Source organism: Salvelinus fontinalis, chromosome 14 (genome assembly GCF_029448725.1).
Source record: "Salvelinus fontinalis isolate EN_2023a chromosome 14, ASM2944872v1, whole genome shotgun sequence".
NCBI classification, from domain to species: domain Eukaryota; kingdom Metazoa; phylum Chordata; class Actinopteri; order Salmoniformes; family Salmonidae; genus Salvelinus; species Salvelinus fontinalis.
The window spans coordinates 54,403,315-54,668,467 of NC_074678.1; the positions used below are offsets into that span (position 1 = coordinate 54,403,315).

Here is a 265,153-nt window from a genome sequence, read left to right on the forward strand (position 1 = left end):
AGGGTCGGTTTTATCCTGCTAAAGGCCCACTGAACGCTTGACCGTCTTGGGGCTTTACGACTCCCCCAACTCCAGAGCTCGAGACAAGTCGCTCTCCCAGGGAATGAAGTGCTCAGACCAGAGGAGAGCACAGACACAGACAGTGGGATTTTGTTTTGATGGCTGGGTTTAGGCAACGAGTCAATTACACTTCCCCTGGGTTTAATACTCAGTGTAGTCTACACGTTAGTTATTAGTCAGTTGAGGATTGGGCCTTTTTTTCCACTCTCTCACCCCCTTGTCTTCTTCTGGCAATTGTGAGAGAGCAGGAAGAGAATTTGTCCTCTGCTAGGATATCCTCAGAGGAAGAGACTGAAGGATGGGATCAATTAAACATCAGTGGATGCGCTTAAAGAATGGAATTCTCAGTTGAAGGAAGATGTTCTCTCTTTCTCTCTCTCTCTCCTTCCACCATCACCGAGGTTTTGAAGCTGATAATACCTCAGATCATGTGAATATTGAAGTCAGTGTGTTCAGCAATTGAAATAATTACGTGGCAAACGGAAAAACATTTTTTTCAATGATCTCCGATTTTAATGCAGAGTTGAAATAATTTCTGTACTTTTTTTTTCTGTATGTTTGTACTCCATTTGAAGTTTCAGTGTTTTCAACTCCGGTTGAAAAGGCTTATCATCACATCCTCTCTGATGATTTTCCACCACCGCAAAGTCTGCGCTGAAGACTGGGTGCCCGAAAAAGTCCAGAAGCGTCAAACAAATAACTACTGTATGTGCAAATATATCTGGATCATGAAATGGCAAACAAAAATAAATCAATAATCCCGTAATGTATCTTAATGTGACAGACTGTGATATAATATAGAGTAGATAGTGGGTTTTATAGCAGGGTTTATTCAATAGCTCAAGGCAAATGTTGTCCTGATACTCAATGCCAAAATACCATTTTCCTAGCATCCTTTCCTCCAGAATTACAAAGCAAACCATTCTTTCCTCCTCTTCCGTGCGTGAGGAGGATTCTTATGTAACACTGACGAAAAGGTTCCTTCTCTCTCTAGCCTACCTTCAATGGCCCCTGACGCCGCGGTTTCGATATTAGGACGGCCTCAATCTCAGCAGGAATCTTTTCCATCGAGGTTGTCCTAATATGCACATCATAGAGTTCAATAGATTTATAATGGATCAAAGTGTAATTTTCATTGTGGATATCTATTCAATCTGAATAACAACAAGTCAATGTATTTGAAGCACAGTACTTTAATCCACCTCTGTCAATATGTGTATGTCCAAGAAGGGTAAAAACACCTAGCTAATGAAAAATAAACGATGTACTCTCATTGTAATCAATTGAATAATTGAAAGGTTGCATTAGATGTGTTACCTTCACCAGATGTTTTACAGTACGCACATTCAATTAATCATCTGATGGAATGAGCATAGAGATCCTATTAAATTACTAGAAGGGCTATGTCATAAACCCTCAAAGTTACATAATGGGGTGAAAATGGCAGCCATCTTGGTCAGAGAGAAATCCAAAACCTAAATGGAATGAACGGCAAAAGAAACATTGGTGATGGATTTATAAAAGTAAAGCATGTGTTCTATCATAAATTGTGTAATGAAATTATAGTCAACCTAAAATAGTCATATAATTATAAATGCAGTTCTTCACATTCATTTTTTTACAACATTTAATAAAACCTTTTTTGCAACTCTCTGACCAACATGGCTGACCTTTGGACCATCATAACAAGGTTTGTGTCCTTTCCAACATTCTAATTCTATGGGAATGAATATGAATTAAACAAAGTGATGACATTCAATATTCACATCTCTCAATGATTGAGAGTAGGTCTGATTTTTTGAACCCACCTAAGTTATTATTAATCAGTTTCTAAATCACACACCAAATACGGTATGTGCAGTTCAAAGATAAGTCTGCCGTGGGTGATCTAAAAGATACTCCGACACTCGCAGTGTAAGTAAAGAGGCCAATTAATTCAAGTTGCAGAGTGAGTAGGAACATTCCGGCAATAATTGAAGTCTTGATTTGCCCAGGTTTGCTCAGAAGCTGGAGAGAATGTGCAGAAACAAATAACAATATTATTTATAAGTTATAAGCATAATTGAGTTCAGTTTTACTATCAAAATGTTCTTACATGATCTGGGGTGCCTCTCCCTGTCACGTTCCTGACCTATTTATGTTAGTTGTTATGTGTGTTAGTTGGTCAGGACGTGAGGTTGGGTGGGCATTCTATGTTTTCTGTTTCTATGTTGGTTTTGGTTTGCCTGGTATGGCTCTTGATTAGAGGCAGGTGGTTTGCGTTTTCCTCTAATCAAGAGTCATATTTAGGTAGGGCATTCTCACTGTTTGTTTGTGGGTGATTGTCTCCTGTGTCAGTATGTATGTTCGTAACACACTGGACTGTAGCGTTTGTTTGTTTCGTTTCGTTTCGATGTCGTCTGTTTCCTGTACGTAAGTTTATGTTTAGTTATGTAAGTTTATGTTCAGGTTTCGTCAACGTCGTTTTCTTGTTTTGTAGTTTGAAAGTGTTTTGTTTCGTTTCGTGTGGCCATCGTATTTTTAATAAAGATGGCTTATTTCCCAACTGCTGCGTTTTGGTCTGAAGATCCTTCTCTCCTCACCTCATCCGAGGATGAGGAAAGCGACAGCTATTACAGAATCACCCACCACGCTAAGACCAAGCGGCAAGGGAAAATTAAACGGAGTAAGGGACAGGAGAGAAAGGAGCAATGGACATGGGATGATGTTTTGGACGGAAAGGGTTGCTACACTTGGGAGGAGATCCTGGCTGGGAGGGATCGCCTCCCATGGGAACAGGTGGAGGCACTGAGGAGAGCAGAGGCTACCGGGGAGAGGAACCGGAGCTATGAGGGAACGCGTCTGGCACGGAAGCCGAAAAAGCCCGTAAGTAATTCCCAAAAATTTCTTGGGGGGGGGCTAAGAGGTAGTGGGCCAAGGGCAGGTAGGAGACCTGCGCCCACTTCCCAGGCTTACCGTGGAGAGCGGGAGTACGGGCAGGCGCCGTGTTACGCAGTAGAGCGCACGGTGTCTCCTGTACGAGTGCATAGCCCAGTGCGGGTTATTCCACCTCCCCGCACTGGTAGGGCTAGATTGAGTATTGAGCCAGGTGTCATGAGGCCGGCTCAACGCGTCTGGTCTCCAGTGCGTCTCCTCGGGCCGGCATACATGGCACCTGCCTTACGCATGGTTTCCCCGGTTCGCCTACATAGGCCGGTGCGGGTTATTCCACCTCCCCGCACTGGTCGGGCAACCGGGAGCATTCAACCAGGTAAGGTTGGGCAGGCTCAATGCTCAAGAGTGCCAGTACGTCTCCACGGTCCGGTATTTCCGGCACCACCTCCCCGCCCCAGCCTAGTACCTACAGTGTCTACACTACGCACTAGGCTACCAGTGCGTATCCTGAGCCCTGTTCCTCCTCCACGCACTCTCCCTGTAGTGCGTGTATCTAGCCCGGTGCCTCCAGTTCCGGCCCCACGCACTAAGCTACCAGTGCGTCTCCAGAGCCCTGTACAAACTGTATCTTCTCCCCCTACTAATCCTGATGTGCTTGTCCTCAGCCCGGCGTCACCAGTGCCGGTACCACGCATCGGTTATAGAGTGGGCTTTGAGAATACAGTGTGCCCTGTCCCTGCTCCCCGCACTAGTAGGAAGGTGCTTATCCTTAGCACGGTGCCTCCAGTTCCGGCACCACGCACCAGGTCTACAGTGCACCATATCCGGCCAGAGCCATCCGTCTCCCCAGCGCCATCTGAGCCATCCGTCTCCCCAGCGCCATCTGAGCCATCCGTCTCCCCAGCGCCATCTGAGCCATCCGTCTCCCCAGCGCCGTCTGAGCCATCCGTCTGCCATGAGCCTGCAAAGCCGCCCGTCTGCCATGAGCCTGCAAAGCCGCCCGTCTGCCATGAGCCTACAGAGCCATCCGCCAGACAGGAGCCGCTAGAGCCGTCAGCCAGACAGGAGCCGCTAGAGCCGTCAGCCAGACAGGATCTGCCAGAGCCGCCAACCAGACAGGATCTGCCAGAGCCGCCAACCAGACAGGATCTGCCAGAGCCGCCAACCAGACAGGATCTGCCAGAGCCGCCAACCAGACAGGATCTGCCAGAGCCGCCAACCAGACAGGATCTGCCAGAGCCGCCAACCAGACAGGATCTGCCAGAGCCGCCAGCGAGCCATGAGCAGCCAGAGCCGTCAGAGAGCCATGAGCAGCCAGAGCCGTCAGAGAGCCATGAGCAGCCAGAGCCGTCAGAGCGCCATGAGCGTCGAGAGCCGTCAGCCTGCCATGAGCGTCGAGAGCCGTCAGCCTGCCATGAGCGTCGAGAGCCGTCAGCCTGCCATGAGCGTCGAGAGCCGTCAGCCTGCCATGAGCGTCGAGAGCCGTCAGCCTGCCATGAGCGTCGAGAGCCGTCAGCCAGCCATGAGCGTCGAGAGTCGTCAGTCAGCCATGAGCTGCCCTTCAGCCTAAAAAGGCTAGATACCCAGAACTGCCCATCAGTCCAGAGCTGTCTCTCTGTCCGGAGCTGCCTTTCAGTCCGGAGTTGCCCCTCTATCCTGATCTCCCTCTCTATCTTTATCTACCTCTATATTCTTATCTATCCCTCTGTATTGATTTATCTCTCTGTCCCGGTGTTGTCCTTATTGGGTATGTTATTAAGAGGATTTTGTGGGGGAGAAAAGAGGGTGGACATTTTTGGAGGGAGGAAGCTAGGATGGATTATGGTGGGGTGGGAACCGCGCCCGGAGCCTGAGCCACCACCGTGGTTAGATGCCCACCCAGACCCTCCCCTAGTCCTTGTGCTGGTGCGTCCGGAGTTCGCACCTTGTGGGGGGGGTACTGTCACGTTCCTGACCTATTTATGTTAGTTGTTATGTGTGTTAGTTGGTCAGGACGTGAGGTTGGGTGGGCATTCTATGTTTTCTGTTTCTATGTTGGTTTTGGTTTGCCTGGTATGGCTCTTGATTAGAGGCAGGTGGTTTGCGTTTTCCTCTAATCAAGAGTCATATTTAGGTAGGGCATTCTCACTGTTTGTTTGTGGGTGATTGTCTCCTGTGTCAGTATGTATGTTCGTAACACACTGGACTGTAGCGTTTGTTTGTTTCGTTTCGTTTCGATGTCGTCTGTTTCCTGTACGTAAGTTTATGTTTAGTTATGTAAGTTTATGTTCAGGTTTCGTCAACGTCGTTTTCTTGTTTTGTAGTTTGAAAGTGTTTTGTTTCGTTTCGTGTGGCCATCGTATTTTTAATAAAGATGGCTTATTTCCCAACTGCTGCGTTTTGGTCTGAAGATCCTTCTCTCCTCACCTCATCCGAGGATGAGGAGAGCACCAGCCGTTACACTCCCAAGTTAAATAAATAATGTAATTTCAGGAAAGGGGTCTCCATCTTTTTCTAGCATGAGAGCTACTTTTAAAAATCCTTTTTTTTCTTTTCTTTTTTTTCTCTTTTTTTCTTCTTTTTTTTCTTCTGTATAGCTTTATAAAATTGTTCTCTTCTTTTCTAACGAGCAACTCTTCTCTGGTTCCTTGGTGTACAAGATATGTTTTCTGTCAATACACATGGTAAAAGAATGGTTACTAAACATGAAATGATATTTAGTTTTTTCCTGAATTCAGTTATTTATTTATTTTTTCTCCTGTTTTTTACTCTGAAAATTACAATTATTCATAGACCAACAAAGAATATTGATGTTCTGATTCCATGTCAATGCATACAGTTTACATATACCTTAGCCAAATATATTTAAACTCCATTTTTCACAACTCCTGACATTTTATCCTTCTAAAAATGCAGTCTTAGGTCAGTTAGGATCAGCATTTTATTTTAAGAATGTGAAATGTCAGAGTAATAGTAGAGAGAATGATTTATTTCAGCTTTATTTCTTTCATCACATTCCCAGTGGGTCAGAAGTTTAGATACACTCAATTAGTATTTGGTAGCATTGCCTTTAAATTGTTTAACTTGGGTCAAACATTTTGGGTAGCCTTCCACAAGCTTCCCACAATAAGTTGGGGGAATTTTGGCCCATTCCTCCTGACAGAGCTGGTGTAACTGAGTTAGGTTTGCAGGCCTCCTTGCACATGCTTTTTCAGTTCTGTCCACAAATGTTCTATAGGATTGAGGTCAGGGCTTTGTGATGGCCATTCCAATACCTTGACTTTGTTGTCATTAAGCCATTTTGACACAACTTTGGAAGTATGCTTGGGGTCATTGTTCATTTGGAAGACCCATTTGCGACCAAGCTTTAACTTCCTGACTGATGTCTTGAGATGTTGCTTGAATATATCTACATAATTTTCCTCCCTCATGATGCCTTCTATTTTGTGAAGTGCACCAGTTCTTCCTGCAGCAAAGCACCCCCACAACATGATGCTGCCACTAGGAGACTGAACGTGTCTCCTTCCTGAGCGGTATGACGGCTGCGTGGACCCATGGTGTTTATACTTGCGTACTATTGTTTGTACAGATGAACGTGGTACCTTCAGGCGTTTGGAAATTGCTCCCAAAGATGAACCAGACTTGTGGGGGGACACCATTATTTTCTGAGGTCTTGGCTGTTTTCTTTTGATTTTCCCATGATGTCAAGCAAAGAGGCACTGAGTTTGAAGGTAGGCCTTGAAATACATCCACAGGTACACCTCCAATTGACTCAAATGATGTCAATTAGCCTATCAGAAGCTTCTAAAGCTGTTTAAATGCACAGTCAACTTAGTGTATGTAATCTTCTGAGCCACTGGAATTGTGATACAGTGAATTATAAGTGAAATAATCCGTCTGTAAACAATTGTTGGAAAAATTACTTGTGTCATACACAAAGTAAATGTGCTAACCGACCTGCCAAAACTATAGTTTGTTAACAAGAAATTTGTGGAGTGGTTGAAAAACGGGTTTTAATGACTCCAACCTAAGTGTATGTAAACTTCCAACTTCAACTGTAGATTCCATCAGAAGAAAATGTTTGAGGTCTGAAAAAATCCCCTTTAACTGTGCATCTAGCTGCAGCACGTCATGGCAGGTTTAACAAAACAATCGCCACCTAATTGATAAAAATAATCATGTGGTAAGCTTTCTTTGCAATTAACATTTAATTGAGAATGTTTCTGGGGAAAGTCTTTCTTTCTACCCACAGACGGTTATCATTAGCATCACTAACTGGCTACATACAGAGTGATAGTGTAACGGCAGCCTTCCTCCTCTTCGTCTGAAGAGGAGGTGTAGCAGGGATCGGACCAAGACGCAGTGTAGTTAGTGCTCAACATGATTTAATGACAGACGATAACACTTACAACAATACAAAAATAACAACCGTGGCAAACCGAAACAGTCCTCTCTGGTGAAATGAACACAAAGACAGGAAACAACCACCCACAACCCCCAACACAAAACAAGCCACCTAAATATGATTCCCAATCAGAGACAACACAAAACACCTGCCTCTGATTGAGAACCATATTAGGCCAAACATAGAAACAGACAAACTAGACACACAACATAGAATGCCCACCCAGCTCACGTCCTGACCAACACTAAAACAAGTAAAACACACAAGTAAAACACTATGGTCAGAACGTGACAGATAGACAAATGTGCGCACAAAACAGACAGACGAGGGCAAAATTGCAGGAAGTTAATTTCCTGATATTGTGTTACGTTTGGCTTTTGAAGCCAATAGTGTCTAACCAGGGGCAGAATAATGTCAATGTGACTGTGATTGGATAGCAGCTGGGAGCATTATGTTTATGACAGTTTGAGATGGAAGACATAAAAAATGAACGTACATTCAGAATTCCTTGGCGAACTAATCATACATAGGTGGGCTGTGAGCTACTGGTAGCTTGCGATCTACCTGTTGGAGACCCCTGCACTAGGACAACATACTGATTTAACAATTTAAACTCAAGTCCATTTTATCCTCAGATTTAGGCCTTTGAAACTGCAAATATAACCAACAACTCTTCACCAAGAACCTGAAGAAGTAAATTTAAGTTTCGGAAGACCTTCAATGGTTAGAATTGTCCTCGGGGGATGTCTACCTGAAGTGTGAGCTTTAGAAGACTAGCGTCTGACTCATAATAGCAAAAAGATAACAGCAATACTTACTGAAGTGAATTCATGCAAAATTACTACACATCATCACAACAACCAGTCCATCACAAATACACCGGTTTTCCTCCATTCTAATATGCGAGCACATGCACACACATGTTGGGTAAGTTATTTGTAAATGTAATCCATAACAGTTACCTGCACAAATTTGTAATCAGTAATGGAACTTTTAGACTACTTTTAGACTACCCAAACTCAATAACGTAATCTGATTACTTTGTTAATTTTGGATTACGTTCCCTTTAGGAGGCTTTAGAAGTAGACAAAAAGGATCCATCAAACGCATTCGGTGTGTCATCCTAGTGGTCTCTGACTTGTGGTCAGACTTACTCAGATGGAACAAACTTAAACTTGCGCCTTTTTTCAATGCTGAATTGAATGTCAATGAGAAAACAAAAAGGTGTCATAATGTCTTTTTTTTCACAAACATCCTCTCTACATTTAAAAGTTATCCAAGAAGTAATACATTTTTGCTGGTATGTAACTAATTACACAAATCAGTTCATCCCCAAACCTATGTGTGTGTGTGTGTGTCTGACTCAAATAGCTGAGTCATCCGGGAGGAGTAGCAGTGACCCGTGTCCGTCATATTGTTGTGACCAATGCGCAGCGTACTCCTCAGACTGCACCAGAACTAATGATGACGGACAGGTCCTTGCGGTGGAGCCACACAAAGAATGAGGAAAAACTCAGACAGAAAGAGGGTGTTTTTGTAACCAAGGTTCATTTGGTGGGGATGCGCTTTTAAAAGTCCACTCTGTTTAGAGTGGATGAGGTCACAGTCTGTTAAAGCCATTCAGATCCCCATCGCTAAAATACCCACAACTGGAGTCTGGAGTAAAATAAATATGTCAAGTACTCGTCCAGCTGAGTCAGAAGAACTCAGAGATTCCCAAAGCGAGTGCTGAGCCCAGATTAACCAAATGTTTTGGGACTCTGTATTGCAGCCAGGTCAGATTAAGAATTGGGAGGGAGATGGGGGTGACAAGTGCAGAAATAAGCAACACCAGAGACTGACCAAAGGTGGAATTGGACATTTTGAAGTTACATATGCTATAGGAAAGTTTGAGGGTTAACAACACCTTTGAATACGTTTGTATTTGTATAATTTGTATTTTTTTAAGATGCAAAAAATTTGCTCTCCCCATAACGCCGAAGCAAAACGTTTATAAAACGGCAGATATCAAAAATAGTAGAAGAACAACTGCTTGCCTTAATTAATAGCAATTAAGAGTCGATGGATGACACTGGGAAACTAGGAAGCGTTTAGTGACCTAATAGAGAAGATATAATAGATAATATGCCATTTTAACACGAGCAAAAGAGCTGAAGTGATGATTGAACAAAAAACAGAGATCATATCCCACTGGGCACAAATTGGTTGAGTCAATGCTGTTTCAACGTAATTTGTCAACGTATTGTGACATGGAAATTTAGTGGAAATTGCATTGATTTTTGAAAAAAAAATGTGTAGTTTTAAGATAAATATGTCAAGTACTCGTCCAGCTGAGTCAGAAGAACTCAGAGATTCCCAAAGCGAGTGCTGAGCCCAGATTAACCAAATGTTTTGAGACTCTGTATTGCAGCCAGGTCAGATTAAGAATTGGGAGGGAGATGGGGGTGACAAGTCCTGTTTCAACCACAGGATTATTTCATCATTGTAACAAATTTTCAACATAGACAAAATACACTACATGACCAAAAGTATGTGGACACCTGCTTGTCGTACCTCTCATTCCAAAATCTTGGGCATTAATATGGAGTTGGTCCCCAATTTGCCTTTATAACAGCCATCACTCTTCTGGGAAGGCTTTCCACTAGATGTCGGAACATTGATGAAGGGACTTGCTTCCATTCATCTTCAAGAGCATTAGTGAGGTCGGGTACTGATGTTGGGCGATTAGGTCTGGCTTGCAGTCAGCGTTCCAATTCATCCCAAAGGTTTTGGATGGAGTTGAGGTCAGGGCTCTGTGCAGGCCAATCAAGTTCTTCCACACCGATCTCGACAAACCATTTCTGGCATTGTCATGTTAACACAGGAAAGGGTCTTCCCCAAACTGTTGCCACAAAGTTGTAAGCACAGAATCGTCTAGAATTGTCTGCTGTAGTGTTAAGATTTCCTATCACTGGAATTAAGGGGCAACGCCCAAACCATGAAAAACAGCCCCAGTCCATTATTCCTCCTCCACCAAACTTTACAGTTGGCACTATTCATTGGGGCAGGTAGCGTTCTCCTGGCATCCGCCAAACCCAGATTTGTCCGCCAGACTGCCAGATGGGTGAAACATGATTCATCACTCCAGAGTCCAATGGCGGTTAGCTTTAAACCACTCCAGCCAACGCTTGGCATTGGTGATCTTTAGCTTGTATGCAGATGCTTGGCCAAGGAAACCCATTTCATGAAGCCTCCGACGACCACTTATTGTGCTGACGTTGTTTTCAGACGCAGTTTGGAACTCGATAGGGAGTGTTGCAACTGAGGAAAGACGCGTTTTACACGCTACGAGCTTCAGCACTCGGCAGTCCCATTCCGTGAGCTTGTGTGGCCTACCACAGGTACATTTCCAATTGACTCAAATTATGTCAATTAGCCTATCAAAAGTTTCTAAAGCCATGACTTGATTTTCTGAAATTTTCCAAGCTGTTTGAAGGCAAAGTCAACATAGTGTACGTAAACTTCTGACCCACTGAAATTGTGATACAGTGAATTATAGGTGAAATAATCTGTCTGAAAACAATTGTTGTAAAAATTACTTGTGTCATGCACAAAGTATATGTCTGAACTGACTTGCCAAAACTATAGTTTGTTAACAAGGCATTTGGGGAGTGGTTGAAAAACTAGTTTTAATGACTCCAAACTAAGTGTATGTAAAATTCTGACTTCAACTGTATATCCATCCTGACCTGCTGTTCTAAAGTCTTCGAAAGCCAAGTGAACAAACAGATCACCGACCATTTCGAATCCCATCGTACCTTCTCCGCTATGCAATCTGGTTTCCGAGCTGGTCATGGGTGCACCTCAGCCACGCTTAAGGTCTTAAACAATATCATAAATAAAAGACAGTACTGTGCAGCCGTCTTCATCAACCTGGCCAAGGCTTTCGACTCTGTCAATTATCGTATTCTTATCGGCAGACTCAACAGCCTTGTTTTTTAATGACTGCCTCGCCTGGTTCACTAACTACTTCTCAGATAGAGTTCAGTGTGTCAAAACGGAGGGCTTGTTGTCTGGACCTCTGGCAGTCTCTATGGGGGTGCCACAGGGTTCAATTCTCGGGCTGACTCTTTTCTCTGTATATATCAATGATGTCGCTCTTGCTGCAGGTGATTCTTTGATCCACCTCTACGCAGACAACACATTTCTTTATACTTCTGGCCCTTCTTTGGACACTGTGTTAACTAACCTCCAAACGAGCTTCAACGGCATACAACACTCCTTCCGTGGCCTCCAACTGCTCTTAAATGCTAGTAAAACGAAATGCATGCTTTCAACCGATCGCTGCCTGCACCCGCCCGCCCGACTAGCATCACTATTCTGGACGGTTCTGACTTAGAATATGTGGACAACTATAAATACCTAGATGTCTGGCTTGACTGTAAACTCTCCTTCCAGACTCACATTAAGCATCTCCAAACCAAAGTTACATCTAGAATTGGCTTCCTATTCCACAACAAAGACTCATGCTGCCAAACATACCCTCAGAAAACTTGAGTTTGCATAACTATTCCCCCCCCCCCCCCCCCCCAAAGTCAATACACTGCAAGTCTCTTGGGGTGTGTCTCTATAAGCTTGGCACATCTAGTCACAGGGATTTTCCCCAATTCTTCAAGGCAAAACTGCTCCAGCTCCTTCAAGTTGAATGTTTAAGTCATACCACAGTATTTAAGTCATACCACAGATTCTCAATTGGATTAAGGTCTGGGCTTTGACTAGGCCATTCCAAGACATTTAAATGTTTCCCCTTAAACCACTCAAGTGTTGCTTTAGCAGTATGCTTAGGGTCATTGTCTTGCTGGAAGGTGAACCTCCATCCCAGTCTCAAATCTCTGGAAGCACAACAGGTTACCCTCAAGAATTGCCCTGAATTTAGCGCCATCCATCATTCCTTCAATTCTGACCAGTTTCCCAGTCCCTGCCAATGAAAAACATCTCCACATCATGATGCTGCCACCACCATGCTTCACTATGGGGATGGTGTTCTCGGGGTGATGAGAGATGTTGGGTTTGTGCCAGACATGGCATTTTCCTTGATGGACAAAAAGCTACATTTTTGTCTCATCTGACCAGAGTACCTTCTTCAATATTTTTGGGGAGTCTCCCACATGCCTTTTGGCGAACACCAAACGGGTTTGCTTATTTTTTTCTTTAAGCAATGCCTTTTTTTGTGGCCACTCTTCCGTAAAGCCAGGCTCTGTGGAGCGTACGGCTTAAAGTGGTCCTATGGACAGATACTCCAATCTCCACTGTGGAGCTTTGCAGCTCCTTCAGGGTTATCTTTGGTCTCTTTGTTGCCTCTCTGATGAATACCCTCCTTGCCTGGTCCGTGAGTTTTGGTGGGTGGCCCTCTCTTGGCAGGTTTGTTGTGGTGCCATATTTTTCCATTTTTTTTAAATCATGGATTTAATGGTGCTCAGTGGGATGTTCAAAGTTTCGGCTTTTTTTTTTATAACCCAATCCTGATCTGTACTTCTCCACAACTTTGTCCCTGACCTGTTTGGAGAGCTTCTTGGTCTTTATGGTGCTGCTTACTTGGTGGTGCAGACTCTGGGGCCTTTCAGAACGGGTGTATATACACTGAGATCATGTGACACTTAGATTGCATACAGGTGGACTTTATTTAACTAATTATGTGATTTCTGAAGGTAATTGGTAGCACCAGATCTTATTTAGGGGCTTCATAGCAAAGGGGGTGAATAAATATGCACACACTAATGTTCCGTTCTGAATTTTTTATTTATTTTTTTAAACAATTTATTTTTTTCATTTTACTTCACCAATTTGGACTATTTTGTGTATGTCCATTACATTAAATCCAAATAAAAATACATTTAAATTACAGGTTGTAATGCAACAAAATAGGATAAATGCCAAGGGGGATGAATACTTTGCAAGGCACTGTACAGGGAGGAGGTACGACACCTGGCAGAGTGGTGCCAGGACAACCTCCCCCTCAACGTCAGCAAGACAAAGGAGCTGATCGTGGACTACAGGAAACGGAGGACCGAGCATGCCTCCATCCACATCAACCTGTAGTGGAGCAGGTCGAGAGCTTCAAGTTCCTCGGTGTCCATATCACATTCGTGAAGAGGGCACGACAATGCCACTTCCCCCTTTGGGGGCTGAAAAGATTTGGCAGAAAGTTCTTCAGCTGCATCTTGATTGGCTGCATCACCGCTTGGTATGTAAACTGCTTGGCATCTAACCGCAAGGCCCTACAGAGGGTAGTGCGCACGGCCAAGTACATCACTTGGGCCGAGCTCCCTGTCTTCCATACCTGGCGGTGTCAGAGGAAGGACCTAAAAATTGTCAAAAACTCCAGCAATAAACTGTTTTCTCTGCTGCCGCACGGCAACCAGTACCGATGCAACAAGTCTGAAACCAATAGGAACCTGAATGGCTTCTAACCCCAAGCCATAAGACTGCTAAATAGTTAGTATTTTGACTCATCGCATACACTGCTGTTACTGTTTATTATCTATCCTGTTGCCTAGTCACTTTATCCCTTCCTATATGTACATATCTACCTAAATTACTTCGTACCGAGGAACATCGACTCGGTACTGGTAACCCGTGTACAGTATATAGCCATGTTATCATTACTCATTGTGTATGCATTCCTTGTGTTATTATTATTATTATATATATCTTTTTTAATATTTCTCTTTTCTATCTCTTTGCATTGTTAGGAAAGGCCTGTAAATAAGCATTTTACTGTTAGTCTACGACTGCTGTTTACGAAGCAAGTGATAAAAAAATAAAATTGGAGGGGGTTTGAATTATATTCACTGTTGCTATGGAAGTTGCTATGGAAGATTTAACAGTGCAAATTAAATGTCATATATCATACATTTATTTAGGTCTATATAGCATTTGCAAAGACATCAACAGCTATTGTTTCAATTCAACCCAGGGTTCAACTAAAAATAGACTACATATTGGCCTAGGTTTTGAAGCTCTGGTTGATTGCAAATGTATTCTTCAAGTTAATCACTAACACGTTGGATTCACTTCTCAATCTCAACCAAAAATCGAAGTTAATAAAGAATAGGACTAAATCAAATCAAACTTTATTTAAAGAGCATTTCAAGTTGGAGTAGCTAAGATTTAGTCCTATTCTTTAATTTATATTTTTGGTTGAGGTGGAGATGTGAATCCATTATTCATTTGTAGATACACTGGATATCGAATTGTGTTTGGTTGTCAACGCAAACAAATATCTACATTTGTAGGAGAGGAGATGTATCTTCCTCTTGGATAGTTCCATCTGTGCCACTGACTTAGTCTGGCTTTAATTCCAGTTTGTCTAAAAAGGTATAATTGATAAGTTTTATTCACATCTCCATCTCAACCCAAAAAATCTAAGTTAAAGCATAGGACTAAATCAAATCCATTTTTAAACTGATTTCAAATAAACATTTCCAGGCCATTTAGTTGTTCTATTAGATGAAGCACAGTGATAACACAACACGTTGTTGTATAAACGCAAAGTATCTGACATTGTATTCCCATTTTAACTTTGTTTAAATGGTTGAAACCGCAGATAACACATTTAGATGACAACTAAACCAAAAATCAGGCATTGTTTTACCATTGGAATGTGGTTGTGAGGTTAGATTGTTGAAAGCTTAGTGATGACACATTGGGAATCCAACAAACTTCTGGCTGTCTTTGAGTGGGTGAATAAAGGCTGAAATCGCAGTGATCAATGGCTCAACCAAATATGACCCAATTATCCACACCAATTACGTGGTGTGCCCAGTGGGATGTGTCTGTGCAACGGTATGGTATTCTGTCTGTTAATGTGTTAGTACACTTTTCACACAACCACGGGCCATGTGAGATCTGTCGAGCAAGGTCCAGACTCAATCAAGCCCGTAATGGGGAACGCCAGCACATTACGTTTACCACAATGTGGGTTTGAATAAACAGTCAAGGCAGGCGGGTTGGTCCAATATGCAAGGAAAATTGGCTACTTTGAAGAATCTGAAATATAAAAGATATTTTGATTTGTTTAACACATCTTTGGTTACAACATGTTTCCATATGTGTTATTTCGTAGTTTTGATGTCTTCACTATTATTCCACAATGTAGAAAATAGTAAAAATAAAGAAAAGCCCTTGAATGAGTAGGTGTCCAAACTTTTGACTGGTACTGTATATTCATCAATCTAACTGTCCACCTACTGTATCTCTTCCTATAATGGCTTCACAGAATTGTTCGAACCTAAGTTCAACATATACAGTAGACAATTAGCATCTAGTCCTCTACGTAAAAGTAAAGCAGTCTAGGCTTCAGACAGACAGAATAACACAAGGACGTCATCCTCAGTAGACAGAGGGCATGGTCAACAACAACCCCTGGTTTAAAACCAGATCAACCAGACCAGACAAGAGGGAGAGACAGGAGTCAGAGGTAAAAAAAAAACACTATTGCGGCTAATTGGTCAATAAAGCCGTCCGTTCCCATTCAGAGGAGCATCCTTCACTGTGAGACCGGGGCCAGTGGTATCCCTGTGAAATTAGACATTTTGAATTACTGGAGCGAGCGTGTAGCTGTGCCTCAGCACAAGTCGGCAGCAGTACAGCAGTGAGGAAGGGAGATAGAACGAGGGAGAGAAGGAGTGAGTGTAGGTGTGCCTTGAAACAGCAGCAGTCTGGCAGTGAGAGACGGAGGTATAAAGGGAAAGAGGGAAGGAGAGAAGAGTTGAGTGTGGCTGGCAGAGAAGGGAGAGATGGAAGGAAGGAGAGAGATAGAGGGAGGTATGGAGCAAAAGAGAGAGGGAAGAAGGATGTAGGTGTGCCTCCAGTCGGTGGAGGAGGGAGGTAAGTAAGGGAGGGAGGGAGAGATGGAAGGAGGAAGGGAGTTATAGAAGGAGTGAATGAGTGTGGCTGGCAGAGCTAGGAGCCAGCCAGACAGCTGCTCTCCTTGTCCCCGCGCTCAGCGGTTGACTAATAGGCAGAGCGGCCCTGTCTCATGTCTCGCAGCCTGGCTGGAGGGGATGTATTGATAATATCCGCCAGGATGTCTCAATCCCCCCCTAAAGGGAGCGCTGGTGGAGGGGCGGGCGAGCGAGGGAGAGGACAAGGAGTCCCTGGGTAGCCGTTTGGCTGGAAGAGAGATGGGGGAGGGGAGAGGGCGATAGAAGGGAGACAGAAAAAGAGAGAGCGGAAAAGAGACGCATGCCAATAAAGCATTTTGAATTGAATTGAGAGAAAGAGTGAGAGAAATAGAAAGAGGCAGAGAGGGAGAGGGGGGCTCGGTAGAACTAGAGAGGAGGAGAGGATAGGATGCAGTCTAAGAAATGCTGGGTTGCAGGCATTGGGTCACATTTGTAGCCAATGTTGGGATAGTTAGCACTTTTTTACAATATGTATATAATAATTGTATTAATGTTATATTAGAATACGTAATGTGCAACAACATAAGGAAAGTTGAAATTTGCAGTGTACACACGTAACATGATCAACCGGAAGGACATTTACGCTCACGGGTGGCCAAACAATCGGAAAGCCACGGCCCTAATAAGCCACACCTCCTGAAAATAACCTATAGATTACATTAAAGTGAATAAAAAGACAGTTGATGATTAAATTAACGCATGTTTGGGTAATCCCAACAACCCAACATGTTGGGTAATTCACGCAACCCAGTGTGTGTTCTGTCCAATATTTACCCAGCACTGGGATAACAAATAACCCACATTGGGTGATACGTGGTGTGATAAGGAGGGGTTTTTATTTCACCGTTTTTATTGAAAAACATTTCTTAAAAAGAAGCACACAGAACGAAATGGGGATAAACATACCTGAATTTGTCCACACCTCCTCCATGCTTCACAGTGGGATCCACGCATGCGGAGATCATCCGTTCACCTACTCTGCGTCTCACTATGACACGGCAGTTGGAACCAAAAAATCTCAAATTTGGACTCATCAGACCAAAGGTGAGATTTCCACCAGTCTAATGTCCATTGCGCGTGTTTCTTGGCCCAAGCAATCTTCTCTTCTTATTGTTGTCCTTTAGTAGCGGTTTCTTTGCAGCAATTAGACCATGAAGGCCTGATTCACGTAGTCTCCTCTGAACACTTGATGTTGAGATGTGTCTCTTACTTGAATTCTGTGAAGCATTTATTTGGGTTGCAATTTCTGAAGGTTGGTAACTCTAATGAATTTATCCTCTGCAGCAGAGGTAACTCTGGGTCTTCCTTTCCTGTGGCAGTCCTCATGAGATCCAGTTTCATCATAGTGCGACTGCACTTGAAGAAACTTTCAAAGTTCTTGACATTTCCTGGATTGACTGACCTTCATGTCTTAAAGTAATGATGGACTGTTGTTTCTCTTTGCTTATTTGAGCTGTTCTTGCCATAATAGGGACTTGGTCTTTTACCAAATAGGGCTATATTTTGTATACCACCCCTACCATGTCACAACACCACTGATTGGCTCAAACACATTAAGAAGGAAAGAAATTCCTCAAATTCCAGGTGATTACCTCAAGAAGCTGGCTGAGAGAATGCCTAGAGTGTGCAAAGGGTGGCTACATTGAAGAATTTCAAATATAAAATATATTTTGATTTGTTTAACACTTTTTTGGTTACTACATGATTCCATCTATTATTTAACAGTTTTGATGTCTTTGCTTTCATTCTGCAATGTAGAAAATAGTACAAAAATAAAGAAAAACCCCAGAATGAATAGGTGTGTCCAAACTTTTGACTGGTACTGTACGTTGGTTCAGCTATATGCCCAAATGTTGAGCAAACACACAATCTTTATTGCAGCTTGTCACCTTACAATTGTACGTAGATTATTTTTACAGTGTGGTTCTCATCTTTATTGCGGTGAATGTACCCCAAATACATTTTGCTCTGCCTAAAGTACCGCCTCATGTATAACTGATCACTTATGAGGCTTCCGAAGTAGCTGAGCTTAACTGTTTTGGGCCTATTTCTATCTTGCCCTGTTTATCAAAAGTGCTGGAAAACTTGTCAATAATCAACTGCCTGCCTTTCTTGATGTCTATAGTATTTTCTTGGTAATGTCATCTGGTTTCCATTCTGTTTATGGATATGTCACTGCAACCTTAAATTTTTCACGTGAGTATCTCTATCCCAAATACAGTATCTCTTGAGCGTGAGTTTTTTTATGTGCGTGATGTCAGAATGCACCTACTGTTCCAAAATGTGGTTGTTACACAACAGGACAGTTAACCCAATGCTGCTCTCAAACCAAGGCACGCTGCCTGCTAATTATCTATAGGTTGTGTCAACTCGTCAATTTCAAATTCTTTTCGAATAAATTTGAATTGAGGTGTGTCCCACCTCCTCATTAATTCACATAGATTAGCCCATTACACTGTTGTGTACAAAGACAAACTTCTCTCTTCGACGAGAGCCCCAACACAAACTTTATCTTCCCTGGCACATTTTCCGGCTGGCGCACGCATTGCATTCACTACTAATAATAACTTTGGACGTGTGCGTTCCTATCAACGGAAGGGCCTTATTACGCTGTCATTATAGTTTCTGTATATCGTGTTGTCATTTCTACTGCAGCACAGTACCTTCGGAAAGTATTTAGACAGCTTGAATATTTCCACATTTTGCCTTATTCTAAAATAGATTTAAAAAAAAATGTAATCCTCAGCAATCTACACACAATACCCAGATAATGACACACCAAAACCAGATTTTTTTGACATTTTTGCTAATATATATATATATTTTTTTAAATACCTTCTTTACATAAGTATTCACCCCGTTTGCTATGAGAGTCGAAATCGAGCTCAGGTGCATCCTGTTTCCATTGATCATCCTTGAGATGTTTTTACAACTTGATTGGAGTCCACCTGTGGTAAATTCAATTGATTGGACATGATTTGGAAAGGCACACACCTATCTACAGTATATAAGGTCACACAGTTGACAGTGCATGTCAATCAATCAATCAATCAATTTTATTTTATATAGCCCTTCGTACATCAGATAATATCTCGAAGTGCTGTACAGAAACCCAGCCTAAAACCCCAAACAGCTAGAATGCAGGTGTAGAAGCACGGTGGCTAGGAAAAACTCCCTAGAAAGGCCAAAACCTAGGAAGAAACCTAGAGAGGAACCAGGCTATGAGGGGTGGCCAGTCCTCTTCTGGCTGTGCCGGGTGGAGATTATAACAGAACTATGCCAAGATGTTCAAAAATGTTCATAAGTGACAAGCTTGGCAAATAATAATCATGAATAATTTTCAGTTGGCTTTTCATAGCTGATCATTAAGAGTTGAAAAACAACAGGTCTGGGACAGGTGGCGGTTCCATAACCGCAGGCAGAACAGCTGAAACTGGAATAGCAGCAAGGCCAGGCGGACTGGGGACAGCAAGGAGTCACCACGGGCGGCAGTCCCGATGCATGGTCCTAGGGCCCAGGTCCTCCGAGAGAAAGAAAGAGAGAAGGAGAAAATTAGAGAGAGCCAAGATTTTCAAAATGTTCATAAATGACAAGCATGGTCAAATAATAATCAGGAATAAATCTCAGTTGGCTTTTCATAGCCGATCATTAAGAGTTGAAAACAGCAGGTCTGGGACAGGTAGGGGTTCCATAACCGCAGGCAGAAGAGTTGAAACTGGAATAGCAGCAAGGCCAGGCGGACTGGGGGCAGCAAGGAGTCACCACGGCCGGTAGTCCCGACGTATGGTCCTAGGGCTCAGGTCCTCCGAGAGAAAGAGAGAAGGAGAAAATTAGAGAGAGCCAAGATTTTCAAAATGTTCATAAATGACAAGCATGGTCAAATAATAATCAGGAATAAATCTCAGTTGGCTTTTCATAGCCGATCATTAAGAGTTGAAAAAAGCAGGTCTGGGACAGGTAGGGGTTTCGTAACCGCAGGCAGAAACAGTTGAAACTGGAATAGCAGCAAGGCCGGGCGGACAGGGGACAGCAAGGTGTCAGCATGCCCGGTAGTCCTGACGTATGGTCCTAGGGCTCAGGTTCTCAGAGAGAAAGAGAGAACGAGAGAATTAGAGAGAGCATACTTAAATTCACACAGGACACTGGATAAGACAGGAGAAGTACTCCAGGTATAACCAACTGACCCTAGCCCCCCGACATATAAACTACTGCAGCATAAATACTGGAGGCTGAGACAGGAGCGGTCAGGAGACACTGTGGCCCCATCCGAAGAAACCCCCGGACAGGGCCAAACAGGAAGGATATAACCCCACCCACTCTGCCAAAGCACAGCCCCCACACCACTAGAGGGATATCCTCAACCACCAACTTACAATCCTGAGACAAGGCCGAGTATAGCCCACAAAGGTCTCCACCACAGCACAACCAAGGGGGGGCGCCAACCCAGACATGTCAGAGTAAAAACCAAGCCATGAGGTCAAAGGAATTGTCCGTAGAGCTCAGAGACAGGATTGTGTCGAGGCACAGACCTGGGGAAGGGTACAAGAAAATGTCTGCAGCATTGAAGGTCGCCAAGAACACAGTGGCCTCCAACATTCTTAAAATTGGAAGAAGTTTGGAACCACCAAGACTCTTCATAGAGCTAGCCTTGGTCAGGGAGGTGACCAAGAACCTGATAGTCACTCTGTCTAGAGTGGTCTAGAGTTCCTCTGTGGAGATGGGAGAACCTTCCAGAAGGACAACCATCTCTGCAGCACTCCATCAAGCAGGCCTGTATGGTAGAGTGACCAGACGGAAGCCACTCTTCAGTAAAAGGCACATGACAGCCCGCTTGGAGTTTGCCAAAAGGCACCTAAAGACTCAGACCATGAGAAACAAGATTCTCTCGTCTGATGAAACCAAGATCGAACTCTTTGGCCTGAATGCCAAGCGTCACGTCTCAAGGAAACCTGGCACCATCCCTACGGTGAAGCATGGTGGTGGCAGCATCATGCTGTGGGGATGTTTTTCAGCGGCAGGGACCGGGAGACTAGGCATGATTGAGGCAAAGATGAATGGAGAAAAGTACAGCAAAGATGAATGGAGCAAAGTACAGAACCTTAGACTGGGGCAAAGGTTCACCTTCTGACAGGACAACAACCCTAAGCACGCAGCCAAGACAACGCAGGAGTGGCTTCGGGACAAATCTCTGAATGTCTTTGAGTGGCCACAGCCAGAGCCCGGACTTGAACCCGATCGAACATCTTTGGAAAGAGCTGAAAATAGCTGTGCAGCAACGCTCCCAATCCAACCTGACAGAGCTTGAGAGGATCTGCAGAGAGGAATGGGAGAAACTCCCCAAATACAGGTGTGCCAAGCTTGTAGTGTCATTCCCAAGAAGACTCAAGGCTGTAATCGCTGCCAAAGGTGCTTCAACAAAGTACTGAGTAAAGGGTCTGAATACTTATGTAAATGTGATATTTCATTAATATTTTTTATAAATTATAAAAAATCTGTAAAAACCTGTTTTTGGTTTGTCATTATGGGGTATTGTGTGTAGATTGATGAGGGGAAAAACTATTTAATACATTTTAGGATAAGGCTGTAACCTAACAAAATGTGGAAAAAGGGTCTGAATACTTTCTGAAGGCACTATATGCATGGGAGCATAATGTATTTAGTGTTTTCTTCACATTTTCAAGTACTGGTGACAAATCATGCATTCCAATTCTTGCATAGATTGTAATGGAAACATGATGTGTGTAAAATACTTATTATAATGAGCTGATGCTAAGCTAATTACCAGCTACGTGTGGCACCTTGTTTGTTGACATCATACAATGCATTTTGGTTGTCACGCAAACATATGTCAGCCCAAAGATATTATAACTACACTCCCTTCAGCATGCATACTGCAAAAATACCTAGTTCGTCTTGTAACCTCTTATCTTTGGTTGATGCGAAAAACATTGCAGCGCACACAAACTACCCATTGTCAGATTACTTTCGATTTTTGTAAATAGTAATTGCTATTAGCCCATTCCTATTATGGTTTCTGTCAGCCGAGAGTTAGCTAAATACACTATAAATACGAAAGTATGTGGACACCCCTTCAAATTAGTGGATTCAGCTATTTCAGCCACACCCGTTGCGCACAGGTGTATACAATCATGCACAGTGCCATGCAATCTCCATAGACAAACAGTGGCTGTAGAATGGCCTTACTGAAGAGTTCAGTGACTTTCAACGTGGCACTGTCATAGGATGACACCTTTCCAACAAGTCAGTTCGTCATATGTCTGCCCTGCTAGAGCTGCCCCGGTCAACTGTAAGTGCTGTTACATCAAGAAGCAACAACGGCTCAGCCACAAAGTGGTAGGCCACACAAGCTTACAGAGCAGGACCGCCGAGGGCTGAAGCGCATAAAAATCGTCTGTCCTCTGTTGCAACACTCACTACCGAGTTCCAAACTGCCTCTGGAAGCATCATCAGCACAATAACTGTTCGTCGGGAGCCTCATGAAATGGGTTTCCATGGCCGAGCGGCCGCACACAAGCCTAAGATCAACATGCTCAATGCCAAGCGTCGGCTGGAGTGGTGTAAAGCTCGTCGCCATTGGACTCAGGAGCAGTGCAAACGCGATGAATCACACTTCACCATCTGGTAGTCCGACGGACGAATCTGGGTTTGGCGGATACCAGAATAATGCTACCTGCCCCAATGCATAGTGCCAACTGTAAAGTTTGGTGGAGGAGGAATAATGGTCTGGGGCTGTTTTTCATAGCTCGGACTAGGCCTCTTAGTTCCAGTGAACGCTACAGCATACAATGACATTCAAGATGATTCTGTGCTTCAAACTTTGTGGCAACAGTTTGGGGAAGGCCCTTCCTGTTCCAGCATGACAATGCCCCCATGTACAAAGCTACGTCCATACAGAAATGGTTTGTCGAGATTGGTGTGGAAGAACTTCACTGGCCTGCGCAGAGCCCTGACCTCAACCCCATTGAACACCTTTTGGACGAATTGGAATGCTGACTGTGAGCCAGGTCTAATCACACAACATCAGTGCCCGACCTCACTAATGCTCTTTTGGATGAATGGAAGCAATTCCCCGCAGCAATGTTCCAACATCTAGTGGGAAGCCTTCCCAGAAGAGTGGAGGCTGTTTTAGCAGTTAAAGGGGGACCAACTCCATATTAATGCCCATGATTTTGGAATGACGAGCAGGTGTCCACATACTTTTGGTTATGTAGTTTATGACCGCTTGTGTTAGGTCACTATTTCCTCAGTTAGCGCTTTGACTAATGTAGCCTACATTTTCTGGTTTAGATGAGAATTGTGTTATGTTGTCGCTACTTCTGTAATTGTCTGAACATTGCATCCAAAAATAATAACTGCTCACATTGAGGACATGACGTTGTAAAGAATGTGTTTGTGCAACATGTTACTGTAAAAAAACAGTGACCATCTTAAAAGCGGACTGTTGCATCATTCGTAAATGGATGTTCTAAATAAGTGTCCTAATCACACTGGTTTGAGCGTATGCTGCAATGACCACTGTAGAATGATCACACCTGTGTGTTTGTACGTGTCAAAGGGTTAAAGGTCCTAAATCATGTCAGCACTGCCCTTAATGTTGTGCTGCTATATTTATTGACTTGGCCAAAGCTTTCGATAGGTAGACCATTCCATTCTGGTGGGTCAACTAAGAAGTATTAGTGTCTCTGGGGGGGGGGGGGGGGGGGCTTTGGCCTGCTTTGCTAACTTCCTCTCTCAAAGAGTGCAATGTTTAAAGTCAGAACATCTGCAGTCTCAGCCCCTGCCTGTTACAAAGGGAGTACCCCAAGGCTCAATCCTGGGCCCCGCACTCTTCTCAATTTACAAAAACAACATAGCTCAGGCAGTAGGAAGCTCTCTCCTCCACTTATATGTAGATGATACAGTCTTGTACTCAGCTGGCCCCTCCCTGGATTTTGTGTTGAACGCTTTACAACAAAGCTTTCTGATGGTCCAGAAAACTTTCTCTGCCCTTAACCTTGTTCTGAACACCTCCAAAACAAAGTAATCACAAACACCAGTGTGATTAGTACCTCATGCATGTACTTATCTCAGCACATATCTAAGCTACAGGCAAAGATTCAATCTAGACTTGGTTTCATCTATCATACCCTCTTTCATCCCTGCTGCCAAACTAACCCTGATTCAGATGATCATCCTATCCATGCTAGATAACAGAGGTCAGCGCACTTCAGAGGTTCCAACCAACTCAATGAACCATGTACACATATCGCACAGGAGCTCTCTTGGGGCAGTCCCGTTAGATCTCGTATATACAGAGAAGGTATATTTGCATGATTTAGCTTATTCATTTATAATAAATTAATCATTAATGTTTGCTTCATGTGACCGACCAATACTGGGTCATGCATGTGACAGACCAAACCTCACGAGACTTATTCTCTCTAAGCTAGACCTTGAAACTGAGATATCTGAAAACATTTTAATGTAAGCATTTAGATTTTAGCTTCTATATAAAAAATATTTTATACTCCTATTAAATTAAGGAAAATCAACACTTAAAAAAACCCGGACCCTTCATAATTTCAAACCCTTAATTCTGGGTTATACAATCTAATTAGTATGGTAATACTATTATCATAATAAAGGTTATACTTCTATTAACGGGAGTGAATTTATCAAAAATACACACACATACACAGCATGTTAAATAGCACAATATAGACAAACTAAGAAAACAACACATACTGCAGCCCATTTGGCAATTTGGGATTCCAACTTCCAAACAGGGATTCCAAGCAAGTTGCAGGCGTCCACTCTGGTTGTGGGGAATTATTCTTACCTACAGCGGCAATGTATTCAGCGAGATCAGTCATATAAGAAGAGAGATCTGGGACAAAAGTACAACATTCATCACCAATGATTGCACAAGTGCCCCCTAGTCAAGAGACTCTTTGATTTGTAGAGCCAGTTTACACAATTCTTTTAGCATTGCCATTTTTTCTCTACTTCTAGAGATCTCCCAAATGTGTTCAAGGGCACATGCATATTGACTTTCACAGGTAGGAGAGAGACAACACATGTTATAACAGTTTCACACCAACCTTGATAAGAATGAGATTCAAGGTTAGCCCAAGCTACAATCTAGTGGCTCTCCAAACACTTTAGGGGCATTACTCTGTCTCTGGAAGCCACGCCTTTCCAAATCATAATTATAACTATTGATAATCTATCCCACCCAAATTTAGAATGACAATCCTTAGTGCTTCACGTTGGTTCGAGCACTGTAATTTAAGACCCTCAATTTAGCACAAACCGATACTGGCAGAATGAACATTTACATGGACATACAGTATATTCATCTTATATTTCTAGCATTAACTAATCTCATCACTTGTTGTAAAGACAGATTGGTATCTCAATGCATTTTTTTGTCTAAATTACTATACATTTTCGAGACCTCCACAATCAACCTGATACCCCGGATAAACAATTTTGGATATGCCTAAATCAATTACGGGCACAGTTGACAAACTATTACAACTACCCGATTCAGGAAATCCAGACAATTGATTTACTGTATGATAAATTATTACTACTACCAATATTCTTAATACATATTTCTAACACAGATGCAAAGCGAATAACAACACAGAGTTGAAAGCATTTTTTTCTCTCTCCCAAATTGGCTTATACTCCCCTATCATCGTGGCGATCTCACTGCAGAGTTACAGGTCGGGGAGGTAGAGGGCTAATCCTCAGGGAGAAATCCCCACCATCCAGCAGACCCAATCTGGTGAGATTTGTTATTGAAGTAAGACAAAACAACAACAGCAATACATTTCTTCATATAAAATTAGAGGTGGGGGAAACTTCAATGAATTTGGAGTAACTGTCAACCATTACCAACACATATTTCCTCCTTTTACAGGCAGGCATGTGAAGAAAATCAATTCGCATATTTACCAAAGGGCCTCAGGGGACTGGTAATCCCCCCTTTGGACACATGACTCACATCATGATTCATGCATCCAAAAAACAACAGCACTGCCTGTTAAATCAAAATTACAATTAAAATCAGAATTACAACCCTTGACGACTCCATCTTAAGTTAATTGTATCCCACAAGGTAATGGTAAAATAGACTAGAGACAGATGTCCCTCATTCAGTGGCAGCGCTCTCTCTCTCTCTGTCCTTCGCGTAGTCCGAATCACACATAGGACTATTGCTAAATTATAAACTCCTTCTTAATTATTTACACAGTGTTTACGAACTCTGACAATAGAAACTTCAGAAAATGTAATTTGTGTACAGCATTCTTTCTAACCCGTGGAAAACTCACTGAAACAAAAACAAAAATAAAAAGACCCCACACAATAAATCAAACAGAGTATTAACCACAAATAAATATTAACAGATGGGTTGTGTGGGGGTGCTGGTGTGTATGTGATAAAAAAATCGTAGTTTAAAAACAAACAAAATGGCCAGACCTTACTTAATTTGGGAGCTCCCTTAACAGCTGGATTTGGGTACCTTTAACTGCTCTCCCAAGGCACTTGTCTTAGGAAGCCTTTCAAAGGGAGAGATACAGCATCATTTATAAACATGTAAAGAAAAAGAATTGGTAGCGGACATTCCATCAGTCGTATACAGAATTATACTTCAGACACATCAGATGATACAGTGCCGCATCAAGCTGAAGGCACCTTTGAAGGTAAACAATCCCAGAGCCCCTGTCTTGTAAGCATTTGGGGCGGCAGGTAGCCTAGTGGTTAGAGTGTTGGACTAGTAACCGAAAGGTTGCAAGTTCAAATCCCCAAGCTGATAAAGTAAAAATCTGTTGTACTGCCCCTGACCAGGGTACTTCTTATGGCTGGGGGCGCTATTTTCACATTCAGATGAAAAGCGTGCCCAGAGTAAACTTCCTGCTACTCAGGCCCAGAAGCTAATATATGCATATTATTATTAGTAGATTTGGATAGAAAACACTCTGAAGTTTCTAAACCTGTTTGAATGATGTCTGTGAGTATAACAGAACTCATATGGCAGGCAAAAACCTGAGAAAAAAATCCAACCAGGAAGTGGGAAATCTGAGGTTTGTAGATTTTCAAGTATATGCCTATCCAAGATACGGTGTGAAATTTGGTCCGACGGCTTTCACTAGATATCAACAGTCTTTAGAACCTTGTTTCAGGCTTCTACTGTGAAGGGGGAGCGAATAAGAGCTGTTTGATCCAGGTGTCTGGCAGAATGCCATGAGCTAAGTCATGCGTGTGGCCGTGAGAGCGAGCTGCGTTCCCTTTAATTTCTAAAGACAAAGGAATTTTCCGGTTGGAATATTATTGAAGATTTATGATAAAAACATCCTAAAGTTTGATTCTATACATCGTTTGACATGTTTCTACGAACTGTAATGGAACTGTTTTGACTTTTCGTCTGGGCTAAGTGAAGATCATCAAAGGTAAGTGAATATTTATAATGATATTTCTGACTTCTGTTGACTCCACAACATGGCGGGTATCTGTATGGCTTGTTTTGTGGCTGAGCGCTGTACTCAGATTATTCCATGGTGTGCTTTCGCTGTAAAGCTTTTTTGATATATGACACAGCGGTTGCATTAAGGAGAAGTATATCCTTAATTCCATGCATAACACTTGTATTTTCATCAACATTTATGATGAGTATTTCTGTAAATTGATGTGGCTCTCTGCAAAATCACCGGAGGTTTTGGAAACACGCGCCAACGTAAACTGAGATTTTTGGATATAAATATGAATTTTATCAAACAAAACATACATGTATTGTGTAACATGAAGTCCTATGAGTGCCATCTGATGAAGATCATCAAAAGTTAGTGATTAATTGTCTCTATTTCTGCTTTTTGTGACTCCTCTCTTTGGCTGGAAAAAATGGCTGCGTTTTTCTGTGAATAAGTGCTAACCTAACATAATGATATGTTGTGCTTTCGTCGTAAAGCCTTTTTGAAATCAGACACTGTGGTGGGATTAACAACAAGTTTATCTTTAAAATGGTGTAAAATACTAGTATGTCTGAGGAATTTTAATTTTGAGATTTCTGTTGTTTTGAATTTGGCGCCCTGCAGTTTCACTGGCTGTTGACGAGGTGAGACGCTACCGTCCCACATACCCTAGAGAGGTTAAAAGGAACCACCAGCTTTCATATGTTCTCATGTTCTGAGCAAGGAACTTAAACGTTAGCTTTCTTACATGGCATATATTGCACTTTTACTTTCTTCTCCAACACTTTGTTTTTGCATTATTTAAACCAAATTTAACATGTTTCATTATTTACATGAGGCTAAATTGATTTTATTTCTGTATTATTTTAAGTTAAAATAAGTGTTCATTCAGTATTGTTGTAATTGTCATTATTACAAAAAATAAAAAAATCACAGATTAATCGGTATCAGCTTTTTTTGGCCCCCAATAATCGGTATCGGCGTTGAAAAATCATAATCGATCGACCTCTAGTCCTGAGATGGTTAGGTGGTGTGCAGTGTGGAGTGTGTGTTTGTCAGTAGACGGCCCCCAGCTGCGACGACGATGCTGTAAACCACTGCCTCCTGATAAAGTCCTGTGAAGCATGTCATTGTAGATGCACGCACGCACATGCACACACGCACATGCACACAGTCAAAGTGTACCGCTTTATCACATTTGAGCAAACCACCTCTCACACTCTGCTCCCAAGCCAATTTTCACTCAGGACACAGGGATGGAGAATCAGAGATGAGGGGCATGTGGACTTGAGCGTACACTGGACCCTGGCTGCCTGCACAACTGTCTGGACCAGGATCCAGGACAGGTGAGGGTGGGAGAGAGAGAGTAGAAGGGGGAAAGAGGTCAAAAGGACAGTGCAGCGCAATAGCGCAGGGGATATATTTTTGGGACTAGTTGAAACACAAGGCTGGCTGTCAGTCTCTGCCTGTTTGGTGCAGAGGCCTCTGACCACGATGCAGTAGGAACTCAAGGTTGTGAACTCATCCACCTCTTCTACTAACAGAGAGAAGAAGCGAGGGAGGAAGGGATTGGGGGGAAATTCACTGCGTCATCTGAGAGGCGTAGAGATGGCAAATAAAGGCCGGGCTCACCTGTCTTCCCCGGGGGTCCGGGTCAAGACAAGACAGGGCTGGGGGTCTCTCTCTCACACTCCTTGACATGAGTGACGTTTGACATTTCCAAATGGGAAATGTGGTCCAGGTTAGGGCTAACATGGACAGCCTGTCATAGCTATGTGTCGTGTAGTCACTCTGTCAGGCTATCAAAGGCACAGAGACCAAGCTCAGTCACTCAGATGGCTCGCTTCATACTGAATATGGCAGTCAAAACGTTTCTACATGGAACCGCAAAGCACCCTTATGCCGATATAGGATAAATAATAATAGAAATTGAGAACCTCTTTTGTTTTAAGCATTTTATTGCTATGTAAACTTAAAAATCCATACCTCAACTGAAAAGGTATTACTCTTAAATAACATAAAGTTCAGGCAAAATAAAATATTTGGCATTGTGAATTAATATTCAGCAAAGTGTAAGGGGAAAATACATTTTTAGATGTATTTTTAGAATTCCCGCCACACCTATTAGTAAGAGAGTTGTTGTAAAACGTACAGTATACTTTATCATGAAGTCTGACTGCTTCCTATTACCGTTGAAAATCAAACCCATAAATTATGTGAGAAAAGTAACACAATCTAGCCTAGACACGTAATACTGTATTTCTCCCTATTAACATTTAAATAGTTCCTAATGAGGGTTTCTACTGTAATTGATCACATATGAACTTTAATTAACCTTAATTAAAGACCAATGGAACACATTAGTGAATGGATATGCGGTGTATTGGCACATCACTGTTTGCACTGGCACTTGTACCTGCGGGAGTGGGAAATAGGACACAGATGCTAAAACACGCAATGGCAGCTCCTCGGGCGAGGCAAAGCACTGCAGTAACAGTACGACTTACAGAGAATCGCCAAAGAGACTCAAAAAATGGACGTGACATCATAATGATGTCATTTTCTAGTTGTAGATTGAGAACGTCTACAGCCAGGTAAAGATGTCTTCCTCATGACGATTTCACGTCATGGAAAATAAATCATATTCTTGTTGTTATCTGTTAAGATTTGTTTTACATAACAAGACATTTACAAAACTTCCTATTACAACCAACAGGGGTTCAAACCGGTTCAGGGAACAGAACCGAAAACGAACAACATTGTCAGAGGAACGGAAACAGAACCAGGAACGAAAGTGATCTCCAGTGTTCCGGAACAGAACCGCTATCTATAAATCTTGAAAAACATTTAATAATGTTATTTTTACTTCAAAAAATATTCCTAAAGTCTTGTATATAATTCTGTAATTCGTTGATGTTATAATGCTACTAATAGTCTAAACATATTCCAATTCAATTCCCCACCTGTGAAAATGCAGTCACATCTCGCGCCTGCATTTATCTGACCAGTCAAAACTATTTTACCCTTTCCAGAGCAAACTACACTATCAGCGCTAATTGGAGGAGTAAAATAATGAGCTGAATGTAAAAACAAAGTTGATTTCCCATGTTCCATTTATATATGAACTATATGAACCATTACTTTTATGTGTTCGAATCGGTTCAGAACTTTATTTTCTGGTGGGATCACCGGAATGGAACATAAAAATAAGGGCTCTGCTCGGAACGATTGGAAAAGAATTTTAGTTCCAACCTCTGACAAGTATGACATCAGAGGTGCCAATGACATAATTACATTATCGCAACCACTGTTGCCCCCCACTCATAAATAAACACACACTAAATCATGTGTCATACAATCCATATGTGATACAACACATACAGTACCAGTCAAAAGTTTGCACACACTTACTCATTCAAGGGTTTTTCTTTATTTGTACTATTTTCTACATTGTAGAATAATAGTGAAGACATCAAAACTATGAAATAACACATATGGAATCATGTAGTAAACAAACAAGTGTTAAACGTTATATTTGAGATTTCTCAAAGTAGACAACCTTTTGCCTTGATGACAGCTTTGCACACTCTTGGCATTCTCTCAACCAGCTTCATGAGGTAGTCTCCTGGAATGCATTTCAATTAACAGGTGTGCCTTGTTAAAAGTTCATTTGTGGAATTTATTTCCTTCTTAATGCGTTTGAACCAATCAGTTGTGTTGTGACAAGGTAGGGGTGGTATACAGAAGATAGCCCTATTTGGTAAAAGACCAAGTCCATATTATGGCAAGAACAGCTCAAATAAGCAAAGAAAAACGACAGTTCATCATTTACTTTAAGACATGAATGTCAGTCAATTCGGAAAGTTTCAAGAACTTTTAAAGTTTCTTCAAGTGCAGTCGCAAAAACCATCAAGCGCTACGATGAAACTGGCTCTCATGAGGACCGGCAGAGGAACGGATGACCCAGAATTACCTCTGCTGCAGAGGATCATTTCATTAGTTACCAGCCTCCGAAATTGCAGCCCAAATAAATGCTTCACAGAGTTCAAGTAACAGACACATCTCAACATCAACTGTTCAGAGGAGACTACGTGAATCAGGCCTTCATGGTCGATTTGTTTCAAAGAAACCACTACTAAAAGACACCAATAAGAAGAGGAGACTTGCTTGGGCCAAGAAACATGAGCAATGGACATTAGACCGGTGGAAATCTGTCCTTTGGTCTGATGATTTGTGAGACGCAGAGTAGATTAATGGATGATCTCTGCATGTGTGGTTCCCACCGTGAAGCATGGAGGACGAGGTGTGATGGTGTTGGGGGTGCTTTGCTGGTGACACTGTCAGTGATTTATTTAGAATTAAAAGGCACACTTAACCAGCATGGCTACCACAGCATTCTGCAGCGATACACCATCCCATCTGGTCTGCGCTTAGTGGGACTATCATTTGTTTTTCAACAGGACAATGACCCAAACACCTCCAGGCTGTGTAAGGGCTATTTGACAAAGAAGGAGAGTGATGGAGTGCTGCATCAGATGACCTGGCCCTCACAATCACCTGACCTCAACCCAACTGAGATGGTTTGGGATGAGTTGGACTGCAGAGTGAAGCGAAGCAGATGTGGGAACTCCTTTATGATTGTTGGAAAAGCATTCCAGGTGATGCTGGTTGAGAGAATACCAAGAGTGTGCAAAGCTGTCATCAAGCCAAAGGGTGGCTACTTTAAAGAATCTCAAATATAAAATAAAATTTGATTTGTTTAACACTTTTTTGCTTACTACATGATTCCATATGTGTTATTTCATAGTTTTGATGTCTTCATTATTAGTAGAAAATAGTAAAAAAAACTAAAAACCTTGAATGAGTAGGTGTGTCCAAACTTTTGACTGGTACTGTATATGTAATTTAAGATACCCAAAAATCTAAATTAGTGTATTTAATGCGAGCGCAGACCAAAAGATTTAACAACACAAAAATTCAAGTATTTCCCATAATGCAGTTGTTCTGTCTATGGACAACGTCTGGGTGTAGAACTATAATCTATGCATGCAAGAACTACTGCTTACAGCATCATAAGCAGTATGTGGAGTAAGTCATTGGTCATGTTCCAGATCATCAATATTGCAGTCTCGCTGCACGTAGCAACCATGCGTGCCATGTCAACGACTTGGCCCAGTCGGGCGTCAGATTTCTATAAACACCTATCCAAACGTTGTGCGAATTGGCAGGCGACTGCAATGTAGTCGACCTGGTACCCGGCCACGGTGTGATATACTGCAAGGTGCATATTCAACAGGACAATATCCAAGACTCCATTTTGGCTCCCCTACGGTGAGGCTGCAAAGTCAACTCATTCACTAAGTAGCAGGGATGCTTGGCTCGCTAGTTGGAAATAAACATTCTAGACGCTCTCTATACTGTGCTACACTTGTCATTACAGACCCAAAATATAAGCTATAGTTAGAAGTTTAAGGGTCAACTGCAACCAACATTGAGCACGGTCTCAAAATGAGGTGATCTCTCGTTAAACCATCAATATGCCCGAGAATCACCCACACTGCTGATCTCAATTGCAACCACTATTGGCGTCCATATTACCCCTCCCTAAAGCTGATATCGATGTTAACTTTAAGTCCCGGATGCTGCCAAACATTTTCAATACTATTTAGCCCTCTGGGTATTATCTTCGGTATAAATGAAACCTAATATTTGAGCAGATTAAGCACAGATTTAAATATCTGACAATCATTCCGCACAACTGAAATGAGGTAATTCCTCGTTTTGCCAGCGATAATCTCTGTGGCAATTTACGCTATACATTTTATTAATGTGAAGCTTGTGTTGGTATACTTACTTTTCATTTCCAATATTTATTCCATTAATAACTTGTCTTAATACGGTATGGTAATTTCAAAAGAGGAAAACAAACTATTCCTGAACTAAAATCAACTTAATCAAACCAATAATGATTTTGTTAATAGAAACCTATATTTTTTATTAAATTAGAGTCTAATCAAGGTATGTCAAATTACAAATTATAATGTGGCCCAAACATAAACTTCTATAACGTACTGTATTATACCTTACTGTACTCGAGTAGAGTATAATCTCAGTAGAGTTGCAGAATAGTGCAGTTTAGTACTCTACTGTACTCTACTGTAATGTACTATACGTCCCTGTACTGAACTATACTATACTCGAGTTTCTTACAATTCACTGGGTCTATATTCTTACAATAAATATTGATTCATTCAACTGATCTGCTGGTTTATTCTGGTAATTTTTTGGTTGCAAGCTAGTTTGTTTTAACACGCAAGTTCATGTAATCTCCCATTAGTAGAGTTTTAACAAATCCAGCGCTAACCTGCAGCTGCGCATTCCCCCTGTTGGTTGCAATTGACCCGATGGTTTTAAATAACTTAGTCTTTCCTCGCTCTACTGTACTTTGGGTTGTATTGACAGGAGCATAAAGTGACTGTTAAAACAATGTAAACTAAAGCATCACATTGAAATAAGTTAAACAAATAAATAAAATACAAACAGCACCAAAATACATTTAGCAATTTTCATAGCCAGCAAAAAAAAAAGCGTATTTTTTTTCTCAACAAAGGGATAACCTGTTAATCTCATTCCATCTGCATACTGCGTCAGCATTCACTGCATTCATGGAACATTTTACAAAATAAATGTAAGAAACCTTGTTTTGTTAGTCTTTTCTCCTTTACAGTACCTTGACTTGTAACTGTACAGTGAGCGGATATAATACAGCAATGTAAGGTACAATGAGAGAGAGAGAAAGAAAGAAAGAGAGATAAAGCGAGATCGAGAGAGACAGAGATACAGAGAAAGACTGGGTCGGGGCACATGAGAATGACCCATTGTCTGACACTAAGTGGCGCTCAGATCAAGAGTCCTGTTGGAACATTGGAGTGTTCCGGGCTGAGCACGGGTGTCACTAATCTCGCGCATATGCTCTGGCCTTTGTGGGGCCGCCGTGGGGTCCAAGGTCCGCCAGTTCAGCCCTCTCAACGAGTTAGTTGAGGGGAGGAGGGATTGGCTGGGGGTTACAGCTCATGAGGGTGGGCCTGGGCGGTCAGTCAGAACTGACCCATCCGGGTGGTGAACAGACTGCGTGAGCGCGGCATGGCCGAGGAGACATGGCCGAAGCTGGATGAAGGCCACTTCATGATGAACTGGGAGGTCACTGGCAGCAGATACCTGCACAGACGGAGGGAAGGATGGAGGGAAGAGAGGAGGGGGAAGGTGGACAAGGGACATAATGAGGGGAGGATTAGAGGCCCAAAGGGTCACAGTGAAGAGATCATGGCCGCATTAACCCATTATCCCTGCAAGCTGACGACACATTCACGAGATGAGGATACGTCTCCCCTTTTGTTTCAGCCTAGACTAAAATACAGCACCTTTCTAATGACGAGCTATGACTATGAGATCCGCAGCCATCAAATAGACACCTGGCAAAAATATATACAGTAGGTAGAGAAGGTGGGAATAACTCCAGTGTGAGGTGAGATGGCGTGAGCAAGTGAATCTAGAGCGCCTGGATCGGTTCTAATCAAATCAAATGTGATTTGTCACATGTGCCGAATACAACAGGTGTAGACTTTACCGTGAAACGCTTACTTACAAGCCCTTAACCAACAATGCAGTTCAAGAAATAGAGTTAAGAAAATATTTACTAAATAAACTAAAGTATATATATATATTTTTTTTTAAATCATAAAGTAACACAAGAAAATTACATAACAATAACGAGGATACATACAGGGGGTACCTGTACCGAGTCAATGTGGGGGGTACATGTCAGTCAAGGTAATTTGTGACTATGCATAGATAATACAGCGAGTAGAAGCAGTGTAAAAACAAAAAAAGGGGGGGGGGGTTAATGTAAATAGTCTGGGTAGCCATTTGATTAGCTGTTCAGGAGTCTTATGGCTTGGGGGTAGAAGCTATTTAGGTGATTCTTAGACCTAGACTTGGCATTCCGGTACCCATTGCCGTGCGTTAGCAGAGAGAACAGTCTATGACTAAGTGGCTGTCTTTGACAATTTTTAGGGCCTTCCTCTGACACCACCTGGTGTAGAGGTCCTGGATGGCAGGAAGCTTGGCCCCGGTGATGTACTGAGCCGTACACACAACCCCCTGTAGTGCCTTGTGGATGGAGGCCGAGCAGTTGCCATACCAGGCAACTGCCATACCACGCTGAGCTGTAGTCAATGAACAGCATTCTCACATAGGTGTTTCTCTTGTCCAGGTGGGAGAGGGCAGTGTGGAGAGCAATAGAGATTGCCTCATCTATGGATCTGTTGGGGCTGTATGCGAATTGGAGTGGGTCCAGTGTGTCTGGGATGATGGTGTCGATGTGAGCCATGACCAGCCTTTCAAAGCTTTTCATGGTTACAGAGTGCAACGGGGCCATAGTCATTTCGACAGGTTACCTTGGGGTTCTTGGGCACAGGGACTATGGTGGTCTGCTTGGAACATGTAGGTATTACAGACTGGGTCAAGGTGAGGTTGAAAATGTCAGTCGGACCCTTGCCAGCTGGTCAGCGCATGCTCTGAGTACGGGTCCTGGTAATCCATCTGGCTCTGTCGCATTGTGAATGTTTACCTGTTTAAAGGTCTAACTCACATCGGCTACGGAGAGCTTGAATAAAACAGCAAACTGTGATTGATTTGCCCATTTTTGTACTTTGAAATGAATGCTGTAAACCCATTGATTGATGAAGAATATAACTTACAAATGCCTAGTGAGCTTACATCAACTGTCCTACCCCCATCAGAACTTAAAATATAATTTTGTTTAAATCCCTTGTTTGTAAACAATGTAATTGTAAACAAACACTGTATAGCCTCAAAACATGGTTAAAAGTATAATTCTGAGATCATGCATGGTCAATCCTTGCATCCATTGCTCTGTTTATGAATTTGAGAGTGGTTACAGTTCTCCAGCCCCATGCCTAAGCTAATTACCAAAAAAAGTGGCGTGTTCACCACTTTGTTATTGTTTGAACTGCAGATTTCCTCTTTCAATACGAGTACAGCCCAAACAGAAACAACTCACTGTAACACTTTGCTTTATAACTTATAAGCATGTATGCCCCTGTATAATGTCTTATAACAAGGCGCATAGTATGTTATTTAACTATATGCATCAACATTTCAACTCATTCAAAATGGCAAGGGACATCAATGAAGTATCTCAGGGAGAACAAAAAATGGCATTTGAGTAAAAAGCTTGATCGAATTCTACAAATTTGAATGGCTAACTAATAAAACAGTTTGTCAACTAAACCATATGGATTATGGTGTGAATTAATGTTCTTCTGTTAGCTGGCAGATAACACTGTTCACTCTGACATACTTTCCCTGTAAAATATCTAACTGGACAAATTAGTCAAGCTGCTTCCTCTTCTTCTTTTTAAAGTCGACCAAAAAAAGACTTGCTGCGTCGAGGGCATCTGCCGCAACAGAGCCAGACCCAGGAGAGTTGGGCAGGATTCAAATTAACTTCATTTAGTTCAAGTAGAATGTCCTTGAAAACCACTCAAGTGGGCCGGTCCTTTCGATTGCGGTTGTTAAACTACCCACCCACAGTACTACTTGGCCTGTTCTGGAGCTCAACCATTCAATGGAGCAAGGCCGGAAGAGAAGGAGAGCGAGGGAGGGCGGATTACTTAGCCAATACCCTCTCGAATTGCTGCACTGCTTCGCTACATCCTCGTAACTTCAGGGGCACTGCTTACAATGGTTTCCGATGGGACATTGACTTTTAAAAACTTACAGTAGGATGGTGTTGCAGGATTTTCTGTCACCTTTCGGGTTCATCCCTTTCCTCGTTTCTGATTATGTTGGTCTGTGTCCAAAATGGCACCCTATTCCCTAATCTGTTTAAAAGTAGTGCACTACATAGGGAATAGGGATCCATTTCCATTTCTGGAAGAAGCTTTGATTTCTCCTGAAGGCTTTCCTCTGTATCTGATATCTGTTCTGTTTGAGTTTTATTACAAACCCACTAGACCGTGTTTGAAGGGGATCAGTCTGAAACGTTGGTGTGTGTTACACTTCCTGGAAGACATAACCATATTTCTTCCACGGAACACTTGTTGGCCAATGTATGGAAATTCCACTGCAAGAAATGGAATTCAAACATGAACTATGCGGTGATGCTTGTGGGTGGTGGTTAGTGATCGTGTGTACTATTTTCCCTTTCTATTTCTCATGAATTCACACAGAGAACATTCTGTCCACACTAGCTAGGCCAATCGTGTGATATGGTCCCGACACTTTCCGAGCCCTGATCACTCTGCGGGCGATAGTTAATTGGACCCTCTGTAACACGTCTTCCAGGTCCTGGGCTTTTGATCATGGATGAGCTGCTCGCAGTAACCTGCCAGTTGAAAGTCCAGGAGAAGCCACCGCTGTGGAGCCCTGCTTCAATTCAAATCGTCAGTGTGACGAGAACGAGCTCCAAAGTCGCCGCTGCATTATGTGGAGTACCTCCAACAGGCCCTGCACTGTTCAAGGTCTCTGTTAGCGACACAACTGCCGAGCGGAATAACAGAGTCTTGACTAAGTAAAAGAAGTGAACATGATCAAAAACCGTACGGAGAAGGTCATCTGACCGATTCCACAGACAAAACCCAATTAACCTGATTGTTATTCATAAAAGAAAATGGGGGGGGGAAATGAAATAAGGTCCAAAACCTTAACGGTACTGAACAGAATAATTCACATTGTACTTTTCAGCTGGATTCAAGCAACTATGGTGGATGTGTAACCAGACCAGCTCAGTACATCTTGGTCTGTTCGGCTTGGTTCAATTCACTAGCGTGAAAAGCCATCTAGGCTCACAATCATACTGTTGCGTGACTATGTCCATATGTTCTGCCCACACCGAAAGAGAAGACCTGTTCTCAGACCTACTGTACGTGATCCCTGACACGTGTGCTCTGTACTCCTACCATGAGAAGTGCTTAAGTTCGAGAGGCTCTCATCACTGAGACCCACTCCAGTGTGTGTGTGTGTGTGTGTGTGTGTGTACTGCAGAATATATGTCCGTGTAAAATGCGTATGCGAGAGTGTGAGTGTGTGTGTGTGTTCGGCATGCGCGTGTGTGTTGCATTTGTGTGCATTTGCCAGCGCGTTAGTGTGTGTGTGTGTGTGTGTGTGTGTGTGTGTGTGTGTGTGTGTGTGTGTGTGTGTGTGTGTGTGTGTGTGTGTGTGTGTGTGTGTGTGTGTGTGTGTGTGTCAGGTAAGCAGGCGGCATAAGGATGCAGGTCAGGGGGTCCAGACACAACGGCAGTGAGTAGGGTATGAGTCACAGGCTAGCAGAAGGAGGTGACAGGTGCAAGATGGTGCTCTTCTCTTAGGCAGACATAATGTCACCCCATCGAGACAAAGCATGTGGCTAATGACAAAGTAACCGTAACCAGCCCCATGGTGGCCATGGGGCATTCACACGTGTCTGATGGAATCAAAGGAAGGATGGCCATCGTTGTGAAACTGTGCTAGGCACGCAGTGCAATGGAAGCCATTCTGTGTCAGTGACGAGAAGAGGTTAGGTTATTGGCCGGCCAGGGCTCGCAGTCTCTTGCGATTGCATGTTGACAGGTTGCTTCCCAACAGTCTCAATTTGTTTACTTTCCTTGCCTCCTTTCCTACATAACCTCTAATCTGTCCTTTCACCAGTCAGCTGTCTTGACCTTTAGACCAAGTCTGACGAAAAAAGGAGACAAGGTGAGGAATCTATCTGAGACTATTGGGACACACAGTTAGCAGGAAGGTGTGCAGTGGGGAATTGGGGGAGGGCTCAATTCCATTTTTATTTCAGTCAAATTCAGATGATGAATTGAAAGTCCAAGGGTCCAAGATGTTTGGACTCTTGATTTTTTTATTTCGATTCCTGTCCAGAGTTGACTGAATTTAAATGGAATACACTTGGAAAGTGTAAACACAACTGGACACCTCATTACCACGTTTTTTGAAAGCATTATGGTAGCTAGTGAAAGAGTGTAGGAGCAGTTGCTAACTAACTGTAAATAACTTTAGCTAGCTAGTTAACTAACTAACTTGGCTAACTGTGGGGAGAAACAATTAACTTATTCACAGTTAGTTAGCTACCACACTGCTCTTTAATAGCAAACATAATGCTGCATTTAGCTAGGTAGCTAACTAACTTGACTACCGGTAGCTGTGGGGCAAAACAATTAACTTATTCACAGATAGTCAGCTACCACACTGCTCTTTGCTAGAAAACATAAAGCTGCCTCCAAAACTAGCAAGCGGTCTCTACTAACATTTGGATGTTTGGAACGTGTGGCCTTTCCAAGCATATTGAGATCAACCCTGGTGAGGACTCAGTCAGACTGTAGGCAGCAAAGGGGTGAGGCCAGAGTGAGGGGAGGAATAAAGGTCACTAAATCGAGCATAGACCTGCGTCAATGGGCGAGATGGCAGAGCAAGAAGAGGCAGTGGAAGAGGAAGAAGAGCCATGGGCGGAGGTGGCCGTTCCAGCAGCCAATGGTGAGCTTCCGTGGTGAGCACACACACACACACACACACACACACACACACACACACACACACACACACACACACACACACACACACACACACACACACACACACACACACACACACACACACACACACACACACACACACACACACACACACACACACACACACACACACACACACACACACAGACACAGAGGAAGTTGAGAGATAGACCAATGTATTATTTGAATGGACAGAAGGAAGGATACCCCCCAGGGGCTAAGCAGGTAAATAGTATTAATTCAGGCAGGTTGCTTCATTCTCTTTCATATGTATGAATTCCCCATAGGAGTGCTAAACGTGGGTATTCCCCTGGCGGTAGAGTGATTCAATACCTGTTCCGCCATTCACTTTTCCATGCTGTATCCCTCTCATCTATCTCCCCATCTCATATTCAAAAATAATACCCGTCAATAGAAACTTCAAAATACCCTAAAAAGAATTGTTTAGTCCGACACATGCAAATACACACACCACCCCACTCCTACCCCTGCCTCTTGCCGTTGAAAGGCGTCAAGTTCCTCAAAGATAAGGCATGGAGCTCTTTAAAAGAGATTCTTCGACACAGTCGACTATTATGCTCTGGTCCAAACTAGTTCACGATATAGGGAAAAGGGTATCATTTGGAACGCAGACTAAGTCGGTGTATCCAGACTAAGGATGTGACAAATGAAAACACTTTCTTTAAACTGCCGGTTTTCTGTTAAAACTATAAGAAAGAAATCACACAACTCCATGTGAATTCACAATATTTTCATGGTCCACATCATGCCTCCCACAAAGAAAGAGAGATATGTTTTATAACTTATGCTGCTTTTGCTTTTCATGACAGTGGCGTGTGTAGCTTGCTGTTGTTGTCGTCCAATCACAAGTCATAAAACTGGCACTAGGCCACAGTCATAGAGCTAGAGCCTCAAGTTATTCGGAGATATCTAAACTAATCAATGGAAGATGGGATTTAAAATGACAGAACTAAAAGTCAAATGAGAAGGACAGGCGTAAAAACAGGTGGGCTGCTACTTAATAATCTGAATGGAGTTGTTATTCACTGTAGGAAGGGGAGAAAGCGCACAGTTAACAAAGTAGCTAAAGTAACTTTTTTTGGGAAACTAATGTAGGTATTTGTTACATTTTTACTGTTCCCTTCATGATGATGATCGGGACCTAATCCAGCCTATCCCAAAACCCCCCCGACCCCCCCACCCTTTTTAATGACTAAATTAGAAAGTACAAAGTGATAGCCTGTTAAATATACGCTGGTTATGAATCATCTAAAGCGTTCTGGGGGAAGGAGCAGGCGTAAGGTCATTTGTGGCGCGCCTCATCTGGCTCATAATTGAATTAAACTGGCCTCAGGGGGCTTGCTAACCTGCACGCTAATCCCAAGGTCATTACTTCCTGTTAACATTGTAGCCCTGTGTGTTCTTAGCTTGTGTTCCAAATAGCACCCAATTCCCTATATAGTGCACTACTTTTGACCAGGGCCCATAGGCTATGGTCAAAAGTAGTGCACTATATATATAGTACCAGTCAAAAGTTTGGACACATCTACTCATTCCAGGGTTTTTCTTTATTTTTACAATTTTCTACATTGTAGAATAATAGTGAAGACTTCAAAACTATGAAATAACACATATGGAATCATGTAATAACCAGAAAAGTATATTTTATATTTGAGATTCTTCAAAGTAGCCACCCTTTGCCCTGATGACAGCTTTGCACACTCTTGGCATTCTCTCAATCAGCTTCATGAGGAAGTCACCTGGAATTCATTTTAATTAAGAGGTGTGCCTTGTTAAAAGTTAATTTGTGGAATTTCTTTCCTTCTTAATTAATGCGTTTGAGCCAATCAGTTGTGTTGTGACAAGGTAGGGGTGGTATACAGAAGATAGCCCTATTTGGTAAAAGACCAAGTCCATATTATGGCAAGAACAGCTCAAATAAGCAAAGAGAAACGACAGTCCATCATTACTTTAAGACATGAAGGTCAGTCAATGCAGACCATTTCAAGAACTTTGAAAGTTTCTTCAAGTGCAGTCGCAAAAACCATCAAGCGCTATGATGAAACTGGCTCTCATGAGGACCGCCACAGGAAAGGAAGACCTAGAGTTACCTCTGCTGCAGAGGATAAGTTCATTAGAGTTAACTGCACCTCAGATTGCAGCCCAAATAAAAGCTTCACAGAGTTGAAGTAACAGACACATCCCAACATCAACTTTTCAAAGGAGACTGAGTGAATCAGGCCTTCATGGTTGAATTGCTTCAAAGAAACCACTACTAAAGGAAACCAATAAGAAGAAGAGACCTGCTTGGGCCAAGAAACATGAGCAATGGACATTAGACCGATGGAAATCTCTCCTTGGTCTGAGTCAAAATGTTAGATTTCTGATTCCAAAAGCTGTGTCTTTGTGAGACGCAGAGTAGGTGAACGGATAATATCCGCATGTGTGGTTCTCGCTGTGAACCATAGAGGAAGAGGTGTCATGCTGTGGGGGTGCTTTGCTGGTGACACTGTCAGTGATGTATTTAGAATTCAACGCACACTTAACCAGCATGGCTACCACAGCATTCTGCAGCGATATGCCATCCCATCTGGTTTGCGCTTAGTGGGACTATCATTTGTTTTTCAACAGGACAATGACCCAACACACCTCCAGGCTGTAGAGTGATGGAGTGCTGCATCAGATGACCTGGCCTCCACAATCACCCAACATCAACCCAATTGAGCTGGTTCTGAATGAGTTGGACTGCAGAGTGAAGGAAAAGCAGCCTGCTCAGCATATGTGGGAACTCTTTCAAGACTGTTGTAAAAACATTCCATGTGAAGCTGGTTGAGAGAATGCCAAGCTGTCATCAAGGCAAAGGGTGGCTACTTTGAAGAATCTAAAATCTAAAATATATTTTGATGTATTTGAAACTTTTTTGGTTACTACATGATTCCATATGTGTTATTTCAAAGTTTTGATATCTTATTTTTTATTTTATTTTACAATGTAGAAAGAAAGAAAAATGAGTAGGTGTGTCCAAACTTTTGACTGGTATTGTAGGTGATAGAGTGCCATTTGGGTCGCATCTTAAAAGTTTACACGTTCAAAACCAATCCCCCACCAAGTCTTATGAGGATCGACATTAAAAATAGAAGAGTTATAGAAGGGGTATAGAGGCTGGGGTCAGTTGTTGGTCAGGTGAGATTCCTGTGAAGAATCCTAGTTAGGGCGGAATGGGGAGTTTTTCGGGGTACAAAGGTTCGGAAATAACATTGTGAGCTGCCGGCATTGAAAGTTTCAAATGAAAACCATACTTTTTTTAGGGATTAGGAAGGGTAGACGTGTTGGGGGTTTAAGTAGTAATATTAAAGCTTGGCAGGGGGGGGACAACCAAGTTAGGCCTTGGAAGTGGGGGGTACCACCTAGCCCAGGTATTATTAGGAGAAACACGGAGAGAGAAAATATAAACACATACCACTTGGTTCAGGTGCTAGATGGAGAAGGAAAATGAATGAAAAAAAGAATGACGTAGTGGTGTGGTGCACAACACTTGCGTAACATTCTGATCCCTACTAGAATTTTCATCAGGTCTGAGATTCGAAACATTGCAATACCCAATGGGAATCATAACGTTGTCCAAGTCTTGTGTGTTCTCTCACTAACAACTCCATATTGGGAGTTGGAGCAAAGAATTCTTTTTTCAGAATTTTTCAGAAATCCCGTTTGGAGGCTTCCCAGAATCAGGAGGGGAATTAGCATAGAGACCTCCAACCAGGAATTCTGTAAAACCTGGGAACTGGGAAAGTTTCTACCTCCAACCAAGATTTTTTGAAACGTGTATAGAATTTTACAACACAAGATGGAAGCATATCAGTTGCAAAAATGATTTGTTTCATCAGTAGAAAACAAAGGAAGAATGGACTTCAATCCTCACCTAGTGTCGTCCCATTCGGGGCTGAGGCCGGTGAGCGAGCCCCGGGACTCTGAGACAAATTTGTAGACAACGAGGAGGCAGTCTCTGCACAGCTGCACCAGCCTCTGGCAGCACTGGAGCTCCTGCTGCGACACCACCTCGCTGCTCTTACTGAAGATGGTCTCCCACGACGAGCTGCGCCACAGAACACACAGGCACAAAGACATAAGAGGGGATAAAACAAATGCTGTACATTTAACCCCCTTTATCACACTGGCCGTTCCCCCCGACTGTGAGGCGCTCAGAACTGTGAGAGAACTGAGGGGTCGGGGCGTTTTAATGTCTCTCCTCTCCCTCTCAATTCTTTGGGTTTTTGAACGGTTTAGAGACAGTTTTTTCTTCTTCCTCTTTCAAAGCCCTTTTCAAATTCCGACCGCAATAGTCGCGGCGGCGTTTGATTGTCGAAGTTGCTCAGATGAAATATCAAACGAGGGGTCTCGTGGATCTCGAGTGTACGTTTACACTCGCGAGGTGGGCTCCAACGCTGCATGACGCCGGGCCCCCCTGCAGCGTTTATCCTGTGGCTACGGCGGCCCACGTCCTCCGGAGCGCGCTCCCTAATTAGACGCAAGCAGCATGTGGTGCCTGAGCCGCATCTGCTGGCTAATCCGCCCGGAGACTCGGACTCTCATCAAGTGAAATAAAGCCACTCACTGACTCGAACAAGGCTACAGTACGGAGCACTCGGTCATTGACAATCAATTACCAGCTGTGGCAGTTGCGGGGCAGCTATACAAAAACCCACGTAGCCCCCCACGACGAGCGCTGCTAACTGCTTACAAAAAGAATATGGAGAGGGAGGAAAAGGTTGAACCTTTATCAGCAACGAGATGAGAAGCTGGCTGCACCCACAGCTGGCTCTTGAAGATGATATAATATAATGTATGTGTGTGTGTGTCTGTAGATATGTGAATAGGAGTGTGTGTGTTTCTATAAGGATGCAGTGAGATGAGTCACTATGTAGAAAGCCACTTACAGTCGGCACAAAAATGGCACACAAAAAAAGTCGGGAGAGACATCAAAGGACCTTTCTACAAACAGAAGTGAGTGAGGAAAGAAGAGTACGGGACCTACTTTAGCCCTTCCTTCCTTCCTTCCTTCCTTCCTTCCTTTCTTTCTTTCTGACACATAAAAAGCCCCGATGATAAGAAAACAAGATCTGTGGCCACATTATGCAGACTGAGAAATGTGTCTCGACTCTGATAGACACGTGTTGCTTTCATCCCTGTAGCTCTTTTCAGGATGAGAGGGACTGTCTGTCTACCCTGTCTGTCTATACGGTCTGCCTGTCTGTCTGTCCGGATGTCTGCCAGTCTGTCTGTCTGCCATCTCCACAGCAGTGCATGGCTGGGCCTGTCAATAAGTGCACCCGCTGTCATTCAAATATGCATTGGGCAGAATGTGGAGCCTAACAAATGCTGATATCATCATGCTGTATGTAGCATGGATTTCAGTTGTTACATACTTGATTGCTACATACTTCCTGGACATTTGTTACTGAAATATGCACTCATCAAGGCAGAAAAAGACACGCACAATCCCAAATCGATCCATAGTTCCTACCAGCTATGCACTTGGGGTGATCTGAGAGAATTGGAAAGGTGTAAGAACAATGGTGAAAACTCCACTTAGTCTATCAGAGGACGAGGGCAAGGTGGAGGTATTATCATATTGTTAATACTCTCATATCTTTGCAGGCGCATAGGGGATAGTGGGTGGAGGTCGATATGGGATTGAGCACTGCAGTGTACCAAGTATTGAAGAGAAATCAGGTATTGAGAGAGAGATTGACAGACAGAGACAGAAAGAGAATGAGAAAGAGAGATTGATTCAGAGAGGCAACAAGAGAGAGAAAGAGACCTACCCAGTGTTGGAGAACAAGTTCCACAGGCCCTGTCCGTGGCTCCAGAGCAGTCGGTTAAAGACGCGGTTGAAAAGGCGATACAAATGTAAACTGTCCACGTCCGGCTCCCTCCAAAGCCGCTGCAGCACCGAGCGTACGTTGGTACGGACGATGTCCAGAACCTTCACCAGACATGAAAGAAACAGACGGGAAGAAAGGGAAAGTGATAGGAAGAGAAAAAAACGTTAGTACATAACGATGTCAAGAAACTTCATCAAACATGAAAAAAAAAAAACGTACAAGATAGAGGGAGGGAGAGAAAGAAAATCGAAATAAATCAAGGTTTCAACAGACGCCAGAGGGACAGCATGAAAGACCACCGCAACACAATAATTAATTAAGAGTGTGCTTCCAAAGCAACACACTACTGTTATTCGTCATACTTCAATTACTTCTTATTATTATTATTATTCCCACCGCTACTCCTCCTGCAGCTTTTATGTGAAACATATCATTTAACTGGATAATGTGCAGAGAGTTGCTGACATATGATTTTTATAGTCATCATACTTAAAAAAATATATAATCACTTAAAAATGCTAATTTTAACACGGAGGTCTTGGGTGACCAAAATATTACATTTTTGAAACATTGCTATTGATTCACCTTTTACGATACAGAACACTCCAAATTACAAACCCTGCAAAAATCATCATCAGAGGAGGTATAATAGTTAACTTTTTGTCATTCCAAAAACTCCCATTAGTTAACATGGTGGTTCAAAACTAAACGTAATTGCCTAGCAACTCAGCAACCCATTTTATATGAACAAGTAACTCCTTTTATAAGCTGAAGTACGCAAATATTGTCAAAATAACACTTGTAAGTTCAATACTTGATGTTTCCTATAGTCCTACTAATGCTTTTTTTTTACTGATAAAATAAGCCGTTTATAGGGCTGCCAACTTTTGAAGAGAGCTCGGGATGAGATTTGCTGTGAATTTCAGTGGCACAACTCTTAGGCGGTGGAACATTGCACTGTTTTCAAGCTCATTTCCTGCAATTCTACGTATTTTGACATGGCTTAGGCCTATGACCAGGGTGAATTGTATTGTAATAAAAACCACAGGTCAGGTGTATTCAGGATGTTTTGAACATGAAATGAACACTCATAATTCGACGACATTCTTACTTTGACTTTTTGGGGGATGAAATTTAAAGTATGCTAATTAAAAAAAAATATATATATATATATATATATTTTTTTTTACAAAATCCTGCTTGCTCTCCAGGAGGGTTGGCCACCCCTGATCTATGTTTCCCAAGTGCTGGGTGTTTCTCAAAATCACCCAACCTTCAAGAAAAATAGAATGAATATCAAAATTCAGCTGGTTTATGCCTACCAGTTGAAGATCATTCCCATAATCTTACTCGACATAGACAAATATGAAGCGCTTCTGAGTTGTGACCCACCGTACAATCTCTGCCTAGCATGTGCACAATACTAAAATGTCAAAAATTATATTTGATTTGTGGAGCATTTAATATCCAATGCTTATTTGTATTCAAAACTGTCCATGAATGGCTGCAAAAATACATAGCCTCATATAATTCATTTTCAAAGACACGACTAGGCACATCAGATTTCAAATATGTGATTACACTGTAGTGTAATCAGTAGTGTTCTCGCTGACAAGAGCAGTACTTTTGTGTTTTAGCCCAATGTAAAGAATGAGAATTGTTCCACTGATCAGACTAAATAAAATACAGTGCCTTGCAAAAGTGTTCATCCCCCTTGGCGTTTTTCCTATTTTGTTGCATTACAACCTGTAATTTAAATGGATTTTTATTTGGATTTCATGTACTGGACAAACACAAAATAGTCCAAATTGGTGAAGTGAAAAAAATGACTTGTTAAAAAATAAAATACAAAAATGAAAACTGGTGCGTGCATATGTATTCACCCCCTTCGCTATGAAGCCCCTAAATAAGATCTGTAAATAGAAAACATCTCATGAAGACAAGATTACGTAAACGCGCCCCTACACCCTAACCAAATTATTTTTTGAATCAAACTTACACTTTTGGGTTCACAATCTATTTGACCAAATGATCAGGTCACCATTCCAAACTTCCCTGCTAAAACATACTGTATTCTGCCTTTTCATTGTCACAGCCTAAATGCCAGTCACCAAACGAGGGGACTAATGCAAGTGTGGATGAAATCGACCTTAGTACATGCTGTCAAAAGGCTGCATTCTGCAATAGGGACGGGAGTAACAGCAACATTGTACACAAAACAGTGCCACAGTCCTACTCCTTTTACACTTTTATAAACTCAGCAGAGAACGTTCTCTCTCTCTCCATTCATCTCCACTCTAATCTTGAGGAGCATTTGTTTAAAACACGCATCTAATCTCCTTGACACCTTACGTAAATAGACCAATAATACTGTATGCTTCAATGTGCTGCGGGTTCACCGCGCTGTGGCAAGACAGGGCAATGATAGGTTCCCGCTCATGATGTTAAATTACAGGCGCAGATGCTCCAATTTCAAAACAAATTGGAGCACAGTTGAAAGTTAACGAGCTGACTAATCAGAAAAATTAAAAGCAGTGCTTTTCCAATGCGTGAGATAAGAAGTGGATTGGCCGTGAGACGCGCCTTTGACCCTCTTCTCACGCTCTCACGGCCCAAAAGTTTCTTAAGCCTCTGGTTAGCGAGCTAGCTCTGTCTTTTAAGAAATCTACTGACCACTACTGAACCGCAAAACTACTGACCACAACAACACAACTACACCATAACTACTGACCATAACCACACAACTGCTGAGCACACATCTACAGACCACAACCCCACAACTACTGACCACAACTGCTGACCACATTATACAATTTCACTTAAAAACCCTTTCTCATCTGTAAATGCCTGTATTATTACTGTAGGACTACTTAGGGTCACTGGCAATCGCGGATCATATTCAACGTAAAAAGTCCAATCCAAAAATATTTTTGGAACAAGGGGTATGGGAATATGTTCACTGTGTAGATAATGGGTAGACACTCATCTCAGAAAACCAATAGAGTTGAGTTGTTTCCCACTGTAGAATTGCCAACATTGTGAGATCAAAATCATCAACAGAGGCGCAAGATAAAAAGTGGTCGCTAAGGGGCGAAAAATACTTCTGGAGAACTACACCATTGTGTAGTCTAAGCCTTTGGGGCAAGCCTGGGGTTTAATGGAAGTCGTCAAACTACAGCCTATACATGTAGGATATCTTGTTGTTACATTTGATGTCAATTCAATAATTGGAAAGCAATATTTACAATCGATTAGGGCGTATAGGCTATCCTATAACTAGAAAACGAGCCGTTTTCCACTGCCATAACACTTTCAGTCAGCTGAGCAAGCAGACAAAGTTTCTACTGAAACTTACTTTTCTAGTTTTAACCTGAGGTTTCTAGTTTACTGGGAGTGTTCTTTCTTAGCTGGCAGGTGTGGCTGTGTATACTTGGAAGCCGATGCACACGCAACACACAGACACAAATGCATGCAAAAAGAAGCACGTAATACACACGCGCACACACACACACACACACAGAAATCAGGCGGAGTGTGTAGGTAGGCAGTATCTGATGAAGGCTGATAGAGAAGTACAGGGACCAGAGATTGCAGGCGGTCAATGAGGGATCCCTCATCCCTCCTTTCCATTCTCTTTCTTTCAGAGCAATGTAATTGCTATTGCCGTGGAGCCTTTGATTTCTTGTCTTATTACTGATGGCCATGATGTGTGTGTGTGTTCCCGTGTGTGCTGGCATATGTGTGTGTGTGTGTCGATATAGGAGAATGTGCGTTTCTAAAGGCACAGATGCTCTATGAATGGGCTAGCGTAGGGTATAGAGCAAAACGCTGTCTCTATTTGACTGCTACCTCCACCATCACTAGGCAGCCTCCAATGCTAATCAGATAGCAGAGTGCTAGGATAGCTACAGGCCCAGCCAATGTATGGTGTTCATTAGAAAGGACCAGGGACAAGAGAGTCTGTAGCATTACATTCCAGCACATTCCACCACCACAGCCCACATATGAGATCAACAGCATTCATGTCATGTCAGATGCGACTTTGTTTTTGTTCACTGCTCGTTATTCCTCGCTACGTCTAGCTAAGGCTGTCAACGACGGTGATGCAAGGCATAGCCACTTGCTCCCTCCCCCTCAGTCATCATTCACTCCCCTGAACAGATCTGATCCTCCTAGTTTCCACCATATTGCTTTCACCTAACCAGATCTGTCGAGGGGACTGAATGGCGAGGCCAGAAGGGAGGAGCAAGTTTTTGGAATGAAATGCATGGAATGAAATAAATCTGCACACATCCAGAAATGCTGGTATACTGAATTACCAAATGTCTCAATATGACAATAAATACAAGCATCAAAGGTATAATCTGCAATATTTACAGCTGCTCAATGACAATTTAAATAAATGATATACTGTATACCCATATACTGTAGGTTATAAAAGAGTGGGCACATTTCATTATCTTTCATTAGCATTTCATCATCTTCATTATGAATCAAGAGCCACTATCCAAATCAGGATAGTGGCTTTGATGAGACTCACCTTCCTTTGTTTGGTGGAATCCAACTTCACCAGCCAGTAAGAGGCCACTTTGGGTTTGTGGTACTTCCAGTTGTCTAGTATCTGAGAGAGAAAAGCACAGAATAAAATCAACAATCTGCAACAATAACTCAACAATAACTGTATTATTCACCAGTTGGGACATTGTGCAAAGAGGAGTAGCCTTTGAACAAAAACTTAGACCCCCGCGCAGCATTTTGCAAAGAAAGGAGACAAAAATTAAAATGATCTCCTTTTCCTATATGTGTGTGTGTGTGATTTTCTCTCTTTCTCTAGCTTTCTCTCTCTCACTCATCCCCCCGTTCTCAGCAATCAGCTCATGGAAGCAAAAAAACTATTTCTCTCCCATTTCTATTCTCCCTCTCCATCTCATCCCTCATGTTCAGCAATCAGCCCATGGAACCGGCGGGGTATTGTTACTCAAGTATTCAAACAGTTCGGGGTCTGCATTTGCGTTGTGCCTCGGAGACTAAATCAATGTCTTGCGGTAGAGACGCCGGGAACCGCGAACAAGGCCGGCTGCAACCGAATAGGCCTTTTCATCCAAGACGCACGACCCAAAACTATATTCTATAGACCCGGCCGCCTCAGACCACCGCACCTTTTCACAGTCTACGGCCGTCTGTCAATCTGTTGGAGTCTGGTGTTAGGACGGTTATAATTGACCTGCATTTTTTTTTTTTTCTCCTTCTTTTATGGTGTGACTGTGAATGTGTCCAGTGAAGAAAGGCCTTAACCCCTTACACTCGTCGAAATTGGCCTATATGGATAGGGCCAAATTGAAATGTTTCGCATAGAAGAACTATAAAAACCATATGATTGACCAATGGTAGCAAATGAAAGAGAAAACTTTACAATGGGGAAATGATCAGACCAAAGGTGAGGGCACAACAGTTCACCTGACACAAGACTAAATTCAAACATTACACTGTTGATTTGATGTGCATTTTCACAGCATTTGTCAATAACAAAATCTGAAAATACTCTTGATACACTCAGTAACATTAGAATAATATTCATTGACATTTTTTTGAAAGATTGTATACACACGTTGGCAATAGAATAAGCTTTTAATTTATGCCCACCTGATCCAGATTCTTCCTGGAACCAAGAGGGTTCTATCTGGAACCAAAAAAGACTCTTCAAAGGGTTCTCCTATGGGGAGATCCGAAGAAAACTTTTACGTTCTAGATAGCATTTTTTTTTTCCTAAGACTGTAGCATGGAGTCATGTTTGCATTCAAGTGCGTGTTCTGGCGCAAATTATCTGCACAATGTGACAAACGTAGGCTCATTCTGTTCAGGAGAACCTGGGGTATAATGCGTGTCATCCTTCTAACTGTGGATCAACCATAACGATCATAAATGTTGATACTGTAAATGACATGAGTTTTGAAAAATGGAAATGTGAAGTGCACATTTGGACTCATGGGTGTGTGGTTTTCTTGCATGACATCAAAGCGGTATTTTTTTAAATAATATTATCCTCAACATCTTATCTTTCAAAACACATCGACTCCTCTAAATGTATAGCATTTCCTTCACTCAGACAACAACAAATGCGCAAAAGTAGCTCAATTAGCGGGAGGGATGGAGCATCTTCGTGTCACGCGTGGTGCTCAGGTTTATAACGGCTCTCAGTCAAAACCCATACAGCGCTGTGAAGCAGAGAACCTGAGCTCTGATGTCATGTAAAAACATGTTACTGTACAGCCACCGCATTCCAATTTAGGCGCTTATCAATGATACAATCTGCCATGTTCAACCCGTAGACGGGATGACGGGCTGTGAGGGGAAAGTGTTAAACTGAAACTGAGCTGAACCTATATGAAATCAAACTGACACCCTAATTTACATTAACACGCACACACTTGATGTATTCTCTATGACGACGCTAACCGTGCGATTTTACCAATCGCTATGTTTGAAATGCAGTGGGGAAGAGAATAGGGTGCCATTTGAGACACAACGATTCCACATGATTAATGTGGTTATGAATAATCCTTGGCTCGCGATTTGTAACAGATTTCAAAATGACTTTGAAAATAACATCAATCACAAAACCATCTCAAGTTGTCATTTTCGGCAACTTGAAACCACGTTTAAAGTAAAAAATAGCAAGCCCCCGCGCTTTACTGTGGGACTCAGTAGGTAGGAGCAAGTTGCTTGCAACGTTTTGAATATAGTCAACTATGAATATCATTTTTTTTTTAAAGGTGCAATATAATATTTCCTGGTTGCTAAAATTCTAATAGTTTGCCTAATTTTATTTTATGTGACAAAACAAGCAAGTGTAGAGAATCATTGTACCATCTAAACCGCTGTGAAATATATTTTTAATAACCAAAAACACTGTATTTTCATCTGTTTGAAGCTGGTGTACAAAACTGAAAGTAAAAGACAAAAACTAAACTTAAGCACGGGAAGCATAGAAAAAACGCACATTGAACAGATCTATGCCTTCTTAGACTTGGTTTCAAACGCGAATGACAGACCTATAACTCACATTTCTATGCGAATTTGGTCGGGTCGCCCAAAAAGTGACATATTGCAGCTTAAAGTTCACAGTCAACCACGGTGGCTCACTATTTTCACACTGTCATCTCACAAGTGAGGTAACGAGGCAGCCAGGTGCGGCTGCTCATCTTGCGCACCTGTTAAGAGTTTATTAGCGGAACAGCTGGAACTGCAATTGTGTCACACGACCTCGACACCGATGTAGCGGAGGCGATCCGTCCAGGGGGAAAGAGGCATTGACAAATACACATGCGCTGAGGGGAATACAGTGAGGCTTTCTCCTGCCCACGTTTTGGCCATGAGGGAGTTTTCAAAGACAATAGGCAGTCAGGAGGCCATTGTGGAGGGGCTGGGAGGTCAGGAATAGTCGCATACTCTATGGTTGGCTCTGGTCATTGTCTCTCTTTGGAGATACGCTGTATATACATTCACACACACCTCATCCAGAACAGCCTCGGCCTCCTCCTCAGTCTTCCCCGGGAAGCGGATCCTCATGGCGCTGAGAGCGGCCAGGCTCTGTCTTGTCAGCTCTGTCTCCTGGTCTTTACTCCTCAGGATCAGCACGGGATCACCCTGCACACACAAATGTTCAAAACACATACATAAGCCAAACAAATGAACAAAATAAATAAATACAGGCCCGACAGACACACATATAGGTCACACACACACACACACACACACACACACACACACACACACACACACACACACACACACACACACACACACACACACACACAAGGGTCAGACACACAAAGGAGAGAGAGGAGAGAAAAGAACATGAATGGGGTTGAAATGCTTTTCATCATGAGTTTCAGCTGAGATCTCAGAGAGCAGAGAGCTAGAGAGAGAGATGGGGTAGAAAGAGAGACGAGAGAGACAGAAAAAGAAAGAGGGAAAGAGAGACAGAGAGACAGAGCGAGAGAAGACAGTGTGGCCATGGTAATTGGAGAGCACTCCAGCTCATCAGAGTCCATATCGCTGAGGCCTCCAGGAACAGACTGAGACTGGGCATATAAAGAGAATGGGCATAGTGTGTGTGTGTGTGTCAAGAGAGGCCAGACACAGAGCTACACTGGGTTAGGGAAACAGCTATCTGTACAGGCTTTGAGCCGCACAGCACAGGGCCTCATCCAAAGAAGGGCCATCCACAGAATGTGGAGATAGTTTTAGCAACTTGAAAGGTTTCGTCAGGCACTATATGGTATGGTAATGGTAGCCTACTGTATGCTCCCAAGGGAGGGGGAAAAAGAGCAGGAGACAGAGCGTGTAGAAAGTGTGATTGTAGAAAGTTTAATGATAAGTGCGCGTGTGTGTGTGTTTGTAACTCACCATGTTAGCGTGGATGGTACCTAGACTACTGCTGTGCGGCACCCTGTGGGTGGAGCCGCTGCGGCTGAGCGAATGAGAGCGCAGAGAAGCGGAGCTGGGCCTAACGAGGGCCGTCGCCGCAGGAAGGGAGGGCCTGGCCAGCGAGGCTCGCGTCTCGTTGGTGGGTGACTGGGCGGCCAGGGAGGATATAGAACGCGGGCATGAGATGGAGCGTCTGATTGGCCCAGAGAGGGTCGGAGAGGAGGAGGCAGAGAGGCCGGCCTTGACCGGCTTCGTCAGAGGTTTCCAGTGAACCCGTCCTGAGAGAGAGGGAAGAACAAAAGGAGAAGGAAAAAAGATTACACGAAATGAAGGAATAAAGTGGTGACCTAAATAACTTAGTCCAAAGAAGGGGAACTCTCTCACTTCTCTCTCTCTCTCTCTCTTTTTCTCCCCCTCTCGTCTGTCCTCTCATGCTCTGCTTTTCATACTGTCCACTTTCATTCCATCGTAGGAAATGAAGTGTGGCATTCGAAGTCCCATTCCGGGACCCGACGTGGTGGCCTATTGAATGTGGCTTTCATTAATCACTAAAGCATGTGTTTCTGTGGCTGTGGGCCGGCTGCTCTCTTCCCTCCTCAGGCCCGGATTAGAGAGCAGGGCAGCGGGCCCATCCAGCCCAGTCACAGCCACAGAACCTCCCCAGGACCACGGAGCTTGAACCACCTCCAGCAGCACGTCCAGCCAGCCCAGTGTGTGTGTGTAAGCCTGGAGATGAAGGTTTGTGTGCATGTGTGTGCGTCTGCTCGTATATGTGTGTGTGTCTGGACATCAGACTGTGTGTGTGTGTGTGTGTGTGTGTGTGTGTTGCTCCTGCACCGGCGAACCTTGAGCACGGAACTTGCCAAATCGGCCACATTATAGGGCTTAGCTGAGGCCGCCCCCAGATGGGCGCTTATGGAGTCGGTAGGCGGAGGCAAAGTCACTCCAGCGAAGAGCAGCCCCTCAAATCCAGCCAAATCACTTCTTTGTCCTTCATTCTAGACCTAGGCTGTGTACAAAATGGCCCCATATTTCCTATGTAGTGCTCTACTTTTGACTAGGGCCCATTGGACTCTGGTCAAAAGTAGTACACTATATATGGAATAGGGTGCCATTTGGGATATACCCCTAATGGAAAATATAATGCTCGAGCAGAAAACCACCCAATATTTCACAATGCAACACACAAATAGATTTCTGTGTGTTTTCGCTACCTGGACTGGGACTTTGAAACTTGGTGGAAAAGACACATTACCTTATAAAACCTGTAGGAATGTCCAACTTATCAATCTTTCCCTCTAGTTTCCCGAAGAGCACATTTCAGGCCAATTTGCTGAAAGAGTTTTCAAGGTAAGTCACAAGCCTCTCTATCTCCCTCCATTACATGCCACACACACACACACACACACACACACACACACACACACACACACACACACACACACACACACACACACACACGACGACAACTAGTAGAATGAAAAGCCTTCCCATAGAGCCATCATCAGACGATGACCCTAATTAAAAAATATGGATTTAGCCTGTTTCATGTATTAATTAGGTAAACAAATGCATTGTGCAGATTTACATCACTAATTTAGCTAGACCGGGACCTGGCCGACACCACCAAAACCCAACACTGCAGTATATCTAGGAACTTGGCATGCTGGAGAGAAAGAGCGAGAGAGAGCGAGAGAGAGAGAGAGTGTGTATGTGTGTGTGAGGGTAACATAGAGCAATCATGTGTCTAATGCCTATGAGTATTTGCACACGTGTATTAGAGAGAAAAGGTGCGTACGTGTGTGCGTGTACGTGCATGGGCACCTACCTACTTACCAACCTCCCTGCCTGCCTGCGTGTATAGGACAGCCTAAGTGTGTGTCTGCATGCGTGCACGTGTGTGACACAAGTTTGTTTTAGTAATCATTGGACCCTTGTAGTCATCTGGAAGGCATCATGGCCAGAGAGAGCCCTCTCATAAAACAGCCTTCTCCCCAATATACCAGGACTACATCCCAAATGGAACCCTATTCCCTATATGAACTTAGTGCACTACTTTTGACCAGGGCCCATAGGGCTCTGGTCAAAAGTAGTGCACTCTACAGAGAATATGGGAAGCAGTCCAAGAAAGGAGGAAATGGAGAGAATGTCTGTGAAATGCCCTTCTTATAGAAGAGGCCTCTGATTGCTAATAAAGACTTTCCCAGATCCCCTCCTCCATTTTACGAGGGTGTGTGTGTGTGAAGGGGGAAGGAGTGTGTGTATATGTGTTTCTGTGCGTGTCTCTGTCTGTGTCTCTGTGCGCGGACGCCTGTGCATTTGTGTGTTTCGGTGCGTGTCTCGGGTCTCTGTCTGTGTCTCTGTGCGCGGACGCCTGTGCATTTGTGTGTTTCGGTGCGTGTATGGGTTGCTCTCCTCCTCTCCTCCTCACCTGAGCGCTCCGGCGACGACTTATACTTGTTCTCTCCCAGGTCGTAAGAGACACTCTTTTTCTCCCTTGTCTTCCCTCCTTCCCTCTCATCCTCCCTGTCATCCTCCTCTTCAGGGCCCTCCTCGGAGCTGCTGTTGTTGACGCTGCTGCCGCTGGCGTCTCCTCCGTCGCCTCCATACTCCCTTTGTCTCCTGCCGCACGGCGTCTGGGCGCTCTCAGGCATGGAGGACAGGGGCTGACACACACACACACACAAAAGGAGAGACACACAGACAGAGAGACACGGACACACAGTGAGAGAGAGAAGATTATGTCAGCACCCACAGACACACCCTTCAACCCTAGCCAATTACCGTCCGTCACTGTGAGAAGCAGAGGTGACACCACGGGCCCGTACGTGTGTGTGTGTGTCAGTGTGAGTGTTCATGTGTCTACAAATACGCGTGTGCATCGGTGTGTATGTGTGTCAGTGTATGACTATGTGCGTAAGTGTATGACTGTGTGTGTGTATGTGGTGTGTGTCTGTCTGTGTACTATATGTATGAGTGTTTGTGAATGCATGCATATGTGTGTCTGTCTATGTGTACTGATGTACAAACTTAATTTGAGCCAGTTTGCTACAGCAGGAAAATAATCCTGCAGCAACAGGAAATGTAAATTATTAGGTGGATTATAATTAATGGACATTTTTTGTTGGGGTTAATACATTTTCCGTTAGGGCAAATCAAGTCTGCCATTTTAAAGTGGAAATGACAAACTTAATTGGCCTTTTTAAACCATGAATACACTAATATTTGGCATTTCCTGCCGTGCAGGAAAATTCTCTGCAAAAAAAAAAGAGTGATCAAATTAAGATCCTGTACGTGCAGCTGTGCTCGTCTGCGCACGCACATGTGAGCGTGTTCCACACGCCATTAATGTGTACACGCCCAATGAGCCGCGCGTGTGTGTTGTCTCTGTAGCTGTGATTAAAGCGACGGTGGAGAGAGACATATTAATTAAATCCAAGCGGCCACTCAAATCCTCCTTCTTGGCCTTTGTAGCATGAATTTATCATTTCCCCCCCCTCACCACCAGACACAAAAAAAGTTAATTAAATTGAATGTCTATTTCACACCATGGAAGGAACACATTGTTAGCATTAATAAAGCATTCACATCTGTTATTCATCAGCTAATTTAGCAAGCGCTTCTCGCGTACAAAATGTATGTGCAGGATGTGATCCTAGGCATGAGCTTATATACAATCACCGGAGGGGGGAACAAAGTGGCGAGAGTGAGAGAGGGGGAAGAAAGAGAGAAAGGGAGAGACAAAAATAGCAGAGGATAGAACGAGAGGGACAGAAAAAAGAGAAAGGGGAGAAAAGAAAACCATCTCTCTCGATCACCTTCTCTCTCTCTCTCCCCCTTCTATCAACCCTTTCTGCACTGCTTAAGTATGAATCCACGGTATTTAAATTGCTTCATTTCAACCCCTCTCTCCTTCTCTCCCGCTTTTTTCCCAGATGGCCCGTAATACAGCCCCTGGGAGTGTGTCGATCCATCAGAGCACTCAGAGGAGGGCCAGCAGGCCAGTCAGTCCACGTCAGCCCGCACTTGGCATGGTCCAAAGCGACAGGCACAAATTAATTTCGACAAAAGCAATTGTGTCTGAATGAGTCGTTATCCTCGCGTAAAGGGCCCTAATACAGCAGAAAACTGTCCCATTGAATCGCTGCGCACACTTGGTGACTTACGTCCCAAGTGGCACCTTTTTCCCTGTGTAGTATTTTTGGTAAAGACTATGTAGAGGAAGAGGGTGCGATTTGGGACGCAGACCGTCGTGCGTTTCCCCCACTTCAGTGAGGGATGGGTTTAGATGTAGGGTTGTGGAGAGAAAGATGGAGAAAGGGAGATAGGGGAAAGGCGATGGGGAGAGTAATGTGCTGTCATGGGGGATGGGGGATTGAGGCATGTGGGGTAACGGACTGAGAGAGAGGGAGAGGGGAAGTGAGGGAGAGGGAGAGCTGACAGGTCTTCCCTTAGGGGATTGGTTGTACCAGGGCCTATCTTGCTTTGACTCTCCATCTCCATTACGTGCTTTTTCTGGATCACTTTCTCTCTCTCTCTCTGATACCTTAAGGCAGGGGTTCCTGACCTAGGGGGCGCCAACGTTTTGCAAATACAATTTGCGATTGTTTCGACAGATCTAAAAACAACGCCAATATCTTCAATGTTTGCTAGAAGCAAGAGGTGAAATGCCATAGGAAGACATGACTGATGCACGTTGGAATATATTTGGCTTGTATCTATGACATTCAGAAGCTGAGCTACAGCCTTCTAAAGTCGAAGAGTCAAAGAAAATGGACTTTGCTTGGGAAGTAATCTTGTACCATGTGTGACTCCGTTGCTATCAATTGATCTATTCACGTTCTGTAAAAGATTATGTATAATTAAATCGAGGGTTCATATAAATGATCATAATAAAAACATATTTGGTAGGGGAATAACATTTGGAGAAATCGGGTCTGGACTTTATTTTCCTCACAATTATTATTATTACTAAAAAGCCTACCTAAAAGGCGTCATGAGTTGCAGGATGTATAATTGCAGGAAATGAGCTTCAAAACAACATTTTCCTAGGTCCCTCGAATTAAAACAAAATCAAGCTAGTGGTGTATTTAATATAGGCTATCTCAATAAACAATCATTTAAAAAAAGAGTGGGGGGTGACACTTTTCAAATGTGAAAAAGGGAGACCAGCGCTAAAAAGGTTGAAAATGCTTGCCTTAAGGCATCAGCCTCTTTATACATCTGCTTCTCTGCCTTTTTTCCTCCTTCCCTTTCTCTCAGACATTCTCCCTCTCTCTTTCGGTGTGTTCCCTTAGGGCATCTGCCCCCTCTCTCTACCTCCCTTCCTTCCTTCATTCATTCCTCGCTTTCAAACCTCCCTCCTCCTCCTCCTCATACTCTCCTCTCTCTCATTCTTCCATCTCTCTTTTTTCTCTGTTAATAATGATAATACATGGATTTTTACAGAGCACTTTTCATGGACCCAGAGATGTTTGGAGAAGACGAAGAGGCCTCACTTCCTCCCTGCCTCCTTCCCTCCCCCCTAAATCTCACCTTGGGTCCTCTCTGCCGTGACGATTTCCCCAGGAGCTTCTCGTCGTCCAGCTCACACTGCTCCAGTAGGTCCAAGATGTCCTCCTCCTTGCAAACACACGGAATACAGTCGGTTAGTACTTGATAAACCATTAATAATTAGATTCCACGGAGATGTAAATCATTCGTTCACGTCAATGGGAGACTTAACCAGACGTTTGAGTACGAGTGCAGATCTCAAGTCAGTACAACAGCCTACGGTACCGTAAACCAAGTGCCAAACGATGAATTCTATCAATTACACGTTTAATCAATCAATCGACTACCACTAATAAGGGTTGTAAAAGCTTCTGTTGCTACTCCCGACCTGCAAGCGGATGTGAAAACTCAGGTGTTCCACTTCCATAATGGCTCAGTACCATTGCATAGCTAGACCATGGAAGACCTGGCAGAACATGTGTGGCTCTTTGGCCCTGACTCTTTATTGATGTATGGGGCTGCGTCCCAAATGGCACCTTATGCCATATAAATAGTGCACTACGTAGGGAATAGGGTGCCATCTGGAACGCGGACATGATCAAATCTGGAAACTTTATGTTCCCCGTGGTCCCAAAACGCCGGGCCCCTTCTCCTTTTTGACCGCGGCTGAATTAGAGAGAGAGGGTGATTAATGGTGCTCTCCCATTGTCTCTCAAATACAGATTAAACGTGACTGTGGTCTCTCAGATTAGCAATCAAGTAGCTTTAGCCTGCTCAAATGTCAAATGCGGGGACAAACGTGTGTGTGTGTGTGTGTTTGTGTGCCAGGGTCATAAGGCCAAAGCTGTGTTGGCATTTGGTTGAATCCCTGATCATGAACCAACCAACCAGCGCAGCCAGCCTCTCGCTCTGCAGGAGGTTAGCTCATATAGACTCAAAGCCACATGTACATATGGCAGATCCCTCCAAATCCCTCTGCCGTGCTCCCTCCCTCCCTCCCTCCCTCCCTCCCTCCCTCCCTCCCTCCCTCCCTCCCTCCCTCCATTCCAGGCTATTGCTAACTCTCTGTTTGTCTATCTGTCTCACCCTCCCTCCTCCTAAAACTCCCTCTGTCGCTCTCTCTCTCTCTTCCTCCCTCGGTCTCCCATTCTCCTACTCTCAAACACACTCGCTCCCCTTTTGCTAACTCCCTACCGGTCCAAACCCCCCCAAGTATCAACCATACCACTTTACCGCTTTCTCTCGTCTCTCTCTCATACTCCTCCTTGTCTACCCACTCGCTCTCTCTCTCTCTCCCTTTCTTTATCCCTTTCTCGCAGTATAGAAACCGAACACCACCACTCCATCTGAAATGCATCATGAATAAAACTCCTCAGAAAGCATTGCGTGCAATCCCAAATGGCACCCTATTCCCTACATGAAGCACAGCTTTCGACCAGAGCTCTATGGGCCCTTGTCAAAAGCACTGCGCTATTGGCAATAGGGCACCATTTGGGATTGCAGTCCGTCTCTCCCCCAATGCCAGAGCATCCCTGCGATTTCCTTATGAACAATTACTTTCCCGATGAACGTACCTTCGCGCCACAAACCGCAGCAACGCGGCACCATCACAGGCACCTTCAAATACATTGAGATCTTAGAGAAACCGCTTCAACTTAACACTGTGGCGATTCACAGAGAAGAGGAGCTAAGGAATAACAGTGAACGCCCGAGACCGAGAAGGGGAAAGGCCAGAGGCAGACAAAGCACCTGGAAACAAAGATGGAGGTAGTACGGGTTCGTCCTGCTTTTTAACAAATGCTATGATCAGCGGTCAATGGACGCTTTTCAAGGACAAGGTGACAAAACACGGATCGAGGAGACACTCTCTCTCTCTGTATGTATTTTTCTCTCTTCTTTTTTTTTTTGCAGAGAGCATCTAAATAGAGGTGAGGGGCAAGAGAGAGAGAGACAGAGAGAGAGAGACAGGGAGAGAGAGAGAGAGAGAGAGAGACAGAGAGAGAGAGACAGAGAGAGAGAGAGAGAGAGACAGAGAGAGAGAGACGGAGACAGAGACAGAGACTGAGACTGAGACTGAGACAGAGACAGAGACAGAGAGACAGAGAGAGACAGAGAGAGACAGAGAGAGACAGAGAGAGACAGAGAGAGACAGAGAGAGACAGAGAGACAGAGAGAGAGAGAGAGAGAGAGAGAGAGAAGGCGAGTGAAAAAGAGAGAGAGGTAAAGAGAGTAGAGTGTGTGTGTTTGTGCTGTTCAGTCTCAGGTACATACCTTCATTCGTTTCAGAGGATTATTCATTTCCTTTTGAAGTGAGGCCGCACGGCCGGCGAGGAAGGTCTGAAAGGCAGCTGAGAGGAGGCTTTCATACTTCTCCAGGAGAAGCTTGTCATCTGGGGGGTAAATACGTCTGTGGGAGGAGAGAGAGGGAACAAAAACAATGACATAACATTCATTGAAATGAACAGTAACCGCCGAGGAAAGTCAACCGGTACCTTTTTCTATTGACGTTTTTTTAATGTAAGTTTAAGGTCCCTCCCACTGGGCACAGACGTCAGTTCAACGTACAGATTTGATTTACATTTGGTTGAGTTGTCAACTAATGTGAATTCAATGTAAAACCAACATTCAATGACATATTGAATTTAAGTTAAAAGTTGGGTGAAAAAAAAAGACTAAACTCTCTTACATTGATCGCTTATTTCAAATCCAATCAGTTTTCCTCGTTGATTCAACGTCATCATATTGCATTTTTAGGTTGAAATGATGAGCAAACAATGTTGATTCAACTAGTTTTTGCTCAGTGGGCTCAGTGCTAATAGACGGCTAATTGAATTGATGGTGGAGACTGGCTTAAATGTAGGACTTTGACATTTTAGCCAGTTTGCTGCAGCAGGAACATAATCCTGCAGCAACAGGAAATGTGACTTTATAATTAATGGACCTTTTTGCAGGGTTGATGCATTTTTCGCAAGGGGAAATCAAGTCTGATATTTCAAAGTGGAATTTACAATCATCAGAAGCCTTTTTAAACCTCAAATAAGTTTGGCATTAAAGGAAAGTTCTCCTGCAACAGCGTGATCGAACATCTGTATAGCCAGTCATTTTGAAGAGCGAACAGCCTGCTTTGGGGTTGGAACGGCCCCCTACCCACCATAATCAAGGGGATAAACCAATGTAAATGTTGAGATCGTGGGGGGATAAAGCTGTCAATCCTTTAAGAGCTACACATGTGAGTGATGGCTCAACTCGAGAGGCAAAGTTTAGCGATGGCACTATAGGGCTCTAGTCAAAAGTAGTACACTATACAGGGAATAGGGTATCATTTGGGACGCAGGCTGTGTGTTCGCCATCGCTCATATTTTGGCCCCAGCTTTTAAACATATGGCTGCCTTAATCTGCGATTTGACCCACATGTTTCTTCTGAAGGAGTTGTTCATGTTCTGAATGTTTCTGCATATTTCAGCCCTTGTTTTGATTAGTTGGGGATCGTGTAAGAACTCGCAATTACATCCGCTAAAAACTTGACCTATTTCAATGAGTTTCGACTTGACTTGTCCCTTCCCAGCCTTTTATTAAGTCCCCTACGCTGGTTAACACACACACACACACACACATAAACACACACACACACACACAGACATGCACGCACACAGGCATGCACACACACACTTCTGAGAAGTTTGATAAACGAAACACGGTGACAGGCACTGGACCTGAGCTCCCTTTGATGCCGGTCTCTCGTCTGACTCCCGTACCTGAAGTGCATTTCATCTAATGACGGGCTAAGTTAGTTAAGAGACGCTAACGAGCGAGCCTAAATCAGATCCCGATGCCGTATATGAATCCCAGGGGCTTGCATCCCAAATGGCAATGTATTCCCTATATAGTGCACTATGGCCCTATGGGCCCTTGTCAAAAGTAGTGCACGATAAAGGGAATAGGTTGCCACTTGGGACACAGTCAGGGTTTATTAGCTCGGGTTCCAGACTGGTGTGTCTGGCAGGGTTAGCTACCGACAATAATTCACAGACGCACGTCGCCATTAGACTATCCGCTCATTGAGTGTTCAGGGAAGAGGTCACTTATGCAAAAGGGAGAGCGAGCGAGAGGTGGGGGGAGAGAGCGGGAAAGAGAGACAGAAAGAGAAAGCAGAGGGATGGAGAGAGTATTAACAATGAACAAAATACAAGCTCTGACTCAGACACGTCAACGATACTATAAGGAATTGACTGGCCTACGTACATCTTCTGAAGTCTTTATCAGAGAGAGGAGGAAGAAGAGGAGGAGAGGGAGAGTGAGAGATCAGACGCTTACTCATTCGCCTGTTCTTTTCGCATGACGTGGCTGCGCTGCCTTCGTGAACGCACGGGATCCACGACTCAAACCTCTGCAACGCACTCTCTCTCTCTTTCTTTCTCTCAATAACTCCTTGGTACCACTCACGCATAAGAGTCACAACTCAAGCCTCCGCAGCCCCCCCCCCCCCACTCTGTCGCGTTCTCACTTTTGTCCCACTCAAACATTCAATTGATTTTCTCTCCCAATGTTATTTATCCTCCTGAGATGCGGGTGCTCCGCATGTGACCCCGTAAATGTAAGCGAAGCCCTCCTCACTCGGTGCCTCTTCCCCCCCTTACCTGTAGTTCCCCAGATGTCTCTTTTCATGTTCCTCCCGGGAGATCTGCTTGCGGACCTGAGTCAATTGCTCTTTCTGCAGAAAAACAACAACAGGTAACAGAAAAAACGTAGGGTAAAAAATAAACAAATATATTACCAGCCCAAATTCACCATGGGGCCGATTCAGACTTAGGAAATGTACGCCTTTCCTACTTACACCTTTCCGATGCAGTTCTCAGTAGTTGGTATTCAGACTTACCTTATGCAGGCGAGTAACACACTCTACAGATGTGGCTATCTTGCACGCAGTGAAAACATTTCAATTAAACTGCTGAAAACCCTCTCGCTTGCTGGCCAACAGATTCTCTTGCTGATTTTTCATTCAATCGGGTTGTCAGTACATCTTATCTTATCTTACAGTGGAACTGACACTGTTTTTACTACTTTGCTGAAATGAAACCAACAGATATTTTAATATTTCCATTTTATGTTTCAAAACCAACTTTATAAGAGTAAAAAAGGTTATATTTGACCCAAAATTACATTACGTAGAGATTAAATTAACAGGATGCAGTCAACACAGGATTAATAAAATTCGACAATAAATCACTAGGTAGTCTAATAAATATTGTTATCAGTTGTAAATCACAGCTAGTACATTGTCTGCTGCCTCCAGCCATTCGGGAGATGAACTGTTTCAGATTCACAAACCCAATATTTCTGGGGGGGAAAAGGATGACGAGGGCAGTGATTGGGAATCTCAACACAATCAATCTAGCTATGCGGTACGTGGCTAAGGCTTTAGCGTATCTATTCATGTAGGCCAATGTACTTAGCAAGCTAGCAATATGAATTGGTAGCTAAATCATTTAGCTATCTAGAACCTTAAATAACACAGAGACCTGTACTGCAGATGTTATGTTATCACCTGGACAAATGGGTGAGTGGTAGACACCCCCCCCCCCCCCCCATCGTATTCACAGTGCAATTTTGACTGTCAACGAAACACTGACAAAGTATGAGAGGGTTTATCTACTGTCCCCTGTGCTAGATGTTTGCTCATCTGGCTCAGGCTAATATCGTTGTTGTTGTTGTTCTGAACAGGCTGACGTTCTCGAGAACCCAAGGCATTAACAAGGCATTCTGTCTTATCCCAAGGGTTCTCAGCCATAAGCACCGCTTACCGGTGGGACCAGGTGAACAACTCCGTTTTAACATTAAGAAACCTCAATAATCATTGCCTGTGAAAAGGTTTTTGAAACATATGGAACAAATGTTTTTATATCAGTGAGAAAGAATCGTAAAAAAAAGAGACAATAACCCTATAAAAGTGTGAAGTAATATGAACCTTTTATTTGAATTGTATTATTTATTGCTGATATGAAAGATAATGCACCGCAAGCAATGCCTGTTACCTTTCAGAACAAGGGGCCACTTAACAAAACTCCACCGGCCAGAACACACCTTCATGAATAGACGCTAAAGGTAGTTAGCGTCTATGAATGGGCTAAGGCTAAGGGAGAAGTAGTTTGTTGTTTTTGAGCAATAGGACTGTAAAAGTTCCAAAAAAGTAAGACTCCTGTTGTTTATATATTTGCAGAAAACAATTCAGGTTTCTTTTGTGACTTTTGCTACCGCTTTCTCAACGATGATCCAGACAAACTCGTGCTGTTCTGCTGCCTGTAAACACAGCCCGGCGCCATGCAACATCAACGCGAATGGCACATTCTCGTATGGCATGGCCTATTTGTATGACAGGCCTACTCTAGCTGTGATTGGTTATGGCGAACCAGTCTGTGTAGAGTCCGGATCTGGACAAGACTGAGTTTTGTATTGACCGCGGTGTCTATTAATTGCTCAAATGCATGTCTTTCACATTCATATTACTATTGAATTTTCACAAATACCTGACTCTATGTCATTTCCAAACATTCTATGAATGTATGAAAACATTCACATTTGCACATCTATACGTTCACTTATCACAATCACGACAGACCAAAAAAAATTGACATTCTTTCTGAGGGTGTATGTGAACAGATTCGAATAAGATTTAAATGGTGCGAAATCGATGTCATTTCCACTTCAAGCCACCTTTAACCCAATGAGTCCCACCATCGTGCTGGCGTGATTTTTGGACTTCTATCCTCTTTTAAAGATTGTGTGTTTGAGCTACAGACTTCAAGGTACCGTTGGTTTTGTCTATCTCTTCTGCAATCATTGGCACCAACCGTTAGTCTGTGTGATTAACGGGGGATGAGCTAGAGCTGTGTTTGTGAGACAATGGCGGATCCCAAAGTGGCCCCAGGGCCGAGTCTTTTTTACAAGAACGTCTGTAGAGTCAGAATGGTTTGAGCTACACACTATTAAAATACATTCTATGAAAAGCTGAGACTCATACGAACACACACATGTTTATCTCTATGCAGCTCACAGGCTACACAAGAGTCATTAGAAGACAAAGGGTTCTTCTACATCCCAGGACATAGTGTCTATAATACTGTAATAAACGGACAGTTGCTGTCACAAACTACAAACTCCACACTGTTGTCACTGACTAGTTGTAAATTCATTTCACACTGAGCAAACAATTTCTGGACTTAAATTATTCATATAATTTCATTTTTATCAGGTTTTTGCTTTGGCGGACTTATTCTGTTTGTTGACACGTGTTAATAAAACTCATGAATACAACTGTTTGTCAAATTGTTTTCTACTCTACTTGTATCCCTGGTTGTCCTGAAAAGAAAATGGTGAAACACATCATTGTGAGGCTAAATATAATGGCTAAATGAATGTGAGATAAATGAAAAGCTGTCCTTTTCTGGGGTCTCGGGACTGATAGGGTTAAATACGGTGTACCTTTCATTCGAATTTTGTCAACAAACTCACAAGAATATATTGAGAGTACGGGTTCAAAATATTAGGGATCAATGAAAGAAAGACATTAAATATATGCATATTCGTCTCTGTTTCAGCACCAATGGGTAGATGGAAAATACTCTGATATTGTAATATATATGAACAAAATATATTGATGAATCACAAATACAGTGGTTTGATTCATCCTGAAAGTTGCCACATTCAAGTTCAATCCATGGAATATTGGAAGGGGAGAAAAGTGCACAATAGGGTAATATAATAATAATACTTCATAATGAATAATAATAATAGTCCTATAAATCTACTCTATTCCTCACTAATCATGGAACTGTAATAACAACGGTACAGTCGTCGTGGACCGTGCGCCAGGTTTGACCTGCTACCTGTGGTGTGAGTTCCATTATGATTCAAATAGACGACATGTTCTTAAATGAAGCCTAATAGCCTTTATAATACAGTATTGCTAGCGACCCTCAACAACAACTACACGGACGTAAGAGGAAAGAAAGGTTGACAGAACCGAACGTCGCAAAATGTAGGCTACAAATTGAAAGGAAAGTAACACTAAAGTGACAGTTATACATGTACGTGGGTATTACTGACCGTGGCTCTTAATAGTAGCTAATATTTAACATAATACAAAAATTTTTTTGGGGGGGGGGGGGAGCCCGGTCAACTCGGTAGGTTCAGCACTACAACCTATCGCTTGGGTCTCCAAATTCCATCCCCGCAAATGATTTGGACATACAATTACAGTGCTTTGAGAAAGTATTCACACCCCTTGACTTCTTCCACATTTTGTGTTGTTATAGCCTGAATTTAAAATGGATTCAATTTAGATTTTTCCTACACACACAACACCCCATAATATCATAGTGGAATTATGTTTTTCAAAATTGTTTACAAATTTAAAAGATGAACTGTCTCGAGTCCCCATAACCCCTTTGTTATGGCAAGACTAATAAGTTCAGGAGTCAAAATGTGCTTAACAAGTCACATAATGAGTTGCATGGACTCACTCTGTGTGCAATAATAGTGTTCAACGTGATTTCTTTATGACTACCACATCTCTGTACCCTACACATACAATTTTCTGTAAGGCCCCTCAGTCGAGCAGTGCATTTCAAACACAGATTCAACCACAAAGACCAGGGAGGTTTTCCATGCCTCTCAAAGAAAGGCACCTATTGGTAGATTGGTAAAAAAATAAATAAAGCAGACATTGAATATCCCTTTGAGCATGCTGAAGTTATTAATTACAACCAGTCACTACAAAGATACAGGCATCCTTCCTAACTCAGTTGCCTGAGAGGAAGAAAAACGCTCAGGGGGCCAACGGTGACATTAAAACAGTTACAGAGTTTAATGGCTGTGATAGCAGAAAACTGAGGATGGATCAACAAATTGTAGTTACTCCACAATACTAACCTAATTGATAGAGTGAAAAGAAGGAGGCCTGTACAGAATAAAAAATATTCCAAAACATGCATCCTGTTTGCAACAAGGCACTAAAGTAATGTAATGCACTAAAGTAATGCAAAAAATGTGGCAAAGCAATTCACATTTTGTTCTCAATACAAAATGTTATGTTTGGGGCAAATTCAATACATTACTGAGTACCACTCTCCATATTTTAAAGCATATTGGTGGCTGCATCATGTTATGGTTATGTTTGTAACCATTAAGGACTGTTTTTCAGGATAAAAATAAACGGAATGGAGCTAAGCACAGGAAAAATCCTAGAGGAAAACCTGCTTCAGTCTTCTTTCCACCAGATACTGGGAGATGAATTCACATTTCAGCAGGAAATGTAAAAAAAAAAAAGGGCTAAATCTGCACTGGAGTTGCTTACCAAGAAGACAGTGAATGTTCCTTAGCGGCTGATCTCCTTGAAAATCTAGGGCAAGACTTGAAAATGGCTGTCTAGCAATGATCAACAACCAATTTGACAGAGCTTGAAGCATTTTGAAAATAATACATGGGAAAATATTGTACAATCCAGGAGTGCAAAGCTCTTAGAGACTTACCCAGAAAGACTCACAGGTTTAATCGCTGCCAAAAGTGATTCTAACATGTATTGATTTACGGATGTGAATACTTATGTAAATGAAATATTTTTTGTATTTAATTCTCAATACATTAGTAAAAAAATGGGTTTTCACTTTGTCATTATGGGATATTGTGACACAACAAAATGTGAAGTCAAACGGTGTGAATCCCTTATGAAGGCACTGTAAAATTCAGAATAACGGCACAGCTATTTATAGCCTACTTCACTGTGGAAGGGGCTGAAATACACGTCATGTTGATATGATTTTCAGTTCGCTTCCATATGACTTGTTTCGCTTAAATCTCCAGCGATCATAAGGAAAAAATCATCGAAAACAACTGCTATTTGTATTCACAATCACCTTCTCCAAACCGATTACTCATTTACCTAGCTCTTATCCATTTGATAAATTACAGTGTTTGGAGAACAGTATTATTTCTATCGGATTTCTATCCGAATGGAAAAAGTCGATGTTTTTTCACTTGAAACCGACAGGTGCTCAAACTTATTCATGGTTTCCACTTGTGTAAAGATGGTGGAATTACTAGGGAATTAAGACAAGGTCAGAATATGGCATATCTGCATACACCATACTTCCATTTATTTGATCTCCACCTGGCTTTTCCCCATGCGTAAGTTCAAGGTCAGAATACACAAAAATGGAATAATGCGGAAGAAACTTGGGGTCTGAATCCCCCCCCCCCCCCCCCCCCCCCCCCCCCCCCCATGCACCTCTATCTGAATAACAATGAGTGAAAGAATGACACTTTTCTCTATTTAGAACCGGACTAATGAAGTCAGAGGCACAGAGCGGAGAAGCACAAAAGGCCTAGTGTTGAAAAGAAAGGCGTCGTCGTCCCTCCTCAACACCCGTTTTACACCGGCCCTGCCAATTTAACATTCACATGGATTTTTCCTCCCTCATTCCCATTTTTAACACATCAAATAGCAATAATTGTGAGAAGGTCAGGGGGTACATTTTACGAAGAGAGTCAAGGTTCCTCAAATTACAGTCAATGATCGGCTAAACGCCGGTACATGTCCGTACACTCATCCCTGGGTAGTGGCGTATGTATCACCCACACTTGGATATCCATGTGCCCTTTTAAAATAAAATAAAATTCCGTTCAGACCCCTAAAGGTTGATCAATGGACTAATCAAGGGGTGGAACCCACTAGCTACTTAAACCTGGCACTTAGCTCTGGGGCATGCGACAACCTCGTCCAGCCTACTTCGAACGCATGTATAATGAAATGTGACGCTGTTCGACTGAAACTTTTACTTTTACAGTGACAAGGGCAAGGGAGGAGCAGTAGTTCCTCCCCTAACCGGCACAGTTAAGGCTATGCCGACATAGGTTTCATTTAGGCCTACTGTCCTTTAACACATCTCATCCATCTTTCTGTCCATCTCTCCATATGTCAATATGATCTCTCCATATGATCTCTCCAATATCAATGTGCATAATCTGCTAAATAGTAAATATTATATATTATTATGCGTGAAGAATACTAAAGCAGAGGGATTTCCTACTACTGAAATTATAACAATCATTTTTAAAAGTCGTTTTTTTTACGCACCAGCTCTTCTTTCCTCCGCTCCAGCGTGTGGCGCTGTTTTTCTGCCTCGGAGGAGGCGGCCGAGAGCTTCTTCATGGAGCCCTGGCCGTAGAGCCGTCTCTGGGCCTCCGCCTTCTGCTGGGCCAGGTTACGCTTCTTGTCGCTCGCTCTGAGAGAAGAAACCACAACATAGCAGAGACGAACAATGAGAACAGCAAACTTTCTCTTTCTTTCTCTCTCTCTCTCATTTAGTTTCCCTACAATATCTTTATTGATTTACGTACTCTATAAAGTATAATTTGATTACTCTTGCAAAGCCCCCAGCCTCTCTCGTTTGGCATTGAAGCACAACAAGTGGAATGCTGAACGTACTAAACCTGGGTTCTTTCAAAAACCATAGCTGCACTTGAGTTTGCCCTGGAGTAATGGAATGAATATCATCCAAAAAAGTGCAAACTCACACTCCTGACAGGCCCAATCAAATGCTCAAAGCCTTTGAAAAAAGCTAAGTTGGAAGGAGTCAGAACCATCAGAATCATATTCCTAATAAAGAAGTCAATGGGCCTAACTCTCTGACCTAGTGGGAGCAATTTATTTCAGCCACTCACTGGCCCTTTAAATGTAATATTGTGCCCTGCGGAGGGCACTGGGGTTACTCTGTGTCCTGGATTCCCCGGGAACTACCCTAGCTCATTTGGGGCGGAGGGATACGGATTGTCTTCTGACGCCTTTCTAGAGCTGGAGACTAAACCGAAAGTGATCGACACTGACCATACCGATCACTCATCGCAGGTATTTTGCTGATATTGTTCATTACAATAAGTAGCCTATACTGAAGAAATGTGACGTTTGGAATGAAATACGTTTGCTAATACGGGTGATTGTTATGGGACAATTGATGACGACAACCATCGCACTAGTAGTAGTAGTTTAAAGGAGAATAAAAAACAACCTGTTACACATTAAAATTGGAAACGTATCGCTCTATTTATCATTATCACATCAATTTAGGCCATATGGCTTTTTCTCATATCGCACAGCTCGACATCTTTCCAACTGAACCGAGTCACAAGCCCACCCAGCCACCACGGCTCACTCCTTACAGCGGTAAGGTATTCCTATATAAAGAAATGCAACAACGTTTCTTTCACTCAGTGAACATACACTGTTTGTCTGGTGCCAGACGTTGTTTCAATGTTCTATCACCAGGCCAAGATTTTTTTGTTGGGAAATAATCAAATCTCCCCCTTTTTGTCTTTATGAATGCAGTAGACATCGGCAATGAAACAAATTCTTCTGATCGGGGATGAATGGTACTGTACTGCGCTAGAGCGGTTAAACAATGCTTTTTCTCCTAATGATTTTCTATACTGTACTGGGCTGACCGAGAGCTGCGTTCAATGCTGCCAAACATATCTTTTGAAATTCTTCTGCAACGGTATTTATATTGTACTGCACTGGGATAGAGCTGCGTTCAGTGTATCGCTGTGCATCACTGTGTATCACTGTGACACAGTGCTGTAAACAGATCTATTGTAGGGGTGTATTTGATCCACTCCGGTGTGTAAGTCCTAATGTAGTGGCATTCCCTGTTGTTTATGGGGAGTGTATGGGCACTATATTTAGCCATGTGATGGAGAGGCACAGAGAGAGCAGAGAGCTGGAGGTCAGGTCTGGGATGATCAATCAGTGTAGAGACTCAAAGCAGCCCGGGGACAGCACAACCACAACTAGTCAGTATGGATACAATCACACACGCAAACGTGTACACACACACACACACACTCACATAAACATTTACACACACGCAAAGACACGCACAGACACGAATACATACGCCTATTTGTGTATGTGTGTACCACTAACCGGCCTCCGCCCAGTAACCTGCCCTGAACTTTAGTTACTATCCGGCTAGCACCCGGTACTCAACCCGGCACCTTAGAGACTGCTGCCCTATGTACATAGTCATAGAACACTGGTCGCTTTAATGATGTTTACATAATGTTTGACCCACTTCAACTGTATAGACTAGTATTCTAGTCAAGGTTCATCCTATATAACTACTGCTGTACAAACCTTTATATAAATATTTATATTCCGGACTCTGACGTTCTACTATTTCTATATTTCTTCATTTTGGAGATTTCTGTGTATTGTTTTTGTATTACTGTACTGTTGGAGCTAGACACATAGGCACTTCTCTACACCCGCGATAACGTCAACAATATATGTGTACGTGACAATAAAAAAATTGATATTTTTTTTGATTCCCATATACTTCCTGTCATTGAGCCATTTAAAAGCGTATCTCGACAGATACATACATCATTTTTATTTAGATTTTTTTTCTCGCAGAAGTGGCAATAATTTAGTAGGGGTGGGCCATCGCTGCTAAAGGAATATAGGGGAAACTCTGCTCGCGCACACACACACACACACACACACACACACACACACACACACACACACACACACACACACACACACACACACACACACAGTACACCATAAAGGATACTGTAAGCAACACACACAACGCCCGATTGAACAATGCACAAAGAGAACAACGAAGAGGGCCTAAGCTTTGTAACTCTTTTTTTCACAATCCAGCCCCGTAACCCACTTTTACAAGTACTGCAGCTTTAGCAGTTGTTAAAACAAGATACAGACGCCTAGTAAACAAAGCACTCGTATACTAATGAAATCACTCTGCAACGAATAACAAGAGGGGTAGATCGTGCGCACCATCAAAAGAATTGAAAATGTTTGTGTTGAAATAAACTCGAATCAATACAAAAGCCGAAAACATTTCAAAAGCCTTGGCCATGCAAAAGTTCAGCGTATGCTTCTTGATGAACTCATAATGAGCCTCGGGAGACCGCGCGGATGATAGTGGAGAAGTGTTGCTGCTACACAGCATCTATCGGCCTACCTGGTGTTGAGAAGTTTCAGTGCGTTGAGCAAGACCCCTTTCTTCACGTCGTGATCAATCTTCTGATCGGTCCCGAAGCTCGGCGCTCGATTGATCTGTGGGAGAGAATATAAAAAAAATGGAATAATTCAACAGTGAAATCAAATTGGAAAAAACATGACCTATGGGCAACACTTGAATTGATTTGATTTATTTATTGTCCTAAGACATTGTACAGTTGCCCAGAGGATGAAGTACAAAGCCCAGAGGATAATATTGTAACATCCCTCTTTATGTTGTGTTTCTTATGATTATAAGAATGGATTATGCAAAATTATTCAACACTTATTTCCAATGTGGTCTTTCGCTAGTGCACTTTAGGGAGATTAGTGAGAGGAGGGAAGTGGACGTGTGTGTGTGTGTGTGTGTGTATGCGTGAGTGTATGTTAGGGAGGGGGTTAGTGTTTATTGGTTGGAGGACACTCTAGAGCCTGGTCCTGTGACCTTTGACCTATCCCACATCCTGTCTGGTGGGGGCCGGGGGGGGGCAGCTGTCACCAAATACGTGACCCCGTCGCTGTGAGCCAATGACAGCGACCGGTAGCTCGGTCCATGGCGTGCTACTGCCCCCTTTGTCCTATGGGACGCTGGCACCTCCAGCCAATACAAACAGGCTCTTATCTCTCCGTGTTTGAGGGCATCAAACCTGTGCAGCATTGTGGGTAAATTGTGCCTGACTGACCGATCTACAAATAATAAGGAGTATTTATTTATGATGCTAGATGATTTGTAGATCAGTCCGTCGGCAATGTCAACTACAATGTCGAACAAGCCCAATAACACAGTACAGTAGCTCAGTACAAGCAGCACAAGCCATATGAATGGGATAAAACGTTCAGAGGACTCACTCACAAAAGCCCTATATCATTCGTTTTCATTCTAGCAAAATTTAAGAATGGCCTCCTTTCTCTCAAAAAGGAAAAAGGGTAAAAACGTTGTCAGTCGGGGCGACGGATTCAGATATCACGCATTATACCTGACATGACAAAAGTTCTCATCCCCAGATGGTGGGGGAATTGTGAGCGGCAAAAAAAAAGGGCCAGCATATCAAGGAGAGAACACTGATTGAATTCTGCCTAAAAGGGAGTTCAAATGACGGCGGCGCTGCCAGCGCTAACGGCGGGATCAGGTTTCAGTCCTTGAGCGCCACAACGAGATAACACTACTCCCCCGGTGACACGTTCGCGCCACCTCTTTACCTTTTCATACACACAGCACTGCCACCATTCGGTGTAACTAGCTTAGCGTTAGGTTGAGAAAACACACATATGCACACACACACACAGACATTTCAATAATGCTCCGCTTACACAAACAAGAAAGGGAAACCTCTAGGTGCACACACTGGGTCAGTTCATTTCAATTCTACTTCCTGTAGCTCAATCGACACACTATATTTACGTCAGCAAATGGCCCCGAGACAGAAACACTGGAAATGCTCCCTAGGTACCAAGGCTCGCCGTTTCTCTCCTGGCCCGGCCAATCACTAATCCCCAGCACAAAGGTGCTTGCTGATGTGTGCCAGGGCTTAGGGGGCGCTGCTGTAAGATCATATTTACATCACAACCTAGGCTCCATGCACCACTGAGCGTAATGTAGCTAAGGTTGGCAACAGTGAGCTAAATCAATGAATTTACTGTAGCGGCCGTAACCCTACCAGGTCCTGTTACCCCGTTGCCCCTGGGCCCTTTGAGCACAGTACCATCGGAGAGCTGTCCCTTCACACAAGTACGTACACACACACACACACACACACACACACACACACACACACACACACACACACACACACACACACACACACACACACACACACACACACACACACACACACACACACACACACACACACACACACACACACACACACACACACACACACACACACACACTGGGTTGAGGTAGCCGTAAAGAGCTAGCGACCTCGCCTGACCCACAGATAGCCCAGCCTCGCAAAAACCAACAAAGAGCACTCATCAACGTCTGACAACGCAGGAGGTGCCATAGATTTACAGTGTCAGCCATTTAGCTTTTCCTATCCCAGTGTTCTCTCCCGCTCAGTCAACTATGTTTTTCCCAGTGCCTGGGAAAGAGAAAGGGAGAAAAGTGTGATTTTCATTTATATGCCCCTCACATAGTGTATGACACACACAAAGAGAGCATGGGGGTATGTACTGTACGCTGTATGATTAGTGCAGTTGCCATTGGTAATCCCGGCTGCGTTTTTCTTAGCTTGTCTAATTTTTCAGTGTGATTTGTGGTGTCAATCTATCACAGGGAGACCGGCAGCATAACCCACTCGCTCTTTCTCTCTCTCGCTCTCTGTTGATCTCCTTCACTTTGTCTATTTTCTCTCCTTATTTCCTTTCAATCTCCTGCTCTCCTTCCCTCTCTCTCCCTCTCCTCTTGCTCTGAGGTAGGAAGTCAGGCCAGTCTGGGCCTAATGAACCCCCGCAGCCTCTGAAATCCTACTCTGATTTCCTTAAGTGTCTCAGTCAGGGGCTTAAAGAGCGCGTGCTCCAAGAGGCATTCAATAAAAACAAAAGATTACACGTTTTACCCTTTAAGTTCTTCCCAAATTCGCATTGACAACTCTGAATATATCAATCCAACTGCAAGAGAGTGAGAAAGCAAACGAGAACAAACAAAACACACATGTTTATATTATCGTTTTATTTATTTATTTCCCCCCGGTCGATTTCAATTCTTCCAATTTAAAGGTTGGGATCAGAGTGAATGTCAGCTAGGTACATAGTGAATCAGTTACGTACCCCAGGAAAATGTCTCTCTCTCTCTTTTTTTCCCTTGCACCTGGATACGTGTCTTTGATGCATAAGTAACCTGCCGACGTTTCTATAGGCACATGTCAAATGTAGCTCTGTGGTCGGGCGTTCTGCGTGCGATTAGCCCCACGTGAATCAACCATTTGGTCTGAATCGACTTTGATGTACTCGTGCTTTAATGATCCCGATTATTAACCTTAAAGCACAAACAGAAGGGCGCACAGAGCAACCCGGCGAATTCATATGATGGATGGATTTTGGACAGTTCAGTCAAAATAAAAATGAGAGAAAAAGTACAAATTCTCCCCACATAGCTGTCTGACTCACAGTGAGCTGAACAGGGCCTTAAGGGCGTTGGATAGCGCAGAGAGAGCCCTATAATAATATACGTATTAATGGATCAATGAATCAGTGCTCGTGCTCAACTCCCATTGTGTTTTGTGTTTAAATACTCTGCAGACACTGAAATGCACGGACGTGATTAATCTCTCTCAGTAAGATTAGCCCGCCTTATTATGCCTGCCATTAGTGTATACAAACCCTGGCTTTCTCGAACTCCGATACGGCCTCAAACACTCAGGGATATCGGCGCAGTTCAACAGCCACCAGAATGGACTGTTAGTGCAGCACAAAAGGCAAAAAGAGAGAGCGGTGATCCAGCTGGCCGGTCGGTTAAATGGGGCTCCGGTTTCGCCGCCTTCTCAATTACTATTTTATTCCTTTGTGGCATTTCTAATGGCTAATTCCGACAGAGAAACTTGAGCTGGGAGTGGGAGCAGTCCAGAGCATGTTAAAGGTCCTGGGACTTACCAGACCAACACTTCACAAAAAGTGACCTGTCTCGACCCGTTTTGAATAGCTTGTACACATGCTTGTCCAAGGCTAACAACACGGGACAAACACACGGTTGCTGTCCTCGCAGCCTGATGATAAATGACTAACTGCTGGTGCTCGTTTTCAACTGGCCCATATACCAGACCTGTACATTCCTAATTTGATGCTTATTCTGTGAAATAGTCACGTTTAAAAAAAATATATGTTTAAATCACCTAACTTAGTTTTGCCATGGTTATGGATGGAGACAGACAGATCCCATGGATCATTGTCATTTTTCTTTAAAAAGGGGCAATCTGCAGTTGCTTCATCCAGTTTTGGACTTAACGAAAAGTACCCATTAATTCTTGAAGAATATAACAAATGGCTCATGGGCTCATTTCAACTGTCGTACCCCATCAGAAGCCAAAATATAAGCTTGTTTCACTCCAATGTTTGTAAACAAAGTAAATGTAAATAAACACTATATAACCTCAAAACATGGTTAAAACTATAATTTGTATATCATGGTCCTTACATCCATAGAAATGTCAATGAATTTGAGAGTGGTTACATTTCTCCAGACCTATTCATCAGGTTTTTCCAAAACAGAGGTGGCGAGTTAGATTTGTTATTGTTCAAATTGCTGATTGCTGCTTTAATAAACCCCTTATGAAGCCATACAGCTGGAAGGTGAATACTGCCCTCTAGAGTTCCATAGGAGATTAAATAGGCAGGGGCATGAAGGTACATATTATTCATAAACATTTAAAATATTACAGGAATCAAAAATAATGGATTTAAATCAGCGCAATAACTTATATTAATAAAATATATTTGGGGACTAAGAAACTCAAATATAATGAAATATGTATGTTTTTGAATTCTTGGAAATTAAATCAAGATGGTGGAAATGTCTTGAAAGGAGGAAAAGGAGCATGCCAATTCATTCTTAATCACACTGAAATCACCTTGAATATTTAAGGAACAAAATGTATTTCAAAGCTTTATTGAAGTTATAGAGCAGAGGTATTCTAACAAAAAGAGTATGCAGGGCACTGTTCCTTTATCCCCTAAATATTACACTTCACATTCCTACATTTACGAATATGTATGTTTAGCTACATAAATACAAATATGATATAATATCATAAATAGGGCTTAAAATAACCAATGTTATCTTCACAGATTAAATATAATTTTATGAAAGTTTATGCAACTACGACCCACTTATTAATCGAAAATAGACGGAGGAATTTTAGGGTATTGTATTTTAGGGACACTATTGGATGTGTCGGCCTTTTGATGTAGACAACTTTGGACTGGACACAGCGGCAAGGAAGGGAAGTAGCCGTCGCGCTGCGTAGAGGATAACAACAGAAGATCAAAGTGTGTGTATGTGTGTGAGAGAGCGAGCGAGTGTGTGTTTGTTTGTGTGTGCTTGTGCGTGCCTTGAAAAGAGCTGCAGTATTTGTTTACGCTCGCCAGTGCAGATCATTTCCATTCACCCCCCTAGCAGTAGAAAGGATGTCTGGTTATATAGGCTCTCAGGAAGGGACAAGCGAACCAAACTCATCTTGAAACAATCGGAGAGGGGGTTAGAGCGAGCTTCGCCTGACCACCATGGGGGGGGTGGCCGGAGCTGTTGCCCATCCCAAACACCAGCAGCACGCTTGACTCAAAGCACGCCCGGCTCATTAGCTGCCAATCACTCCTTGCGACACGCCCCTGAGGTGGTGAAATGGTGGGATGGCTGAGAGAAGGAGGAGGGAGGTGGGCAATTACGCTGCAGCCTTCAACAAACAAACCCTGTAATGAGTGCGCTTCACATTGGAGAGCAGTGACATCACTCATCACTATGTGTGTGTGTGTGTGTGTGTGTGTGTGTGTGTGTGTGTGTGTGTGTGTGTGTGTGTGTGTGTGTGTGTGTGTGTGTGTGTGTGTGTGTGTGTGTATGTACATATGGCGTGAGAGTGTGTTTTCAAATTCTCACACAGCACCTCTTTCAGACAGCCGCGTCAACAAAGGCGGCAAAACACTTTTGTGTGTGTGAGCTTTTTTTCGTACTTTTATCCACCTCCCATTTTGTTATGGGTCTGCTGCGTGTTTTACAAGTGTCAAGTCCCTCCCAGCTCCTCCTGAAGTATGAAAGGATGGGTTTGATGATGGGAGAGATCAGAGCAGGTCGCAGTGGCTACCCTGGAGAGAAAGAGTAACCCCTACACAGACACAAACACAGGAGTTCTGCATGCACAAAACATGCAGAGGCCGCCCTAAGGAGCTCCCGGATGTCTTTGAGGAGCTGGAGACCGGTGCCGCGGCACGAGACTCGAGTCATCCTCACAGCGACCTTCCAGGACTGCATCCCAAATGGCACCCTATTCCTGATATAATACACTACTTTTTTTGACCAGGGCCCATAACGTTCTGGTCAAAAGTATTGCACTATATATAGGTTTATAGATTGCCACTTGAAGTCCAGCCCAGGAATGATTCCTGCTAGCTGCAAACACTTGTTCCTTTTATTTGGAAAACCAGGTGTCTTTCTTTTGATCACATGCACACACAGAAAACGAGCAAAGCAGGATTTAATGAGGGCCGAACTCGACGAGTGGTCCACAGGCCAGTGTTCCCGGCCAGAGAAAACCCACTAATAATTCCTTAAACAATAAATATGCTCACACCCAGGCGCTCCGGCTGTGGGATAGACATGCCAAATAATTTAACGGGACAGTTTGCATGTATATTCTCCCTTTTGGCCCTCTCGCTGTGCGCCCTGAATATTCTCTCCCGTCGCCCGCTTTTGACGTTATTCGTCATGCTGGCTTAACATCTCCAGTGTGACTGGGGTCCTGGAAAGACTTGAGAAACAATGGGAAGGCGAGGGCCCTGGGGGAATGATATGGGGGGAATGATATCAGCGTCGCACCGCAATATTTAGCTAATGAGCAAAAGCATCATCCTGCATGACTCTCTCTCTCTCTCTAACCCTTTTCTTTTCGACACTATCCCAAGATACCTTTGCTGGTATCTGTTCGATTTTTTTCCAGTGGAAGTTTTATTTCCTCACAAGCCCCCAGTTTACCTCACCAGCGTTAATTATTTTCCTCGATTTTTTTTCTCCTTTTCTCGCACGTGTGCAAAATGAACCCTTAAAAACGATGCGAAAGCCAACAACAGTCTAACCAGTTGGTGAGCGTCGGGCGATGAATGAAAAGCTGTCGAAGAGACGCAGATGCTGTGTGTGTGCGTGCGCGTTTGCCTGCGTGTGCATGTATGTGTGTGTTTGCGTGCATATATGACTTTGTGTGTGTGTGCATCAACCCAGGCGGGTCAATGAAAGTGAGGTTTCTTGGGTTACACCATTTGTGTGTCTCTCCCTGTGTAATGCTGGTGTTTTGACTGTCAATAGGAGGTAGAACCGGTGTTGAAAACCCAAGGAATTAAGATAAGGATCGCACAAAGCCTGTCTTTCTCTCCCTGCTCAGTACAATGAGCCCTGCGTCTGATGTAGCTTTGGTTCGCCTCGAATCTCTCCCTCCCGCCTTCTCCATTTTCTCCTCCATCTTCAACCTAACAGCCACAACGCTGAAGTAATGCTTTGGTTATTATCGAGCAGGTGTGTGTTTGTACAAATGTACAGTCCCTTTTTTCTGAGTATCAGCACTTATTTCCAATATTTTTCAAGCTCAGTTGATTTTCCTTTGTGTCCGTTCATTGGGAAATCGCAGGAGCTCAAGACTGCCGAGGGTCTGTTCAGCTACGAGCAAGTGTCCCTAATCAAGGGTGTTTGCAACGCCACACAATGGCGAATGCCTTGTCAAAGCTGTGTGGCGCCTTTTCAGGCGTAATTGTAGGATGTGAAACGCAATCATGCTCTTTTCTTGAAACCCACCCCCAGAAAGAAACACACACACCCACACACCCACACACACCCACACACACACACACACACCCACACACACACACACACACACACACAGAGCTAATCGTATTTGACATGTTCTTTAATATGATACCATCTACCTTTCAGGTAGCCATAACAATCTGACTAGAAGTTCAATACGTCACTCTAGGTGGAACGGTGCTATGCCATGGCCAGGAGAGTGCAGAGCAAGATATGGCTCGGGAAAACGTACCTCAATCCAATGGCAGTGTACTCCTAATTATCCCACAATCCCAACTGACACGTCGAAAAGATTGAAATACTGCTCGTTTTTAATGAAACTGCTTTTGTCGTCAGCATGCGAGGCTAGCTGATGCTAAAGCAACCCGTTGGATTCAAAACTTCCGGTAGCTACTCACCACAACGCTAGGCATCGCATTTACATGGAAATCCAATGGGCTACTAATAGCATTAGCTAGCCTAGCATGCTGACGAACAAGGCCGTTTCATTTAAAAACTAGCAGTGTTTCAAGCGTCTCGACGTGTCAGTTGGGATAATTGGATGATTAGGAGTGCAGCGCCATCTCCCATCCCTGGATTGAGGTAGTTTTCCGAGTCATATCTTAGAGCCGTCCTTATCAAGGCATAGCACCATTCCGACTAGAGAGAAGTAATGAACGTCAAGTCAGATTCTAAAGCCAACATGCTCTGAATTGGCATGGCCTGAAGTTTCATTTCCTGGTTAAGTTTGCCTGTCAGTCTCGCCGGACCAGCTCACACAGACACACCAGGAGAGTAAAAGCACAGCATATAGAGACTCCATGTAATCTGGGCTGACACCGATAAAGTAACCTGAGATATGAAGTCTCCACAGTTAAACAATCTTTCCTAGATTATGTTGAACACATACACAGAAGCACACACAAGTGTACACACACACACACACACACACACACACACACACACACACACACACAAAGCATAATTTTTACTGTGTGGGAATCTAAAAAGAAAACTAGAAAGTAATAGACTGGGGAGAATATAATATAATAATTAGTTTAATACAAATGTGTATCAGAGGGGATGGGATACAGGGACAGGGTTTGCAAATTGTTAAAATTCCAAGTGAGTAAACTTATAATTACTTCACTACTAAATTCCTACAACCACTACCATGAGCCAAGCAGCTGCGAAGAAAACTACTAAAGTTATTTTCAGGCTTCGTAGGATACGCGCTGAGCGCTGGGGAGGGTTTCTGCACTCACAAGTGTATCCTGAGTAATCACTTGAATTTTGGAAATAAATTATTGTTGCTGTAAATGTAGCGTGAAAGAGAAGCGTTTTTTGGGGGGCGCCGTGAAACTGGCAAGGATGTTAATTGATGAGAGTTAAGGCGGGCTGCTAGTTGCACTGGGGGAATCATTACTGCTGAAGTGTAACAACTGCATCCACGGCTGTTTGCCTTCTCACACACACACGCACGCGCGCGCATGAACACAAAAGTATGCACGCGCACACACATGGCTCCAAACTCCAAACTTGCACGGCAAAGGCATCAGCAGTCCCTGAGAGCGCCTCACTCTCTGTGTCCTTTTGTCATTCAACCACACACACACACACACAAACTCATTGTCAGGTAGGTAGTTAGTTACATGACATTTGTGTTCCACCATGACTCTCCCAGGAAGAGCGGAGCTTTTAAAACGGAGACTTTAAAAAAAACTGATATTATCACCGAGGCATTTCGCATCCTAGAGTGAAATTGTGAGAGGAGAACGAAAACGGCGTGCAGCACTTTGGGTTAAAGGATTTAGGTCGGAGGTCACCAACCGGTCGACCAAACATTTCTGTAAAAAAGCCCAAAGAGGCTTGCGTTCCAATTTATTTTATTTGTGTCACGCTGTTTGCCATAGGTGCACTTGATTCAGCTGCCCTGCGCACCGAGTAGTTGTAGTGTTCCCATTTTTAACCATTTCATGTGTCTGAAGGTACAAACTCCCCCTACCCAGCAAGCCCGGTGCACCTATAGGTATAGCGCTGGTCAATCAGATCGCTCCGAACACCATGTCTGCAGTATATACAGTCATTGGTCTGCAGCTTCCACGAGCCCAAAGCGAAGTTGATAGTCGACTCTACGGGGTGAGATTTCAAAACTTTAAAAACCATGACGAGAGAGACTGCTCTTTTTATGAGTGAATTCATGTCTAAGACTTTATTCAGCACTGTCAACACTTCATTCAACAATTTTATACGCCATTAAAACGCCCTCTCCCTATCCACTCGTGCTACAAAGTGTATCGATAGACTGAGTGTCTTTTAAATAGCAAGGAATATCTCACGTTCTCTGGTCATACGAGTAACAACGTGAATTGGTGCATGAGTCAGAAATAATAGAGTGTGACTCGAGTTTCGTCATTAGCGGGAAGACGGTGCCCCCTTTTTGGCCAGTCAGCACTCAGCGGAGGGAGAAGGAGGGCTGAGGGACGGTAGAGAGGCAGCCTCTCCGCTGGTCTCGCTCTCCCTCCACTGAGACTGATCATCAGACGCAGGCACCATCAGTCCAGTAAAATGATTGAAATGTATGCCTCACGAGTAATACAACAAATGATCTATTACCAGTGTGATCATATACCTCAAGTTTTGCAACATTATTTTAAAATGGTCTGAGAAGAACATTCAAGAACTCAAGAATAGTGATAATGTATCGAGCCTATAGCTTACTGCACAAGCGTCATTGCTACAGAACTGTTTTGAATAGGTTAAATGTTGCATAGGCTTCCATTTTTTGGGGGCGACATTTCAAACACACATCTGAGAGGTAGATTTTGGCCTGCATTCTGACTCAGAAAGTGATCTCGGCTCAGAAAAGGTTGGTGACCACTGATTTAGGTCACGCTTTAACTGGCTGACATCAGTATTGGGAAGATAGAAATCCTGGACTGGAGTTTTAGGCTCCCAACCGGAACTGGGTCAAACTGCAGTCCTGACCTGTATGTCGTGTGTGAATGAAATTAAATGTTCATGTCAAATCGCCAGTTAGCAGCTCATCCCTTATGGGATTAATTTACACATACACAAACATCACAATAATTCACTGTGATAAGTCAGTGATGATTCTTCTGCATCGCATAGAGTAATATTATATATGTATTTTTTTTTAAATAAGTTAAATAAAAATCAGTACATAATAGTAAATAAGGTTATCCAAACAATAATTACATCCCAAGAGCTGTAAAAAAGATACATACATACAGGCATACATAACACCGATAAATAAATACAGAAAAATTTAACAGAAGGCATTTGAACTCAGTCCGGCACAAAGCAAAGATCCATGTGGGAAACAGGCCTGCACACAATCTACATACACTCGTGCCATTTGCCACATAGAAGCTAAATATGTTTAGAATGTAATTATAGGTAACCCTTTTTCGTTTATTCCAGGCTTTATCTAAATATGCCGCAAATGGAAATACGCAATGGACAAAAAAACATTTCAGTTTCTCCTCATCGCTCAGCCACATAATGCCGGGGTATATCAGGTGGTCTTTCTGGAATAAGAGCAAGCGTATATTGCGGTAAAAAGGGCAATAGAGGATCAAATGAGTTTCATTATCTATTTCTTCGAGGTCACAATAGTTACATATTCTTTCCTCTTCCATTTCACCACAATATTGACCTGTGTGTGTGTGGTCCTGTTCTTCTATCCTCGTGGGGACCTGAAAGTCCCCACAAGGATAGTAAAACAAGGAACGTTCTCCAAAGACCATTTTAAGCTTAAGGGTTAGGTTTAGGTTTAAGAGGGTTTCTGTTTATGCGGGTATCAAACCTTGGGTTGCACGGGCCTATTGCAACTTTCCATTTTAAGCTTAAGGGTTAGGTCTAGGGTTAAAGTTACAATTAGGGTTAAGGGTTACGTTTAGGCGCTAGGGTTAGGTTTAGGGGTTAGGGTCGGGGTCAAGATTTTTGGGGGGAGGTCCCCACGAGGATAGAAAAACAAGTGGGTATGTGTGTGGGTATGTGTGTGATTGTGTCCATTTGTTTGCCTCTGTGTGTGTGCGGTTTGCGCCCCTCTCACAAACCGGGGTGGAGTGTAAGCAAAGTCAGCCTGTGTTTATGATAGCAGTCACTGTGAGGTAGTCACTCTCGCTGTCCCACTGATGCCGCATTATTTCAGTTTATCACCGCTGTCACGTTGTCAAAGTATCGGACATTTGAAACACCACAGACAGGGGTGCCTCTACTCTCTCAGACCGAGACGGGCATAATCAGAAAAATACATCATTACTCCTATCTACGTCAACTGGATGTTCACAAGCCTGCAAAATAACACTTCACCTCTCCCACTACATATGACTAAATTCAAATGTACAATTGCAGTAGCTATGATAGTTACTTAATAACACAAGGCTGTGCGTTTTGAATGAGGAGAAAAATAAAGCTGATGGGAACTGGGTCCAGATACCAGAGTTCAACATTTTCAGGGAATTCTACAATGACGGTGCAATAACCTTCCTGGAATATTCTACCTGGAAGCTTGCTCATTTTCAATGAGGGTTGGTGTCAACTCCGTTTCAATTGAAATAAACAATCTAACTAAACTCCAATTTTTGAAAGAGCTTTTCAAAAGGGGCTCAACAAACTTTAAAGAATGAAGCAAGAATAAAAGGAGCAATTATTGTAAATTCTTACTACAGGAATTGAAATATCCTCATTGAAATTAAATTGTCATTTTCCATTCCTGAAACGGAATTTCAGTTCCCTTCCTGAGTTCAAACTGAATCAAAATGGCAAAGACGCCAAACGTGTTTTTAATAACAACAAAAATGTGTGTTCATTTATGCATTTATGCGTGTCTCAGTGCATGTCATACCTCCAGAAGCCAGGGTTTGAGCTTGCGGTCCAGGATGATGTCAAAGCCCAGCACCTCAAAGCAGACACTGTCGCTCCCTGGTGGCTGTCCGGGGCGACACATGCGGTAGGCATGGAGGACGTGGGGCTCAGCCACTATCAGAGTCTTCACCACCAGCTCCTGTTAACAAACACAGATAGTAAGATACTATCAACCCACAAAAACCTCCTCTTCTCTTTACTCTACCTCTAATCATTCAACAATTATTCAATTATTCTATATTAGGCCTGCATTCTAAGTGGTATATGCCAGAATCTGAAGTCTGCACTGCAGAGAACTCCGACGTAAACATTTTAATTTTGTTCTGAATTAATATTTTTTTTAAACCCATCTAATTCATTGTCTAGGTCTGAGACATAATTTCTACGTATATTATCTAATGTGTAAAGAAAAGGAAAAATGTATTGTTGATATAACTGCCTGCTCTCTCAAACACACACACACACACACACACACACACACACACACACACACACACACACACACACACACACACACACACACACACACACACACACACACACACACACACACACACACACACATACATAAACATGATACACACACAAGATACACACAAGCTCACAAAAGACTGCAGGCAGTGAAAAGAGCAACGTGAGGAGTAACATTAGTTAAAGCTGGTCTTTGAGTGAGTGAGTGAGTGAGTGTGCGTGTGTGTGAGAGAGAGAGCGAGAGAGCGAGAGAGCGAGAGAGCGAGAGAGAGAAAGACGGACAACAGGCCTAGCACAGACCAGGCCCTGTGTTCTCTTATCAGGGCTGAGGCAGGCGTGGGCTCCCCATGAGACGGACTGTATTTCAGGGACGACCTGCGGTGTGTGTGTACTGCAGGAAGGACAGGTCTATGTGTATCTCATGTAGGCAGTGGGGGTATATGAGAGAGATGCAGGCAGGTACCCTGTAAAGAGATGCCCAGTGTAACATTGGCTTGGGTCATTCGCCAGGCTGGAGACTGGTATGTGTTTGTGTGTTTCCCCAGATGTTTGTGTTTTCAAACCAGGTAGCTTTGGCCCACTTTGGACAGAGAGGAGAAAATCTCTACTTATCAGTAAACAATCCTACAATACCTTGTTTGTTAATATATTTGTATTTATTTATACATTTATTCATACACATACATACATATATATGTATGTGTATATATATATATATGTATGTATGTGTATGTATATATATATATATATATAAATATACACATATATAGAAGCTAGGACGGAGTAAGTCGCACGGCACAAGTTCACAGGGGAGGCATCTGAAAGTTAATTTAGATTATGAGCAAAATGCATTTTTTGGTAGAAATGCCTTCTGGAACGTGAACTTTTATGTGCCTGAATAACAAACTTGTACACCATCTGTAAATACAATTGTTAAATTACGAGTCTAGTTAGTTTAGCCACAGAAAAATTCAGGAACCTTCCTGCTACCCATGATTGGCTGAGACAATGGGTGGGCTGGACATGCCGAGAGATGAGTTCTGATTGGTCTGCCGTGCTTCAGTATGTGTAGATAATCCTTGCTACCGCAGCTTTTTTGAATGCGTTCCTACTGCTTTCAACAACATTGCTGCCCAGAATTTAGCAGGCGATATCAACAAAAATCAGTGGGAAAAAGTTGTGATGGACTATTTTCTGCACATGGTCAGTGTGAACCGGAGTGACTTGACACAACAACGGCGCAAACAAGCTGTAGCTACAGACAAACCAAACGGACAAGACACGCTGCCGTAAAGTGTGCATCAATGTAAACGGGTAAGAGTTTAGCTACATAAGAGTTCAGATACTTTACACTTCAAACGTTGTCAGAAAGTCGTTTTCATTCCAAGATAAAGTGTACTGTTCGCTAGCTAGCGAACGTTAGCTTGCTGGCTCGCTAGCTAACATTACGTGTATGATTTGTGTCGTAATATCCTTTGTATCTCAGAAATCCATTTGCATTGCTAGTTATAGCCTAATGTTAGCTAGCTAGCTAACATTGAACCTAGTTGGTTAGCTTCAGCTACCTGCAGATTCATCCTCCAGCATTTCATGCATAGTGGTATGCTGTCACAATCCGTTTGTACTGTAGGTATGGGTTGGGATTATGGTTCATGGTTTAGCTAGCTAGCTACATGTTTAAACAAAATACTTGCGTTGTGATTCCGGCCATCTATTAGTATTTCATGAACATGTGTACATGTCTACTTAGCTAGATGTGGCTGGGGGGTGGTTATAGCATTTTTCACGACCCATCAATTTAGACAATAACTCTAAAATATTTATGCACTATTTTATCTGGACACTTTCAAAGTCAGATTAGGATATAGGCCAAGGAAGTGCATTTTTACCTGGAGTTTTTCCTTATTGTAAGTTACTACTGAAACCAGTTTTAGTCTTGAAATTGTTGGTTGTTTACTACACTACCTTACTCATTCTGTTTAGCGCATGTCTTCATATGTGAATCCTTAAAGAGATGGGTGGGGCTAATAATGCTGAATAGGAGTAGACAAAGAAGAGCTGTCCAGTAGGTGGACCAAAACATTCAAGGGCCATTCTCTCAAAAGTGGGGTTACAAGTTAATCAACTTTCAAAGCAGAATTACTTTTCCATTGTTCCTCAACTGCAGTGTATGATATACCATTTTGTACTGTGGCTGTACTGTAGCTGTCTTTAATCCAATGTAAAAAACACAATTTCTAATTTTGCTACATAAGATCGAATTGAAGCCGGTCACATATATTTGGTGGTATTTTTTAAGTGTTTTGTTGACAGGTGCATTCGGGAAGTATTCAGACCCGTTCACTTTTCCCACATTTTGTTACGTTACAACCTTATTCTAAAATGTATTAATTAAAACATGTTCCTCATCAATCTACACACAACACCCCATAATAACAAAGCGAAAACAGTTTTTTAGAAATGTTAGCAAAAAAAACCTTATTTACATAAATATTCAGCCCCTTTGCTTGGACACTCAAAATTGAGGTCAGGTGCATCCTGTTCGTTTAATCATCCTTCAGATTTTTCTACAACTTGATTGGAGTCAACCTGTGGACATGATTTGGAAAGGCACACACCTGTCTAAATAAGGTCCCACAGTTGACAATACATGTCAGAGCAAAACCAAGCCATAAGGTTGAAGGAATTGTCCATTGGGGGAGAAGGGCCTTGGTACGGGAGATTACCAAGAACATGATGGTCACTCTGACAGAGCTACACATTTCCTCTGTGGAGATAGGAGAATCTTCCAGAAGGACAAACATTTCCGCAGCACTCCACCAATCAGGCCTTTATGGTAGAGTGGCCAGACGGAAGCCACTCCTCATTAAAAGGCACATGACAGCCCGCTTGGAGTTTGCCAAAGGGCACCTAAAAACTATCAGACCATGAAAAGCAAGATTCTCTGGTCTGATGAAACCAAGATTGAACTCTTTGGCCTGGCACCATCCCTACGGTGAAGTATGCTGGTGGCAGCCTCATGCTGTGGGGATGTATTTCAGCGGCAGGGACTGGAAGACTAGTCAGGATCGAGGGAAAGATAGACGGAGCAAAATACAGAGAGATCCTTGATGAAAACCTGCTCCAGAGTGCACAGGACCTCAGACTGGGGTGAAGGTTCACCTTCCAACAGGACAACGACCCAAAGCATACAGCCAAGACAACACAGGAGTGGCTTTGGGACAAGTCTCTGAATGTCCTTGAGTGGCCCAGCCAGAGCCCGGACTTGAACCCGATCAAACATCTCTGGAGTGAACCAAAAAAAGCTGTGCAGCGATACTCCCCATCCAACCTGAAAGAGCTTTGAGAGGATCTGCAAAGAAGAATGGGAGAAACTCCCCAAATACAGGTGTGCCAAGCTTGTAGCGTCATACCCAAGAAGACTCGAGGCTGTAATTGCTGCCAAAGGTGCTTTAACAAAGTACTGAGTCAAGGGTCTGAATAGTTATGTAAATTTGATATTTCAGTATTATTTTTTTTTGCTAAAATTTCAAAAAAACTGTTTTGCCTTTCTCATGAGGCGGTATTGTGTGTTGATTGATAAGGGAAAAAACGATTTAATATGTTTCAGAATAAGGCTGTAACGTAACAAATTGCGGAAAAAGTCAAGGGATTTGAAAGCTTGCCCAGAATGCACTGTACATTCTGAAGTTACTATAGGATTTGACCCGAAGATGTTAAGAAGAGATAGATGAGAGAGGTAGTGCAGAAAGTGAGAGGAGAAACGGGGGATCGAACCGCTGCCTCCAGGGGCATAGGTTGTCCAGGGACGGCAGCACGAGAACGATTGTTCAAGTCAAATCCTCAGGTCAAATCCTATAGTAACTTCAGAATCCAGCGCGTAACTCAAACTTTCGTACGCATGATGGCATTTATGTCAACGAGAGAATTACACAAAAATGTAAATCACATGCACATTTCTCAAGCTTGAATCCTGCCTTTTTATTAGCATCTCTGTCCTTGGCAAGGAGTGAAAGAGATTTGAGATGGTCAGATTTGTAGCTATATGAAGGATGGTTGAAAGGAAGCAGGCAGTGAGAGAATACAGTGTGTGAATTGCAGTGTGAAGAGCTATGAGGTAGTAGGTGGCAGAACAGAGTCAAGTCTCTAGAAGAGAAACAAAGAGTGCGGCCAGTGTCTTGCTGGGCCCGTGTACCGAGGATAAAGTAACTAACTAGCCGATACGGTGTACATATTAGGACAGAAACACAGGTCCGTGGATGTTGAGTTCGAGTCCTAGTGACTCTTACTATTACACAACATCTATGGACATGTGTCTGTCCAAATATGGGCACCATAAACGGAGGCTACACTGAGGACACAGTAACTAACTAGCCGATACAGTTTCAATTTTAGGACAGACGCACCCCTCCATGGAGTCCCTGGAGGTCCTATGACACGACGTCCGTGGATATGTGACTGTCCTAACGTAGTTGACACGTTAGGTTCAATCAGTAAAGCTGGTAATGGATGGATCACTTTACTTAATTCGGTAAGCACAATATAATTCACATCGCTTCCTCTTCTATGGGCACAGCAGGAATTGACATCTGATGTCGACAATGTTCTCATTCAACAGCACCGCATCATGTCACTACAGAGGGAAGGAGAGGGAGGTAAAGAGGATCAAGAGGGAGCAGTGGAGGGGTGAAACGTCTGAAGCGGGAGTTGTCAGCAGAATAGGCTGACAGACAGAAAGTACGCGTTTCGGGGAGAGATGAGAGAGCAAACGGTTACAAGAGGTGATACACGAAAAACGTTGGGACACAACAACAGCCGGGTGTCCCGAGAGGAGAGATGGATAGAGTAAGGGTGTGTCCCAATAATATCTCCTTTCTCCTGAAGTGTGCACTCGTTCTTAACCACCTACACATTTGAAAGCGTTGGATTGGTGCATGCGCCGGTCATTTTCCTTTCAAATCCTTAAAGGAAAGTGAACAATTGTAAACCCGGAGAAAGGAGAGATGTTTCAGAAGCGCCGAGAGTTATGAAGACAAGGAGTAGAGGGTAAATTGGCAGCCACGAGTTTAAATAAGGCCTCCTATTAGGAGAAAATGGGGTTGAGAGATTAAGAAGTAAGTAAAGACAGAAGTAAACGTTTTCAAAGCTAGGGGATGTTGGAGGTTAGAGGAGAAAATATGAGGCAGGAATTCAAGAGGGAGAAAAGGTGTTTGATTTGAGGGTGAGAAACAAACAATCGGATTGAAAAGGGATGAAGGCTGATAGAATGAGAATGAAAATGGGAGGACTGAGGGGTATACAGTGGAGAGATGATTGAATCAAATCAAATTGTATTAGTCACTTGCGCCGAATACAAATGCAAATGCTTACTTACAAGCCCCTAACCAACAACGCAGTTTAAAAAATACAAATAAGAATAAGAAATAAAAGCAACAAGTAATTAAAGAGGAGCAGTAAAATAACAATAGCGAGTCTTAATACAGGGGGGACCGGTACAAAGTCAATGTGTGGAGGCACCGGTTAGTCGAGGTAATATGTACATGTATACATGTAGGTAGAGTTATTAAAGTGACTACATGCACGCATAGATAATAACAGATTACAGGAGGAGTTGAGAAACGGCTGCAACAAGCGAGATTGAAGAGAGAGAACGCAAACCAAACGAACGCCCCGATTCAGACAAGATGAAAGATACTGGAGAAAGGTGTTTGGGATGGACAAACCGCAAGCAGAATGAGTACGTGAGACTTCCAAGAGACGCCTCCACTTGTTTTGTTTCGCCCATCCAAAAGCCAAACAAGCCTGGAGGTCGTTGAATCCCTGTCATAACAAAAGTCTTCAAACCTTGGCCGTAACTGGAATGGTACGCGGATGCTCAGTGGGTGTGTGTGTGTGTGTGTGTGTGTGTGTGTGTGTGTGTGTGTGTGTGTGTGTGTGTGTGTGTGTGTACCTGTGCTCACACTTACGGAAACATCGCCCCAGAACTTGGCCACGTCGTAATCGTTCATGCGCAGGAACTCAGTGAACCAACCAATGGACCTCTTGCTGCCTTTGTCTGCCGTCTCGTCCCTCTCGAAGTTCTCGTTGTGCTTGTTGACGGAGTAGTTTGTTAGATGCATGTACAGCTGGCTCTGTGGAGAGAGCAGGGGGTATAATGAACGATTGAATCGTTTCAAATCCCTAGTTCAGTATGTATCGAGCGTTTCAGAGTAGAAGTGCTGATCTAGGATCAGATCCCCTCTGTCCATCTAAATCATATTCATTGTGATCTAAAAATTCAAACTGATCCTAAATATTGACCCATACGGGCCCGGGTCGGAGTTAACAAAATGTTTGCTACATTGCTGTAGTTCTTACTCACTCCTTTTGCTTTTAATTGCTTAACCCTGCATATTGTTACAGTATGTCCTATATCTTTTGTCTCTTCGTATGTTTCGTTCATAAAGCCAATGATAAAAGTATATTGACAAAAAAAACTTTGGTACTAAGACCAACGCCATTTGTAGTTGGGCAGTATCTCAAACAAGAAGACAAGACATCCCTGCCCACATGGCAGTAATACCATGGTCACTATATTCCCTGATACAGTAACAGGCTGGCAGTCATGGGCCGCATCGGATAATGGCACCATATGCCCTTTATAGTGTGTGTGTATTTCCCTAAGTGCGTGTGTATGTATGTGCCTGTGAGTATGTGCATCCCCGTGTGTGTATTTCACACTCACCAGGTTGGCCTCGTTGGGCGTGTGGTATTTCTCTGTGCCCATCCTGACGAGGCCGTCATTGTAGAGGAAGATGCGTAGAGGGTCACAGGACGTTACCAGGATGTAGATCCTGAGGTCAAACTTGTAGCCCTCCATTAAGAACGGTTTGTCTAGGTACTCCTGCACGATGAAGTGGTCTTGAGCTTGAGCCGGTAGCTTCTCACAGTTTCGTATCAAGGAGATCCTGACAGAACAACAACAACAACATAAGGACTTTGTCTCTCGCTACTTCCATTGACGTGGCTTCAGATCCTCAAGTGGATTGAGAATTTGGAAAGAGAAAATAGGCTCTATATGAATGAGCACAAAGAGAAGGTAAGGCCAAATCTCTCTCACTAAAGCTCCGGTTGACAAGTGCTCTACACAAATATACAAACACATAAAGTCCTACGAATAACTTAAACGGAAGCCTGTATGAGCACTAGTGCAGCATCTGGAGAGGATTGTAAGATTGACATTTTTGGTGTAAGCAAACAGTCCAAAAGCTACAAACTCCATCCTTGGGAGCAGTAAACGAGATCAAATGCTGTTCCATGGCCTCTGACTATGTGCAGGCTAATAGAAAAGGAAATGTTTGTCCATTTCAACCTCTACTTTCATTTATTTGCTTTGGTCTCTTGTCACTGGCACTCAGGGGTTATAGTATGCAGGCTGCAGTTCCCCCCCCCCAGTTAGCCTGGCTTGTGGCCATTGAGTGGGGGTGAGGGTGTTTTCCAAACAGCCATCCCTAAGAAAACTTGGTCCAGGCTAAAACGTATCACCATCACTCAGAGCTAAATTGGTTACATACTGGTGCACCCCCCGCCCCTTTCTGTTTCATGGGAGTAGACCAGACATTGGATAACTATACTTTTAAATATGCTTTGTGGAAAGTATATCATTGTTTCCTATACTATTCAAATCCATCCGACATTAGATCATATTTGATCGACATGATACATTTATATCTTAACATTTTGGACACGTCCATTCTCCTGGATGTCCATTGTCCCTGGTGTAGATAATGAAGTCAAACCAGTGCAACCAATGATATTTTGTACTGATAACTATAAATAAGGAGTGACGCTCAACGACTGCATGACTCCTTCAACATGCCACTGAAAAGGTTGAAAGCTGCAATTGATTTTATGACACCTGCAAATACTGCAGAGAAATTAAAAGCCATTTCCAATCATTGCAAACAGAAAGCTGGAAGCTTAGCAAAAACAACTTTTAACCTCTTTGCCCGTCTTGTTTCAAACACACCCTATACCATCTTTAAAGAGAGTTTACTCAGTATACAAACATGATTTTCCATCTACCTTGGCCGTAGTTCCTTCAAGAAGGCAGTTTTTTTGGGATATTTTGTTTCCTTTCCACAGTTAATAGACACATGTTGTTACTGTTAGCATTCTTAGTAGCAATTAACATGAACCTGTTCTTGTGCCTGTGTAATAACACTTGAATTACTTTTGGAACATTTTATTAGCATGCTGTTAAATAACACTTTGGTAATTGCATTTTAATTGCATAGCAATGAGCTGAGTTTTTGCAACTACTGTACATCAGATGAATAGTGACTTGTATGTATTATTATGCAATCATAGAGCAATTCCAAAGTCCTATGTAACAACAATGTTACTATTGTAGTAATCAAAGTTGCTACACCTGTATAAGAACTTGATGTCAAGTGTTACTTAATTACCTTGTCTGAATATATGAAAATATATCATTTTTAAACTGCGAAAGTGGTCTACTCTAATGTTGAGATGATTCCACGAGCCTCAGGTATTTCATTCGAGACTATATATTACGTTTCATATACGATAGCCCTCCAAACTATGTGGTCATGATCATATATTTAGACTAATTCAACTGCTTGTTGTGGTTTTTGGTTCTTCAGTAAATATTTGACAGCCATCAATAAGTGTTTGTTTTGTTTTCAACTAACTTGCATGTTTTCAAATACCTTCAAATATTATTTAATTTTTTTGAGAGGTATTTAAAATATTTTGTCATATTATTTGTTTTTCCTGAGACCTGTATTTGAATATCATAGAAAAGAATAACCTTTAGTTGAAACTCTAAATTCAACTACCTCGAGTATTTGAAAAGTTGGTATTTTCAAATAAACTACAAAATAAAACTATTTTCTGGGTAGACAGAAGCTTTGGCCTGGATGGAGGCTGTGGGACCTTTTTGCGAGGTATGGAGGCACTAAGCAACAACAGGAAAATGAGGAAACCATGTTTTAACAAGGTTTTCTAATGTTTTCCTAATCACATCCAAGGGAATAGAGGGATGGTATAGGCTAGGGCTGAACCCATTTAGTAAACTGGTCGATAGGCTGTTGGTCGACCAACATTTCTTTAGGTCGAGCAGTTTATACAGTACCAGTCAAACGTTTGGGCACACCTACTCATTCCAGGGTATTTCTTTATTTTTACTATTTTCTACATTGTAGAATAATAGTGAAGGCATCAAAACAATGAAATAACACATATGGAATCATGCAGTAACCAAAGAAGTGTTAAACAAATCAAAATATATTATATATTTGAGATTCTTCGAAGTAGCCACTCTTTGCCTTGATGACAGCTTTGAACACTCTTGGCATTCTCTCAACCAGCTTCACCTGGAATGCTTTTCCAACAGTCTTGAAGGAGTTCCCGCAATTGCTGAGAACTTGTTGGCTGCTTTTCCTTCACTCTGCGGTCCAACTCATCCCAAACCATCTCAATTGGGTTTAGGTCGGGTGATTGTCGAGGCCAGGTCAACTGATGCAGCACTCCATCACTCTCCTTCTTGGTCAAATAGCCCTTACAGAGCCTGGAGGTGTGTTGGGTCATTGTCCTGTTGAAACAAATTATTGTGGGACTAAGTGCTAACCAGATGGGATGGCGTATTGCTGCAGAATGCTGTGGAAGCCATGCTGGTTAAGTGTGCCTTGAATTTTAAATAAAATCACCAACAGTGTCCCCAGCAAAGCACCCCCACACCATCACATCTCGTCGTCCATGCTTCACGGTGGAAACTACACATGCGGAGATCATCCATTTACCTACTCTGCGTTTCACAAAGACACGGTGGTTGGAACCAAAAATCTCATCAGACCAAAAGACAGATTTCCACCGGTCTAATGTCCATTGCTTGTGTTTCTTGGCACAAGCAAGTCTGCTCTTCGTATTGGTGTCCTTTAGTAGTGGTTTCTTTGCAGCAATTCAACCATGAAGGCCTGATTCATCCAGTCTCCTCTGAACAGTTGATGTTGAGATGCGTCTGTTACGTCAACTCTGTGAAGCATTTATTTGGGCTGCAATTTCAGAGAAAAGTAACACTAATGAACTTATCCTCTGCAGCAGAGGTAACTCTGGGTCTTTGTGGTTTTTGCTAATGCACTTGAAATTTTCCGGATTGATTGTCCTTCGTGTTGTAAAGTAAAGTAATGTAAAGTAAAGTAATGATGGACTGTCGTTTCTCTTTGCTTATTTGAGCTGTTCTTGCCATAATATGGACTTTGTCTTTTACCAAATAGGGCTATCTTCTGTATACCACCCCTACAATGTCACAACACAACTAATTGGCTCAAACGCATTAATTAAGAAGGAAAGAAATTCCACAAATTAACTTTTAACAAGGCACACCTGTTAATTCAAACGCATTCCAGGTGCCTACCTCATGAAGCTGGTTGAGATAATGCCAAGCGTGTGCAAAGCTGTCATCAAGGCAAAGGGTGGCTACTTTGAAGTATCTCAAATATAAAATATATTTTGATTGGTTTAACACAATGGTTTAACACAATAAGAAAAACCCTGGAATGAGTAGGTGTGTCCAAACTTTTGACTGGTACTGTATATATACACACAGTATATATTTTTTAAAGTTTCATGGTGTACAAAACACCTGCCTGATTCTCACCTGGCTGAGTGGACTAATCCATTGTGGAGGCCGTGGGGATGGCACAGTCCACCACCCTAAGACATGTGCTACTGAAATTGGATATGATTATTACATAAGAAAAATGGTGCAACACTAATAAAAACCATATTATTTTATAACAAATGCACTTTCTCTGGCATTGGATAGAGGTCGCTGTCCGCGGTTCTGAAACATCGGTGTGCTGTTGAATTGGCGCCTTTTCCTCGACAATGTAGATACAGTATGTGCATAATAGCAAAGTTACCCAGCATATAGGTGTTGAGAACAATGGGTCGGAGGCAGCAGTTGAGTTAGGAGACGAGAAAACAGCCCATGCCATAATTGTCTAACTTTATTAAGACTATAGTTAACAGCCTAACTGTTAAATGTGCCTGGCTTTATAAATCCTCCATGTACAATAAGGAAATCAGTCAATTGAAAAACAAATATTAGGCTCTAATCTATGGATTTCACATGACTGGGCAGGGATGCACCCACTGGGGAGCCAGGCCAAACCAATCAGAATTAGTTTTCCCCCACAAAAGGGCTTTATTAAAAAACATTTTTGATACAACAGTAGCTAGCATGGGGAGAAGTCTGTCTATAATAAAGTGCTGCACATTCTTAACAGTACTATCAACAAGGCAGGTCCTACAGGCCCTAGTTTTGTCGCACCTGGACAACTGTTCAGAGGGACTTAGGAACATTTGCAATTGGCTCAGAACAGGGCAGCACGGCTGGCCCTTGGATGTACACAGAGAACTAACATTAATAATATCCATGTCAATCTCGCCTGGCTCAAAGTGGAGGAGAGATTGACTTCATCATTACTTGCATTTGTGAGAGGTACTGACATGTTGAATGCACCGATGGCACACAGCTCGGACACACATACCCCACAAGACATGCCACTAGAGGTCTCTTCACAATCCCCGAGTCCAGAACTGTCACGACTTCCGCCGAAGTCGGTCCCTCTCCTTGTTCAGGCGGCGTTCGGCGGTCGACGTCACCGGTCTTCTAGCCATCGCCGATCCACCTTTCATTTTCCATTTGTTTTGTCTTTGTTTTCTACACACCTGGTTTCATTCTCCGATTACATGTTCATGTATTTAACCCTCGGTTTCCCCCATGTTTTTGTGCGTGATTGTTTCTATGTTCATTCGCTACGTTATGGCTGGTTTTCGACGGGTGCTGTTTACACCCGTGCGTAATTGATTACCGTTTATTGTTGGTCAAGTGGATGTTTACCTTGTGCCTTTATTTTTAGTGCGCCTGACTTCATGCACCAGCTACACCCACCTGACAGAATCACGCACCCAACCATATGGAGTCAGCAGGAGCAGACACCCCCGTAGTAGGGGTCGAGGAGCGCGCCCAGCACCACGGGGCCATGCTACAACATCTCGGCACCGCCAAGGATCGCGTCCTGCTGACTATGGATCGCTGGAAGAGAAGAGGAGTTCCTCCCGCGCTTCCACCAGCACCACCAAGGGCACCACTACTCACCCCTCCTTCACCCGGTCCCAGTGGGATTCGGCTCGCTCTTCTGAGGGAGTATGATGGAATGGCTGCGGGATGTCAGGGGTTCCTACTCTAGCTGGAGCTCAACCTGGAAACCGTCCACCCGGCTCCTGTCTCTCAGGGAAAGCCCTGGAGTGGGCCAACGCAGATTGGGGGGAAGGAGAAGCGTTCTTGGACCAATTCAAGGATTTCACGTCCTGAACGTCTCGTCCACCTTAGGCAGGGGACGAGAAGCGCACAGGAATTCGCTTTGGACTTTCGGACCCTGGCCGCTGGCGCGGGATGGAACGACTGGGCCCTGATCGATCACTACCATTGTGGTTTACGCAAGGACGTCCGTCGGGAATTTGCCTGCAGTGACGCCACTCTCACCTTTAACCAGCTGGTGGACCTGTCCATCCGGCTGGATAACCTGCTGGCTACCCGCGGACGTCAAGATCAGAGTCTGTCGATTCCATCCCCCAGCACCACCGCTCATGGAGCTGGCTCATCCGGATACCTCTTGGGCGTTCATAGTGGAGGTGGACGCGTCCGAGGCTGGGATAGGAGCCGTGCTCTCTCAGCGCTCGGGTAAGCCAACAAAGCCACCGGCGGAGCTAAACTATGACGTGGGGAACCGGGAGCTGTTGGCTGTCGTCAAGGCCTAAGGGGGCAAACAACCTTTTCTCATATGGACTGACCAACGCAATCTGGAGTAAATTCGGGCAGCGAGGAGACTTAACCCTCGCCAGGCAAGGTGGACTATGTTTTTTACCCGTTGTGTTTTCACCCTATCCTACAGACCAGGTTCCCAGAACGCGAAGACAGACGCACTGTCCCGGATGTATGACATCATTTGAGTCAATTGGAGGTGTACCTGTGGATGTATTTCAAGGCCTATCTTCAAACTCAGTGCCTCTGCTTGACATCATGGGAAAATCAAAAGAAATCAGCCAAGACCTCAGAAAATAAATTGTAGAACTCCACAAGTCTGGTTCATCCTTGGGAGCAATTTCCAAACATCTGAAGGTACTACGTTGATCTGTACAAACAATAGTACGCAAGTATAAACACCATGAGACCACGCAGCCGTCATACCGCTCAGGAACGAGACGCATATTGTCTCCTAGAGATGAATGTACTTAGGTGCGAAAAGTGCAAATCAATCCCAGAACAACAGCAAAGGACCTAGTGAAGATGCTGGAGGAAACAGGTACATAAGTATCTATATCTACGGTAATACGAGTACTATATCGACATAACCTGAAAGGCCGCTCAGCAAGGAAGAAGCCACTGCTCCATAACCGCCATAAAAAGCCAGACTATGGTTTGCAACTGCACATGAGGACAAAGATCGTACTTTTTGGAGAAATGTCCTCTGGTCTGATGAGTTAAAAATAGTACTGTTTGGCAAAAATGACCATCGTTATGTTTGGAGGAAAAAGGGGGAGGCTTGCAAGCCGAAGAACACCATCCCAACCATGAAGCATGGGGGTGGCAGCATCATGTTGTGGGGTTGCTTTCCTGCAGGAAGGACTGGTGCACTTCACAAAATAGATGGCATCATGAGGGAGGAAAATTATGTGGATATATTGAAGCAACATCTCAAGAAATCAGTCAGGAAGTTAAAGCTTGGTTGCGAATGGGTCTTCCAACTGGATACTTCCAAAGTTGTGGCAAAATGGCTTAAAGACAACAAAGTCAAGGAATTGGAGTGGCCATCACAAATCCCTGACCTCAATCCTATAGAAAATCTGTGGGCAGAACTGAAAAAGCGTGTGCGAGTAAGGAGGAAACCTGACTGTTACACCAGCTGTCAGGAGGAATGGGCCAAAATTCACCCAACTTATTGTGGGAAGCTTGTGGAAGGCTACACGAAACGTTTGACTCAAGTTAAACAATTTAAAGGCAATGCTACCAAATACTAATTGAGTGTACGTAAACTTCTGACCCACTGGGAATGTGATGAAAGAAATAAAAGCTGAAATAAATCATCCTCACTACTATTGTTCTGACATTTCACATTCTTAAAATAAAGTGGTGATTGAGACTTGAGTCAGTATGTTGGCAGCAGCCACTCAATGTTAGTGATGGATGTTTAACAGTCTGATGGCCTTGAGGTAGAAGCTGTTTTTCAGTCTCTCGGTCCCAGCTTTGATGCACCTGTAATGGCCTCGTCTTCTGGATAATAGCGAGGTGAACAGGCAGTGGCTCGGGTGGTTGTTGTCCTTGATGATATTTTTGGCCTTCCTGTGACATCGGGTGATGTAGGTTTCCTGGAGAGCAGGTATTTTTCCCCGGTGATGCATTGTGCAGACACCGCACTACCCTCTGGAGAGCCTTATGGTTTTGGGCGGAGCAGTTGCCGTACCATGCGGTGATACAGCCCAGGATACAAGTCCTGGGCTGACATGGTTACACGTGGTCTGCGGTTGTGAGGCCGGTTGGACGTGCTGCCAAATTCTTTAAAACGACGTTGGAGGCAGCTTACGGAAGAGAAATTAACATAAAATTATCTGGCAACAGCTACGGTGGACATTCCTGCAGTCAGCATGCCAACTGCACGCTCCCTCAAAACGTGAGACATCTGTGACATTGTGTTGTGTGGCAAAACTGCACACTTTAGAGTGGCCTTTTATTTTCCCAAGGTGCACCTGTGTAATGATCATGCTGTTTAATCAGCTTCTTGATATGCCACACCTGTCAGGTGGATGGATTATCTTGACCAAGCAGAAATGCTCACTAACAGGGATGTAAACAGATTTGTCCACAACATTTGAGAGAAATAAGCTTTTTGTGTGTATGGAAGATTTCTGGGATCTTTGAAACATGAAACATGGGACCAACACTTTACATTTTGCCTTCATATTTTTCTTCAGTGTAGGTCTAAAGTATGATGAAGATCTGAGAAGTCAGTGGTATAACTTTGATAGAAAGATAGATGATGTGGACAGGGTTAAAAAGTATTTGTAGCCGGAGCGGTTATAGATTAGAGGACATGATTGATGAGCACACATGTCAAGTAATCAAAACCCTGGGTTTAATTTGGCACCAGTGGGGATCTTGTGTTTAAGCCAAACACTTTTTTAACAAGCTTCGGTTCAGACACAAACAATAACTTCATTTAGTTCTCAGACTGAAAATAAATGACTGGGGAAGATATAACTTAATTTCCTGCGTCACGCTGTGCGTTTCTCAAATCTAAATCTCTCGCATCCCCCTCCAAATGGCCGAGCTAATCTCATCATCTTTCACTTTTTTAATGTATTGCAATAATTCAGCCGTTGCCGGCTTTTATTTTTTAATAAATAAGGGCTTACTGACTGTAGCATGGGGCCATAAGTATTGCTCATATCCCACAAGGACAAACAGAAATGAGTGTGGGCCAATACACACACAAGTGTTATACGCACTTCAATACCTCCATCTATTGGTGCAAAGTCAAAATACAGCCTAAGCTCCCTTAGAATACTACAAGGCTGAAAAGGCTTATTTTCAAGCATTTACAATACTACAGACCCTGAAAAACAGCCTATACATTGTCTACATAGTATTGGAAATAATGCGTACCAAAGGAATCAGAGATTTAAAAAGAAAAAAGGGTAGCCTCGTGTGCATACTGTCTGAGCTGTAGCCAACTCTTGTCTTACATCATTGCAATGGTGGGCCATAACACTAGGCTAATACTTTTTACACAACATACAGTACTTGAAAAACCCTTTGGACTTGTGATCGACCTGGGCCGTGATAATTTGTGCTGCAACGGAAAACGTTTAAAAACTATTTTGCAACAGACAACGAATAGGTACGTTTGTTATCGGAAAAGTCCAGGTACAGTCCCACCTTGTTCCACGCCGTCTTCTTGCGTTTGGTGCCCAATGATAACGACCCTACATTTGGCCTAAAACGGCTGCCATTGATTGCCTTCTGAAGGAGAGATAGAAGCAGCCTAGGGCAGCAGGGTCTATTTCTAGTCAGACCCGGTCTCCGTGGTGATCTGTGGTGATTCGACAATCACATGCAGGGACCTTCAGGGAATGGACTTGCCAGGGCGCTGATTTATGTACGGAAAGTTGAAAACGAGGCCTGCTATGAGAATCGCTTTATTCTTTCGACTGAATTACATAATTGAGGCCCTGGCACGTTATTATTTCCATCTCAGGGCCATCTCCTCCCCCTATTATCTTTCTCTCAGTCAGTCACTTGTAACGGCCCGACAATCCATCCTCACCCTCCACCCTTGACCTACCCGTGACCCATGGCTCCGTTGGCAGGCTTGACGATAAACGTCTTCTGCTTGCGTTTCCGCCGCAGCTCCTTCACGTAGTTCTGAAACTGGGTGTACTCGGCGGGGAAGATCCACGTTTTGGGAATAAAAGCGTACTCCTGAGGCTGGCTCTTGATCATTCTGTGTGCGGGGAGAAGAGAAAGGGAGTGGGGACAATAAGAGGAATACATTTCTTCACTGTAAAATTGTTTATATAACAAACCCCAAAGCTTTGTATAATGCTTAGCCAATTACTAACTAGTAACCAACTTAGTGGTGTAAAAAGAACAGGAAAGCACTTACTTGGACATATTCCTTGCCAAACAGTCTTTCCGGCAAATCTCCCCCATCCCAGGGAAATGGTTAATCCTCTACAGAAAAAGACATGCAGACATAATAATGCTTTTGAGGCCATTGCGCCGTTTACCTCCAACTTCGCCCCCCAAAATTGAAACATTAAAGAGAAAACCCTGACATGAGATTACAATGTTCTGACATTTATGCCCAATTACGGACTCAAAACAAAAGGTGACCGTTAGACTTTTCTTAATCTCTATTTGGTTTTCCCCGTCGTTTTTTAATTTAAAACGAAAAAAGACGATCAATCTTTACTCCAAGGGGCAAGGTAATTGGTTGTGCATCGGAGCTCCGGCAATTGTAGGCAGTGACAGATGAATGAATTGCTTTGAATGCGGGAGAGAGAAAAAAGCCTGGGCTTTCTGTATTCTTTGACCAAATGAGGTTGAACAGGGGCGTTAATTAGGCTCGTATGAACTGCAGCTTGACAGCAAACTTCCCCAAGTAAATCACAGATCGAGAGAAAGAAGGAATGAAGAAAATAAACACGAACACGTGTGTGAATGGAATCCGTGATTATACATACGAGACAGATGTAATTAGGTGCTCTGAGATTTGGGAGAAATCTCACAATTAGGATGAAAGCTGTGCATGTGAGAGGCATCGTGAGTGAAAATCAAAACCGTTTGTTCAGGGATTCCTTTTATTCTCCTTTTTTCTGTTGTAAGCTTATGAGACTATTGCATCTGAAAGTCGAATCATTCTAGCTATGCAAAGTATGTAGTGATACTTCCAATTGCCACAGAGAGACATGTTGAGCATATACCCTACAGAAGTAATGTTCAACCAGTTTTGTTCCAACCTACACTTCCTGTATCTTCACTTAGCTAAGCCTAATTCCCTTTGACTCTGCAGTGCTTTAATCGATCATTACTGTCCGGGGTAATCAAATAGCTGATTCCGAAGATGGATGGCTAGCACATGGCGCTAGCTGAGGAGGTGAAGTTCACACAGCAGTGAGAGCTCAAATGCAATTGGGGCCATTTTCAAAGGAACACAAAGACCTCTGAAAAACCTTTGTTATTGTTTTGACTGAGCATTACTGTAGACGTCTCAGTTATTTTCGAGAGAGAGCTTCTGTCTCCAACGAAGGACCTAGAGCAGTGCCTAGATCTTCTGCACAGATTCTGTCAGACTTAGGCCCTGACAGTTAATCTCAGGAAGACAAAAATAATGGTGTTCCAAAAAAGGTCCAGCTGCCAGGACCACAAATACAAATGCCACCTAAGACAGTTGCCCTAAAGTACACAAAAAAACTATACCTACTGTACCTCGGCCTAAACATTAGCACTTCAGGTAACTTCCACAAAGCTGTGAACGATATGAGAGGCAAAGCAAGAAGGGCCTTCTACAGAAGGAACATAACATTTTGCATCCCAATTAGGATCTGGATAAAAATACTTAAACAGTTATAGAAACCATTTCCCTCTATGGATGTGAGGTCTGAGGTCCACTCACCAACCAAGAATTCACAAAATGGGACATACACCAAATTGAGACTCTGCATGCAGATATCTGCAAAAACATCCTCAGTGTACCATGTAAAACAACAAATAATGCATGCAGAGCAAAATTAGGACGTTTCCCACAAATGATCAAAATCCAGAAAATAGCAAATAAATTCTACAAGCACCTAAAAGGAATTCTCAAAACTTCCATAACAAAGCCCTCACCTACAGAGAGATGAGCCTAAAGAAGAGTCCCTTCAGACAGCTGGTACTAGAACAAACATACCCCACAGAGCCCCAAGAGAGTATACAGAACATAGCCCTATTTGGTAAAAGACCATATTATGTCAAGAACAGCTCAAATAAGCAAAGAAAAATGACAGTCCATCATTACTTTAAGACATCAACCATCAAGCGCTATGATGAAACTGGCTCTCATGAGGACCGCCACAGGAAAGGAAGACCCAGAGTTACCTCTGCTGCAGAGGATCAGTTCATTAGAGTTAACTGCACCTCAGATTGCACCCCAAATAAACGCTTCACAGAGTTCAAGTAACAGACACATCTCAATATCAACTGTTCAGGAGACTGCGTGAATCAGGCCTTCATGGTCGAATTGCTGCAAAGAAACCACTACTAAAGGACACCAATAAGAAGAAGAGACTTGCCTGGGCCAAGAAACACGAGCAATGGATATTAGACCGGTGGAAATCTGTCCTTTAGTCCAAATTTGAGATTGTTGGTTCTTTGTGAGACGCAGAGTGGGTGAACGGATGATCTCCGCATGTGTGGTTCCCACCGTGAAGCATGGAGGTGTGATGGTGCTTTGTTGGTGACATTGTCTGTGATTTATTTAGAAGTCAAGGTACACTTAACCAGCATGGCTACCACTGCATTCTGCCGCGAAACGCCATCCCATCTGATTTGAGAGTAAAGGAAAAGAGTGAGAGTGAAGGAAAAGCAGCCAACAAGTGCTCAGCAATTGCGGGAACTCCTTCAAGACTGATGGAAAAACATTCCAGGTGAAGCTGGTTGAGAGAATGCCAAGAGTGTGCAAAGCTGTCATCAAGGCAAAGGGTGGCTACTTTGAAGAATCTAAAAAATAAAATATATTTTGATTTGTTTAACACTTTTTTGGTTACTAAATTATTCCATATGTGTTATTTCATTGTTTTGATGTCTTCACTATTATTCCCCAATGTAGAAAATAGTAAAAATGAAGAAAAACCCTTGATTGAGTAGTTGTGTCCAAACTTTTGACTGGTGCTGTTTGTACAGACTCAGTTTGTACGGCCGTGCTATCGAGACAGACTGACAGACAGACCTGGCTCTCAAAAGAAGACAGGTCATGTGCACACTGCCCACAAAATGAGGTGGAAACCCAGCTGCACTTTCTAACCTCCTGCCAAATGTATGACCATATTAGAGACACATATTTCCCTCAGATTACATAGACCCACAAAGAATTAGAAAAAAAAAAATCCAATCTTGATAAACTCCCATATCTATTAGATGAAATACCACAGTGTGCCACCACAGCAGCAATATGTGTGACCTGTTGCCGCAAGAATAGGGCAACCAGTGGAGGACAAACACTGATGTAAATACAACCTATATTAATCTCTTTATTTATTTTCCCTTTCATACTTTAACTATTTGCACATTGCTACAATGCTGTACATAGACAATAATATAACATTTGAAATGTTTACTGTTAATTTCTAATTGTTTATTCCCCTTGTTTAGTTCCCTTTTTGTTTATTGTCGATTTCACTTGTTTTGGCAATGTAAATATATGTTTCCCATGCCAATAAAGCCCATTGAATTGAATTGACGGACGTCAGCAAGACAAAGTAGCTGATCGTGGACTACAGATAATGGAGAGCCAAGCACGCCCCCATTCACATCGGCGGGGCTGTAGTGGTGCAGTTTGAGAGCTTCAAGTTCCTCTGTGTCCACATTACTAAGGAATGATCATGGTCCACACACACCAACTGTCATGAAGAGGGCACGACAACGCCTCTTCCCCCTTAGGAGACTGAAAAGATTTGGCGTGGGCCGTCAGATCCTCAAAAAGTTCGACAGTTGCACCATTGAGAGCATCGTGACTATTGAGAGCATCTTAACTGACTGCATCACAGCTTGGTATGGCAACTGCATGGCATCCGACCGAGGTGCTACAGAGCGTAGTGCCTACGGACCAGTAATTCACTGGGGCCGAGCTCCCTGCCATCCAGGAGGTGTCAGAGGAAGGCCCTAACAAGTTCTCTCTGCTGCCACACGGCAAGCGGTACCGATGCACCAAGTCTGGAACCAACGGGAACCTGAACAGCTTCTACCCCCCCAGCCATAAGACTGCTAAATAGTTAGTTAACCAATTGATACCCAGACTATCTATCTCCTTTGAACTCTTTTGACTCTGATACAGTTTATTGATACTGATAGCTATATGTACATATCTACCTCAATTACCTCGTACCACTGCACAGCGACTCGGCACTGGTACCCCGTAAATATAGCAAAGTTATCGTTAATCATTGTGTATTTATTCCTCTTTATCATTTCTCTATTATTACTCCGCATTGTTGGGAAGGGCCAGTGAGAACGCTTTCACTATTAGTCTGCACCTGCTGTTTACAAAGCATATGACAAATGCAATTTTGATTCGGAGAGAGCGAGAGGGTCTGTCATTATAAAGTGACTGGCACTATGACAGGCTGGCGCACTCTTCATGTGATCTGGCTGTTGTACTGGAGAAGCCCGGGGACACAGCAGGGACTCTGACATGCCTCGTCTCCAAACCTCCCCTCCATCTCCTCTTCTCGGATGCCGAAGCAGAGCAGTGCGTGTAAGAAGCACTGGGCCGTGGGGGTTGAACCAAGGAAACTAGTTAAAACGAGTTAAAATCAAAGCGTCTTCCTTCTCCCCTCCGTGGTACACTGGCTGCTGCTGAGGCGCTCACCTTGTCTGACTGTGGCCGTTCTCACCTGGTGTGAGAACGGCCAGGGTCGTAAAACTATGCAAGCAACAGGGGGCAACTCTGGCTAGTCATTTATTCATAGGTAAGCCAATGATGGTCTTAAAGGATTGGAACTACAGTTGTTTTACAAGATATGTTGTACAGGGGCAAGAAAAAGTATGTGAACCCTTTGGAATTACCTGGATTTCTGCATAAAATGGTCATCAAATTTGATCTGACCTTCATCTAAGTCACAACAATAGACACACACAGTGTGCTTCAACTAATAACACACAAACAACTACAAGTGTTCATGTCTTTATTGAACACATCATGTAAACATTCACAGTGAAGGGTAAAAAAAAAAGTATGTGAACCCTTGGATTTAATAACTGGTTGACCCTCTTTTGGCAGCAATAACCTCAACCAAACGTTTTCTGTAGTTGCGGATCAGACCTGCACAACGGTCGGGAGGAATTTTGGACCATTCCTCTTTACAAAACTGTTTCAGTTCAGCAATATTCTTGTGATGTCTGGTGTGAACCGCTCTCTTGAGGTCATGCTACTGCATCTCAATCGGGTTGAGGTCAGGACTCTGACTGGGCCACTCCAGAAGGCGTATTTTCTTCTGTTGAAGCCATTCTGCTGTTGATTTACTTCTGTGTTTTGGGTCGTTGTCCTGTTGCATCACCCAACTTCTGTTGACCTTCAATTGGCAGACAGATAGCTTAACATTCTCCTGCAAAAAGTATAGATAAACCTGGGAATTCATTTTTACGTCGATGATAGCAAGATGTCCAGGCACTGAGGCAGCAAAGCAGACCCAAACCATGATGCTCTCTCCACCATACTTTACAGTTTGGATGAGGTTTTCATGTTGGTGTGCTGTGACTTTTTTCTCCACACATAGTGTTGTGTGTTCCTTCCAAACAACTCAACTTTAGTTTAATCTGTCCACAGGTGCTGGATGTTCCACAGCGAACTTCAGACGTGCAGCAATGTTTTTTTGAGAAAGCAGTAGCTTCTTCAGTGGTGTCTTCCCATAAACACCATTCTTGTTTAGTGTTTTATGTATCGTAGACTCGTCAACAGAGATGTTAGCATGTTCCAGAGATTTCTGTAAGTCTTTAGCTGGCACTCTAGGAATCTTCTTAACTTCATTGAGCATTCTGTGCTGTGCTCTTGCAGTCATTTTTGCTGGACAGCCACTCCTAGGGAAAGTAGCAACAGTGCTGAACTTTCTCAATTTAGAGATAATTGATGAACATCAAGGCTTTCAGAGATACTTTTGTAACCCTTTACAGCTTTATGTAAGTCAACAATTCTTAATCTTAGGTCTTCTGATATCTATTTTGCTCGAGGCACAGTTCACATCAGGCAACGCTTCTTGTGAATATCAAAACTCACATTTTGTGAGTGTTTTGTATAACGTTAACCAACATCTCCAATCTCATCTCAATGATTGTACTCCAGGTTAGGTGACTCACTCAACCGCTTTTTTGTTTGTTTGCCCGCATGAGAGGAGTGCCCACATTATCCAATAGGTGTCTCCATCTAAAATTACTTCAACTTGTTCTCTACATTTTTCCATTTGGTTGGTAGGACTGGAGAAGTACGTAGCTAACTGCTAGTGTTAACTCTATCCCTTAGCTTTCCTCAAACTAAGATAAGAGACGTACCATGGGGTTAGATATCAAATCGGGTGTTATTTGGACCTATGATTCATAAGAAATATGTTTTTCAAAAGGTTTTCAAAAATGTCCAAGATGGAGGAAAATCTATCCTGACGGGTCCTTGAGGCAAAATTGATCAGCATGAGGAAAGACACCTACATATACACTTTCAAGTCTCTAGGTCAAACGGGGTGGCGGATGAGAGTTTCAGTGAGACCGCTTATAACAGCACCGCCTATAGGCCAATCAGCGCCATTCTTTTTGACCAAGTTACTCATGGCCTCTAGTTTCTGTGTGCCAAATTAGAAATAAAGTTACCAATCTACACTGAGTATACCAAACATTAGGAACACCTACACCGAGTTGAACCCTGCCCCTAGGACTGGGCGATATATCAAGTTTTTCCCCCCGATATATTCGACTATGATTTAGCGCGATATGGAAAATGCCTGTATCGCAAGAATCGAGGTTCTGTTATAATGTTGCAATGTTTTACAAATGTAGCATCTCACTGTCGCTTCTCTGTCAGCCCAATGTCGAATCATGTCCCAATTGAGTGACAACACGTGCACGGAGGTTATCCACCAATCACAACCCTAGACAGCCTTTCACAAATTGTAACCACGCCGCAGAAGTGTAGCGGCGGTAAGAGTTCCACCAAAATGAAAAGTGAGGAAGCCGGCTCAGCCTCTCGTGAGGAAATCATCAAATCAAATGTATTTATAAAGCCCTTCTTAGATCAGCTGATATCTCAAAGTGCTGTACAGAAACCCAGCCTAAAACCCCAAACAGCAAGCAATGCAGGTGTAGAAGCACGGCGACTAGGAAAAACTCCCTAGAAAGGCCAAAACCTAGGAAGAAACCTAGAGAGGAACCAGGCTATGAGGGGTGGCCAGTCCTCTTCTCGCTATGCCGGGTGGAGATTATAACAGAACGTGGCCAAGATGTTCAAATGTTCATAGATGACCAGCAGGGTCAAATAATAATAATCAAAGTGGTTGTCGAGGGTGCAACAGGTCAGCACCTCAGGAGTAAATGTCAGTTGGCTTTTCATCGCCGATCATTCAGAGTATCTCTACTGCTCTCTATCATCCCCAAAAAGGGCAGCAATGTTTTTTTCAGTAATGTGGAAGTGGTTCGGGTTTAAGAGGTCTGATGTTCAGCAAACGAATGTCCTGTGTGAAACATGTCGAAAGACAATTGCTACGATAAGCAGCAGCACAACCAACCTCTTCCATCACCTGCAACTGAAACACGCGGTGGAATGGCAGGAATGCGTGAGGTTACGCAATGCCGATTCCAGTCGCCCGATTCCTAAAACGTCTGCTAAAAGACAAACTACCATAGCTGCATCCTTTTCAAACGTAATCCCTTATGACAAGAAAAGTTTGAGGTGGAAGGAGATAACGGATGCAGTGACCTATTACATAGCGAAATATATGGTTCCAATCTTTACAGTAGAAAAGCCAGGCTTTAAGAAGCTGCTAGGTACAGTTGATCACAAATATCAGCTGCCAAGCCGCAAGTATTTCACAGAAGAAGCCCTGCCGCGATTATACACTGCTACACGCGAAAGAGTCGCAGAGAAGCTGGCTAGTGTTTCCTATTTTTCCACCACAGTCGATCTACGGTCGAGCAGAACGTCAGAGCCATACCTAAGTTTTACAGTCCACTACATAAATGAAGACTGGAAATTGCAAAATGTCTGCCTCCAGACGTCTTACTTCCCCGATGATCATACGGGTGAAGCAATAGCCCAGGGTCTCAAAGACTCTCTGGCATCGTGGAAGATGAACGAAGACCGACAGGTGTGCATGACAACTGACAACGGAAGCAACATGATAAAAGCATTGCGCTTGATAAACTGGATCCGCCTGCTTTGGACACAGGATAATTAAAGTGCAACAAAAAAGTTATGTTCAGGCCAGCTGTAGGCTAATGTGTTAGTAGTTTGTGTTAGTAGTGTCATTCTGCCAATCCAACAGCAAATAACCACAGGCTGTTTTAATTATAACAACAAATTAACTAAATTAATACATTTTCAATCAAAATTATTATATAAATTACATATTCAAACAGCTAGTGGTCAAACATTCCTAAACAATAGAATAGACATGTGGATGGGAGGGGGGTTGGGGTGGTGTTGGTTTGACAGGTCAACTGAATGCTGTCCTTGTCACATTATTGAACATGCTGCCATTCTTAGAATCCTTTGTTTCTTCATTCTTTTCAGAGAATGGTGGGAAAGACACACGAGTTGACCGTGCCATTGGGTTGTGCAAGAAGGTGGTCAGCACCTTTTCCTTCAGCTGGAAGAAGAGAGACTTGTCTGTAGCACAGGCTGAGCTCAGTCTACCCACCCACCAGCTCATCTCACAGTCCCCCAACCAGGTGGGGGTCAAGACAGAAGATGATAGAACGAATCCTGGAACAAGAAAAGGACATAGCCCGAGTCCTGGGCTCAGAGAAAAAAAGCAGGCACCTGGTGCCCAACTATCAGGATATTGATTTGTTGGAGTCAGTGAACAAAGCCATAGGCCCACTACAGGAATTCACTGACACGCTGTCTGGGGAGAACTACGTCAGCGTCTCATACCTCAAGCCTGTGCTAAACCTGTTCAACAGCAGCCTCCTGTAGCCAGAGGAAGGTGAGGGCACGCTCACAAAGAAAATCAAGAGTGCGACACTACAGTATCTCAACGACAAGTACGAAGATCCTGTTACAGTTGTACTCCTTGATATGGCCTCGCTGGTGGATCCCTGGTTCAGGACAACATATATAGCAGATGACAAGATTGAGAGCATCAAACAAAGAGCTGTTTTGGAGCTGAAGTCTCTGCTAGCTGACGAAAGCACACGTCACCCTGGTCACAACTGTGCACCAAGAAGAAGAAAGTGAACCTGTGTCTAAGAAGGGCAAGAAAACACTTGCAAGCTTCTTCAAGAAGACACTGCTGTCTGGCCCACAGTCAGAAGAGGACATCCAAACGGAGTTGTCAAGTTACTTGATGATGTCCCCTGACACAGACAAAGACCCACTTGAGTGGTGGAAGCTCCATGAGGCCAACTTCCTGTGCATTCCTGCTATAAGTGCCCCTTCAGAGAGGGTCTTTAGCACAGGTGGGCACATTGTGACATGTCATTAGACAGGCTTGTGTTCCTCGCCAGAAACTTGTGAAGAACAAAGTAAAGGAAGATATTTTGTTTGACAGAATATTTATTATATGATTTATTATTGTGCCAGCAGCATACCACCCTGCATACCACTACTGGCTTGCTTCTGAAGCTAAGCATGGTTGGTCCTGGTCAGTCCCTGGATGGGAGACCAGATGCTGCTGGAAGTGGTGTTGGAGGGCCAGTAGGAGGCACTCTTTCCTCTGGTCTAAAAAAAAAAAAATATCCCAATGCCCCAGGGCAGGACACTGCCCTGTGTAGGGTGCCGTCTTTCGGATGGGACGTTAAACGGGTGTCCTGACTCTCTGAGGTCATTAAAGATCCCATGGCACTTATCGTAAGAGTAGGGGTGTTAACCCCGGTGTCCTGGCTAAATTCCCAATCTGGCCCTCAAACCATCACGGTCACCTAATAATCCCCAGTTTACAATTGGCTCATTCATCCCCCTCCTCTCCCCTGTAACTATTCCCCAGGTCGTTGCTGCAAATGAGAACGTGTTCTCAGTCAACTTACCTGGTAAAATAACGGTAAATAAATAAATAAATAAAAAATTCTTAATTCTTAATTTTTTATTTGATTTGCATACAATGATGACAGCCTGGCAAGCAGTGTTGTTCATTTGTTTTGCACAAATAGGCCTTTAATCAAGAAAATTCAATTAAGAACCATGTCTTGGCCTTTTTTAATTTGTTTAGAGAAAAACAAGAAAAATCGAGATATATATATCGTGAATTGTCCAAACCTCTGAAAAAAATGTAGATATTACTTTTAGGCCATATTGCCCAGCCCTACCTCCCCCCGTCCCTTTTTCCTCAGAACAGCCTCAATTCGTCAGGGCGTGGACTCACTCTACAAGGTATCGAAAGCGTTCCACAGGGATGCTGGCCCATGTGGACTCCAATGCTTCCCACAGTAGTGTCAAGTTGGCTGGATGTCCTTTGGGTGGTGGACCATTCTTGATACATACAGGAAACTGTTGTGTGGAAAAACCCAGCAGCGCTGTAGTTGTTGACACAAACCAGTGCGTCTGGCACCTACTACCATACCCCATTCAAAGGCACTTAAATATTTTGCCTTGCCCTTTCACCCTCTGAATGGCAGACATATACAATCCATATCTCAGTTGTCTCAAGGCTTAAAAAGTCCTTCTTTAACCTGTCTCCTCCCTTTCATCTACACTGATTGAAATGGATTTAACAAGTGACATCAATAAGGGATCATAGCTTTCAACTGGATTTGCGTCCCCACCCCATTGAAGTCAAAATGTAAAATGTTTAAGGTTAGGTTTAGGTAAGGGTTAAGGTAGGGACGTCCCAAGGATCCCATATAGAACTGACCAATTTAGAAGTAGCCCAAAAACCCGCAACTAATTTTCACCAGCGGCATCGTTATCAAAGTAGCCCAATTTGACGGGAAAACCACAGACATGGAAACCCTCCGATGTTCTCTGAGAAGTGTTTACCTCTGTTGCGTTTGAGGCAAAGATGTACCGCATTATTTTCTAATTCATTCCTCAATACGAATTACACTGCACCCTTCGCCCTTTAGAACTTACTTCGAAAAATAAACATCTTTACTTTAAAGAAAGAAACTCTACCCCACCCCATGCGGAAAGGTCACAGGCATACCGAGGCAAAGATGTGTCAAACTGTTCCCTTACATACCTGGTAGTTCCTGAGATCAGCGATTTTCTCGTGCTGCACAGCCGAGTCGCTCCAGATGAGGTTGGCCGTCTCGTCCTCATCCCGGGTTTTCAGGAAGGCCATTTCGTTGATCGCTATCCGAACTGGAGAAACAAAACAGAATTGAATAGTCACTAAGTTAGTCAAGTCATTAACCACTGGTCACGCCACATCATTTCAACGTGGATAATTGGGAAATATTTGGTTGAGACGTTGATTCAAAGAGATTTTACAACCAATTTTCACCCGCTCAAAAAGACAGCCAAAAATGTGTTGAATTTCCAATATGTTATCAATATGCTTTCAACCATTTAAAAGCACAGCAAAGTCCAAATGGGAATACAATGTAGGGTATTTTTTTTTACTTGTACAAAAGATTGTTTTATCACTTTAGAGAACAATTACCTGGATTGCAGTTGAGATTACGTTAAAAGCGCATGGTGCATGTGATCAATGCCGCTCGAGATTCAGCACAGATTATTACGGCAATTGTGAAGACCTCCACAGACCTGCGACGAGCTATCCGTGCTATCTTGAACAGGCACGCTACACATAAGAAGAAATGTATAGTTACAGTAACCTCGAAATGTGGCCATGGATGTTACTCATTTGAAAGTTGAATGCTACATTAGTTTGTAAAATAGCCTTAATTTTAGGCTATTTAATGTATTACAAAAGTAACATGGAATTGTGTTTGGTTGACAACGCAACCAAATATCAACATTTAAAGGAGATGTATTTACTGCTTGGATAGTTCCATGTGTGCAACTGACTTAGTCTGGCTTTAATTCCAGTTTGTCTAAAAATGAATCATCAAAATGTTTGTTCCAGTCTCCATCTCAACCAAATATTTTTTTTTAAAGTGGACTAAATCAAAACATTAAATTAAAATTAAATTAAATTTTAATTTAAAAAATTTTAAATTAAAAAATTTGATGACTTTTTTCTAATCCAATGTAATTTTCTACCTAGATTCCACGTCACAATACGTTGACAAATGACATAAAACAATGTTGATTCAACCAGTTTGTGCCCAGTGGGTAGACATTCCTCTCACTAATAATAAGTAGGTTATCTCTATTCATATATATATATTTTTTTACTTCAGTAATGCATCTCAGGCTCTATTTCTGGCTGGTGGTGAAGAGGTGCAAGTGTCAGATGCAAGTTAGTTTGCAATTTCATCATGTAGAAACTGGAGCGCTGGCATTGTCCACCGCTTATGCCAGGTTCAGCAATTTACGCTGAGGTAGGAGGGGAGGCCATTTTTAAAGGTGTGTTCTTAAAGACAAGCGCAAAAGTGAAAATGTCATGCGGTGCTGAAGGGAAGTTTCAAGACCCACCAAAAGCAGGTCTTAACAGTATGGATTAATAGTCTTAACGGGTGGATTTTGAGAACGTGAGTGCAGCCTATCCAGTCGCGACGCAAAATGCCCATCGAACAAGAGATGTGCATTTTGTGCCGGTGAATCTGGTATTTAGAAACATAAAAAGCCATTGGTTTTCCCCCCATTTCGTTTAATTTTGATTCAAAACCAAGCATAGCCTACCCTCTCCTTAATCGAGGCCGGTTCAGCATCTTCGCATCTTTTTATTCTGGGCATGCATTAGCTAAGTAGCCTATGAATAAAGGGGTTTTATTCATCGGTTTTTGCCCTCATGCTTTTTTCATGATTCACAACTGCATACTTCATTTCGCTAGTTTTAAGTAGGCTATCCATCCGATACAATTCCATCCGATACAATTCACAGGAGCCTAGTATTTTGTATAGACGTGTGAATGTTACGGGCAAAGACATTTAGGCCTAGGTTTGCACACAGTGCCATAGAACGAGGGATGTGATTTGTGATATCATGATTCTGACCCCATCCTATTTATAAATGTTGTTGTTGTTGTTTTACAAAACAGATTGCTTGTTTTTGTTTCATTTGATTAAAAACCAAGCATAGTCTCCCCTCAAGTTTGGGAGCAGCAAAACAGGAAGCGGACATCCCCTTTTTATGATTATTTTGCCAGCTCCCGTTATTATTTTGCCCATCATGAAACGAGAGATGACCCTCGTATTCAGAAGTAAAAGTAAGTGGCTTGTGAGAGACGACGTAGCCTAGTCGTCTCCCTACTGAATTTGAATCGTGGGAAAGCCAAAAGAAAAATGTAATCAAACTCAATTGCCTTTTCTTATCCATTTTTTAAGTCCAAAAATCCAAAGAAAGATGGTGAATCGAACCCAGAACGAGCCAGAGAACTGTTAGTGTCGGAGGAGAGGAGTGAGAGGCAAACTGTTCCTGATGGCGATGCCTTAGCTAGCAGCGCTGCTAATCCCGCCAGTTCAGCATCACCACCGGCACCTCCACTAGCTAGTAGAGCTACTAGCGAGCCAGACTCAGCGGGAGAGGGAGACGGGGAGCTGGGGGGAGGGGGGCAGTGCATCCACCGACGAAGTGCTGGGAGCAGGTGCAATTTGAAGTTCAAGAACAAGCAAACGTATAACCTCTGGCGTGTCATGCAGAATTCAAAGTTGGGCATGCAAAAAGGTAGGGAGCTTGGGTCTAGAAACGGCTGTAGGGATTAAACTAGCAAACGAGTGAGTACATTAACATCCTATGCCTCAGAAGTTCAAAAAACACAAACAAAGAGCCCTCAGAAAAAAGGTTTGTGAACATGCCCGAACCAAGGCGCATTTGGTGGCAGCAAGCCTTGTAGACAAGGCTAAAAAGGACACCCTGGTTATAGTTAACACTCAAAATGAAGAAAATAGACACTACAGGCAGAGTCTTGAGAACAGCCTTAGAAGGAGGCTAAACGTTACAGCCTCAGGCCTGCTCATGGCTTTGAGCAAGAAATTGACTCTCAGGAGTTAAATGGACTTGACATGGGGAAAGTCATTGTGGAAGGTTTTGAAAAATAAGGTAGGACATGTTTCTGTACTGTGAAGGTAATCTGAATATGTGCTTCCTATTATCACATAGGCAGAAGGCCTATATATTCCCATGTGTGTGTGACTCGTTTCAGGAAACGAGGCATATGTCGCGTATCCCTACTTCACAGGAACGCCATTTGAATATACTTCACATAGATTGCCAAAATCCTATCGAAAAGGTTTTGGAAAAACTGGGCCCAGATCAGTTGATGGAATTCCAATTAGTTTTTTGTAAATTGTATTTTGCGTTACATGCATTTTTAGCAAAGATGCAAATGTATCTACATGTAGATGATTGTACTAGGGTTGTGAAAAAAATGAACACATTTTTTTTACATTTAAACTGCATTTGGGGGGGGGGGGGGGGTTCCAAAAAAAATATAAAAGAAAAATTCATACATTTCACAGGAATTCACAATTCAGTTGCGCTGCTGCCAACGACATAGTGGTGGAGAGTTGAACTCCTTGCATGTCGACTCCTGGGCTCGTCTTCCATTTCTTCCATTCAAGATTAGAATCCGCTAGGAATCGATTCGGAAGATTCAGTATTTTTGGAACGGAGGAGACTGATTTGTACTTCCGAGAACACAAAGAGTCGCAGCTTTCATAGCGAGCTAGCGGGGGACAGAGAGAGGGGAGGGGCACCATATAGGCAGGTCGGCCACCAGGCAGAGTCAGAAACGTGCACTAGGCCTGTCTATCGGCAATGGGATGCTGTATTTTGTAATTTCATGGCTTGCAATGTCTCACAACTTCAGTAAAGCAGGTTATATCATCGATGAATAGGCTAGGATATTCTACACGTAACAGAGCGAAGACAGGCGAGTCCAAACAGTTGCAAAACGAAACAAGAGTTTCCATTGGACAAATTAAAAAATGTCCCTCCTCGTTTTTCTTCCGTTAGCTTCTATTTTAAGAAAGGTTTTGCAACAGAATCGGCGTAATGAATACGTCCCCAGGCGAGCCAGTGCGAGGGCAAAAATAACAAAATGTGGCGTGCATGTAGTGCATTTGGAAAGTATTCAGACCCCGTTACTTTTTACACATTTTGTTAAGTTATAGGCTTGTTCTAAAATTCCCCATCAATCTACACACAATACCCCATAATGACAAAGCAAATACCTTATTTACATAAGTATTCAGACCCTTTGCTATGAGACACGTTATTGAGCTCAGTTGCATCCTGTTTCCATTGACTATCCTTGATGTTTCTAAAACTTGATTGGAGTCCACCTGTGGTAAATTCAATTGATTGGACATGATTTGGAAAGGCAAAAACCTTTCTATATAAGGTCACACAGTTGACAGTGCATGTCAGAGCAAAAACGAAGCCATGAGGTCGAAGTAATTGTCCATATAGCTCCGAGACAGGATTGTGTCGAGGCACAGATCTAGGGAAGGGTACAAAAAAAATGTCTGCAGCATTGAAGGTCCCCAAGAATACAGTGGCCTCCATCATTTTTAAATGGAAGAAGTTAGGAACCACCAAGTCTCTTCATGGAGCTGGCCGCCCAGCCAAACTGAGAAATCGGGGGAGAAGGGCCTTAGTCAGGGAGGTGACCAAGAACTCGGTGGAGAGTTTCAGAGTTCCTCTGTGGAGATGGGAGAACCTTCCAGAAGGACAACAATTTCTGCAGCACTCCACCAAGCAGGCCTTTATCGTAGAGTGGCCAGACGGAAGCCACTCCTCAGTAAAAAGGCACATGACAACCCGCTTGGAGGTTGCAAAAAGGCACCTAAAGGACTCTGACCATGAGAAACAAGATTCTCTGGTCTGTTGAAACCAAGATTGAACTCTTTGGTCTGAGTGCCAAGTGTCACGTCTGGAGGAAACCCGGCACCATCCCTACGGTGAAGCACGGTGGTGGCAGCATCATGCTGTGGGGATGTGTTTCAGAGGCAAAAATGGCTAAAAACCTGTTTTTGCTATGTCATTATGGGGTATTGTGTGCAGATTGAAGAAAATGTTAAATGTAATCCATTTCAGAATGTGGCTGTTTACGTAACAAAAAGGTGGAAAAGGTCAAGGGGTCTGAAATACTTTCTGAATGCACTCTATGTCTTGGAAATCTGTCTTGCAAGCCTCGCAAATTCACCAAAGTAGCCGTAAGTTTGCCTCTTCCTCTCTGGTTTTATTTAAATTAAACAACTTTCCCCAGGTCTTTCCTCCACAGAGGAACTCTGAAACTCTCTAGAGACAGCAGGAGCGGTAGAGATACTCTTAATGATCGGCTATGAAAAGCCAACTGACATTTACTCCTGAGGTGCTGACTTGCTGCACCCTCGACAACTACTGTGATTATTATTATTTCACCATGCTGGTCATTTATGAACATTTGAACATCTTGGCCATGTTCTGTTATAATCTCCACCCGGCACAGCCAGAAGAGGACTGGCCACCCCTCATAGCCTGGTCCCTCTCTAGGTTTTGGCCTTTCTAGGGAGTTTTTCCTAGCCACCGTGCTTCTACACCTGCATTGCTTGCTGTTTGGGGTTTTAGGCTGGGTTTCCATACAGCACTTTGAGATATCAGCTGATGTACGAAGGGCTATATAAATACATTTGATTTGATTTATATTCATTTTTTTATTTCCCCTTTATTTAACCAGGTAGGCTAGTTGATAACAAGTTCTCATTTGCAACTGCGACCTGGCCAAGATAAAGCATAGCAATTTGACACATACAACAACACAGAGTTACACATGGAATAAACAAAACAGTCAATAATACAGTAGAACAAAAAGAAAACAAAAAGTATATATATATATAGTGAGTGCAAATGAGGTAAGATAAGGGATTTAAGGCAATAAATAGGCCATGGTGGCGAAGTAATTACAATATAGCAATTTAAACACTGGAATGGTAGATGTGCAGAATATGAATGTGCAAGTAGAGATACTGGGGTGCAAAGGAGCAAGATAAATAAATAAATACAGTATGGAGATGAGGTAGGTAGATAGATGGGCTGTTTACAGATGGGCTATGTACAGGTGCAGTGATCTGTGAGCTGCTCTGACAGCTGGTGCTTAAAGCTAGTGAGGGAGATATGAGTCTCCAGCATCAGAGATTTTTGCAGTTCGTTCCAGTCATTGGCAGCAGAGAACATGAAGGAAAGACGACCAAAGGAGGAATTGGTTTTGGGGGTGACCAGTGAGATATACCTGCTGGAGCGCGTGCTACAAGTGGGTGCTGCTATGGTGACCAGTGAGCTGAGATAAGGTGGGGCTTTACCTAGCAGAGACTTGTAGATAAACTGTAGCCAGTGGGTTTGGCGACGAGTATGAAGCGAGGGCCAACCAACGAGAGCGTACAGGTCGCAATGGTGGGAAGTGTATGGGGCTTTGGTGACAAAACGGATGGCACTGCATCCAGTTTGTTGAGTAGAGTGTTGGAGGCAATTGTATAGATGACATCACTGAAGTCGAGGATCGGTAGGATGGTCAGTTTTACGAGGGTATGTTTGGTAGCATGAGTGAAGGATGCTTTGTTGTGAAATAGGAAGCCAATTCTAGATTTAATTTTGGATTGGAGATGCTTAATGTGAGTCTGGAAGGAGAGTTTACAGTCTAACCAGACACCTAGGTATTTGTAGTTGTCCACGTATTCTAAGTCAGAGCCATCCAGAGTAGTGATGCTGGACGGGCAAGCAGGTGTGGGCAGTGATCGGTTGAATAGCATGCATTTAGTTTTACTTGTATTTAAGAGCAGTTGGAGGCCACGGAAGGAGAGTTGTATGGCATTGAAGCTTGTCTGGAGGTTAGTTAACACAGTGTCCAAAGAGGGGCCAGAAGTATACAGAATGGTGTCGTCTGCGTAGAGGTGGATCAGAGAATCACCAGCAGCAAGAGCAACATCTTTGATGTTTACAGAGAAGAGTGTCGGCCCGAGGATTGAACCCTGTGGCACCCCCATAGAGACTGCCAGAGGTCCGGACAGACAGGCCCTCCGATTTGACACACTGAACTCTATCAGAGAAGTAATTGGTAAACCAGGCGAGGCAATCATTTGAGAAACCAAGGCTATCGACTCTGCCAATAAGAATGTGGTGATTGACAGAGTCGAAAGCCTTGGCCTATCGTCTAATTCGTCTAGTGAGGCTATAACACAGAGAATAATATGTTTTGTGATAACTGCACTGCGATTTACATTTTGTGGAGAAAAAAAATGTAAATAAATATATATATATATATATATATATATATATACACATACACACTGAACATAAATATAAATGCAACATGTAGTGTTGGTCAAATGTTTCATGAGCTGAAATAAAAGATCACAGAAATGTTCCACACGCATAAAAAGCTTATTCCTCTGAATTTTTATGCACAAATTGGTTTTATGGACAAATTTGATGCACAAATTGCCACACCATATCAAGAAGCCGATTAAACAGCATAATCATTACACAGGTGCACCTTCTGCCGGGGACAATAAAAGGCCACTCTAAAATGTGCATTTTTGTCACGCAACACAATGCCATAATTGTCTCAAGTTTTGAGGGTGCATGCAATTGGCATGGTGACTGCAGGAATGTCTACCAGAGCTGTTTCCAGAGAATTGAATTCTCCACCATAAGCCACCTCCATTGTCCTTTTAGAGAAACCGCAGACCACGTGTAACCACGTCAGCCCAGGACCTCCACATCTGGCTTCTTCACCTGCGGGATCGTCTGACACCAGCCGCCCCGATAGCTAATGAAACTGAGGAGTATTTCTGTCTGTAATAAAGCTGTTTTGTGGGGAAAAACTCATTCTGATTGGCTGGGCTTGGCTCCCCAGTGGGTGGGTCTTTCTCCCAAGTGGGTGGGCCTATGCCCTTCTAGGCCCACCCATGGCTGCGCCCCCTGCTCAGTCATGTGAAATCCATAGATTAGGGACAAATTAATTTATTGACTGATTTCCTTATATGAACAGTAACTCAGTAAAATCTTTAAATTGTTGCATGTTGAGTTTATATATTTTTTCAGTATACATAGTTTTTCAGTTTTTTTTTTCCTTCTTAATTTTTATTTATTTTATTTTATTTTACCGTTATTTTACCAGGTAAGTTGACTGAGAACACGTTCTCATTTGCAGCAACGACCTGGGGAATAGTTACAGGGGGGAGGAGGGGGATGAATGAGCCAATTGTAAACTGGGGATTATTAGGTGACCATGATGGTTTGAGGGCCAGATTGGGAATTTAGCCAGGACACCGGGGTTAACACCCCTACTCTTACGATAAGTGCCATGGGATCTTTTAATGACCTCAGAGAGTCAGGACACCCGTTTAACGTCCCATCCGAAAGACGGCACCCTACACATGCTAAGGATCCCAATTTCGTTTAAACGTTCACATCCCTAGCATGTACATACATTTGCGTCTTTGCTCAAATGCATATTATTGTCACGCTGGTGTAAATGATTTGGAGACAGGTGCAGGAATACATTATCTGGGTAGTTAATACACTCAAAACAAACACGTATACAAAACACTGGGATGTATCCAAACAAAAGAGCGAGGGTAAACCTCGTAGAACGACACAGGGTGAGACCCAAAACACACAAAGCACAAAACACGCAGCACAGGCTGAGACAACCCTTATATACTGACACGACCAACGGACATGGGAACAATAAATCGACAAGACGATGGTGAACAAAGGGCACACTTATACAATTACTAATCAGGGGAGAATATGGGGACCAGGTGTGTGTGTAATGACACAGTTCAGTTCCTAGAGGCCGGTGACGTAGACCTCCGAAACTGGTGCACGGAATGAGCAACAGTACCCGGAGGGATCCGTGACAGTTAGGCCTGACAATATTCCAGAAATGCATGGCTATGACATCTAATCTCCAGGTTGGTTCCTAATTCGGCTTCTTAAATTAAACTTTTTACATATTGATAAATGGATTATAATTATTTTGGCTACCAAGCAAAAACGGTGTCAGTAGCTAAGTTTCCATCCAATTGGCGGCAGATTTTCATGCAAATATTCTAAAATCTGCATCAATAAATGTTCCCAACAGTGATGTGTTTCTACCAAACTGACTTGCTTTGGACACAAATCAGTGTAATGCAAACCGAATAAAAATCTAGAGTACAATGTGTTTCCATCACATTTTCAACTCTACCGATAGATAGTTTTGTCACACAAACTGTTGCGTAAAATACCAAATGTGCCTTGGCATGTGCGCCCTAGCCAACAGCTCGCAGATAGCGCAGGTAGTAGGCTGTGTGGGTAGACTAGAGTCGACATGATTACTATGGATAAGAATATGTTTACTTGTCAAACAGCAGTCAAGCATCGATCATCATGTCACCAGAATAAGACCCTCAATATTTACATTTACATTTAAGTCATTTAGCAGACGCTCTTATCCAGAGCGACTTATTTATTGGAAAGGCTCATCAAACTCATTACCATGCACTTTCACCACCCCTGTGAAGTTCATTATAACTTTATCTCATCTGTAGCCTAATGAACTGCATGGTTTCCCTAGCTGTAGTGACTCCAAGTTTACTTTGATATGATGGATATTATATCAATATTTGCACATAAAAAGGCATTTCCACCACCATTTCTCACATAATTAATTTGACTGACACAAAAAGATCCCACCATGTCGAATGAACAAATGATCTGTCGGCATTAATATAATTGTTTCCATCACAGCTGTCATGATTTTTTTTATATACTCTATGACTTTACTCACATAAAAAAATGTGGATGGAAATGTGGTTAGTGATATAATTAACATTGTGAAGGTGAGTATTTTAGTTTTTATGTATTTAAACAAAAACTATCAATCGTACAACGCTCCATATGTCAAAGTGTAGGTCTAGGTCTTGTGCTTCCGAGGAGTGGTATTATACGGCTCTACAGCGGATGGTTAGCGGTGTTATGGTGAGTTCGTAACCAAGTGGAAAGTGGGAATTTACCATATCAGAGAAAAATCCACTTGACCAGCCCTCAAACAGGTATTTACTAGGTAAATCAGCCTGAATCCCTTTGTGACAGGGGGAAGGGAAAGCTTGTGTGCAACAGGAAGGGGCAATTGAATGAAAGAGTCACAAAAAAAATAATTAATTGTTAAAACATTTCTAGCCTGTCTATCTATGGGCAACAGGGTTGACGTGTTATGCTCAACACGCCCATTTGTTCACCACAAAATACCGGGAAAGGGCCAAATAGTGTAAAAGCAGGTGAGCTGGTTCTACTCTATGATTTGACTATTAGATGTTCAATGTTTCATATTAAAATGAGAGTTCAGTTCACATAACAGGGTTGACCTTTAAATGAGGGACAGACGTAAAATGAATCACTAAATCACATGAAATAAATAATCATCTTTGGAAATGACTTTATCAAAGCAACAAAATAGGGCTTTACAATAAGGTGAAAACTATTTGAGTATTTTGGGGGGGTTAGTAGGTTAAAATCTTCCTAAAAGGTCACAGAGGGTGCACGGAGGGACATGTTAAAATGCTGAATTGTCACTTTATAAAGTCTTTATTCATATTGAAAAACAGATTTTGTGAATTCTCCATGTGGTCTATATTAAAGGGCACTTAATTTCATATAGGCCTAACAGGCTTTTAAAATTCAATATTGGTGCATAAGTTCTACGTAACATATCAAAAGGACGCAAAAAGGCACTAATTTCATGGAAAAACCCAGTACACGTTAAGTTCTGCCTGTTGGACATTGGTTGCAATGCTCTCAACAAGTTGGTTTACTTGTCATATGCACATGAAAGACATGGAGTCACTACATTACGATAATGTATCATGTTTGCTCAGCGAGGAAGAAGCCACTGCTCCAAAAACGCAATAAAAAAGCCAGACTACGGTTTGCAACTGCACATGAGGACAAAGATCGTAATTTTTGGAGTAATGTCCTCTGGTCTGATGAAACACAAATAGAACTGTTTGGCCATAATGACCATCATTATGTTTGGAGGAAAAGTTTGCAAGCCGAAGAACACCATCCCAACCATGAAGCACAGGGGTGGCAGCATCATGTTGTGGGGGTGCTTTGCTGCAGGAGGGACTGGTGCATTTCACAAAAAAGATGGAATCATGAGGGAGGAAAATTATGTGGATATATTGAAGCAACATCTCAAGACATCAGTCAGGAAGTTAAATCTTGGTCGCAAATGGGTCTTCCAAATGTAAAATGACCCCAAGTATACTTCCAAACTGTGGCAACATGGCTTAGGGACAACAAAGTCAAGGTATTGGAGCGGCCATCACAAACCCCTGACCTCAATCCTATAGAAAAGGTGTGGCCAGAACTGAAAAAGTGTGTGCGAGCAAGGAGGCCTGCAAACCCTACTCAGTTACACCAGCTCTCTCAGGAGGAATGGGCCAAAATTCACCCAACTTATTGTGGGAAGCTTGTGGAAGGCTACCCGAAACAACTGACCCAAGTTAAACAATTTAAAGGCAATGCAACCAAATACTAATTGAGTGTATCGGACCCACTGGGAATGTGATGAAAGAAATAAAAGCTGAAATAAATCACTCTCTATTATTATTCTGATATTTCACATTCTTAAACTAAAGTGGTGATCCTAACTGACCTAAGAGAGGGAATTTTTCGTAGAATTGAATGTCAGGAATTGTGAAAAACTGAGTATAAATGTATTTGGCTAAGGTGTATGTAAACTTCCGACTTCAACTGTTTGTTTTTGTGAGATATTCCAAATGCCTGAATCGTAAGACTCAAGGTTTTGTTATTTTTCATTTTTATGAGCTTTTATGTCTGCTTGTTCTCCTGGTGTATTTTTGGTCTCGTCTCTTTCGCTCCTTCTGTTCTGTGTGCAACTTCGCAATTCCACCAGAGATTATATAATGACGAGATGTTCACGTCTCCACCCGAACAATGGGAGTCATCCCAAAGGCGACAAGCGTAGGTCAAAATAAGCCCATAGTAATGCTTTGGGCTTATTTTGGACAGATTTTGGAGAGAGTGAAACGTCTCGCTTCGCGTCTTTTCTCTCTGCTTACACACACGCCAAGCCCCTCCCCCTCACAACTATAAAGATGACCTGTCTGACAAGACGATTCAACTCGCTATTTGCATTTGAGGTTTGGTCCAACACAATTGGTCACATGGACACCGAAACACATTAAGACATGATTTTACTGTAACGGGGGAAGTTAACCCTTTGGATGTCTCAACTACTAAAATTGCGTACAGAACAGACACTACTAAAACAGGAGTATCAATGAACATTTGTTGGGGAAAATGAATGCTCAGTTTGTTGCGGTTCCGCTATAGCAGCATTTCAGCCATAGACTGTTATACTAGTTGTCTAGTCTGTGTTTTATAAATGTGCAATAAGCATAAAAATATGCATTTGGAGCAGGAATTGGAAACTCGTTCTCATTTTGAGAAATAAGGTAGGCCACTCCATTTCAACATGTTAGCTAGCAAATAGATCCAAGTTGGCTAAACTTGAAATATAAAGACTAGCTGGCTACGCACTACAATGTGGATGTGTCGAATACAACAGGTGAAATGCCTACTCACAAGCCCTTAACCAACAATGCAGTTCAAGAAATAAGAGTTAATAAATATTTACTAAATAAACTGAAGTGAAAAAAATCTATCAAAAAGTAACAAAATAAATGTACATAACAATAGCGAGGCTATATACAGGTGGTATCGGTACCGAGTCAATGTGCGGGAGTACAGGTTAGTCGAGGTAATTTGTAAAGTGACTGTTGTGCCTTCTTCACCACACAATCTGTGTGGGTGGACCATTTCATTTTGTCAGTGATGTGTACGCCGAGGAACTTAAAGCTTTCCACTGATGGATTCTGGGTACTAACTCCTAAACTTGGGACAGGGTAATTATCAGGTATCCTATTGAAATATTGAGTGCTTAGGTTTAGAGGGTCTACACCAGAAGTGAATGGTTATCTGTAGGAATCTGTTATCTGTAGGTTATCTGTAGGAATATAGTGTGTGCAATTAAACTTGGAATGTACGGAGTGTAGGGAAAGCGATCACATGTGGCAGGCATTGATAAGGGGAGAGAGCCATAGATTAGTGATGAAGGGGGTCGAGGTCAGGTCAGGTCATGTTAAGGGAGAAAGAAAAGTTTATGACCGTATCACTCAGTTTCCTGCCTAGCAGTAAAGATACAATGTTTGTTCAGATGTGTAGGAGACTCAGCCAAGGGTTAAATATCTGTGCTTTTGTGAACAATGTATTTGCCTAATGCAGCTGTATTGATCCTCTTAAACTTGGTTTCAGCTTTCATAGTGTCTGTCCAGTTTTTACTCTGAGAATTAGAACCTAACACCACCTTCTCCACCGTGGTCCCGTCAATGTGGATAGGGGGGTGCTCCCTCTGCTGTTTCCTGAAGTCCACAATCAGCTCTTTTGTTTTGACAACGTTGGGTGAGATGTTATTTTCCTGGCACCACACTCCCAGAGCCCTCACCTCCTCCCTGTAGGCTGTCTGCTAATCAGGCCTACTACTCTTGTGTCGTCTGCAAACTTGATGATTGAGTTGGAGGTTAGCGTGGCCGCGCAGTCGTGGGTGAACAGGGAATACAGGAAGGGGCTGAGCATGCACCCTTGTGGGGCCCAAGTGTTTAGAATCAGTGAAGAGGAGGTGTTGTTTCATACCTTCACCACCTGGGGGTGGCCCGTCAGGAAGTCCAGGACCCAGTTGCACAGGGCGGGGTTCAGACCCAGGGTCTCAAGCTTAATGATGAGCTTGGAGTGTACTATGGTGTTGAATGCTGAGCTGTAGTCAATGAACAGCATTCTTACATTCTGTAGGTTTTCATCTTGTCCAGATTGGATATGGCAGTGTGCAGTGGGATGGCGATTACATCAGCTATGGATTTATTGGGGCGGTAAGAAAATTGAAGTGGGTCTAGGGTGTCAGGTAAGGTAGAGGTGATATGATCCTTGACTAGTCTCTCAAAGCACTTCATGACGACAGAAGTGTGCTAAGGGCTGATAGTCATTTAGTTCAGTTACCTTGGCCTTCTTGGGTACGGGAAAAACGGTGGACATCTTGAAGCATGTGGGAACAGCAGACTGGGATAGGGAGAGATTGAATATGTCCGTAACCACTCAAGCCAGCTGGTCTGCGCATGCTCTGAGGACGCGGCTATGGATGCCGTCTGGGCCGGGAGCTTTGCGAGGGTTAACACGCTGAAATGTCTTACTCACGTCGGCCACGGGGAAGGAGAGCCCACCGTTCTTGGTAGCGGGCAGCGTTGGTGGCACTGTGTTATCCTCAAAGCGGGCTAAGAAGGTGTTTATCTTGTCCGGAAGCAAGACGTCAGTGTCCACGACATGGCTGGTTTACCCTTTGTAGTCTGTGATTGTCTGTAGACCTTGCCACATACGTCTCGTGTCTGAGCCGCTCCACTTCAGTCCCGTCGATGTTAATTTCCTTAAGGGGCCGATCCTTAAGAGGTTCTAATTTCCTATAGTCCACGATCAGCTCCTTTGTCTTGCTCACAATGAGAGAGAGGTTGTTGTCCTGGCACCACAATGCCAGGTCTCTGACCTCCTCCCTATAGGCTGTCTCGTTGTCGGTGATCAGGTTGTGTCGTCAGCAAACTTAATGTTGTTGGAGTGGTGCTTGGCCACGCAGTTGTGGGTGAACAGGGAGTACAGGAAGGGACTAAAAACGCAGAGGGAGGAGAGGGAGGTGTTTAGCCCAGGGTCTTTAGCTTAGTGGGGAGCTTAGTGGGCACACTGAGCTGTAGTCAATGAACAGCATTCTCACAAAGGTGTTTTACATTTGTGTACCTTTATTTAACTAGGCAAGTCAGTTAAAAGCAAATTCTTATTTAAAATGACGGCCTACCCCGGCCAAACCTGGATGACTGGGCCAATTGTGCGCCACCCTATGGGACTCCCAATCACAGCCAGATTCCTTTTGTCCAGGTGGAAAAGGGCAGTGTGGAGTGCGATTGAGATTGCATCATCTGTGGATCTGTTGGGGCGAATTGGAGTGGGTCTAGAGTTTCTGGCATGATGGTGTTGATGTGAGCCATGACCAGCCTTTCAAAGCACTTCATGGCTACCGACCTGAGTGCTACGGGGCGGTAATCATTTAGGCAGGTTACCTTCGCTTTCTTGGGCACAGGGACTCTGCTGGTCTGTTCGAATCATGTAGTATTACATGACCCGGCCAGGGAGAGGTTGAAAATGATAGTAAAGCCACTCTCCAGTTGGTCCGCGCATGCTTTGAGTACACATCCTGGTAATCTGTCTGGATTTGTGAATGTTAACCTGTTTAAAGATCTTGCTCACATCGGCTACAGTGAGCATTATCACACAGTCGTCCGGAACAGCTGGTGCTCTCATTCATGCTTCAGGGTTGCTTGCATCCAAACGAGCATAAAATACATTTAGCTCGTCTGGTAGGCTTGCGACACTGGGCAGCTCGTGGCTGGGTTTCCCTTTGTAGTCCGTAATAGTTTTCAAGCCCTGCCGCTTCCGACGAGCGTCAGAGCCGGTGTAGTAGGATTCAATATTAGTACTGTATTGATGCTTCGCCTGTTTGATAGTTCGTCTGAGGGCATAGCTTGATTTCTTATAAGCGTCCGGATTAGTTTCCCGCTCCTTAAAAGCGGCAGCTCTAGCCTTTAGCTCCATGTGGATGTTGCCTGTAATCCATGGCTTCTGGTTGGTCACTAGGAACGACGTCGTCGATGCACTTATTGATGAAGACGGTGACTGAGGTGTTATACTCCTCAATGCCATTGGATGAATCCCGGAACATATTCCAGTCTGTGCTAGCAAAACAGTCCTGTAGCGTAGCATCCGAGTCATCTGACCACTTCCGTGTTGAGCGAGTCACTGGTATTTCCTGTTTTAGTTTTTGCATGTATGCAGGAATCAGGAGGATATAATTATGGTCAGATTTGCCAAATGGAGGGGGAGGTAGAGCTTTGTATGCTTCTCTGTGTGTTGAGTAAAGGTGGTCTAGAGTTGTTTTTCCTCTGGTTGCACATGTGACACGCTGGTAGAAATGAGGTATAACGGATTTAAGTTTGCCTGCATTAAAGTCCCCAGCCACTAGGAGTGCCGCTCCTGGATGAGCATTTTCTTGTTTGCTTATGGCCTTATACAGCTTGTTGAGTGCGTTCTTAGTGCCAGCATTGGTTTGTGGTGGTAAATAGACGGCTACGAATAATATAGATGAAAACTCTCTTGGTAGATAGTGTGGTCTACAGCTTATCATGAGGTATTCTACCTCAGGCGAGAAATACCTCGAGACTTCTTTAATATTAGACATCGCGCACCAGCAATTATTGACAACTAGACACACAACCCCCGCCTCTCGTCTTACTAGACGTAGCTGCTCTGTCCTGCTGCCGAAATACGGAGAAGACAGACAGTTCTATATTATCCGTGCCAAGTCTCTGTGAAACATAAGATATTACAGTTTTTAATGTCCCGTTGGTAGGATAATCTTAATCGTAGATCGTCCAGTTTGTTTTCCAATGATTGCCCGTTGGCCAATGATACAGAGGGTAGTGGGGGTTTACTTACTCATCGCAAGTTCTTACAAGGCACCTGCCCTTCTCCCCTGTTTTCTCCGTCTTTGATGCACCAGCCTGACTCGACCGTCACACAGCCCCGGTGTGAGACTTGCCTCCCAGATAATGTGATGGACTCTGACCTTATTGGTCCAGGCTATATTAGGTGAACTTCACCACCCACCTCACACTGCCACGTCCAACCAAGAAGAGGAGAAGAGGACTTATATGATGAGGCCTGTTCATCACTCTACACCTCACCCAACAGTAGTCCCCGTGAGTGGACTGTCACCTTCAGAGAGATGGAGCATCTCAGCGATGTCAGCTTACAAAAACATAAAAATTAAGAATGCAGCCCTCCGGTGCAAGACATGAGGCCCCCCAGAATCCCGACTTCATGACAGAGATGACTATAAAGCAGGTGCAAGAACTCAGGGCTACAGTTTCTACTCAGCTAAAGGCGCCACAGCCAACCACATCTCCTGTCCCATCTCAACGCACCGGTATGCCACACCAAAGCCAGGAGACGCAGGTCAGAGACAGACCAGTACCTGCGTCACACACAAGGAGCCAACCTCCAGACGAAGATGAGGACGTTTGTTCATCAGACCCCATCCTTGTGGCTGCGCTCAGAGAGCACATAAGACACGCAGAGATGGCACCGGCCCACTCCAGATCTGCAGCAGTTGTGTCACCTGACTGCTCAATAGCCCCAAGCAGATGGCACCATCACCCTGAAGAAAGGTGCCCAGTCAAGGCGCCCAGTCACTATGACACATCAGACATTACTCGCCTGACCGCTGCCATTCTGATTCCCATCACCACCTGCTTGCACCCAAACCAGAGAAAACATACAGAGCCCACTCCTACCATACCAGACTTTGGGGAGTTTGCACACCTGAAAGTAGCCCTAGAAAACATTGTGTCAGCAGCTGCGACTGAAAGGTTAAAGTTCCAGATCCTCACTGATCACCTGAGGCTAGAAGAGGTCCAGCTGATTGTAGATTCATACAGTAACTCCAGGTACCCATATTCAGACACCATGGTCTCTCTCTCACTAAGCAGTTTTGGACAACCCCATCAGCTGGCCCTGCAACGCATTGCGAAGCTTATGGATGGCCCTGACGTTCGCAGTTGAGATGTTATGGCTCTCTGTATGTTTGCTCTTAGAGTCCCTTCCTTACTGTCCATGTTGGAGCAGCTGACATGATTTTTGAATAACTACCTCATCTCTGTAACCTGTACGTGCAATTATCTGTGAGGTCTCTCAGTCAGGCAGTGAATTTCAAACACAGATTCAACTATGAAGACCAGGGAGGTTTTCCAATGCCTCACAAAGAAGGGCACCTATTGGTAGATGGGTAAGAAATAAAACAGACATGGAATATCCCTTTGAGCATAGTGAAGTTATTAAATTACACATTGGATGGTGTATCAATAAACTATGTCACTACGAAGACACAGGCGTCCTTCCTACTCTGTTGCCGGAGAGGAAGGAAAACGCTCAGGGATTTCACCATGAGGCCAATGGTGACTTTAAAACAGTTACAGAGTTTAATGGCTGTGATAAGAGAAAACTGAGGAAGAATCAACAACATTGTAGTTACTCCACAATATCAACCTAAATGACAGAGTGAAAAGAAGGAAGCCTGTACAGAATACAAATATTCCAAAACATGCATCCTGTTTGCAATAAGGCACTAAAGTAAAACTGCAATAAATGTGGCAAAGAAATGTACTTTATGTCCTGAATACAAAGCGTTATGTTGGGGGCAAATCCAACACAACACATCACTGAGTACCACTCTTCATATTTTCAAGCATGGTGGTGGCTACATCATGTTACGGGTATGCTTGTCACTGGCAAGAATTTGGGATTTTTTTAGGATAAAAGAAACGGAATAGAGCTAAGCACAGGCAAAATCCTAGAGGAAAACCTGGTACAGTCTGCTTTCCAACATACACTTGGAGTCAAATTCAGTTTTCAGTAGGATTATAACCTAAAACACAAGCCCAAATATACACTGGAGTTGCTTACCAAGACGACATTGAATGTTCCTGAGTGGCCTAGTTACAGTTTTGACTTGAAAATGTCTGTCTAGCAATGATCAACAACCAACTTGACAGCTTGAATATTTTTTTTTAAGAATAATGTGTATAATCCAGGTGTGGATTAAAGTTGTTAGAAAGACTACCCAGAAAGACTCACAGCTGTAATCACTGCCAAAGGTGATTCTAGCATTGACTCAGGGATGTTAATAGTTATGTAAATGACATATTTCTGTATTTCATTTTCAATACATTTGCAAATATTTCTAAAAACATGTTTTCACTTTGTCATTATGGGGTATTGTATGGAGATAAAAATATATATATTTCAACCATTTTGAATTCAGGCTGTAACCCAACAAAATGTGGAATAAGTCATACGTTCTTCAGGCACTGTTCTATGAACCGGGGTCTCGTGACCACATTTTAAAATCACCCGACGCCACATGGGGTCACAATCGTTAGTTTGGGATATGACGCCTTAGTCACTTGTAGTGGCATTTTTTGAGATACACGTCTGTAAATGAGGCGGCGGCTGTAGAGACGGCTTTCATATTTAGATTTCCCTATGCACCCCTAGTTTATCCCTTTACTTAGAATGCCGACAGCTCATCAGTCAATCACCCCCAACTTTCTGTGCAATCAAGAGACGTTCTCTTTAGCCTGCTCGTTGTAGGTCCTGCCTCCAGTCAGTGAGTTGCGGTGAAGACAGAACAGACCGTTCGTTTCTCCACCGAAGTACCGTAAAACTTAAATGAATAGCCAGGCGCTTACTAGGGACAGGCTTCAATTAGAGCAAGGCGTCTATTTCCTTCATGCACACAGCTTTTGCTTATTTGCATAGTTAATTGTTTAATTGCAGCATTTTAATACATTTCTTCATTACCTCCACTAACGCGTTATCATTTACACACTGTTTCTTTTGTCTTAGTATGTATGGCTCTATTTAAAAAATGTAAAACAACATTCCACGACAGAATAATTATTCTCCTCTTTGACTATGCATGTTCGGCAGTTCTTACTTTCACAACTAGACGGTCGATTTCTGCAGATTTGTACTCCCGAAGTTGGTGACTGTTTTTGTGCTTGCCATTTTGCTAGCAGTTCTCAGATGTTAGCAGCCAATGGCGAGCAGTTTCTTACTGGCGATAAAAAAGGCATGATTGCCATCATTTTATTTGAGTCATTACTGAATTATTTAAATGTCACATATCAAAGACTAAACCTTGCAAACAATTAATGGTAATTCATGGTAACCTCAAAAACAATTAATTTAGACCCAGCGTTTATTTGAAACAGGCGTTTATTTGCTGAAATTTGTGCCGTTGCCCGGCTATTAAAAGGGATAGGGCATTATCACTTTTATACAACAAGTTACCAACATATTCAACTAATGATTAACATATTTTCATTCAAAAATGTGATTCATTTATTCATACTGCTTCATCCTTCCACAAGCTATAGCCCCGACACAAATCTAGAGTTGCTACCCAAGCCGGCTGGTCGTTTGTTCTATCGGTTCGGTTGCTAGAGCCACGACCCAGTCGTTCGGTCTTTTAGTTCTGTATCTATGGACGCGACCCATTCGTTCTTTCTAAATGTTCCATTGCCATACTGGCTGGCAACGTTATTATCCCTTACTTGCTAGCTAGCCAACTACGGCTAACATAGTCACGTCAAAATGTGCAGCCAGAATAACAGCAAAGTAGCCAACAACACAGCTAACGCAATCACTTCAAACTGAAGCCGGAAAGGTTACAAACTAGCTGCACATCATTTCACCTTTTTCAATGACGTTTCTTTGTATATATCCATAAAAATTATCCCATCTGATTCATGATGTTTCGTCCTGACACGTTCTATGGGACAGCTGGAGATCGAATTTGAATATGGAAACAATATTGCAAATGTTGGAGAGATAGACAGCAGGGTTTATAAAAATCTCCACTGTTGAAAACTAAATGTTAGTCTAAAAGAAATGTGAAATAATGTCTAAACTCAGCACAAAAACAAACATCCCTCTTTCAGGACCCTGTCTTTCAAAGATAATTCGCAAAAATCCAAATAACTTCACATATCTTCATTGTAAAGGGTTTAAACGCTGTTTCCCATGCTTGTTCAATCAACCATAAACAATTAATGAACATGCACCTGTGGAACGGTCGTTAAGACACTAACAGCTTACAGACGGTAGGCAATTAAGGTCACAGTTATGAAAACTTAGGACACTAAAGAGGCCTTTCTACAGACTCTGAAAAGCACCAAAAGAAAGATGCCCAGGGTTCCTGCTCATCTGCGTGAACGTGTCTTAGGCATGCTGCAAGGAGGCATGAGGACAGCAGATGTGGTTAGGGCAATAAATTGCAATGTCCGTACTGTGAGACGCCTAAGACAGCGCTACAGGGAAACAGGACGGACAGCAGATCGTCCTCGCAGTGGCAAACCACGTGTAACAACACCTGCACAGGATCGGTACATCACACCTGCGGGACAGGTACAGGAGGGCAACAACAACTGCCAGAGTTACACCAGGAACACACAATCCCTCCATCAGTGCTCAGACAGTCCGCAATAGGCTGAGAGAGGCTGGACTGAGGGCTTGTAAGGGCCTGTTGTAAGGCAGGTCCTCAACAGACATCACCGGCAACAACGTCGCCTATGGGCACAAATCCACCGTCGCTGGACCACACAGGACTGGCAAAAAGTGCTCTTCACTGACAAGTCGCGGTTTTGTCTCACTGTGGGTGATGGTCGGATTAGCGTTTATCGTCGAAGGGATGAGCGTTACACGAGGCCTGTACTCTAGAGCGGGATCAATTTGAAGGTGGATGGTCCGTCATGGTCTGGGGCAGTGTGTCACAGCATCATCGGACTGAGCCTGTTGTCATTGCAGGCAATCTCAACGCTTTGCGTTACAGGAAAGACAGCCTCCTCCCTCATGTGGTACCCTTCCTGACATGACCCTCCAGCATGACAATGCCACCAGCCATACTGCTCGTTCTGTGCGTGATTTCCTGCAAGACAGGAATGTCAGTGTTCTGCCATGGCCAGCAGAGAGCCCGGATCGAAATCCCACTGAGCATGTCTGGGACCTGTTGGATCGGAGGGTGAGGGATAGGACCATTCCCCCCAGAAATGTCTGGGAACTTGTAGGTGCCTTCGTGGAAGAGTGAGGTAGCATCTCACAGTAAGAACTGGCAAATCTGGCGCAGTCCATGAGGAGGAGATGCACTGCAGTACTTAATGCAGCTGGTGGCCACATCAGATACTGACTGTTACTTTTGATTTTGACCCCCCCTTTGTTCAGGGACACATTATTCCATTTCTGTTAGTCACATGTCTGTAGAACTTGTTCAGTTCATGTCTCGGTTGTTGAATCTTGTTTTGTTCGTACAAATATTGACACATGTTAAGTTTGCTGAAAATAAACGCAGTTGACAGTGAGAGGACATTTAATTATTTTGCTGAGTTTAGATGCTTTTTATAGTGGAGATCAAGTTTATAAATGGCTTGGTTGGCCTGATGAGACAGTGGATTGCGCAGTCAGATGGAACAGAGTAAATCGGCATTTTAACTTCATAGATTTATCCAGTGGTAACTTGTGGAATAGACACCGGGGAATGCTGTTTTAACCAATCAGCATTCAGGATTAGACCCACCCGTTGTATAAAGTTGTATAAGTGAGTGCACTCGCTCTGTCTGCCATTCTACGGTCAGTATGCAGTTTATTGCACTGTGGGCCACTTTATAGTTTACTGTCAATGTTAGCATACTAGAACTGTATTGTGGAGCAGTGTATAGACTGCAGTTGTATTCTGCTATTGTCATTTATTTCCTCTTATACTGCAAAATCCTTCTAGTTAGATGTAATAGAAGCCGATTACATACAGCATATCATTTTAAGTCAGTTTTGTATTCACATCTGTGTGAAGCCATATTTCATTATGTTCACATTGCATACTGTAGTAGGCTAAGCTGATTAAGCTTTTATACTGCGTGCATCTTCTAGTCATAATTGCATATTATTCCTTTTTCTATTGCTTGTAGAACCACATCCTACAGTTCATTAAAGAACCTTGAAGAGTACCAGTGTGTGGTTCATGGTGGTGAGGTGACATGCCAATTAAGACAGCATCCATAGTGCTCTACCCGGCAGCCTGGTAGTGATTCAATATATCCAACCTAGCTTAGGTATCTGAACACAGGTTTCCCCTGCCCTATTTTACAAAAAAGATAAATAAATGGCCCATAATGTATTCAAATCCCAGTGGAAACCCGAAGTATGAGAGATAGGTGGCTGGCGCACTTAGACATTAATCCAATGACTGACTATTCATTATTCAGTGACTAATTAAAAATGCATATGCCATAACGAAACAACGTATTAATTCATTTCTTGAAAGCTTTGGCAAACCTGGAGATGCCGGACCTAATGTTGCGTAATTGCACTTTAACAAGTACAAATCTTTCCAATGCGACTGTGACAGTCCAATTACACTGGAATGTCTAATGGCATTCGGGCTAACCCAAAGCAAAAAAACTATGTGGGTTTGTCTGTTCCCTGAGCTGGGAGAACATAGTGTGAAGACCGGTGGGGCCAGGATTCGATCCCTCGCTGGCAGGGGGATTGCATATATGCCAAGGGCCGCAGCCTTAACGGCTCCACCACTATTATGTTCCATCTTTCATCATTACCTTTAATGATATACATTTTGAACAGGTGCAAGATTAGCTCTAGTAGAAATGCTTAGTCCATCTGGTCCTTCATGTTCATTTGCTACACTAGACGCCCGCTATGGCTACAATATGGCCAGAATGAGAGTCTCTGCACAGCGAGAGAACAGATTCACAGCACGACTTACAACTACAGTACCCACCACAACATCCCTCTACCCATCAACCTCTCTCTGTGTTGCTGACTCCATACTTTAGTCGGTGGTGGGTTCACCCCTGAGATACCATCACCCAATTTACAGAACACTTGAAAAGCGCTTACTCCTCTTTTACCTTCCTTGGGGAAAAATTCACTGCCAGGTTCAATCACTTCACTCGAGAATGTGTTGAATCGTCTTGGATATTTTTTTCGAACGCTTGACTCAATTAGTTATTGTTTTTCCAGAGTTTCAAAAACAAACGCAATGCTCAAATGGTTTGCCAAATCAGATGGTTCAATTCATTTTTTCCCGTACATTTACTGCGGCTTTTTGGGTCACCACTTAACACCAGCCAGCGATTACACGAGCCAGAAACACAAGAAAACTCCAGTTTTAGGTGGGTCACTCCATAAAAAATGTGCCAACCCACTGAGTGAGCGTTCGCCTGAATATGAGAAACGGTCTATAGGATCACATTTGTTTGCTTTGAATGAACAAATTTCCCCCCTACAATTTAAAGATGAAGCTAACATCACAACTCCGTGGCCTTGTGGTTATCGTGCCCACCCCGAGATTGGACGATTGGATGTTCGATCCCCAGCCGAGTCTTACCAAAGACTGTCATAAAGGGACCCGGTGCATCTCTGCTTGGCACTCAGTATTAAGGCGAAATATTAGAGGTAAGTCCCTGCGATAGATAGATTAGCATCCTGTACTTGTACATCAAGCTGCCTCACGCTACAGAAACGGGAGACAGGCTCCTATGTATGAGCCATTCTGGCCCGCTCATGCAAGGCAACTTAACATCACAACACAAAGCACAATATTCCCTCGTACCGATTTCATATTTGGTGCCAGCCACGTTGGCCGTAATGGTCCCCTTCTTCTTCTTGGTGCGGACCTTCCTTCTCCCACTGATCTGGTGGGAGCCCGCAGATGGCCCGTTCATGAGGGATGGTCCTTGATCCTCTGAAGGAGGGAGCCACAGTACAAGATTAGCTACAGTACAGGGGTGAATTCACTGCGAACCAAAAAAAGCAAACGGGCAGAAACTCTAGTTTTCGATCCGAAACATTTTCCTGTTGTAAAACGTTTTGCTACGATGTGCACTAATTAATAACCCCAGTACAGGGTGGGAGGATAGGATGTAGTGATTGGTTGGTTGGATATTCATACAGCCATTGTCTACAGTCCAGTTGTGACTCAATTGGATGCAAACAGACATACAAAAGGAAAAGAGAAAGGAAGCCCTGCTCTGTTATGCTGGAGGTGACCCTGCTATTATTATTCGCTGGGCGTGCATACATACTAGACATTGAGGCGTTGTCAGGCCCCGCTATTGAGGCATCCATCGCTGTGTGTGTGTGTGTGTGTGTGTGTGTGTGTGTGTGTGTGTGTGTGTGTGTGTGTGTGTGTGTGTGTGTGTGTGTGTGTGTGTGTGTGTGTGTGTGTGTGTGTGTGTGTGTGTCTGTGTGTGTGTGTGTGTGTGTGTGTTTGAGAGATAGAGAGAAGAGGGCATCTCAGCTATATGAGGTAATTGTCCGTGTCAGGCCTGGAGAGTAAAGGTGTCATACTCACCTCCATCGTCAGGGGGAGAGGGCATCTCATGGGCCGGGGGATCAAAGGGGAGAACAGAGCACTCTGCCAGGCTAGCGGCCGAGGGGACACCGGGCAGGGCCCTCCAGAGACACTACTTATGTCTTCCCTGTCTGGACAAATTTGGTTACGGCAGCCCAGAGCGAGATCATCTGAGCACCAGCCTCTCCTCTTCCCTCAGTCTGGTCATGAAGGTAGTGAAGAGGGGACAGCAGAGGGGTGGAGGGGGGGACCGGGGAGTGGGACTCCTCCTTAGAATTCAGCACAGCCACGGTGCGTTTAGAGCCCGCAGAGAAAGTGATGGATGTGTCGGGTGTCTAGTGCCTGTGGAGGAAGAGAAGAAGAATACTTTTTTTTTTTTACAGCCAAGGTTGAGGAGGAGGAGAATAACTGCTGCTTGGCTCCATGCATGCTTTGCTCTTCGCTGCCCTGGACAACCTTTCGATGTGCAGCACGCACAGATCTCACACTATATAAATCAATCTGACACGAAGCGCTGTGTCCCAAATGGAACCTTATTCCCTATGTAGTGCAGTACTGTTGACGAAGGCACATAAGGTCCAGAGTAGTGCACTATATAGGGAATAGGGTGTCATTTGGGACACATCCGAAGCGTTGCTATGGAATGAGTTCACTGTGACAGAGCTTCACTGTATGGAGCTGCGTGACTGAATACTGCACCCCTCAGGCGCTATAGCAGACGTACAGTCATGTAGTAATTAATGCAATTCCGTAATCACAACTAGCCCATATACAGGACAGCTGCATGGGAGAGTCATTAAATATTAATGCGGCTGTCAAATAAATGGGTTTCAGGGCTTGTCCCTCTTCTCTCTCCACGTCTCGTGATCGTGCCATCTGTGCCCGTTAATGGCTTGAGTGAACACAATCAGATGCAACTGTTGTCGAAAAGTAAAAGGAGACTATCAAAATATCTGTAGCTCATTTTCTTATTTTGTATGGTGTCAATTGTGATCAACAGTATATTTTTCGATTAACCATAGCTTATTTATTTCAACAACAAAAATGCCACTGTAGAGATCAACAGTAGCCTGTCGTGGTCATATTGTGAAATGCTCTTTAAGTGATTCACACATTTGCCTACACGACACAGAAAGAACAACACAAACACACACACACACACACACTACCAGCAAGCTAAAGCCAATCAGCTCCATTGATTCCATCAAAATCAGCGTAATTAATTCAAATGGGAAAACAATCCAATCACATTACTCAAATCACTCAATAACTCCCGGTCACTTCTATCCAAACAACGGGTTGCTGTGCTCTCTACCCTCTATTCACAGTGAGGATGGAGAGAGTGCAGCGGGGGGGGGGAGGAGAAAGGATGAGCTGAACTGCTGACACTACCTCTCCCCTGGGTGTTGTAGCCTGCTGTTCTCTGTTTCTACCGAGAGATAGCCAGAGAGTATTCACCTCCCGGTGTCATATTACCCCTCTATGGCCCTGAGGCCCCAGGCAGATATAGGCGCTCACATTTTTTAGTTACCCCTACCCAATGTACAACCATGTTTGTTCATATTCCTAATATCTCCCATATATGAAATGAGTGGTTGTGTAAAAATATTTCTCTGCAAAAGTAAATAGATATTGTGACATAACTGGCTGGAGGGTGGATGGGCCACATAAGCTCATGTAACCCAATATTGCAAGCTCTGATATTGCAACAGTTTAGAGGGAAAAAAGTAGTCAGTTGTCTGTCCTACGTACACAAACAAAACAGCATTAGGATATCGTAATGCATCTTAGAAATATATACCTGTAAGCGCAGAGATACAATATGCGGAAATGTAAACTATGAATATTTATGACGAATGTAAGATTTACCGCTCGTAGCTGATTTATAGACAACTGTCCAAGTCAAATTTGCTCTCATTCAGTGCTGCATCATTCGGCCTGACAAAAATGCATACAGTTGCACATGTTTTGGGATGTTTGTGGCTCGTGTAATCTGCTCTAAGGAAAACAAGTGGGCTCAGACTATTTGATTTTTTGGGGGTCAAAGGATTCTTGAAAGATTTTTTTTATTTTAGCCCTCTACTCTTGTAGTCAGGGGCCACCCCAGATTATCTTTGGGGCCACCATGGATTTTGCGTCAAATGCATTATGGCTGCCATAATACCATTTGATGGAGGTTAAATCACATGTAAATCTGAATTTGGTAATCACACCCATAGGGACTGTTGTAAATCTAATTTATTCTGAATCCAATTCAGGCCAGTTTATGAGGTGCACCATCCCGTTCACAAAAATGATTTCCGCCTACAGACAGTGAGTCATGTGGTCACGGTTTGCTATATAAAGCAGGCAGACAGGCATCGAGGCATTCAGTTACTGTTCGATTGAACATTAGAATGAGCAATACTAGTGACCTAAGCAACTTTAAGCGTGGTATGATCATCGGTGCCGGGCGCGTAACAGTTCCAGTATCTCAGAAACGTCCAGCCTCCTGGGCTTTTCACGCAAGACTGTGTCTAGGGTTTACCGAGAATGGTGCGACAAACAAAAAACATCCAGTCTGCGGCAGTCCTGTGGGCAAAAACAGCTTGTTGATGAGAGGTCGAAGGAGACAAACTTGCAAATAACGCCGCAGTACAACAGTGGTGTGCAGAACGGCATTTAGGAACGCACAAATCATCGGTCCAGTGGGCACGTGATCACCAACACTAGACAATTGATGAGTGGAAACACATCGCCTGGTCCGACAAAACCCGGTTCCCGGTGCTTCATGCTGATGGCAAAGTCAGGATATGTTGTAAATTGCATTAGTCCATATACCCATCCTGCGTGGTGTCAACGGTACAGGCTGGTGGAGGTGGAATAATGGTGTAGGGAATGTTTTTTTGACACACGTTAGGGTCCCTTGACACCAATTGAACAATGTTTCCATGCCACAAAGAATTCAGGATGTTCTGGAGACAAAGGGTGGTCCAACCCGGTGCTAGATAGGTGTACCTTGTTACACAACCGTACGTTGCCCTTGTTTATTTTGTATTGAATGTGTTATTCGGTCTTTATAAGGGACTATATATAAGGGTATATCTAGGATAGAGTTTCTGTTAGAAAAATGTGGTGACGGACATTTGACCAGTGCATTTTACATTTACCGGACATTTAAGAAATTTACCGGACCCATATGCATGGGTTGCGTAACCAGATTACGCCGTCCACCCACGGTTCTCAGAATGAAAGAAATCACATTTAGTGTATGGTAATTAATGTTAACAGAACATGCAACTCGTATGCAATGGCGTGCGACATTCTTACCGAATTCCGATGAGCAATTTGAAGATGTTACATAGGCTGCGTGTCCATAAGGCTAGCGAAAGCTTTCTCTAGAGTAAATTGAATTAAATTGCCAAAATTGGCCGTTCAGCCATCGCTCATTCATATATTTTTATGTACATATTCTTATTCATTCCTTTACACTTGTGTGTATAAGGTAGTTGTTGTGAAATGGTTAGGTTAGATTACTTGTTAGATATTACTGCATGGATGCAGTAATAGAAGCACAAGCATTTCGCTACACTCGCATTAACATCTGCTAACCATGTGTATGTGACAAATAACATTGATTTGGATTTGATTTAATTAGCTTACTCCTGTCTATGCAGAGATAAATACAATCATTCAAAATACGCTACTACACCAGAAAGCATGATCTTTTTTGTTTTTGTGGTTTGTTTGAACTTTCATAGCCTACAGTCGGATGGGCGCGCAAATTGGGCAGAGCGAGCGGCATATACCAAATAGATTGTTGGGTTGCGACTGTCAGGGAAAAGCAGAGACCCAGCCAGGCATATAGCAGTATTTCTAAATACAAATCACGGAAAAACTGTTTGGAACACAAATGGCTATTGCTGTAAAGAGAAGACAATGAAAAGACTTAATTGAGAGAAAAGTAGCCTAATATTGACCATATCCCCGGTAAGTGTACATATTCAGTCTTTATCAATGGGTCAAACAAAATGATGATGGACGTCATTGTGTTTGTGTCTCCCCTTCTCGTAGGCCTAATACACGGATCAGAGAACGTCATTTTTTCCCTTCTGTTTGTCAGTGTCAGTAGAGTAGGCTACCCTGTAACTTTTGTCGTAAAAAAAATATATCGATTTTGCTAATGTCTCCAGTCATATACTGTATAGTGTAGTAGAACTGTATGAAATGTGTTATTAAAAGGCTAACATTGATTTATATAATTCGCTTAAATTATGACTATCCAATCGACTCATTACATTAGGAATAGTAGACTATTTTACATAAGTCTGTGAGGATGCGTGAAATTCTTTATTATAAAGGTGCATATTTATGGTGAGAATTAGCTTCCTCAAACTTGAAACTGCCCACATTAACTTTTCCTCAGCCAACAAGACGAGTAACGAACAGCAAAATCACTAGCCTGTCAATCTACTATCCCCCATAGTAGAATAGTTGACCTGTTCTATTGGTCAGCTTGTCCTTCAGTGCGAGAAAAAAATAGCCTATTCCAAACAGACTCTGGGACAGTTCTGGGAAGATAGATCCCAAATTCATACAACCAGTAGGCCTAGGCTACATCCACCCACCCAAAAAAGCAATGAGGCTCATACAACAGATCAGACCGTTTAGCATAAAATGTTGAACTATAATTTCTTCACATTATAAGCGCAGCAATGCGCACAAGACAGCAGGCTACGCATGAATGTTTGTTCCATAACGCAATTAGAGGGAAAACACCATTGTGGGCGGTTTCATGTGACAGAGATGAAAATAACCATTTGAAACTTAGAAAGAGCAGAGATCTAAATATAGAACAAATATCATAGGTTGCTAATATATGACTAGGATTGTGCCTTTGGTTACTGGACAATGAAAGAAAGTTGATTTGAAAACCAATAGAACATGAGAGAAATGCTAGTTTCAATCGCATATGGAATAGAGGTCGACCGATTAATCGGAATGGCCGATTAATTAGGGCCGATTTCAAGTTTTCATAACAAATCGGAAATCGGTAATTTTGGAAGCCGACTTTTTTTTCTACACCTTTATGTAACTAGGCAAGTCAGTTAAGAACACATTCTTATTTTTCAATGACGGCCTAGGAACGGTGGGTTAACTTCCTTGTTCAGGGGCAGAACGACAGATTTTTACCTTGTCAGCTCAGGGATTCAATCTTGCAACCTTACGGTTAACTAGTCCAACGCTCTAACCACCTGCCTCACGAGAAGCCCGCCTGTTACGCGAATGCAGTAAGAAGCCAAGGTAAGTTGCTAGCTAGCATTAAACTTATCTTATAAAAAACAATCAATCAATCATAATCACTAGTTATAACTACACATGGTTGATGATATTACTAGTTTATCTAGCGTGTCCTGCGTTGCATATAATCGATGCGGTGCGCATTCGCGAAAAAGGACTGTCGTTGCTCCAACGTGTACCTAACCATAAACATCAATGCCTTTCTTAAAATCAATACACAGAAGTATATATTTTACTTCTGTGTATTGTATATATAAACCTGCATATTTAGCTAAAAGAAATCCAGGTTAGCAGGTGAAACCAGGTGAAATTGTGTCACTTCTCTTGCGTTCATTGCACGCAGAGTCAGGGTATATGCAACAGTTTGGGCCGCCTGGCTCATTGCGAACTAATTTGCCATAATTTTACGTAATTATGACATAACATTGAAGGTTGTGCAATGTAACAGGAATATTTAGACTTATGGATGCCACCCGTTAGATAAAATACGGAACGGTTCCGTATTTCACTGAAAGAATAAACGTTTTGTTTTCGAGATGATAGTTTCCGGATTCGACCATATTAATGACCTAAGGCTCGTATTTCTGTGTGTTATTATGTTATAATTAATTCTATGATTTGATAGAGCAGTCTGACTGAGCGATGGTAGGCACGCACCTTTCGTGCGTTTTGCCAGCAGCTCTTCGCAATGCTTCAAGCATTGCGCTGTTTATGACTTCAAGCCTATCAACTCCCGAGATGAGGCTGGTGTAACCGATGTGAAATGGCTAGCTAGTTAGCGGGGTGCGCTAACGTTTCAAACGTCACTCGCTCTGAGACTTGGGAGTAGTTGTTCCCCTTGCTCTGCATGGGTAACGCTGCTTCGAGGGTGGCTGTTGTCGATGTGTTCCTGGTTCGAGCCCAGGTAGCGGCGAGGAGAGGGATGGAAGCTATACTGCTACACTGGCAATACTAAAGTGCCTATAAGAACATCCAATAGTCAAAGGTATATGAAATACAAATCGTATAGAGAAATAGTCCTATAATTCCTATAACAACTACAACCTAAAACTTCTTACCTGGGAATATTGAAGACTCATGTCAAAAGGAACCACCAGCTTTAGCTTTCTTACATGGCACATATTGCACTTTTACTTTCTTCTCCAACACTTTGTTTTTGCATTATTTAAACCAAATTGAACATTTTTCATTATTTATTTGAGGCTAAATTGATTTTATTGATGTATTATATTAAGTTAAAATAAGTGTTCATTACTCATTCAGTATTGTTGTAATTGTCACCATTACAAATAAATATATACAAATTGGCCGATTAATCGGTATAGGCTTTTTTTGGTCCTCCAATAATCGGTATCGATATCGGCGTTGAAAAATCATAATCGGTCGACCTCTAGTACAAACTCATCTATTAATCTACTACTGTATGCATCTGTCTGTATGTGTCTGTTACTGTGTGCATCTGCTATTGTGTGAGCCCAAAGCTGACCCTGCCAATATTAAGAGCCCCACATGGCAGGGCCCTCTACCTAGACAGTAGGGGGATGGGGTGGAGAGAGCAGGGGGTAGGTGGGAAGTACTGTAGAAAGGGTTACAGGTAAGCACTTTATATGTGCAGGAGTCTCCTCATTCGTACGGAGAGGGTATGAGTGAAAGAATAACGGTTTAATTCAATAAAATCGGATTCTATTACACGTTACAATCCCAGGACATTTTCATTGACATTGGCCTAGCCTACTTATTTATTCCAAGGACTAAGCAGCCCTTAAGCAGGTCTAGGACAAGTCCTGGGTTAAATGGCAGCTGTTACTGTTATGTTCTTTTTAGGGGTTTTTAACCTTTATTTAACTAGGCAAGTCAGTTAAGAACAAAGTCATATTTTCAATGACAGCCTAGGAACAGTGGGTTAACAGCCTTGTTCAGGGGCAGAACGACAGATTTTTACCTTGTCAGCTCGGGGATTCGATCTTGCAACATTTGATCTTGCAATCTTGCAACCATGTCATGTAATGGCATCTGCTAAAGAAAGAGAATAGTGTCTATTAGGCTATGTATAGGCCAAGTCTGCTTTCATAATCCAGCCCCTCTCTTGCTAGTTCTCTCTGTCTGTTTGCCTTTGCCTCTCTGTCAGTCTGCTCCTCTGTCTCTGAGGTTGCATCACGGGTTGGTAATTGCATGAACAACCACAAGAGGGCCTACTTGAATCATATTCAGGCTACACTGTGCTATTACGCAGAGGGAACGATTATAATCGAGCTAGGCCTGTAAGATAATAAATAGTATGGTACCAAAGAAAGATTCTACGTCAATTCAGAGCACGATTCCGACCACTTGTTATTACAACCAGATGTTTGTCATTTTATTGACTATAGTCCTACAAAAATGATACCATACCATTTAAATGATTATCACATTATTAGGCTTCTTTTTTATTGATTTTCCTGACAACATGATTTGTGCTTGCTTATTATCCACAACCTTCAGAAAACTATTTAGACGGGCAGAGGCTGAGTTTCTACGGACGCTGAGCCAGAGTGAGCTCATGCCAATACCCGCCCTCTAATGCCCGATGAATTAAGGAGTCATTGTCAAGGCCAGTTCCTCTCTATCCCTCATTCACAACAAATGTGTGTTTTGTTGGTCTGTCGCAGTAAAGTGCTACTCTGGCTCCCCATCCTGTCCCATTAGCAAGGCCTAGATATGCTGGGACTTTGTAACACTGTTCTCTGCTGGTCATGTTCATTTTATGAAAATAATGGCTCACATGTCTTATTCAAGAGAGGAAGGCTGACCGTTTTCTATCACACGTTGTAGAATCCATAAAACAGATAGGTCATGTCTTCATTTCAAAACAAGAAATTAGCCTATGGATTCAAAACCTTTTCTCGGTCTCCCTGCACAAGAAGGAGCTAAAAAGACACAGCAAAAGGTTGAATACTTAAACTATCTTAATAAAAATCTGAGCCATAAAATAGTGTCACAACACTACACTATCTTTACAAAGACCCTTCAGAGCTAAAAGGATCTCCGCAAAGGATTTGTGCATGTCTGCCTACACATGAAAACTTGTTTTCAAAGCAGAACGTGGAATCAATAGAGGGGTCTGAGAACACCACTTAAAGGCCCACTCTGTGATATTTACCAGAGGTGTGGACTCGAGTCTTGAGCTAGCACAGTGAGAAGGTTTTGTGGTGTTGCGAGTGTGAAACTGAATCTGGGAAATATTTGATTCTTTTGGCTATATGTCTAAAGATAGCTGTAACATCACACTAACTCAAGTGTTAAAGATGTAACATATTCTGGTGAATTAATAATTATATTTGTGAGGAAGAAAAAGCCTACAGACAGATCATGCTTTCCATCTGACCAGTAAGATTGCTCTGGACCCCAGAGAAGGTGTCAACGGGACGTGATATCCGTAGTCGATATTGACTGCCAACATGAATGACTTTCAGCTCAAAATGCTGATGTGAAACAGTTTATTTCTGTATCTTGCATTTTGAAACTGCATCACCATTTATGGCTGTAATGACAGGCCACATTTGCGCAGCGATGGTAGGTGCATGTTCACCCTGTGCGCGAGTGCATGTGCTAGCTCCTTTTTAGGGGTCGCGGGTCAACAAAAAATTAATGTAAACCACTGTGCTAGCGAATAGATTGCTGATTTGATGTACAGCTATTGGATCGGGTGCAGCGCAAATGTCAAATTGTAGGGGAGACGCCATCAATTATTATGCAGCTCCAAAACATTTAGGTGATCAAGAATATTAACCGTTTACTTTGCAAGTTCACCAGCAATGGGGCATCAAGTAACAATTACTAGCATAGGCCTACTGTTTTTTGGCATGAAAGTGATAATTTTCTTGTGAAGCTTTTGCATTTGGAATTTGTTGTTAAAATAAATTACATCATCAAAATGTGTTGTAGACAAAATAATGAAAACGTTTTTTTGGTAGCCTCAATAAATAGACAAACTTTGTAGATTTGAACAAGACATTGCCTGTATATATATTTTTTTTTGCTTGAGTTGACTCTTAGAATACACGACTTGGACTTGACTCGAGACGTTCTACTCAACTTGAGACTTGGACCTTGTGGCTTGCTTGTGACTTGGTCCCACCTCTGATATTTACAGCTGTTCTTGGTCATATTGGCCTAGCCTACCCATTGATTCTTGAAGAATATCCCTAAATGCTTCATGAGTTTAGTTCAACTGTCTAGCCTAACTCAATCATAACCAAACGGTTGTTGCTTTTGTTTATGAAAAATGCCTTTGTAAACAAACACTTGGCTTTAAAAAAAATGGTTAAAACTATCATTGTGGTCACCTCAAGGACTGTCCATCAATCCCCATCCCTCAGCTTTATTGCAAGCTTGCCATTTTGTTGTTGTTCAAATTACAGAGTGGGGCTTTAAAGTCATGTTGGAGAAAGGGGGTTTAGCAGACAGGTCTTTCCTGTACATGTGGTACTCTCTGGCCTTGTCACTTCAGCATTCCTGAGACCTCTGGTTATCTATAGCCATTTAAAAAGGGCAAAGACAGTAGGTTAGAGTGCCTTCAGAAAGTATTCAGACCCCTTGAGTTTTTCCACATTTTGTAACGTTACAGCCTTATTCTAAAATGGATTAAATTAAATACAATCCTAATCAATCTATACACAATGTCTACTAATGACAAAGCAAAAATATGTTTTTAGAATTTTTGCACATTTATAAAATAAGAAAAAACATAAATTCCTTACTTACATAAGTATTCAGACCATTTGCTATGAGACTCGAAATTGAACTCAAGTGCATCCTGTTTCCATTAACCATCCTTGAGATTTTTTACAACTTGATTGGAGTTCACCTGTGGTAAATTATATTATTTGGACATGATTTGGGAAGGCACACACCTGCCAATAAATTGTCCCACAGTTGACAGTGCATGTCAGAGCAAAAACCAAGCCATGAGGTCGAAGAAATTGTCCGTAGACCTCCGAGACAGGATTGTGTTGAGGCACAGATCTGGGGAAGGGTACTAAAAAATGTCTGCAGAATTGAAGGTCCCCAAGAATACAGTGGCCTCCATCATTCTTAAATGGAAGAAGTTTGGAACCACCAAGACTCTTCCTAGAGCTGGCTACTCGGCCAAACTGAGCAATCGGGGGAGAACGGCCTTGGTCAGGGAGATGACCAAGAACCCGATGGTCACTCTGACTGAGCTCCAGAGTTTCTCTGTGGAGATGGGAGAACCTTCCAGAAGGGCAACCATCTCTGCAGCATTCCACCAATCCGGCCTGTATGGTATTGGCCAGATGGAAGCCTCTTCTCAGTAGAAAGCACATGACGGCCCGCTTGGAGTTTGCCAAAATGCACCTAAAGGACTCAGACATGAGAAATACGTTTCTCTGGTCTGATTAAACCAATATTGAACTCTTTGGCCTGAATGCCAAACGCCACGTCTGGAGAAAACCTGGCACCCTCCCTACGGTGAAGCATGGTGGTGGCAGCCTCATGCTTTGGGGATGTTTTTTAGTGGTAGGGACTAGAAGACTAGTCAGTATCGAGGGAAAGATGAACGGAGCAAAGTACAGAGAGATCCTTGATGAAAACCTGCTCCAGAGCGCTCAGGACCTCAGACTGGGGTGAAGGTTCATCTTCCAACAGGACAAAGCCCCTAAGCACACAGCCAAAAAAACACAGAAGTGGCTTCGGCACAAGTCTCTGAACGTTCTTGACTGGCCCAGCCAGAGCCCAGACTTGAACCTGATCGAACATCTCTGGGGAGACCTGAAAATACCTGTGCATCAACGCTCCCCATCCAACCTGACAGAGCTTGAGAGGATCTGCAGAGAAGAATGGGAGAAACTCCCTAAATACAGGTCTGCCAAGCTTGTAGCGTCATTTCCAAGGAGACTTGAGGTTGTAATCGCAGCCAAAGGTGCTTCAACAGAGTAAAGGGTTGGAATACTTATGTAAATGTGATTTCATTTTATTTGTAATACATTTTGGGGGGGAAAAAAGATTTGTCATTATGGGGTATTGTGTGTAGATTGATGAGGGGGGAAAACTATTTAATCCATTTTAGAATAAGGCTTTAACGTAACAAAATGTGGAAAAAGGGGTCGGAATAGTTCCCGAATGTAATTGTTTTGGTCAACCTTTGCACACCTGGATTGTACACTATTTGCACATTATTCTTTTAAAATTCATCAAGCTCTGTTAAGTTGGTTGTTGGTCATTGCTAGACAGCCATTTTCAAGTTTTGCCATAGATTTTAAAGCCGAGTTAAAGATGCACTATGCAGAAATCGCTCCGCCATTTCCTGGTTGCTAAACTTGTAATAGATTGCTTATTAATTTCAGTTTATGTGACAAAACAAGTATTGTTTAGAGAATCATTGCAGGGCTCGACATTAACGCTTGTCCCCTGGGACAAGGGAAAAAAAATTGCCGGACAAGGAGAATATAGACTGAGCTTTTCGGAATGGACAAGTAAAAAATAAAGCACAAAAAAATATCTAACAATTAATCAGATCAATTTGATGAAAGTGTACTGAAGATGCGATGTGTTGCACACTGTCAACTCCCAATCTCTGCACAGAGTCACTTGTCTATCTATCAGTGCCCTGCAAGTAGCCTAGAGATTGGGCGAAATTAACTGAGCTGGGAGTTTGGGTGGCTCTTCTGAAGTCTCTCTTTCATCACGTGTCCTTGTGTGTGTGTGCCCACGGTTTTACCTCCGTTTTCAAATGTGTGTAGCCTACCCTCTTGCCAGTGTTATCTCTAGGAAATGGAGCGGGCGATAGCAGTCTCATAAAATATATTTTTACAAGCACCGAAAGCTGGCCAGGCACCAAGAAAGAACCCCATTGTCCACCACAAATACCAAACCTTGAACCAGTTGCTAAAAAAGTAGCATACGAGGAAAAATGATAAGAAAATTAATTCCGACCTGGAAACAGGAGTTTTCATAGGCTCGACCTGTCGACACAGAGGGAGATATCATGTACTGCTCAACATGTCAGATTTCCCCAATATATCAGACATGTAAGTTAATCAAAATAGTTTAAACTGTTCTAGGGAATGTTGACCCCGGCTGACAGGTTCACAGGCCAAGTTAGCTAACATTAGAGTCAATTAGCCACCAACAGGTTACATTGATATGCTAGCTATTCAGGGACAGTTTGGGATTTTGGTAATGAAGCACTTTAAATCTACTTCCTCGCAGTCAGATGGACTTGTGGATAACATTTGTATGTCTGCATGCAGTTTGAAGGTAGTTGATAACTAGAGTTAGCGCAATTGCTCACTAGCGTTATTGCACTAACGCTAGTTACCAATAGCTAGAAAAACTACATCTAACCAGAGATAGTTTTGGGGAGATGGGAAACTTCTAAGGAATCGTATTAATGCCCAATATGCACATTGCCCATGCGTCGTCAATGGTGCATTCTAGGCGATTCTGGGACAAGGAAAGCTCTCCTTCGAGGAGTGAATGGGAGTCAATTGGGCGCTACCTCAGAAACCCAACATTAGCATGACAATTAGCTCAGCAACCGCATAATGCAGCATGACAACGTGAAAGCGATTGGTCGACAGTCTGCTGGTTGGGGCATTATACATTTCTCCATTCATTGCCCAATGGAATTCCTATCTCTGGTGTAACTTCTAGACTAGAGTAACCAAATGTGATAAATAGTGGATGGCCTAAACATTTGTTTTTGCACCTCTGTAGTATTGTATGAGTTTAGCGCCATCTAGGGTAAACTTGGGCATGAAAATTAATGGGGTCCCCTGAGAAAAACTAATTGGATCAAACAAATTAAGTGGTTATAAAATACAACCCTTTAGTGTCAATTAAGAAACTTTTAACGTAAACTCACACCATTCCGTACAAATGTGCGCAACCGCAACATTCAAACGAGGCTACAGAGAACTAATGGGACTGTAGCGACTGTGTTGACTTCAAAATCGGGGGTGTGAACTACGTTTCTATTCAAGCGTTGATCGACATGGTAATGGCTCTATAGTATTGGAGAAAAGTTGAAAAAACTGACCCTCCGTTACATCGTGACGTGTCATGTCGTAACGTACAGCACGCATAAAGCAACTATTTCTGTCTTACAATCTCTCTCCACCAGGTGTAGCACTTCTCTCATCGTTTAAAAACAAGAAATGGACAGTGACGGGGGAAAGCGGGGATACCTAGTCATTTTTTGCGTCATCGTTGCATGCGATCATCATTCTCAAAGCCGCTGTTTACTTCTAAGATCACTTTAGCACCGCCCTAAAAACCCGATTCAAATTCGACACAAAGCTTCAAATAGGTATGTAATGACACATTATATAAACTCTTTATAGTGTTTTATTTACATTTTAGAGGCGATAAGGTGATAAGTTGGACAGATCGAGTGAAAAAAAGCAATTTTCCCACACAACATCTCTCCTTCTCACTATCATGCATTAGTTTCGCTTCCCCACCCGCCATTTTTTTAAAGACCCGACGGAGCTCATTGCCTTGATGAATTATGCAGAAACGGGCAGCGTGGGGGTGATGTAATTGATTCTGTTGGAAAGGGGAGAAATTGTGATTTACAATGGTATTGACATTACAGTTGATCTGGAAGTATTATGTTTTTTGGGGTGCTAAAATAAGGTCAATTGTACGGACCAAGGCGATGTACAAAAGTGAGTGAGTTTACGTTACACTATGAGAACTTGCTATCATGTTATTACTTTGTGTTGGGACAGCCTGCAGGACATAGAATAGAAGAATATGAACACATAGCCAGTGTTAAGGGAATATAATTTATCTAAGTGGGGTCCCCTGCCTTTTCTACTGTCAATTTAGGGTGTTGGAGAAAACATTTAGGGACATTTTGATCCCTGTGCTTTAGAGATGTATCGCTTTATCTATGTACGTCGCTATGGTAACCAGCAGCTTTAATTTGCCTGGCATAGGTTGGCATAGGTTATGATTATATTCAGTATTATACAGTAATTAATCAATTCTGCCACACAAGGGAAAATGAAACTGACATATTAGTCATTTAGCAGACGCTCTTATCCAGAGCGACTTACATTTTTCGAGTGCATTCATTTTTCGTGCCTACATGTTTCGTACATCAATGATGTCACTGATGTACTGTATTCAGATTCAGTTTGTTATAGTTTCCATATTGTTGGAGAGTCTCTTATGTAACCTAATCTATTTCTATCTATCTATAGGCTACTGTAGTCATCCACACATCGTCTTTTCAGTGAAATCAGTGCACATGCACTGGGAGGGAGCAAGCGGTTTTAAGTTGCCGCTGAGTCTAAAATTAAACTGTCGATATGACTCTGGCTTCATAATGTGCTAATATAAGAAGCTGGTGTAAAGTCATGGGTATAGAGATAACCGATGGTCAGCTGGATTCTAAACTTAACCTCCTGAGCTGCAGTATCGTAACATTCTGTACATGCACATGTGTCATATCAAGACACAGCACTTCATATTCTGTGTACTGTATAAAACTCAAAGAATAAATATCTAGCCCAGGGGTTTCCAACCTTTTTTTCCCATGGCCCCCTTTTTCACATTTGAAAAATGTCACGCCCTCTTATTGTTTATTGAGATCGCCTATACCACCAGTGTGATGTTGTTTAATTTCAGGGACCTAAGAAAATGTTGTTTTGAGACTCATGAAATCGTTTAGGTAGGCTATTTAATGATTATAATAATTATATATAATTATAATAATTAAGGAAATTAATCTCTAGAACCGATTTACCAAATGTTATCCTGCTACCAAATATGTATTATTATGAATTTATATGAACCCTGAATTTATTTATACTGTGTATACTCTTTTACAGAAAGTGAGTAGATCAATTGGTAGTGACAAAGTCACATATTGTATAAGATTACGACCCAATCAAAGTCCAATTCTTTGACTCCTCGACTTTAGAACGGTTGTCCCTCAGCTTCTGAATGTCATAGAGACCAACCAAATATATTCCCATGTGCATCAGAGTCGCGTCTTCCTCTGGCATTTTAACACTTGTTTCTAGCCTAAAGCATCTCAGATTTTTGCATCGTTTTCAAATGTTTTTATTTTACCCTCAAAATAAAGAAGGTCCCTCTCCCCCTATGTACACCAGCTAGGCTTGGAACAGCTGATCTAGCCTATTAGACTGACTATTCGTAGGCCTAACTAGCTATCGTATAAAAACAAGGCTATAAATATCTCGGGTCTAGAACTAAAACCAAAAATCGAACTTAGTGACCTGCCTTATTGTTTATAACATGTTTCCTAGAGTGTTATTAACAGCGCTTTGTTTACAGAGCATGCGGATGGATTATACAGATTAATATGGATTCAAACTGTTTAATCAAACGCTTAAACGCTTTGCCCTTTAATCCAGTGATTACTGTCAGATTAGAACAGGACTTCTGCATTTGAACGGGATACAGTGAGATCACCTTTTTCGTCTGTTTTGCCTGACTAGGCTATACTGTACCTACTTGAAGACAGTCTTGCAGTGTAAAACCTCTTTAATAATTACAAAAAAATGGGTATGGTTCATTTTCATTTCCAATTACTCAAAATGTATCACACACACATTGGTTCACACAAGAAGATATTAGCATTTGGCAATGAGAATAATAAACAATTTCTACACAAAATCAACATGAAGACATTCCATTTGTACATAAGATGGAGTACGCCGAATTGATAGCCTCGTTGTTTAAAGAAAATGTACTTTGATTTGTGATTTACTTTAAACCTGAATAGATAGGCTAAATAAACAATATTATTAAATACATTAACATACAGTGCCTTCGGAAAGTATTCAGACCCCTTGACTTTTTTCACATTTTGTTATGTTACAGCCTGACATGCACTGTCAACTGTGGGACCTTATATAGACAGGTGTGTGCCTTTCCAAATCATGTCCAATCCGTTGAATTTACCACAGGTGGACTCCAATCAAGTCGTAGAAACATTTTAAGGATGACCAATGGAAACAGGATGCACTCAATTTCAAGTCTCAGCAAAAGGTCTGAATACTCTGTATTTGCAAAAAATTATAAAAACCTGCTTTCGCTTTGTCATTATGGGGTATTGTGTATAGATTGGAGTATTTTTTATTCTTCGTCTCGAAGAAAAACAGACACTATAGGCATCTGCTATATGTTTCACCGGGGACTGTAAAATGTGAGGCGTATGTCATTTCCCCATGAAAACTTGACGTTTCCGGTTTCTTCTGACCCGGCTGAATTTATGGATGTGACAATCTGACTTGTTATCTTGAAACCTTACTGATTAGCTGCATAATCAACTTGCCCTGGGGATTGTCATTTCTAGATGGGTACTGAGTGATTGCATTGTAGCAATGTAATGTAGCCTAGACAACAAATAAACGACAATACTCACAGTGACACAGAAGAGTAACAAGGTACAGCCTACATCCAGTAGGCTGAGATATTACGTCAACCTTAGAAATAAAATATGACTTACTCACATATTGATATTATTCAGAGTGAGCAATAATATATTTGTGATAGACAATCATTCATGCAATGCACCCATTTATCGCGGTGGCAGGTAGCCTAGTGGTTAGAGCGTTGGACTAGTAACCGGAAGGTTGCAAGATTGAATCCCTGAGCTGACAAAGTAAAAATCTGTCTTTCTGCCCCTGAACAAGGCCCACTGTTTCTAGGCCGTTATTGAAAATAAGAATTTGTTCTTAACTAACTTGTAAATAATATTGTTGCCAGATGGCATCTCAAATTCTTACCAGGTCATCGGATGGCATCTCCAGGGGAGTCAATTGGGTATGGAAGGGTCGCCACACCCTAGCTCAACACCAACAATTGGCAATAGAATACTAAAATCATTCCAATCCTGATTAAATGCAGTTTAGCGGTACAAAAGCTGACTTTAGGACCATGCGGGCGCCTGGGAACAGGAGGGAAGGCTGTTTGTAAGGCTGGCTAGCTGGCTTTATGGAGAGCGCATCGACGCATATGCTGGGAACAGCATAACTTTGTATCTAAACAGTTCAGAGATAAAGATGGCTGTAGCTAGGTAACCCCCTCCGCATACCATAGCGTAAACTGAAATGACACCCCTGGGCATCCCGAGGCCATAGACTACTCCTTTGCCTGACAACATCGTGTGTCCTAAGAAAGTCTTACTTCAAGGTGTTCTAGGAAAGGAGTTTGATAAATCGGAGGTTCCTGTATATTACTAAAGGGTCACCAGAATAGTTGTATTGAGGATGAGCAGATACAGTCTAGAAATACATAGTCTGTTGTGCAGGTGTCCCATGATCGGCAGAAAAACTATAGACATGATAAATGAGCTTTATGTCAATGGGAGCTGGCCATCTCTGCTGACTGCAGAATTATTCTCATCCATCTAACGTTATAGCTAGCTTCAAATATGAAATTCAAACTGTCAGTGAGTCCCATACAACTATGTAATTGTTTGTTTTAAAAATAGATGCCACCATTGTGTCCAAATGATGCGAAAGTGTACAGTTACCAAAGATGTGTGTATATTGACCTAGCCATGTAGCTAGTTGATTAGCCATCTAGCTAGCTAGCCAGCCAGATAGCATGCTAGCTACGGCCCCCGTTATCATCATGCAGAGTAGCCAGAGAGCCACAGGAGCAGGCAACACTTCCAGTAAACTAAAGTGGAATGACACATAGCCAAACATGCATGAATAACAATATCATACTTGCAGACTTCTCATGCTGGAAAGAACAATAGTCTGATACAACCCTGTTATTTTAGGGGAAAGGGATAGAAGGGTAAGGTAGCTACCTTATTTTATCCAGGCTGCTGTAGCTAACGTTAGTGCTTGGATCAGCCGAAACAAATGGTGATGATGAAACCAGTAGCCTATGCAGTCTCGCGTGGTTCTATGATGTTGGGGTAGATGCTAACTTTCAATATTTATAGGTAATAGGAAATCCTAATATTTCATGTAGCTATAAATACACATAATTATGTCAATATTTTTGTCCTATAGCGTGCTCTCAGCTCCTGAGAAAGCGTCCAAGGGTGGGTGAAACCAATTCCTCGATAGGTGTGCATGAGTTGTAAATAATTGAATGTGTATTTATCCCTTTACGACAAATACCGGACGTATTGCGCATGACATTTTCTGATATTTTTATTATTCACATTTTTATTATTTGGCCATTGTAGAGAACGAAACGGTATGTTTTTACAATAAATATAAAAATCACAAACGTTACTGCAGTTGCTGTTTCAGTGCAAACAGGAGACATGGCAACCTACGCATACCACAGAGTTTCTATACGCAGTCGCAACATCGCGAGATTTCCGGGAACGACTACAAAGCAGATCAGGTCGAGGTTTGAGAAGTGAAAAAATATTCCTTAGTTCTTAGTTTTCTAGAAATCTAAAGGCCCAACCTGTGTTCGAGTCAATGTCTTAGGTAATTTAACGTGTTATTACTCAAACCTCGTGAAATTTACAAACTGACACGTTCTCATTTTCGTCAATTTAGTTTTTATTTCGAATCATTGAGTTTGACTTGACGGCTTGCACATGCGCAGTTCGGCGCAAGACGACCGTTAGCCTCGATTACGTGTTTCTGCGCGTTTAGCTAGCCAACGTCGCCATGACATTTCCTCCAAGCGTGACCGGGGATCTTCATACTGTACTGTCTTTGATACACAGCCTATGGACCATCCGGGTGCTCCTGAGAGAATTAATGGCAACACTTTTGTGTAAAGATGTCAATAATCATAATTATATTTCACTGTTAATGTGAACTTTTCTTATGGGCAGATTATGTACTTTCTCTCCATTAGTTTGGCTTCCATAATTTGCAGAATTTGTGACTTTCATGACCATGCATTGTCAATTACCACCATGTACAATAAAACCTTAAACTAAATTGTTTACATTGTAGGAAATCTGTGAAGAAATGTACCACCAGCAATGGAGCTCCAATTGCAATGGGACTTCTGATAGAACACCATGTACTGTATCAGGACAAACACGGTCCAAATGCAGTACATACCGGTACACATATGGACAAGCACTGGGGGGGGTTAAAAGATAAATAATGCAGATGGTCCTTGCCAGTATGGCAGCTAATAAAGTGGTGTGTGTTAATTTTCAGTCTCTCTGGTCTAATGCAGGGTTTCCCAAAGTCAGTCCTGACAATGGGACGTTCCCTGTCAATGTCCCTTCTTAATTCATATTTTAGTCCCTCACACTACCCCATACAGTAGGTGGTGAAAATACACCTTATAGGTTGTAGTCTGCCAATAAACTTCAAAGGAGAAGAAGAAGAGAAAAAAAATGCCTTTGAAGAGGACAACAAAGGTCGCTGATCGAGTGGATGAGCAAAGGGTTGGAGAGTGGGAAAGCTATGGCGGTGGTGGATGTTCTGTTTGAAACCAACGGCATGTCGGGTGAAAATGAGAGCACAGACAGTGAGAATGAGTTGGCTACATTGGCTAAAAAGATAGGAAACAAGAGAAGCATCCCATTAGTTCCTTCATGAACAACCCCCTCGAGCATCCCATTGGTTCCTGATGAACACCTTCCCTCGAGCACACCATTGGTTCCAGCATGAAAGGCCCCCCCATTGAGCACGGTATTTTCATGGGAACTCCCACATGCAGGAACGCCCCGAAATGCGGGCCACAATTGCATCCTTTTCCAGGGGACCGCCGCTGACGACCCAATCTGCACCCATCGCATCCATCTTACATAACAACCAGGGCAGGCAGGGGTATTGAGGATGTGCAACTTTTATTTTCTGTTAAATAAATAAAATACATTTTTTAGCAAAGACTGGCCTATGTTTGTGTTGTTACAGAAAACATATGTTGTGGTTGGAGCTCTGGATTTGCTATGCTGCATTTTTAAAACATAAATAGCAGAGATGTGCTTTGTAAATAGCAACTTGTATTAAATTTGACGATGTTTTCCTTTTGGTGCCTTGTAGCCTACTAATTTTCAGTCAGACATATGAGGATGAATATTAAATATCATGTAAGGATATCTATTGAAATTATGATTTTTTTGTTTAAATAGACATATATACAGACGTAAATGATCAGGTAATGACTACAGATATGATACATTTCTGAAAATATGTGGAGTAGTTCATGCCTACGTATAAAGGCTTAGATATGTCAGCATGTTGACACATACCCTTTCCGTAGTTAGAATATTCTACAAATATGTAAGCGCGTGCACGTGTATCATTTGCTTATCTTGAACGAATCTCACCACAGACATCTCCCTCGAATCATAGGGTAGCAAGGAGATTTCTGAATTCCAGATTGGATGCATGGAGAAACTGTCCCATTACAGAGAATATCCTAGCTCCGTATATGAAATTAAGGACATGCGTATCTTGAACATGTCTACTTCTTATATTTGATAAAATGTCAGATATCAGGATATATGTAGATAAAGATATCCCCTGTTATTGACCCTTTTCGCTGAAGTCTCTTACATGGTAAAGCCTAACTTTGCATGAGAAGGGAGAGACTCTTCATCAAACAACAAAAGTGTGGATGAAATGTATTTCTTCACTCCATCCACCACACTGGTCAATTGACATGCACCAACCACCCCACCTACTTCCTCGGGTATTTCATCTGCACAAACTTCATGCGCTACCCCAGAGATAACCCGCTTGAAAAGTGCTCTGCTTTGAAGAGCCACACACGAAACATTCCACTCCGATATGTTTTTGAGGTGCAAAGCATGATTCTTTTGCTTACGGACAGACATAAAATCTAAATATGACTTCTTGTGACTCTGACCGACGCCACATTATCCTCTAACACATCCCACGAAGCTGTGGAAGACCATCAACCATGAAGTCTTTTTGTTTTCAAAGTAACTTTGAGATTCTTGTTTGGAATGAAAAGCACAATATAAAATAAATATATTATTATCCCAGACGTCAAACAAATCTCCTAGATAACTAGGCTTGGATTTTCTAGTTTCCATCACAAGTTTTCTTTTATTTAATCTTTATTTAACTAGGCAAGTCAGTGAAGAACAAAGTGTTATTTTCAATGACAGCCTAGGAACAGTGGGTTAACTGTCTTGTTCAGGGGCAGAACGACAGTTTTTTAACCTTGTCTGCTCGGGGATTTGATCTTGCAACCTTTCGGTTACAAGACCAACACTAACCACTAGGCTACCTGCCGCCCCACATGGAGAAACACCCCTAATGTGGAATGCAGTTGCACACTATTGGTCCCTCGCATTCCAGACCCAGCATGGTGGTAGCATTGGTCTGTGATCCGCTCCGAACTGTTAACATATAAATCATTAAATCAAAATTGTGTTGCTATTGCAAGAAAATATTGTAATTTCACATAACCATACCACAAGGTAGCTACTCTACCTGCTTCATTCATGACGAGAAAACTAACTGGAACAAGCTAGCTAGCTAGCCATGTTGATAGTTAGCTAGCTAAGTTAGTTAACTAGGCAGCTTATATTAATCAGTTATACAAAATACGCCTAAACTTTTTTTTCAACTCTAGCTGTCACCTTCAGACTTGAAAAAAGGGGAGGGAATTTCGTTATTTGTTAGCTAGCTAGCTAGGCTCCATGGTAAGAAATGTAACCGTTCCTGGTGTAAAAACAATGTCCTATCCTGGAGCTTGAGTAAATTACTAAGATGCTCCCAAATGTACTACGTCAGGACAGGGAAATTGATTCTATCGTAGTCCATATGGGTTTTAATGACATTATGAAGGGCAGCTCTGAACAGTTAAAACTGGATTTTAAGAGCTGATTGACTCTCTGCTAGACACGAACAAAAGACCCATCCTATTTGACCCTGTGCCCTCTCTGAATCATGGAATTGAACGCTTTAGCAGGATTCTTTCTCTTCACAACTGGTTACATGATTATTGCAACTCAATGAGTGTAACTTTTGTTGACAATTTCAATACCCTTTGGAAACAAAACACGTTTTATAAGGATGGGATCCACGCAAATCATTTGGGTTCCTGGATCCTTTCACATTACTATATGGCTGCGTTGAGACAATGACTTATCAATTACCCAAGCCCAGCTCAACTAATGCCTACCATTTTGATGCAGTTGTCATAATGTCACGTTCTGACCTTAGTTCTTTTGTTATTTCTTTGTTTTAGTATGGTCAGGGCGTGAGTTGGGTGGGTTATCTATGTTTGTTTTTCTATGTTGGGTTTTTCGTTTGGCCTGATATGGTTCTCAATCAGAGGCAGGTGTTAGTCGTTGTCTCTGATTGGGAACCATATTTAGGGAGCCTATTTTCTATTGTGTTTTGTGGGTGGTTGTTTTCTGTGTCTGTGTGTTCCACACAGAACTGTTTCGGTTTTCGTTCGTTCACTTTATTGTTTTGTATTTCGGTGTTCAGTTTGACCCATTAAATATTCATCATGAACACTTACCACGCTGCGCATTGGTCCTCCTCTCTTTCTCCCAATGAAGATCGTGACAGAATCACCCACCACCAAAGGACCAAGCAGCGTGGTAACGGGCAGCAGCAGCAGCGATCACAGGACTCCTGGACCTGGGAGGAGATCCTGGACGGCAAGGGACCCTGGGCACAAGCTGGAGAATATCGCGGAGGCCACGGAAGCGGGGATTAACTATGGTGGGGTGGGGACCACGACCAGCGCCAGAGCCGCCACCGTGGACAGATGCCCACCCAGACCCTCCCCTATAGGTTCAGGTTTTGCGGCCGGAGTCCGGGGGTACTGTCACGTTCCTGACCTTATTTCCCTTGTTTTGTCTTTATTTAGTATGGTCAGGGCGTGAGTTGGGGTGGGCAGTCTATGTTGTTTGTTTCTATGTTTAGGTTTGTTCGTTTGGCCTAATATGGTTCTCAATCAGAGGCAGGTGTTTGTCATTGTCTCTGATTGGGAACCATATTAAGGTAGGCTGTTTTCACTGTTTGTTTGTGGGTGATTGTTGCTGTGTCTGTGTTTGTTCGCCACACGGTACTGTTTCGTTCGTTTGTTCCTGTTCGTGTGTTCATGTTTTATATGTTCTCAAGTTCAGGTCTGTTCACGTCGTTTATTGTTTTGTAGTTTGTTCAAGTGTTTTTTTGTCTTCGTTTAATAAACGATAGTATGTATTCAAACCATGCTGTGCTTTGGTCCGATCCTTGCTCCTCCTCAGACGAGGAGGAAGACGAACGTTACACTCCTCTCTTACTCCCAACGAAGATCGTTACACATAATGCTTCAGCAAATTTACATTACACCAGGGTAGACACAATATAAGTAACCTAATTTATGTCCTTATAAGTGCCCAGAATGCCTTTGTTGAACCTACAGCTATTGTATGCAGTAATCATGTGCCTATGAACCAGATTTACACTTAACACTGAGCCGGTGTGCACTAGGAGAAAGTCCACTATGTGCAGCTCACCTTGATAGCTCACCTAGATAATACCTTTGATGATACAGTGGTAGCAATATAAGGTTATAACATTTACAGAAAAGATGGAAATGCCAATGGTGGAGGTGTTGCTGATTATATTCAGAACCACATTCCTGTAAAGATTAGAGAGGATCTCATGTTAAATACTGTTGAAGTAATATGGCTGCAGGTTCATCAAGCTGCCCACTCTAGAAAAAGCTTCAAACTGTAACCAGTGCCTGCAACCTGGTTCAGGTTATCGATCAACCTACCAAGGTAGTTACAAGCAGCACAGGAATGAAATCATCAACATGTATTGATCACATAGTTACTAATGCTGCAGAAATTAGCTTGAAAGCAGTATCCAGATCCATCGGATGTAGTGATCACAATATAGTACCCATATCTAGGAAAACCAGATAGGCTGGGCCTAATATAGTAAAGCCCCACTTACTGGCTCAAATAACCAACCAATTAGCCTGTTACCAACCCTTAGTAAACTTTTGGAATAAATTGTGTTTGACCAGACACAATGCTATTTTATAGTAAACACATTGACAACAAACTTTCAGCATGCTTATAGGGAAGGACATTCAACAAGCACAGCACCTACACAAATGACTGATGATTGGCTGAGAGAAATTGATGATACAAAGATTGTGTGGGCTGTTTTGTTAGACTTCGGTGCAACTTTTGACATTATCGATCATAATCTGCTGCTGGAAAAATTTATGTGAGATGACATTACTCCCAAGTGGCACAGCGGTCTAAGGCACTGCATGTCAGTGCTTCAGACACCCTGGTTCAATTCCAGGCTGTATCACAACTGGCCGTGATTGGGAGTCCCATAGGGTGGCGCACAATTGGCTCAGCGTCGTCTGGGTTTGGCCGGTGTAGGCCATCACTATGAATAATACTTTTTTTCTTAATTAACTGACTTGCCTAGTTAAATAAAGGTTAAATTAAATGTGAAAAATAAATATATATAAAAATGTCACAAAAAATTATCTGTCTAACACAGTCCTTCTCAAATAGTGTTAAAACGAACATGACTTCAGATAGCTCTGGACTGAACCAAGGGCAAGACCGATTTTTTATTCTCAGTTTTTTAAAGGGAGCATGTTTATCTACAACGCAATTGAAAACCTTTGAGAAGTGGTTCAGAGACAACTCTGGGTCAGGTATAGATGCAATACAATCAAAGTCACCAAAATAAAGGTCACAAAAAAAGCCTGTTCATTGAATTTTTTTAAATTCCTCTTGTTGATAAAACAAGGTTTGGATCGAGACATCTGTATATCCCTGACACATACAATGGGACAGTGGTGACTAATATCCAAAGCAAATACCCCACTCCCAGGATATTTCTATGGAGTATTTGTAAATATGAGGTCAATCAAAGTCGATTTCGTAGGGTCCTTTATGTTTGGACCAGTGGGCTTTGTGATCAGCTGGGTCAAATTTAGATTAGTACAAAAATAATTTAAATAGTCAGCATCCTGCGTTCCCCATGCAAGATTAAAATCTCCGGTGATCAACACCTCTGGGGTAGTAAAAATGGCAATTAAATCAGTGAGTTTGTTTAGTACACACTTCTTGGTGGAGGGTGGACGATAGATTCCTATAACTGTTATTTTTGAGTTTGAACCCAACTGAAGACTTAAAGCTAACAATTCAAACCATTTCGGACTGGAGGTAGTCTTTAACAGAGACACAAGAAGAATATTCCTTGTGTAAATAGCAACACCACGACCTTTGCCTTTCCTATCTGCCCTAAACACATTGTAACCATCCATAGAAACCTCAGAGTCCAGGGTTTTATCATTTAACCATGTCTCAAAATCAATGAAAATATAAGGGTAGCCTGAGAGGCCCAGATCTTGACATGATCCATTTTAGGTAATAAACTACAAATATTAAGATGTAAAAATGTCAAACTATTTCTGCATTTAAAATCATACGTGTTTCAATACAAGTCAGATTACTTTGAGATTGTTCAGCACAACAGGAGACTCAAAGATCGGATTATACCTATTAGGAAAATTAAACAAAGTAGGAATAACAATTACATTTATCCAGTTAGCACCATTTGGCATGTCACCACTTTCAGATACATGTGGAACTCTCATAGAGACCAAAGAGGAGATGGTAAAAACTGATTTACATGTAATGCTAATATTGTCCTTGCATCAATTTAGTTGACCAACAACCTTTCCAGTGTTTGATGATGACAACAGCCGGGAGCCATTTTCACCCAGGTGAATTCCGTCTTCCACAAAGTATCCAGGCCTATTCCAGAAGGAGTCAAAATTGTCGACGTAGGACATGCCCAAGTCCTTGGTCAGAAGCATTAACCACTGGTGAAGAGACCAAAGTGAGTGATATAGGGGAACCGGTTGATAATTACATTGGTAGAAGCTTTTATAGTTTACAGATTTTTACAGACGGCTCCAAGGACCAAGTTAGTGGTCGTACAGGAGCAGGCATTTACATTACGAAATTTGATGTGGAGTTATGTTGAAGACTAACAGATTAACTGTCAGTATACTCTGTTGAACTGTTGGCGATAGTAGTAGCTGCCCTCCAGGACGTTTAACCTGTCAGAATTGTAGTATTCTCAGATTCTGTACTGAATAGTTTGTCATCTGGCAAATGTAATAGACGTGACCTACTATTGGAGGCATTATTGTTATTATGGAGAATCGAGAGACAGGGTGTAGTGCATTCGGGAGTGCGTCAAATGAGCTTTAAAAATATATACAATTTATATTCGTGCTCCATTGGGTAGAATTGAAGCCATTATGATAGATGTATGGCAAAAGAGGTAGGACTCAGAGCCCAATGGCGGCATTTTTATGCCCTCCAAAGAAAGGTTGGTGGACTAAGATTCGAGGGTCAGATTAGGAAGGAAGAGGTAGCGTTTGCTCGGAAATTGTACATTGAATTTATTATATCCTTATATCTGGTTGGCAAGCATGCAAATGGTTTGTGTATGGTTGATGAAACAGTAAAGCATGTGCTGATGTATTGTTGTAAGTACCGGTATGTGGAAGAGAGGGAAATATAGATGTGTAGGGATTTGGGGGATGAGGGAGGGTTTGAAGTTAGTAGGGCTCTTTTTTATTTTCTTGGTAGTACAGGACTAGATAGTAGGGTTTAGTTTCTCTTAAGGTTTCTTTATTAATTTAGTCGAAACTGTGATTGACTACACACTCCAGTACAGTAGGTGGCGGCATGCACCTCAAACGTTTGTTTGCGGACCGCCATAATATTATAGAAGAAGATTAAGGGGTTCGTAATTTCCGGTGTTAGCAAAAATATTGTTGTTGTTTTTTTTGTTGCGCTGGTGGAACGACAGGCTGAGGTGAAAAGCCTGACTATGTCTTTATGTCAGTGACATAGAGGTGTTACACTAATTTGCATCAAACGATAAAGTAAACTGCAAGAAAGGTCAAAGGGGTTGGCAGAGTCCCATTCGGTAGTGCAACTAACGGAATACATGTTAGTTAGCCATCCAGCTACAGTAACGCTGGCTAATAAGCAGACCATTAAGTATCTGTCTGAAGACTAATAGCTTGTTAACTACGGACCCATCAACGTTTCAAATATATCGCCGTGTCTTCATTTTAGTACGATGGGAAACGCTGCTACAGCTAAGAAAGGCAACGAACAAGAGAGCGGTAAGTGATTATTGCTATCTTGCCTGCAAAGCTAACTAATGATGTTCGTTATTTCAAGAGCCAAGTTGCTAAAGGATTGCAGGCTAACGTTAGGGGACGAACTGGCTTAGCTAACTAACGTAACAAACGTTAGCAACAGTGCGCTAACGTTAACGAGCTAACTAGCTAGCTACACTGATAGTTTGGTAGATGATGCTGCCGTTGTACTACCAGCGGTGCAACAGGATGGGGGAGGGAGGGTATACTAATTAATATGTGTTTGAGTAACGTTAGCTAGCTAAATTTTTTTGCAAAGTGTCCTAACAGTAAATAATAATTAAAATTTTTAATGTTGATAATCTGGAAAGACACTGGCTGTCCAGTTACTGTAGTTAGCTAACCAGCGACCTAATTTAGCAGCTACGTAAGTAAAGTAGTTAACGTTACTATAGCTAGGTAACTAACTGTTCGCTAACGTTTTATTTCAGAAAACCGCTGACAAAGTGGAACTGGCAGCGTTTTAACTACTTTGCCGATATGAAACAGACAATCATAATTTCAGTAAAAAATATAACATTCCTAGTTTATAATACAGAACCAACTTTTAAGTTTTAAAAATAGGTTATTTAACTCAACATTCCATGATGTAAGTTACTGCTACACTAAGGCATAGTGGCAGAATAAATGGATGCAGTTCAATGCATGATTCATATTCACCAATACATTTTCCGGTTGTAAATCACAGCTGGCCTGGTACATTGTTTGCTGCCTCCCATCGGGATGTACTGTTAAAGTTTCAATGACTCAATAACATGGACAAAGGTAACTAAGGCAGGGAATGTCAATTAATCAAACTAGCAAGGGCAATGATCCCAAGTCAGTCATAACTAATTTGCTAGTATATATTTATGTAGCAAGCTAAAAACAGAGTCTAATGTTAGCTATCTAGCTAACGTAAACTCGTACATCGCCTTGGTCCGTACAATTGACCTTATTTTAGCGCCCCAAAAACGTAATACTTCCAGATCAACTGTAATGTCAATACCATTGTAAAGCACAATTTCTTCCCTTTCCAACAGAATTCATGCCGAGACCTTCACGCTGCCCGTTTCTGCATAATTCAAGAAGGCAACGAGCTCCTTCTGGTCTTTTAAAAAATGGCGGGTGGGGAAGCGAAACTAATGCGTGATAGTGAGAAGGACAGATGTCGTGTGGGAAAATTGCTTTTTTCACTCGATCTGTCCAACTTATCACCTTATAGCCTCTAAAATGTAAATAAAACACTATAAAGAGTTTATATAATGTGTCATTACATACCTATTTGAAGGTTTGTGTCGAATTTGAATCGGGTTTTTAGGGCGGTGCTAAAGTGATCTTAGAAGTAAACATCGGCTTTGAGAATGATGATCGCATGCAATGATGACGAAATAAATGACTAGGTATCCCCCCTCACTGTCCATTTCTTGTTTTTAAACGACGAGAGAAGTGCTACACCTGGTGGAGAGAGATTGTAAGACAGAAATAGTTGCTTTATGCGTGCTGTACGTTACGACATGACACGTCAAGATGTAACGGAGGGTCAGTCAACTTTTCTCCAATACTATAGAGCCATTCCCATGTCGATCAACGCTTGAATAGAAACCTAGTTCACACCCCCGATTTTGAAGTCAACAGTCGCTACAGTCCCATTAGTTTTCTTTGTAGCCTCGTTTGAATGTCGCGCTTACGCACATTTGGACGGAATGGGGTGAGTTTGTTAGCTGCTAGCAGGGCGTAATGTCATTGGAGGAGTGGATGACTGACTGAATTTTTCCCCCCTTGTATCGTTTTTTCAGTAGCTACACAGCTAGAGATGCACGTGTCATTTTGTTAACTAGCAAGAAATGTGAATAACTTTGCTCGATAGCTATACTGAACGACTGTTGTCCAGTTAGCATATCGCTTGTGTTTGCAAATTCACTCTGGCAAGCTATGTACTCCGATTTCAGAGCACTCTTGTCTGAAGGTGCCAGAGCGTAGAATAAGAGAGCCTACATTGCCATGGTTGTTTGATCTATAGCACTGTAAAGTTCCCAATATAAGAGGACTCCCAGAGTGTTGACATATGTGACCGACTGCCTCAATTCGGTCTTATGCCGCAACACTTGAAATTGTTATAAAAGTAGAGACTCAGAGCTAGAAAATGGTTTATCAAACATTGCATGCTTTGAAAGTTGATAAACTTGTAACCCCACTTTTGAGAAAATGTCCCTTGAATATTTTGGTACACCAACTGGAGAGCTCTTCTTTGTCTACACCAGTGGTTCCCAAACTTGTTATAGTCCCTTACCACTTCAAACATTCAACCTTCAGTTGCGTACTCCCTCTAGCACCAGGGTCAGCGCACTCTCAATTTTAGTTTTGTGCTGTCATTGTAAGCCTGCCACACACACACTATACAATATATTTATTTCACGTAAGAATGAGTGTGAGTTTATCACAACCTGGCTCTTGGGAAGTGACAAAGAGCTATTATAGGACCAGGGCATAAATAATAATAATCAATAATGTTGCTCTTCATTTAGCCATCTTACATGTAAAACTTTATTTGTTCATTAAAAAATGGCAAATAATTCACCACAGGTTAATGAGAAGGGTGTGCATGAAAGAATGCACATACCTCTGCAATGTTGGGTTGTATTGGAGAGAGTCTCAGTCTTAAATCATTTTCCACACAGTCTGTGCCTGTATTTAGATTTCATGCTAGTGAGTGCCGAGAATCCACTCTCACATAGGTACGTGGTTGCCAAGGTCATCAGTGTCTTAACGCGATTTGCCAAGAAACTCTGAGCACAGCCCTATCCAGAAATCTGGTAGTGGCTTCTGATTAAATAAAATTTTCACAGAACCGCTTGTTGCAATTTCGGTGAGACTCTTTTGTTCAGTTATCTGTAAGTGGACTGAATCCAGTTGTATGGGTCGTCCGTTTCAGGAAAGTACCTGCGTAATTGTGCACACAGCTCACTATGTGCGCAAATACGCTATCACATTTGACATTGTTCATAAGCTTGAGTTCATTTGCACCTAGAAAATCATAAAATGATGGAAAGACCTGTGACCTGTGTTGTCCTTGTTAATGCAGACAGAAAAGAGCTCCAACTTCTTAATCATAGCCTCAATTTTGTCCCGCACATTGAATATAGTTGTGGAGAGTCCCTGTAATCCTAGATTCAGATCATTCAGGTGAGAAAAAAGATCACCCAGATAGGTCAGTCATGTGAGAAACTCGTAATCACGCAAGTAGTCAGACAAGTGAAAATTATGGTCAGTAAAGAGAACTTTAATCTCGTCTCTCAATTTAAAAAAACGTGTCAATACTTTTCCCCTTGATAACCAGCGCACTTCTGTATGTTGTAAAAGCATTACATGGTAACTGCACATATTATTGCATAGTGCAGAAAATACACGAGTGTTCAGGGGCCTTGCTTTAACAGTTAACCATTTTCACTGTAGTGTCCGAAACGTCTTTCAAGCTGTCAGGCATTCCCTTGGCAGCAAGAGCCTCTCGGTGGATGCTGCAGTGTACCCAAGTGGCGTCGGGAGCAACTGCCATGGCTTTTGCGCCATCAGTACAGATACCAACATGAGCAGCAGCTATGTTTGGCTACATACAGACCTTTAGTGGAATCCCTTGCGAGAGATTAAAGGGTAATGTGATTGGATTTAAATTATTTGACTAGGCTACCTGTATTTGTCATTCTGTTATTAAAAATTCTGTTATTTTTGGCAGTGAAACTACTCAGGCGAGAGAAACCTCGACCAAATGTATAGCCTAGTTGGAAAATATAAATGGACTGTTTGGAAAATGTGAAGAAAAACTTGTAAAAAATAAACTTTAGTATTTTTTTAAATGTTAAACATTTTTATTTGGTGTACTCCCATCGGCATTGGTCTACACTAGAGGTTGACCGATTAATCGGAATGGCCGATTAATTAGGGCCGATTTCAAGTTTTCATAACAATCGGAAATGGGTATTATTGGACACCGATTTGGCCGATTATTAAAAAATATATATATTTTTTCACCTTTATTTAATCTTTATTTAACTAGGCAAGTCAGTTAAGAACACATTCTTATTTTCAATGACGGCATAGGAACGGTGGGTTAACTGCATCGTTTAGGGGCAGAATGACAGATTTTTACCTTGTCAGCTCGGGGGATTCAATCTTGCAACCTTACAGTTAACTAGTCCAACGCTCTAACCACCTGATTACATTGCACTCCACGAGGAGCCTGCCTGTTACGCGAATGCAGTATAAGCCAAGGTAAGTTGCTAGCTAGCATTAAACTTATCTTATAAAAAAACAATCAATCGATCATAATCACTAGTTAACTACACATGGTTGATGATATTACTAGTTTATCTAGCGTGTCCTGCGTTGCATATAATCGATGCGGTGCGTATCGTTGCGCCAATGTGTACCTAACCATAATTATCAATGCCTTTCTTAAAATCAATACACAGAAGTATATATTTTTAAACCTGCATATTTAGCTAAAAGAAATCCAGGTTAGCAGGCAATATTAACCAGGTGAAATTGTGTCACTTCTCTTGCGGTCATTGCACGCAGAGTCAGTGTATATGCAACAGTTTGGGCTGCCTAATTTGCCAGAATTTTACGTAATTATGACATAACATTGAAGGTTGTACAATGTACAGGAATATTTAGACTTATGGATGCCACCCGTTAGATAAAATACGGAACGGTTCCGTATTTCACTGAAAGAATAAACGTCTTGTTTTTGAGATGATCGTTTCCAGATTCGACCATATTAATGACCTAAGGCTCGTATTTCTGTGTGTTATTATGTTATAATTAATTCTATGATTTGATAGAGCATTCTGACTGTGCGGTGGTAGGCAGCAGCAGGCTCGTAAGCATTCATTCAAACAGCACTTTTGTGCGTTTTGTCAGAAGCTCTTCGCTGTGCTTCAAGCCTATCAACTCCTGAGATTAGGCTGGTGTAACGATGTGAAATGGCTAGCTAGTTAGCGGGGTGCGCGCTAATAGCGTTTTAAACGTCACTCGCTCTGAGACTTAGTTCTTAGTAGTAGTTCTTAGTAGTTCTTCCCCTTGCTCTGCATGGGTAACGCTGCTTCGAGGGTGGCTGTTGATGTGTTCCTGGTTCGAGCCCAGGTAGGAGCGGGGAGAGGGATGGAAGCTATACTGTTACACTGGCAATACTAAAGTGCCTATAAGAACATCCAATAGTCAAATGTATATGAAATACAAATCGTATAGAGAGAAATAGTCCTAATAATAACTACAACCTAAAACTTCTTACCTGGAATATTGAAGACTCATGTTAAAAGGAACCACCAGCTTTCATATGTTCTCATGTTCTGAGCAAGGAACGTAAACGTTAGCTTTTTTACATGGCACATATTGCACTTTTACTTTCTTCTTTGTATTTTGTACACTTTGTACTTTGCACGAGAAGTGACACAATTTCCATAGTTTAACATTGCCTGCTAACCTGAATTTCTTTTAACTAAATATGCAGGTTTAAAAATATATACTTGTGTATTGATTTTAAGAAAGCGTTGATGTTTATGGTTAGGTACACATTATTGCAACGACAGTGCTTTTTTTGCGAATGTGCTTAAATCACCCGTTTGGCGAAGTAGGCTGTGATTCAATGATAAATTAACAGGCACCGCATCGATTATATGCAACACAGGACAAGTTAGATAAACTAGTAATATCATCAACCATGTGTAGTTAACTAGTGATTATGTTAAGAATGAAAGTTTTTTTTATAAGATACGTTTAATGCTAGCTAGCACCTTACCGTGGCTCCTTGCTGCACTCGCATAACAGGTAGTCAGCCTGCCACGCAGTTTCCTCGTGGAGTGCAATGTAATTGGCCATGATCGGTGTCCAAAAATGCAGATTTACCGATTGTTATGAAAACTTGAAATCGGCCCTAATTAATCGGCCATTCCGATAAATCGTCGACCTCTAGCACAAACCCACCGTCGCTGGACCAGACAGGACTGGCAAAAAGTGCTCTTCACTGACGAGTTGCGGTTTTGTCTCACCAGGGGTGATGGTCGGATTCGTGTTTATTGCCGTAGGAATTAGCGTTACACCGAGGCCTGTACTCTAGAGCGGGATCAATTTGAAGGTGGAGGGTCCGTCATGGTCTTGGGCGTAGTGTCACAGCATCATCGGACTGATATTGTTGTCATTGCAGGCAATCTCAATTCTGTGCGTTACAGGGAAGACATCCTCCTCTCTCATGTGGTACCCTTCCTGCAGGCTCATCCTGACATGACCCTCCAGCATGACAATGCCACCAGCCATACTGTTCGTTCTGTGCTTGATTTCCTGCAAGACAGGAATGTCAGTGTTCTGCCATGGCCAGCGGAGAGCCCGGATCGAAATCCCACTGAGCATGTCTGGGACCTGTTGGATCGGAGGGTGAGGGATAAGGCCATTCCCCCCAGAAATGTCTGGGTTCTTGTATGTCCCTTCGTGCCAGAGTGAGGTAGCATCTCACTGTAAGAACTTGCAAATCTGGCGAAGTCCATGAGGAGGAGAAGCACTGCAGTACTTAATGCAGCTGGTGGCCACACCAGATACTGACTGTTACTTTTGATTTTGACCCCCCCATTTGTTCATGGACACATTATTCCATTTCTGTTAGTCACATGTCTATGGAACTTGTTCAATTTATGTTTCAGGTGTTGAATCTTGTTATGTTCATACAAATATTTACACTTGTTAAGTTTGCTAAATATTAATGCAGTTGACAGTGAGCGGACATTTCATTTTTTGCCGAGTTTAGTTAGAAACCCATTTATCGCATTTTCAACTCTAGGCCTACTGATGGTTTTGTCACTAAAAATGTTGAGTAGGTATGTCAAATATTCCCACTCTGGCACATGCATTCTAGCCAACAGCTCGCAGATACAGTGTGAGTATAGCCTACTACATGAGATTTATTATGGACAAAAGTGCAAGATTATTTCGATTTGTCAAATGGCATCCAAGCATCAATCATGTCACCAGAGTAAGTTCATCACCGGGCCCTTTCTCCACCTTGTGAAGTTCATCAGATTTTTTTTTTCATCTGTAGCCTAGTAAACGGCATGCTTTCCCATGATTATGGGCCTTTTTTAAATTCAGTATGTACTTTACTCTCATAAAAAGGTTAGATGGAAACCTGGTTAATGTCAATCCATTTTGAGGATGCTGGAATTTATATTTTGGACTAATGTGCACATGCCTACAGTAGACTTTTGAAGTAACCTAATCTGAATAAAACATTGTGACTGTTGTTCATGCCACATATAACAGGTAATACATTTAAAAAGTTCAATTATACACATTTTGGAAATTTTGCAGCATTATGGTCTAGGTGCGCAAGGAATAGCCACTGATTGGAGAGAAGGCAGAGCATGTGTTAAGCTTTCCTGAATAACTGGGCCTGCCGGGAGCATATGTGGCCATATTTATTATAGGACGACTTGTGAGAATGATGATCTGAAAGAGACGACACATCTCAATATCAGAAGTAAAATTATATATTTTTTAAAGTTATGAATTTGAAGTTAGCCTTAACACGAGAAAGTTGGTTTGGTGTGTCTAGCTTGAAACGGTTCAAGAGTTACTGTTGGTATTATAATAATAGTTGTAAAAAGTTAAGAATTGTATGTTAGGATAGCCTGAAAGATTTCAAGTTGGTTTTGTAACTTAACTGACCAAGGAACAAGGCTATTTTAAATAGCTACCACTGTATTACTGTGGTTCTACTTCAAACCATGTTAATTTATGCAAATGTCAAATGATTAAGTTTAAATAGTATCAAATGTGAATGCAATTTAAGTTGGGTCAGTCTGAACATCTCAACATTAGTTTAGCGTTGATAGCTTTATTGTTACTCGTTTCAGAAAACGAGGCTTATGTCGCACGTTACTACTTTACAGGAGAGCCATTTGAACTTTTGGCAGAAATGCCTTCTGGAACATGTGAACTTTCATGTGTGACAATAACAAACTTTTATTCCATATGTAGATACGAATACAATTGTTAAATTACGAGCCTAGTTGGTTGATCCATGGAAAAAGACAGCAACCGTCCCGCTAGCCATGATTGGCTGAGATAATGTGTGCCCGAGAGTTGAGTTCGGATTGGTCTGCCATGTAGCACGCTTCTGTCTATAATATGAGTTGGTCAGTATGTGTAGGTAATCCTTTCTAACGCTTCTTTTTTGAAAGATATCACGTAGTAGAACTGCATAAGTGTTGCTCTCCACTTTCTGGAGGACCGAGTTTTGAAATCAGTGGAATTAGAGTATGATAGCGAAGGAGATGGAGAAAATACTGCCGTTTGATTGCAACTATCCAGACTGAGTCGAAAAGAGAACCCAAAAGGCTCCGGATTACATCTTCAAATTAAGGGCATCCGTGACAGAGAGGGAGAAGCGTCCATCCATGTAAATGGGTACGAGTCGAGCTAGCTACATTTTCAGATATTACACGTTTTTAATTTTGTAAAAGTAATTTTCGTTTCAAGTTAGTGTACTGTTAGTTAGCTTGTAAACGTTAAGTGTATGATCTGTGTAGTAATATTATTCGCATCTCAGAGCCATTTGCATTGCTAGTTATAGCCTAATGTTAGCTAGCTAGCAGTTAGCTACCTGCAGATTCATGCAGGGTAGTAACGTTATGAGTTGGGATTATGGTTCATTGTTTAGCTAGCTAGTTACATGTATAAACAAAAGACTCCACTATGCAAGTAACAATTTCAATAGAATGGTTGTCACTGTCGATAGATTTAGCTGGTAAATTTGCTCTGGCTATCTACTCTGATTTCAGAGCACTCCCGTCCTAGTGTGCAAGAGTGCAGAATAACTGACACATTTATGAACGCTCAACACCCGTTGTGTATGGCCAGTGTCAGTAAGCATTGGCAACAAAAGCGTAATTCAATTGTTGCCAGCAGCACAGTTACAGTGGCCAACGCTCTGGATAATATAAAAACAGCCAACCTCTGCTAGGTTGAGTAAAATGGTCAGAGTGAGCTGTTCTCTCATTTGTGTCTGGAAGTAGCTCGCAAGCTAGCCAACATTATCCAGTTAGCTTGGGTGCTTGACTGCTGCTGTTAGGCCAGAACGCTCGGATCAACCCTACTCCTCGGACAGAGTGTCCTGTGTGCTCTCCGAGAGCAAAACGCTCTTGAGTTCACGAACGCCCACAGCACACTCTGGCACTCCAGATTTTAAATTTAACAACACGCCCGTAGTGTAAACCAGCCTTTAGTCTTGAAATCTGTGGTTGTTTAGTACATAGCCTCACATGTGAATCCTTAAAGAGATGGGTGGAGCTAAGGCTTAAGAGGGTGTGAACGATGCTGAATAGGTGTTGACAAAGATGAGCTCTTCAGTAAGTACCAAAATATTCAAGGCGCGTTTTCTCAAAATTGAGGTTACAAGTATATCAACATTCAAAGCAGAATAACTTTCCCATTGTTCCTCAACTGTAGTGTATGATATAACATGTTCTACCTCTGAGTTTATCCAATGTAGAAAACACCATTTCCAATGTTGCTACATAAGACCTGATGGTCACAAATGGTGTAGGAGATACTCGCCCAAATGTTCAAAGTCTATGGCATTTTTATTGCCATTTGAATTGCATTGGGAGCTCATTTTAATGTTTAAGTACAAAAAGTATAAATGCTATCAAAAACATTTTCTCAAGCAATCTAAGTCTGGGCAGTCAGCTTATTTGGAAGTTTGTTTTGTGTTAACTTAAGTCGTTTAAGCGTTGGCGCAAGCGGAATAAGTCAAATAATACGAGTGTGTAAGAAATCCGGAGTTGTGCATGGTTGGCATTGTGGTGTTTTAGGCTAGTCTAAGTAGGATAATTGTGTTGTCCCTCAACAAGATCAATAGGGGAGCTTTTTGAGCTGCGTGTCTCATGTCTTCACTGTTCTTTCATGCACGATGATGCCCCTGGCCTCCACTGCCGATCAGCTACTCCTATTTGTTCTTGTGGATTCATATTAAAAATTGATGTAACTTTGAATGCTTTTGTGTGGCATGATTGCTACTTAGCCTGTTGCAGATCTGGGCAAAATCCACCTACCACTATTGTCTCTATGAATGTTGGATAGAGGGCAGAATAGACAGTCTGGTAGACTGTAAGGACTGTTTATAAGGATGATGCAACGTGGAGTGCCTGGACACAGCCTTTAGCCCTGGTATATTGGCAATATACCACAAACCCCTGAGGTTCCTTATTGCTATTATGAAACTGGTTACCAACGTAATTTGAGCAGTAAAAATAAATGTTTCGTCATTCTGGTGGTATACGGTCTGATATACCACAGTTGTCAGCCAATCAGCATTCAGGGCTCGAACCACCCAATTTATAGAAAAGGTTAATGTGGGGAAAAGCGTAGTGCATAAAGGGACAACCCTCTCCTAGTTTGAACCAAATTTTGATCTGGACCCGGTTGCATAAAACATTGTACGTGTTTCTGTTAAGAGGCAGCTGGTTGATGTTTTCCTTATGTAACCAGAGCAGATGAAAGCAACATTCACCTCCACAAATGCTGTTTACATTGATATCCATACTGAATGAAGCACTTAAGGGACCTCATTGGCACCCTTAATTTTTTAACTTAATTTAAGGGGGAAATTAACCTTACATGTTTTGTGCAACTGACTTAAAGTTAAGGAAACTTTAAGGGAAAGATGAGGGGGAAATTAACTTTAGGTGTTTTGTCAAATTGGGCCCTGGCCCTTAAGACACCATGGAGCTGGCACAAGATTTGTCAGAAAATGTACCTCAATGAAGGGATTGGATATGCCACTGTACTCCATTACCCATATATCGCGCCGGGTCCACGGTGTCTTAACGTACCCATGATTGCGTTCCGACCCCAGTGCAGCTCAGTGTAAACAAGCGTAACGGTAGGGTTTGAATCTGCCCAAAAGCGTAGGGACGTACGGCTCTGTGTTCTGTAAGTGCCGGTCACTGGTCAAGTAGCCTGTAAGACTAATTTTCAGCCGGCAACTTTTTCCACAGTCAAACTGTGTTCCTTCCTAGTGCAGCCTGAGTGCCATAGATAAAAACTGGGCACAGCTTCGTCACTGTCATGGTTTCACCATTACTTTACTGAAAACCGTGTGTCTCTAGCCCAAATGGTTCAAAAGGTATGAATGTGCCCACATGGCGGTACGCGCGAATGTTCCAAAATGTAATTTGTGGGAAAGTGCCATTCTAAAATGCACCTGCAATTGGTTTCATGGACAAAGATGGAAATATCTGTTACAAATTTAGAAAGAGGGGAGATCTAAAGATGCAAAAAACTATCATTGCTTGGTTATATGACTAGGATATTGCCTTTGACTGCTTGACAATAAAAGAAAGTTGATTTTGAAAACCAAGTTCCACACAAAGCGTTATGACTGGGGGACAGTGCCAAGCGTGTGGAAATATGTCATCAAGGGAAAGGGTGGCTACTTTTGAAGAATCTAAATATATTTTAGATTTTAGATTTTTAACACTTTTGGTTACTACATGATTCCAAGTGTGTTATTTCATAGTTTTGATGTCTTCACTATTATTCCACAATGTAGAATATATAAAAAATTAAGAAAAACCCCGGAATGAATAGGTGTGTCCAAGCTTTTGACTGGTACTGTATATTTTTTTCTACATATTCTACAGGTGCCAGATTTATTATTTGTCCATTCTACAATGTAATCTAATAAAAATAAGGTCATCAAGTTGTAGTGATGGGCATGCAACAGACTATAAAACTCTGGAGAACTTTTATGCATTACCACTAGAGAGCAATATCACCTTTGTTAGAATAGCCTATATCATAGACCTAGATCTGTTGTTTACAAAATATTGAACGTTCTTGAACACAGTACATTGTTTTGCGATGCAATGTTTTTGTACGTAAAAAAAAAAAAAAAAGCATTAGTGCTGTTAATGTCTAGTATGAAAGTGAAAATAGTTTAGACGGTGGTCTTTTACAAGAACAGAAGTACACTTGAACAGGAAGCCCATACCATTTTAGTATGTGGTTAGCCAAGCATCGCAGTTTGCAATTCATCACAAACAGGAAGTGTATATCACTCTGTATGGCCTCCAGTTGAAAAACGGTTTGGTTACCTTTTTAGCTGTAAGTTTGATCTAGTTGCGAAGGGAAAAACGCCATTTCAATTCTAAATGGCCCAGGGAAAGGATCATTCCTTCCTAAAGCTGGACGACCTTGCCAGCCGATTCTTCAACAGGTATCGCAAAGGCAACCAAGAGCAAAAAGCCCAGGAGAGTGAGGGGCCTCATGTCTCAGAGTTCACCATCATTTGGGATAAGTTGAGTAAGTTACTGTGTGCTCTTCATGCTGTAGCTATCGAAATAGGCAGGTGTGATTTAAGTGGGTCTAATTATTAGACAAGCTCAAACTCGCAACTTGTGTAACTGCATTTATTTGAAAATTACTGATGTCGACAAAACCCTAACCAGTAAATATTAAGTTTCTAGTGAATACACCCCTGGTATCTCTGGCTACATGGACACAGAAACACTTGACTTCTTGGTGCTTTTTCTAAATCTGTCTATACCCTTTAACTGAGCCTTGTGTTTCATTCAAACTTGTCAGGGCTGATAATTAAACAAAGGTGAGACCAGACTGGTGGTTTAGGCTAAACTAAAGGGACACAGGGTCTGAGAAACCAAGAGCTGAATCTTAAAACACACTAAAGTTTTAACAGAAGCAAATGGTATGAAACCAGGAGGGACCTACTTTTTTTTCTTGTCGTATGACAACCATGGAATTTTCTTGATTCCTCAATGTTACTAACTATAGAAGTGTTCGGTTGAGCTTCACCGTGGATCTAAAATGGCATAGAGAGTTAGGCTAGGTCTTACATGAAGTCAGTCCCATAAAACACTACCTAATGCTACGTGCCCTGGAATCCAGTGCCCAAAGTCAGGAGGTTATTAGATAATATTAGATAGTTATTAGTTAAATTCACCAGGAAAAAAACACACCAGTAACTAGGTCTATGCAACTATTTGTTCTTCTTAAAACCTTCTTTGTAACTTCGAAAGATGCATCGTACACAAACTGCACTGTCATCAACAACGTGTAATGTATATTGTAAATGCGCAGCAACATTGTTGCAGTCAGTCTCTGTTGCCTCGTCTGAATGAGATCTCTCTGTCCAGTCATTTTCCTTCCTTTTTGCCACTTCTTGGTCGGGGAGGGTGGATGGTTTGCATTCTATTCTGAAATTTAAAAAAAATATATATATATTTTTTCCCCTCTTTCTAATGATCGGGCCTTAACAGTCCTATGTTACGTTCAATGTCAGTTAGAGGGGTCAGTGAGCTTTCGAACAGCTAGTGAGAGACGTCGTCTCCCTTACCAGTTAGGCCTACTATCGTGTCAGACATGAGAGGCCCATGGAAATAGACGCCCCTATTATCTTGTAGTTGCAGCAGTGAGCTACAACTCCTGCTACAGACAGACAGGAAGTTCTCCAGCGACCAACGACTTGGCTTAGGCTGCATGCAGAAACCCTGTCAGCTCAACAGCTAGCTCAGTCTTAACGTATAGCCTTTTAGAGACATCAATGAGATTTAGACAACTCTGATATGTAGACATAGTTGGGCTCAAATCCAGTCAAGTTAGGGAATGAAATGAAGTTTCATTCATGTATTGAGAGTAGATTTTGTGAAGATTGTGGACTTTTAATTAATGAATTAAATCCACGTTTATTTATTAAACTGAGATTCCCCCCCAACTTCAGTTGTTTCAGGCTAATCCATTGGAGTTAGGCTATTTGAAATTGCACAGTCTTATGTTGTCTTCTCCAATGTCATTTTGTTGTTACATCTAACCCACTTAAGTATCTAGCTAATGTTCTTGTTTTTACATGAAACATTTCTTCCCTCTTTCTCCTCTTCGTCATTTCCATCCATGTGGGTGAATGTTCCTGAAAAACCCTTGGTGAACTAGAGACTTTTGGTATGCGCATTCTCTTCCATAAGCTGTCCTAAGTCACAGAGAGAGCAGACAGCCAATAGCCTAGATATCACCCAACAAATAGGCTAGGACTACAATCTGGCTGCTGCTAAAACAGTCGAAAATATTGCAAATAGTTAGCATTTGTGGCTTTTCTTCAATAGTAATAACATCATGACTAACTCATGGATTTAGCCAATTACTTTGTCATTCCTCTGTGACTATGGACTGCTCATGTCTGCTGTGGTTTCCGCAAAGCACTTCCTATGCCTGCACTGTAGTTAGTTTGCTGTGGCTTTTAAAACTTTTGAATTTTTTAATTGTATTTTTCTTGAATAGTGTTAACCCTCTGAAATTAATGCGCTGTTGTTTCTCTTTGAATTGGCTATCTATAAAGCCTGTGAGTGCTCTTTGCATCTCTTCGTTGTAAATTGCTAACTAATAAAGATGTTAAGTACAGTACCTCTCTACCTGGTACTTGACTTTGGCCTGACCTTACTATCGGTTTATGGAGTTTGTGATCCCCTGAACATGTTGACTGTTAGCTACCCAGCAACTCTGATCTAAGTAGAAAGACAATAGGTCTATAGACCTGTCTAACCTGTGTTTATTCTGTGCTAATTGTCTTCTTTCTTCACCTTTCAGTGAAAGAGTTCTTAGCCAAAGCCAAAGAAGATTTTTTACGAAAATGGGAGTGCCCACCACAGGTAAGAGATCAATAACAAAATACGTATTTCCCATAAGTAACTAAATACTACACTGAACAAAAATATAAAACGCAACATGCAACAACATCAAAGATTTTATGGAGTTACACTTCATATAAGGAAATCAGTCAATTTAAATAAATTAGGCCCTAATCTATGGATTTTTACATGACTGGGAATACAGATATGCATCTGTTGTTCAGATACCTTAAAAAAGAAAGTAGGGGCGTGGATCATAAATCCAGTCAAGATCAGGTGTGACCTCCATTTGCATCATGCAGCGTGACACATCTCCTTCGCATATGGCTGTTGATTGTGGCCTGTGAAATGTTGTCCCATTCCGCTTCAATGGCTGTGTGAAGTTGCTGGATATTGGCGGGAACTGGAACACGTCGATCCAGAGCATCCCATAAGGTCTCAAAGGGTAACATGTCTGGTGAGAATGCACGCCGTGGAAGAACTGGGACATGTTCAGCTTCCAGGAATTGTGAACAGATCCTTGCGACATGGAGTCGTGCGTTATCATGCTGAAACGTGAGGTGATGGCAGCGGATGAATGGCATGACAATGGGTCTCAGGATCTCGTCACGGTATCTCTGTCCATTCAAATTGGCGTCGATAAAATGCAATTGGGTTTGTTTTCCGTAGCTTATGCCTGGCCATACCGTAACTCCACCGCCACCATGGGTCACTCTGTTCACAATGTTAACATCAGCCAAACTGCGGTCAGGTTAAGACCTGGTAAGGACACAAAGGGCTTCCCTGAGAATGTTTCTAAATCAAAATAAGCCCGCCTCCCGTGATCCTCACAGCCTTCATTTTACCCAGCACTCTCTCCACCATTTGTTTTCTTCAAGATTGGCACTCTGCTCAGCTGCTCCTCATTAACAAACTGTACTCCTACTAGATACAAAGGGTCATTCTCATCACTGTACACTACTTTGCTCTGTTTTCCATTCTTTTGGACAATACTCCAATTCTGCTTGATTCTACCGCCATTGTATTCGGAATCCACTTCGTCATCCGCTTCTGCCATCTTTCGTTCCCAGCCAGAGGGAAGTCTAACATTCGCAACGGCACATACTTTTGAGGAGATAGGGAAACGGTGCCCACGTTACGTCAATGTGCGGTCCATTCTGGGCGATTTTGCGACAGAGCGCACTCCATGGAGTGAAACATTAGCACGAATCTCGTCAACAAGAAGTACAACAGAGATAATCAACTTGCTATCTGTTGTATCGTATAGCTTTGGAATCGTGGCATTACGTGCTTTTGAGGAAAATGGGCAGGTTTCTCGACATAAACACTGACTTTGAGAAAGGATTGTGTGACGATTAGCTTAGCAACTGCATGACAACGTGAAAGTGATTGGTCGACAGTCTGCTGGGTGGAGCGTCTGCTGGTCCTCCCTCATGACCCCACAACATGATGCTGCAACCCCCGTGCTTCCCGGTTGGGATGGTGTTCTTCGGCTTGCAAGCTTCCCCCTTTTTCCTCCAAACATAACGATGGTCATTATGGCCAAAGAGTTCTATTTTTGTTTCATCAGATCAGAGGACATTCTCCAAAAAGTACAATCTTTGTCCCCATGTGCAGTTGCAAACTGTAGTCTGGCTTTTTTTATGGCGGTTTTGGAGCAGTGGCTTCTTCCTTGCTGAGTGGCCTTTCCGGTTATGTCGATACAGGACTAGTTTTACTGTGGATATAGATACTTTTGTACCTGTTTCCTCAAGCATCTTCACAAGGTCCTTTTTCTGTTGTTCTGGGATTGATTTGCGCTTTTCGCACCTAAGTACATTCATCTCTAGGAGACAGAACGCGTCTTCTTCCTGAGCGGTATGACGGCTGCGTGGTCCCATGGTGTTTATACTTGCGTACTATTGTTTGTACAGATGAACATGGTACCTTCAGGTGTTTGGAAATTGCTCCCAAGGATGAACCAGACTTGTGGAGGTCTACAATTATTTTTCTGAATTCTTGGCTGATTTCTTTTGATTTTCCCATGATGGCAAGCAAAGAGGCACTGAGTTTGAAGGTAAGGCCTTGAAATACATCCACAGGTACACCTCCAATTGACTCAAATGATGTCAATTAGCCTATCAGAAGCTTCTAAAGCCATGACATAATTTTCTGGAATTTCCCAAGCTGTTTAAAGTCACAGTCAACTTAGTGTATGTAAACCTCTGACCCACTGGATATGTGATACAGTGAATTATAAGTAAAATAATCTTGTCTGTTAACAATTGTTGGAAAAATGACTTGTCAAGCACAAAGTAGATGTCCTAACCGACTTTCCAAACTATAGTTTGTTAACAAGAAATTTGTGGAGTGGTTGAAAAACTACTTTTAATGACTCCAACCTAAGTGTATATACACTTCCCACTTCAACTGTATCTCTGGCAACTGTACCATGTAATGCACCCTGGACTAAAGAGGCAGACAAATAGGAAAAATGTGCTAGACCCTCCGTTAAATGACACATTTCTCGAGGTAGGAATATCGCAAAAATATCTTCATTGGCTCATTCGAGAGAAGATATTCTCCCGAGTTATGACATCAGCCAGCATTCAAATCTGACATGTACGATAGACGTTTTCGCAATCTAAAAGTCGTATTCTTAACTTACACTGTTGTGAGAGCGACTTACTTACGTTGCTACGTAATACCGGCCGTATTTCTGCCTGCTTGAACACCAATAACTCACATAAACATGAAATGACCCAGCGAATCGATAGAACATCACTCAGAGATGCACAAAAACAATACAACATTAAAAATGGCGGAACCTTAACTTTAAGGATATAATTAGTGGCTAATTACAAAATACAATTACTAATACAAAATTGCAGTTACAGGTGTTTAAAAATTCAAAAATCTCTGGCCTTTGTACTCAGCAGCACCACCTTGTTAAAAAAATCTTTGGAAGAACCCTGAACATCACTTTCTAGAGTAGCTCAAACTGCGCATGCAATGTTCCAAAAATTCTTTCATGAAGCAAGATGGCAACACGCTAAAACGACACTTCATGATCTTCAAATGTGCCACTGAGACGTCACAAAGTAAACGATGGGGTGTCCACCCGTTCTTTGCAGAGATTGCATAGACAGTAAACGCTGCACAATTACCTTCATTAAAGTGTGCTGCCCTGTATTGAATTTCGGCTTTAATGTCGGCTCACTGTTTGCTGTCACATTTTAAGGATGTGTTTTCCTCCTCAGAGCACAACTGGACTGGATGACTTTGACAGGCTGAAGACTCTGGGCACGGGCTCGTTCGGTAGAGTTATGTTGGTGAAACATAAAGGAACAGAACAGTTCTTCGCCATGAAGATCCTGGACAAACAGAAAGTGGGTACCATGCATTAACATGCACTGGGTTGTGTTCATTAGGTTAGGCAACGGAAAAAGAAAATGAGTGTTCCTTATTGGGTAAGTCCAGGTAGTCCTTCCCTGTTTCAGTTTGCTTTCTTCCGTTTAGTCCCTAATGAACATGACCCTGTTTTGTTTTGAATGAAGTTGAACAAAACCTAGGCCGGTTAAATCACCTAGCACAGTAAAGTTGGCTGGTGTCAGAGAAAGCCTGACTTTATCTAGCATGGGTTTACACTAGTTCAAAAGGAAATGGAAATACTTCTTCTCAGGTACTGTAAGGCTTGGTTAACCACAAAATACATTGTATTTTTTTGCCTGACATTTTTAAAGTGAAACTTAATGAGACACAGTATGAGAGATCCTGTACCTTGTTATTGCACTGGTATATTTTTGGGGTTAACTTGATCCTACATCAATGCACATGATAGTCAGTACTAAACAGTTTTCACTGTTTCAGCTAAAATTAATGTGTTTGTACCTTTTTAATGTGTTTGCTAGGCCCAGTGAGAGCGGGGTAAAAAGTTAAATCGAATGGAAAAATGTAAACCAGTCATTGAGGCAACAATATTTTGTTAGCTACAAAGTAACTTTTTTGCCTCTCCCTTTTTTTCAGCTGACTACTTTGGGTCTGTTAACTTGAAGGGTATTTTATGAAATGTCAGTCCCATCCAGGTTTCAAACAGTGACTGATGTGCCTTTTGAACCTATGACCATTTGACATTTTGAAAATGACCTCTTGACAGTTTGGCTTTAAACCTACACTGTGGTATTTTTTACAACACAATGCTGTATTCTAAAGCTGTTAAAGATTAGCAATTGGACTGGCCTATGGGTATTTAATTGCCCTGATCATCGTAAATGGTGCTGCCTCGTGGTGACTAGATCGCATTGGCTGCCACCAAATGTAGTAAGGATGTTCCCTTGATATCGTCTCTTACATTGATATTTCGCTGCGTATCAAATGAACTAAAGTGGAAAGGCAAACACTTTGTTCTCTTTATTCTCGCGTGTAGATTTGTAAGCATCACAAGTTCCCACTACTAGCATCCTGATAACAAATATGCTACAGATGTGCAGTTGCATGTATAAAAAAAAAAAATATATATATATATATATATATATATATATATAGACTAAAGTACTACAAACATTGCCTATTGCCCAGGCACTCATTCCTTGATCTCCAAAGTTAGCCACCACCATAAATTATTCTTTGGGATGTGTTCACATATTCTTCATTAGTGGTACGCTCACATGCATTAGTTTTATCAGATGACTGGTGACTTTTCTCTGTACCATTGTGATCCTCTCCTCATCGGTATGCCTCCTCTCTCATTGCTCTCACAGGTGGTGAAGCTGAAGCAGATAGAACACACGCTAAACGAAAAGAGAATACTGCAGGCGGTGTCCTTCCCCTTTCTCGTGAGACTAGATTATTCCTTCAAGGTATGTCAGCAGCAAGTAGGATGTCCTAAAATGTGCACCATACAAATGGTGAAAAAGATAAGCAGTGTTATCCTGCTAATAGAGCTTGGATGATAAACCAAAAATGGCCTTCCTTGGTATGTCTGTGATTTTGCTACACAATGTTACTGTAAATCAGTGGTCTCAAAGAAAACCTGCAGATGCCCGGCCCTCCGTGGAATGATTTGGACACGTGCTGTAGATTGTTCTAAAACCGTTATTTGGTCAACAGTAATAGCCTTTGCATTATGTTGGTTCCTGTATTATTTTGGGTACTTTTTACCTCTTTTTCTCCCAAATTTCGTGACATCCAATTCGTAGTTAGTCTTGTCCCATCGCTGCAACTCCTGTACGGGAGAGGCGAAAGTCGAGAGCCATTCTTCCTCCGAAACACGACCCTGCCAAGCCGCACTGCTTCTTAACACACTGCTCGCTTAACCCGGATGCCAGCCGCACCAATGTGTCGGAGGAAACACTGTACAACTGGCGACCAAGACAGCTTGCAGACGCCCGGCCTGCCACATGGAGTCGCTAGAGCACGATGTGACATGGAAATCCTGGCCGGCCAAACCCTCCCCTAACCCGGACGACGCTGGGCCGATTGTGCGCCGCCTCATGGGTCTCCCGGTCACGGCCAGCTGTGACACAGCCTGGGATCGAACCCGGGAGAGTATGTTGATTCCTGCTATAAAGGTATCTGCTTGTCCCTGTTTTCCTGTCGGCTGCTGTGTTAGCGAGCCTCTCTCGCTCTCCACTGTGCGCCTGGAGGAGGGAGAGATGCATTCTGAGAAACACAAGCATATGACCGTTGTTCAAAATGCAATTTTCAGAGCAACTACTGTTACAGTTAGAGAGGAGAGTCACAGCTTTCTGTGAGTATATTTTATTTCTCACCTCTTAATATTGAAATCATGGCACCACTTTACAACTGGAGTAAGTTGTAGTATGGTTGGTTTTGATGCGCCCGCGGAGCGCGCCATTTGCAGTGAATAGGCCTACATCAAGTAGCCTAAGCCTAGCGCTGGAATTTTTTTGTAGGATAGATTAATCAATTAGCCTACATGGCTATATAGCAACAATATCATGTTTAGAGTTAGCTGTCTAGATAAGTGTTTTGAGTTCCCACTTCCTCAGGTGGTAAATAATATAGCCTATAGGCCAATATTCACAAAGAGCCAAAAATAAATCTGATAATAATGGATTCTATTTTAACCAGTTGCACAATCATGCTTTCCCTGGAAATGTTAGATAAAATGGCTTACTTTTTTAATCAAATCAATCAAATATTGTTGTATTTATTGTTATCCAGCAAAATAGTTACATTTATCACAATATGACTTTTTGTCCATCACGCTCAGCTCTAGCAACTCCCCCCAAAATAATTTATCATAAAAAAGTTGGTGACCAACTTTATTTTGGTATTTTTTTCAGAGGGGGGTTTACAGGTCCAAAAACAATCAAATAGATGCATACAAAGATAACCCTGACCCACCTCCTAAAAGAAAGCATTCCTCCCATCCCACCCAGCAACAGAGGTCGTTTATCTGTCAGTGCTGCGAAATTAGTGCTGCAGTAACATCTCTTCTTTGAACGGCTGATTATTTATAGAAAGACCTAATTTAATTCCAATATTTATTGTAATTTATCGCTCTACTTGCAAATATGTTGGAATAGTCCTTGTACATTTTGACCAATAATATCGTTTCAATTTCAACCCAAGGTAAGTGTGTGTGTTCCAACTTTATTTGAACCATAGGATAACTCCAACCTCTACATGGTGATGGAGTACGTTCCAGGAGGAGAAATGTTCTCGCATCTGAGACGCATCGGGAGGTTCAGGTGAATCGAAAAAGTTTTGACACCATGTTCATAGCCTGGTATGTCTGTATACTTGAGATACGAAATAATGGGCACAATCTATGAATTTTAAGGTATGGTGCTGTGTTGTCTTTTAGCTGAATTTTTTTCCAACCAAAAGTCAACTTAAACTTTTCTTCTGTCTTCAGTGAACATCACGCACGATTTTATGCAGCTCAGATAGTACTCACTTTCGAGTACCTCCACTCGCTAGACCTTATCTACAGAGACCTGAAGCCTGAAAACCTTCTCATTGATCACCAAGGGTACATCCAGGTACGGATGCAGCGATATCCAAACCAAAGCGTATCCACATTTGTTGTCTATGAACTCTCATCGAAGACTTCTGTCTTGAGATTGAATAGCAAATAATGAGAGGTTAGATGTCACATTACCGTTGACAGTGCTTGCAAATTTGCCCTAGGCAAATGTGGACTGCTATTATTACATGGTTCTAACGCACTTGTTGGTCCGTTTCAGGTCACAGACTTTGGCTTTGCCAAAAGAGTAAAAGGCAGGACCTGGACATTGTGTGGAACTCCTGAGTACCTTGCTCCAGAGATCATCCTCAGCAAGGTGGGCCATTGTGTCCAATATAGCGTGCTGTACATAGTGTGTGTGACTGTTTGCAACCTACCTGTAGATTTGACTTAATTGCCAGTGTTGTTTGCACAGTATGTGCAAAGAAAGTCGCTGAAGTTTGTATTCTCTGCTGTACTCTGCTAGGGCTACAACAAAGCTGTGGACTGGTGGGCACTGGGAGTCCTGATCTACGAGATGGCCGCCGGGTACCCGCCGTTCTTCGCTGATCAGCCAATCCAGATCTACGAGAAGATTGTGTCTGGCAAGGTATGCGGGAATTGATGTTATGTGAGTCTGGACTGACATGTTTACCGGACACCATGCGTTCTTGAACGTTATGCAAAACTAATGCATACGTATTAGTGTCCCACAAAACTTTCTTCACAGGGTGCCTATATATTTTGCTGCGGCCCCTACTGTCAAAAACGACAGAGCTATTAGCTTATATGGTGTCCCTTGATGTTCTGGTTATTTGCCAACGTTGCGGTGCGTGTTTCCATCGTCCCAGTGACTTTTATCCATATTTTATAAGCTCCACAGTTAAAGCCCAACTCCTCTCCTGTGTTCCAGGTACGATTCCCCTCCCACTTCAGCTCAGACTTGAAAGACCTGCTGAGGAACCTGCTCCAGGTGGACCTGACGAAGCGCTACGGCAACCTGAAGAATGGGGTGAACGACATCAAGAACCACAAGTGGTTCGCCACAACGGACTGGATCGCAATCTACGAGAGGAAGGTACGTCCCGATCGTTAGTTGTTTAAGTGTGAAATAACCACGGTTAGTTTGGAACAGTTAAAAAAACGGGTAACACATTATGTATCCCCAGAAAGATTCCAGGTGTAATTAAGTATGAACTTTACCGTCATAAAAACACTGCCAGATATAACACATTTGCACTATAAAGGCTTTGCAAGGCTTGTAGGCAAGGATGTTGGGAATTCAGTGCTTTCCCCTCTAACCCTCATCACCAAAATAGATTGATTGCCTTTGCCACATAAACAATGTGTAGCTGTTGTGATTGTATTGTGGTCTTTAGAGCCACTCCCACACTTGTCTTGTTGCCTTTCAGGTGGAAGCTCCCTTCATACCAAAGTGCAGAGGACCAGGAGACACAAGCAACTTTGACGACTACGAAGAGGAGGATGTCCGTGTGTCCGACACAGAAAAGTGTGCGAAGGAGTTTTCCGAATTCTAGCAAGGGGAGGCAGGTGTTCCATCTGGCTGTTGAGGGTTGGAGCTGAGACATGACGCGTTCAAAACAATTGCTTAGTTCCTTCATTCCACAAGGTTGAATGAGGTCCTTCTTGCCATGATCCTCCTCGCGTGCAGTTAGCACTAAACGTATACACAGGCACATTATGCAGACACCCCTCGTGCTGCGACACAAAAATACTAGGTAGGCCACGTTTTTGTCTTTTGTTTCCTGTTTTGTTTTTAAAACATTTGTTGCTTTAAAGAACCCCCCACCCCCCTTCCCTCCATTTTAAACCAAGGGATTATTTGCAAAGCAAGACACAAACCAATGAAATGGCCATTTTACAGTGGCACAAAGAGTTACTGACTATAGTAGGTGGTATTACACATTTTTGTGATTTTTAAGTTGCTCCTAGTTCTAGTTCTTGCTAGTGACTCTTGCCAGTTCTTGTGTGTTAGGCCTACACGTCAGTGTTTGTTTTAGGTTTAATTAAACGTTCTTGGCCCAGTCTATAATCCTAAACATTTTGCTGTCCTTAAGAAGTAGACTGTGTCTTTCTGCATAATATAAATATACAGTATCTTTTTTACAAAGAAATGGATGTCAGAAAAGGAAAATACTCATTACAATATCACAGTCACATGGGCATGCAGTCCTTGATGAGGGGTACAGTAGTAGCAAAGCAAACCTAATTACAAAGCAAACACCTGTGATATGTTTCATTTATCATTTGTAGCAATGTTTTACTTGTTAGGTCATGGGGCATTTTATTTAATTTTTTTTAACCTCCGTGTAGGTATTGTATTCAAATTAAGATGACGTGAAATTATATATTTTAAGGAACAACAACGCCAAGAGGGGTAGGAAACGTATGGGCTTTAACTACACTGAACAAAAATATAAACGAAACATGCAACCATTTCAAAGATTTTACTAAGTTACAGTTCATATAAGGAAATCAGTATAAAATAAATTCATTAGGCACTAATCTATTGATTGCACATGACTGGGAATACAGGTTTGCATCTGTTGGTCACAGATACCTTAAAGTAGTGGTGTGGATCTGGTGTGACCACCATTTGACTTCGCGTTGAGTTGGTTGTGGCCTGTGGAATTTGTCCCACTCCTCTTCAATGGCTGTGCAAAGTTGATGGATATTGGCAGGAACTGGAACACGCTCTCGTACACATCGATCCAGTGCATCCCAGACATGCTCAACGAGTGACATGTCTGGTGAGTATGCAGGCCATGGAAGAACTGGGACATTTCAAGCTTCCGGGAATTGTGTACAGATCCTTGTGACATGGGGTCACATGAGGTGATGGCGGCAGATGAATGGCACAATAATGGCTCTTGTCATGATATCTCTGCATTCAAATTGCCATCGATAAAATGTAATTGTGTTCGTTGTTCGTAGCTTATGCCTTCCCATACATAACCCCACCGCCAGCAAACCACTCGCCCACTCGACGCCATCTGCCCGGTATAGTTGAAACCTGGATTTAGCTGTGAAGAGCACACTTCTCCAGCGTGCCAGTGGCCATCTAAGGTGAGCATTTGACCACTGAAGTCGGTTACTGCAGTCAGGTCAAGACCCTGGTGAGGACGACGAGCATGCAGATGAGCTTCTCTAAAACGGTTTCTGACAGTTTGTGCATAAATTATTTGGGTGTGCAAACCCAGTTTCATCAGCTGTCTGGGTGGCTGGTCTCGGACAATCCCGCATGTGTAGAAGCCAGATGTGGACGTCCTGGGCTGGTGTGGTTACACGTGGTCTGCGGGTGTGAGGCCGGTTGGACGCACTGCCAAGTTCTATAAAACGACAGCTTATGGTAGGGAAATGAATATTCAATTCTCTGGCAACAACTCTGATGGACATTCCTACAGTCAGTATGCCAATTGCACGCTCCCTCAACTTGAGACATCAGTGGCATTGTGTTGTGTGACGAGTGGCCCTTTATTGTCTCCAGCACAAGGTGCACTTGTGTAATGATCATGCTGTTTAAATCAGTTTCTTGATATGCCACACCTGCCAGGTGTATGGAATATCTTGGCAAAGGAGAAATGCTCACTAAAAGGGATGTAAACAAATTTCTGCACACAATTTGAAATAAACTTTTTGTGGGTATGGAAAACTTCTGGGGACTTATTTCAGCACATTAAACATGTGACAAACACTTTTCATGTTACGTTTATCTTTTTGTTCAGTATAGAATTACTGTATACCACGGGTTCTCAAAGTGGGGTACTGCAGGGGGTCCGTAGCCAGGTTTTATACACATATACAGTACCAGTCAAAAGTTTGTAGACACCTACTCATTCAAGGGTTTTTCTTTATAATTACTATTTTCTACATTGTAGAATAACAGTGAAGACATCAAAACTATGGAATCATGTACAGTAGTAGCCAAAAAAAGTGTTAAACAAATATATTTTATATTTGAGGTTCTTCAATGTAGCCACCCTTTGCCTTGATGACAGCTTTGCACACTTGGCATTCTCTCAACCAGCTTCATGAGGAATGCTGTTCCAACAGTCTTGAAGGAGTTCCCATATATGCTGGGCTGCTTTTCCTTCCCTCTGCAGTCCAGCTGATCCCAAACCATCTCAATTGTGTTGAGGTCAGGTGATTGTGGAGGCCAGGTCATCTGATGCAGCACTCCATCACTCTCCTTCTTGGTCAAATAGCCCTTACACAGCCTGGAGGTGTTGGGTCATTGTCCTGTTGAAAACAAATGATAGTCCCACTAAGCGCAAATCAGATGGGATGGTGTTTCGCGGCAGAATGCAGTGGTAGCCATGCCTGTTAAGTTTGCCTTGAATTCTACATAAAACAGTGTCATCAGCAAAGCACCATCACACCTCCTCCATGCTTCACGGTGGGAACCACACATGCAGAGATCATCCATTCAACATCTCTGTGTCTCACAAGAATTTAACATTTGGACTCATCAGACCAAAGGACAGATTTCCACCGGTCTAATGTTCATTGCTCGTGTTTCTTGGCTCAAGCAAGTCTCTTATTGGTGTCCTTTAGTAGTGGTTTCTTTGCAGCAATTTGACCATGAAGGCCTGATTTCATGCAGTCTCAACTCAAATCAAATGTATTTATATAGCCCTTCTTACATCAGCTGATATCTCAAAGAGCTGTACAGAAACCCAGCCTAAAACCCCAAACAGCAAGCAATGCAGGTGTAGAAGCACGGTGGCTAGGAAAAACTCCCTAGAAAGGACAAAACCTAGAGGAACCAGGCTATGAGGGGTGGCCAGTCCTCTTCTGGCTGTGCCGGGTGGAGATTATAACAGAACATGACCAAGGCGCCAACCCAGACAGGAAGATCACGTCAGTGACTCAACCCACTCAAGTGACGCACCCCTCCTAGGGACAGCATGAACAGTTGATGTTGATGTGTCTGTTGAATTGTGAAGCATTTATTTGGGCTGCAATCTGAGGTAGAGTTAACTCTGGGTCTTCCTTTCCTGTGGCTGTACTCATGAGCCAATTTTATCATAGCACTTGATAAAACTGTCTGTTTTTGAAATGTTCCTCATTGACTTACTTTCATGTCTTTATAGTAATGGACTGTTGTTTCTCTTTGCTTATTTGAGCTGTTCTTGGACTTGGTCTTTTACCAAATATGTCTCTCATCTGTATACCACCCCTACCTTATCACAACACAACTGATAGGCTCAAACACATTAAGAAGGAAGGAAATTCCACAAATTAACTTTTAACAAGGCACACCTGTTAATGGAAATCCATTCCAGCTGACTATCTCATGAAGCTGGTGGAGAAAATGGCTAGATTGGGCAAAGCTGTCAAGGCAAAGGGTAACTACTTTGAAGAATCTCAAATATAAAATATATTTTGATGGAATCATGTAACCAAGAAGTGTTCAATGTGTGATATTTTATAGTTTTTGATGTCTTAAATAAGAAACCCTGGAATGAGTAAGTGTGTCAAAACTGTTGACTGGTAGTGTGTGGATATATATTTATCCACACACAGTGCATTTGGAAAGGATTCAAACCCCTTTACCTTTTCAACATTTTAACATTTTGTTACGTTACAGCCTTATTCTAAAATGTATTCAATTGTTTTTCCCTCATCAATCTACACACAATACCCCATAATGACAAAGCAAAAACAGGTTGACATTTGTGCAAATTTATTATATATAAAAAACTATCACATTTACATAATTATTCAGACCCTTTACTCAGTACTTTGTTGAATCACCTTTGGCAGCAATTACATCCTTGAGTCGTCTTGGGTGTGACGCCACAAGCTTGGCACACCTGTATTTGGGGCAGGGGAGCGTTGCTGCACAGCTACTTTCAGGTCTCTCCAGAGAAGTTCGATCAGGTTCAAGTCCAGGCTCAGCCTGGGCTACACAAGGACATTCAGAAGCTTGTCCCAAAGCCAATCCTGTGTTGTTTTGGCTGTGTGCTTAGGGTTGTAGACCTGTTGGAAGGTGAACCTTCGCCCCAGTCAGAGGTCCTGAGTGCTCTGGAGCTAGTTTTCATCAAGGATCAATGTACTTTGCTCCTTTCATCTTTCCCTCGATACTGACTAGTCTCCCAGTCCCTGCCACTGAAAAACATCCCAACAGTGTGATGCTGCCACCTCCGTGCCAGGTTTCCTCCAGACGTGATGCTTGGCATTCAGGCCAAGAAGATCCATCTTGGTTTCATCAGACCAGAGAATCTTGTTTCTCAAGGTCTGAGATTCCTTTAGGTGCCTTTTGGCAAACTCCAAGCTGGCTTTCGTGTCTTTTACTGAGGAGTGGCCTCCGTCTGGCCACTCTACCATAAAGGCCTGATTGGTTGAGTGCTGCAGAGATGGTTGCCCTTTTGGAAGGTTTTCCCATCTCCACAGAGGATCTCTGGAGCTCAGTCAGTGACCATCGGGTTCTTGTTCACCTCCTGGACCAAGGCTCTTCTCCCCCGATTGCTCAGTTTGGCCGGGCTGCCAGCTCTAGGAAAAGTCTTGGTGGTTCCAAACTTCTTCCATTTAAGAATGATGGAGGCCTCTGTGTTCTTGCGGACCTTCAATTTTTTGGTACCCTTCCCCAGATCTGTGCCTCGACACAATCCTGTCTCAGAGCTCTATGGACAATTCCTTCGACTTCATGGCTTGGTTTTTGCTCTGACATGCACTGTCAACTGTGGGACCTTATATAGACAGGTGTGTGCCTTTCCAAATCATGTCCAATCAATTGAATTTACCACAGGTGGACTCCCAAGTTTTGTAGAAACATCTGAAGGATGATCAATGGAAACAGGATGCACCTGTGCTCAATTTCGAGTCTCATAGCAAAGGGTCTGAATACTTAATTAAATACATTTGCTAAAATTTCTTAACCTGTTTTTATTTTAATTATGGGGTATTGTGTGTAGATTTATATTTTTATTTTTATTTAATACATTTTAGAATAAGGCTGTAACGTAACAATGTGGAAGAAGTAGTCTGAATACTTTCCGAATGCACTGTACACACTACATATCTGAAAGTATCTGGACATCCCAAATTAGAGCCACACAGTTGCTGACAGGTGTTTCAAAATCGAGCACACAGCCATACAATCTCCATAGACAAACATTGGCAGTCGAATTGCCCGTACTGAAGTGCTCAGTGACTTTTTAATATGGCACTGTCGTAGGATGCCACCTTTCTAAAAAGTCAGTTTTGTAAAATGTCTGCATTGCTGGAGCTGTCCCGGTCAACTGTAAATGCTGTGAAGTGGAAACGTCCTAGGAGCAACAACGGCTCATCCTCTGAAGTGATAGGCCACACAAGCTCACAGAACGGGACCACCAAGTGCTGAAGCGTGTAAAAATGGTCTGTCTCGGTTGCAACACTCACGACCTGGGTTTGGCAGATGCCAGGAGAACACTACCTGCCGAATGCATAGTGACAACTGTAAAGTTTGGTGGAAGAGCAATAATAGTCTGGGGCTGTTTTTCATGGTTCGGGCTAGACCCCTTATTTCCAGTAAAGCGAAATGCTTAATGCTACAGCATCAATTATATTCCAGACGATTCTATGCTTCCATCTTTGAGGCAACAGTTTGGGGAAGGCCCTTTCCTGTGTCTGCACGACAATGCCCCCGTGCACAAAGCAAGAGCCGTACAGAAATGGGTTGTCGAGATCAGTGTGGAAGAACTTGACTGGCCTGCACAGAGCCCTGACCTCAACTCCATTGAACACCTTTGAGATTAATTGGAATGCTGACTGCGAGCCAGGCCTAATCGCCCAACATTAGTTCCCTACCTTACTGATGCTCTTGTGGCTGAATGGAAGCAAGTCTCCGCAGCAATGTTCCAACATCTATTGGAAAGCCTTCCCAGAAGAGTGAAGGCTATTGTAGCAGCAAAGGGGGACCAACTCCATATTTAATATCTGTGGTTTTCAAATGAGATGTTCAAAGTTTTTTTGTACGTAAATGCAGTGTAATTTAAGCTTTAAAACTGCGACGTTTTCTCTCTGCCTCATGGCAAAATGTGTAGAATTGCAGAATATTAGATTTAAAGCTGCTACAACAAAAAATTGCTCTGCTCCATGACAAACTGTCTGGAATTGCAAGAAATTAGCCTAAACTGATCATTTTCTTTCCAATGCCAAGAGGCGGACCTTTTTAAATGTTAGTTCCCCGGGCTGAGACGGTTCGTCCAGCCATGCACTGCAGACGTCATTGAGCACGGTTACATGCACACAATGATCAGATTATTGTGGATAGTGAGGTTAATATAATAGTTTGTTTATAACGTTTACATGCTTTGCAAGACCGATTTTGCTGTTTACATGGACACATCTGGACTTTGAATAAATGCAGAAAATCGCCATTCACAAACGTTCTACCACACTTGACCATGCAAAGACAATTTGATTCTGAGTTCGGACATGTGTATGGTAAATTTGAATGTGAAAACTTTAAGATGCATGTTTTTCCCGAATTAACACGCGCATAAGAGGGAAGCTTACGCTACCCAGTACTTGCTCATGTCAGATCAAATACACCTCTGGAACGTCTATGAAGATGTTTAAATGTCCTAATTATTTGAATGATTGCTCTGAAAACCAGGTTTTATTCTGCGTGTGCTTACTTCGATTATGACCGTACACAGATAAGCAAAGTAAAGTGTTCATTTACATGACTAATGCCATACTCGGCCTTCTGTCATAAGCAGTTTAATTTCAAATGATTAGTGTGCATGTAAACATACTCCAAGTAAAACTCATTTTAGGCAATTTTTATCGCACTCAAGTTGTTCTGATTTATGAGGTCGATTTAATTTGCTGTCACAAAACGGGTCCCTGTACCCAAAAAGCTTGAGAATCCCTGCTCTATACAATAGGTCGTCTTTTTGGTAGCACATCCGAAAACTGCAGAAGCTTTTAGTTGTTTTGAATTGAAGGAAAAGGGAAAACTACATTTTGGTATTTGTTTCATTAGTCCATTGTTAATTCAGTCCCAAAATGTTTTCCATGTCAGCAGAAATATAGCCGGTATGATGCAAAGCGCAACATCATATGATGCAAAATGCAGCAGTATTTCTGTATTTTGAAAGTTACTTATTTTGAAAACTTCATTGCTGACATGCAAAACATTTTGGGACTATATTAACAATGGAGTAATGAAATGGAATTTTCCTTTAATACATTTTTTCCTTTAACTGTTCAAATGTAAATGGTTTAGTTGCTTTAATTTTGTCAGAGGTTACATAGCTGTGTCTGTGAAGCAGTGTTGGTTACATGGGCAGGTTCAGTCTCACCTTTTTGTTTGAAGTGATCCTTTAGCAAAGCACTCAGAAGACATTGTGTAACTGCCATTTTCTATTTTTATTCTTTTTTTACTCCTGCATGTCTGTTTCCATTTGTTACCTCCATACAACAGTGTACTTTTGCGACTCCCTTGTGTGGGTATTTGAAGATGTTGTATTCTCACAAACTAAAACATGATTTCACATGCAATTTTTTTTCTTGAGTTTCAGCTCCTTTTCATACGGCATTTTGTTCAGCTCATTTCAGAGGAACAATAGTTTTTTTTTATGTAGGCAATTTTTTTTATATATACGTATTAGAGATACATTTATTAGATATCTTTTTATGTTTAAACTTGCATAGTTCCCGGTATGTTTGAAGGTTCTGCCCGTTTTATTTACTGAAAAAAGCTACTTTGCAATCTTATGCCTTGTTAACATCCTGGGTATTAAGCATGTGTCAATCCAATCTCTATGAATGCGTTAATCCATTTTCCAAAACGGTATGGTAAATTTACAGCAACTTGTAAGTTTGAATGATGTGTGTAATGTCTGTTGCAAAGTTACTTGTAAATGAAGGCACTATTTCCTGAGCTACCAGACACTCCTTGCAGATGAAAATTGTTTCAATGTATAACTCATTTATAGTCACACGCATACCAGTATAGGCCATAATATGAAAAATCGCTGTATTTAGTTTTTGGGATATGTTGCACAATGTCATTTAGAAGGCCACTTTTTCCCACCCATATTTACCTGTTTGCTAGAGAAGTATAACATAATTTGCTGTATCAGATTTTATGGAACAAAAGATGTCACTGTAATACATTTATAATACATTTATTATATTTTGTATATAATTTGACTGAAAAGATGCTGTATGCAATAAATGCTGCAGTGACATTCATGGACAATAAGGTTTTAATAAAGGCTGGATGTCATGTTTTTTTGTTGTTGTTGAATATCACATTAACATTACTCTTACTGATATGCTTGGAAATAACATACATTATTATGTGAAATGTCTTTTGTTTTTTTTTGGTTTCACCTTGAAGTTGTGCACAATTTTGAGATTATTTTCTTGTTTAAATGTGAATCCAGATTTTATGCAAGTAATTCATGTTGTTTAAGGTTGTATAGATAATTCACAGGCTACCTGTTTTCTTCCAATCTTTCACCAAAAGTATGCTATAAGGAATTGTCCACTGATTTGATGTTTGTGGTGTATTTTCATGAAAATCCTGACATTTATGAACCTTTAATTTAAAAGTGTAAGTCATATGTGATTGTTACATTGTTTTTAACAAAAATATAAACGCCACATGTAAAATGTTGGTCCCAGGTTTCATGAACTGAAACAAAAGTATGTCACATACACACAAAGATTGTTTCTCTCATTTTGTGCACACATTTGTTTATATCCCTGTTAGTGAGCATTTCTCCTTTTCCAAAATAATCCATCCACCTGACAGGTGTGGCATTTCAAGAAGCTGATTAAACAGCATTACACAAGTGCACTTTGTGCTGGGGACAATAAAAGGCCACTCTAAAAATGTGCAGTTTAGTCACGCAACACAATGCCACAGATGTAACGTTTTGAGGGAGCCTGAAATTGGCATGCTGAATGCAGGAATGTCCACCAGAGCTATTACCAGATAATCTATGGTTCATTGCTCTACCATAAGCCCCTTCGAACATTTTAGAGAATTTGGCAGTATGTCCAACCGGCCTCACAACCACATGTAACCACGCCAACCCAGGACCTCCACATTCAGCTTCTTCACCTGTGGGATTGTCTGAGACCAGCTACCAGGACAGTTGGTGAAATTGTGGGTTTGCACAACCAAAGAATTTCTGCACAAACTGTCGGAAACAGTCTCAGGAAAGCTCATCTGCTTGCTCATTGTCCTCCTCAGGGTCTTGACCTGACTGCAGTTTGGCGTCGTTTTTTTAATTGAACCTTTATTTAACTAGGAAAGTCAGTTATGAACAAATTCTTATTTACAATGACGGCCTACCCCGTCCAAACCCTAACCCGGACGACGCTGGGCCAATTGTGCGCTGCCCTATAGGACTTCCAATCATGGCCGGCTGTGATACAGCCTGGAATCGAACCAGGGTCTGTGTAGTGACGCCTCTAGCACTGAGATGCAGTGCCTTAGACTGCTGCGCCACTCGTAATTGACTTCAGTGGGCAAAGGCTCACCTTCGATGGCTACTGGCACGCTGGAGAAGTGTGCTCTTCACTGATGAATCCTGGTTTCAACTGTACCAGGCAGATGGCGTGTATGGTGTAGTGTGGGCGAGCGGTTTGCTGATGTCAACGTTGTGAACAGAGTGCCCCATGGTGGGGTTATGTTATGGGCAGGCATAAGTTAAGGATAATGAACACCATTGCATTTTATTGATGGCAATTTTAATACACAGAGATCCTGAGACCCGTTGTCGTGCCTTTCATCCGCCGCCATCACATGTTTCAGCATGATAATGCACAGCCCCATGTCACAAGGATCTGTACACAGTTCCTGGAAGCTGAAAATGTCCCAGTTCTTTCATGGTCTGCATACTCACCAGACATGTCAGCCATTAAGCATGTTTGCGATGCTCTGGGTCGACGTGTACGACAGAGTTTTCCAGTTCCTGCCAATATCCAGCAACTTCGTACAGCCATTGAAGAGGTGTGGGACAACATTCCACAGGCCACAACCAACAGCCTGATCAACTCTATGCGAAGGAGTGTCTGTTGCACCTCATGAGGCAAATGGTGGTCACACCAGATACTGACTGGTTTTCTGATCCACACCCCTACCCTTAAAAAAAAAAACGGTGTCTGTAACCACCAAATCCATATCTGTATTCCCAGTCGTAAAATCCATCAATTAGGTCCTAATGAATTTGTTTCAATGGACTTTTACATTTTTTTTATGTATTGTAAGTTTTTGTTCAGTGTTTCTCAAAATATAGGGAGAAATCTTCCCCAATTCAATTTCCTTAGATTTTTCTCTAGGGTCAGCAGTTGTCCAGGTTGTGACACTTGACATCTCTAACAGTAAATCATTGTCCCTGACCATTTTGTTTCTATGTTACAACCTGTGTTTACACTTTGCTACTTACAACCATGTCATCCTTACATGATGACCAAACCGGCTCCACGTGTTCACCCATGACTGCGTGGCCAAGCACGCCTCCAACTCAAATGCAGACGACACAACAGTAGTAGGCTTGATCACCAGCGATGACGAGACAGCCTACAGGGAGGAGGTGAGGGCTCTGGGAGTGTGGTGCCAGGAAAATAACCTCTCACTCAACGTCAACAAAACATAGGAGATAATTGTGGACTAAAGGAAACAGCAGCGGGTGCACCCCCTATCTACATCGACGGGGCCGCAGTGGAGAGGCTGGAAAGCTTTACGTTCCTTGGCATACACATCACTGCCAAACTGAAATGGACCACACACAGTGTTGTGAAGGCACAACAGAGCCTCTTCAACCTCAGGAGGCTAAAGAAATTTGGCTTGACACCTAAAACCCTCCATTTTTTTTTTTTTTTTTACAGATACACAATTGAAGCATCCTGTCGGGCTGTATCACCGCCTGGTACGGCACCCGCAACCGCAAGGCTCTCCAGAGGGTGGTGCGGTCTGCCCAACACATTACCAGGGGCAAACTACCCGCCCTCCAGGCCACCAGCAGCACCGGATGTCACAGGAAGGCCAAAAAGCTCATGAAAGACATCACCCACCCGAGCCACTGCCTGTTTACCCCGCTATCATCCAGAAGGCAAGATCAGTACAGGTGCATCAAAGCTGGGATGGAGAGACTGAAAAGCAGCGTCTATCTCAAGGCCATCAGACTGTTAAACAGCCATCACTAGCACATTAGAGGCTGCTGCCTATAGGCATAGACTAGGAATCACTGGCCACTTTAAGGGATCGAACACTAGTCTCTTTAATAATGTTTGCATATCTGGCATCACATGTGTATACACGGTTTTCTATACTATTCTACGGTATCTCATTCACTTAATGGTTACATATCTTGCATTACTCATCTCATATGTATATACTGTTTTTTTCCAATACTATTCTACTGTATCTTAGTCCGTTCCGCTCTGACATCGCTCGTCCATATGTACAGTTGAAGTCAGAAGTTTACATACACTTAAGTTGGAGTCATTAAAACTCATTTTTCAACCACTCCACGGATTTGTTAACAAACTATATTTTTGGCAAGTCGGTTAGGATATCTACTTCGTGCATGACACAAGTATTTTTCCCAACAATATTTTACAGACAGATTATTTCACATAATTCACTGTATCACAATTCAAGTGGGTCAGAAGTTTACAAACACTAAGTTGACTGCCTTTAAACAGCTAGGAAAATTACAGAAAATGATGTCTTTGGCTTTAGAAGCTTCTGATAGGCTAATTGACATCATTTGAGTTAATTGCAGGTGAACCTGTGGATGTATTTCAAAGCCTACCTTCAAACTCAGTGCCTCTTTGCTTGACGTCATGGGAAAATCAAAAAAAATCAGCCAAGTCTGGTTCATCCTTGGGAGCAAGTTCCAAACGCCTGAAGGTACCACGTTCATCTGTACAAAAAATAGTACGCAAGTATAAACACCATGGGACCGGACCACGCAGCCGTCATACTGCTCAGGAAGAAGACACGTTCTGTCTCTTAGAGATGAACGCACGTTGGTGTGAAAAGTACAAATCAATCCCAGAACAACAGCAAAGGACCTTGTGAAGATGCTGGAGGAAACGGGTACAAAAGTATCTATATCCACAGTAAAATGAGTCCTATATTGACATAACCTGAAAGGCCTCTCAGCAAGGAGGAAGCCTGATCTCCAAAACCGCCATAAAAAAGCCAGACTATGGTTTGCAACTGCACATGGGGACAAAGATCGTACTATTTGTAGAAATGTTCTCTGGTCAGATGAAACAAAAATAGAACTGTTTGGCCATAATGCAACAGGTAGCCTAGTGGTTAGAGCATTGGACTTGTAACCGGAAGGTTAAAAATCTGTCGTTCTGCCCCTGAACAAGGCAGTTAACCCACTGTTCCTTTGCCAGCAAGTTTATTTATATAGCCCTTCTTACATCAGCTGATATATCAAAGTGCTGTACAGAAACCCAGCCTAAAACCCCAAACAGCAAGCAATGCAGGTGTAGAAGCACAGTGGCTAGGAAAAACTCCCTAGAAAGGCCAGAACCTATGCGATACCTTTGATTTGACTGAAACCGACACCTTTATGTCAATCACTATTGTGATAATCTTTCAAGAACATGTGAGAAAAAAATCAGAATAAGGGGGAAAAATTGATACTGTTACATGTTTGGAACATCAAATCGCAATACAATCGCAGTATCGAATTGCAATATATATAGAATCGTGAGAATACAATACATATTGTATCGGCACCTATGTATCACAATAATATCATATGATCCCAATTTCCAGCCCTAATGCTGAGATCCCATAGAATCGAACAGTTCCTCCATTAGTCAGAATATTCTGTTGCTATACATTTTTAAACTGCAGCTATCAAAATTGATTAAAACAATTGATGATCAAAATGTATAACCAAAAGTAGATAGTAATGTGTAAAGCAGGTTTGGGATTAATTCCATTTAAATTCCAGTCAATTCAGGAAGTACACTGACATTCCAATTATCCTCAATGTTTTTAACTTCTTATGGCTGGGGGCAGTATTGAGTAGCTTGGATGAATAGGGAGCCCAGAGGTGCCCAGAATAAGCTGCCTGCTACTCAGTCCCATAAGCTAAGATATGCATATTATCAGTATATTTGGATAGAAAACATTTTGAAGTTTCTAAAACTGTTTGAATGATGTCTGTGAGTATAACAGAACTCATATGGCTGGCAAAAACCTGAGAAAAAAATCCAACCAGGAAGTGGGAAATCTGAGGTTTGTAGGTTTTCAACTCTTGGCCTATCGACTACACAGTGGCATATTGGTCATATTGCACTTCCCAAGGCTTCCACTAGATGTCAACAGTCTTTAGAACATTGATTGATGCTTCTACTGTGAAGTGGGGGCTCATAAGGGCTGTTTGAGCCAGGTGTCTGGCAGAGTGCCATGAGCTTGTGACGCTCGTTCACGTGAGAGCGAGCTCTGTTCCATTGCATTTCTACAGACAAAGGAATTCTCTGGTTGGAACATTATTGAAGATTTATGTTAAAAACATCCTAAAGATTGATTCTATACATCGTTTGACATTTTTCTACGGACTGTAATGGAACCTTTTGACTTTTCGTCTGCTCCTAGTGAACGCGCGTCATGAATTTGGATTTGTAAACTGAACGCGCTAACAAAAGGACATAAATTATGAACTTTATCGAACAAATAAAACATTTATTGTGGAACTGGGATTCCTGGGAGTGCATTCTGATGAAGATCATCAAAGGTAAGTGAATACTTTTAATGCTATTTCTGATTTCTGTTGACTACACAACATGGGGGATATCTTTATGGTTGTTTTGGGCTATGAACGCCGTACTCAGATTATTGCATGGTTTGCTTTTTCCGTGAAGTTATTTTGAAATCTGACACAGCGGTTGCATTAAGGAAAAGTTTATCTAAAGTTCCATGTATAATACTTGTATTTTAATCAGCATTTATGATGAGTATTTCTGTAAATTGATGTGGCTCTCTGCAAAATCACCGGATGTTTTCGAGGCACAACATTACTGAACATAACACGCCAATATAAACAAAAACGTTGGGATATAAATATGAACTTTATCGAACAAAACATACATGTATTGTGTAACATGAAGTCCTATGAGTGTCATCTGATGAAGATCATCATATCTCTATTTCTGCTTTTTGTGACTCCTGTCTTTGGCTGGAAAAATGACTGTGTTTTTCTGTGACTTGGCGGTGGCCTAACATAATTGTTTGTGGTGCTTTCGCTGTAAAGCCTTTTTGAAACCGGACACTGTGGTGGGATTAACAACAAGATTACCTTTGAAATGGTATAAGATACTTGTATGTTTGAGACATTTTAATTATAAGATTTCTGTTGTTTGAATTTGGCGCCCTGCACTTTCACTGGCTGTTGTCATATCGATCCCGTTAACGGGATCTCATCCATAAGAAGTTTTAAATAAGGACAATTTGGAATTGGAATTTGGTTTACTTTTTTAATTGACTGGAATATAAATGGAATTGACCCTGGTGTAAAGACACAAATTCAACTTTCAAGCCTTTTGCAAATGCAGTCATTGTCGATTTCTTACCAATGATGTTTAGAGGAATTGTCATAGTATCTGACCAATTTGAGATTACATTGGAATGTGGATACATTTGCAATGTTGTTTCTCTCTCACCACAAACACATTTCAGCATTTTATCTTCAGCAATTCCTCAACGAAATAATCAACTACACTGATCGAGCAAGCACAGCAGGAATATAAGACCAAGGACAAAGAAGAAAAAAGCGCTCGGAGAGATAAGAAAGCCTTTGTCCAGGAACTGGTCAGCGAAACAGAACAAGCTGCAGCAAGAGGAGAACTGTATAAGAGGTAACAACCACACAATGCCAGTCAAAGACAAACAAGGTAAAATGATAACAACTAAAAAGGAACACGCTACAAGATGGGTCCAGCACTTTGAAGAGGTCCTCAACTGGCCAAAGCATAATGACCCAGCAGATCCACCACCATTGGATGACATCCATTGCATTAATACCAGTCCACCAGATGAAGCAGAGGTCAACGCAGCCATAAAGGCTATGAAGAGCGGCAAAGCTCCAGGGATTAACTCTCTGCAGGCTGAGCTTCTTAAAGCTGCTGTCAACACAGCTACCAAGGTGCTGACTGGCGTCTTTTGTAAGATCTGGGAGCACAACGTCATACCACAAGACTGGAGTAATGGCCTTGAATTCAATCTACCAAAGAAAGGAAACCTCAGCGAGTGTGACAACTGGCAAGATACTGTATAACACTCCTCTCCATCCACAGCAGAATCTTCTTCAAAAGGATTGATACGGCTGTCGATGATAAACTCAGGCAAAAACAAGCAGGGTTCCGCAAAGGAAGAGGCTGCATCGTCCAGATCTTCGACCTAGGCAAAATCATTGAGCAGTGCCCCTTTTACATCAGCTTTATTGATTTTAAGAAGCCACTCGGTTGTGTTCACCGTGAGAACTTGTGGAAAATCCTCGGAGCCTTCGGAATACCTCCCAAATATTGTCGACTTTATTGGGAAGTTCTATGAACACTTCGAGCGCAGTGTCATCCTTGATGATTCTCTTACAGAGTCACTTCAGGTTAAGTCTGGTGTAAGACAAGGCTGCATCCTCTCTCCAATCCTTGTTTTGTCACCATCAACTGGATAATACATGAAATAACATCGGACCATGCCTGAGGAATCCAGTAGAACCTCTTTTCACATCTATAGGACATCCACCTCCAGGAAAAGTATAACAGATGCAGCATGTATGCTAAATAGATTGGTGTCCATATCAACATACAGAATACCCAAGTCATGTGCATTAATACACCACCAACACCTCCAATTATCATCCATGGAGAGGCACTTGACATGTCGACAGCTTCACCTACCTTGGAAGCCTCATCAGGATAGACAACAGAGCCAACAAAAGAGATCAACACCCTGCTGAACAAAGCCAGAGGTGCATTCAGTAGACTCTGTCCCATCTTGAGCTCAAAATAGCAATGTAAAGTCACTGCTTCTGTATGGTTAGAAGTGCTAGAGGGTAGTCAAAACGGAGATGAGCAAGGTTGAGGCCTTTCATAATGGCTGCCTCCGCAAGATCTCAAACATATTTTGGCCAAATAAGATCTCCAACGAGAACCTGTATTGGACGACGGGCTGCAAGAACATTGCCCTGGATATCAACGTACGCAGGTTCCGTTGGCTTGGTCATGCGCTTAGGATGTCACCAGAAAGGATCCCCAAAGTTGCCCTCAGATGGACACCAACCAGAAAGTGCAAGCAAGGCAGGCCAAAAACTACATGGCGAAGGACAGTGGTGGCTGAGGTGGAAGAGATCGGTCTCTCACGGGACAGGGCCCAAGCTGTGGCCAAAGACCGACTAAGTAGAATAAGAATATTGCTGTCTTATGATCCACCGGGACGAAGAGGACTAAGTAAGTATGTACAAACACATTTTGCCTTTTGCATGATAGTTTTCCAATCAGTCTCATCATGATTAATGGTAATCTTATAGTCTTAAAAATCGTAATTTTATTCTAATTATACTGAACAAAAATATGAACGCAACGTGTAAAGTGTTGGTCCTGTGTTTCATGAGCTGCAATAAAAGATCCCAGAAATTGCTTATTTCTCTCAAGTTTTGTGCAGAAATTTGTTTACACCCTATGTTAGTGAGCATTTCTCCTTTGCCAAGATAATCCATCCACCTGACAGGTGTGGCATATCAAGAAACTGATTAAACAGCATGCCCATTACACAGGTGCACCTTGTGCTGGGGACAATGCCACAGTTGTCTCAAGTTTTTAGGGAGTGTGCAATTGGCATGCGGACTGCAGGAATGTCCACCAGAGTTGTTGCCAGAGAATTTAATGTTAATTCCTTTACCATAAGCCGCCTTCAACTTTGTTTTAGAGTATTTGTCAGTACGTCCAACCGGCCTCACAAGCGCAGACCATGTGTTACAACGCCAGCCCAGAACCTCCACATCCAGCTTCTTCACCTGCAAGATCATTTGAGACCAGCCACCCGGACAACTGATGAAACTGAGGAGTATTTATGTCTGGAATAAAACCCTTTTTTGGGGAAAAACTCATTCTGATTAGCTGGGCCTGGCTCCCTGCCCCTGCCCAGTCATATGAAATCCATAGATTAGGGACTAATGAATTTATTTCAATTGACTGATTTCCTAATATGAACTGTAACTCAGTTGAAATTGTTGCATGTTGCATTTGTATTTTTGTTCAGTGTAGTAATGAATCCTGTTCCCAAAAGGTTCGCTACCTATTATTTTCCTTTTCCTGTCTTTTGGATTCTTTGCGTAAAGTGTGGTCAATGTTGTGATAGTTGTCTGTTCATCGCCTAGCTTTATTAGCTTAGTAGATGCTTTTTTAAAGTTTCTTAAACCTGTCTAGGACTGGGGTGCCGCTAGCGGCACAACCCACCCCACCCCCACTGAAAAGGCAGAGCCGCGAAATTCAAAAAAAATATTTTTTTTAAATATTTAACTTTCACACATTAAAGTCCAATACAGCTAATGAAAGACACAGATCTTGTGAATCCAGCCAACATGTCCGATTTTTAAAATGTTTTACAGGGAAGACACAATATGTAAAGATGTAAATCTATTAGCTAAACACATTAGCATAATCCACCATCTTTTCTTTGTCCACCAACACCAGTAGCTATCACCAATTCGGCTAAACTAAGATATTTATAGCCACTAACCAAGAAAAAAGCTCATCAGATGACAGTCTGATAACATATTTATGGTATAGGATAGGTTTTGTTAGAAAAATGTGCATATTTCAGGTAGATGTCATAGTTTACAATTGCACCCACCGTCACAAATGGACTAGAATAAATACAATGAGCAACGTGTTTACCTAACTACTAATCATCAAACATTTCGTAAAAATACACAGCATACACTAATCGAAAGACACAGATCCTGTGAATACAGACAATATTTCAGATTTTCTAAGTGTCTTACAGCGAAAACACAATAAATCGTTATATTAGCATAGCACATGTGCAAACATTACACCAGCATTGATTCTAGCCAAAGAGAGCGATAACGTAAACATCGCCAAAATATATTAATTTTTTCACTAACCTTCTCAGAATTCTTCAGATGACACTCATGTAACATCACATTACAACATACATATACAGTTTGTTTGAAAATGTGCATATTTAGCCACCAAAATCATGGTTAGACAATGACAAAAGTAGCCCAGCTGGTCAGAAAATGTCCTGCGCCACATTAGACAGTGATCTAGTCGTATACATAAATACTCATAAACGTGACTAAAAAATACAGGGTGGACAGCGATTGATAGACAATTTAATTCTTAATACAATCGCGGAATTACATTTTTTAAATTATCCTTACTTTTCAATACAGTTTGCGCCAAGCGAAGCTACGTCAAACAAGATGGCGTCCTAAGCCATTAACATTTTTCGACAGAAACACGATTTATCATAATAAATTGTTCCTACTTTGAGCTGTTCTTCAATCAGAATCTTGGTCAAAGAATCCTTTCTTGGGTCTAATCGTCTTTTGGTCGAAAGCTGTCCTCTTGCCATGTAGAAATGCCCATTGCGTTCGGCATGAATTGTAAGCGTGCCCAGAGATTCACAGTGTCTCAGAAATAAATGTCCCAAAATCGCACTAAACGGGTATAAATTGCTATAAAACGGTTTAAATTAACTACCTTATGTTTTTAACTCCTATAACGAGTAGAAACATGACCTGAGAAATATTACTGGCTCCACTAATGCTTGGAAAAAGAACGGGTCGGTGCCCACCGTGCGTCCGACGCAGCAGGAAAGGAGTGCCTACCTACACGTGTTTTTCATTTATAGTGGCTGTGATTGCGCAATCCACACCATTCAAATCGTCATCACGTAAAGGCATCCAGGGGAGGACGTAAGCAGTGTCCGTATACTCATAGCAATAACAGTGGCCTTTAAACTGACTCCAGAACAGGGGCCAAAATGTGTGAAATCTGACTCCATGTCAGGGAAATTGCTGTAGAATGAGTTCTGTTCCACTCAGAGACAAAATTTCAACGGCTATAGAAACTATAGACTGTTTTCTATCCAATAATAATAATAATATGCATATTGTACGATCAAGAATTTTGTAGGAAGCCGTTTCAAAAATTACACGATTTCCATAAATAGTGACAACAGCACCCCCTAGCCTCAACAGGTTAAAACAGTGATTGCATCCACAATTGTTGTTTTCATAGCATGTTGGGAGTTAACGTAATCCAATTTATTTGTTAGCCTATACAGTCAGATCTTTCTTTTCAACTCACAGTTCAGACCTGCATGATTATATTGTATTTGCAGATTGATTAGACCTGCTAAAGCATTACTTTTACTCAGTAAAAATGTGGTAGTTGATTTGTTTATTCAACAGCTGTATTTTTTCTGTAGTAGTTAGTTACATTACTTTGATTTTGCCATTTAAACTCCAATTGAAATATGTTGTAGCGGTATTGTTAGAGAGGGGTAAATGCTCTGCACCTGCTAATTATTGCAGGTCTTTCTTTTTGCTACATAGATTTATTATATTTATCAAACATGTTTATTTCAAAGAGTGTGTTGCCATGATTGTGCACTCCTTTTCCTTTGTACATTTATTTATACAGAAATTCCCAATTGAGAACAAGGTCTCTTTTTCAATGGCGCCCTGTGTTACAACAATCCAAACAGTTTAAAGAGATACAATTACATACAGAGCAGAAATTATATACATTTGTTATACAGTTGAAGTCAGAAGTTTACATACGCTTAGGTTGGAGTCATTAAAACTCGTTTTTCAACCACTCAACAAATTTCTTGTTAACAAACTATAGTTTTGTCAAGTCGGTTAGGACATCTACTTTGTTTATGACTCAAGTAATTTTTTCAACAATTGTTTACCGACAGATTACCTCACTTAGAATTCACTGTATCACAATTCCAGTTGGTCAGAAGTGTACATACACTAAGTTGACTGTGCCTTTAAACAGCTTGGAAAATTCCAGAAAATTATGTCATGGGTTTAGAAGCTTCTGATAGGCTAATTGACATCATTTGAGTCAATTGGAGGTGTACCTGTGGATGTATTCCAAGGACTACCTTCCTCACGAAGGAGTAGCGTTCTGTCTCCTAGAGATGAATGTACTTTGGTGTGAAAAGTGCACATCAATCCCAGAACAACAGCAAAGGACCTTGTGAAGATGCTGGAGGAAACGGGTACAAAAGTATCTATATCCACAGTAAAACGAGTCCTATGTCTACATAACCTGAAAGGCCGATCAGCAAGAAAGATGCCACTGCTCCAAAACCGTCATAAAAAAAGCCAAACTATGGCTTGCAAGTGCACATGGGAACAAAGATCGTACTTTTTGGAGAATGTTCTCTGGTTTGATGAAACAAAAATAGAACTGTTTGGCCATAATGACCATTGTTATGTTTGGAGGAAAAAGGGGGAGGCTTGCAAGCCGCAAGCCTTCCCCTTTTTCCTCCAAACATAACAAGAACACCATCCCAACCGGGAAGCACGGTGGTGGCAGCATCATGTTGTGGGGGTGCTTTGCTGCAGGATGGACTGGTGCGCTTCACAAAATAGATGGAATCATGAGGCAGTAAAATTATGTAAAAGAATTGAAGCAATATCTCAAGGAATCAGTCAGGAAGTTAAAGCTTGGTCGTAAATGGGTCTTCCAAATAGACAATGACCCCAAGCATACTTCCAAAGTTGTGGTAAAATGGCTTAAGGAAAACAAAGTCAAGGTATTGGAGTGGCCATCACAAATCCCTGACCTCAATCCTTTAGACAATTTGAAAAAGAGCAAGAAGGCCTACAAACCTCACTCAGTTACACCAGCTCTGTAAGGAGGAATGGGCCAAAATTCACCCAATTTATTGTGGAAGGCTACCCGAAACGTTTGACCTAAGTTAAACAATTTAAAGGCAATGCCACCAAATACTAATTGAGTGTATGTAAACGTCTGACCCACTGGGAATGTGATGAAAGAAATACAAGCTGAAATAAATCATTCTCTCTACTATTATTCTGACATTTCACATTCTTAAAATAAAGTGGTGATCCTAACTGACCTAAAACAGGGATTTTTTTTGAGGATTAAATGCTTTGTACATGTTTTACTTCACTTAACATGTGCCTGGGTAGTGTTCATTAGGGCACGCAATGGAAATACATTTGCAACAGAGAAAAAAGTGGACAAGTTAGTCCTCCCTGTTTCAGTTTGTTTTTCTTTCTGTTTGGTGCCTAATGAACACAGCCTTGTAGATTGATCAGTATGCTGTATTTGGAGAGATCTTAACCGATGGTACATTAATTATCGTTTTCTTCTCACTGTGATTAAAGTCTTTTCGGGTAGCTTTGTGTTCCTTTTCATAGCTTTGCTTGTGGCTTCCTGCGTACTGTGCCCATGATGTTCCCTGAAGGATTGTCCAATGGCAGAAGAACCTTGAAGGAAAAGGCACTGCGTTAACTAGATATTCAACCCACAGTGAGCAACCAGTGGTGATGAAGTTGTTAAATCGTAGAAATGCTGCCAACTGTTGTCGTAATAGTTGTAACACACTTTTTTCAAATCTTTTCCGATATACCATTTAGTGTAAAAAAGGAAGAACGCATAACAAATCATTTTCTGTCTATCTCTTTCTTAAAGGTAGGTCAAGGAAAAGCATTGACTCGAAGCAACAGGCCATCTGAGTATCTCTCCGGTTGCAACTCACTTCGTTGTTGTTGGTGAGACCCATTTTCGTCATGTCAATGGTGAAATAATGTTGGTTAGGCATGACTATCTCAATCTCTTCAATCTGAAACAGACATACACAGGAACACTTAGTGGTTTGAAACAAGGGCCCATATTCTTAAATCGTCTCTGAGTAGGACTGCTGATCTAGGTTTTCCCTTTTTGATCATAATGATTGATATAGCATGGACAGGGGGAGAATCTGATCCCACATCAGAGATTCTTTATGAATAGTTTTATTTATTTGCACCAAGGAAAAACAAGTGATAGACAATACCGCTATTTTTTTTTTAAATACTTGTGCAGGTGTGGTTGGAAGCCAAATAACAAATAAGAAAACCTAATAATTATAAATGTATAAATTAATTGATCAGTAATCACAAAAAATACAAACACTATTTGTTTTGTTTAAAAGTGTGTATGCATGTGTGTGAGTGTGTGAGAGTTAGGCTATATACTGTCCCTAAACTAGAGGAAGAGGGCAGATAGGCTTTATCAGCATGTAGTTTGCACTCTAGCTTCCGTCAGAGTCAGATTAAAGAGACGTTACAAGCCCAAATACAAAATTGACAGTGTTTTCAGACCTCAAAACTAGCCTAATGTCAAGATGACAGATCCCTCGACATCAGTTGTGTAGATCTAGCTATATTCCTAAATGAATGGAAAAGATAAGCCCCCTATATCTACAAATTACACAGTGCTTATATTTTCCATTCCATTTTTGATTGTGGCATATCGTTTACATTGCTATGATCTATAAAACAGATGGCCTAGGACATGAATTTATCTCAACAGAACACTACTACTCTAAAGGTTTGAAAACATCAGACAAACTTTCATTTTGGAGTGGAATGTCCATCATGTTGGACATAAAGTGACTTCTTGTTTATTCTGCGTGAACCTACCTCAGGCACCCTATCCAGGACTATGACCTGTGTGTCGTAGAGGGTTTTCTGCACCGAGGGAGAGTACTCTCCACGATCGTATGGGCCAGCAAACTTCTCAATTATTGTCTCCTTGACAGAGTTCCTGCAAAAAAAGAGTAGAATATTGAATATTTCCCCAAGCTTATCAGTTTGTACATTATTTCACAAGTTAGAGGCGTGCATGGCCACTCAGTCATGGGTGAACAGGGGGTACAGGAGAGGGCTGAGCACACACCCCTGTGGGGCCCCAGTGTTGAGGATCAGCAAAGTGGAGATGCTGTTTCCTACCTTCACCACCCAGGGGCAGCCCGCAGGAAGTCCAGGACCCAGTTGCACAGGGCGGGGTTTAAACCCAGGGCCCCGAGCTTAATGATGAGCTTGGAGGGTACTATGGTGTTGAAGGCTGAGCTATAGTCAATGAACAGCATTCTGACGTAGGTATTCCACTTGTCCAGATGGGATTGGGCAGTGTGCAGTGCGATGGCGATTGCATCGTGTGTGGATCTATTGGGGCGGTAAGCAAATTAAAGTGGGTCTAGGGAGTACAGGAACAATGGTCGACATCTTGGAGCAAGTGCGGATAGCAAACTGGGAAAGGGAGAGATTGAATATGTCCGTAAAAACTCCAGCAAGCTAGTCTGCGCATGCTCTGAAAACGTGGCTAGGGATGCCGTCTGGGCCGGCAGTCCTGCGAGGGTTAACACGCTTAAATGTCTTACTTACGTCGGCCATGGAGAACGAGAGCCCACAGTCCTTGGGAGCGGGCAACGTAGGTGGACTGTCTTATCCTCAAAGCGGGCGAAGAAATTAACACATTTTCTGGTTAAAATCCCCAACTACAGTAAATCGGGATATGGGGTTTCCAGTTTGCATAAAGTCCCATGTAGTTCCTTGAGGGCCGTAGTGGTATCGGCTTGAGGAGGAGTAAACACGGCTGTGACTAAAACCGAAGAGAATTCTCTTGGGAGGTAATACGGTCAGCATTTGATTGTGAGGTATTCTAGGTTGGGTGAACAAAATACATTGAGTTTATGTATGTTATCACAATCACACCATGAATAGTAAATCATGAAACATACACCATCGCCTTTCTTCTTCCCTTTCTTCTTCCTGTCTGCACGATGAACTGAGAACCCAGCTGGCTGTATTGACGGGGACAGTATTTCCCGAGAGTTCTATGATTCCGTGAAACATAGTATGTTACAGTCCCTGATGTCTTTCTGGAAGGAGATCCTCACCCTGAGCTTGTCTACTTTATTGTCCAGAGACTGAACATTAGCGAGTAATATACTCGGAAGCGGTGGATGGTGTGCACGCCTCCTGAATTGGACTAGAAGTCCACTCCAAATACCTCTTCTCCGCCGGTGGCGTCTTGGAGCAGCCTCTGGGGTAAGTTCAATTGCCCTGGGGGGTACAAACAAAGGATCCAATTCGGGAAAGTTGTATTCCTGGTCGCAATGCTGGTTACCGCCGCTCTGATATCCAAAAGTTATTTCCGGCTGTATGTAATAACGCAAAAAACTTTCTGGGTTAATAATGTAAGAAATAACACACAAAAAAACTAAATACTGAATAGGTGCTTAGGAGCTAGAAGCAGAGCTGCCATGTCTATCGGCGCCACCTTGCAGTTTACTGTTGTTTCAAAGTAGATTTGTTTAAGAGTACCAATAATCCCTCTGTGTGACCCTGATTTAGCCCACTGCAGTAAAAGGTTAATCGACAGCTTTGTTTCCAACGTGTATCTGTTTTACATATCACAGGTGTTAGGTCAAGAGTATTATGGGGCACTATGTACAGTATTAATGAACTGAACTGTTCTTTTACACAGGTCATTAACTCAGGGAATTACCATGTGCTGTCAAAGTCGACATTCTGGACCTTGTTATAGCGCCACCTGGCGTAGACAGAGGTACAGAAACACCTGTCCTTGGCCTCCTGTAGAGTGGTGAAGCGGTCTCGGAAGAAGCCCTCGAAGCCAGACTGAGTGGTCTTCAGCACCTTCATGTTTTTCACGCCACTGTGAAGAATAGGGCTCTCTGTGGGGGAATGTTACAGAGGTAAAGACCAGCGTTGTTTAGGGCAAACAACAACGAAAAATGTTTTAAAGCATTTTGCAATGGAAAATGAAAATCCCTGTTTTTCATTTTATTTTCCATGATTGAGTCTTTGAATGAAGAGATTGAGATTAAACTGTCCAGTTTGAGTGTTTGTTGCAGCTCGTTCCAGTCGCTAGCTGCAGCGAACTGAAATGAGGAGCGACCCAGGGATGTGTGTGCTTTGGGGAGCTTTAACAGAATGTGACTGGCAGAACGGGTGTTGTATGTGGAGGATGAGGGCTGCAGTAGATATCGCAGATAGGGGGCGTGAGGCCTAAGAGGGTTTTGTAAATAAGCGTCAACCATTGGTGGCAAATCTGATGGTGGAATGGTAAAGAACATCTAGACGCTCGAGAGCACCCTTACCTGCCGATCTATGAATTCTGGTTAAATGAGTAGTAAACAAACTGTGCACCGTGTTTTTTATATTAATTATTATTATTATTTGAGGCGAGGGCTTATTTTTGTCCTGTTATGCACAAGTATGTAATAGAAATGTGTTTGTTTATCCCAACACCCCCTGAGACACCCACAGGAAGTGGGGTCACAGCCAGGGTCACCATTGTCTAGCGTCCCTAGAACAATTAGTGGCAAGTGCCTTGCACAAGGGCACAGCGACAGATTTTTCAACTTGTCAGCTTTGGGATTGTATCAACCATTCAGTTACTGGCCCAACGCTTTAACCTTGAGGCTCCCTTCCGCCACGTTTAAGTGTTATTAATGTTGTTTGGATGAGAATTTCTCAAAGTCCAACGGTAAGAGAGCAGAAGACTTGGGAGTAAAGAAATAAACAATGCCTTTTTTTAATGCTAGTCATGCAATGGAAAATTTCTGCCCCTAGATTAGGTTTGGATTTCAAGGGTTTTCTTTTCGCCGTGGAGGATCACACTATTCCACTATAAATGGCCCTTTACTTGGCAATGGTGAATAACTTTTTTTGTTTTCTGCATAACCTACGAACTACACACAGTGAACATAAACCACCCCTTGATTTACCTTGGAGTAATATGCCATCTGTTGGCTGATACAAAACACAACTATTTGCTAAGGTTCTTTAAAATGTATTTAGAGAATCAAATTCAACACTTTCACATTTTCAAATCGCATAACAGAAATGTCACATTACAGAAATAAAATATTTAAAATGAACAAAGGTCATTTTTCGATTAGCCTAAGACATTGAAAACTGTAATCAAAACCTTTGTCGTATACACTTAAAAAAAATATTGTTACACCAAGGAACTGTAAAAGATAAAATACATTTCTCTAAAACATGCCTTTACTCTAAAAACCCTAGATCACTGCAATTGCGCATTATTTGTTAATTAAAACCATAAAATCTAGTATTGAAGTTATAAAAGGAAACAATGGCCTGTAAATAAATCAGCTCCCATTACTACCTCAACATAGCTGAAGAAAGGGGAACAGTCAGCATGACTAATTAGTATCTTTGGCACTTTAAACCACCACATACAACAAGCCTGAGTATTCGCTCTAGACATCTTCATTGAGCAACTGTTTCCACCATTCTTTACATGTTTTAGACTATAGCTGTCAAGGCTGAATAGCAGCAACCCTTCAATGTCTGTCATCATGGCCAATGACTCCACAAGTAATTAAAATACTGTAATTGCGTCCACAGGGAGGATTAAATAAGGCCTCCTCTTCTAGTCTATTTAGTGTTATCAGCACTCTTACGGTCTCTCAGTAAGTAGCTTCGTCCATGTTGTCATCGCTGTCCCCTCCAAACTCCTCTCTGTTGATGTAGTCAGTATCCTCTTCAAAGTCTTCCTTGTAGTCCTCTTCCTCTGCCTGTTCTTCTTCCTCGTTTGTCTTCTTTTTCTCCCCGTCTTACTCTTCCTCAGAGTTCGCCGCCTCTTCTTTCTTTCCGAGAGTCTCCAGCTTGGTGAGAATCTCACTCTTTTGCCACAAGAGGTTTCTTTGGTCGTTTAACTTGGAGTGGATGTCTTTTAGCCAGAGGCTTTCTTCACTTTAATGCAAAGCTCTTTAGGCAATCTGCTCCAGTCTGAACTCCACTCAATGGCACTGTCCTTGGGCTCTCCGATCTGGTGCTTATTTATCAGAGTAGCGATCGACATCTCTTTTGGGAGCAGCCCGTCTGATGTAGAAGGGCAGGGTCTTGTTGGTGGCCCTCAGCTCCTGATTCAGAGCCAGCATGTACTCCACCTCCTCTCCTGTATGCAGGGGCACAGGCTGGACTGGCATGGGAAGGAAGAGGGGTGAGGGCTTAAAGGTGGTGGGGGGCATGCTGTCTCCCCTTCCTATGCCCAAGTCCTCCAGGTTGAAGGTCATGTGACCCCTGCCTCTTCCAGCCATGACGATGAGTCTGTAGCTTGTTTACAGACAGCTAGTAACTACTCAGGTAGCTAGCACTCAATGACCACATGGAAGTCCATACAGAATAGGAAAGCTAGTTACAGTAGCTATAGCATTTCACCCTTGCCCTACTGACTGCTGTATGGGCTTGGGTTCTTGAAGGGTTACTTTCACACATGATTACACAAAATAAAATTGCAAGCAAAATATCTAGCTAGCTAGCTGTGATATTTGAACTGCCATCCAGTGACCTCTCCAGAGCAGCATTGTGGTTGTTGTACAGCCAGCTACCTAGCTAGTATTGGCTGGCATTCATGCTAGCTAGCTTAATTGGACAAGTATAGATTGTACCTCCCTGTTTTACTCAGTTTCAGAGCATTTTCTTCGGTTTGGTGCCTAATGAATATGACGTTGCTTTTAGGTTCACCACTCATCATTCAAAGTAAACCTTCATACATTTTAGCTTCATACAGATTTGATAATAAGTTGTTAATGTGCTAAAGGTAGATTCTGATGGTAAGATATCTTTCACATAGCTGTGTTCTAGTATGTAAAGTGATGTTATTAGCTCACTAGTTCTATGTGCTTGAAATAAGACGTTACGGTACTGTGACATTTTCATTCAATCTTGAGTATGTCTGTGACATATCAACTTTGTGTGTGTTTTGCTCACCATTGTGATTCTGTTCGACTTCACAGAAGCGCCAGGATTCAGGGCTGTAGATGAATGCATGTGCATGCTCGACACCATTCTGTGCAAGAAAGATGAGCCTCATTTAAATGCATCACTATTAAATGTCACTTAAGCCATGTAAACTTTTACAGAGTATACACGGGGCTCACATCCGAAAGCGTATCTATATCATAGACATAGACAACTTCCATCTCCCCTCGAAAAGTGTCCCCGCAGAGCTGAAGGGACTGAAGTGTTGGCGGTATGGTGATATCGCAACCTATTTCACACCCCAATAGACTAAATGTTGATTGTACCCTATTGCTTTCACCTATCTAGACCCTTAAGATATATGAGGGCACGTCGTCAAAGAAAGGCTTTGTGTTTTGGATTTTGAATCCAGCCTTACTCTACTGTACCTTCTCCAGTCTCCTCCATGGTGCCTCCTCAATCTTCACATTTACCCTGGTCACATGATTGAAAGCCGTCAGGAAATGTTTGCTGATGTCCATGGCGAACTGCTCTATGGTCAAAACCTAAACAAAAACACAGACTTAGTATCACTGAGGTGTCCTGTATTAAAGTCAATTGGAAAGACATAAATATATGAAATTAGATTTGGCCTATCTTTCCATTTCAAGTGAGACTGATGTATTTTTGTTGAATTTACACAACAGAGTATGACAAATGCTGGCATGGTGGAACCTCTTAGAAAGATTGGCGCTGCAATCAGGCTGGTTCCAGGTTAGAGAAATGCACTCATCTTGACATTAGACCACCCTTTAGGGGTGTCTAACAAACTGATATTGAAGTGAACTATATCACTAAGACATTTTGGCTACCCATTCCATTTGCAGTGCTTTCATTCATTCAGCATTCTGCCGTCTACTTTTCAGATGATCATAGCTGTCTTCCCAAACCTTTAAACTCTTTCTATGTATCTGGTGTGAGTGCACAACCACGTACTCCCTTCAGCTTAGCCAGTGCATGGACAGTGTTCTTGACAGTGTCAGTAGGGATGATGTCCGAGTTGTCACCGGTCAAGTAGTCCTTGCGGGACTTGAGGGTGAGCTCCACATTAGCCGTCAGCTCAGTGATGTAGTGGTGAGTTCCCTCTCGTCTGATATACAGCACCTTGACCAGATTCTTGCCATAGCCGGTCCGCACAAACTCCACATTCTACAGAAACGTCAGAACATTGGGGTTGGTTGCACAAAGTGCTGTGATAATGATAATTATACATTTAATTGATATACCGCTTTTCATTACAAGAAGAATCTCAAAGATGCTTTTAAAACAAAAATGAAGTTGATAGTTCATATTCAGTAGACATTGTAACCAATGTTAACTCAAAACATTTTTGGCACTGAGCAAATTTCAGGTCTGCTGAGCGGAAACTTGAACATTGTAAAAATCTGTGCAACTTCCGACGCACATTTACTGTGAACACTGAGGCTGTACTCGCTTTAGGTCACAGCCAAGTAGGCTGTTGTGACTATTTGATCATACCGTAGACCCACCACAGTGGCCTACCATCAAAGACTTTTGAAAAAAACATGCAGGGCTTGACATTAACCTGTCTATCCACTTGTCCTACAGACAAGGTGACTGAAAATGTTGTGTTGTTTGATACAAGAAACCACTTTACGAAATAAAAATCATTATTATTACCGTACCATTATTAGAGAGAAACAGACAAATTATGCTACCCCCTGCTTATTGGCAACTTAGCTTATTCAAGACTGTCTCAAAATACAACACTTTAAGACATAAAAAGCTCTTTACCTGATTTGCTTTTCAAAGATACTGTAGAAGAAGAAACCACTCCCCCATTGTTGACTAGAAATTAGCTATAACTGGGCTAATAACTCAGTAACTAGCAAAGAATATGAACAAATGTGCACACGTGGCTACAAAGTGCCAGGAACACAGTCCAGTTCAAAGTGAATGGCACCGATCCATATATGGCAATGGCTATTTGCATATAGGCCTACTGCAGCTCTGATTGGTTATGGCGCGCTGGTCTGTGTAGAGTATGGGCCTGAGTCGGGCCTGTCATTGCAATAGAATTGTACTCCAATGCGCTCTGCCTACAAGAAAATGTCTTGCATAGTTAGTTTTGCATACTAAGTTGTGCATAGGTCACTTTGTTTTGGTGTGTTACATTGAAAGTGGCTAATATTGCATTGATTCGAGCATCATTCCCACAGTAGAGTGAAAGGGGAGAACTCTAGAAAGTTGAATGAAGTTCAAGCTCTTGCTTCTTTGTGCTTGCTGATATTTCTTCTGTGTGGCAGTCCAAGGGGAACTGCGCAACTTAGAGGAAACATTGATTGTAACCTATTGCAGCATATCAACAGTGTTACAATTAACTTTTCACCTGTGTATCTATTGTGTAATGGTACTATATCTGCCTTATTACTATGAAAATATGTTGGATGCATACTAATGTTTATCTACAATCTGTCTGAAGACCCTACATTCTAAGAGATAAAAACCAATCTGATATTTGTGGCATATCAACATGTTATACTGTATTGTGTTACATTGGGCCGGACACTCAAGAAATGTTATTCCATTACTGTTAGGGTCTAATTCTCAAAGTGAAAACTCAACGGACACTATGAAAGCTAAAGTTTATTCTTCCCAGAGGGTCAATACAGCTGCATTAGACAAAAACATATTCACACAAGCACTGAAATGTATCCTTTCTCCTATGCTGTCTCCTCCTACACATCTGAACAGCCAATGCATCTCTGTTGCTAGACAGAACCTTAGTGATATCTGTTCTTCCTCACTTCATCTGACCTGACCTCTACCCCAAAGTGCTCACTCCTCCCCAACTCAAGGCTGTCATGGTTATTGATACCAGAGTGTGTCAATTCAACCCCCAGAGTATCCCTGATGTCTAACAATTACATATCCTGATATCATGTAAATATTATACTTTACCCTCTCTCCCTCAGTGACATAACTAATTATATTTCATATTCTCAGAACCCAACACTACTAAATAGTATAGTATAGACTAAAGAAACCGTGTAGGCAACGCTGGTCCTGGAGTGCTGCAGGCATTTCATGCTCTTGATTTAGCCGACCTGGAAGACCAGGTGTGTTTAATTTAGGCAATCACTGAACTGATCAAATAACTAAAGTTGGTCAGGTGTGGTGCCCAGTTGGAACAAAATCCTGCACTAGCTGCGGCACTCCAGGGACAGGGTTGCTTGTATAGACAGTAGAAAGCTATCATAGACAGTAAGAGCTATTTGCACATGAAAATGTTATGGAATACACCTTTAATAAAAATTACATGAATTATGACAATTATTTAAGGCTTGGTAAAAGTTGAATGGATTTAAAATTGGGGATTAACAAATAGTTTTTTTTATGTTGAAAGTAACCACCCTACTGTCAGACAGAGAAAGCGGTTTGGCTCAATGGTCATTGACCCCACACAACAAATACTTAGTATTTATGTTCTGAAGAAATCGAATGGGTCAATGTTAACAAGACAACAAGAATTGCAAACTTGACTTAAGACATACAAACCTAAAAGATAAAAAGTTCTGTACCTGAGTTGAGGTAGTTGCCATGGTGTCTGTGCCTCCTCCAGTCTCCTGATGTCCTGTAGTGTCCTTGTTTGTAGCAAGAGTGGAATTTGGCTATGATGGAGGATTTTGTAAAGAGGGTGGTCTTACCTGTTGTCATTTTAGCAGTTACGCAAGTAACTGTCAGTTGACAAATGTTGTCATATCTTTCAATTATCAACCTGTAAGCATTTGCATTAGAAAAATATATTTCTTTGATAACCCGTGGATTAGAATTCTGATAGTTCTCAAGACTATGTTGAGAGTTATGTCCAAATTTCTTTTTACTAGAAAATGAATGTTTCAATCAGAAACAAAACATGCTTACATCAGATATAGTGCCTTAAGAATGTATTCACACCACTTGACTTTTTCCACATTTTGTTGTGTTACAAAGTAGGATTAAAATGTATTTAATAGTAATTGTTTTGTCAACGATCTACACAAAATACTCTGTCCATGTAGTGGAAAAATTCTAGCATTTGTAAAAAAAAATATATATATATAATTACAAATAGAACACTAATGTATCTTGATGACATAAGTATTCAACCCCCTGAGTCAGTGATACAGCTGTGAGTCTTTCTGTGTAAGTCTTGTTCACATTGGCAGTTTGAAATGACTCATCCATTTTTTTGGGTATATCTGATTAGAATCTGTTCTTTTTCCTGCAGTCTGAGCACCCAAAAAGCATATGGAATCAGATATATACCACCTTCGTAGGTGGTTTGAAGTTGGGTACAATTATGATTCCTGGCCATGTGACTTGTGTCTGAACGATCAAATCTGATGTATTTGTTTTTAGACTGTTATTTGGCACATCTTGTTTCTCTCTAGCTACTCTGTTGACAATTTGACAAGAACATGTGGTAGCTAACTAGCTCGTTTTGAAAGTTAAATCATCATATCCTTTGAGGCTTTAAAAGTGTTCTTATACTATGCTTTTGAACATTCAAAGCAACTGGGAAATGTCCATGTCACCTTAGCTCGCTACATAACTTCTGAGTGATAGGAAGCTCGAGCACCACCACCAATCAGCCTACACCACTGTGCACACACCCGCCATTACTATGACAACTAGCATAGCCATGTCAGCAAATGACTGTTGTCTGAACACACACAAATCAGATTTTGTAACTTATAAACTTGATGTTTGGACAGTCAGTAGTCCAAAACGGATTTGAAAAACAAAACTGATTTGAGCATTAAGGCCTTCAGTGTGAACAAGGTTTAAGACCTTAATTCTTCAATCTCTGTCAAATTAGTTGTTGATCATTGCTAGACAACCATTTTCAGGTCTTGCCATAGATTTCCAAGCAGATTTAAGTCAAACCTGTAACTCAGCCACTCAGAAACATTCACTTTCTTCTTGGTAAGCAACTCCAGTGTAGATTTGACCTTGTGTTTAAGGTTATTGTCCTGCTGAAAGGTGAATTCATCTCAGTCTCTGTGGGAAGTAGACTGAACCAGGCTTTCCTCTAGGATTTTGCCAGTGCTTAGCTCCATTCCGTTTCTTTTTTTTGTCCTTAAAAACTCCTGTTCTTAATGATTACAAGCATACCCATAACATGGTGCAGCCACCACTATGCTTGAAAATATGGAGAGTGGTACTCAGTAATGTGGTCTATTGGATTGGCCCCAAACATAACACTTTTTTATTCAGGACAAAAAGTTAATTGCTTTAGTGCCTTTTTGCAAACAGGATGCATGTTTTGGAATATTTATATTCTGTACAGGCTTTTCACTCTGTCAATTAGGTTAGTATTGTGGAGTAACTAGAGTGTAATTGATCCATCTTCAGTTTTATCCTATCACAGCCATTAAACTCTGTGCAATTCCTGAGCAGTTTGCTTCCTCTCTGCCAATTGAGTCAGGAAGGATGCCTGTATTTTTTTTTGTGAATGGGTGTATTGATATTCCATCCGAAGTGTAATTAATAACTTCACCCATCTACCAATAGGTGCCCTTCTTTGTGAGGCATTGGAACACCTCCCTGGTCTTTGTGGTTGAATCAGTGTTTGAAACTCACTGCTCAACTGAGGGACTTTACAGATAAATGTGTGGGGTACAGAGACGAGGTAGTTATTCAAACTGCATTGTTGGTTAAGGGTTTGTAAGTAAGCATTTCACTGTAAGGTCTACCTACACCTGTTGTATTTGGCGTATGTGACAAATACAATTTGATTTGATTAAACACTTTTTGCACACAGTGGGAGTCCTTGCAACTTGTTAAGTTTAGGAGTACAAATGTACTTATTTAGGCTAGCCATAACAAAGGGGTTGAATACTTATTGACTCAAGACATTTCAGATTTTGATTTTTAATTAATTTTTCAAAAACATAATTCCACTTTGACATTATGGGTAGTGACACATCTCAATTTAATCAGTTTTAAATTCAGGTTGTAACAAAATGTGTAAAAAGTTAAGGGGTGTGAATAGTTTATGAAGGCACGGTATATACTGTATGTATAAGCCCTTTAGCCCTTTATTCCAGCATTAACATCATAGGTTCTAAAGACTCAATGAACTGCACAACGACAACGTCGTAAAATATTTTTCCTGAGAAAAATGTCTAGAACATTCTAATATCCACGGAGGTATTCCCTTTCCAGCAGCTTCTTATCACAACTCCTTGGCTACTTGTCGGGATCCACACTGTCAAGTGACCCCAGTGATAGTGTCAAACTACTAGTGCCGAGCGATTTTGTCTTTTTTTTTCTGTGAGCTTTTTTCTGTGAGCTCAATGCGCACATTGTGCTGCAGTTTCTCTCACAAGAGATTAATCAATCATGCCCGAACTGTGCGATGTACTAGGGAGTTGTAGTTTCCAACAGACCATGTTCTACATAGTTCAGCGCAGAAAACGTGATAATTAACAACAATGACCATAATCCATTGCACGGCTACTTGTCCAGTCTGTTTCTTTTACGCCTGCTACATAAGAGACAAGAATGTGCAAGCAGTTGCTTCTAGGTATAGCGCCCCACAGTGGAGGTGTCGTAATACCGATAAAACATAGCGGCCAAACAGGGAAATGGTTCCAGTCATTTTTTCCACCATTCATTTTTCTCATGGGGGATTTTAGAAACACTTAAAATAAGGGCTGTGTTTCATCTAGGCTTACCGTGGCGTGACGTTTTGGTAACCATGTAAATCTCTCTCGGACAAGGTGGCTTATCAATATATTCGAGTCAAATCAAATACAGTTTTATTTGTCACATGCACATGGTCAGCAGATGTTAATGCGCGTGTAGCGAAATGCTTGTGCTTCTAGTTCCGACAGTACAGTAATATCTAACAAGTAATCTAACAATTCCCCAGCAACTATCTAATTCACACAAATCTAAAGGGGTGAATAAGAATATGTACACGTATATGGACGAGCGATTGCCGAGCGGCATGGGCAAGGTAAAATAGATGGTATAAATTACAGTATATACATGTGATATGAGTAATGTAAGATATGTAAACATTATTAAAGTGGCATTATTTAGAGTGCATTGTATGAAGTGACTAGTGAGTCATTTATTAAAGTGGCCAGTAATTGGGTAGGCAGCAGCCTCTCTGAGTTAGTGATTGCTGTTTAGCTGTCTGTTGGTCTTGAGATAGAAGCTGTTTTTCAGTCTCTCGGTCCCAGCTTTGATGCACCTGTACTGACCTCACCTTCTGGATGGTAGCGGTGTGAACAGGCAGTGGCTCGGGTGGTTGATGTCCTTTGATCTTTTTGGCCTTCCTGTGACATCAGTAACATGACTGTGACATGACTGGCCACGCAGTCGTGGGTGAACAGGGAGTACAGGAGGGGGCTGAGCACGCACCCTTGTGGGGCCCCAGTGTTGAAGCTCAGCGAAGTGGATATGTTGTTTCCTACCTTCACCACCTGGGGGCGGCCCGTCAGGAAGTCCAGGACCCAATTGCACAGGGCAGGGTTGAGACCCAGGGCCTCCAGATTGATGATGAGCTTGGAGGGTACTATGGTGTTGAATGCTGAAATGTAGTCAATGAACAGCATTCTTACATAGGTATTCCTTTTGTCCAGATGGGATAGGGCAGTGTGCAGTGTGGTGGCGATTGCGTTGTCTGTGGACCTGTTGGGGCGGTATGCAAACTGAAGTGGGTCTAGGGTAAGGTAAGGTGGCCGGTAAGGTGGAGGTGATATGATCCTTGACTTGTCTCTCAAAGCACTTCATGAAGACAGAAGTGAGATCTACGGGGCGATAGTCATTTATTTCCGTTTTTTTTGCCTTCTTGGGTACAGGAACAATGGTAGCCATCTTGAAGCATGTGGGGACAACAGACTGGGATAGGGAGCGATTGAATATGTCCGTAAATACACCAGCCAGCTGGTCTGCGCATGCTTTGAGGACGCTGCTAGGGATGCCGTCTGGTCCAGCAGCCTTGCGAGGGTTAACACGTTTAAATGTTTTACTCACATCAGCCACAGAGAAGGAGGGGGGGGGGGGGGCGCAGTCCTTGTTAGCGGGCCGCAACGGTGGCACTGTGTTATCCTCAAAGTGGGCAAAGAAGGTGTTTAGTTTGTCTGGAAGCGTGACGTCGGTGTCCGTGACGTGGTTGGATTGATTTTTGGAGTCCATGATTTCCTGTAGACCCTGCCACGTATGTCTCATGTCTGAGCTGTTGAATTGCGACTCCACCTTGTCCCTGTACTGGACTTTCGCTTGTTTGATTGCCTTGAAGGGAATAGCTACACTGCTTACCTTCAGACATATTCCCAGACCTCTTTCCATGGTTAAATGCGGTGGATCGTGCTTTCAGTTTTGCGCGAATGCCGCCATCCATCCACGGTTTCTGGTTAGGGTAGGTTTTAATAGTCACAGTGGGTACAACATCTCCAATGCACTTCTTTATAAATGCACTCAAGGGTCAGTGTATAGGTCGATATTGTTCTCTGAGGTTGACCGGAACATATTCCATTCCACGTGATCAAAACAATCTTGATGCGTGGCTTCCGATTGGCCAGACCAGCGTTGAATGGTTCTCTTCACTGGTACATCCTGTTTGAGTTTTTGCCTATAAGACAGGAGGAGCAAGATGGCGTGGTGGTTGGATTTTCCAAATGGAGGGCGGGGGAGGGCTTTGTATGCATCGTGGAAGTTAGAGTAGCAGGGGTCGAGGGTATGCTGGAAGAATTTAGGTAGACTTGTTCTCAAATTTGCTTTATTAAAATCCCCAGCTACAATAAATGCAGCCTCAGGATGTATGGTTTCCAGTTTGCATATAGTCCAGTGATGTCCTTTGATGGCCATCTTGGCGTATGCTTGAGGGGGAATGTACACAGCTGTGACAATAACTGATGAGAACTCTCTTGGCCGGCACTTGATTGTAAGGAATTTTAGATCGGGTGAGCAGAATGACTTGAGTTCCTGTATGTTGTTATGATTACACCATGAGTCGTTAATCATAAAGCATACACCCCTGCCCTTCCCTTTCCCAAAGAGGTCTTTACCTCTGTCGGCGCGATGCATGGAGAAGCCCGGTGGCTGAACCGATTCCAACAACATATCCCGAGAGAGCCATGTTTCTGTGAAACAGAGAATGTTACCATCTCTGATGTCTCTCTGGAAGGCAACCCTTGCTTGAATTTCGTCTACCTTGTTGTCAAGACACTGGACATTGGCTAGTTGTATACTCGGGAGCGGTGTGCGATGTGCACGTCTACGGAGCCTGGCCAGGTGTTCGCTTTGTCTGCCCCTTCTGCGTCGTCATTGTTTTGGATCGCCTGCTGGAATTAGCTCCATTGTCCTGGATGGTGGTCCGAACAGAGGATCGGCTTCGGGAAAGTTGTATTCCTGGTCGTAATGTTGGTAAGTTGACGTTGCTCTTATATCCATTAGTTCTTCCAGGCTGTATGTAATAAGACTTAAGATTTCCTGAGGTAACAATGTTAGAAATAATTCACAAATAAACAAAATACTGCGTAGTTCCCTAAGAACTCGAAGCGAGGTGACCATCTCTGTCGGCGCTTATAAGCATCAAAAACAATATATATTTTTTCCCCTCGCTCAACTTTTTTCATTCAACTTTTTTTCATCCCGGACGCTTTATCTGGACGTGGTTTGTCAGGACATCCACCAGCCGAAGCTAAGTAGTAACATAAACATTATGCCTTTTAATTGCAGTCACTACACTCATAATATACAGGAGAATGATCGTCTTATGGTAAGGATAACTGTGTTGCAAGCCTAGCATCAGACGCAATCATTAGGCAAGGGTCATTTAAGTGTAGGAAAGGATGAAACAGCGTCTGTGCCACCAATCAGTAAAAATAGAAGTATAAATCCCCTTGCACAGTCCCCGCAGCCGGACAATTTTCTCATGGCTTCTGGAAGGAAATGCTGTAGGAATGCTCAACTGGTGTCGCTCATTCAGCCGACAGAAACTTTCAACCGGTTCTAGCCATTAAGTCTAATACTGCGGGTAATGGAGTCGCCAATGACTAGGGTTTTCAATTTGTCAGAGCTAATGGTGGGAGGCTTCGGCATCTCAGACCCCGTAACGGGAGGAGGAGAGATCCGAGAAGGCTCGGCCTCTGACTTGCATCATCTTAAGGATCCGCCCCTTATTTTCAATTTTCGACTAAAATCACATACCCAAATCTAACTGCCTATAGTTCAGGTCCTGATGCAAGGATATGCATATTCTTGGTACCATTTGAAAGGAAACACTTTGCAGTTTGTGGAAATGTGAAAGGAATGTAGGAGAGTATAACACAACAGATCTGGTGAAAGTTAATACAAACAAAAAAACAATCGTTCTTTTGTATTTTTTTGTACCCACATCTTTGTTTTGCAAGAGAAAGGACAGGTATTATTCCAGCCCAGGTGAAATGTAGGTTTTGGCCACTAGATGGCAGCAGTGTATGTGCAAAGTTTTAGACTGATCCAATTAACCATTGTATTTCTGTTCAAAATGTTGTATCAAGACTGCCCAAATGTCCCTAATTTGTTTATTTATAACTTTTCATGTTCAAAATTGTGCACTCTCCTCAAACAATAGCATGGTATTATTTCACTGTAATAGCTACTGTTAATTGGACAGTGCAATTAGATTAACAAGAATTTAAGCTTTCTGCCAATATGTCTATGTCCTGGGAAATGTTCTTGTTACTTACAAACTCATGCTAATCGCATTAGCCTACGTTAGCTCAACCGTCCCGATGAAGGGATACCGATCCCGAAGCCTGATGAATTTACTGTGTTAAATGAGGCCTCACCTCCTGGTTACACTAGTGACCATATCCCCGGCGCATCCCGTAAAGGCGGAGGTGTCGCTAACATTTACAATAGCAAATTTCAATTTAGTTTTCGTCTTTTGAGCTTCTAGTCATGAAATCTATGCAGCCTACTCAATCACTTTTTATAGCTACTGTTTACAGGCCTCCTGGGCCAAATACAGCGTTCCTCACTGAGTTTCCTGAATTCCTATCAGACCTTGTAGTCAGGGCAGATAATATTCAAATTTTTGGTGACTTTAATATTCACATGGAAAAGTCCACAGACCCACTCCAAAAGTCATCATCGACTCAGTGGGTTTTGTCCAACATGTCTCCGAACCTACTCACTGCCACAGCCATACTCTGGACCTAGTTTTGTCCCTTGGAATAAATGTTGGGGATTTTAATGTTTTTCCTCATAATCCTGGACTATCGGACCACCATTTTATTACATTTGCAAACGCAACAAATAATCTGCTCAGACCCCAACCAAGGATCATCAAAAGCTGTGCTATAAATTCTCGGACAACCCAAAGGTTCCAAGATGTCCTTCCAAACTCCATCCACCTACCCAAGGACGTCCCAAGAGTACCCAAGAGTACAAAAATCAGTTAACCACCTAACTGAGGAACTCAATTTAACCTTGCACAATACCCTAGATGCAGTAGCAACCCTAAAAACTAAAAACATTTGTCATAAGAAACTAGCTCCCTGGTATGCAGAAAATACCAGAGCTCTGAAGCAAGCTTCCAGAAAATTGAAACGGAAATGGTGCTACACCAAACTGGAAGTCTTACGACTAGCTTGAAAAGACAGTTGTGTGCAGTATCGAAGATCCCTCACTGCTGCTCGATCATCCTATTTTTCCAACTTAATTGAGGAAGATAATTTGTTTTTGATACTGTCGCAAAGCTAACTGAAAAGCAGCATTCCCCAATAGAGGATGGCTTTCACTTCAGCAGGGATAAATTCATGAACTTCTTTGAGGAAGAGATTATGATCATTAGAAAGAAATTACGGACTCCTCTTTAAATCTGCGTATTCCTCCAAAGCTCAGTTGTCCTGAGTCTGCACAACTCTGCCAGGACCTAGGATCAAGGGAGACACTCAAGTATTTTAGTACTATATCTCTTGGCTTCTAAGCCTTTAAGCTGCATACTGGACCCTATTCTAACTGAACTACTGAAAGAGCTGCTTCCCTCCTATGTTGAACATAATAAACGGCTCTCTATCCACCGAATGTGTACCAAACTCACTAAAAGTGGCAGTAATAAAGTCTCTCGTGAAAAAGCCAAACCTTGAATCTGAAAATATAAAAAACTATCGGTCTATATCGAATCTTCCATTCCTCTCAAAAAAAATGAAAAAGCTGTTGCGCAGCATCTCACTGCCTTCCTGAAGACAAACAATGTATACGAAATGCTTCAGTCTGGTTTTAGACCCCATCATAGCACTGAGACTGCACTTGTGAAGGTGGTAAATTACCTTTTAATGGCATCAGACCGAGGCTCTGCATCTGTCCTCGTGCTCCTAGACCTTAGTGCTGCTTTTGATACCATCGATCACCACATTCTTTTGGAGAGATTGGAAACCCAAATTGGTCTACACAGACAAGTTCTGGCCTGGTTAAGATCTTATCTGTCAGAAAGATATCAGTTTGTCTCTATTGATGGTTTGTCCTCTGACAAATCAACTGTACATTTCGATGTTCCTCAAGGCTCCATTTTAGGACCGCTATTGTTTTCACTATATATTTTACATCTTCATGATGTCATTCGGAAACATAATTTTAACTTTCACTGCTATGCTGATGACACACAGCTGTACATTTTGATGATACATGGTGAAGCCCCAAAATTGCCCTCCTTGGAAGCCTGTTTCATGCATAAGGAAGTGGATGGCGACAAAAGTTCTACTTTTAAACTCGGACAAAACAGAGATGCTTGATCTAGGTCCCAAGAAACAAAAGATCTTCTGTTGAATCTGACAATTAGTCGTCTCAAATAAAACTGTGAAGGACCTCGACATTACTCTGGACCCTGATCTCTCTTTTGACGAACATATCAAGACGGTTTCAAGGACAGCTTTTTTCCATCTATGTAACTTTGCAAAAATCTGAAACTTTCTGTCCAAACATTATGCAGAAAAATGTATCCATGCTTTTGTCACTTCTAGGTTAGACTACTGCAATGCTCTACAGTCGTGGCCAAAAGTTTTGAGAATGACACAAATATTAATTTTCACAAAGTTTGCTGCTTCAGTGTCTGTATATATTTCTGTCAGATGTTACTATGGAATACTGAAGTATAAGTACAAGCATTTCATATGTGTCAACGGCTTTTATTGAAGTTTTTATTAACTTGACTGCCCCCCGGCAGTCCAACAATCTATGTAGGACTGCCAGGTATGTTAAGCATATCCCAGTTTAGGTCACCTGACAGAACGAACTCTGAAGGCACAGCTGGGAGCGGGGGGGGGGGGGGGGGGGGGGGGCAACAGTGAGAGACTTCTTTCTGGAGCAAGCGGCAACAGTGAGAGACTTCTTTCTGGAGAAATAAAAAAATAAAAATTAGAAGTTCAAACTTTTTGGGTATAGACCTGGAAAGTATGACAGAACTTTGCAGGCTCTCTCTGCAGTAGATTGCAACTACTCCCCCTTTGGCAGTTCTATCTTGACGGAAAATGTTGTAGGTATGGAAATCTCAGAATTTTTGGTGGCCTTCCTAAGCCAGGATTCAGACACGGCAAGGACATCAGGGTTGGCGGAGTGTGCTAAAGCAGTGAGTAAAACAAACTTAGGGAGGAGGCTTCTGATGTTAACATGCATGAAACCAAGGTTTTTTCTATCACAGAAGTCAACAAATGAGGGTGCCTGGGGACACGCAGAGCCTGGGTTTACCTCCACATCACCCGAGGGACAGAGGAGGAGTAGGATGAGGGTACGGCTAAAGGCTATCAAAACTGGTCGCCTAGAGCGTTGGGGACAAAGAATAAAAGGAGCAGATTTCTGGGCGTGGTAGAATAGATTCAGGGCATAATGTGCAGACAGGGGTATGGTGGGGTGCGGGTACAGCGGAGGTAAGCCCAGGCACTGAGTGATGATAAGAGAGGTTAAGAGATCTCTGGACATGCTGGTTATAATGGTCCAGGGATTACGGCAGGAATCCGGCGTTGTAGTGGAGAGACAGTCCGATACTGGTAGACTGGCGAGTATTATCCAGGCAAAAAAAAAATCTGTGCAGAAAGTAAGTCAACACCCCTTGACCTCTTGTATAGAAGATAGACCTAAATGTTGGAAAATAATCATTTTCTTTTGTTTACAATGACTAAATAGCTTGTAGCTAATTAGCTGGTTAGCTTCTGATGGCTAGGTGGTTCTTGCTATAAGGTCTAAAAATTCAAAATAATAGCGGTTCCGTATCATATTGGGTGAGGCAGGTTACCTGAAGGTATAGTTAAATTAAAATGGAAAAGAGATTGAAATTATAATTGAAACATATACAAAAATAGACGAAAAATACAAAAGTACATGAGAGGACGAACAAAACACGTCTGCACTGCTACGCCATCTTGGACACCCCATGCTGCAGCCATGCTGCTGCTCCAGTTTCAACTGTTCTGCCTACCGGCACAGCCAGAAGAGGACTGGCCACCCCTCATAGCCTAGTTCCTCTCCAGGTTTCTTCCTTGGTTCAGGCCTTTCTAGTAGGGAGTTTTTCCTAGCCACCATGCTTCTACACCTGCATTGCTTGCTGTTTGGGGTTTTAGGCTGGGTTTCTGTATAGCACTTTGTGACATCAGCTGATGTAAGAAGGGCTTTATAAATACATTTGATTGATTGACATCATGCAAAACTACAAATCCCTGCATGCTAATGCACTTCATCTCTAGCTGACACCTTCGCTAACAGGTATTGTGTCAATTTAAAACTTGCACAAGACAGTTCACAGAATTGTCAATTTAATGAAATGTTGCACATTATTCATAATTACATTTAGCTAACATTAGATAGTTAATTCAGAGATTCTTATCTTTGCCTCGATTTGGCAGTCTCGTCCAGATAATCATGGTATTTGTAGTTCTTTATGATAGCTACATTAGTATTTAATTTTTTTTTTTGGGGGGGGGGGGGTAAATACAGGCGAATATATATTGATCAGTTACCTTTTCCTAGAGAGATTTACACGTATCAAGACACACAGGGTAAGCCTACATGAAACACAGTCCTTATTAAGTGTTTCTAAAATATCCTATGGGAAAATGAATGCTGGAAAAACTATTGGAACCATAGGTATTCAGCAGTCATAAAAGTATGCCTTATTTACTTTGAAGAACTGCTAAAATTGTGATTTTGTCAGACAGCATAGGCAGCAGCTCTATAGAGATGAGATGACTTGGAATGAAATAATAAAGTCCTCAAATAAAGCAAATGTAATATAAACAACTGAAATATTAGTAATTTGAATAACTGATGGTTAATAAGTGAGACGCAGTCATTACCATCATGGGACTTTTATTAATTGTTTTTATTCTCTCCGAAATTGTTATATTTTGTTAAATAAATGCCTCAAAGCACTAATCGCTCAGCGCTACCTATACTATGCCACCCCAGGTTTAAACAAGTGCATGGGGAGCTCTGCCTAACAGACATACCAGTTCTTAGCATGGCTTGAGTGGCAAAATAGTGAATTTCCAGACATGAATCAAGTTCACAAGATTTATTTCCTCCTCCACAATAGTCAATACAAACTCAATTCCTGAGGCCTTCTTTTGAGCCTGGTCAAGGGGGACAAATAATACACAATGATTTAACAAAATAATCAATCTAAAAACAGGTTTAGGGTCAAGGGAAGCACAAACCTTCCTTCTTACCTGCGCCTTCCCCCAGGTCTGCTCACCTCAAAAAAGAAAAGACAGAATTTAAAGGAAAACTCAGCCAATGAGAAACGATGAGCAATCATTCAATGAGCAATTTTTTCCTCAAACCAAGGTAGCGCACTCATGTAATTAAGGCTCCTGTCACACATAGCAATAGGATAGAACTGCCCTTTTATCATGACACAAGGCAAGACCCAGATGCAGACACAGGAGGCAGATGGTTGGAGTTTAAGATGTTTAATAATCCAAAAAGGAGAAGGCAGGAGAATGGTCGTGGACAAGCAAAAGGTCAAAACAAGTTCAGAGTCCAGGAGGTGTCCAAAGAGTGTCAGAGGACTAGAAAATTGAGAAATAGCAAAAGTAGGATAACGGGAAAAAACACTGGTTGACTTGGAACATACAAGACGAACTGGCACAGAGAGACAGGAAACGCAGGGATAAATACACTGGGGAAAACAAGTGACACCTGGAGAGGGTGGAGACAATAGCAAGGACAGGTGAAACGGATCAGGGTGTGACACTTTTATAGAATTACATCCAACATGGATTCACTTTAAAAGGATAGTTTACTTCAAAAGTTTTCAGACTTCAAAAGTGCTCTACTGTCAATGTCATTAGTTCCACACAATCTGTTCTGTAGATTCAGCAATCCCTTCATCCCGAAATAAGTGTGGAGGTTAAACCAGAGGTCATTTATTTGAGATTAAGGTATATACAGTGCATTTGGAAAGTATTCAGACCCCTTTACTTTTCCCACATTTTGTTACGTTACAGCCTTATTCTGGATTAAATCGTTTTTTTCCCTCATCAATCTACACACAATACGCCATAACGAAACAGCAAAATCAGTTTTTTTTAAATTTTGTGCAAATTAATCAAATATAAAAAAAAGAAAATATCACATTTACCTAAGTATTCAGATCCTTAAGTCAGTACTTTGCTGAAGCATCTTTGGCATCAATTAAAGCCTTGAGTCTTCTTGGGTATGACGCTACAAGCTTGACACACCTGTATTTGGGGAGTTTCTCCCATTTTTCTCTGCAGATCCTCTCAAGCTCTGTCAGGTTGGATGGGGAGCGTCGCTGCACAGCTATTTTCAGGACTCTCCAGAGATGTTCGATCGGGTTCAAGTCCGGGCTCTGGCTTGTCCCGAAGCCACTCCTGCATTGTCTTGGCTGTGTGCTTAGGGTCGTTGTCCTGTTGGAAGGTGAACCTTCACCCCAGTCTGAGGTCCTGAGCACTCTGGTGCAGGTTTTCATCAAGAATCTCTCTGTACTTTGCTCTGTTCATCTTTCCCTCGATCCTGGACTTCTCTCCAAGTCCCTATCGCTAAAAACATCCCCACAGCATGATGCTGTACCCACCATGCTTCACCGTAGGGATGGTGCCAGGTTTCCTCCAGAAGTGACGCTTGGCATTCAGGCCAAAGAGTTCAATCTTGGTTTCATCAGACCAGAGAATCTTGTTTCTCATGGTCTGAGAGTCCTTTTGGTGCCTTTTGGTAAACTCCAAGCGGGCTGTCATGTGCCTTTTACTGAGGAGTGGCTTCCGTCTGGCCACTCTACCATCAATGCCTGATTGGTGGAGTGCTGCAGAGATAGTTGTCCTTCTGGAAGGTTCTCCCATCTTCACAAAGGAACTCTGGAGCTCTGTCAGAGTGACCATCAGGTTCTTGGCCACTTCCCAAATCAAGGCCCTTCTCTCCCGATTGCTCAGTTTGGCTGCGCAGCCAGCTCTAGGAACAATCTTGGTGGTTCCAAACTTCTTCTTTCACTTTGTCATTATGGAGCATTGTGTGTAGATTGATGTTTTATTTCATCAATTTTAGAATAAGGCTATTACATAAAACAAAAAGTGGAAAAAGGGAAGGGGTCTGAATACTTTCCGAATGCACTGTATTCTGTAGGGTGCTGGATGGTTGAAGGGATGGAAGGGTGTATGGCCTAAAATCCCTTTTATTTAATTTTGTACAAATATATTCTCTTCAGAACACAAAATGTTAGTATCACTGAGGATCTGTCATGCAATTTCTGTACTTTGCTGTTTTGGAGAAAAGGCCTGCTGGTAAAGATGGTTGTACTGATTTGTTGTTCACATCGTGTAAAAAAAATCCTACTAGTCATGAGAACTGACTTCCCCTATCCCCTATCTAAATGAAAATCACTTTCACAGTAGTTGCGTAGTTATGAGACCAACCCTAACCAATGTCAATTTCCTCTGTTTGTTCTTTTCATCCAAAACAGTAATTCAATGTAGTGTCTTTCTTGAATGTGTGCTTATTTGTACTTCATGCGCTTCTAAGCGATACACTGTGTAGGACAGACATGATATCCTGTAGAAATTAAGCTGGGGATCCTGTGGATTGGTAAGTTTTTGTAACACTTGCTTAAAAGTATCGGACCCTTTCTTCTCAATTTCCACCTAAATGACATACCCAAATCTAACTGCCTGTAGCTCAGGACCTGAAGCAAGGATATGCATATTCTTGATACTATTTGAAAGGAAACACTTTGAAGTGTGTGGAAATGTGAAATTAATGTAGGAGAATGTAACACATTAGATCTGGTAAAAGATAATACAAACAAAAAAACATGCATTTTCTATTATTATATTTTTTGCATCATATTTGAAATGCAAGAGAGGCCAGACAGTGATGTAGGATTCTAGGTGTAATTTAGATGTTGTCCACAAGATGGCTGCAGTGTGTGTGCAAAGTTTCAGACTGATCCATTGAAAAATTGCATCACTACACAATATGTTGTATCAAGTCTGCCAGGTGTCATTCACAAGTTTGCCCAAATGTGCCGAATTGGTCAATTGATACATTACTAAGTACATAACTATAGGGGAACATACACAAATGCTATGGTACACAAATGCTATGACTTCTGTTGTTGACAGAGATGTCCGCCTCGCTTCGCGTTCTTAGGAAACTATGCAGTATTTTGTTTTTATATGTATTATTTCTTACACTGTTACCCCAGGAAATGTTAAGTCTCATTACATACATCCGGGAGGAACTATTGGATATAAGAGCAACGTCAACTTACCAACATTACGACCAGGAATACGTCTTTCCCGAAGCGGATCCTCTGTTTGGTCCACCATCCAAGACAATGGATCGGATCCCAGCAGGCGACCCAAAACAACGGCGCCACAGAAGGGGCAGACGGAGCGGTCTTCTGGTCAGGCGCCGTAGACGGGCACATCGCCCACCGCTCCCGAGTATACTACTAGCCAACGTCCAGTCTCTTGACAACAAGGTAGACGAAATCCGAGCAAGGGTTGCCTTCCAGAGAGACATCAGAGATTGTAGCATTCTCTGTTTCACGGAAACAGGGCTCACTAGGGATACGTTATCAGAGTCGGTACAGCCACCTGGTTTCTTCACGCATCGCAACGACAGAAACAAACATCTCTCTGGTAAGAAGAAGGGCGGGGGTGTATGCCTTATGATTAACGAGTCGTGGTGTGATCATAACAACATACAGGAACTCAAGTCCTTTTGTGCACCTGACCTAGAATTCCTTACAATCAAATGCCGACCGCATTATCTACCAAGAGAATTCTCTTCGATTATAATCACAGTCGTGTACACCCTCCCCCCCCCCCCCAAGCAGACACATCGATGGCCCTGAATGAACTTCATTGGACTCTATGTAAACTGGAAACCACATATCTTGAGGCTGCATTTATTGTAGCTGGGGATTTTAACAAGGCTAACCTGAAAACAAGGCTCCATAAATTTTATCAGCATATCGAATGCGCGACCCAGGCTGTGAAAATTCTGGATCATTGTTACTCTAAATTCCGCAACGCATACAAAGCTATCCCTCGCGCTCCTTTCTGAAAATCTGACCAAGACTCCATTTTGTTGCTACCAGCCTATATACAGAAACTAAAACAGGAAATGCACGTGCTCAGGTCTGTTCAAAAATGGTCCGACCAATCTGATTCCACGCTTCAAGATTGCTTCTGTCACGTGGACTGGGATATGTTCCGGATAGCGTCGAACAACAACACTGATGTATATGCTGATTCGGTGAGCGAGTTTATTAGCAAGTGCATCGGTGATGGTGTATCAACAGCGACTATTAAAACATTCCCCAACCAGAAACCGTGGATTGATGGCAGTATTTGCTCAAAACTGAAAGCGCGAACCACTGCTTTTAATCAGGTGAAGGCGATCGGAAACATGACCAAACAGTGTTGCTATTCTCTCCGCAAGGCAACCAAACAAGCTAAGCGTCAGTATAGAGACAAAGTAGAGTCGCACTTCAACGGCTCAGACACGAGAAGAATGTGGCAGGGTCTACAGTCCATCACGGACTACAAAAAGAAAACCAGCCCCGTCACTCCCAGACAAACTAAACAACTTCTTTGCTCGCTTTGAGGACAATACAGTGCCACCGACACGGCTCGCTACCAAAACCTGCGGGCTCTCCTTCACTGCAGCCAACGTGAGTAAAACATTTAAACGTGTTAACCCTCGCACGGCTGCCGGCCCAGTCGGCATCCCTAGGCGCGTCCTCAGAGCATGCGCAGACCAGCTAGCTGGTGTGTTTACGGACATATTCAATCAATCCCTATCCCAGTCTGCTGTTCCCACATGCTTCAAGAGGGCCACCATTGTTCCTGTTCCCAAGAAAGCTAAGGTAACTGAGCTAAATGACTACCGTCCCGTAGCACTCACTTCCTTCATCATGAAGTGCTTTGAGAGACAAGTCAAGGATCATATCACCTCCACCCTACCTGACACCCTAGACCCAAAACAACGGCGCCACAGAAGGGGCAGACGGAGCGGTCTTCTGGTCAGGCGCCGTAGACGGGCACATCGCCCACCGCTCCCGAGTATACTACTAGCCAACGCTAAGTCTCTTGACAACAAGGTAGACGAAATCCGAGCAAGGGTTGCCTTCCAGAGAGACATCAGAGATTGTAGCATTCTCTGACCACCCCAATAGGTCCACAGACGACGCAATCGCAATCACACTGCCCTATCTGGACAATCACACTGCCCCATCTGGACAAGAGGAATTCCTATGTAAGAATGCTGTTCATCGACTACAGCTCAGCATTCAGCACCATAGTACCCTCCAAACTCGTCATTAAGCTCGAGACCCTGGGTCTCGACCCCGCCCTGTGCAACTGGGTCCTGGACTTCCTGACGGACCGCCCCCATGTGGTGAGGGTAGGAAACATCTCCACCCCGCTGACCCTCAACACTGGGGCCCCACAAGGGTGCGTTCTCAGCCCTCTCCTGTACTCCCTTTTCACCCATGACTGAGGGGCCATGCACGACTCCAACTCAATTATCAAGTTTGCAGACGACACTACAGTGGTAGGCTTGATTACCAACAACGACGAGACGGCTTACAGGGAGGAGGTGAGGGCCCTCGGAGTGTGGTGTCAGGAAAACAACCTCACACTCAACGTCAACAAAACAAAACAAAGGAGATGATCGTGGACTTCAGGAAAATGCAGAGGGAGCACCCCCGTGTCCACATCGACGGGACAGTAGAGGAGAAGGTGGAAGTTTTAGGTTCCTCGGCGTACACATCACGGACAAACTGAAATGGTCCACCCACACAGACAGCGTGGTGAAGAAGGCGCAACAGCACCTCTTCAACCTCAGGAGGCTGAAGAAATTCGGCTTGTAACCAAAAACATTCACAAACTTTTACAGATGCATAATCGAGAGCATCCTGTCGAGCTGTATAAGCCTGGTATGGCAACTGCTCCGCCCACAACCGCAAGGCTCTCCAGAGGGTAGTGAGGTCTGCACAACGCTGTCCACACCATCTATCTTTCTATCAAAGTTATACCACTGACTTCTCAGATCTTCATCATACTTTAGACCTACACTGAAGAAAAATATAAAGGCAAAATGTAAAGTGTTGGTCCCATGTTTCATGAACTGAAATAAAAGATCCCAGAAATCTTCCATACACACAAAAAGCTTATTTCTCTCAAATTTTGTGGACAAATATGTTTACATCCCTGTTAGTGAGCATTTCTCCTTTGCCAAGATAATCCATCCACCTGACAGGTGTGGCATATCAAGAAGCTAATTAAAACCTCCTATGGCTGCAAGCCCGAGGTCGGTACACCTATGCCAACATCCCCCACCCCCCCCCCCCACACTGATTAGCATCGCTAGCATAGCGTCACAATTAAATAGTAGCATCTAAATATCATTAAATCACAAGTCCAAGACACCAAATGAAAGATACAGATCTTGTGAATAAAGCCACCATTTCAGATTTTTAAAATGTTTTACAGGGAAGACAAAATATGTAAATCTATTAGCTAACCATGTTAGCAAAAGACACCATTTTTCTTTGTCCACCATTTTTTCTCAACACCAGTAGCTATCACCAATTCGGCTAAACTAAGATATTGATAGCCACTAACCAAGAAAAAAACTCATCAGATGACAGTCTGATAACATATTTATTGTATAGGATAGGTTTTGTTAGAAAAATGTGCATATTTCAGGTATAAATCATAGTTTACAATTGCACCCACCATCACAAATCGACTAGAATAAATACACAGAGCAACGTGTATTACCAATTTACTCATCATAAAACATTTCTTAAAAATACACAGCACATAGCAATGGAAAGACACAGATCTTGTGAATTCAGACAATATTTCAGATGTTCTAAGTGTTTTACAGCGAAAACACAATAAATCGTTATATTAGCATACCACATATGCAAACGTTACCAGAGCATTGATTCAAGCCAAAGAGAGCGATAACGTAATCATCTCCAAAATATATTAATTTTTTCACTAACCTTCTCAGAATTCTTCCGATGACACTCCTGTAACATCATATTACAACATACATATAGAGTTTGTTCGAAAATGTGCATATTTAGCCACCAAAATCATGGTTAGACAATGACAAAAGTAGCCCAGCTGGTCAGAAAATGTTGTGCGCCATATTAGACAGTGATCTAGTCTTATACATAAATACTCATAAACGTGACTAAAGAAATATAGGGTGGACAGCGATTGATAGACAATTTAATTCTTAATACAATCGCTGAATTACATTTTTTAAATTATCCTTACTTTTCAATACAGGTTGCGCCAAGCGAAGCTACATCTAACAAAATGGCGGCATAAGCGATTAACATTTTTCGACAGAAACACGATTTATCATAATAAATTGTTCTTACTTTGAGCTGTTCTTCCATCAGAATCTTGGGCAAAGAATCCTTTCTTGGGTCTAATCGTCTTTTGGTCGAAAGCTGTCCTCTTGCCATGTGGAAATGCCCACTGCGTTCGGCATGAACTGGAAACGTGCCCAGAGGTTCAAAGTGTCTCAGAAAGCAATGCCTCAAAATCGCACTAAACGGATATAAATTGCTATAAAACGGTTTAAATTAACTACCTTATGATGTTTTTAACACCTATAACGAGCAAAAACATGACCGGAGAAATATTACTGGCTAAACTAAAGCTTGGAAAAAGAGCAGGTCCGTGTCCACCTTGCATCAGGCGCAGCTGGAAAAGGGACACTACCTACACGTTGTGTTGTTTTATAGAGGCTCTGATTGCGCAATCGACTCCATTCAAAGCGTCACCACGTAATGACATCCAGGGGAAGACGTAAGCAGTGTTTGTATCCTCGTAGCATTCACAGGGACCTTTAAACTGACTCCAGATCAGGGGCCAAGATGTCTGAAATCTGACTCCATGTCAGGGAAAGTGCTGTAGAATGAGTTCTGTTCCACTCAGAGACAAAATTTCAACGGCTATAGAAACTAGAGAGTGTTTTCTATCCAATAATAACAATAATATGCATATTGTACGAGCAAGAATTGAGTACGAGGCCGTTTGAAATGGGCACCTATTATCTGGCTACTCAATACTGCCCCTGCAGCCATAAAAAGTTAAACACCATGATCATTACACAGATGCACCTTGGGAAAATAAAAGGCCACTCTAAAGTGTGCAGTTTTGCCACACAACCAAATGTCACAGATCTCTCAAGTTGAGGGAGCATGCAGTTGGCATGCTGACTGCAGGAATGTCCCCCGGAGCTGTTGCCAGATAATTTTATGTTAATTTCTCTACCGTAAGATGCCTCCAACGTCGTTTTAAAGAATTTGGCAGCACGTCCAACCGGCCTTACAACCGCAGACCACGTGTAACCACGTCAGCCCAGGACTTGTATCCTGGGCTGTATCACCGCCTGGTATGGCAACTGCTCCACCCAAAACCATAAGGCTCTCCAGAGGGTAGTGCGGTCTGCACAATGTATCACCGGGGGAAAACTACCTGCCCTCCAGGACACCTACATCACCCGATGTCACAGGAAGGCCAAAAAGATCATCAAGGACAACAACCACCCGAGCCACTGCGTGTTCACCTAGCTATCATCCAGAAGGCGAGGTCAGTACAGGTGCATCAAAGCTGGGACCTTGAGTCTGAAAAACAGCTTCTATCTCAAGGCCATCAGACTGTTAAACAGCCATCACTAACATTGAGTGGCTGCTGCCAACATACTGACTCAAATCTCTAGCCACTTTAATAATTAAAAATTGGATGTATCATGTAAATGTATCACTAGTCACTTTAAACAATGCCACTTATATAATGTTCACATACCCTACATAACTCATCTCATATGTATATACTGTACGCTATACCATCGACTGTATCTTGCCTATGCCGTTCGGCCAACGCTCATCCATATATTTATATGTAAATATTATTATTCATTTCTTTATACTCGTGTGTATAAGGTCGTTTTTTAGAAGTTGTTAGATTACTTGTTAGATATTACTGCACTGTCGGAACTAAAAGCACAAGCATTTCGCTACACTTGCATTAACATCTGCTAACCATGTGTATGTGACCAATACAATTTGATTTGATTTGGATGACACTCCCAGGAATGTCATACATGATGGGTCATTAGCTTCCCTACAGAAAATACACTAACCTTCACACATCTAGATGGCCGTGCGGGGTGGGTGTGGAGCCAGAGACCGCAGTGGAGTTAAACTGTAGAACCCATGTCCTACATTTGAATATAAAACTTGATTTTATCGAACAAAACTATACTACATTTTGTCTCCTGGACCCTCAGGATGACAAATCCGTGCATATTACTGAATGTAGTACAATATTTACCTTCAGAGGTGAATGTATCAAACCAGGTAAATGTGTTTTGTGTTGTGCACTCTCCTCAAACAATAGCATGGTATTGTTTCACTGTAATAGCTACTGTAAATTGGACACTGCAGTTAGATTAACAATAAATGAAGTTTTCTGCCCATAGAAAACATAACATAACTATGTCACCGTAAGTTGGCTTGTCACGTTCGTTCTCCTCCTCGTCTGAGGAGGTGCATGGATCGGACCAATACGCAGAGTGATATGAAAACATCTTCCCTTTAATTATATAACGAAGATGAACACGAAACGAAACACTTTTACAAACTATACAAAAAACAACCGTGAAGCTACAAAACACAAGCTACTAACGTTTAGACATAGACAATTACCCACAAACACCTAAATCCCATGGCTGCCTTAAATATGGCTCCCAATCAGAGACAACAATAAACAGCTGTCTCTGATTGAGAACCAAACCAGGCAACCATAGACTTTCCTAAACACCTACACTGAACACAACCCCATACATACTACAAAACCCCCTAAACAATACACACACCCTAAACTAGACAAAACACACAAACATCCCCCATGTCACACCCTGACCTAACTAAACTAATAAAGAAAATCAATATAACAAAGGCCAGGGTGTGACATGGCTGTAGTTTACAACGTCATTCTAGTCACATTATCGCATATTGAGCAATAACTGTCCTGATTTAGGGACACCGATCCACTAGAGTTAAAGCCTGCAGGTATAACGCTTTATAACTTGTTACAGGGATGTTTAACTGCATCGTAATGCATTTGCCCTGCAGGATTTAAAGGGATACTTCGGGATTTTGACAATGAAGCCCTTTATCTACTTCCCCAGAGTTAGATGAACTTGTGGATATCATTTTTCTCTCTTTGTGTCCAGTATGTCAGAAGTTAGAGATAGATTAACAGGCCAATGCTAACTAGCATTAGCACAATGACTGGAAGTCTATGGGTATCTGCTAACATGTTAGTAGATACTGCAGCACTTGGACTATTTGTGAAATGATTCTTGCCAATTGTTGACAAACATGCACCTGTTAAGGAACTATATGTGAGAACTGGATCAATGATGCATTGAAAAATTGGTTCAAAGAAATGATGCAAGAAAGGTGGGAAACAAGTCAGGCTGCTCAGCTAATTGGCAAAAACAAAAACAACAAAAAAATATATATTATATAACCAAATCAAAATAAATTACATAAAAAAACGATGGAAAAAGACTTTAGAGCACCTTTAACGATATTATGAGCAGAAAACCAAGTTCATGGCCATCGTTCATTGAAGTTGATGTGTCATTTATAACAGTTTGTGGTCATACGTGTAACGGATGTGAAATGGCTAGCTAGTTAGCGGGTACGCGCTAGTAGCGTTTCAATCAGTTACGTCACTTGCTCTGAAACCTAGATGTAGTGTTGCACCTTGCTCTGCAAGGGCCGCGGCTTTTGTGGAGCGATGGGTAACGATGCTTCGTGGGCGACCGTTGTTGATGTGTGCAGAGGGTCCCTGGTTCGCGCCCGTGTCGGGGCGAGGGGACGGTTTAAAGTTATACTGTTACATTGATGCTGTTGACCCGGATCACTGGTTGCTGCGGAAAAGGAGGAGGTTGAAAGGGGGGTGAGTGTAACGGATGTGAAATGGCTAGCTAGTTAGCGGGTACGCGCTAGTAGCGTTTCAATCAGTTACGTCACTTGCTCTGAAACCTAGATGTAGTGTTGCCCCTTGCTCTGCAAGGGCCGCGGCTTTTGTGGAGCGATGGGTAACGATGCTTCGTGGGTGTCAGTTGTTGATGTATGCAGATGGTCCCTGGTTCGCGCCCGTGTCGGGGCGAGGGGACGGTTTAAAGTTATACTGTTACATACGCACATCCTTAAAAACATAGGTGCTGGGCTAATGAAGAATACGAGTAAAGAACAAGAAGGCCCGCGCACTGTTAAAGTTCCCAATTCACAGCTTTATGGACAACGTTTCGATCCGAAACAGATCTCTGTCAGGCCAAACAAACAAACTGAGTGCTCGCATCCCAAAATATACACATTTCACCTCACATGACCATTGACGCATTGTGGGTGCAAAAAGCAATTTGTGTATCTCTAATCATTTAATAACATTGAGATGGGTACATGTAGTAGTTCCATATACAGTATTTACAAAATGACCAAGTAGGTGACCTGGAAGGCAAGGCAAATCAAAGTGATAACTCTTGGTTGTGACAACTCTTGGTTCAGACCTCTAGGAGACATGGTGCACAAATGGTGAATCCAATACAATTCTCTTCTCAATAATAGATTATAAGTATCTCACCCCTCCTAGGAGTCTTAACATGTTAATATGTTCAATGCCAATGTTTCTCAAAGAGCTAATGTTGTGATGAGCCTCCATGAAATGTGCAGCCACAGGGTTTCTCTGGTCAAGGGTCTAGCCAACCTTTTGATATAGCCAATCATTTCACTGACTATTTTACTAGAAAAGAGGACAAACTGAGAAGTGAAATGACAACGTTGAAAAGTGAACCGTCATATTTGGGTGTTGAAGATCTAATAATGAAAGAGAAGGACAACTGTTTTGAATTTGGTCAAGTTTGTGTGGAAGAGATGGAAAAATGATTGTTATCAATCAATAATGATAAGCCAGGTGAGTGTCATGAGGCACAGGTCAGAATGGGTAATTTACAATAAACCGGCCTTAAATATATCCCAAAGCATTGTATTTGGTTCAAAGCATTCTGTTTTACTGTTTCAAGGTTTTACTGTTAACCTATAAAGCGTTACATGGGCTTGCTCCTACCTATCTTTCCGAGTTTGTCCTGCCGTACATACCTACACGTATGCTACGGTCACAAGACGCAGGCCTCCTAATTGTCCCTAGAATTTCTAAGCAAACAGCTGGAGGCAGGGCTTTCTCCTATAGATCTCCATTTTTATGGAATGGTCTGCCTACCCATGTGAGAGACGCAGACTCGGTCTCAACCTTTAAGTCTTTACTGAAGACTTATCTCTTCAGTAGGTCATATGATTGAGTGTAGTCTGGCCCAGGAGTGTGAAGGTGAACGGAAAGGCTCTGGAGCAACGAACCGCCCTTGCTGTCTCTGCCTGGCCGGTTCCCCTCTCTCCACTGGGATTCTCTACCTCTAACCCTATTACCGGGGCTGAGTCACTGGCTTACTGGTGCTCTTTCATGCCGTCCCTAGGAGGGGTGCATCACTTGAGTGGGTTGAGTTACTGACATGATCTTCCTGTCTGGGTTGGTCCCCCCCCTTGGTTTGTGCTGTGGTGGAGATCTTTGTGGGCTATACTCGGCCTTGTCTCAGGATTGTAAGTTGGTGGTTGAAGATATCCCTCTAGTGGTGCGGGGGCTGTGCTTTGGCAAAGTGGGTGGGGTTATATCCTTCCTGTTTGGCCCTGTCCGGGGGTATCATCGGATGGGGCCACAGTGTCTCCTGACCCCTCCTGTCTCAGCCTCCAGTATTTATGCTGCAGTAGTTTGTGTCGGGGGGCTAGGGTCAGTTGGTTATATCTGGAGTACTTCTCCTGTCTTATCCAGTGTCCTGTGTGAATTTAAGTATGCTCTCTCTAATTCTCTCCTTCTCTCTTTCTTTCTCTCTCTCGGAGGACCTGAGCCCTAGGACCATACATCAGGACTACCGGGCATGATGACTCCTTGCTGTCCCCAGTCCACCTGGCCTTGCTGCTGTTCCAGTTTCAACTGTTCTGCCTGCGGTTATGGAACCCCTACCTGTCCCAGACCTGCTGTTTTCAACTCTTAATGATCGGCTATGAAAAGCCAACTGACATTTATTCCTGATTATTATTTGACCATGCTTGTCATTTATGAACATTTTGAACATCTTGGCCATGTTCTGTTATAAACTCCACCCGGCACAGCCAGAAGAGGACTGGCCACCCCTCATAGCCTGGTTCCTCTCTAGGTTTCTTCCTAGGTTTTGGCCTTTCTAGGGAGTTTTTCCTAGCCACCGTGCTTCTACACCTGCATTGCTTGCTGTTTGGGGTTTTAGGCTGGGTTTCTGTACAGCACTTCGAGATATTAGCTGATGTACGAAGGGCTATATAAAATAAACTTGATTGATTGATTGATCTTAGACCTAAACCTCAACTGGAGTTGTACATAAAGGCTGTGACCATTGAACAAGTTGAAGAGGCTGATCTCCTAGGCTTAACATTGGATGGTCAGTTATTATGGTCAATTCACATTGACAAAGTTGTTATGAAGATGGGGAGAGGTATGTCTATTATAAAAAGATGTTCTGAGTTTTTGAAACAAAAGATCAACTGTACTAGTTGTTCAGGCTCTGATCATGTCCCATCCATCTTGATTACTGTCCGATAATAGGGTCAGGTGCATCAAGAAAGACCCAGCAAAGCTGCAGCTGGCTCAAAACAAAGCAGCACGCCTTGCCCTTAACTGCACACACAGAACTAACATCAACAACATGCATGCTAGTCTTTCATGGTTCAGGGTTGAGTAGAAATTGACTCCTCTTCTAGTCTTTTTAAGAAACATTTGTGTGTTGAAAATGCCTAACCACTTGTATAATCTATTTGCATACTCTCCAAACAGACATGCATACCCCACCAGACACGCCACTATGGGTTTCTTCACTGAACCCAAACACAAAACAGATGAAATGCATCGCTCAGTTATTATAGAGCAATGTCATCATGGAATGCTTTGCTACCAGAGGTTACTCGGGCAAAAAAAACAAGTTTAGCTTTTAAAAAACAGATAGAAAAACATATGGTATCACAGCGACTCTCCTATTTCTAAAGATCTAATTCAACTTTACTGTACAGTACCTTCAGAAAGTATTCACACCCCTTGACTTTTTCCACATTTTGTTGTGTTATAAAGTGGGATTAAATTGATTTAATTGTCAACGATCTACAGCAAAATGCTCTAATGTCAAAGTGAAAGAAAATTCTAAGATTTGTAAAAGAAAATCATGAATAAAACACAAATATATCTTGATAAGATAAGTATTCAACCCCCTGAGTCAATACATGTTAGAATCATCTTCGGCAGCGATTGCTGGGTAAGTCTAAGAGCTTTACACACCTGGATTGTACAATATTTGCAAATTATCCTTTTTTAAATTATTCAAGCTCTGTCAAGTTGGTTGTTCATCATTTCTAGACAGCCATTTTCAAGTCTTGCTATAGATTTTCAAGCCGATTTAAGTCAAAAATGTAACTAGGCTACTCAGGAACATTCAATGTTGTCTTGGTAATCAATGGCAGTGTATATTTGGCCTTGTGTTTTAGGTTATTGTCCTGCTGAAAGGTGAATTTGTCTCTCAGTGTCTGCTGGAAAGCAGACAGAACCAGGTTTTCCTCTAGGATTTGCCTGTGCTTAGCTCTATTAGCTCTATTTTTATCATTAAAAAAACTCCCTAGCCCTTGCCGATGACAAGCATACCCATAAAATGATGCAACCACCACCACGCTTGAAAATATGAAGAGAGGTACTCAGTGATGTGTTGTATTGGATTTGCCCCAACCATAACGCTTTGTATTCAGGACATTAAGTTAATTTCATTGACACATTTTTTGCAGATTTACTTTAGTGGCTTATTGCACACAGGATGCATGTTTTGGAATGCGTTTATTCTGAACAGACTTCCTTCTTTTCACTCTAACAATTAGGTTAGTATTGTGGAGTAACTACAATGTTGTTGATCCATCCACAGTTTTCTCCTATTACAGCCATTAAACTCTGTAACTGTTTTAAAGTCACCATTGGCCTCATGGTGAAATCCCTGAGCGGTTTCCTTAATCTCCGGCAACTGAGTTAGGAATGACACCTGTATCTTTGTAGTGACTGGATGTATTGATACGCCATCCAAAGTGTAATGAATAACTTCACCACGCTCAAAGGGATATTCAATGTCTGCTTATAGGTACCCTTCTTTCCAAGGCATTCTAAAAACATCCCTGGTCTTTGTGGTTGAATCTGTGTTTGAAATTCACTGCTTGACTGAGGGACCTTACAGAAAATTGTATGTGTAGGGTACAGAGATGTGGTAGTCATACAAAAATCATGTTAAACACTATTATTGCACACAGAGTGAGTCCATGGAATTTATTATGTGACTTGTTAAGCACATTTTTAGTCCTGAACTTATTTAGTCTTGCCATAACAAAGGGGTTGAATACTTATTGACTCAAGACATTTCAGCTTTACATTTTTTATTAATTTGTAAAACATTTGAAAAACATAATTACACTTTGACATTATGGGATATTGTGTGTAGGCCAGTAACAAATACAATCTAAATTTTATCAATTTTAAATTCCGACTGTAACACAACAAAATGTGGAAAAAGTCAAGGGGTGTGAAAACGTTCTGAAGGCACTGTATAGAAGAATATTAATCTATGAATAGCATGTACAGTAAATCGTTTTTCGTTGTTGCTTGATGTCTTTCTAATATACAGTATAACTCTTATTCAATTGTTTTCTTTTTATTGAATGTAATATCTTATGTTGTTGTCTATAACGGTTCTGTACATTGTCATGCATTTGTACGTTTTATGTGCACCCAGGACTGGTGCAGTAGCTAATCAGGATCCTAATAACCTAAACTGTACTTAAAGCTGCACTTAGTGAGGACGTGCTTTGGTATTGTGATAAAAATGCACTCATTGACCTGTATATAGCATGTGTCCACTATTTGCCTTCTCTGTAGTCATCTGATGGTGCACAACATGCGATGATTTTTCAGAAGTGAGCAGACCAATATGATTGTAGCATCAGGGGGAGTTGCGGGGCAAAGAGCATCCCTCTGATAGTATTGTTGACTCGGGATTGTTGACTGACTTTGGTAGGAAACAGACACTCAGGGATTCTGGTTCAACCACAGTATCTGTTTCCTTGAGAGGGGCTACCTCCACCCCTCTTCTGGCAACGTGAACGGCCAGACTGCACTCTGCGTCACCTTTAACTAAGGACAGTTCCCCCAAAATAGGTGAGCAAACACAAGTCCCAAGGTCTTGGTGCAAAGGTACTCAGCATGCAACAGAAAGACATTTGCTGTACTTGCACTCAAACTACCGGGCGAACCCTCCATTACCACCAGCATCTAATTTACATTTTACAAACGTTAAAGAGGCAAAACGGAATGTTTGCCTCTGAGTGTGTTCTTGAGCCAAAAGGGGTCCCCTAAAATCCTAAATGAATAGATATATTGTCTGGAAATTACTTATTCGGACAGAAAGGGGCACACCTCCCCACGCCCATGTACAAAATAATATATTATTTCTCTCAAAGGATTTGTGAGTTTCGTGAGTTAAGAAATTAAATATATGCACAGGGTCGGGGAGTAAGTGATTACATGTAAAATGATTACCCCCCAAAAAATGAACTGTATTCAGTTATGTTACCAGAAAAAGTATTGTAATCAGATTACAGATAGTTTTGAAAAAGGACATGATTACTTCTTGGATTACTTTGAAATTCAGAAAGGATGTTTGCAAAAAATAAAACATTGACACCTTTCTAGTTCTCAATTAAATTAAATTCAGCATTGAAAAAAGGCGCACGTTTAAGTTGGTTCCACCTGAGCGAGTCTGACCACAAGTCAGAGACACTATGATGCCACACCAAATGCATTTGATTAACCTTGTTTTACTTATTCTAATATCTCTGAAGGGGAAAGTAATCAGATTACGTCCCTGAATTTGGGTAATCCAAAAGTTACGTTACTGATTACAATTTTAAACATGTAACTAGTAGGGTCATTCCTACAATGCGGCTTTTCTGTCCCCAAGAAATATGACTTCTTATTTAGTATAAAATATAAGGTCAGGTGTCCTTAAAAACACAAAAATATGGATATTGAAAAGGGAATTTAATGGATTTATTTAAAACAAATCTGTGTATGATTGTTATTCCTCAACTTCTACGAGAAATTTATGCTATAATATATTGAAAATCTTTCTGCCTTATTTATAGTCCTAGTTAAAAATCTCTCATCAAATATGTTTTTTTCATGATTATTGTATTTATTATTATTGTATATAACATTTGTGTGTCCCTGATATCACTTTCTACCCTGTTAATTTGTAGTAATTCTCCTTTAACAAAGCAGCCCCTTCCCACAATGACTTCACATTCAGGAAGTGTCCAGTGTTTTGGTGGGAACAGTTGTGCAAAGCTAAATAACATAAACTCTGTTTTATCTATTTTTCCATGTCCTTGATGCTTGTCGGTTTGTCTCACTCATACATTTCCACCCTGTTAGGCTAAATTATAGAGATAATTTTTCACATTTCAAAATGTTAAAATGTATTTCATATAGAAAAGAATCCCCTTCAAGCGTTTACCATTATGCTAGTTTAATCTCAATCACCCACAGAGCTATGGCTAATTTTCACCCTGTTAGGTGCATAATCCCATACAGTCGTTGTATAATCCTAACAGGGTTGAACCTAACAGGGTTTTAAGTGCCTGAGCTTGACCAATATGTTTTTCTGAAAGTCAAACATGTCCTTTTTCTGATAGAATAGAAACAAATAAGAAACAAATAAGAATACTTCAAAAGGCACCGGATTGTAGGAATGACCCATGAATGGATTACATTTAGAAAGAGAGTGAGAGTGGTAAGATATCACTCACTCCAGGGTTGAGTTCAAAAGGGTATGTAGCGGGAAAACATTTTGCAACAGAAAACAAAAATTTGTCCTGGTAGTCCCTCCCTATTTTGGGTCTGTTTTATTCCGTTTTGTGTCTTAATGAACGCAACACATTTTGTACATGCCCAGAGACAAAACACATGAGATGTTTTGTTGTGATGTTGAATTTCCTCGTCAAGTATATTACAAAAAGGTCAAATGTGATCTCTGCTTGTGCCTCGCTTTTGGTTATTTTGGTGTTACAGAGTAAAAATAAATAGAGCGCAACCCTCTATATACAGTTGAAGTCGGAAGTTTACATACACTTAGGTTGGAGTCATTAAAACTCGTTTTTCAACAAATCCACACATTTCTTGTTAACAAACTATAGTTTTGGCAAGTCGGTTAGGACATCTACTTTGTTCATAACACAAGTAATTTTTCCAACAATTGTTAACAGACAGATTATTTCACTTAATCACAATTCCAGTGTGTCAAAACTTTACATACTGTACACTTAGTTGACTGTGCCTTGAAACAGCTTGGAAAATTCCAGAAAATTATGTCATGGCTTTAGAAGCTTCCGATAGGCTAATTTACATAATTTGAGTCAATTGGAGGTGTACCTGTGGATGTATTTCAAGGCCTACCTTCAAACTCAGTGCCTCTTTGCTTGACATCATGGGAAAATCAAAGGAAATCAGCCAAGTTCTCAGAAAAAAAATTGGAGACCTCCACAAGTCTGATTCATCCTTGGGAGCAATTTCCAAACGCCTGAAGGTACCACGTTCATCGGTACAAACAATAGTACGCAAGTATAAACACCATGGGACCACGCAGCCATCATAACTGTAACGATTCTCGTCTTCTTCGTCTGAGGAGTATGAAGGATCGGACCAATATGCAGCGTGGTAAGTGTTCGTCATATTTTAATTTCAAACTGAACACTACACAAAATAACAACGATGAGAAACGAAACAGTTCTGCTAGGTGAACAGACACTAAACAGAAAATAAACACCCACAACCAAAATGGGGAAAACAGGCTACCTAAGTATGATTTTCAATCAGAGACAACGAACGACACCTGCCTCTGATTGAGAACCATACTAGGCCAAACACATAGAAATATAACAACATAGAAAAAAGAACATAGACTTCCCACCCCAACTCACGCCCTGACCAACCTAACACAAAGACATAAAAATAAACTAAGGTCAGAATGTGACAATACCGCTCAGGAAGGAGACGCGTTCTGTCTCCTAGAGATGAACGTACTTTGGTGCGAAAAGTGAACATCATTCCCAGAACAACAGCAAAGGACCTTGTGAAGATGCTGGAGGAAACAGGTACAAAAGTATCTATATCCACAGCAAAACGAGTCCGATATCAACATAACCTGAAAGGCCGCTCAGCAAGGAAGAAGCCACTGCTCCAAAACTGCCATAAAAAAAGCCAGACTACGGTTTGCAACTGCATATGGAGACAAAGATGACGTACTTTTTGGAAAAATGTCCTCTGGTCTGATGAAACAAAAATAGAATCATACTGACCATCGTTATGTTTGAAGGAAAAAGGGGGAGGCTTGCAAGCCGAAGAACACCATTCCAACCGTGAAGCACAGGGGTGGCAGCATCATGTTGTAGGGGTGCTTTGCTGCAGGAGGGACTGGTACACTTCACAAAATAGATGGCATCATGAGGAGGTAAAATTATGTGGATATATTGAAGCAACATCTCAAGACATCAGTCAGGAAGTTAAAGCTTGGTCGCAAATGGGTCTTCCAAATGGACAGGGACCCCAAGCATACTTCCAAAGTTGTGGCAAAATGGCTTAAGGACAACATAGTCAAGGTATTGGAGTGGCCATCACAAGGCCCTAACCTCAATCTCATAGAAAATGTGTGGGCAGAGCTGAAAAACATGTGCGAGCAAGGAGGCCTACAAACCTGACTCAGTTACACCAGCTCTGACAGGAGGAATGGGCCAAAATTCACCCAACTTATTGTGGGAAGCTTGTGGAAGGCTACCCAAAACGTTTGACCCAAGTTAAACAATTTAAAGGCAATGCTGCCAAATACTAATTGAGTGTATGTAAACTTCTGACCCACTGGGATTGTGATGAAAGAAACAAAAGCTGAAATAAATCATTCTCTCTACTAATATTCTGGCATTTCACATTCTTAAAATAAAGTGGTGATCCTAACTGACCTACAACAGGGAATTTGTACTAGGATTAAATGTCAGGAATTGTGTAAAACTGAGTTTAGATGTATTTGGCTAAGGTGTATGTAAACTTCCGACTTCAACTGTATGTAAATGTGATTTCCATTTTTTATTTAATAAATCAGTTTTTTCTTTGTCATTATGGGGTATTGTGTATAGATTGATGGGGGGGGGGAAACTATTCAATCAATTTTAGAAGAAGGCTGTAACAATTTTTTTTTTAAATGTCAGGGGGTTTTAATACTTTCCGATGTCTGCCAAACGTAGGCACGGTTTATACAAAGTTTAGACATTGTTAGCTCCATGGCAAGACATCTTGCAGATTTATTTAGAATGCCTACATTCTAAATTCTACAGTTACATCGTTTATATGTCGGCCAGACATCAACATTCTATTCTGTCCTGGCAATGTCTTCCCAATGAGCAAATGCTCTCCCTACTACAGTGCCTTAAAGTATTCATACCCCTTGACATATTCCGTATTTTTGTTGTTAGAGCCTGAATTCAAAATGTATTAAATATATATTTTTCTCACCCATTTACACATATTACCCCATAATGACAGTGAAAATATGTTTTTAGAATTTTTTGGCAAATGCATTGAAAATTAATTGCAGAAATATCGAATTTACATAAGGATTCACACCTCTGCGTCAATACATATTAGAATCACCTTTGGCAGTGATTACAGCTGTGTGTCTTTCAAGTCTCTTAAGAGCTTTGTACACCTGTATTGTACAATATTTGCACATTTATTCTTTATAAAATTCTTCAAGCTCTGTCAAGTTGGTTGTTGTTCATCGCTTGACAGCCATTTTCAAGACTTGGCATAGATTTTCAAGCAGATTTAAGTCAAAACTGTAACTAGGCCACCCAGGAACATTCAATTTCGTCTTGGTAAGAAACTCCAGTGAATGTTTGGCCTTGTGTTTTCGGTTATTGTCCTGCTGAAAGGTGAATTTGTCTCCCAGTGTCTATTGGAAAGTCAACTGAACAGTTTTCCTCTCAGATTTTGGCTTGTGGTCATAAAAAAAAACTTCCTAGTCCTTGCCCATGACATAACATGACATGATGCAGCCACTCCCACTCTTGAAAATATTTAGTGGTACTCCATGAGGTTGTGATGGATTTGCCCCAAGCATAACATTTTGTATTAAGGAGATTAGGTTAATTTCTTTGTCCCGTTTTTTGCCTTTTTACTTTAGTGCCTCATTGCAAAGAGGATGCATGTTTTGGAATATGTTATATTGTAACGATTGTCAATGTCGTTCTCCTCCTCAGACGAGGAGGAGCATGGATCGGACCAAGATGCGGAGTAGGAGGTATTCATGATTTTAATGGCAAACCAACAAACACTACAAATGAACAAAAACAACAAACGTGACTAACCCGTAACAGTCCTGTGTGGCCCAAACGCTAACACAGGAAACAAACACCCACAAAACACCAGTGAAACCCTGGCTGCCTTAGTATGACTCTCAATCAGAGACAAACGATACACACCTGTCTCTAATTGAGAATCATACCAGGCCGAACACAAAACCCAACATAGAAATACAAAACATAGACTGCCCACCCAACACTCACGCCCTGACCAATAAAGACATACAAAACAAGAGAAAACAGGTCAGGAACGTGACATAACCCCCCCTTAAGGTGCGAACTCCGGGCGCACCAGCACAAAGTCTAGGGGAGGGTCTGGGTGGGCATCTGACCACGGTGGTGGTTCAGGCTCTGGGCGATGTCCCCACCCCACCATAGTCACTCCCCGCTTCCGTATCCCCCTCCCAATGACCACCCTCCAACTCAACCCACCTAAATGAAGGGGCAGCATCGGGATAAGGGCCAGCACCGGGATAAGGGGCAGCAGCTCCGGGATAAGGGGCAGCAGCTCCGGGATAAGGGGCAGCAGCTCCGGGATAAGGGGCAGCAGCTCCGGACTGAGTGGCAGCTCCGGACTGAGTGGCAGCTCATGACTGGGTGGCAGCTCATGACTGGGTGGCAGCTCATGACTGAGTGGCAGCTCATGACTGTAGGGCAGCTCATGACTGGAGGGCAGCTCATGACTGGAGGGCAGCTCATGACTGGAGGGCAGCTCATGACCGGAGGGCAGCTCATGACTGGAGGGCAGCTCATGACCGTAGGGCAGCTCATGACTGTCTGGCGTCTCTGGCAGCTCCTGACTGTCTGGCGTCTCTGGCAGCTCCTGACTGGCTGGCGTCTCTGGCAGCTCCTGACTGGCTGGCGTCTCTGGCAGCTCCTGACTGGCTGGCGTCTCTGGCAGCTCCTGACTGGCTGGCGTCTCTGGCAGCTCCTGACTGGCTGGCGTCTCTGGCAGCTCCTGACTGGCTGGCGTCTCTGGCAGCTCCTGACTGGCTGGCGTCTCTGGCAGCTCCTGACTGGCTGGCGTCTCTGGCAGCTCCTGACTGGCTGGCGTCTCTGGCAGCTCCTGACTGGCTGGCGTCTCTGGCAGCTCCTGACTGGCTGGCGTCTCTGGCAGCTCCTGACTGGCTGGCGTCTCTGGCAGCTCCTAACTGACGGACGGCTCTAGCGGCTCCTGACTGACGGACGGCTCTAACGGCTCGGGACAGACGGGCGGCTCTAATGGCTCGTGGCAGACGGATGGCTCAGATGGCGCTTGGCAGACGGATGGCTCAGACGGCGCTGGGCAGACGGATGGCTCAGACGGCGCTGGGCAGACGGATGGCTCAGACGGCGTTGGGCAGACGGATGGCTCAGACGGCGTTGGGCAGACGGATGGCTTAGACGGCGCTGGGCAGACGGATGGCTCAGACGGCGCTGGGCAGACAGATGGCTCAGACGGCGCTGGGCAGACAGATGGCTCAGACGGCGCTGGGCAGACAGATGGCTCAGACGGCGTTGGGCAGCCGGGCAGTTCAGGCACCGCTGGGCAGACGGGCAGTTCAGGCACCGCTGGGCAGACGGCAGACTCTGGCCGGCTGAGACGCACAATAGGCCTGATGCGTGGTGCCGGAACTGGAGGTACCGGGCTGAGGGCACGCACCTCAGGGCGAGTGCGGGGAGGAGGAACAGGGCTCTGGAGATGCACTGGAAGCCTGGTGCGTGGTGTAGGCACTGGTGGTACTGGGCTGGGGCGGGAAGGTGGCGCCGGATATGCCGGACCGTGAAGGAGGACACGCGCTCTTGAGCACCGAGCCTCTCCAACCTTACCAGGTTGAATGGTCCCCGTAGCCCTGCCAGTGCGGCGAGGTGGAATAGCCCGCACTGGGCTATGCAGGCGAACCGGGGACACCACCTGTAAGGCTGGTGCCATGTACGCCGGCCCGAGGAGACGTACTGGAGGCTAGATACGTTGGGCCGGCTTCATGACATCCGGCTCGATGCCCAACCTAGCCCTCCCAGTGCGGCAAGGTGGAATAGCCCGCACTGGGCTAAGCACGCGTACTGGGGACACCGTGCGCTTTACCGCATAACACGGTGTCTGACCAGTACGACGCCCTCTCACTCCACGGTAAGCCCGGGGAGTTGGCTCAGGTAACCAACCCGGCTTCGCCACACTCCCCTTTAGCCCCCCCCAAGAAATTTTTGGGTGAGCCTCTCGGGCTTCCAGCCTCTCTTACGTGCTGCCTCCTCATACCAGCGCTCCTGGGCTGTGGCTGCCTCCTTCTCCTCCCGAGAGCGGCGATTCTCTCCCACCTTAGCCCAGGGTCCTTCTCCGTTGAGTATTTGCTCCCATGTCCATTCCTCTTCTCTCCATTGCTTTTGTTCCTGCCTTCCTTCTCCAATCCGCTTGGTCCTGGTTTGGTGGGTGTTTCTGTAACGGTTGTCAATGTCGTTCTCCTCCTCAGACGAGGAGGAGCATGGATCGGACCAAGATGCGGAGTAGGAGGTATTCATGATTTTAATGGCAAACCAACAAACACTACAAATGAACAAAAACAACAAACGTGACTAACCCGTAACAGTCCTGTGTGGCCCAAACGCTAACACAGGAAACAAACACCCACAAAACACCAGTGAAACCCTGGCTGCCTTAGTATGACTCTCAATCAGAGACAAACGATACACACCTGTCTCTAATTGAGAATCATACCAGGCCGAACACAAAACCCAACATAGAAATACAAAACATAGACTGCCCACCCAACACTCACGCCCTGACCAATAAAGACATACAAAACAAGAGAAAACAGGTCAGGAACGTGACATATATTCTGTACAGGCTTCCTTTCCCTCTGTCATTTAGGTTAGTATTCTGGAGTAACTATACTGAACAAAAACATAAACGCAACATGTAAAAGTTTGGTGCCATGATTCATGAGCTGAGAAAGATCCCATGAATGTTCTATACTCACAAAAAGCTTATTTCTCTACATCCCTGTTCCTCATTAGCCAAGATAATCCATCCACCTCACAGGTGTGGCATATCAAGAGGCTAGTTAAACAGCATGATCATTACACAGGTGCACCTTGTGCTGGGGACAATAAAAGGTCACTAAAATGTGCAGTTTTGTCACACAACACACCGCCACAGATGTCTCAAGATTTGAGAGAGCATGCAATTGGCATGCTGACTGCAGGAATGTCCAACAGAGCTGTTGCCAGAGAATGTAATGTTAATTTCTCTACCACAAGGGAATTTGACAGTATGTCCAACCGGCCTTAGAACTGCAGGCCATGTGAACTACGCCAGCCCAGGACATTCACATTCGGCTTCTTCACCTGCAGGATTGTCTTGAGACCGGACAGCTGACGAAACTGTGGGTTTGCACAACCAGAAATGTTTTGCTTAAACTGTCTCAGGGAAGTGTCTCAGGCAATTCTTAGAAGCTGAAAATGTCCCAGTTCTTCCAGGGTCTGCATACTCACCAGACATGTCACCCATTAAACGTGTTTGGGATGCTCTGGATCGACGTGTACGACAGCGTATTCCATTTCCCCCCAATATCCAGCTACTTCGCACAGCCATTGAAGAGGAGTGTGAGAACATTCCACAGGCCACAATCAACAGCCTGATCAACTCTATGCAACTCTATGGTCATAAACACTATTATTGAGTCCATGCAACTTGTGACTTGTTGAGCAAATTTTTACTCCTGAACTTATTTAGGTTTGCCATAACAAAGGGGTTGGATACTTATAAGACATTTCAGCTTTTCATTTTTTATTAATTTGTAAAACATTCTAAACGTAATTCCACTTTGACATTATGGAGTATTGTGTGAAGGTCCGTGACACAATCTGGCTGTAACAAAACAAAATGTGGAAAAAGTCAAAGTGTGAATACTTTCTGTGACGTGCTCTATCGTTTTTCAATCACTTGTTACGCTAGCTCATTTGTATAACATTCAAATTTAGTCAATTGTTGGCATGGTCTGTTTTAGGATTAAATGTTTTCTAGCCAACCCAATTTGTTTGAACATCTCGGATGATAAGATCCACTTTTCAAAACAAGTAATTGGTTTGCTAATGGTCAACTGACAAGCAAACTAGCCGTTTGGCTTGCTAGCACACCCATGAATGTTTAAACCAATTAGCTAGAACACAATCTTGTCAAACTGTTAAATTATTAGCAAGCAAGCTAAAAGTTATGCCAAATAACAGACAATGTCTTCTACAGTGGCACTTGCGTTGCAATGTCCAGAATGCAAATGGCTCTGCGCTGAAAACTAACAAGACTTCAGGGGTGTGTTTATCTATAAACAGCTGATCAGTGATACCTCTGTAACTAGCTCTGCTGTGCAGGGTTGATGCACAACTGGTACCAAATTCTTAAGCTAGGAATCTCCTCTTTTCAACTATACTGTATATAGAACTCAAATTTATGTCAGGGTCATTGCGACTGATACTGATGGAGCAAGTCATATTCCCTATGCAATTTGATACAGAAAAGCTACAACTCCATTCTGAAACCCCTATACAAAGAGGTGAAAGAATTCTTCCAAAACCTGCTGGAGAGAGGCTGGATCAATGAATCCAGATCACCATACTCATCCCCGGTGGTCTGCATGCGCAAGGTGGACAGCAGCCTGCGGTTATGTCGACTTCAGAGAGCTGAATCGCAAGACCATCCTGACCGTCACCCGTTACTACGGATACAAGACTTGCTAGACACCCGAGGGGATACACCTGGTTCTTGATACTCGACCAAGGCAGCGCTTACCATCAAGGCATACCATTCCAGTGTTTCACTTGCTATATTGTATTTACTTCGCCACCATGGCCTTTTTTTGCCTTTACCTCCCTTATCTCACCTCATTTGCTCACATTGTATATAGACTTATTTTTCTACTGTATTATTGACTATATGTTTTACTCCATGTATAACTCTGTGTTGCTGTATGTGTCGAACTGCTTTGCTTTATTTTGGCCAGATCGCAGTTGTAAATGAGAACTTGTTCTCAACTTGCCTACCTGGTTAAATAAAGGTGAAATAAAAAATTAAATAAAAAAGGCTTTGTGGATGAAAGCTCAGGACATGCCACCGCGTTCAGCACCCCCTGGGGGCTGTATGAGTGGGTTCGCATCCCCTTTGGGCTGAACAACACCCCAGGCCCTTTCCAGAGGTGAATGGAAGGAGTTTTAGAGGGCATGAGAGACGACTACTGTTCACCATATCTGGATGACTTTCTCTACTGTTCTAAGACATCCAGTAATTGTAATTGTTTGTAAGCTTGTGTAGTCTAAAATGAATCTATGATCGTATGCTATCCATTTGTTTTTTGTATGCTGCTCTTTGTATGCCATTTTTAATATTTGAGAATTAACCAATGATATTAGGCCACTCTTGTCCATGATTACAGACACCTGTGTCTTTTGACACTATAAACGAGTCGTCCCGCAGTGTTTGTGATTATACCCTGATGAAGACAGCTTGGCTGTTGAAACGTTGGATATTACATTTTTGCATCTGAGCTCCTAGAGTGTGCGGCTCTCCTTTATTTCTAAGACATCCAGTGAACACGTGGAAGACCTGAGACGAGTGCTGTGTCAAATAAGGGGGCAAGGTATCAAACACAAAAAGTGTGAGGTCTTCCGGGCGGCAAGTGCGGTATATAGGTTGGATTGTATCCTGCAAGGGAGTCCAAATCGACCCCAAAGACTTGGAGGCAGTGTTGCTGCTAAAGGGGAAGGAGCCATTGACAATTGGAGAGGGCTGAACATTGCTGGGATTCCTTGGGTACAACAGGTCATTCATCCAAGATTTCTCCCGGCTGGCCAAACCCCTGTTTGAGCTGCTACAAAGATCACAAAAAGCAAGGGGTAAAAATGCCAAGCCCAAACCAACCAGAGGCAGAACCAAAGCAAAAAAAAAACATCCCAAGACCTCAGTCCAGTGGACGTTTGTACACAGAGCCATCGTAGCCAAGTTTGTAGTACTCGCATACCCAGACTGTGACTTAACGTTTGTTACACACTGACGCATCCAACAAGGGTCTAGGTGCTGTGCTTTACCAACATCAAAACGGGAAACTACGTGTAATAGAGTACGGGTCCAGAATGCTAACTCCACTAAAAAAAAGGTGGGCAATCTGTGACAAATTTAGAGACCATGTATACTATGCACCAACCTTTAACATGTGCACAGACAACAACCCGTTGACTCAACGCAGTGGGTCACTGCTGGGTCAGGGAGTTGGCTGACTTCCACTTCAAACTGAAGTACAGACCTGGTAAGATGGATGCTGACACGCTGTCACATTGCCCTGTCAATCTCCACAGCCATGTGGGTGAGTACACGAAAAATATGCCACCAGAAGTCGTCTAAGCTGTATGGCAAGGAAGCAATGCAGCACAAAATGACGATGTTCCATGGGTGGCTGCACTGCAAATCAACTCTATAGACAGTGGTGTGTCACCAGGAGGTGTGCCTGCCATTACACCGGAGAACATCAAGGCGGCACAGTACAAGGACACTACAATCAGAGAAGTCATCTCGCGGAAAAACAAAGGATGAATTCAATTGAGAAAGAGAAAAAGCTCATGGGACCAGAAACAATGAGACTTGTGCATGAGTCTTGGTAATGGACAAAGGAATCCTGTACAGACAGGCTAGACAATGAAAGCAAATGGTGCTACCCAGTAAGCTGAAACCAGTGGTGCTGCAGAACTTTCATGACGACATGGGTCACGTTGGAGCAGACAAAGTGATCCATCTAGTCAGGGAAATTCTACTGGCCATTCATGCAGCTGGCCATTCATGCAGCATCAAGTAGATGACTATGTCTTCAGACAGTGTGCATGTATCAAGCAGAAACATCCCTGGGTTCTGTCACCACCAGTGCACCCTTTGAGCTGCTCTCTGTTGATTTACACGCACCTTGAGCCAAGCAAAGGAGGCTACGAATACATCCTTGTACTAGTCAATCACTTCACATACTTTTCACTGGCCTACCCAATGAAGAATAAGTCAGGATAAACTACAACCGAGAAGAAATTCCAAGACTTCGTTCTCGGGTCGGCTATCCTACTAAGCTTCACCACGACCAAGGGCGAGAATTCGAGAACAACCTGTTCCAGAGACTCCAACAGCTTGCAGGGATCTTCCACTCTCGAACAACCCCATACCATCTGCAAGGAAACCTTGTGGAAAGGGTAAACCGAACACTCCTGCAGATGCTCCATACTCTGCAATAAGAGAAGGTGGTGGAGTGGAAAGACCATCTACCAAACATTGTCCATGCCTACAACTGTACAAGACACTAAGCAACGGGGTAATCCCCATTCTTTCTCCTGTATGGCAGAGCCCTGCGCCTTCCCATCGACCTACTGTTCAACCTCAAACCAGAAGTTGAGACATTTGGAGAGAAGTGGGCAACAAAGATACAAGACGCATACAAAATTGCGTCTGAGAACAGTCAAAAGTCCTCAGTGAAAAGGAAAGAAATACTATGACAAGGGTGTCAAAGGTGCAACAGTCCAACCAGGGGACAGAGTCCTTATAAAGAACCTTTCGGAGCGAGGTGGCCCCAGGAAACTCCGTGCCTACTGGGAGAAGACGGGCCACAGAGTTGTAGAGAGGATCAGAGAGGTTCCAATGTACAACATCCAGTCAGAGTCTGGATACAAAGCCCTTTGTGTGCTGCACCGGAACCTCCTGCTCCCTGTAAATGACTTACCTATGGAACACGACACTCCCAACACTCCAACCAAAAAAAAACACAAAGACAGGAACAGACAAGATACGGTGACACAGTTGACCAATAATCTGACAGTTCAGATGAAGAGGAAATATACTACTCTGACTGGTCCTCGGCTTCACCAGAGCGATGTTAGGCCACAACCAAGTAAACCAGAGCGGCGTACCAGACTGCAAGCTACTGTATAGGAGTTCTGACCTACAGTGACAGAAGGACCAGGACAGAACCAGGAACAGCCTAAAGAGCCTGAAGTGGATGACAAAGTGCAGGAGGAATTCCAAGACGTCGTACCGGTGTAGCAGCAAGAGGTCCTTAAAGAGAGACTTACCTTTGAGAAGGTCCACGCGCACTGGGAGACCTCAATGTGCACCTAGATTAATCTCCCAGTAGATTAACTTCTCTAGGGTAGGGGGCAGCATTTTCACGTTTAGATGAAAAGCATACCCAAATTCAACTGCCAGCTACTCATCCCCAGGAGATAAGATATGCATATTATTAGTAGATTTGGATAGAAAACACTCTGAAGTTTCTAAAACTGTTTGAATCATGTCTGTGAGTATAACAGAACTTATTTAGCAGGCGAAACCCCGAAGACAAACCATTCAGATATATTTTTTTTTAGGTCACTGTCTTTTCAATGAGTTTTCATTGGGGAACCAGATTTCTAAGCGAATTGCTTGCAGTTCCTACGGCTTCCACTGGATGTCAACAGTCCTGAGAAATAGGTTGAGGTTATTCCTTTGTGTAATGAAGAAATACGGCCATCTTGAAGTTGAGTCACTCCAGGTGTCCTGGACATGCGCTTCAATCAAACAGAAGGCATGCTACATTTCGTTTTAATCCTGTATTGAGCACAGATCATTCCGTCTTCAATTTTATCGATTATTAACATTAAAAAATACCTAAAGTTGTATTACAAAAGTAGTTTGACATTTTTTGGCAAAGTTTACAGGTAACCTTTGAGATATTTTGTAGTCACGTCTGAGCAAGTTGGAATCTGTGTTTTTCTGGATCAAACGCGCCAAATAAATTGACATTTTGGATATATATCGACGGAATTAATCGAACAAAAGGACCATTTGTGATGATTATGGGACATATTGGAGTGCCAACAACAGAAGCTCGTCAAAGGTAAGGCTTGAATTATATTTTTATTTCTGCGTTTTGTGTCGTGCGTGCAGGGTTGAAATGTTTTCTCTCTTTTGTTTACTATGGTGCTATGCTCAGATAATAGCATCGTATGCTTTCGCTGAAAAGCCTATTTGAATTCTGACATGTTGGCTGGATTCACAACCAGTGTAGCTTTAATTTGGTATCTTTCATGTGTGATTTAATGAAAGTTTGATTTTATAGTATTTTCATAGTAATTAATTTTAATTTGGCGCTCTGCATTTTCTCAGGCTTTTTGCCAAGGGATACAGTAGCGTCTTGCCTAAACTCAGATTTTTGGATATAAATATAAACTTTACCGAACAAAAAATACATGTATTGTGTAACATGAAGTCCTATGAGTGTCATCTGATGAAGATTATCAAAGGTTAGTGATTAATTTTATCTCTATTTCTGCTTTTTGTTACTGCTCTCTTTAGCTGGAAAAAATGTTTTTTTCTGTGACTTGGCTCATACCTAACATAATCGTTTGGTGTGCTTTCGTCGTAAAACCTTTTTGAAATCGGACACTTTGGCTGGATTTGCAACAAGTGTAGCTTTAAAATGGTGTAAAATACTTGTATGTTTGAGGAATTTAAATA

General features: G+C 42.4%; 3 protein-coding genes and 1 pseudogene across 9 annotated transcripts; 1 reads left to right on the plus strand and 3 right to left on the minus strand.

Annotated features, from left to right (window-relative positions):
* Window positions 1-19,118: 19,118 nt before the first annotated feature.
* On the minus strand, window positions 19,119-209,330 carry ttll7 (tubulin tyrosine ligase-like family, member 7). Of its 6 annotated transcripts, none has more exons than XM_055862303.1 (22): window positions 157,790-158,051; window positions 146,933-147,006; window positions 139,711-140,052; window positions 138,970-139,101; window positions 114,756-114,877; window positions 103,784-103,851; window positions 103,463-103,621; window positions 93,778-94,000; window positions 93,020-93,184; window positions 86,563-86,721; window positions 74,169-74,263; window positions 71,258-71,405; window positions 64,764-64,837; window positions 62,398-62,533; window positions 60,169-60,255; window positions 57,065-57,299; window positions 54,613-54,911; window positions 53,716-53,850; window positions 50,744-50,824; window positions 46,144-46,304; window positions 44,241-44,414; window positions 19,119-20,066 (listed from the first exon to the last, which is right to left on the minus strand). In XM_055862303.1, the coding sequence occupies exons 3-22, from the start codon at window positions 139,733-139,735 to the stop codon at window positions 20,060-20,062; spliced, it is 2,685 nt and encodes an 894-aa protein (XP_055718278.1). In that variant the 5' UTR covers window positions 139,736-140,052; window positions 146,933-147,006; window positions 157,790-158,051; the 3' UTR covers window positions 19,119-20,059. The 6 variants fall into 6 exon arrangements, with proteins under 6 accessions (XP_055718278.1, XP_055718276.1, XP_055718273.1 ...); XM_055862301.1 differs by lacking the exon at window positions 19,119-20,066 and adding an exon at window positions 23,975-26,831; XM_055862298.1 differs by lacking the exon at window positions 19,119-20,066 and adding an exon at window positions 29,681-34,958.
* Window positions 166,691-199,359, plus strand: prkacba (protein kinase, cAMP-dependent, catalytic, beta a). 2 transcript variants are annotated; one of them, XM_055862306.1, is made up of 10 exons: window positions 166,691-167,073; window positions 181,735-181,796; window positions 185,015-185,143; window positions 186,515-186,613; window positions 188,388-188,470; window positions 188,638-188,764; window positions 188,969-189,064; window positions 189,215-189,337; window positions 189,641-189,805; window positions 190,140-199,359. In XM_055862306.1, exons 1-10 carry the CDS (start codon window positions 167,028-167,030, stop codon window positions 190,263-190,265), a joined length of 1,056 nt encoding a protein of 351 aa, XP_055718281.1. In that variant the 5' UTR covers window positions 166,691-167,027; the 3' UTR covers window positions 190,266-199,359. The 2 variants fall into 2 exon arrangements, with proteins under 2 accessions (XP_055718281.1, XP_055718280.1); XM_055862305.1 differs by lacking the exon at window positions 166,691-167,073 and adding an exon at window positions 176,106-179,439.
* Window positions 209,331-210,142: 812 nt separating the features above from the next.
* On the minus strand, window positions 210,143-222,236 carry uox (urate oxidase). Its single transcript, XM_055862307.1, has 8 exons — window positions 222,128-222,236; window positions 219,522-219,734; window positions 218,975-219,091; window positions 218,556-218,634; window positions 215,299-215,485; window positions 213,429-213,552; window positions 212,504-212,587; window positions 210,143-212,231 (listed from the first exon to the last, which is right to left on the minus strand). Exons 1-8 carry the CDS (start codon window positions 222,146-222,148, stop codon window positions 212,157-212,159), a joined length of 900 nt encoding a protein of 299 aa, XP_055718282.1. The 5' UTR covers window positions 222,149-222,236; the 3' UTR covers window positions 210,143-212,156.
* Window positions 217,250-218,234, minus strand: LOC129811115 (DNA-directed RNA polymerase III subunit RPC7-like; annotated as a pseudogene).
* Window positions 222,237-265,153: the final 42,917 nt, after the last annotated feature.

What these genes read in the sequence shown, in the direction of transcription:
- ttll7 (XM_055862300.1), bottom strand. Translation starts at nt 139,735, where the DNA reads ATGCCCTCTCCCCCTGACGATGGAG. An exon ending in CTCTCCCCCTGACGATGGAG is followed by an intron (nt 139,102 to 139,710) that starts GTGAGTATGACA and finishes TCCCTCCTTCAG; the next exon opens with AGGATCAAGGACCATCCCTC. An exon ending in TGGCACCAAATATGAAATCG is followed by an intron (nt 114,878 to 138,969) that starts GTACGAGGGAAT and finishes TTGTTTCTCCAG; the next exon opens with TTCGGATAGCGATCAACGAA.
- prkacba (XM_055862305.1), top strand. Translation starts at nt 179,289, where the DNA reads ATGGCCCAGGGAAAGGATCATTCCTTCCTAAAGCTGGACGACCTTGCC. An exon ending in AGACGCATCGGGAGGTTCAG is followed by an intron (nt 188,471 to 188,637) that starts GTGAATCGAAAA and finishes TTCTGTCTTCAG; the next exon opens with TGAACATCACGCACGATTTT. An exon ending in AGAAGATTGTGTCTGGCAAG is followed by an intron (nt 189,338 to 189,640) that starts GTATGCGGGAAT and finishes CCTGTGTTCCAG; the next exon opens with GTACGATTCCCCTCCCACTT.
- uox (XM_055862307.1), bottom strand. Translation starts at nt 222,148, where the DNA reads ATGGCAACTACCTCAACTCAG. An exon ending in CATGGAGGAGACTGGAGAAG is followed by an intron (nt 218,635 to 218,974) that starts GTACAGTAGAGT and finishes TTTCTTGCACAG; the next exon opens with AATGGTGTCGAGCATGCACA. An exon ending in GTCGACTTTGACAGCACATG is followed by an intron (nt 213,553 to 215,298) that starts GTAATTCCCTGA and finishes CTTTTTTTGCAG; the next exon opens with GAACTCTGTCAAGGAGACAA.